At 54.2% G+C, this 282,733-nt stretch overlaps 4 protein-coding genes and 1 long non-coding RNA gene across 17 annotated transcripts; 4 read left to right on the plus strand and 1 right to left on the minus strand.

The window, feature by feature from the left end:
• Positions 1-75,162: 75,162 nt before the first annotated feature.
• LPCAT1 (lysophosphatidylcholine acyltransferase 1) lies at positions 75,163-141,382 on the plus strand. Of its 2 annotated transcripts, XM_078365946.1 has the most exons (15): positions 75,163-75,421; positions 77,647-77,718; positions 95,754-95,896; positions 103,666-103,880; positions 109,649-109,761; positions 111,282-111,342; positions 116,566-116,624; positions 119,163-119,197; positions 120,397-120,451; positions 122,356-122,438; positions 128,649-128,774; positions 130,149-130,302; positions 131,914-132,012; positions 135,932-136,073; positions 139,026-141,382. In XM_078365946.1, the coding sequence occupies exons 3-15, from the start codon at positions 95,763-95,765 to the stop codon at positions 139,208-139,210; spliced, it is 1,461 nt and encodes a 486-aa protein (XP_078222072.1). In that variant the 5' UTR covers positions 75,163-75,421; positions 77,647-77,718; positions 95,754-95,762; the 3' UTR covers positions 139,211-141,382. The 2 variants fall into 2 exon arrangements, with proteins under 2 accessions (XP_078222072.1, XP_035147697.3); XM_035291806.3 differs by lacking the exon at positions 77,647-77,718.
• Positions 83,459-83,942, plus strand: LOC128931409 (uncharacterized). The gene is made up of 2 exons (XR_008479775.2): positions 83,459-83,548; positions 83,744-83,942. It is a non-coding gene; the product is annotated as an uncharacterized LOC128931409 (long non-coding RNA).
• Positions 141,383-155,704: 14,322 nt separating the features above from the next.
• SLC6A3 (solute carrier family 6 member 3) lies at positions 155,705-213,438 on the plus strand. The gene is made up of 15 exons (XM_002745144.6): positions 155,705-155,785; positions 158,229-158,565; positions 160,071-160,202; positions 168,877-169,111; positions 179,427-179,565; positions 181,092-181,226; positions 185,670-185,773; positions 187,014-187,138; positions 190,589-190,701; positions 192,002-192,130; positions 192,831-192,930; positions 195,285-195,385; positions 201,928-202,095; positions 204,306-204,377; positions 211,654-213,438. Exons 2-15 carry the CDS (start codon positions 158,283-158,285, stop codon positions 211,675-211,677), a joined length of 1,860 nt encoding a protein of 619 aa, XP_002745190.2. The 5' UTR covers positions 155,705-155,785; positions 158,229-158,282; the 3' UTR covers positions 211,678-213,438.
• A 39,791-nt stretch (positions 213,439-253,229) lies between these two features.
• On the minus strand, positions 253,230-258,285 carry LOC118151606 (uncharacterized). Its single transcript, XM_078365950.1, has 3 exons — positions 255,685-258,285; positions 254,483-254,575; positions 253,230-254,261 (listed from the first exon to the last, which is right to left on the minus strand). Exon 1 carries the CDS (start codon positions 258,053-258,055, stop codon positions 256,883-256,885), a length of 1,173 nt encoding a protein of 390 aa, XP_078222076.1. The 5' UTR covers positions 258,056-258,285; the 3' UTR covers positions 253,230-254,261; positions 254,483-254,575; positions 255,685-256,882.
• Positions 258,273-280,598, plus strand: CLPTM1L (CLPTM1 like). 12 transcript variants are annotated; one of them, XM_054252348.2, is made up of 17 exons: positions 258,706-259,084; positions 259,274-259,374; positions 261,456-261,645; positions 263,797-263,945; positions 264,744-264,822; positions 267,364-267,481; positions 268,113-268,207; positions 269,688-269,772; positions 271,216-271,319; positions 272,314-272,379; positions 273,285-273,335; positions 274,235-274,317; positions 274,971-275,005; positions 275,979-276,076; positions 276,614-276,658; positions 277,832-277,947; positions 279,994-280,598. In XM_054252348.2, exons 1-17 carry the CDS (start codon positions 258,923-258,925, stop codon positions 280,073-280,075), a joined length of 1,659 nt encoding a protein of 552 aa, XP_054108323.1. In that variant the 5' UTR covers positions 258,706-258,922; the 3' UTR covers positions 280,076-280,598. The 12 variants fall into 12 exon arrangements, with proteins under 12 accessions (XP_078222073.1, XP_054108320.1, XP_054108318.1 ...); XM_054252350.2 differs by having other exon boundaries at positions 276,021-276,076; XM_054252349.2 differs by having other exon boundaries at positions 263,800-263,945.
• Positions 280,599-282,733: the final 2,135 nt, after the last annotated feature.

Genomic DNA, 282,733 nt, shown 5'->3' on the forward strand with positions numbered 1-282,733 from the left:
AGAGTGACTGTGAGCTGTGAGCATGACTGCAAGTATGAGGGTATGAGTGAGCATGTGTCTGGTGTGAGGGTGAGTAGTGTGAAAGTGAGTGTAAGTGTGAGTAGGAGTATGAGTGTGACTCTGAATATGAGTGTGACGGAGCTGTGTGTGTGAGCATGAGCCTGTGTGCATCTGAGCATGAGACTGTGTATGAGTGTGAGTGTGTGCGATTGATAGTGTAGGACTGTGTGAGTAGAAGTGAATGTGAGGGTGTGGGTGTGAGCATGAGTGATGTATGTGTGAGTGTAAGCATGAGTGAGTGGGTGTGAGCAAGTGTGTGTGTGAGTGATGAGTGTGAGTGTAGGAGTGTAATTGTGTGAGTGTGAGCGAATGTGTGAGTTTGAGTTTGTGAGTTGTGGGTGTGTCAGGTGTGGTGGGCTCTGGAGGCGGGGCAGGCTGTGGGGTCTATTTGGGAGTGAGTGCCACTGTGTCTGTATGTGAGTGTGAATGAGTTCGAGTTTGTGTGTGGGTGTGGGTGTGGAGGGTGTGGAGGGTTCTCTGAAGGCAGGGCAGCCTGTGGGGTCTATTCAGGAGTGTGAGTGGGTGTGACTGTGTGTTAGTGTGTGTGTTAGTGTGTGTTAGTGTGTGAGTGAATATTAGTGTGAGTGAGAATGTGTGACTGATTGACAGTGATCATGAATGTGATTGTGTGTGACAGTGATTGTGTGACAGTGATCATGAATGTGATTGTGTGTGACAGTGATCAAGTGTCACTGTGAGAGGGAGTTAGTGTTATTGTGAGTGTGTGTGTTAGTGAGTGCGAGTGTGAGAATGAGTGCAAGTTTGAGTGTGAATGTCAGTGTGACAGTGATCATGTGTGACTTTGTGTGTGTGACAGTGATCATGTGGCAGTGTGAGAGGCAGTGTGTGTGTGTGATCGTGTGAGTGACCGTGTGTGAGTGTGAATGTCAGTGTTTGAGTGCGAGTGGGAATGTGAACGTCACAGTGAGTGTGAGTGTTGGTGAGTGTGAGTAGGAGGGTGTAAAAAGATTAATTATCAGACACTGGTGCCCCCCAGGGCAGAGAGTGTGGAGCTGGGAGGGGCACTTCTGCCCTGGAAGCCTCTTTTCCCTCGAGGGGTGGGAGGCGGACGTGAGGAGAGGGGACCCCGCAGACCCGCACCGCCCGCCGCCTGCTGTGTAGATAGCTGCCCACCAGCACCCAGGCTTTCAGCACCCCTTTGGTGGGGGCAGGGTCTGCTAAATGCGACCCGAAGGGCCTCTGGAGAAACGCCGTGAGATGACCGTGTTCCGGGAACCCAGAGCGTCACTGGAGCCTGCTCCTCCTGACCTCCCTCCTGCCCAGCCACCCCTGAAGGCAGAGCAGCTCCCCACGTGCCCAGGCGCCCCCTCTTTCCCGTGTCTTCTCAGGGAGGGTGTGACTCAGGCACAAGCCACAGGAGCCTGGTGGCACTGACCAGATTTGGGTTTTGAAAACCCGAGCGGGCGCATTTAACTCTCCACCTGCTCACGGAGGAACCGGGCGGGCCATGGGGCCGCTGACCTCTGAGGATAACGCGACTGCCGGACTGAAAGAGACACCCTCTGACACCTGTCCCCAACACCTGACGATCCGCACATTCCGTGCACGTTCTCCCGGCCGCATTTGAGAACCAGAAGTTTGTCCCCAAGGAGGAAAATCCGCTCTCTGGGATTAGCATTTGGCTCCATGAATTCCTACCAGACGGAGTACAGCCGCCACGTTCCCTGTCCTCCTGACACCCAGAAAGGAGCATGGTGCCCGTGAGGCTGTGCGCGCGCCCCCAACGCCCCCCCAAGCCTCCCTCCCCTGGGGGACAGCCACCCTCTCTTCCCAGAGCGGAGTCGCCAGAGCCCCGCGCACCTGCGGTGGCACCAGCTCCCGTTTGGGTTAAGGTTGAAAGTGACTCAGACACAAACTCCAGCACCTGCCAGCCACCGAGGCGCAGGAGGCAGCGGCCGGAACTGGGCGTGCGGCCAATCCCCGTGGGCACAGCTTCCATTAACCCGGAGCCAATGCAACTGCGTAGCCCCCACCCAGGCCCCGGGGAGCAGATGCCGCAGGGAGTGCTGTGGGCTGTCAGTGCTCGCTCCCACAGGACACCGAACTGTAAGATTGTTAACAGGCGGGCCGGGCGCGGTGGCTCAAGCCTGTAATCCCAGCACTTTGGGAGGCCGAGGCGGGCGGATCACGAGGTCAAGAGATCGAGACCATCCTGGTCAATATGGTGAAACCCCGTCTCCACTAAAAATACAAAAAATTAGCTGAGCACGGTGGCGCGTGCCTGTAATCCCAGCTACTCGGGAGGCTGAGGCAGGAGAATTGCCTGAACCCAGGAGGCGGAGGTTGCGGTGAGCCGAGATCGCGCCATTGCACTCCAGCCTGGGTAACAAGAGCGAAACTCGGTCTTAAAAAAAAAAAAATTGTTGACAGGAAAGGAAGGGTGAGTTCACAGAGCACCCACCACAAGGCCTAACTCTCCAGCTTCCTCCCAGAGAGCTGGGATTCTCAGCCAGGACAGGGCGTGAGGACAGGGCGTGAGGACACGGAAGGTGCGGCCGGGGCGGGAGAGAAGCCGGGAAACGCTGGCACACTGCGCCCTCCCCCACCCCCGGGCGGATGCCTTCATCCGTTTGCGAACATTTTCAGCCATTACCACTTTAAACACAGATTTTGGCTCTTTTTTCTCTCCAGAACTCCAGTCACCCACGTGCGGCGTCTTCTCGTCCTGTCTGCTTTCCTCCCTCTGCTTCTGTTCTTCACGGGGTATTTTCTTCTGACCTACTAAACAATTATTTCTTATTTTTCAACTACTTCTAAACTATTTTAAACCCACTTACTGAGTTTTCAAACGTTGCTGGCAACTGGAGTTCTAGAGAGTGGAGGGAGAATAGGAAAAATACAGTCATCAAAACAAAAAAAATGGAAAAAAATACGATACAAACCTTTCCTTTCGCAACTGTTACTTCTCCTCTGAAGTTCTCCACCTCGTCCTTTTCTTCTGGTGGACAATGTCCCCGGCGCTTTCTGCGGCCGCCGTCCGGGGCGCTGTCTGCGTTCTTGTGTGCTGGGCTTCTCAGCACTTACCCTCGCACTGTGTCTCTGCATGTGTGCCTGGCTGTTTCTTTCCTTGCCTGACATTCTGTTTGCCGTGTTTTGAACGGAGAATCTGAGGCCACAACGCAGCTCCTGCAGAGCCGGTGAGCGGGAGAGCCGGCAGGCCGGAGGGCAGGGCGGCAGCTCTGGTGACCTGTGGTTTGCGTGGACTCTCTCTGCACTTACACTCACGAAAAGGCGACGCCCGGGCAGGGATTCTCGCAGGGTGCAGGCTTCTCTCCGGGCAGTCGAATGTCATGCATGGATTACTTTGTAAACATGAGATCGATAGCAGTGTCCCAAATTAAAACGTGAGGATAAGAAGCCCTCATTGACTCAGCAGTCTCGAATGGCTTAGAAAACGGGGCACTCATTGTGGGAGTGCGTCTGTCTCAGGCCGGCCTCCGTGGGTCAGGTGGCCTAGGGTGGGAGGAGGAGGAGGTGGTCAGCCCCACAGCTGTGAATCCCAGGAGAAAGGAAGGGCCACCCATCCACTTTTCTCCACAAAGTCCTGGGACTCGGGGAGGGGAGACGGGGTCTCACTCTAAGAGGTAGCTTTGTAGCCACACTGCTGCCTCCTCGCTCAGAAGAAAGGTGAGCCACCCCCAACAAGGACAGGTGACTCCAAGAGTTTCAATGTCACTGTCCCCACTGGTTTGGCTGCTAATGGTTCTATGACTTTCTTCTCACTAAGGCTTCACGGAGACGTCTGACTGATGCCCACTGCTCAGCTGCACCCCCTGAGCTGCACCCTCTGAGCTGCACTCCCTGAGCTGCACCCCTGAGCTGCACCCCCTGAGCTGCACCCTCTGAGCTGCACCCCCTGAGCTGCACCCCTGAGCTGCACCCTCTGAGCTGCACCCTCTGAGCTGCACCCTCTGAGCTGCACTCCCTGAGCTGCACCCCTGAGCTGCACCCTCTGAGCTGCACCCTCTGAGCTGCACTCCCTGAGCTGCACCCCTGAGCTGCACCCTCTGAGCTGCACCCTCTGAGCTGCACTCCCTGAGCTGCACCCCTGAGCTGCACCCTCTGAGCTGCACCCTCTGAGCTGCACCCCTGAGCTGCACCCTCTGAGCTGCACCCTCTGAGCTGCACTCCCTGAGCTGCACCCTCTGAGCTGCACTCCCTGAGCTGCACCTCTGAGCTGCACCCTCTGAGCTGCACTCCCTGAGCTGCACCCCTGAGCTGCACCCTCTGAGCTGCACCCCCTGAGCTGCACCCTCTGAGCTGCACCCCCTGAGCTGCACCCCTGAGCTGCACCCTCTGAGCTGTACCCCCTGAGCTGCACCCCTGAGCTGCACCCCCTGAGCTGGGAGCATTCAGGTAGAGCACCCACCTCCTCTTTTCTCACCCCTAAAATCAGAGGCTGTTTCACAGCTGGCGCAGCCGCCGCCCCAGCATGCCAGAGGCAGGACTTTACCTACTAAAACCGGACAGCCCCAGCAAGCAGACAGCAGGTCACTCTGTCTCTGAAGAGCAGCTGGGCCTCTGCGTGTCACCCTCAGGCATCTGGCCCCAGTCTTCTCCTCCAGGAAGGTGGGGAGAGGCTGCTCAGCTCGGGCAATGCCAGCCCGCATCCTGCCCAGGCTGTTCCTGGCATCTGCCTTCGTACCCACAGCCACCACGGTGTGTGTCCCAGGGATTCTCAGGATCGAATTCTCCCCGTGCCTCCCTCACTCTGGAAGTTAGCAGGCTCTGTAGGAAAATATCACAGCACGCTGGTCTCAAAAGACCACAACGTGGCTCCAAACTGCTCTGAGTATGTCGGTCACTTAGAACAACCAGGAAGGGGCAGAATCAGCTGCGGTGCGGTCAGGCTCAGCGGACAGACAGCGGCCCTTGCCTTGCAGAGAGAATGCCAGCAGTCTGCAAACTACGTGGAAAGCTTTGTGATTTTCCAACGTCCGGAGTGATTCTAGCCAAAATGCATGACTGGACTCACACTCGCTGCTGCCGTGATTGTGTCTGTATCAAACTGACCGTTCTTTGGAGCTTCAGAGTGGACAAGGAGGAAAAGGTCAAAACCAACCCCGCTGCAACCTCAGAGGCATCAACACCCTCCTGCTGCAGGCACGTCTGTTCTCACCCAGCTCCTGCGGCTGCCCCAGGGGAGTCCGCAAAATGCCCTCCACGGAGACAAGGTCTTTGGGCCTTTGGGCCACGCTGCCACTCACTGTGTGGAAGAACTGCCCAGTCAGCACCCAGCCGCACACGCATGGCTCTGCGGAGGACAAGGACATGTCATCAGGTGAGACTTAACCGTGAAAAATCTTCCAAGACACAGCAGCCTCTCTGAATTAAAACCACAGACTGTAGTTTATAAAAACTGTCTGTTGGCCGGGCACGGTGGCTCAAGCCTGTAATCCCAGCACTTTGGGAGGCCGAGGTGGGTGGATCACGAGGTCAAGAGATCGAGACCATCCTGGTCAACATGGTGAAACCCCGTCTCTACTAAAAATTACAAAAAATTAGCTGGGCACGGTGGCGCATGCCTGTAATCCCAGCTACTCAGGAGGCTGAGGCAGGAGAATTGCCTGAACCCAGGAGGCGGAGGTTGTGGTGAGCCGAGATCACGCCATTGCACTCCAGCCTGGGTAACAAGAGTGAAATTCCATCTCAAAAAAAAAAGCTGTCTGTTTCAAAAGCCCCAAATGATCACATTCACTGATTCCCCTTTCCTTCTTTAATTTATTTAGGAAATGATACAAATGTATATAAAAGATGTTCATCGCAGAATTTGTTATGGTAAAGAAAACTTGTAAATGCTCTAGGCCCAGCGGCAGTGCGCTGGTCAGGCGCCCCCGGGGAATACGATGCAGGTGAATTCACTCTCATCGCGTTCCGTGGACATCCGAAGGACTTTGTGAACGCTGCTGTGTAGGTTTTTTTTGTTTAGTATAGATGGGTGCAAGTAATAAAAAAAGGGACATATAATTTAAAAAATGAAAAAAACTTTTAAATAACGTTTTGGTTATGATATTCATGATCACTAAAATGCCGTGCCTCCTCGCTCCCTTCTTTTGGGACAGCTCTGGCCTTGCCTGGCCCTTGGGTGCAAACTGGGGTGCTCCTAGTGGCTTCAGCTGCTGCTGGCATCCCCAGAAGCCCAGCCTGGGTGTTCTTCCATCCTCACTGCCCAATGGCAGCCTCAGGAAGGAGTGCGGTACCATCAGAACAGAGTCCTCATGGACCCCCAAGAGACCCGTGGACAGAAAGCCCTGTCACACCCAGGTCCAGCTTCACTCAGCACCTCAACAGGACCACGGCCAAAGGAAAGCTCCAAGCACCCTGTACCCAGGGAGGCCGCAGCCCACACTCCACGCACCCTGGGCAGGTGTCTGCAATGGAGGGCAGAGCCATCGGGTGAGCGTCAGGACATGTGCCAGCTGGGGGGGAGACGCAGCCCTGAGGGGTCATCCTGCTCAGTGCTGGGGGAGCTCTGAGCCAAGGGTCCGACAGTCCTGGAGCTGCCAGGCAGAGCCCCACGGCCTGGGCAGCTCGAAACAACAAGGGCTCATTCTCTCCCCGATCATCAGGGAGGGGTCTGAAATCAAGGAGTCCACGAGCCACACTCCCTCCAGAGGTGCCAGGGGAGGTCCCTCCCACCTCCACCAGCTTCTGTGGCTCTGGGAGTCCCGGGCCGTGGCCCCCTCACTGCACCCCTGCCTGGGTCTCCACACCGCTCCTCTGCCTGCGTCTAACCTTCCTCTGCTTCTTGTGTATGGACACTCGCCATGGATTTGGGGCCGACGGGTTCATCCGGAACGACTTCCTTATCTCAACATCTTTAACTTAGTCACAAGCACAAAGACCTGCCTTCTGTCTGAAGAGAGGTCCATGCACAGCTCCAGGTCAGGAGGAGGGCGTCCGGTTGCCCAGTCTCAGCCACCCCTGTGTGCTCTCAGAACGCTGTGTGCTCTGCCGGGGCTGCATGTGCAGAGGGGCAAGGCCACCTGCATCAGGGGTTCTGGATGCACCAGGGGATCAGATGGCGGCGGATTTTCCAGGGAAGCTGGGGAGCAAGGGTGCTGCATGGAGAGGCAAGAGGCCAGAGACCAGCCCAGGAGGAGCACGGCCAGGAGTCCCGCCACAGCTGCTAGACCTGGAGCCTCCAGTGACCCAAGCCTGTGGGGCTGGCACTGTCCCTAGAATACACTCCACTTCACACATAGGTCTCACCATCTCTGGGGGCTGCAGGGCCCAGTGCCTGGGGAGCGCTGACTGCCGTCAGCCTTCACAGTGGGAGGCCCCAGATGGGACATCCTGGCCCATGTTTCTGTGGAGCCAGGCTGCAGGGGCCACAGCCACACACAGGTTAGGGGTGAGCTGTGGGTGCTGTAAGGACTAGAAGCCCAAGTAATGGTCTGACCTCAGCCCCGGCTGTGCAGTGGGAAAGGCACAGGCTGAGGCGGCTGCTGGGGACAGGGGCTGGCCTGCACCCATTGGGTCCACCTCTGGCCACCAGGTTCACCCAAGGGCAATTGGCGACTGCCTGCCTCCCTCCTGCTGACCCTCAGGGGCCCGGGGTTCCCGCGTGGAGAATTCAGGAACCGTGCTGGAGGATCTGCCTGCACCAGGCCCACCAGGATGTCCACGGCAGGAGCCAGTGCTGGTGAACCCCACACCTTGAACCCCCAGAGCCAGGCTCCCCAGCCCAGGAAAGGGATCAGAAGCAGGAAAACCACAGGACAAAGGCTGCTCTGTGTAGTCACAGCTCCACCACCATTGCCCACACACAGAAGTCAGCCTCAGCTGGGAGGAGCCATCTTCACAGACACGCCATCCTTGTGGCTGCCACGCACCAACACAGAGGCGCCTTCCCCCCACCCGCCCTGCTCCCTCCGCTCCGGGCACTGCCATGGCACTACCAGATGAGGGCAACCAGAATGACCACCTTGAGGCACTGGGACACTCACAGCGAGCGTGAGCCAGGAACCCTGACTCGGGCAGACAGCCACACAATGGATGCGTGACAGCCAGCACCCTTTGAACATTTTATGAGACTCCTCTGCTTCCTGAACTCACCACCACCCTCCGTTTCTCAAACTCAGGTCGCTCCGTGCTTTCAACGCTTGTATTTTTCCTGTGTGTTAGTGAAACATGACAGAAAAATCACATTTCAAGACAGAAGAAATAAGTAACTGGAGAAAAATCCCGTGTTCTGGAATGAAAATAGTTTGTAGTGTCTGTTTTATAAACTCATTGTGATCCAAATCCAAATTCCAACAGAACTTGGCTGCTAAAATTCACGCAGGAGAGTAATGTACGAAAGTTACTAATAGTTGACAGAAACAAGAAAGGGCCAAGGGTGAGGAAGGTTCCCTAGGGAGTATCATCAAACTACAGAAAGAACAACTGAAGAACTGACCGAGAAATAGGCAAAGAAATCAACAGAACGGATCTGTGCATGGGGAAGAGCTTGGGATCTGCTGTGTGCACCCCAAACCCGGAGCAGGGCGCACAGACCGGGCTCAGCTTGGGCGCGAAGAAGAGCTTGGGATCTGTTGTGTGCACCCCAAACCCGGAGCAGGACGCACAGATTGGGCTCAGCTTGTGCGCAAAGAAGAGCTTGGGATCTGCTGTGTGCACCCCAAACTCGGAGCAGGGTGCAGAGACTGGGCTCAGCTTGTGCACGAAGAAGAGTTTGGGATCTGTTGTGTGCACCCCAAACCCGGAGCAGGGCACACAGATCCGGGCTCAGCTTGTGCGCGAAGAAGAGCTTGGGATCTGCTGTGTGCACCCCAAACCCGGAGCAGGGCGCACAGACTGGGCTCAGCTTGTGCGCGAAGAAGAGCTTGGGATCTGTTGTGTGCACCCCAAACCCGGAGCAGGGCGCACAGACCAGGATCAGCTTGTGCACGAAGAAGAGCTTGGGATCTGCTGTGTGCACCCCAAACCCGGAGCAGGGCGCACAGACCGGGCTCAGCTTGGGCGCGAAGAAGAGCTTGGGATCTGCTGTGTGCACCCCAAACCCGGAGCAGGGCGCACAGACCGGGCTCAGCTTGTGCGCGAAGAAGAGCTTGGGATCTGCTGTGTGCACCCCAAACCCGGAGCAGGGCGCACAGACCGGGCTCAGCTTGTGCGCGAAGAAGAGCTTGGGATCTGTTGTGTGCACCCCAAACCCGGAGCAGGACGCACAGACCGGGATCAGCTTGTGCGCGAAGAAGAGCTTGGGTTCTGCTGTGTGCACCCCAAACCCGGAGCAGGGCGCACAGACCAGGATCAGCTTGTGCGCGAAGAAGAGCTTGGGTTCTGCTGTGTGCACCCCAAACCCGGAGCAGGGCGCACAGACCGGGATCAGCTTGTGCGCGAAGAAGAGCTTGGGATCTGCTGTGTGCACCCCAAACCCGGAGCAGGGCGCACAGACCAGGATCAGCTTGTGCGCGAAGAAGAGCTTGGGTTCTGCTGTGTGCACCCCAAACCCGGAGCAGGGCGCACAGATCCGGGCTCAGCTTGTGCGCGAAGAAGAGCTTGGGATCTGTTGTGTGCACCCCAAACCCGGAGCAGGGCGCACAGACCGGGCTCAGCTTGTGCGCGAAGAAGAGCTTGGGATCTGCTGTGTGCACCCCAAACCCGGAGCAGGGCGCACAGATCCGGGCTCAGCTTGTGCGCGAAGAAGAGCTTGGGATCTGTTGTGTGCACCCCAAACCCGGAGCAGGGCGCACAGACCGGGCTCAGCTTGTGCGCGAAGAAGAGCTTGGGATCTGCTGTGTGCACCCCAAACCCGGAGCAGGGCGCACAGACCGGGCTCAGCTTGTGCGCGAAGAAGAGCTTGGGATCTGCTGTGTGCACCCCAAACCCGGAGCAGGGCGCACAGATCCGGGCTCAGCTTGTGCGCGAAGAAGAGCTTGGGATCTGTTGTGTGCACCCCAAACCCGGAGCAGGGTGCACAGATCCGGGCTCAGCTTGCTGAGTTTTTTTTTTTTTTTTTTTTTTTTGCACATCACTGGAATTTGAGGCTCTTTTTCAACTTTCTAATTTAGAAGAAAATCTGAAGACTGAAGACTGACAGCCGCTTTAATGTTTTCTGTGGAAACGCTCAGTGCTAATGCCTAGGGAGGAGGCGGGCTGGCTCCAGGTGCTCGTGCATGAGCCCAGGCAGGACACGCCACATTGCTTCACTGACTGACTCTGGAGGCAGCTCGAGAACCCTGACTGGCTCTGCTGAGCACTCAGTGCAGGTGCGCTGCTGGGTTATGCTGGGGCTCAGCGTCTGGGCGGAGGCCTGGCTGGCCGCTGTTCTGAAGTGACTGGGCATTGCCTGGCTTTGGCCCCACTGGTCCACAGCCCCTCCCTGGGGCTGCTCACTGACCCAGGTCCACACAGCACCTCCCAGGTCCATGCAGCTCCTCCCTGGGGCCGGGAACTGACCCAGGTCCACACAGCACATCCCAGGTCCACCCAACTCCTCCCCCCAGGCCCACACAGCTCCTCCCTGGGATGCACACTGACCCAGGGAGGGAAGGTGGGCCATCCTTTCGGTGGACTGAAGACTCTGTTCAATGGGAAAGCAGAGCTTGCCCGAGGCCTGGCTGGAAGAGCGGGTCTTGGTGGCAAAGGCGGCTCGTGGAGGCAGCCCACACGAAGGTTCCCTGGAGCCTCGAGCCCCGACTGCAGCTGAGCCTGCTGTGCTCTGGCTCCCTCTATGGAAAGATGACCTGTGTCTACCCTGCTCAATATCACCCAGAAATTCCTACAGACGTCTCTGGGGACAGGAAAAGGCCTTCCTTCCTCCCTCCCCCTTTCCTCTTCTTTCTTTCATCAGGGAACAGTTTCCGGCTGCCTGCACTGCTTGGCACTGTAAGAAGCAGTGACTGCCTTCATGAAGCTCCGGGTCTCAGGGGGGCAGCTGAGCTGCCCACAGATGAGGCGACAGAAGAGGGGGAGAGCCGGACCTCGATGGCCCAGGAGGGAAGAGATCCCTTCTGTCTGGGGAGATGGGGGCTTCCTGGAGGGAGCCGGAGCGAAGGGCTCACCAGGGTGAGACATCTAAGGGCCCTGGGGGACTGGCTGTGGGATGCTGCGGTCCCTCCTACGTGGCTCGCGGATATGTGTGTGTGCTGAGGTGGAGGAACAGGGAGCCCATGTGCCAAACGACACGTGCCTCTCTCATGGAGCAGGAGAGGCCGTGCACACCCTGAGTCGGGCTTTGCAAAGACTTTCCTGCAGTGATGGAAAGGAGCCACACAGAGGCTCGAGCTGGGGAGGGGTGGTGGGGTAGCGAGGGGGTATCGGGGTGCACAGGCGGGAGACCCCTGAGCCCTGGAACCTGCTTACCGATGATCAAGGTGGCAGAGGGAGCTGCTGTGGTGGCCACAGGGTGCGTCCCCGGCGGATTTGCCTGTGTTGAGGGAAATGCTCCTTAAGCAGTGCAGGGTGCCACCTGCCTGAGTGCCACCTGCCTGAGTGCCACCTGCCTGAGTGCTGCCACCTGCCTGAGTGCTGCCTGCCTGCTCCCAGGGACAATGAGCTCAGAGCAGTGAGGATGGGGACACAGAGGCCCCTGGAACAGGCTCACCGGGGCACCCAAGAGACTGGCATTCCATAGCCTCCAGTGGGTGGCAGCCAGGCTGCCAGGCCTCAGCACACACGACCTCTGAGCAGAACTCACTTGGAAAATAGGAGGCCAGAGGCTAAAATTCTCCAGAGCATGTGCCATTTTCATGTGGACACAGCTGCATATCTGGGGAGCCCAGCCACCCCATCCTCACTGCCTGCTACTCCTCCCCTGCCCATGAGGAGGGAAAGGGCTGAGAGAAAGGCCCCTGCAGGCCAGGAGGGGCAGGTACCAGGTGGGAAGATCTCATGGCAGGTAGAACCAGGAGGTCAGGAGCTCAGTCCCTGCCTAAGTGCATGTGGGCGGGCTCCTCAGGGGCGAATCTCACTGCCAGGACAGGCTGGATTCTCCTGCATGAAAGCCCACAGGCTCTCCAGTGGCTCCTGCCGGTGCCCCACCACAGCGGATTCCCACCACACACCACCAACCTCTGAGTTGTGGCAGCGTGGGAATGACATTGCGTTTGCAGGTACATGAGAGAGACCTATGGCTGCCCTAGCACCCTGGAAGCCCTGGCAGGTGACAGTGAGTTTTCCAGTCAATGACTTTATCCATGACTCAGCAGACACCTACAACCTGGGAGTGTCAGTCCCAGCGCTGTTCATGGAAAGTAGCACCAGAGAAGCTCATGGGCAGAGCAGGTGGCACAGAGGGAGCCTACCTCTGCCAGTTTTCACACATAGGGCATGGGCACTGACACACACAGGGCATGGACACCCATACACACAGGACACAGGCACCCACACACAGGACACAGGCACTCACACACACAGGACACAGGCACTCACACACACAGGACATGAGCACCCACACAGGACACAGGCATTCACACTCACAGGACACAGGCACCCACATGCAGGGCACGGGCAACCACACATATGGCACAGGCACCCACATGCAGGACATGGGCACCCACACACATGGCACGGGCACCCACACACAGGACATAGGCACCCACACACACAGGGCACGGGCACCCACACACAGGACACGGGCACCCACACACACAGGACACAGACACCCACACACACAGGGCACGGGCACCCACACACAGGACATGGGCACTCACACATGGGGCATGGGCACCCACACACACAGGACACAGGCACCCACACACACAGGGCTCGGGCACCCACACACACTGTACGGGCACTCACACACACGGTACGGGCACTCACACACAGGGCACAAGCACCCACACCCAGGACATGTGCACCCACACAGGACACGGGCACACACACACACACATGGCACAGGCACCCACACCCACAGGACATGGACACCCACACACAGGACACGGGCACCCACACACAGGGCATGGGCACTTACACAGAACATAGGCACACCCACACACAGAACATGGGCACCCACACACAGAACATGGGCGCGCACACACACAGGACACAGGCACCCACACACACAAGACATGGGCACACCCACACACAGGACACGGGCACACACACACACACGGCATGGGCACCCACACCCACAGGACATGGACACCCACATACAGGACACGGGCACCCACACACAGGGCATGGGCACTCACACACACAGAACATGGGCACACACACATAGGGCACGAGCACACCCACAGACAGGGCACCGGCCGGGTCTGGACTCACACCTTGTGCACATGGGAGCCACCTCCTCAGCTGTACACTGGAGCCAGCCCTCGGTCTGGCCAGCAGCTGATTCTCCAGCTCCCAGGGAGCCATAGTGGACTTAACTTGTCTGATGTTGAACACACGGGGCCAGGGCCACGGTGCTGACAGACTGACTTAAACCTGAAAGCTGCCCATCTCTGCACTCTGCCTGTGTGCATGAGTAGGCATTGGAGTGCGGGATCCCAGGCAGGTGCACTTGGCATTTGGACGGATGGTGGCAGCTTCTCCCCCACAGCAGCTGCAGCAGTGTGACCCTGGCCACTTGGCCAGAGCAGGCTGATCACCTGCACTGTGCCATGATCTTATGGACAAACTCTTTTAAGAGTCTGGCGTTAGCTGGTTTGTCCTGGTCATGGGGAAAAACAGCACCTCCCATCAGATAAAATCACCAGGAGGCCCTACATGGGCTTCCTGGGGGGCATCTGGGGCCCAGTGTGGATGCCTTCACAGGAGACCTTATGCTGCTGACCTCAGAGCCCTCCACAATCCACTCACAGGTTCACACCCCAAGGCCATTTCCCTCACTGCCTGCAGAGGACCAGATTATCCCCAGTGTCTACAGAGGACCAGATTATCCCCAGTGTCTACAGAGAACCAGATTATCCCCCAGTGTCTACAGAGAAACAGATTATCCCCCAGTGTCTACAGAGGACCAGATTATCCCCAGTGTCTACAGAGGACCAGATTATCCCCAGTGTCTACAGAGGACCAGATTATCCCCAGTGTCTACAGAGGACCAGATTATCCCCAGTGTCTACAGAGGACCAGATTATCCCCCAGTGTCTACAGAGGACCAGATTATCCCCAGTGTCTACAGAGGACCAGATTATCCCCCAGTGTCTACAGAGGACCAGATTATCCCCAGTGTCTACAAAGGACCAGATTATCCACCAGTGTCTACACAGGACCAGATTATCCCCCAGTATCTACAGAGAAACAGATTATCCCCCAGTGTCTACAGAGGACCAGATTATCCCCAATGTCTACAGAGGACCAGATTACCCCCCAGTGTCTGCAGAGAACCAGATTACCCCCCAGTGTCTACAGAGGACCAGATTACCCCCCAGTGTCTACAGAGGACCAGATTATCCCCCAGTGTCTACAGAGGACCAGATTACCCCCCAGTGTCTACAGAGGACCAGATTATCCCCCAGTGTCTACAGAGGACCAGATTACCCCCCAGTGTCTACAGAGGACCAGATTATCCCCAGTGTCTACAGAGGACCATATTATCCCCAGTGTCTACAGGGGACAGGATTATCCCCAGTGTCTACAGAGGACCAGATTATCCCCAGTGTCTACAGAGGACCATATTATCCCCAGTGTCTACAGGGGACAGGATTATCCCCAGTGTCTACAGAGGACCAGATTATCCCCAGTGTCTACAGAGGACCAGGTTATCCCTCATTGTCTACAGGGGACAGGATTATCCCCAGGGTCTACAGAGGACCAGATTATCCCCAGTGTCTACAGAGGACCAGATTATCCCCAGTGTCTACAGAGAACCAGATTATCCCCCAGTGTCTACAGAGGACCAGATTATCCCCCAGGGTCTACAGAGGACCAGATTATCCCCAGTGTCTACAGAGAACCAGATTATCCCCAGTGTCTACAGAGGACTAGATTATCCCCAGTGTCTACAGAAGACCAGATTATCCCCAGTGTCTACAGAGGACCAGATTATCCCCAGTGTCTACAGAGGACCAGATTATCCCCAGTGTCTACAGAGGACCAGATTATCCCCAGTGTCTACAGAGAACCAGATTACCGCCCAGTGTCTACAGAGGACCAGGTTATCCCTCATTGTCTACAGGGGACAGGATTATCCCCCAGGGTCTACAGAGGACCAGAATTCTTGGACTTAGAGAGCAGATGAGGATGTGTCCTAGGCTGCGGTGTCCTGGTCCTGGCTTCCCATGAAGCTTTAAGCCACACAGGTCATGCTTTGTGTTCTTAGTTACACGTTTACTGCAGCAGTGGCCCGAAGCATCAAGCCCAGGACGACCTCATGGATAAACCATCTTGGGTGGGCTAAAGCAAACCTGTGGGTCAAAAACCAGTACTAGGACCTGACCCAGACAATGCACAAATCCCTCACGCCAGGGAAACCCAGGCCTGGAGGCTGAGCCCCAGGATGAGGTGACAGGATCAAGTTTCTGCAACGCCGCCATCGTAGGGGTCGGGGGATTCCACTGGGTCTCACCCCTTACCCCCTTTCAGGTCAGTGGGGCCGTCATGAGGCCTAACCAAACGCACCCAATGAGCATGGATGACTCCAGAGGAAACCTTCTGAAGGTTTTCAGGGACACATTCTTGCTCCTTCAGAGTAATGGGACCAGCGAGTCACTCTGCTTCCTGATAAAGCACTGATCCCACCTGCATGTGCAGGTAAAACATGTGCCCGGAATAACAGAGGAGGCTCCCGGCCCTCCACCCAGCACCTGCAGCTGGCGACAGGGCCAGGAGCTTGTCAGGGCGGGGCCCACGTGCACACACAGTTGTGTGGAGGGCTCCCTGCCCTGTATGTCTAGTTATGACAGAGAAGCAGAAATCCAGGGGAACATTCTACCCGTGTATCTTACCCACCCACTGCACAGTTCTGGTTCAGAGCCATAGCAACCTGTGCGCAGGACTCCTCCAGCCTCCACCTGCACCACCGCAGAGCCATCACACGGCGAGCCGGCATGAGAGTGTGGTGGGGGACACAGAGGAGGAAGCACGTCCCCAGCTGTTTTCTGCAGAACTCTGGATACTTTCGTGTTCTGTAGAGGAGGATAAAGTTGATGAAAAATCCACAAAGGTTGCTGTGGATGGGGCACTGCAGGCTAGTCTCCAGGGAGCTGGGCCCACTCTGACCACCTTCCCTGCCCCACAAGGGACCGGAGGGCCTCCGTGTAAGCAAACACCACAGGGTTGTGCCTGTGGGAGATAATGTGCTCCGAACACAGTCTCATCAACCCATCTGCCCTGCGACACCCGGAAGCTTGTCCAGGCGGAGAGAAAACATTCACCCCGAGCTTAGCAGATGATGCCATCAGCTGAAACAGGTTTGCTTCCACTGAGATATCTTTAACAGCACAGTGAGTTTAAAATAACGGTGTTTTTAACTGCTTACTTAGGGGTCATGAATGCATTTCAGTGAGAACGCTTTATTTGTTGACTTGTTTTCGTTTTTGTTTTGAGACGGAGTCTCGCTCCGTCGTCCAGGCTGGAGTGCGGTGATGCGATCTTGGCTCACTTGGCTCCGCCTCCTGGGTTCAAGCCGTTATCGTGCCTCAACCTCCTGAGTAGCTGGGATTATAGGCGAGCACAACCACACCCAGCTAATCCTTGTATTTTTAGCAGAGACAAGGTTTTGCCATGTTGGCCAGGCCGGTCTCGAACTCCTGACCTCAAGTGATCCACCCACCTCGGCCTCCCAAAGTGCTGGGATTAAACGTGTGAGCCACTGCACCCGGCCAGAACTGTTTTTATAGCATCATTGTGCTTTAAGAAAACTTTTATGGCTTGTAACAAATAGCACATAAATCAGGAAGTTCTGTGAGCAAAGCTGTGTGAAAGGATAATAAAATCTTGGGACCCCAGTGCACTCTGCCAAAGGGAAAAATTTACACTGGAAGCCGAATCATGCAAAAAGTGACCTTTCCCTTTGTTCCTTAGCAGAGGGCTATGGATAAAAGCGTCTCCGCCTGTAGCTGCTCTCCATAAAGTGCCAATGTAACGAGCTCAAAAGGAACACATAACCCACCCCTCGGCCTGCCCTCTTTCTATTGCAACATGTAGATTCCGTAACGGGTTCATACCCTCCCTCTTTCCCCTCCAGCCCACTTTCCCCCTTAAAGTTCAAAGCCCTCAATGTCATCTTTGGAACAAGGCAGGGACCACAGATTGTCCCTGTGCTGTCGCGTTCTCCTTTTCCGGAAATGTCCTTAACTTCGGCAACACAAGCTTCTAAACCGACGGAGACCTGTCTCAGATGCTTTCTGGCTCACGGCTATGGAAGCAGGACTGAGATCAAAAACAGGACACCAGCAGCCCCCTCTGTGGAGCTGTGACCCGACCCCTGTGGGGACTGCTGTCCCAACCCAGATGCCCACTGGCACTGCCCAGTTCTGAATTCCATGCACATGGCCCCAGAAGGAGGCACCAGTACCCTCCTTCCTCCCGGCATCACGCCAGCCTCACCCTGTCACGGCTGCACCTGAAGCTTCTTTGCTGTCACCGCCTTCTCGGGCTCTGTCCTGTGAACACACCACAGTTTATCCACCAACTCTGTTGTGAATGGGCCTTTGGGCTGTCTTCCGTTCGCCGCTGTGAATACACCTGCTGTGAACATTCCAATGCTCGTCTTTGGTAATTTACATACACATTTCTGTCGGGCATGTGCTAGGCCTGCATGGCTGGCTCACTGAGTCTCCCGTGTCCTGCTGCAGGACCCCGCACATACACCCCAGCTCCCACTGCTCCACAGTTAGGACATGATTTGATATTTCTGCCTTTCTCATCTTAGCCAGTCTAGTTAGAACAGAAGTTCCTAATCTCGGCATAAATCAAATTTCTCTGTGTAAGTTTCTGGTGCCTCTATTTGTTCCATTGGTCCGTGTTTCTTTCAAAAGCCCCACCTTGTGCTGTTTACTGTAGCTTTAAATTAAGGTACAATACCCAGTAGTGACCGTCCTTTGACTTAGGTCTTCCTCAAGATTGTATTAACTAACTCTTTGTATTTAAATAAAAAATTTATTATACTTTCGGTTCTGGGATACGTGTGCAGAACGTGCGGGTTTGTTATATAGGTATACAAGCGCCATGGTGGTTTGCTGCATCCCTCAACCCGTCATCTACATCAGGTATTTCTCCTAATGCTATTCCTCCCCTTCAGGCCTCATCATGTGATGTTCCCCTTCCTGTGCCCATATGTTCTCACTGTTCTACTCCTGCTTATGAGTGAGAACATGTGGAGTTTGGTTTCTGTTCTAGTTTGCTGAGAATGATGTTTTTTAGCTTCATCCATGTCCCTAAAAAGGACATGAACTCAGTCTTTTTTATGGCTGCATAGTATTCCATGGTGTATATATGCTGCATTTTCTTTATCCGATCTAATATTGATGGGCATTTGGGTTGGTTCCAAGTCTTTGCTCTTGTGAATAGTGCTGCAATAAACATACATGTGCATGTGTCTTTATAGTAGAATAATTTATAATCCTTTGGGTCTATACCCAGTTATAGGATTGCTGGGTCAAATGGCATTTCCAGTTCTAGATCCCTGAGGAATCACCACACTATCTTCCACAGTGATTGATCACATTTACCCTCCCATCAACAGCATAAAAGCATTTCTATTTCTCCACATTCTCTCCAGCCTCTGCTGTTTCCTGACTTTTTAATGATCACCATTCTAACTGGCGTGAGATGATCTCTCATAGTGGCTTCAATGACTCTTTGTATCTTTACACATTTTAGAAGCGACTTTTCAATGTCCTCATGCACACAACGTCTGGTGAGACTTTGATTGCAGTGAATCTATAAGCAACCTCCAAAATAATTAACACCTTTAAATATGAGACATCTATCCATGAATATGGTACACCTCTGTATTCTTTAGGGCTTTAAACTTTTTCTGAGTGATGTGTAGATTTTTGTAAAAGAGTTTAAATCTCTTTGATTAGATTTTTCTTGATTATTGGATATTTTTGGTGAAATCGTAAACATTTAAAAACGTTTTTAGTTGTCTCTTGCTGGTATGTAGAAATACAATGGATTTTTACAGTTTTAAAGAATTATTGTTTAAAAAAATTAACAGACTTTTTTGGCACAGTTTTAGGTTTACACAAAAACTGATCAGAAAGTACAGAGAATTTCCAAATTCATCCCCCACCCAGTTTTCCCTACTATTAACATTTTGCATTCATATGACACATATTACAATTGCTGAGCTAATATTGATACATTATTTACCAAAGTTCACAGTTTACATTAGGGTTTACTCTGGTGTTTCAAGTTCTATGGTTTGGACAGATGTCTAGTGAGTGTATCCACCATTATAATGTCATCAAGATTTTCACTGCCCTGAAAATCCCCCATGCTCCACCTACTCCTCCCTCTCTCTCCCCTGACCCTCTAACAACCACGGATCCATTTACTGTCCCTACAGTTTCGTCTTTTCCAGAGTGTCATACAGTTGGAATCATGTGCGATGGCCTCCAAATTGCAAGGGTTCCACTTGTAAGTTTTCTGCTTGATCATGATACTTACACAACCACTCTGTTTGTCACTTTCAGTTAGTAATTCAACAAATTGCATGCGGAGGTCAACCCTGTATTATAAAACAGGCTTGTACTAGATTATTTTGCCCAACTGTAGGCCGATGTAAGTGTTCTGAGCACATTTAAGGAGGGTCAGGCTAAGTTGTGATGTTTGGTAGGTTAAATGTATTAAATGCACTTTTGGCCTATGATATTTCCAATGTACCATGGGTTTTTCAGGATGTAGGGCTACCATAAATCTCTTAAAATATTTTACAGAGTTTGTCTCTTTTTGTCAATAATTATGCTTATAACTGTAACTTCCCTGGACGTTTTGCTATTCACAGACAATTGTTGTCTTGTTTAATCCTTTTTAAAGATGGTTTTGTTGATGAAAAGAGTTAAACTCTGTAAAATATTTTGAGAGATTTATTCTGAGCCAAATATGAGTGAGCATAGCTCACGAGATAGCCATCAGGAGGGCCTGAGAACGTGTGCCCGAGGTGGTCAGGGTACAACTTGGTTTTATATATTTTTAAGGTGGCATGAGACATCAGTCAAATACATTTAAGAAATACATTGGTTTGGTTCAGAAAGGTGGGACAACTCAAAGCAAGGTTTCCAGGCTACAGGCAAATTTAAACATTTTCTGGTTGACAATTCGTTGCGTTTATTTGAAGACCTGGGATCAATAGAAAGAAAATATTCAGGTTAAGATAAAGGATTGTGGAGACCAAGTTTTATTGTGCAGAGGAAACTCTCAGATAGCAGACTTCAGAGACAGCAGGTTGCAAAATATTTATGATCAGACTTAAAAGGGTGCCTGGCTCTTAGCTGATTATCTCCTGTATCTGGAAAGGTAGGCAGGAAAACAAAGAGGAAAGGGGATTCTCTGTAGGACGTGGATTTTTCCCACAAGAGCTTTTGCAGGGCAATTTAAAGGCATGGAATTTCAAGAGATGGCAAGAAAATGTATTTTGGGCTTAAATATTTTTTTCCTTATCTCATCATGTTATGCCACAGTCAGACTGAAAAGTAAGTCATGATATATAGGGTCAAAGAAAACCCATATGATGAGAATTTGTGGTTTGTAGGGCATGACTCCCTAGTCCCCCTAAGTAGAAATTTGGGTAAGATACAAATTCAGAGCCTAGTCCTCAGTTCACAATCAGCTATAGGACTTTGACAGGTGCTGTCAAATACAGGCTTCTGATAACTTTGGATATTGTGATGTTGGAATACAGGAAAATGTACAGGATTCATGAAGAGCTGAGATGCTCATGAATATCAAGCAAAACAAGCATTAATTACATGGACTGAACTGAGGAAACTGAAACAACCTTTTTTACTTTTGATTGGAATATTAATGATCCTTGTTTTGCTTTTCAGAGTGAAGGAAACTTAATTTAAACTATGTATGGCCGTTAACAATTGAGTAAGGTATACTCCTGTAAACAAACGTTTGGAACATGTTTGTCTCTCTGCCTGGTTCCTCTAGAATTTGGAAACTATTTGTGGGTATTCTTATAACAATAGAGTTATTTGCATCTGTGCAGTAAGAATCCATTTTTCTTTTGCAACAGGACACAGTTGGAAAAACTGGTCATTTTACCTAGACTTTGACTGGAAGGGTATGCTTCCCTCTGAGGAGTCAATCTGGCTTGCAGAGCTGATGAAAGCCCTATCGGGAAACTGGCCTCGTCCTCTTGCATATGCAGTCTCTGTATGGGGTTCCTGACATGTGGTCAGTAAAGAATGTCACTTTCTAACAGGCTCAGGAGTTCCAAGTTTATTTTGGGACCTTAACAGGAGAGAATCGCTCAACTCACAGGTGTCTGAGGATACAAACCCATGGTTGGGTTTGGCTTTAAAAAGATTCCTGTGGAACAAACTTCCACGAAACCCAATCCAAAAGGCCTATGTAGAAATAATTATTCTTGATGCACTTTATGCAAATAATTAGGGCAAGTATAAAACTAAGCCTATTTTGCAGACAACTTGGTCCTATCATAATTTGTTTTTTTCAAACAAAAATGAGGACTAGAAAGAGATAAATTATGATCCAAAATTTATCAAACATATCATGCATCTGTAATTATATTCTAAATTCATTAGTTGTTTTTAGGTTTTTGCCTACGTTTTAGACTAACTCTGCTTGTTCCTGCAAACCAACCAGCAATCTCCAGTGCAGCTCAGAAAGAACAAAAGGGATGGGTAATGGTGAAATCTGGATCGCTATTCTAGGTCTGAGCAATTATCCTGCAAATCCTGCCCGGTGACGGGAACAAACAGGATGCCCCTCACCTGGAGTTTCTGTTCGGGAAAGTAAGATCAAGGGAGCTAATAAAAGCCAAGAGCCACGCACCCCAATCCTAGCAAGTGTAACTGTAGCCACCAGTCACCTGGGTGTGCCACGAGACATCCTTTCCTCTTCCTGGTCGGAGGAGGACTCAGTTCCACAGTTTCATGTCAGCATTTGGCTTATGACAAGGAGTCCATGTAACCCCCTTGAGGCACATTTTTGTCCCACACTCAATTCCAAGCTTCAGCTCAAAGCCCTAGGAGAGAGAACTGGATCTGAGGGACCCAGAGGCGGATGACGACAGAAGTTTGAAGGCACAGTGCAGGTGAGCGCGGCTGATTCCTGCTGACTGAGCGAAGCCCACGCTTCCTGGTTCACGGACAAAGGCCACGTTGCTATCCGTGGCATAAATGAGGTCTCGGGAACTCCAAGGCTACTCACAGTAGGTGGGAAACAGACATAGGTGACAGTGTAGGTGACAGCGGATAATTCCTATTCTCTAGGCCCCCTGCTCTACGGTGCAAGCCACTTTAACACCCACGGCAGAGCCTGCCAAGGTCGCTGCAACTCGGGCATGCAAGGTTGGAAGACGGAAAAAGGACACTCTCCCTTCTCCCCAACACGTACCCAGGTATCTGCCGGGAGGAGAAGGGAGGTAGGGACGCCTACTCCCCTCTTTCCAGATGGGTAGCCATTCATCTTCAGCCTGTGCCCCTTTCCAATGCATCCTGAACCCCTGGGACTCCTTTAAGAAAAAAAGCCTTATTTTTTTCCTTTCTTCTCCTCTGTCCTCTCTTCACTAATAGGTAACTGTGTCTCTGTACTATGAGACACTCCCCTCGGAGGCACACTCTGAACTGGAGAGTTAATTTCCCAAACTTCAAACCGGGTGGCTTAGAATTGAACTGGGGACAGGAACCCAGGAGCCAAACGTGCCGGCAAAGGCCGAGGGCTTGTTTTCGGTTTTTGGTTTTTGCCAGCTGGGCTTTTGGCCTGCCTCTCCCTGCGCAAACTGGTGGGCGGCCTCGGGATTTCTGAGTGCTCCTGACCCCTCTCCCTCTCCTTGTTTTGCTTTGATCAATGTTTTCTAACAGCCTGGCTTGTCGCCTCTCGCCCTCAGGCCATCAAACTGCGAAGGGTCATGTAACCAGAGCCTCAGACGATGGCCCCTGGATGGATGTCCAGGGAGTTCTGACCGCTGTTTCCCCGAAACAGCGCCCCCTGTCGGCAGGAGGCAGGTAAGCTTGGTCTTCATCCTCGTCCTTATTCTAACAGCTGTTAGGTGGCCTTCAGGGGGATGAGACAGCCAGGTGGGAGGGGGTCCCTGAGAAACTCCAACCAGCCTGCCCACCGAGGTGGAGCCTCAGGAAGCTCATGACCTTTGCAGCAGGGAGGACCCTGGGCCCTCCTCTTCCTTGTGGGACCTGGCAGGAGCCGCTCTAGCGGAGAAACTGGGCTGCTGGGGGATCCCTGTTTTCCTTTTTGCCCAGCAAAACCGTGCTGCACTCACGCTTTAGACCGCCTGAGAGCCGAAACTTTCATGGCCGCAGGACGGACGAGAACCCTGTCTTTCAGTGAACTTAGGAAAAGTCCTGTAACGGTTAGAGTTTGTAGCCTTTTCAAGCCTGATATCTCCTTACCACTAATGCGGTTTACATTCACGTTTGGTATAATTACTGTGCAATTGTATTGAAATCTTGGCTCTTGCTATCTGTTTGCCTCCTTCGCTGTGAACTGCCTGATACAGGTGCGGTCAGATGAGACTTTCTCATCACGGCTCTTGCGAAGCGATACTACTTTTCCGAAGACAGTTTTGCTTGTGTCTTTCTAGATGTCTGTTCATCTCACCTACATTTCCAAAACATACTGTTTGCTCAACACCTTCTCCACCTGAAAACTCACTGCATGAATTTGATAGAACAGGTGATATTTGACTTGGCTTCAAGCAAAAACACAGTCACCAATTTGTCAACACCATCACTTTTCGTCGGAAGTGACCACGTGGGACCTATGTGGTGCCACCCCACGTCTCGGTGAAGCAAAGTCTCCTCTTGTGACCTCACAGCAAACGTCAGCGTGCAGGCAGCAAGCGGACCCTGCCCGGCAGCTGCGACATTTCCAAGCCCATCCACGTCTCCTGCCAAGCCTTTCTTATGGCCCAGTGCGGTGTCTCTGCCATAGCTTTGTGTTCAAGGGCAGCTTAACTGCGAGGGGACCACAAGCTCCAAATCCATGAAAAACTGGTGAAGAAAATAGCCAGAAAGAAAGAAAGAATGAAAAAGCTTTCACCCAGAGCACCGGGTGTGACAAGGAGGGCTGAGAGGGAGAAGGGGAGCGAGTGAAGTCGTCCGCCTCATCCTCAGTATACACAGACCTTGAGAAGAGAACATGCTGAGTTCTTTGTGGGTCTGGAAGAGTGTCATGAAGTGAAAGGCTTCACACAGTCCTGGGGAACATCGACGTGTCTTGTATCATACACAGTGGACAGAAACACTGATGGTGGATAATCATTCCCAGCTCTGATCAGAGAGCAGAAAACCCCATCGGTGCTCACAGCACTCACGGCGAAGCGGGTGTCTTCAGGCGCGCTGCTGCTGTGTGGCATAAAGTCATAGGAGAGACAGCGTCGGCTGCCTCTAAGGAGAAAACGTTCTCACAGAGCCTGCTTGGCTCTGACAGCTCACGTATCTGTTGAACACCACGCAGGCCCTCCCCACGCTGGGCATCATCTCCTGGGGGCAGCCTCCTCTGTTGAACCCCACGCAGGCCCTCCCCACGCTGGGCATCATCTCCTGCGGGCAGCCTCCTCTGTTGAACACCACGCAGGCCCTCCCCATGCTGGGCATCATCTCCTGCAGGCAGCCTCCCCCACCACCGCTGCATCTGCCGTTGAATGCTGCCGTCCAAATGCTTACAGTTCACCCAAGAGAGGAACCAAAGCAGCGACCTCAAGCTTAGTGGCTTCGTGGGCACCAGACTCAGGAGCAATGTGAAGGCCAGAGCTCCTCCTTTGTAGAAACTGAAGCTCTGTTGTTCCTGTGGGTTTATGGGGGAAGGAACCGTTGCTCCCTTTAAAAATCCCTGCTGCTACGAAGAAAGAAAGATCCCTGCGGCTTGCTCTTCTGTTTTCGATTAGGAGATACTTATGCAGGTTTGCAGCAAGTGGCTATTGTGTGATGCGGGGTTTTGGGTTCTGTTGATCCCCTCATCCAAATAGTGAACACAGCACCCAGTAGGGAGTTTTCAGCCCTTCCCCACTTCCTCTACCATTTGGAAGTCCCCAGTGTCGACTGCTGCCCTCTTGATGCTCGTGTACACCCAGTGTTTTGCTCCCACACGTGAGTGAGAACATGCAGTATTTGGTTTCCTGTTCCTGCATTAATTCACTTGGGATAGTGGCCTTCACCTGCATCCATGTTGCTGCAAAGAACATGATTTTGTTCTTTTTCATGGCTGTGTAGTATTCCCTGGTGTGTCTGCAGTGCATTTCCCTTATCCAGCCCAGCACTAATGGGTATCTGGGTCGAGTCTGGCCCTTTGCTGTTGTGAGCAGCAGCTTGCTTCTGATAACACGCTGTTGATTCTCGTTATTCAAGGTGGTTATCATCCTTTACCTGTGCCAGGTGTGGGCTGGCTCCCTGGCCGGGCTGAAGGCTGGAGTGGGATTTCCTCTTCAGAAGGCTCCTGAGACTCACAGTCAGGCGATGCATCATCACTGAGCATCTGCTCTGCACCAGGCACTGGTCCTGGGTTCGGACTTCCCATCTGCAGGGTTCACAGCTCTGAAGATGTGCCCTGGCTGCCCCTGCACCCTGGAAGAGGCAGTGCTTCCCACCAGTGCCTCGCAGGCCTCTGCTGGCCCCCATGTCCCACATGCACCTGTGCAGCATGTGACGAGTGCACTGTGTGCATGAGCTCTCACAGCGGGACCCACAGCACAGCAGAAGCCGTCCTGCACGGCTGCGGAGCTCACAACATCTGGTCCTGACAAGAGAGCAGATAGGAGGCAAGTGCTCCCCGTCACTCATGTCTTCTGTCTGCAGATCGGCCTGTCTGCTAGGGTTTATGTGTAACTCTGAAAATCAGTGCTCACTGCAGTCATGCTCATTCACAGACCTGCATAGAGCAGTGAATAATTCGAGGCACCCAAGGCTCCCAGTCAAGGCCAACGAGACCACACTCCACTTCCTTGTTCAGCTCGTCCTGTGACCAGGTTCCTGTGACCATCTATGTGATGCCAGGTGCCACGTTTGCCACATTTTCATGCTTTTTTCTGGTGATCTCAGTGTCTTAAATGGCCCTGCGTGTCTGCTGAGGTGTTGTCTGGAGTTCCTAGCCCCAGGCTAACCACAAGAGAAAACATCAGACACATCCCCCGAAACACCTGACCCAGACTCCTAGCAGGGATGGGGTCAGAAGGAGAGTCTGAGAAAGTGCCACAGTCAAGAGTGGCCTGAGGAGGCAGGAGGGTGCAATGTTCGCTATGTGAGGTCCTGGGTGGCCCCAACACAGAAAAGGGACATTGGGGAGAAACTGAGGCAGCCTGAATGAAGTAAGGGTTGTCTTTAATGATGATGCATCAGTATCGGTTGCTTAAGTGTGCAAATGTCCTTTGGTAAGGTCAGATGTTAACAGGGTAGTGGGGTAGAAAGCAGGGTAGGAAGTGGGGTAGGAAGCAGGGTAGGTATGGGGTAGGAAGTGGGGTAGGAAGCAGGGTAGGAAGCGGGGTAGGAAGTGGGGTAGGTATGGGGTAGGAAGCAGGGTAGGAAGCGGGGTAGGAAGTGGGGTAGGCATGGGATAGGAAGTGGGGTAGGTATGGGGTAGGAAGTGGGGTAGGAAGTGGGGTGGGAAGAGGGGTGGGAAGTGGGGTAGGTATGGGGTAGGAAGTGGGGTAGGAAGTGGGGTGGGAAGAGGGGTGGGAAGTGGGGTAGGTATGGGGTAGGAAGTGGGGTAGGAAGTAGGGTAAGAAGCGGGGTGGGTAGCGGGGTGGGCATGGGGTAGGAAGTGGGGTAGGAATCGGGGTGGGAAGCGGGGTAGGAAGCGGAGTAGGTATGGGGTAGGAAGTGGGGTAGGAAGCAGGGTAGGTATGGGGTAGAAAGCAGGGTAGGAAGCGGGGTGGGAAGCAGGGTGGGAAGCGGGGTAGGTATGGGGTAGGAAGTGGGGTGGGAAGTGGGGTGGGAAGCGGGATAGGTATGGGGTAGGAAGTGGGGTGGGAAGCGGGGTAGGTATGGGGTAGGAAGTGGGGTAGGAAGTGGGGTGGGAAGCGGGGTAGGAAGCAGGGTAGGAAGCGGGGTAGGTATGGGGTAGGAAGTGGGGTGAAAAATGGGGTGGGAAGTGGGTTAGGAAGTGGGGTGGGAAGCAAGGTAGGAAGTGGGGTGGGAAGCGGGGTAGGAAGTGGGGTGGGAAATGGGGTGGGAAGTGGGTTAGGAAGTGGGGTGGGAAGCAGGGTAGGAAGTGGGGTAGGAAGCGGGGTAGGAAGCAGGGTGGGAAGTGGGGTAGGAAGCGGGGTAGGTATGGGGTAGGAAGTGGGGTGGGAAATGGGGTGGGAAGTGGGTTAGGAAGTGGGGTGGGAAGCAGGGTAGGAAGTGGGGTGGGAAGCGGGGTAGGAAGCGGGGTAGGTATGGGGTGGGAAGTGGGGTGGGAAATGGGGTGGGAAGTGGGGTAGGAAATGAGGTGGGAAGTGGGGTAGGAAGCGGGGTAGGTATGGGTAGGAAGCAGGGTAGGTATGGGTGGGAAGTGGGGTAGGAAGCGGGGTAGGTATGGTGCAGGAAGCCGGGTGGGAAGCAGGGTAGGAAGCGGGGTAGGTATGGATAGGAAGTGGGGTAGGAAGCGGGGTAGGTATGGTGCAGGAAGCGGGGTGGGAAGCAGGGTAGGAAGCGGGGTAGGTATGGTGCAGGAAGCGGGGTGGGAAGCAGGGTAGGAAGCGGGGTAGGTATGGTGCAGGAAGCGGGGTAGGAAGTGGGGTAGGTATGGGACAGGAAGCCGGATGACCAGAACATTCCGCATTGCCTTCATGTGCGTTTTGGAATGTAAAACTGTTCTCAAAGTTAAAGTTTATGTTAGCAAAAGTGGGAGATTCAGGGGTTGTGGAACTATTCCTAATGTCAAGGGCAGAACAGGACACACTGTCCCTTTGCAGGTGCATCCAGGCCTGCAAACTCGGCCACTCCTGCTGTGAGGAGACCCCGGGGTCGGGAGCTGGGACGGCAGGGCTCAGAGCCCACAGGAGCAAGGGCATGGTCATGCTCTGACCATCCACGCAGCAGCCACCCTGGGCATGTGAGCCTCCCACATCCCAGCCAGGTGGGCCAAGACAGAGCCACACACGCCCTGCGTCACCCAGGCAGGGAAGAGGAGCTGGGCTGTGGGTGCTGGGAAGGCTGTGTCTGCAGCCCCCTTCAGAGCCAGGCTGCATGCAGAGGGAGCCGGAGGGAAGGATGGAGATGCCTCCTGAACGGGCTCTGTGGGCTTCACAGCAGCCGATGCCTTCTGGGTAGGACGGGCAGGGTCCGCACCACCAGCTTCAGGGAGGCGGGCGGCTGATGGCGAGTTGGTGCCCAGGATTCTTGATCCCACCCCACACAGCAAGACACAGACGAGACTGCCCGGCCACACAAGCCGGTGAACGACAGCACAGCACGGCAGCTGAGGTGCCACCACATCACAGCCCGCACCGGCTAAATATGTGAGTTGCTAAGAAAAGAATCACTTTCATGGATTTGAGTTTTGTCTTCACCATTACCCCAAACAGACGTGCTTTTGGATGGGCTCAAGGAAAATGTGCCACATGGTAAAATCCACTCACAGGGGTGGGGAGGTTCAGTGGGGAGCAGGCACGGGTCTGAAGTGGGAAATGGGTCCCGGAGCCAAACAGACAGAGGGAGGAATCTCCGGAGGCTCTTGGGGCGGTTTTCTTGTCTGAACTCTCTTCTTGCATGAGGAATTCCCCAAACTGTGTGTCTAGGGGCCACGTAGGCCCCTCCTCTTGCATCTAAAGCCCTGACCCATTGCCCCCCACAGCCCACCTTGTGGTTGCTGCCTCTAGGACGGGGGACATGAAACCAGTGTGGGCTGCCCCTGTCCATCCTCTGGGGCTGGCCTTGGCCATGGCCGTGGCGCTCTGGGAGCCACTATGCAGCAGTGGAAGCCACCGTGACAGGAATCTCCACGGTGGTCTGGCAGTGCCCAGGCCTTCCCTGGCTCCAGCCCGTTGTCTGGCCAGCTGTGCACACCAGGGGCCACCCGATGCCTCTGGCACCCTCCATGCTGACTGGGAAGGCCAGTGTCAGCCGCTTGGCCATGGGCAGTCTTGTCCTGGCCCCAGCATGTGCCCCTCCCTCCATCCTCACTCTGCCTGCCACATCCACTCAGCCACGTGAGCCACATGGCACTGAGGTGTCCTCTTGTCTCCAGCCTCCAAACCTCGTGAGCCTCAAGGGCACATGGCTCTGCCTACCAAGTTGACATGCCCGAGGGAGGACTGGACTGAACTCGGGATGGCCCCAACTCATGGTCACCTTGTCATCATCCACCTGGGCTCCTCGGCCTGGGTGAGTCCTTACTGGCGGTGGTGGGGGGGGTCCTGTGCCCTCCAGCTGATGGGTGTGTGCTGGGGGATACAGGTCAGGAAGCAAAAGCAGAAAAACCAGGGAGGAGCGCGGGGTTTGGAGGTGAGGAGGGGTCCTTCCCTGGCCAGCATGTGTAATCAGCTGAGCCTCACGTCCCAAGGCCATGCCCAGGAGCAGCCCCCGCTGTGTGTCCAGAGGGCAGGGCGCTGACCCCACTCTACCCTCCTCTAATCCAGCGGTGACCTTGCCCCAAGCCGGGATGCACTGGGGTGGCTGGAGGGCAGCGCCCCGCACAGCAGCTTGGCTCTAAGCCGCACAATCGGATGTCCTGCGCAGTCATCAGCTAATCCAGGACAACCAGGGTAGGTCACTCCTCAGGGCATGGTGGCCATCTTGCACCCTGCAGGACAGGTAACTTGGAGAGGGCTCAGGTTATCTTACTTCACAAAAACTGCCCAGAGGGCGGTATGATAAGGGCCTGGCAAGAGTGGAGAGCACTTCTCACAGGACTCCCACCAGGTGGAGGACGGCAGGGTGCTCACAGGTCAGTGTTGTGTGGAACCTGCAGCTGGCAGCTCCAGAGGGTGAGGAGGCCGTGGGCTCCTCTTCCAGCCAGCCACACTCAGAGCCTTGGACGGAGAGGCAGGGGGGCTGGGGCCAGGCTGGGAGCAAGAAGGCCGGAGGGAGGCAAGATGCAAAACCACGTCTGGAAATCCAGACGATGCTGGAACGCCCTGCAGGCTCTGAGGTTCACCTGCTCACAGACCTGCCCGCAGACCCACACCCGTGTCATCCAGACGATGCTGGAACGCCCTGCAGGCTCTGAGGTTCACCTGCTCACAGACCTGCCCGCAGACCCACACCCGTGTCATCCAGACGATGCTGGAACGCCCTGCAGGCTCTGAGGTTCACCTGCTCACAGACCTGCCGCAGACCCACACCCTGGGTCCTGCCAGAACTGTTCACCTTAATTCGCTGGAGGTTTTCTTAAAGCATGGCCTCGATCCGTCCACATTTTAGCAGAATTGGTTAAAATAAACTGAACACTTTCGTGTGGTCCTTTTCAGGATTTCCGCAAAGGTTTCGCTATTTCAAGCACTAGGTTCACTTTATAATTCGCCTGCTGGGGAGAGCTGGCTTCAGGGATATGCTAAAATGAACAAACAGCCACAGTCACCTCTGAGGAGCTGCACGTCACCCGTCCCTCCCCAGCTCCGAGCCTCTGCGAGTCTCCCCCTCCATGCAGAGCTCCCTCCCCAGGGATGACACTAGGGATGGCCCCCACTCCCCACACCGCAGAGGCCTCCAGATCCCAGGGGGCAGACCCAACCCCCAAGAACTCAGGGACCAGTGGCCACTTCTCCTTGGGGAAAAGGGTTTGTCCAGAAAATGTGTTGGGCAGGACGAGCTGGACCTGAGACAGGCCCTCAGGAGTCGGGGTCACAAGCCAGTCACCCTCCGGCAGCAGTTTGAGTGTGGCCTCTGGAAAAGGAACTAAATGGGCCGACTCATGTCCGAAGCGCCTGTCAGCCTCTGTCAACCTTGCCCCTCGCTGGGAGGCCAGACGCTGGGCCTGGACCTGGAGGGTGGGAAGTCACAGCCCAGAGAAGAGGGGGCGAGGAAGTGAGGAGGATGGAGGGGAGGTGAGGAGGACAGGGTGGGGTGGGGGCTGGAGGTGCGGAGGATGTGGGGGAGCTGCGGAGGGGAATCTTGGATGCGGAAGGGCCAGGGTGCCTGTCACCAGGTGGGCGTCTGCAGCTGCCCCAGCTCTTGGCTTCTGTGCCCGCAGGCGCTGCTGCATTTGGGCACTCATGAGTGCCTGTGTCGTCACCCACAGGAGGAAGATGCTTCTGCAGAGCCGGGCCTCTGATGGGCCTTAGCAAACCCCTGAGGACCCCCCAACAAGGAAAGGTGGGATGCAGGGCTGGCTGGAGAGGCTCTCAGTAGAGCTGTTTCGGGGGGGCTGCTTTACCAGGCCCTCAACTGGGTGTGAGAAGGCGGCCCCTGGTACAGGAAGGCTCTGCTTGGACCACCATACTGAGGCCGGTTCCAAGTCAGAGAACGTGGTGCAGACGCATGGCCTTGAATCCATGTGGCTTTCCTACAGACTGTGGGTGAAGACCACCCTAGAATTCTGGGGTTAGCCCCAGACCATGCCCTTCCAGTGAGCGAGGTGGGTAGCAGCAGCAGCCACATCTCAGGAACCTGTCTAGGGGCAGTCTCTGGAGAAGTAGAGGCAGAGACACAAGGCATCACCCCCCAGAGACCCTCCTGCACGTGGCCACTAGCATGTGGGGTCGCGTCAGCCTCCTGACAGGAGGGGTCCCCAACACAGCATCAGTTCCTGGCTGTGGAAGCTGCCTGGCATGGGCTGGCAGCCACTTGACCAGGCTTAGTCAAGGAAGCATTTCCCAGAAAACTTCCTTCTGGTCTGGAGACCTGGCTCAGTTCTGGGCACACCGGGCATGTGCCCGGCACAAAGCATGGTTTAGAGCCGCTGCTCCAGGAGCAGGGGAGTGTGTAACCCACGTGACCGACCGCACGATGCATCCTGCTACCTCCTGAGACTCCTTAACGCGTGGTGAGGCCCTGAAGCGACCCAGCCCATTCTGGAGGTCATGAGGGTGGAGCCCTCGGGGGTGGATTAATGATGTCACTCAAAGGACTGTGGGAGTGGGGCTGGCTCCATTTCACTTGTCTACCCCATGAGGACACAACATTCATCGCCTGGTGCATGGGAAGGAGCCTCGCCAGATGCCGGCACCTTGTCCTGGGACTTCCCAGCCTCCAGAACTGCACAAGAAAAAGATGTTCTTCATCAACGTGCATTTCATTAAAGTGGCACAAACGAACTAACGCACATGTATTGCTGGGGTGTGTGTGTGTGTGTGCACGTTTATAGGTTTATTGATGTATGGTATTGTGTTTGTGTGTCTGTGTTATGAATTTGTATGTGTGTGTCAGTGTGTGTGCATTTGTAAGTTTGTAGATGTGTGGTTATGTGTTGGTGTCTGTTATGAATTCCTATGAATTCCTGTGTCAGTGTGTGTGTGCGCACGTTTATAAGTTTGTTGATGTATGGTTATGTGCTTGTGTGTGCCTGTGTTATGAACTTGTATGTCAATATGTTGGTATGTGTTTGTATGTGTGTGTGCATTTATAAGTTTGTAGATGTATGGTTATGTGTTGGTGTGTGTGTGTTGAATTTGCATGTATGTGTGTGTTGGCATGTGTGTGTACATTTGTAAGTTTGTAGACATGGTTATGTGTTGGTGTGTGTCTGCATTACGAATTTATATGTATGTGTTGGGGCGTGTCTGTGTGCACATTTATAAGCTTCTAGATGTATGGTCATGTGTGTATGTGTGTTTGTGTTATGAATTTGTATGTATGTTTGTGTTGTGTGTGCACATTTTAAGTTTGTGGATGTTATGGTTATATGTTTGTGTGTGTCAGTGTTATGAATTCATATGTATGTGTATGTCAGTGTGTGTGCGTTTATAAGTTTGTGGATACATGGTTATATGTTTGTGTGTGTCTGTGTTATGAATTCATATGTATGTGTGTGTTTGTGTGTTTTTATATGTGTGTGTGCATTTATAAGTTTGTGGATACATGGTTATATGTTTGTGTGTGTCTGTGCTATGAATTCATATGTATGTGTGTGTTTGTGTGTTTTTATATGTGTGTGTGCATTTATAAGTTTGTGGATACATGGTTATATGTTTGTGTGTGTCTGTGTTATGAATTCATATGTATGTGTGTGTTTGTGTGTTTTTATATGTGTGTGTGCATTTATAAGTTTGTGGATACATGGTTATATGTTTGTGTGTGTCTGTGCTATGAATTCATATGTATGTGTGTGTTTGTGTGTGCATATATAAGTTTGTAGATGTTTGGTTATGTGTGCGTCTGCCTTATGTATTTCTATGTATGTGTGGGAGTGTGTGCATGCATGTTTATACGTTGGTAAATATGTGAATGTGTGTGCACTGTATATATGTGTACCTATTAGTTTATGTGTAGATGTATGTTAATCAATTTGTGTGTGTGTGTGCATGTATGCCACATTCCTTGTGAAAGAAAGATATTTTCCCAAACACGGAATGACCCAGTGCCCCGCCGAGTTCCTGGATCCTTGGCGGTTCCTCTGTGAGAACTGTGCTCAGTGGGCCAGTCATACCTGGGAAAGCTGCAAGAGACGGAGCCGGCCCTGCAGGGTGTGAGTGTGCTGCTACAGACTCACCGTGGACTCACCTGGATCCTCTGAAACAAGGACCTGTCCCCAGGACCTCTGTCCCAGGCTCTCTGTGCACCCAGGACCCACCCAGACCACAGGAGCCGAGAGTTGAGGCCGTGTGCAGGACACCGGGGAAGATGGGGGCCCCTCTTGCCTCCACCTCGCCTCCGTCAGCTCCGGGTCTGCCCACCACCTTCCCCTTATCCCCACATTGCTGCAACCTCACCCTTTCCTCCACATTCTTTGTATCCAAGACAACAAATAAATAACGGGATTTAGTTATTTTTCATTGAGATAAATTTGCAGATAAGAAAACTAAGACTAAAATCTAATTAGCGATAATCCATCAGTCAGGCTAAAAGATATAATCTGGATTAGTGAACGTTGTATCTTTGTCCACACTGTTGAAAGAGACAACTTTCATGCATCTTTGTCAATGAGAAAATGAAGCGCTGATGTTTTTGCGATGCCTGCTCTCGTGACTGTACGAGGCTCACTTACAATTTACACAGTTACTGAGAATGAAGTGCTGTGAATGGGATTTCTTTTACATAAATGGAGATGTCCTAAAATCCTCCCACCCTAAGAGTTTACTCACTGAATTCTCATTTCATGGATACAGAGAAGGCCGTCCCAGGTGGACTTTTTCAGAGCTTCAACGGTGGAGACTGGAGATTTTCTGTAATGAAATTTCAACTCGACTCTCATCTGAGGCGAGAGAGTGTCTGGTGACACGAAGCTTGGGAACCACACACGACCTCTCACAAAAGCTTATGTCAAATTCCTATCTGGTGCCAGCCCACTCAGGCAGCTAAATGTCACTAGGAAGGTCCTATCGGCAGTAACTGTGATATAAGATGCAGGTTTAGAGGCCGGGTCCACCGTATGATGAAAGCTTGTTAGGGGCTGATTTCTCTGTCGGATTCCAAATCCATCCACAGTAAAGGACAGATTTATGTCTTCTGCCCTTATAAAGAGTGATTCTTATTTTGTATGTTTTAAAATATTGGCTATGTATGTGATATATTGTGGGAAGTAGAAAAGTTCCTCTCTGAAGTTTCCTTTCTTGTTAAAAAATAAATCATAAGTGTGCAAATAACTCTTGCTTAAGCCCTATGCTGTGTAGCTGTTAGACATGCCGTGCTTACAGGCACGTAGTACATTCCGTGTCCTTGTACTTTAACCAAGATGTCTGTTCTGGATGTGCTCACAGGCATGTGCCAGCTCCCCATTACTTTTACTTGTTTAGAAAAGTTTTAAGTTATTAGTCAATCGGGTTTTAGTTTAGATTGTGAGGTCTGGCTCCAGCCAGTGGAGATCAGACACAGCAGTAAGCGTGACCCCAAATGCGTAAGGGATAAATATGTCTGCTTTCCCTTGTTCATTGTACCCTCTTGGCAAGATGGCTAACAAGAGTATCCTTCCTGCAGTCCAGGAAGTAAAAAAGTAAAGATGGCTTTACTGAGAGATCCTTTGCCTCAGTGCTCGCTTTTCTTTGCAGCACCGAGCAACTGCTCCCAACATTTATAGATCTCTACATAGCTCTGTATAATCACTATTGCATACCTAACATATTATATAGAGATATTATATAAATCGTGTATAAAGTATATAGGTCTATGTGTCTAAAAATATGGACATAGCGCTATACAGGCATACTTTGTTTTATGGTGTTTTGCTTGATTTTGCTTCATGGATGTTGCAGTTTTTACAAATCAAGGGTGCATGGCAACCCACGTGGAGCAATTCCATGGGCGCCATTTTCCCAGCCGCAAGAGCCGCCTTCACGGCTCTGGGTCACATTTCGGCGATTCTTGCCATATTTCAAACTTTTTCATTATACAGATGTAATGGCAATCTGTGATCAGGGATCTTTGATGTTACCATTGTAATTGTTTTGGGGTGCTATGAAGTGTACCCACATAAGACACAAACATAATAAATGTTTGCTGTGTTCTGACTGCCTCCCCCCAATCAGCCGTTCCCCCATCTCTCTCCCTCTTCCCAAGCTTCCTACTCCCTGACACACACCACGATTGCAATGAGGTCAATTGCTAACCTACCATGGCCGCAAAGTGCTCCAGGGAAAGGAAGAGCCATCACAGCTCCCTTCACGTGAAAACCTGGAAATGATTAAACCTAGTGAGGAGGGCAGGTTGAAAGCTGTGATCAGCTGAAAGCTAAGCCAGGCCTGCACCCGTTAGACAGGCAGCGAATGCAAAGGAAAAGGTCTTCAGGGAAATCACAAGGGCTGCTCTGGGGGGTGCATGAATGATGGGAAGTGAAACAGCCTTGTTGCTAATACGGAGAAAGCTTTTGTGCTCTCGATAGATAATCGAAACTTGCTTCAATTCTATGAAGAGAGGTGAAGAAGCTGCAGAAGAAGAGTAGAAGCTGGCAGAGGTGGGTTCACGAGGTTTAAGGAAAGACGCCGTCTCCGTGACATGAAAACTCAAGGTGACGTGGCAGGTGCTGATGGAGAAGCTGATGGAGAAGCTGCAGGTTACCGTCTGCAGCCAGGAGATCTGCCTAAGACCATGGATGAAGGTGGCTGTGCTGAACAACAGATTTTCACTATAGACAGAACAGCCTTCTATTAGGACAAGGCGCCATCTAGGACTTCCCTAGCTAGAGAGGAGACAAGTCAACGCCTGGCTTCAAAGCTTCAAAGGACAGGCTGACTCTCAGGAGCTGGGGCAGCCAGCCACTCTCACTGAAGCTGATGCTTATGGACCATTCTGAACATACCAGGGCCCCCAAGAATCATGCTCAGTCTACTCGGCCTTGCTCTATAGATGGAACGAGAAAACCTAGATGTCAGCACATCTGTTTACAGCATGGTTTACTGAATATTTTAAGCCCACTGTTGAGAACTACTGCTCAGAAAAGAAGATTTCTTTCAAAATGCTGCTGCTCACTGACAATGCACCTGGTCATGAGGCTCTTCTGAACATCGTGGCCAAGACCCTCCAGGGCTGTCCCGGGTGCTCCGTCTACTCCAGGTTGAAGTTGCCACTTTCCTGTCCTTCATCGTCAGCGGTATTTTCCCAGGATGATTCCACATCATGAAAGTGCTGCACATGCATGATTTAAAGGGCTATATTTTATCATATCATCTTCTTCTGTTTATTCCGCTGCCTCCCCGCCCCATCCCTGTGGGCCTGTTCTCACTCTACCAGGGCCTTCACAGCTGTTCCCTCTGCCGCCTCTGCGGTGCGAACCCCCTCACCCCGCAGCCCCACCTCGAGGAAAGCTCTGGGCCTGAGCAGCCAGCACCCTGGTGGGGATTCCTGCAGGAGAAACCCAAGGGGGAAGGGTGAGGCAAGCATGATAGGGCAGGACAAGGTGTCAGGAGGGGGTCCCTGTCAGCCTGGTGCCCAGGGGCTCTGGGCAACAACCCACACCCCAGTGATGGCCCCAGGGAGGCCACAGCAGCCGTTTTGCCTACCACTGTCAGTCACCAGCTCTGGGCCACCCACAGTCTGAGCTCGGGGTCTTCCCAGTCTTCTCCCAAAGAGGCACAGCCCCCTCAACTGGGCACAGGATGCAGGCCTGGACGGGGCACCAGCACCTCTATGAACCACGTGAACAGCAATGGGCCCCATCTGCCACCTCCTGCTCTGCACAGAGGCGTTCAGGAGGTGCTGGGGCACCTGTGTTGGTGGAGCACAGGGCAGAAGGGCACTTCATGCATATGGGAGTCCCGCCCTGGCCTGCTGACCTCAGCCAGTGTGCAGCAAACAGGAGATACAGGCCTTCCTGGAGGTCTCAGGCCAGAGGCTCATTGCCAGTCTCTAGGTCAGCACTGACCACTTCCTGGAGCATGACCCGGACATGGGGTGGGCCCAGGGCCTCCACTGGGATTGGAGGGACAGTGAGGGAGGCTGTGGCCTGGGAGGCGAGGCCCACAGGGTTCACCACTGACCTGGCCTCTTCTCGGATTGCACCAGTGGCCTCTCTCAGCCTCAAGCTTCTCATCAGTGAAATGTTGCAGAAAACAGGCCTTCATGTCCCAGAGGGATATGAATTCACCAGGGCCCTGTAGGGCTGTGGAGTCCCTACAGGGTCGTGAGGTGTCCCTTATGCTGTGCTGAGGTGCAGGGTCCGAGAAGTAAAAAGACAGGACACTGAAGAACTGGTGAAGAGCATCTGGACTCAGGGGGCCACACCACTTGTGAGTGGAGATCAGCAGCGGCCCCCAAATGCCCCAGAGCATCTGTATTTATTAGGTATAAGCACGGGGCAGGGTCATGAGTGAGGTCATCATCTATAGACTTAGTAATACGGCATACATAATCACATGAGTTACAAGTGAGGGGGCCACCCCATTATGTCACCTGGGCAGACAGGTGGGCCATGCGCAGTAGGGGGCTGTGCCGTGCGCAGTAGTAGAGAGTCATGTACAGAAAAGGGGTCCACCCCCATTAGGTCACTGAGGCAAGGAGGTGGGCTGTGTGCAGCAGGTGTCATGCGCAACACTTCTCATCTGGGGGCTGGAGACTTCAAAGGATTTCTAACAGAAGGATACTGTAAGCCAATGCAGTGGGACTGACAGACTTGTGCTCTTCTCTTAAGATATTTATAGGGGATGATTTGAGCTAGCACAGAAGCGAGAAAAGACTGACAGGGTGAACAGCCGCCGTGACTGGTCACACCAGAGGGTTCTTCTCCCTCGGTTACTTCCAGGATCTCAGGCCTGAGGCTGACTTTCCACAGGAACTGGATGCAGGTGCTACAACTCCTTTATCAGCAGGAGAGGCTCTTGCTCCAAGCCTGCCACACAGCATATGCCCTTTCAGGCAGGGACGCCACCGCCGGGGTCTTTGGTTCTCATCCTGGTCTGGCTGTTTTCCCATGTGCTGCTTCTGTTCTGTGACTGCTCTAGGCATATTTCCTACTACAAACTACTGTATGGGTATATAGAAGGATTCTATAAATCAGCACTGAATGTGTCAGTACAGCTCCAATTATAATATTATATGATTATATAGAGAGATTATATTGGACTAAGTAGATGTAAGTATTAAGTATAGTTGTATAAACTGGATATATGTAAGCAGTAAGTTACGCTTCAGGCACTAATTCTATAAACTAATATATGATTATATATGAAGGATTACATAAAGGAAACAGCTGAGCAGTAACACTATAAACTAAGATATTTTTCAGGCAGTAGCTGTGCCTGGGGTCTGGACAGTTCTCCTTCCTCAGTACCCATGGGGGGTGTTACCCACAGGCCGTAAATCACCCAGGCCCGTGCTGTGTCCTCACAGGGACATGGCACTCCTGTTTGCTTCATTCCATTAAAGAAAAAAATCAGGCACAGCCACCGGTGCAGAGCTGATCATAAACACCCCACCAGCAGCGCCCCGCTCCGCAGCCGCCCCAAATGCCGTGTTGACACGTGGCCGCCGCTGTGCAGTTCTTTCTGCTGGACGTGGCATTCGCCTCCTCCCACATCTAAGAGGTCCAGGCCAGCCCTGCGGCTCAGCATGAGGAATGCCGTACATTGGGCAACTGTGAGAGCGGACCGGAGCCAGGAATCCACACTCAGAGGAGCCAGACACGGGACATCAAGGGCGCTGCTGGTAGCTGAAGGGTGTTTGCCGAGGGAGGTGGGGAGATGAGGGCAACCTTGACCCAGGGTCCTGCTCGATAAATACCTGAGCGACATTGTCAGGAAGGAATCCACTACTCAAGGGCTCAGCAAATATTAGCTCAGCAGTTGGCACTCAGCTGCTGGCATAGAGAGCACTGTGTGCAGACACAGTTGTGCCCAAGTTGGGCTGCCCTTGAGTGTAAGGAGGGCACCTGGCCAGGCAGCACCCACCCTGGAGGCACCCTTGGCAGGTGCAGCCCACCTGGCCCAGCTGCAGACAAGACCCGTGGCTCAGAGGCTCTGGGTGTGTCTCTGTCTCTGTGGGCTGAGGGGCATGGCGGAGCCCATCCTCAGCCCCACAGAAGCCTGAAATGCCACCCTCTCTCGCTGCTCACACCAGGCCAGGCTCAGAAAGAGGCTAGAGGCACTGTGTGCTTTGCGAAGCACACAGGACAAGCACAAGGGTTTGCAGCCCAGACCTGCCAAATGCCAAAGGGGGCACTCATTCAAAAACAAAGCTCTAAAGCTAAGGATCGTTTCTTCAAGGTACAATAATCCCTCTTTTTAGAAAACTCAGTTTTCAACTCCATCTGTCTTACAATTCAAAATCTTTATGTAGTGAAGTATCTTGAAGTAAAACCAGCTGGTAACAAGCCACCATCACAATCTAATGAGCACAGCATGGGGGCGCCTCCCCACACACACCTGCCCTCCGCCACACGGTTGGTGTCTGCCAGGTGCCTGGCACGTTGCCTTCAGGCCCAGCCTTCGAATCATACATGTTGGCCATAGCATTGTAGAACAGTTAAAATTCGTAAATGCACTGGGGTTTGGGGTACCAAGCCCCTCACCTTGCAGAGAAGGAAGCTGAGGTGCTGAGTGCCCAACGCCTTGATCAAGGACACGCAGTGACCCCACACCAGGACCCCCCTTGACCTCGGCTGCCCTGTGCCCTTGTCAGGTGTGGTCAGGCCTGTGGAGTTCCGTTTGGCACACACCTGGCATCAGGAAAGTCACCTCCAAGATGTCCCTCCCTTTCACCCTGCCTCTCATTACCAAGCTCAGACACAGCCTTACCTGCTTCCAGACATCCAATTAAAGCCCATCTACACATAAAAGCTTTTGGGCTGTGAGGAGCAGTGTTCCAGCTGCGGGCCTGGGAGGTGGGGCTCAGTCCTTCCTGTGCCCCTGGGCCCCAGGTGCCCTCGCCTCCAGCACAGCAGTTTCCAGCACTGAGACTCGCGCTGAGACTTTGGAGCGTTCATTTGAGCAGGACCGTGTGGCCAGTAAGAACCCCGTGTTGAAAGGCCTCCCCGTCTCTGGAGGCCTCCGGGGAGCCGCTGTCCTCCTGGGATGTGCCCCTCCGCCCGCCACACTTCAAATCCTGGCCAGCCACAGGATTCTCCCAACACCCCGCCCCATGCCCCACAGAGCCAGGGTCCCTTCACCCTGCGGGCGGTCACTGCAAGGCCATGCAGCCCCCGGGAACTGACCCTGTCCCTAAGTGGAGTGGGCCACCTTCCGCCCGCGTGGCAGCACCTGTGACTGTGAACTGCTGTTGCTATTGCTGCCCAGCACTGGGACATCTGGTGCTATTGAGGGCAGCGGGTCCCCGTCACCAACAGCGTAGACAGAAAGGAGGTGATCAGAATGCACCCTGTGGTTCAGCGGGCTCAGCATCTGTGCCCACCAGAGCCTTGCAGGACCCCACTTCTCCCATCAGTGGGCTGCAGAGGAAACGCGGGGCTGGGCTTTTCTATCCAGAGACCATCGGGACAGCTCAGATCACAGAGCCACAAAGACTGGCAACTGAAGGAGACAGTTCCCCCAAATCCACAGGAATGGGGGGCTCTGAGTCATGGGGCTCTAAAGTGGTGAGGGCTGTAGTCATGGGGGCGCTAAGCCTTGGCGGCTCTAAGCTATGGGGGGTCCTCTCAGGACCGTCTTTGGCAGAGGAGAGCCTGCCTGGGCCAATGCTCACTGCCCGGAAACTGAATACCGGCTCCACGCGCTTCAGGATGTGAAGAAAAGGTGGAGTCGAGGAGGCTCCTGAGCATCCTGTGAACTCTTGAAGCTCCTCCAGGTTCAGGACGCCTCTTTCCCCAGCCAAGCCCAGCAGAACTGTCTGCTCCCCGCACCCCGGGGCTGACCTAATTAAAGCCTGCTCTCTCCGGGCACCCACCCGTGAGTCCATCGCTGCCAGCCTCGGCGGGGCCCTGCCTGCTCAGAGCGCGTCTAAGTGGAATAGAGGCTTTTTGTTGAATGTGATTTCCAGGCTGTGCTGGCTTCATGCACCGCGCAGCCTGCTCCATAGACCACAGCCGCTGGGCCAGCGTCCAGCCAGGACACAAGGGATCTGTGTGCCGCGCTGGGTCAGCATCACAGCGCAGCCCGGCGGGAAAGTGGAGCGGCCACTCCTAAGGCTCCAGCTTGTTTGAATGAGGCTGCTTTTCCCAAAGGGGCTGAAGTGTCAGTCCACGCCGAGAGCTGGTTGCCTGCCAGCGTCATTGCCTCTAGATTCCAAATGAAAATATGACAGAGCCAGAAGCTGGGTAAACTGTTTTCCCTCCCTCCCCTTTAACAAAGCCAAATGGAATAATTGAGATCAAATCCAACTCTTAAAAATGCATTTGCCCGAGAACTCTATGTGCCAAGTGTCAGCCTGAAATAATCCCTTTGCTGACATTCTAAGCCCCGAGAAAGGCCGCCTGTCCCAGAGGTACTGACGCCACCAGACACAGCCACGCCAGTGAGCTGAAGCCTCGCTCTGAAAGCAGAAGGGCTGGCTGCAAACCAGAGCTAAAACCAGACGCCTGTCAGTGCTGTTAGCAGTAAGATGACCTATTATTAGGGAAGCAGTTTTACTCTGAAATTTAAAATAGAATTGAAAAAAGCAAAATTAAAATAAAAATATAAAACCATCATTTCATTGTCAAATGAAACAAAACTGAATGCCCAAAGCTTGAAGTCATCACTGACATTTGTAAAATCTCAGCATCTCGCCCCTCGGTCCACTCCCGAGTCCCATCCAGTCTTGTGTGTGACCCTGAGGGGCCCCCAGGTCACCTCTTCCCTCTCTGTGCACTGTGCCCCCAGGCTCAGCCACGAGGGGTTTATCTGCTGTCACTCCTTTCCAAAGGGTGCTTTCTCTACCGTCTCTACTCTGACTCTTGCAAAGATCCAGAGGCCCCCCTGAAAAGCGTTGCCTTTGAAGCCCCCCAGAACCCGTGCCTCTCCTCACTGGTCACACCGTGGGGTTACTACAGGGCTTCTAAAGATACTCCCATCCCACTGTCTGGCCTGGGCTGTGGGCTGATGCTGCTCACAGGAGCGGGTGCGCACGGTCATGGTTACACATCGGTGGAACCAGTGTTCCGTGTCCCACTGTACAAAAGTCTTCTCACTACTTCCACTTCTGCCCACAGGAACAGGTGCATGCAGTCGTGGTTATGTATCCAGTCCCACCGGCGTCCTGTTCGTCCAGCCTGCCTCCTGCACCAGGAGTTCACGACCCGCCCTGACTCCGGGGTCCGTCACCTGGATCACCTCCCTGACTTGCCTCCTTTATGCTGAGTGACCCCTCCTTGCTCCTACTCAGAGGTGGGCGGCTGTTCCTGCCAAGAGTTGGATAGTAAATGCTGTGGGCTTCATGGGCCTTATGGTCTCTGGTGCAAGAGACACGTGTCCTGGCCCGAATTGCGCATGCTACCTGGGTGCTGCAGGGGCCTGGGCCACCCTCCTGTCACTGCCTCATTTTACTCGAGGCCAGGACATGCGTCCCTATGCCTGACACAGGGGCATCTGTGCTCCAATGTTTTCTACCCTGTCTGTCTCACTGCAGACAGGGCAGTAATGCCCTGACCCTAGAGATGTGCGAGGACCACTCACAAGGGTGCCCAGGGCCGTCCCTCCACGCTGGAGATGTCTGAGGACCACTCACAAGGGTGCCCAGGGCCGTCCCTCCACGCTGGAGATGTGCGAGGACCACTCACAAGGGTGCCCAGGGCCGTCCCTCCACGCTGGAGATGTGCGAGGACCACTCACAAGGGTGCCCAGGGCCGTCCCTCCACGCTGGAGATGTGCGAGGACCACTCACAAGGGTGCCCAGGGCCGTCCCTCCACGCTGGAGATGTGCGAGGACCACTCACAAGGGTGCCCAGGGCCGTCCCTCCACACTGGAGATGTCTGAGGACCACTCACAAGGGTGCCCAGGGCCGTCCCTCCACGCTGGAGATGTCTGAGGACCACTCACAAGGGTGCCCAGGGCCGTCCCTCCACGCTGGAGATGTGCGAGGACCACTCACAAGGGTGCCCAGGGCCATCCCTCCACACTGGAGATGTGCGAGGACCACTCACAAGGGTGCCCAGGGCCGTCCCTCCACGCTGGAGATGTGCGAGGACCACTCACAAGGGTGCCCAAGGCCGTCCCTCCACGCTGGAGATGTGTGAGGACCACTCACAAGGGTGCCCAGGGCCGTCCCTCCACACTGGAGATGTCTGAGGACCACTCATGGTTCCCAGGGCCCTCCTTCCGCCCTGGTCCCTGGCTGCCCCCACCTGCTGCCCCCTCACTGGGCCACTCGCTCATACAGGCTGGCTCACAGAGTACCCGAAGAGAACGAGGAACATACCACCCAGAACGCACCAGTTCCTGAGGGCTTCTCAGAGGTCAATACACAGTTTCCATCCCCAGAGTCGCACGGACAGAGCCGGGAGCCCTAGGAAGATGCTGACAGGACTGCACCCTGAGGGGCCTAACAGCAACATGGTCTGAGGATGTGAGAGGTGTCTCAGCCAGGGGAGGGCTGTGCTATCTAAGACAGATCCAGCCCTCTGCCTGCTTCTGTGAAAAAGTTTTAGTGGAACATGGCCCCATACTTGCGACGGAAACTAAGGCCCATGAAGCCTATAGCAAGGTCCCCACATGTGACCTTGGCACTCGCAGTTCCAGGGAAGAGGCAGCTGTCGGAGCCCCGGCGGGTGTGGTGGGGAGGCTGCCCCCTCGTCCACTCCTGCCTGGGCCTCGGTGGAGGACCCAGCAGCCTGGAGCCTGGGTGTAGCGTCCCCTGCTGTTGTGGGGTCCTCTCAACCACGTCCTGACTAGCGCCACTCCAAGATGCCCCATCATTGCTGCCTCTAATGTGCGTCTTCTTCTTAGCCCTGGCTGAGGAAGCCATTGGGAACTCAACCCCAAGGGTCCATGGCTGAGGCCGGCGAGTTCCATCAGCACCTTGCCCTGCTGCCCTAGGAGAGAAACTGTCTCCTCCCACCTCTCCAGAGCACGCACACTTGGAAACGGCAGAGACTCAGAGAAGGTGGCGGCTCCCTGTGATCTGCTCCCATCATGGTCCACGTTTCACGGGGCCTGGGCCTTAGGTAGCTTCAGGAGCTTTCTTTAAGAAAAATGGTACACAATCACAAACACTAAATCGAAAGAAACTCAGTGTTTATGCAGAATGAGTAAAGAGATGGCAACCGACGGCAGGTGTTTCAAAGCAGCATCACCCAGAAAGAAGACTCCACCTGGAGCTGTCACTTACCTACTGAGACCTGGCAGACCCCACAAGGCCTGCTCAGGGCTTCACCCTTCCTGCATCTCGTCCTGGGCTGGGGTGTGCTGCCGTCCATACGGGGACAGAGGACGAGGAGCCCAGCCCCGCCTTACCTCCCAGTGGCTGTGCAGCGTGGCTTTGTTGGCACTGGCGGATGGGGAAAGTCTCTGCTTTGCAGGTGGCTCGCTCGGGCTGACACCACACCCACACCCTCCATAGGCGGATTTTCTGCCCTAGAAGTCATGCCCTTTGACCTCACCTGGCACGCATCCCTCAGCCATGTCTGAAGTGTCCCTCAAGAAGGCAGCAGAGAATACGGCATTTGACCTCGGGGTCAAAGAGCATGGAGAGTCCACATGGGCAGGTGGGCCGGGGGGCCTGGGGGCATGGGAGGAAATGAGGCAGCCCACATGTCCTGAGGCAGCCCAAAAGCCCACCGGGGGAGAGGGTTGCCCCCCAGGTTGGAGCTGCCTCCTCCCCACTGTGCCCTGGAGAAGGGGGAGCCCTAGAGAATGTTCTGGAATGTTTGGAGAAGCAGCAGCCTTGGAGAACATTCTGGAAAGTTTGGGGAAGGGGGAGCTCTGGAGAATGTTCTGGAAGGTCTGGAGAAGGGGGAGCTCTGGAGAATGTTCTGGAAGGTTTGGAGAAGGAGGAGCCCTGGAGAACGTTTTAGAAGGCTCAGAGAAGGGAGAGCCCTGGAGAACATTCTGGAAGATCTGGAGAAGTGGGAGCCCTGCAGAACATTCTGGGAGGTCTGGAGAAGGGGAAGCCCTGGAGAATGTTCTGGAAAACTCAGAGAAGGGGGAGCCCTGGAAAACATTCTAGATGGCCTAGAGAATGGGGAGCCCTGGAGAAGATTCTGGAAACTTTGGTGAAGGGGAGTGCTGGAGAACATTCTGGAGGGCCCAGGGAAAGGGAAGCCCTGAAGCATGAAGACCTCAAGCACCAGGCAACCCCCCTTGGGGCTCCTGGGTGAGGAGGAGGGTGATGGTGTTTCCCCCTGAGTGGCTAGGAAAGGTGCTCTGTTTGGGAAGATGCTTCCAGAATATTCATGACAGGTAGGGGATTGGAGGAACGCCTCTCCCAGGTGAGGCTGCCTCCTTTGCCCTCCTCCACCTCCGAGTGACGACGGCAGGGACTTGGGTGGCAGCTGGGAGACTGCACAGGCACATCACCTGCATCCACAGGGCCCTGGCACACTCCTAGTCTCGCCGTGCGGGTGGATGTCTACACCAGGGAGGACCGGAGCTGGGCTGCCACGCCCAGGTCTGGGTGGGCCGCTTCTGACCCTGTGACCTGGGGCTGTCGCCGCAGGGGCCTCCCTGGCCGCCTCATTGTTTGCTGTCACTTTATCGGGCCTGCTGGGGCTGCCTCCCCTCTGCAGATGACACCGGGTGCCCTGGGGAGCAGCAGGCACTTCCTTTCCCACACTCCAGATGCCCCTTGAACCCGGTGCCCAGCTGGCAGACCCTCTGGGCCCTCTCAGGTGACACCCTCCACCGGCTTCCACCTCCGCCTTCCTCTTCTTCTTTCTCGGGCTGTGTCTCCTCCTGACCCCATGGCCTCCCCATTCTCTAAGCCATCTAGAACGTTTTCCAGGGCTCCTTCTCTGAGCCTTTCAGAACAATTCTTCACGGCTCCCCCTTCTCTCGAACCTTCCAGAACATTCTCCAGGGCACCCCCTTCTCCAGACTTTCCAGAATGTTCTCCAGGGTTCCCCCTTCTCTAAGCCTTCCAGACCATTCTCCAGGGCCCTCCCTTCTCTGAGCCTTCCAGAACATTCTCCAAGGCACCCCCTTCTCCAGACCTCCCACAAAGTTCTCCAGGGGTCCCCTTTCTCCAAATTTTCCAGAGCGTTCTCCAGGGCTCCCACTTCTCCAAACCTTTCAGAACATTCTCCAGGGCTCTGCTTCAAACCTTCCAGAGTGTTCTCCAGGGCTCCCCTTTCTCCAGACCTTTCAGAACATTCTCCAGACCTTCCAGAATGTTCTCCAGATTTTACTGCATTTCCTATCATTAAGGCAGAAATCAGTCTAAGGAAGGAAATGATTTCTAGATGTGTCTTCTGAAGAATGCTGGGCCCCCTCAACATGAGAGACATGCCGCGTCTCTTTACACTTGGACTTTAAACCAGTTAGATGACTCTTTGTTCTATGCGCAGGCTGTCTGCTTGGGGACTGTACCGGCCCACCCATGCAGGCAGCCCACCCATGCAGGCAGCCCACCCATGCAGGCAGCCCGCCCATGCAGGCAGCCCACCCATGCAGGCAGCCCGCCCATGCAGGCAGCCCACCCATGCAGGCAGCCCGCCATGCAGGCAGCCCACCCGGCGTCCTCTCCCCACTGAGCCTGACCCTGAAACTAATTCCTCGGACAGCAGGCTACGCCAGTCCCAGACATCCAAGCCTGCTCAGCACCCTTCTGGGGTGGACCTGTCCCACTTGCAAATGTGGGTTCCCACGCAAGGAGGTCCCTTTTCACAGGTATTTCTTCTTTATGCCGGTTCAAGGCAGCCATGGCTGTGGAAGACACACGGGCAGGAGGGTCAGCAGTTTCCCTGCACGCTCAGCTGCTCCTGTTTCAGAAGAAACTGCCCCTGATTAGGATCCCCCTGTGGGGAAGCCTGCATAGATTCTTCAGTATGCCCACAACGTGGTGGGGGCCGTGCCACATGTTCTCACAATGAGAACACATGGACACAGGGAGGGGAACATCACACACCAGGACCTGGGGGTGGGGGGCTAGGGAAGGAATAGCAGGGGGTGGGGGATTGAGGAGGGACAGCATTAGGAGACATACCTAATGTAGATGACGGGGCAATGGATGCAGCAAACCACCACCATGGCACGTGTGTACCTATGTAACAGACCTGCACGATCTGCACGTGTCCCCCAGAACTTAAAGGAGAAAAAATAAGTTTAAAAAAGAAAGAAGTGGAAATCCCTTGACCAAAGTTATCCCAGTGATAAACAACAGTACGGGGCTTTGAAGCCAGGCCGTTCTGGCTGCCCCACACCCCACAGTGTCAAAGTCTCTGGGGAGACCCTGAAGGGCAGCGGGAGCCACAGAGCAGAGGGGACACCTCTGGCTCTAGTGCCCCATGTGCACATTGATACATTTAAGTCCTGTCGCTGTGCACATGTACGAGGGATGGGTGTCCAGAGAAACACGTGTGCACTTTGACTAGTAACAAACCCAATGTCAAAATGAAGACTGAGGACACATCACTGCTGGGCCCATCTAATTCTGAATAATCTGGGAGTTTAGAAGAAATAATTTGCTCAAAGAGAAGGTATTAACTTGTCCAAGACAGAACATGCTGTCTCTTCCTCTAGAAATCAGAAATATTCAAACCCGGAATTCTACCAAAATGCCCTAAATTGGCTGTGCTTTTTTGTGGTAATTTAATCAGTGACTGAAGCTGAGATGCCTGGCTTTTCACAAAACGCAGTTTGCAGTGTGAGATCCAACTCCTTATAAAGCGTGGCTGGTTCTTTACTCTCACAGAGTAATTGGTGTTCTCCAGCTAACCAGTCACATTAGCACAAACTCTACCGAGACTGGGTGATGTGCTCTTGCCCACCCTGTGTCACTGCCTTCCTGAGTCACGGCAAGTCACTTCCCACCTGTTCATCAAAGATGACTGACTCCAGAACAGAACAGGAAGCACATGCTACGGCATCAGCACTGAGTAAGCACTCACTGTGGGCCAGGCCCTGCCTCTGGATGCCTGCACTGAGTAAGCACTCACTGTGGGCCAGGCCCTGCCTCTGGATGCCTGCGCTGAGTAAGCACTCACTGTGGGCCAGGCCCTGCCTCTGGATGCCTGCGCTGAGTAAGCACTCACTGTGTGCCAGGCCCTGCCTCTGGATGCCTGCGCTGAGTAAGCACTCACTGTGGGCCAGGCCCTGCCTCTGGATGCCTGAGCTGAGTAAGCACTCACTGTGGGCCAGGCCCTGCCTCTGGATACCTGTGCTGAGTAAGCACTCACTGTGTGCCAGGCCCTGCCTCTGGATACCTGTGCTGAGTAAGCACTCACTGTGTGCCAGGCCCTGCCCCTGGACGCCTGTACTCCCCTCCAGACTCCATGTTCCTGCAGGTAAGTTGCAGCTCACTCCTACTTTGCAGAGGAAGGCAAGTAAAGCAGAAAAGCCAAGTCACTTCCCAAGGTCACACGACAGAGCCCAGAGTCCTAAGTCCCTGTGTCACTGCCTTCAGGGTCATGGCGAGTCACTTCCTGAACAGAAGCCCCTGACGGGTTGTATCTCTCCCAGCTGAGGCATCAATGTTGGCTACAAATGCGTGTCTAAGACAATCCTTTATATGTGAACGTGGAGAAAAGGAGGATTGCCAAAAACCTTGCTGGAAAATGTTGCCCATATAAATGTCTGTCTAAAAGAGCAACTTAGCCAGAGCAAGATCTTCTGCTAAATTAAAGACGCCTGGCACAACTGAATGGTGTAGAAGCAAATACATCATTTTCAGCCTAAAAATCTCACTGCAGGAAAATACGTTCATTCTGGGTTATCAATGTGTTTTCTAAATGATGACCATTCTTAAAACACAGTAATAAAGTTAAATATACGCTGTTTCAGTCCCACCTGATACAGCCACTCCAAGGAGTCAAGGTCTGCAAACCAGTGATGTTTGCGAAACCCTGGCTCAAATGTCCTCCCTCAAACACTAATGTTAATGTCTGACTCAGTGTATCAAGAGATATGTCCTCTCTGTTGAGTCTTTAAAATCAAGTGGCTTATGAAATGAACCTCTGATCCAATGAGGGCGCTTGGCCTCACCACCTCATATTGAAAATATGCACAAGGGTTCTGTGATGACAATTATCTCGATGCTGAAGGGCCGGATCAGGTGATTCTCAGCGTCTGTTGTGGGAGACCAAGTGCTTCTGCTCAAGATGACTTCCCGGTTTGCTCAAGCAAGAGCCACTTAACGAGCAAACCCTCTGGGCTGCTCCAGCTTGGGTGACAGTGCACATGTGAGGTGATGTAGACAGCTGTGTGGAGAGAAACAGGTGTGTACGCAGGTGTGAGTACCGGTGCAGGTGTGAGTGCAGGTGCAGATGTGAGTGCATGTGCAGGTGTGTTCAGAAGTGTATGTGCAGGTGCAGGTGTATGCACACAGGGGCAAGTGTGTGTATAGGTGTGTGTTTGCAGCTGTGTGTGCAGGTGCAGGTGTGCACACTGGGGCAAGTGTGTGTATAGGTGCACATGTGTGTGCAGGTGTTTGGAGGTGTGTGTGCAGGTGCAGGTGTGTACACAGGGGCAAGTGTGTGTATAGGTGCACATGTGTGTGCAGGTGTGTTTGGAGCTGTGTGTGCAGGTGCAGGTGTGCACACAGGGGCAAGTGTGTGTATAGGTGCACATGTGTGTGCAGGTGTGTTTGGAGCTGTGTGCAGGTGCAGGTGTGTACACAGAAGCAAGTGTGTGCATAGGTGCACATGTGTGTGCAGGTGTGTTTGGAGCTGTGTGTGCAGGCGCAGGTGTGCACACAGGGGCAAGTGTGTGTATAGGTGCACATGTGTGTGCAGGTATGTTTGGAGCTGTGTGTGCAGGTGCAGGTGTGCACACTGGGGCAAGTGTGTGTATAGGTGCACATGTGTGTGCAGGTGTTTGGAGGTGTATATGCAGGTGCAGATGTGTACACAGGGGCAAGTGTGTGTGTAGGTGCACATGTGTGTGCAGGTGTGTTTGGAGCTGTGTGCAGGTGCAGGTGTATGTACACAGGGGCAAGTGTGTGTATAGGTGTGTGTTTGGAGCTGTGTGTGCAGGTGCAGGTGTGCACACAGGGGCAAGTGTGTGTATAGGTGCACATGTGTGTGCAGGTGTGTTTGGAGCTGTGTGCAGGTGCAGGTGTGCACACAGGGGCAAGTGTGTGTATAGGTGCACATGTGTGTGCAGGTGTGTTTGGAGCTGTGTGCAGGTGCAGGTGTGCACACAGGGGCAAGTGTGTGCATAGGTGCACATGTGTGCAGGTGTGTGTGCAGGTACAAGCCACATGTAGGTATACTCATGGTTCCAATGACAACTCATCCACAGCACCTGTGCCCACTTGCTTCCAGGCATGAGTGAGAAATCAGTCATTCCAACTGAATAAGAGGCTCTTCCAAGGAGCCGGTGCCTGCAGTCATGTCCTGCCACATCTCCACAAGAGGTAGGGAGATAGAAAGGACCAGAAAAGGAGGGAAGGAGGGAGATGGCACCTGCTCACACATTCAGCACACCTCCACGTGGTCCGACTTGGTACACATCCAGCCTGGCCCTGGCCCCAGGATCTTAGAGACAAGCCTTGGCCTGAGCTTATGATATTTTTACCTCCTTGCTCCCCACTTTTCTCCTGGGCCTCTTCCCCTATCCTTCTGAAACATCCCCTCCTCGAAGATCTCCTGGGACTTCTAGGCAGGGAGGAGCTGCTTCTCTCTCCCTGAAGCCTCTGGGCTCACCTGTGACGGTCTGAGTCCCAGTCTGCCACCGGGACAGAGACTTCTATATTCTGGTTCCCGCTCTGGCCTGCACCTAGGGCTGTAAAAGGGCTACTTAGATATGAATGAGAACGAGGATTTATGAAACGAAATCTTTCTAGGATTTTTTAACTCTCCAAATGAGTGTCTTTTCTTTCTTTTCTCAATGAATACTATGCAACCAAAACATCTTGGGAGTTCAGAGCCAAAGTCAGCGTTCTCAGGAAACCCCTCCCACTCTCCTGCCGCGCCTAGAGCTCTGCTGGGCTCTGCAACTACAGAGAAGGTGAATTCGGTTCTGGGGGTGTCAGAGCCAAGGGGTGTTCTGAAGGATGAGTTGGGCTTTGGGGTGTGAGGCAGCAGCCCACGGTCAGCAGACAGCAAGGCATGGAGGCCAGTGGGGAGGAAGGGCTGAGGCGAGGGCTGGGGAGGTGGGGCTGGGAGGGCAGCAGCCCTCAGCCACAGCCGGGGTAGCCGCAGCTCAGCAGCCTGCAGGAAGGGAGGGCAAAGGGCCAGGCCAAAAGATCCCATAGAAACTGGGATGAGGAACAAAATCAAGGTTGAGCGGGAGCAGCATGTAAAAGTGCTCAGAGGGACGCGAAAGGGGCGTCGAAGTCTACTCGAACGTGCAAACAGAACGGTCTCAGGCCATGGGTTTGCGTCTCCAGGAGACGCTTGTGGCTGTGTGACCAATTCCTGCATGTCCATTCGAATCAGCTGTGCTTGCAAGTAGCGGAAATGTCCAAAACAATACTCACCTAAACGAGATAGAACTTCATGCCTCCCTCCCATCCATTAAGGCCAGAGCTAGCCAGTCCGGAGCCGAGAGCGTCCTTCCAGGGTCCAGGACCCAGACTCCTTCTCCCTAGTTGCTGCCGCCTGGTTTTCCTTCCATTTGAGCCAGGGTTTCGCAAACATCACTGGTTTGCGGTCCTTGACTCCTTGGAGTGGCTGTATCAGCTGGGACTGAAACAGCGTATATTTAACTTTATTAGTGTGTTTTTAGAATGGTCTTCATTTAGAAAACACATTGATAACCCAGAATGAACGTATTTGCCTGTAGTAAGATTTTTTTTTTTTTTTTGAGATGGAGTCTCGCTCTTGTTACCCAGGCTGGAGTGCAATGGCGCGATCTCAGCTCACCGCAACCTCCGCCTCCTGGGTTCAGGCAATTCTCCGGCCTCAGCCTCCTGAGTAGCTGGAATTACAGGCACGCGCCACCATGCCCAGCTAATTTTTTGTATATTTTTTAGTAGAGACGGGGTTTCACCATGTTGACCAGGATGGTCTCGATCTCTTGACCTCGTGATCCACCCGCCTCGGCCTCCCAAAGTGCTGAGATTACAGGCTTGAGCCACCGCACCCGGCCTGCAGTGAGATTTTTAAGCCAGAGATGAAGTAAGTATTTGCTTCTACGCCAAGTTGTTTCCCAGCCCAAGATGGATGCTATAGTTCCAGCCAACACAGCCGCCTTCCTGCCAAGAGGAACTTACTCAAGGGCAGTTCCCAGAAGCTCCACAGTCCTGGATCATTTCCAACGTGCTGCCAGGAATTAGTTCCACAAGCACGACTAGTGTCAGGCGGGCTGGGAGTGCAGTCTTCACCCTGGGCAGCCACATGTCCAGCTAAAACACGCAGCTTGTATCAGCAGGAAGGAGGTGAGATGGACCCCAGGAAAGGCCGTCAGGCTCTGTGGGGCCCGGCCGCTTACTCCTCCCCGCAGCAAGTTCCACCTTTAGAAACTTGCTCTCCTCCCAGCCAAAGGAGGTCTCTGTCTTTGTGACTCTCAGAAAATGTTTGTACGCCAAATCCCTCACAAGTGACACAGAGATCGTACAGTTAGCCATGCTTATGTTTTCTTCCTTTTTTTTTTTTTTTTTTTTGTGAGACAGAGTTTCGCTCTTGTTACCCAGGCTGGAGTGCAATGGCGCAATCTCGGCTCACCACAACCTCCGCCTCCTGGGTTCAGGCAATTCTCCTGCGTCAGCCTCCTGAGTAGCTGGGATTACAGGCACGCGCCACCGTGCCCAGCTAATTTTTTGTATTTTGAGTAGAGACAGGGTTTCACCATGCTGACCAGGATGGTCTCGACCTCTTGACCTCGTGATCCACCCGCCTCAGCCTCCCAGAGTGCTGGGATTACAGGCTTGAGCCACCGCGCCTGGCCCATGCTTATGTTTTAGACAATATAAAATTACATGTGATTTTGAAATAGGAGACACACCTTCCTCATTCCATCAACAGATGCTGGGGCCTGTGGGGGGTGGGGGTGCAGGAAGGGAAGAGGTCCTGTTACAGCTCTCCTGAGACAGTGAGACAGTGAGGCAGGGGTTTCCCTTACGCTCCCTGTTCCCAAGTGTGTGAAAATAATTCCACCCAGCATTTTTCAAAGCCAACTGGAACGAGTTACTATAAGCAGTCTCTCCATAAAAGATCACTCCTTGAGAATACTTGTTTTCATATTTGTGCTATTTTCTGACATTTTAGGAAGCAAAATTACACCCAAACATTTGTTCTGCAAACCCGAAGTGTGAAGAAAGATGCATTCAAATACTAAAAAAGCGGCATGCCTCTAGACTTCAAAAATCTTTTCAGTTTTCACAAAGACCCAGTGACAAGATTATCCTTTCAGCTCATGTTTCCCACCGAGCGCCACATATTCAACGTCAAAGAAAATGGGACAGATGCAGCCGCTAAGGGAGATGCTGCGTTCATCGCACAAGTGTTTTCACATCGCTTGGGACCCCATGCGCTGCCTCCACGGAAGCAGGGTCAGCATGCCGTCTCCGCTGCCACAACTACCACTGCATGTTTAAATGCCTGTCAAACATAGTAAACAGAGGCAGGATTTCCTAATGGGATATAGAAACAATGTCAAGTATCTAAACCCTTACTTAATGTCAAATGCCCCGTAGTGGAGAACAATGGTTTCATCTGGGAACCAAGTGTTGTGAACCAGAGCCTCTTTCTGGGAAAGTCACCTGCAGAAACAGACAGCCACGGGGCAGACTGCAACAGGGATGCAGGACGAGTGCCCAGAAGAAAGATCCCCACCACCAGGAAGGAGCTCACCACCTTTCTTCACTGGTCCTGGCTATGACCTGGGTCAGTCTCTTGTGCCTCAGTTTCCCTGTCTATAAAATGGACCTAACTCCCTCACTGAGGTACCTTGGAAACTACTCTATGCCAAGCAATGAACCCTCCCCTAAGATGCAGGTGGGACACATGGGCTCACAAGAGCTGTGCATACAGCAGGGTCCAGGACTTGTCCACCCGACTTTTGGGTCAAAACCCAAAAGAAGTGGCTGCAGGAACAACAGGGGCCAAACCCCAGGGGCCAGAGCATGGCTGCCTGGGGGGCAGGGAGGACCCTCAGGAAGGGCCAGGATGAGGCAGGGGGTCAGGAATGAGGGGCCATAGTGGCAGCCAGGCCCAGAGGCATCTCCCTGCTGGAGGGGTGGGTGCCACCGCTGGGTCCAGTCAAGGAAGCCCCATCCACCCACTTATGTCCAGAAGGATCCCTGGCCACAGAGGTGAAAAACCGGAGCAGAGCCAGGGCCAGCCACGAAGCCAGAGCTTCTCCAGGCAGGAGGTGCTGGTGTGGCAAGGAGGGGATGGGTCCTGGTCATCTCTAGGTCCTGAGCTTTGACTCTGGGGCTTTGCTGACCCTGGAGACATGACCTCTCAGAGGCCTGGCCAGCACATCGAGACAGGAAGCTGCTTACCTGTGAGCACACCTTCCGTATGAGTCTGTTCTCACGTGCCAACGAAGACATGCCCAAGACTGGGTCATTTATAAAGGAAAGAGGTTTAATGGACTCACAGATCCACATGGCTGAGGAGGCCTCACAAACATGGTGAAAGGCAAATTAGGAGCAAAGTCACGCCTTACATGGTGGCAGGCAAGAGAGCCTGTGCAGGGGAACCCCCATTCATAACACCGTCAGACCTTGTGAGACTTATTCACTACCATGAGAACAGTATGCAGGAAACATGCACCCATGATTCCGTTATCTCCCTCCGGCCCCACCCTTGATGCAGGTGGGGGATTACTACAATTCAAGGTGAGATTTGGGTGGGGACACAGCCAAAGCATATCACCTTCCATGTGGAAACAAAACAGGCCAGGGTGCCCTCACCCCCCACTGGCCACCTGCCGTGCCCACCCCAGGGCAGGGTACTGGACAGCAGGGCACAGCTTCTACATGTGTCCTGGAGCCTGTGGAACCACAGACTTACCCTGCAAGCCAATCCTGAGGCTTGCCATACCCGAGTAATAATAAAACCTGCATTTTCAAACAAGGTTGGGCCGTCAGGAAATGCAAATGGGTATAAGGGTGAGAGAAAGAGGCAGAGCAGGGCAGTCTGAGGGCACCAGAGCATGGGCAGTCCCCCACCCCCCACCCCGGGATGGTCCCAGGAGCAGGGGATGCAGGTTTGGGAAGGATGTTAGGAGTTCAGCCACAGTGCTAGTGATTTGAAATGCCTGTCAGACCCCACTGTGGATCAAATTGTGCCCCCCCTCCGGTTCCTACGCTGAAATCCTTACCCCCACGGTGATGATGTTGGGGTGGGAGGTGCCTAATCCTTCACGAATAGGATTAGTGTCCTTATAACAGACCCAAAACTCACCACAGCAGGACACCAGGAGAAGGCGCCGTGTATCAACCAGGAAGTAGGGCCTCAGCAGACAGCAAACCTGCCTCGCCCTGACCTTGGACTTTCAGGCTCTAGAACTGTGAGCAGTGTCTGTTGTTTAAGCCACTAGCCTGTGGTGGCTTCTACTACAGCAGCCTGAACAGACTAAGACAGACCTCCGAGCGGAAGCAGGAAATTGCCACTGGACGTGTGTATCTGAGCCCAGAAGCTCAGAGGTGGATGCAGGCATCACCTATGGGAAGACAGTGTGTAAAGCACGGGTGTGGCCCAGAGCGCACAGGGCGAGGGTGTGCAGAGAAGACAGGGAAGAGGCAAGGAGGGAGCCCTGAAGAATGCCACATTCAGAGCTGGACAAGGGGGAGCCATCAGCCAAGACAGAGAGGAGTGGCCAGAGCACAAAGGGACGGGGAGAGACTGCAGCAGCCTCTCTGCCTGAAGTCCGAAGGAGAAGGGCTTTGATGGCCAGGCCTGCTGTGTGGGCAGCGTGAGTGCCCAGGTGATGGTGGCGAGGGCCCTGGACCACCATCAGAACTCTCCAATGCCCTGGGGAGGGAGCTTAGCACCAACCTCCACAGCGAGGTGGAGTGGACGGCAAAGGGGGCACAGCCAGCAGGGACCCCACTGCATCTCTAGCATCTGCCATGGATTTTGCCCAAATTGTACATGATTGGATGGCTGTAGAGTTGGGGGGTGGCACCCAAAAATGTGTCCAAGTCCTAACTTCTGGTACCTGTGAATGTGACCGTATTGAAATAGGGCCTCTGAAGATGTAATTAGGGTGAGCATTGTGAGAACAGACTGTCCTGGATTACGGGGTGAGCATCCTGAGAGGAGCCCACCCTGGATTAAGGGGGTGAGCATCCTACTGAGAGGAGCAAGTCCTGGATTAAGGGGTGAGCATCCTGCTGAGAGGAGCCCGTCCTGGATTAAGGGGTGAGCATCCTGAGAGGAGCCCACCCTGGATTAAGGGGTGAGCATCCTGAGAGGAGACCACCCTGGATTAAGGGGTGAGCATCCTGAGAGGAGCCCACCCTGGATTAAGGGAATGAGCATCCTACTGAGAGGAGCAAGTCCTGGATTAAGGGGGTGAGAATCCTGCTGAGAGGAGCGAGTCCTGGATTAAGGGGTGAGCATCCTGAGAGGAGCCCACCCTGGATTAAGGGGGTGAGCATCCTACTGAGAGGAGCAAGTCCTGGATTAAGGGGGTGAGCATCCTGCTGAGAGGAGCAAGTCCTGGATTAAGGGGTGAGCATCCTGAGAGGAGCCCACCCTGGATTAAGGGGGTGAGCATCCTACTGAGAGGAGCAAGTCCTGGATTAAGGGGGTGAGCATCCTGCTGAGAGGAGCAAGTCCTGGATTAAGGGGTGAGCATCCTGAGAGGAGCCCACCCTGGATTACGGGGTGAGCATCCTGAGAGGAGCCCACCCTGGATTAAGGGGGTGAGCATCCTACTGAGAGGAGCAAGTCCTGGATTAAGGGGGTGAGCATCCTGCTGAGAGGAGCCTGTCCTGGATTAAGGGGTGAGCATCCTGAGAGGAGCCCACCCTGGATTACGGGGTGAGCATCCTGAGAGGAGCCCACCCTGGATTACGGGGTGAGCATCCTGAGAGGAGCCCACCCTGGATTAAGGGGGTGAGCATCCTACTGAGAGGAGCAAGTCCTGGATTAAGGGGGTGAGCATCCTGCTGAGAGGAGCCTGTCCTGGATTAAGGGGTGAGCATCCTGAGAGGAGCCCATCCTGGATTAAGGGGTGAGCATCCTGCTGAGAGGAAGAGACTGCCCTGGAGTAAGGTGGGCCTCAAATCCCATGACTGGGGTCCTTATCAGAAAAAGAAGACGATGACTGAAGTCACAGACACAGAAGAGCAGCCTCATGAACTCTGGGGGTGGGGCGGGGTGGGGGGAGGGGCAGGAGCTGGGAGAGGCCTGGTCAGACCCTCCCTTAGAGCCCTCAAGAAACCCGGCCTGTGTTGAACAATGAGAACACATGGGCACAGGGAGGGGAACATTACACACTGGAGTCTGTTGAGGGGTGACGTCTTGGGGGAGGGACAGTGAGGTGTGGGAAGGTTGGGGGGGATAACACTGGGAGAACTGCCTGATGTAGGTGACAGAGGGAGGGAGACAGCAAACCACCATGGCACGTGTGTACCTATGCAACAGTCCTGCAAGAGCTGCACATGTGCCCCAGAACTGAAAGTACAATACAAAAAAGAAAGAGACCCGCCCTGCCCGCAGCTGGGTCTCATACTTCTGACCTCCACTACTGTGAGACAACACGCTCCTGTTGCTGAGGGCCACCTGCTTCTGGTCATTAAGGCACTGCCCAAGAAGCGAACACACTGGCGAGTGTCAATTCCGTCATTAGTTCAACGCAAACACCAGCAAACTACCCAGCACAGAATCCCCAAACCCTGCGATTCATTCAGAAGCAGAGGCCAGAACTGCAGCTGCTGGCACTCCAGAGGAACTCCATCCTGCTGTTGGCACTCCAGAGGAACTCCATCCTGCTGTTGGCACTCCAGAGGAACTCCATCCTGCTGTTGGCACTCCAGAGGAACTCCATCCTGCTTTTGGCACTCCAGAGGAACTCCATCCTGCTTTTGGCACTCCAGAGGAACTCCATCCTGCTGTTGGCACTCCAGAGGAACTCCATCCTGCTGTTGGCACTCCAGAGGAACTCCATCCTGCTGTTGGCACTCCAGAGGAACTCCATCCTGGCGGAGAGAGCCGCCTTCCAATCCCAGGGCACAAGAGAAGACTCGCATCACAGGCCTGATTAAATCAGGAAGGGTTTCTGGCAACCTTTTCCGTTTTTTTTTAAATTTCTATTTACAACTGCCATGTAGTGAATGAAACCAATGAATTTAGACCCTGTGTTAGGACGAGCCCAGTATTTTGAGGCATAAACCTGGTTTCCAGCCTCAGGTTGTTCCTGACCTTCTCTGACACCTTGGGCATGTGGTACAACCAGCGGACATTCGACGTCCTCCTCCAGAAACTGGGTTTAACACCTCCTGATGGAGTTAATGAACAAGAAGATAATTCACGTGAAAGTGCCCAGATCACTGCTGATGCTGGAATACAGACAGGGCCACAGTGGCCATGGACCACATCCTTCTTCCTTTAGGCACAAGGTAAATGTCTGAGCAGACATTTCCATCTGCATAGCCTTTCTGGAAATCAGAAAAAAGCCCAGATTGTAGGCAAGTACCCAGATGATTTCATATTGAATACTTTACCAGTGTGGATTTTCAACTAAATTTGAATGTTGATTTGTTAGATGAGAAATACAAGTGGAAGTGAAAGAGTTATAATCGAGTCCATTTTTTAAAAAGTTGTGAAGTGCATTAAGGCATCTGGAGAGAGAACAGGCATGCGTTTTTAAAAATATAAGTTTGGAGTTTTCCACTTTGGGTATGTCCATGTGAGCTGCCGATAGATAAGATTCCTGGGAAGTTTTTTTTTTTATGTTTTGATGACCTGACTCTCTTGGAGAATAAACAAACGCTGGCAAATTGTGGATGGGAGGGAAAGCTTGTAAGACAAGGTGTGCACAGGGTGACTCCCATTTTGGAGCTTTGAGCCAGAGGTTAGAACCACAGAGTAGCTGTTACTATGGCAGAAAATCCACTAAGCGGTAGGGGGAACCCTAAAAAGAGGAAAGACATGAGGAGGAACCCCACATTCTGCACATAAGCTGTATCCGTGTCACGTCACTGGGTAACACCACCGTCACCAGGTGTGCAGTGACCAGTGACCTAGAGCAGCTCAGCCGAGGACTGAACTGAGCCAAAACTGAGGCTGCCACCCAGGAGACAGAATTCACATGTGAATTAAACACCACGAAAGGGAAGCATCCATTGAGAGCACGTGCGCACCCGAGTCTCCCACGTCCCACGTGAAGAGCAGGGAAACGTGACCCAGTCTCTAGGAAGAGGATGCCCAGCCAAGCCAAGTCCTGACGAGCCAGAGCGGAGGCAGCAGAGCAGGCTTTCAGGCAGTCATTCCAGCCATGCTTAGACCAGAGAAAACATACACTGAGTAAAGAGATGGGAAACAGCGGCAGAGAAAAAGAAACGATTAAAAAGAACCCAGCGAAAAACTAATACTGAAACATGCAGTGTCTGAAAATACAGATTTACTGGGTTGGCCTAACAGCAGAATGGCAATGACAAATGCACTGAAACGGAAGACAGATCATTCAAAATCGTCCAACAGAAGAAGGGGAATTTTCAAAAAGAAACGAATAGAACCTCAGGAACCTATGGAACAATATCAAAAGGCTTCATATAGGATAGGAGCTCTGTGATAGGAGCTCTGTGATAGGAGCTCTGTGATAGGAGCTCTGTGATGATAGGAGCTCTGTGATGATAGGAGCTCTGTGATGATAGGAGCTCTGTGATAGGAGCTCTGTGATACGAGCTCTGTGATAGGAGCTCTGTGATGATAGGAGCTCTGTGATGATAGGAGCCCTGTGATACGAGTTCTGTGATACGAGCTCTGTGATGATAGGAGCTCTGTGATAGGAGCTCTGTGATACGAGCTCTGTGATACGAGCTCTGTGATGATAGGAGCTCTGTGATGATAGGAGCTCTGTGATAGGAGCTCTGTGATGATAGGAGCTCTGTGATAGGAGCTCTGTGATGATAGGAGCTCTGTGATAGGAGCTCTGTGATACGAGCTCTGTGATGATAGGAGCTCTGTGATAGGAGCTCTGTGATAGGAGCTCTGTGATACGAGCTCTGTGATGATAGGAGCTCTGTGATAGGAGCTCTGTGATGATAGGAGCTCTGTGATACGAGTTCTGTGATACGAGCTCTGTGATGATAGGAGCTCTGTGATAGGAGCTCTGTGATACGAGCTCTGTGATACGAGCTCTGTGATGATAGGAGCTCTGTGATGATAGGAGCTCTGTGATAGGAGCTCTGTGATGATAGGAGCTCTGTGATAGGAGCTCTGTGATACGAGCTCTGTGATGATAGGAGCTCTGTGATAGGAGCTCTGTGATAGGAGCTCTGTGATACGAGCTCTGTGATGATAGGAGCTCTGTGATAGGAGCTCTGTGATAGGAGCTCTGTGATAGGAGCTCTGTGATGATAGGAGCTCTGTGATGATAGGAGCTCTGTGCTAGGAGCTCTGTGATACGAGCTCTGTGATGATAGGAGCTCTGTGCTAGGAGCTCTGTGATACGAGCTCTGTGATGATAGGAGCTCTGTGATAGGAGCTCTGTGATACGAGCTCTGTGATAGGAGCTCTGTGATGATAGGAGCTCTGTGATGATAGGAGCCCTGTGATACGAGTTCTGTGATACGAGCTCTGTGATGATAGGAGCTCTGTGATAGGAGCTCTGTGATACGAGCTCTGTGATACGAGCTCTGTGATGATAGGAGCTCTGTGATGATAGGAGCTCTGTGATAGGAGCTCTGTGATGATAGGAGCTCTGTGATAGGAGCTCTGTGATGATAGGAGCTCTGTGATAGGAGCTCTGTGATACGAGCTCTGTGATGATAGGAGCTCTGTGATAGGAGCTCTGTGATAGGAGCTCTGTGATACGAGCTCTGTGATGATAGGAGCTCTGTGATAGGAGCTCTGTGATGATAGGAGCTCTGTGATACGAGTTCTGTGATACGAGCTCTGTGATGATAGGAGCTCTGTGATAGGAGCTCTGTGATACGAGCTCTGTGATACGAGCTCTGTGATGATAGGAGCTCTGTGATGATAGGAGCTCTGTGATAGGAGCTCTGTGATGATAGGAGCTCTGTGATAGGAGCTCTGTGATACGAGCTCTGTGATGATAGGAGCTCTGTGATAGGAGCTCTGTGATAGGAGCTCTGTGATACGAGCTCTGTGATGATAGGAGCTCTGTGATAGGAGCTCTGTGATAGGAGCTCTGTGATAGGAGCTCTGTGATGATAGGAGCTCTGTGATGATAGGAGCTCTGTGCTAGGAGCTCTGTGATACGAGCTCTGTGATGATAGGAGCTCTGTGCTAGGAGCTCTGTGATACGAGCTCTGTGATGATAGGAGCTCTGTGATAGGAGCTCTGTGATACGAGCTCTGTGATAGGAGCTCTGTGATGATAGGAGCTCTGTGATGATAGGAGCTCTGTGATAGGAGCTCTGCGATACGAGCTCTGTGATGATAGGAGCTCTGTGATAGGAGCTCTGTGATAGGAGCTCTGTGATGATAGGAGCTCTGTGATAGGAGCTCTGTGATACGAGCTCTGTGATGATAGGAGCTCTGTGATACGAGCTCTGTTGTGATAGGAGCTCTGTGATGATAGGAGCTCTGTGATGATAGGAGCTCTGTGATAGGAGCTCTGTGATAGGAGCTCTGTGATAGGAGCTCTGTGATACGAGCTCTGTGATAGGAGCTCTGTGATGATAGGAGCTCTGTGATAGGAGCTCTGTGATACGAGCTCTGTGATAGGAGCTCTGTGATACGAGCTCTGTGATGATAGGAGCTCTGTGATAGGAGCTCTGTGATAGGAGCTCTGTGATGATAGGAGCTCTGTGATAGGAGCTCTGTGATAGGAGCTCTGTGATACGAGCTCTGTGATGATAGGAGCTCTGTGATAGGAGCTCTGTGATAGGAGCTCTGTGATGATAGGAGCTCTGTGATGATAGGAGCTCTGTGATACGAGCTCTGTTGTGATAGGAGCTCTGTGATGATAGGAGCTCTGTGATGATAGGAGCTCTGTGATAGGAGCTCTGTGATAGGAGCTCTGTGATGATAGGAGCTCTGTGATGATAGGAGCTCTGTGATGATAGGAGCTCTGTGATAGGAGCTCTGTGATACGAGCTCTGTGATAGGAGCTCTGTGATAGGAGCTCTGTGATAGGAGCTCTGTGATGATAGGAGCTCTGTGATGATAGGAGCTCTGTGATAGGAGCTCTGTGATACGAGCTCTGTGATAGGAGCTCTGTGATGATAGGAGCTCTGTGATGATAGGAGCTCTGTGATAGGAGCTCTGTGATACGAGCTCTGTGATAGGAGCTCTGTGATAGGAGCTCTGTGATGATAGGAGCTCTGTGATGATAGGAGCTCTGTGATGATAGGAGCTCTGTGATAGGAGCTCTGTGATACGAGCTCTGTGATAGGAGCTCTGTGATGATAGGAGCTCTGTGATAGGAGCTCTGTGATACGAGCTCTGTGATAGGAGCTCTGTGATACGAGCTCTGTGATGATAGGAGCTCTGTGATAGGAGCTCTGTGATGATAGGAGCTCTGTGATGATAGGAGCTCTGTGATAGGAGCTCTGTGATAGGAGCTCTGTGATACGAGCTCTGTGATGATAGGAGCTCTGTGATAGGAGCTCTGTGATAGGAGCTCTGTGATGATAGGAGCTCTGTGATGATAGGAGCTCTGTGATACGAGCTCTGTTGTGATAGGAGCTCTGTGATGATAGGAGCTCTGTGATGATAGGAGCTCTGTGATAGGAGCTCTGTGATAGGAGCTCTGTGATGATAGGAGCTCTGTGATGATAGGAGCTCTGTGATGATAGGAGCTCTGTGATAGGAGCTCTGTGATACGAGCTCTGTGATAGGAGCTCTGTGATAGGAGCTCTGTGATAGGAGCTCTGTGATGATAGGAGCTCTGTGATGATAGGAGCTCTGTGATAGGAGCTCTGTGATACGAGCTCTGTGATAGGAGCTCTGTGATGATAGGAGCTCTGTGATGATAGGAGCTCTGTGATAGGAGCTCTGTGATACGAGCTCTGTGATGATAGGAGCTCTGTGATAGGAGCTCTGTGATAGGAGCTCCAGAAGAAGAAATGAGAAAAAAAATGTAGCAGAAAAAAATTTGAAGATATAGTAATAGATACTTCCACAAATGAAATAGAAGATACACATTTTCAAATTCAAGTATCTCAGAAAACACACAAGCAGGAAACTCTAAGAAAACTACAATTAAGAAGTTAACATCGAGCTGCCAATGACCAGAGATAAAGCCGAAAAAAAGAGACAGCCAGATAAAAACGACATGTGACATACACAAAACAGACATTGAAATCACTGCTGATTTCTCATCGGAAGGTTCAGGAGCCAGAAGACAGTGCGACAAGACTTTTAGAGGTCTGAATGAACATCAACTGTCAGCCGAGATTTCTAAAATCATTAAAATACCCTTCAATATTGAAAGCAAACCAAGATTTTAAAAACGATTCACGTGCAGCGGACAGGCACCGTGAGGAACGTTAAAGGACATTCTTCAGGATGAACATGTATCTTTCGGAAACGGAATTTCAGAGAGGAATAAAGAGCTTCAGAAATAATAAATAAACTGATTATTCGCTTACTATTAATTTCTTTAAAATACATAGGGCTGTTAAAAGCAAAAATTATTACGTTCCCTTGTAAGGCGAGCAATCAATGCAGATATAATGCGCATTAAAAGCATGCTATGAAGAATGGGGGTAAAAGGACCGCTAGAAGAAGAATAAAACATCAAGAAAAAACTATATGCTGTCTACAAAAGATCCACATTAAATATAAAGACACAAATAGGTGGATAGTAAATGTACCAAACAAAATTAAGACTAGAGTGTATTTATTAATACGAAGAAAAAACAGACTTCAAAACAAAGTGTATTACCAGAAATAGAGAGATTTCATAATGCTAAAAGGCTCAACTCATCAGAAAGACATAATTAAATATGTATGTACCTAATATCAGAGCTTTGAATAACAAAAAGCAAAGGTAAAAAGAAAAAAGAATTAGAAGGAGAAGTAAACCATATCACAATGCGAGCGTCGGTAAAGACAATCAGACACAAATGTCAGTTAAAAATATGACGTGACATTCTTATCCACGAGCTTGAGCTAATTGATTTTATAGAATGCTACACCCAACAGGAGCAGAATATACATTCTGCATAAGTTCACAATATTTTTTAAGTATCATTCACAGTAGCACAAAATATTCAATATTTAATGATAAATCTGACAAAAGATGGGTAAGATTTACACATCGGAAACTACAAAACGTTGTTGAGGAAAATGGACGAAAGCCTGGATGAACTGAGAGACGTGCCGTGACAGGGTCAGAAGGCTCAGTACTGTCAAGATGTTACTTCTCCCAGAATTTATGTGCGACATCAACATAACCTCAAAATTGCAGATTTTTTCTGTAGTAATTGACAAACTGATTCTAAGATTCATGTGGAAGTGGAGAGGTCCTAAAACAGCTAGAACAACTTTCAAAAAGAAAAACACAGTTCAGTGACTAACGTCACCTGGTCTGAAGACACGTTATAAAACTGTAGCAGTCAAGATTTGTCCAAATGAATAAACAGGTCAATGCAATGAAAAGACAGTCCTTGGTCAATTTTTCACCAAGACGCAAAGGCAATTCAGTGGAGAAAGGGGTCTTACAACAAATGTATGGAAAAATTCTGTATCCATAGGTAAATGACAAAAATAAAAACTTGGCCGGGCGCGGTGGCTCATGCCTGTGATCCCAGCACTTTGGGAGGCCGAGGCAGGTGGATCACGAGGTCAGGAGTTTAAGACCAGCCTGGCCACAATGATGAAACCCAATCTCTACTAAAAATACAAAAATTAGCCAGGCGCGGTGACTGGTGCCTGCAATCCCAGCTACTCGGGAGACTGAGGCAGGAGAACTGCTTGAACCCAGGGTGGCAGAGGCTGCGGTGAGCTGAGATCAGGCCACTGCACTCTAGCCTGGGAGATAGGGTGAGACTCTGTCTCAAATAAATAAAATAAAATAAAATTTAAAAAAATTTTTTTAAAAACTTGTATCTCTACCTCGTACCATGTAAAAGTTAGCTCTCAATGGATTATAGACCTAACCTTATATTATAAACTATAACACTTCTTGAAGAAAACAAGAGAAACTATTCATAACCTTGAATTAAGCAAAGATATTTTTATGTGTAACATGTAAAGCATGATTGTTTTTTAAAAAGGTAAATTAAACATAAAAATTAAAAACCTCTTCAAGAAATGTTGTTAAAAGAATGAAAAAACAGCCATGGAATGCTACAAAACATTTGCAAATCACATATCCTATAAAGAAATTGTATTCACAATAAATAAAAACTCTCTAGACCCACTAATAACAAAACACATAAAATACTTTAATGAGAAAAATATTTGAATAGAATGGGTGTTAAATGAGCACATGCAAAGATGTTCTACGTCATTATTCAGTAGGGAATGCAAGCTAAAATCACAATGGGACACCACCACATATGTATCAGAATGTCCAGAACCTAAAAGTCTTACCATACTAAGTGTAGGCAAGAATATGTGGGAAATGAAACTCTCATACACAGTCCGGGTTTGGGAATGTAAAATGGTCTAACCACTGTGGACAAGAGCTTGACTGTTTCTTTCAAAATTGATCACCCAGCCTTCCCACTGATAAATATTTACCCGAAAGAAATGAAAGCCATACACCCATACCAACACTTGTACTCAAATGCTCACAGCACTTTGATGTGTAATAGTTCCAGACTAGAAACAGCCCAAATGTTTATCAACAGGAGAATGGATAAACTAATCGTGGTATATCCATACACTGGAATACTATTCAGCAATAAAAACAAATAAATGATTGATAAGACAAGAAAAGGGTGACTCTCAAACAGATATGCTGAGTGAAATAATTGGAACCAAAGAAGAAAGTGTATGGTTTTATTTATATAAAATTTCAGAAAATGCAAACCATTGTATAGTGACAGAAAGCAGAACAGGGTTGTCTGTGGATAATATGTGTGTGTAGGGGGGATGTAGGGATGACAAAGGGAGTGACAAAACTTTGGGAATAATAAATATGTTTCCTATCTTGAATGCAGTGGCAATTTCATAGCACGTGTGTGTGTATACATATATATGTGTATATATATAAACAGCAAAATGTCTTTAAATTTATGTGGTTTATGTATATCAATTATACTTCAATAAAGTATAGTCATTATTTCCTTTTTATAATGAAAAAGGAAAAAATGACTATACATTTTCTAAATTTTATTAAAAGTATAAACTTACAGAGAGAAGAAGCTCAATAATTTCTCACACATTGGTACATCGTAACTGATTTGCTGGAAAACAGTAATAAAGACAAAATTTTGAAAGTATATAAAAATACAAACAAAATTAAAACTTGTTCAGTTAGAATTCTGTATTTATCAGGGGAAAAATCCTACAGAAACAAAGGTAAAATAAAGAAATGGTTTATACAAATCAAATCTGAAAGATTAGTTACAAAAAGCTCTGTGCAAAAATAGTGGTAAAATTTCTTCAGAGGGCAGAAAAGTGATACAAGAAGGAAACTCAAATCTAAAGAGAGCAATGAAAGTGCTTGAAATGGCAAATGTACAGATAAATGCAAAAGCCTCTTAATTGTTTTTGATCTCTTAAAAAGACTTTGTTCAAGACAAAAAATATATATCGTGGAGCCTATAGCATATATAAGATTAAAATGTATGAGAGCATCAGCATAAAGGATGAAAAGAGAAGTGAAAGTATACTACTATAAAGATCTTCAATTATATGTGAAGCAGTGTATGATTTAAAATGTCTTCCAAATGCCCATTGATAATAGACTGGATTGGAAAAATGTGGCACATATACACCATGGAATATTATGCAGCAATCAGAAATGATGAGTTTGTGTCGTTTGTAGGGACATGGATGAATCTGGAGAACATCATCCTCAGCAAACTGACACAAGAACAGAAAATGAAACACCGCATATTCTCACTCATAGGTGGGTGATGAAAAATGAGAACACATGGACACAGAAAGGGGAGTACTAAACACTGGGGTCTATTGGGGGGAAAAGGGGAGGGCCAGTGGGAGGGGGAGGTGGGGAGGGATAGCCTGGGGAGAAATGCCAAATGTGGGTGAAGGGGAGAAGAAAAGCAAAGCACACTGCCATGTGTGTACCTACGCAACTGTCTTGCATGCTCTGCTCATGTACCCCAAAACCTATAATCCAATAAAAAATTTAAAAAAATAAAAAATAAAAAAAATAAAATGTCTTCCAACAATACACATGGACTGGACATATTAAAAGCAGATACTAAAAAGTTAAAACAAAGAGGTATAGTGATGAGCCAATGGTGGAGATAAAACACTAAATTAATCTAGAAGAATGCAGTTAAAGAGCAAACATGAAGACCAGATAAGACAACAGAAAACAAATAGCAAGTTTGTATATTTAAATCTAACCATATTAACACATCAAATACGGGTAATCTAAACACGCCTATTAAAAGACCAAGATTTTAAGATTAGATAATAAAGCAAGACCCAACTTTATGCTGCCTACAAGAAACCTTCTTTAAATATAAAGCCACAGTAAGATTAAAAGGATGGAAAAATATGCCATGCAAACACTAAACATAAGGAATCTGGAGTGACTATTTGAATATCAGACAAACTAGACTTCAGAACAAGAATGTTATCCAAGTAAACGAGACAAAACGTGATGATGAGAAGGTTGATTCACTAGGAAGATATAACAATTTTAAATATATATGTACCTAATAATATAGCTTCAATATATATGAAGCAAAGACTAACAGTATTGAAAGATGAAATTAATCCACAATTAGAGTGGGTCTTTCAGTCATTCATATAACAGTAACAGAAAAACACAGATACAGAAAGCTTGAACAAAACTACCAACCAATGCAGCTGACTGACATTCACAGAACAGTCCAGTCAAAAACAACAGAGAGCCCATTCTCATAATATGCCTGAGAACAGTCATAAACACAGACCATGAAAAGATTGAAATCATGCAGAGTATATGTTGTGACCACAAATACATTACAATAAAAATTAACCGGAAATTCTTCAAATATTTGGAAATTAACACACAACCAAAAAACCATGTGAATCAAAGAAGAAACCACATGAGAAAAGAGAAAGTGCATTGAAAACTGAATAAAAATGAAACATCAGGATACCAACATTTGTGGTATATAGCAGTACTTGGAAGGAAATTTGTAGTATTATATGAGGCAGGTCTAAAACCAATGCTGTATACTTAGAACTTAAGAAAGCAGGAGCCGGGCGCGGTGGCTCCAGCCTGTAATCCCAGCACTTTGGGAGGCCGAGGCGGGTGGATCACGAGGTCAAGAGATCGAGACCATCCTGGTCAACATGGTGAAACCCCGTCTCTACTAAAAATACAAAAAGTTAGCTGGGCATGGTGGCGCGTGCCTGTAATCCCAGCTACTCAGGAGGCTGAGGCAGGAGAATTGCCTGAACCCAGGAGGCGGAGGTTGCAGTGAGCCGAGATCACACCATTGCACTCCAGCCTGGGTAACAAGAGTGAAACTCTGCCTCAAAAAAAAAAAAAAAGCAGGAACAGAAGACCAAATTAAACCTAAAAGAAGGAGAGGAAAGGAAATATTAAAGACAGAAATCAGTAAAAATAGAAAGTAGAAAAATAATAGGAAAACAATCAGTGACTTCAAAAGGTAGCCATTTTTAAAGATCAATAACAAAATAAACTTCTAGCCAAAGTGATCAAGAAAAAGGAAGAAGACACACATTACTAGTAATGTGAATGTGGACAAGGGACACGGGCCTAGATCCCGCAGATACTAGAGACACGCGTTACCAGTACTGTGAATGTGGACGAGGGACACGGGCCTAGATCCCGCAGATACTAGAGACACACGTTACCAGTACTGTGAATGTGGACGAGGGACACGGGCCTAGATCCCGCAGATACTAGAGACACGCGTTACCCGTACTGTGAATGTGGACGAGGGACATGAGCCTAGATCCTGCAGATACTAAAGATACTGCTATACTCCCAGCACTTTGGGAGGCCGAGGTGGGTGGATCACCTGAGGACAGGAGTTTGGGACCAGCCTGACCAACATGGTGAAACCCTGTTTCTACTAAAAATACAAAATTAGCCAGGTGTGGTGGCACATGCTTGCAGTCCCAGCTACTTAGAAGGCTGAGACAGAAGAATCACTTGAACTTGGATGGCTGAGGCTGCAGTGAGCTGAGATCATGCCACTACTCTCCAGCCTGGGCAAGACACAGTGAGGCTGTGTCTAATAAATAAATAAATAATTTCTAGCTGGACATGGTGGCCCACACCTGTAATCCCAGCACTTTGGGAGGCTGAGGCAGGTGGATCACCTGAGGTCAGGAGTTCAAGACCAGCCTGACCAACATGGAGAAATCCTGTGTCTACTAAAAAATACAAAATTAGCCAGGCATGGTGGTGCATGCCTGTAATCCCAGCTACTCAGAAGGCTGAGGCAGGAGAATCTCTTGAATCCAGGAGGCAGAGGTTGCAGTTAGCCAAGATCACACCATTGCACTCCAACCTGGGCAACAAGGGTGAAACTCGGTCTCAAAAAAAAAAAAAAAAAAAAAAAAAATTCCCACGGGGAATCAAACAATCCAGAAGAGCCAAAACATTCTGGAAAAAAGAAAATTGGAGGACTTTCATTGTCTAATTTCAGGACTTAACACAAAGCTTTGGTAACCAGGACAGTGTGATGTTGGCAGTTGCAGAGGTGCAGATAAATGGAACAGAACACAGAGTCCAGGAATAGACTCAACTAGATACATAAAATAGTTTTTTTACAAAGTTGCCAAGGTAATTCAAGGGAGAAAGAATATCCTCTTCAACAAATGGAGCTGAGACAGTTGAATATCCAGACGAAAAAATTTAAAATGAAAAAAGCCTCTGCCTCTATTTTACCGTATACCATGTACAAATGTCAACTTGCAATTGAATACAGACCTACGTGGGAAAGCCAAAACTGTAAGACTTCTGAAGAAGATCTTAATGACCTTGATGCAGGTAAGTATTTTTAAGAGAGGATGCCAAAAACATGATCCCTAACAGAAAACACTGATAGGCCAGGTGCGGTGGCTCACACCTGTAATCCCAGCAGGTGGATCATGAGATCAGGAGTTCGAGACCAGTGTGACCAACATGGTGAAACCCCGTCTCTACTAAAACTACAAAAAAAGAATTAGCAGGATGTGGTAGCATGCACCCATAATCCCAGCTACTCAGGAGGCTGAGGCAGGAGAATCACTTGAACCCATCCTGAGGGTTATCTAGGAAGTTCATCCACTGCACATGATGGAGTCCCTCCCGCTGGGGCTGTGTGCTCCCAGGCTGGAACATCCACATGCCCTCTTGTACCCTGGGGTCTGTCTTCGTACAGCCTCTACAAGTCCAACACAATCAATAGCAGTTCTCCATATAATCCATACACAACGGTCAAAAGTAATTTTTTTTATGAGACAGAGTCTCACTCTGTTGCCCGGGCTGGAGTGCAGTAGTGCAATCTCAGCTCACTGAAACCTCTGTCTCCTGGGTTCAAGCAATCCTCCTGTCTCAGCCTCCAGAGTAGCTGGGATTACAGGCATGCACCACCACACCCAGCTAATTGTTATATCTTTAGTAGAGATGGGGTTTCACAATGTTGGCCAGGCTGGTCTCGAACTACTGACCTCAGCTGATCCACCCACTTTGGCCTCCCAAAGTGCTGAGATTACAGGCATAAGCCACCGCATTCAACCCAAAAGGAATGTTTGAAAAGATTATTACACCACTGTAGAAGTACAAAGAATCTAGGAATTAACTTAACAAAAAGTATAGAATCTTTATATAGAAAATTTTTAAATGCTATCAAAAGGGATGAAAGAACATCTAAATACATGGTAAAATAACCACGTTGGTGAAAAATCGTTGTCAAAATTGTGAAGTATCCATTCCGCGTCATTCATTTAAAAACTTTTTGTATCTTCTAATGCTCTGAAGCCTTGGAGCCTTGCTCGCCCCAAAGGAGCTGCCCCTCCCAGGGCCAGCCAGCTCTTCCTAAAGCAACATTCACACCGAAGAGGGAGAATGAACAGTAAGAAAGAAGTAACATTCTCACCGAAGTGCCTGTACAATTAATGTGATTCAAAAGGAAACTCTCAGTGGGAATTTTCAGCAACTGGGAAAATTTGCTTCCAAAATTTGGATGGAAAAATAAAATTCTCTGAATTCCTACTACAATTCTTGGTAAGAAGTGCCAACAGGAAGGAACCCGCTCTACGGTCCTCAAGTCACGCAGTCCGGAAGGTGTAGCCACTGAAATAGGCCTGCACCGCTGCGGGAGTAAATGAGCACACAGCCCAGTGGGTGAGAGCGGGTGGCCAGGAGGAGCCTTAGGGACCCTCTGTTCATGCCGGAAGTCGACCCGCAAGAGGGAGTCAGCGACTGAAAAGTGCTGTTGAGAATATTGGGTCTCCATGAAGAGAAAAAATCTTCAGGTGGATTAAAATACAACATGAAAAGCAGAGCTGAAAAAAGATGTTAGAAGAAAACGAAGAACATCTCTCTCTATCCTAGAGAGGACTCCAAAATTCAAAAATTAAACAAATGAAACAAAACACCCAGCCTCACCTAAACAAGCAGGTATCTTGTGTTCTCAGTGAGCCTGGAGTTCAGGAAACACTTCTCTTAGTTCCACCATTGTGGAAGACGGTGTGGCGATTCCTCAAGGACCTAGAAATAGAAATTTCATTTGACCCAGCAATCCCGTTACTGGGTATATATCCAAAGGATTATAAATCGTTCTATTATAAGGACACATGCACATGTATGTTCATTGCAGCACTGTTTACCATAGCAAAGACCTGGAACCAACCCAAATGCCCATGGATGATAGGCTGGACTGGGAAAATGTGGCATACCATGGAATATTATGCAGCCATCAAAAACGATGAGTTTGTGTCCTTTGTAGGATGATGGATGAAACTGGAGACCGTCATTCTCAGCAAAATGACACAAGAACAGAAAATGAAATACCACATGTTCTCACTCATAGGTGGGTGTTGAACCATGAGAACACATGGACACAGGGAGGGGAGCACTACACACTGGGGTCTGTTGGGGGGAATAGGGGAGGGACAGCGGGGGGTGGGGAGTTGGGGAGAGATAGCATGGGGAGAAATGCCAGATATAGGTGAAGGGGAGGAAGGCAGCAAATCACACTGCCACGTGTGTACCTATGCAACTATCTTGCATGTTCTTCACATGTACCCCAAAACCTAAAATGCAATAAAAAAAAATAAAATAAAACAGAAACAAAACCAGAGCAAGAAGCCTCAGAGATGTGGTTAGCAGCCCCAGGGAGCTATGGGGGCTTCCAGGAGGTTCCTGAGAACCACAGGGGGACTCCTTTTGCAGTTAAAGGGCCCTTATAAACTCATTTTTTCCCTGCCACAGAGAGAAAACTGCTCCTACCTCCTTGCCCAAGACCAACTTCTCTTAATCAAGCCTCCAGAATCCTCCAGGTCTCAAGAACGTTCCATTATATACAAAAAGCAAAGCCTATGCGTGAAGGGCAGTGTGGGCTGAGGAGCCTCCTCGCTGCTCCTCCAGGCCTGCCCTGATTTCCCAATAACAAGCCCCTCCTCCCCACCCCTCACAGTCCCCAGGAGAAAATTGCCTCCTGCACACAAGTGTCCCAGCCCCCATCCCTGGGCACGCACCCTGTGGATCATCCCACCCTCTCCAGGTGCAGCAGAAAAGGAGTCCCCACACCAGACTCCAGGCCCTTCCTTCCCCAGTGCTGGCTCTTTCCTGAGATGGGGGTTTTCAACGTCTCCTGTGGGGCTGCCCTGTTGCCTTCCACCCGGGAACACGTCCTGGGCCCCTTCCTCGAGCAGCTGCCCTGGATCCCAGCCTCCCGCCAAACCTCCGTCTTCCTTCTCCTACCCTCCCTCTTTTCTCAGGTAGCTGGGAAAGAGCCTCTGTGACTCGTGTGCATTCCACAGCACCCTGCAAGGTGGTCCCCACCGCCTGCCACTACCACTGGCTGGCCTTCCCAGTTCTCTCCTGGATGGGGCAACTCCGTGGACTCATTCCCTCTGGGGTCCTTGGCTCCTTGGCTGCTCTCTGGGGCCTCCTCACGTTCTGCTTGGTGAGGAAGAGTGTGACCCTGTCCTGCCCCTGGCTATGCACAGCCTTTGGTTCTGTCTCACCCACTCTACCAGTTGTGCCCCCTAGTGTGCTGACCCCAGAGCTGGGCCTCTGGGCCTCCTCCTGTGGGTCCTGAGGCCTCAGAAGTCTTGAGGTCGGAGGGGGTCCTCAGGTCTAGAGGGTCCTGAGGTCTGGAGGGTCCTGAGATATGAGGGGGCCCTGAGGTCTGGAAGGTCCTGAGGTCTGAGGGGGTCCTGAGGTCTGGAGGGCTCTGAGGTCTGATGGGGTCCTGAGAGGTCTGAGAGGGTCCTGAGGTCTGTAGGGTCCTGAGATCTGAGGGGATCTCAAGATCCCAGGGGTCCCGAGGTATGAGGGGTCCTGAGGTCTGAGGGGTCCTGAGGTCTGAGGGGGTCTTGAGGTCTCGGGGGTCCTGAGATCTGAGGGGATCCTGAGATCTGGGGGGTCCTGAGATCCGGGGGGTCCTGAGGTCAGGGGGGTCCTGAGGTCTGAGGGGGTCCTGAGGTCTGGGGGGGTCCTGAGGTCTGAGGGGTCCTGAGGTCTGAGGGGGTCTTGAGGTCTCGGGGGTCCTGAGATCTGAGGGGATCCTGATATCTGGGGGGTCCTGAGATCCGGGGGGTCCTGAGATCTGAGGGGGTCCTGAGGTCTGGAGGGGTCCTGAGGTCTGAGGGGTCCTGAGGTCTGAGGGGTCTTGAGGTCTGAGGGGTCCCGAAGTCGAGGGGACCCAGGCGGGAGTCGTGTGGGACTGGAAGAACCTCCCCCAGCCCAGAGCAGCTTCCAGGATCGCCGGTGCGTGTGAGGAGCCCGAGGAATAAGAAGAGCGGGGGGCTCTGGCCGGAACAGCCTGGGGCTCGGCACCCGGGGCCCGGCCCGCCGAGCGCCCGAGCTGGACGCGTGCCCGCCCCTTCCTCCGTCCCCACGCGCAGGCGGGCCGAGCGGCGGAAGGGGTCGACGTGGCAGCCTCGCGGGCCCCGGGGACCTCCCTTTCTCCCGGTGCAGGCCCCGCTAGGCTTCCTTGTGCTCCAGCGGCAGCGGGAGGCGGCCTGAGCCCCAGATACTCTGCGGCCCCGGCCCTACACCGCCCCGGCACCCCACAGACCCCGGAGGCGCTTCCAGGGTGCGGAGCTCGGGCTGGTGCAGCCCCTGCCGGCCGCGGGAGGCGGGGCTTCCAGGACGCCCCGCCCCTTGCCCGCCCCGCCCGGCGCGCGCGCCCCGCCCACGTCACCTCCTGCGCCTGCGCGCCCGGCCCGCTCCAGCCGCCTCGCATCCTCGGCCCGCGCCCAGAGCCCCGCGCCCAGCCAGCCCCGGCCCCGCTCGGCGCCACAGGCAGCCCGACTGCGCTCGAGGCGGGACGGCGCGGCCATGAGGCTGCGGGGATGCGGCCCCCGGGCCGCCCCCGCCTCCAGCGCAGGGGCCGGCGACGCTCGGCTGCTGGCGCCCCCGGGGCGGAACCCCTTCGTGCACGAGCTGCGCCTCAGCGCCCTGCAGAAGGCCCAGGTGGGTGCCCCGGGCGCGCGGCCCCCGGAGCCGGCGCAGACGCCAGGGATGCGGGGCCGGGAGGCGCGGCGGGGAGGGGGCCGGGGAGGGGCCTCGGGCGCGGCGCGGCCCTCAGAGCGGCGGCGCCTCCTTCCACGCAGCCGCCCCTCAGCCCGCGTCCCCGGCGCCCGCACCCGATGCCTCGGACCCCGCGCCGGCTTCCCGCCGCCCGCCCGCACGTCCTGGCCCCTCCGCGCCTTCCTCGGGCTCCCCGCGTCCTGCCCCTCCCCCGGGACCCCGCACCCGGAACCGGGCCCACCCCCTTTCTCTGCCTCCCAGGACCCCGACCCCGGCCCCCGCGGGAGCCTGGACCCGCTTTGCCGGTCCCCGCGCTCGTCCATGGTCCGGGCCCCACCCGCCCTGGCAGGCCCTGCGCGCTCCCCGGAGACTCCGGAGCGGCTTCCCCTGGACGCGGCCCGCTGGCGGGAGGGGACCGCGGCGCTGGGTGAGCCTCGTGTGCGGGCCTGGGCTGGCGCGCAGCCGGCGTGGGGCCCCTGGAAGGTTCCCTGTAGGCACACGGGGCCCCTGCTCTCTGACTGCACGTCGCATTCTGGGGTGCGCGCTTCGTTCCTGTTGCAAGGGATGCTTTGTCGGGTCTGGCCTGTGACCGGGATCAACTTTACGCAACCTGGGCTGCCACGTGGGAGGGAGCGGTTTGCTGAGATCCTGCAGTGGGACAGTGAGGGAGACCCGGCGGCGCCGCGGGGAGGGGGCCTCTTGCTGCGGGAAACCACCGGGGACCTGCTGCCAGCTGGACTTGCGGTGGCCTGAGATCGCTCTCAAGAGGGCCTTTTGACCCCAGAACAATTCTTGGAGGCAGCCACTGCTTCGGCTGCCTGTGGGGCTGTCCCGTTTCTAGGGAGCACACTTCCAATTGTGAGAATACGATTTCCGGGAAGACGGAGATTTTTGAATGCGTAAAGTATCATAAAGAACACTAAAGTGAAAAGTTCTTGAGGCTTTGAGGTTGTCACTTCCCCAGGACGCCTGCTTTTGCTCAAAGCCCTTTGATGGGGCTGGTTCTCATGGTGTGGAAGGGGACGGTGAGCAGGAGGGCCCGATGGCGCCGCCCTCCCGCGGACACACAGGGTGAGGTCGTCCCCAGCCTGGCTCCCAGGCCCTGGTCCCCACCACCGTGTGTATCCGGAGCCGGACTCTAGGGCTGGGGTTGGGGTGGTGCCGGCCCCTCTGCCCGCTAGCCCCTGTGCCCACTGCTCTGCCTGGGCCTCTGCCTGCTGCATGCCGACCCCGGCCGTGCGCTGTGCTTCTCCAAGTAGGGCTTGGGATATGGTGGTTCATCCTGTGCCCCTCATCGTTCCTCCTCACCCCACCCAGCCACCAGGCTCTTTCCCTGAGTCACTCTAAGCCCAGCAGGCTTTCTTCCTCCTGCGCTCTGCTCCTCAGAAGCCCCCTGGGTGCGCCGTGAATTTCCAACCCCTACTGTGGTTTCCAGGGCTTTCACAGCCTCACTGCAGCCCCAGCTCTGTCTTGGCCGCCTCAGGAGGCCTCTCCCTGCCTTTCCTGGTCCCTCCTGGCTCCCTGGGAGAAGCATCAAGCCCCTCCTCCCTGGAGGTCCCCGGAGGCCACTTCCGCATCCCTGTCATAGTTGCGGCCCCGGGTCAGTGAGAACACAGGGGCGAGCTGTGTTTTGTCTAAAAGTATGCGCCCACTGCCCTGGCGAGAAGCTGAGCACAGACTCTTCATGGTTTGGGAACAGATGTCAGGGCAGAGCCAGAAGTGCCCAACCCCTGGGCCTCCTTTCCTCCCGAAGTCCTCAGAGTAGCGAGCTGCTCCCAGTGGCTCTTAGGCAGGGCGTCACCGAGAGACTCCTGGTCTGGAGATGGGAGACTGAAGCTTCAAGTAGCTTTTCTCCCTTGGGCTGAAGCCAGGCAGAGATCCTGGCTTTAGGTGTCTCGGCCTCTCGGAGGGTGAGTTGCCTTGTATGTGCCTTGTTGCCACTTCAGAGGCCCCATCTGAGTAGTTGGGTGTATTTGAACATCCAGTTGCTTCTGCTGGATGTTGCAGCGTGTGGCTCAAGGCTATAGTTTGTAAATGTTCTCAAAGTTCTTTGCAGAAACGTTCTGGTTTTCAGCAGTCATTGCTTTGCAAAGCTTTTACTTTTACGTAAGACATTCTTGTAAAGTTTCCACAGAGTGAAATAGCCTATCTTTCTTTCCCAAATAAAGAAACCAGTCCAGTAGTGGCTGACACACTTGAACCATCAGAAACCCAGCTAAGTTCCCAGTTGAGATAGACCGGTGAGTACCTGCATTTACCTGTGAGCATTTGCCCCCTGGGAGGGGCTGCTGCGTCTTCGGATTAATGCCATGTGGGGACTCCTCCTCCTCTGGCCAGCCCATCTGTCATTTAACTACAGATTTAGCCAGGAGCTTAAGTACCTCTTTGGACAGAAAACAGCACATTAAGATCTGAAAAGAGGTATCAAAGCCATCAGGGTCTGTAACACATGCAATGTAATCCCCTGGCTAGAGCAAGGATGTTGAGTTTAGAACGGTGGTTAGTACGGCGTAGGGTCTAGGTGGATTCAGCTAAAGTTCTTCCTAGTCACATATTAATGTGTTGTTTTGAAGTCATGAAGTGGTTTTCTGTCACCCAGGGTTTTCACGGAACTCTCCTTGGAATCTGTGGCTGTGAGCATTTCCCGCCCTGGATCTGATGCATTTGCCCCATTTCCAAAGTGTGTGCAGCTCAGAACCAGAGTCGGCAAGAACTGACTTCCTGGAAAGCCTAACGCAGCTTGGAGCTGAGTCCTTGGACGGGTGTCGCGAGCTCAGAGCGGAGGAGGCTGCTCGATGCCCGCTTGCCCGCACTGGCTAATCCACAGAGAGGATTAGAGTGAGGGTTGAGTTCAGGGACAGATTCTGCCCCTCCCTGCCTGGTTGCCCTGCGTGGAATTTACCCAAAAGTGGGCCATCTTTTTCTCCACATTTTTATACAAATGCCTGAGTTGTGATTTGTTTTTAAAAACTCAGGAGCAGGACTCTGCCCTCTCAGCCTCACTCCTAAGTCCCGTGTGGCCACTGTGGAGCAGGAAATCCTGTGCCCTGCTACCTCGCCGGGCTCCTCATGCAGATGGCCATGTTTGCAGAGTGTTCCTGACCCTCGGTGCCCCCCAGACACACATGCGCAGGGATGGGGGATTCTCAAGCTTCTCTGAGCTGCTCCGGCTGCCCACTGGATCCCTGGGTGCTGCCTGCCTGGATTCAGTAAGATGGCTCTTGGCTCAGCCCCAGTGCTGTGCAGCGGGTGTGGAGGGGTGGGGTGGCCCAAGGAGATAACCCTGTAAGAGCACAGGGCAGTCACAGCCCATGGAGGAGACGCAGGAGAGTGCCTGTTCCTTGGGGAGGGTGGAGAAGGCCAGCCTCAGAGGCCTCGGAGACAGCACCAGGCCCTCGGCCCCCAGCCACCTTCTGATGATCTGGGTGTGGTGGCGCCAGCTGTTTTGGCCCAGTAGAGGCCCAGGGGTCATTTTCCCATGTCCTCGCCCCTGGTCACTGTCATCCTCTGTCCCAGGAAGAACAGGTAAGGACACAGAGGCCCAGGTGCTATGCCGTCTCCCAGGAGGGAGGGTAGCATGGGTTGGCTTAGCGTGGATGCCTGTCCTGACCTCACAAGGATCCCTGATCTTAGGGAACTGGCTTTATTTATTCTCTAAGTCACCGAGAGCGCTCCGGGAATCCTTTCTAATTTTCTGAAAGGATGCTCTCATGAAACCTATTTGTGGTTACCTTTGAAAAGAGGGAAGGGGGATTCAAAATTGGGAAAGATTTTACTTTTCAGTTTTTATAGCCTTCTGTCCTAAAACTTGGATTTCTAACACGAGTATGTATATGAGAGTATATGTTATACACGCGTACACACACATACACATAATGGCATACGTACACATATACATGCAAGTATACACATACATCTCAACATACCTGCATATGCAATCGCACAAACATAGTTTTGTTTTACAGCTGACAGCAAAGCACCATCAGTTCCACGCAGAAATCTGTGATTGTGGCGTAAAGCTCGTCTTAAACGGACACTGTCTTTGCACTCCTGTTTCACTGTGAGAAAGATCCCGTTGTCTTTATATTGTCAGCGCTCATCTGTGCCGACTTTTAAACTCTGCAGCTTCTGGTCTGTTTCAGGCCTCGAGTCTGGCGTGAGCCGTGGGAGCTGCTTTCTTTCCCTACAAGTGTGCCCTGCTCTGCGCTCTTCCTACAGACACAGCTTCCTTCTTCCCACATCAGCCCAAGTGAGGTGGCACCTTCCCATTCCCAGGCAGTGCTGACACCCAGGACTGCATCCCCTCGTCCCCTGTGTGGGGAGGCACTGCCAGGGGTGGGGGCTCCTGCCTGGGGACAGCAGCCTTTTCTACACCTCGAATTGACTCTTGAATTTCAAACGTCCCCTCTGTTCCTATGTGAATGGTGATCTTTAGAAAATGTCAAGCTGTGGTCACTACCTGCTTCCATTTCATTTGAATCGTTTCTTCCTGAGAGTGGTACTCTCTGCAGTTGAATGATCTATTTCTCATATAGAAGTGTTAGGATTTGGTGTCTACGAAAGTGGCCACTCAGAAGCCCTGCTGCAGGTGCCGGGTGCAGGACTTGACCACCACACTTGCTGGGTGTTTGGCCGATGGCCTGTGCCTTTTGTGCCCACATGGGCAGAGCGCCCTCAAGTGCTATGAGGGCCCAGGCAGCAGTGGAGAACACAGCTGTTGTCTGAGAAGGCATCCTGGGCTGTACTGTTTGGCTGTGCCTGGTTGGGAGTGTCCAAGCCAGACTTCCCCGAGGTCACCCATCTTGCTAAGCCATGTCCCTGTCCCTGACGCAGAGACTGCAGGCAGAGCCCTCCTGCCCTTCATCTTCCCGTTTCTAGGGCCCTCGTCCCCACGTGGCCCATGACTAAAGTGCCACGGTTCCCAGAATGTCCTGGGGCCGTGACCGCTCCCTCCCTGTCCTGTGGGCCTTCTGTGGGTGCCGGGGCTTGCTCGCCATTCCCGGTTCCTGTTTCTAGCATCTCTAGTGTAAACCTTTGATCTAGCTGTGGATCGCTCTGAAAATGAGCCCAGGCAAAAAAGTACGATGCTAGGCTTGTGTCTGGAAATAACATGATTTTCCAATGTGATCGACGTTTGTCCTTCTGAAGCCCAAGTCCGTGTGCGACCCCAGGTGATACTTTGTGCTCTGTTAACACAACGCGTCCCTGGCTTCTCAGCCATGTTCCAGCAGCGGGAGCTTAGGTGTGTTGAGGGTGAGGTGCTGTTCTTGAACTTACACACAGTCAGCCCTTGGCTGTCCTCAGTGTGGTCTCTGCTGTGCTGTGATTGGTGGCCCTCCGACCTCGTCCCCTGTGTGGGGAGGCATTGCCCGGGTGGGGGCTGGTACCTAGAGACAGCAGCCTTTTCCAAACCTTGATTTGAGTCTTAAACGTCACACTTCTTCTTAGAGCCAGAGAGGAGTGACTGATTTCCTCTTAAAAGTTATTTGCCACATACAAGCTTAAACAAAAGAAAGAAAACAATCTCTCTCCCAGTTCTAAATGTTTCAAAACTCTTGGGGTAGAACCAAGGCTGGGCCAAGATGCTAGAGGGCAAGTGTTCTGGAGCCGGGGGGCCTGGTGTTCAAGCACAGACTCGACCTCGGCGCCCCTGGGACAGTGGGGATGCCGCCAGCCAGGCTGGGCAGGCAAGGATCAGGGATGGAATGCCTGGGCTCTTTGTAGTGGAGTCTGTTTGCTGCAGCCTCCTAGGCTACCCCTGGAGGGCTTAGATCCACCTTTCTGCAGCAGTGAGTCACTGCCCCTATCAGGGAAGGGTCATGCTCACCTCTGCGCCATGTGAATCATCACTGTGACATTGTCGTGGGTCCTGTGCGTCCATCCAGCTCAGCACGTCCCAGCGATCTGGGTCATTTCTGCCTCCCCAACAACCGCCCCCCGGGCAGTGGCCTCCACCCCTCAGCAGCCCTCCCCCTCCATCCAGAGCTGCACATCAGGCTGGTCACTTCTGTCCCTCCTTGTGCTTTCAGGAGTGGACATACTTGCCAGGGCCCACAGCCCCTGCCCAGCACCGGGGGTCAGCCTTGCCCCAGAGATGTTACTGGTGGGCCAGGGGTCTCCCTGCAGCTGGGGGGAGCAGGATGTACTGGGTGGAGGGTCTCCCATAGCTGGGGCCAGGGCCAGGAAGTGCTTGGTGGGCTCCCTGGAGATGGTGGCACAGACCCACAATTGTGGGGACAGAGGTACTCCTGCAGCTTAGGGGAGTGGAGAGGAGCCAGGATGTTCTGGGGGGCTCCCTGTATCTGCTGGTAGTGTGGGGCAGGGTGTACAGGGCAGGCTGGGGACTCCTGCAGCTTTTGAGGGGCTGGGCCAGGATGTTCTAGTGGGGGAGGGGGTCCCTATATCTACAGGTAGTATGGGGCAGGGTGTACAGGGCAGACTGGGGGCTCCTGCAGCTTTTGAGGGGCTGGGCCAGGATATGCTGGGAGACTCCCCATATCTTTGGGCAGTTTGGAGTAGGATGGGCTGGGCAGGCTGGGCGCACTTGGAGCAGGAGCCCCTGATACAGGCTTTGCTGGGGGCAGGGCTGCCGCCGCAGGGGGCTTGGGAGGTGCTGTCCACCAGGGCCCCCTTGGCTTTCTGCAGATATTTTTTAAACAAATGCAAGCAGTTGGAAATGTCACAGATCCTGACTTTCAAGATTCTTTTTACTCAGACCGTGCAGAAGATCCGGGAGATAGGCACCTCAGGAGGGTCTGTCTCAGGGCCTGCGCTGAGTGGGAAGGGTGCTGCCTTGGGGAAGGGTCCCCTGAGGGGAGGCGCGGTTCCCCAGGTGTGGGTGAGGGTCCTGTTTCGGCTGGAGGTGGAAGGTGGGGTCCTGGCGGAGCGTGCAGGTGGGTCTTTTTGTTGGAATGGAGCCTGCTTCTCCTGAGCCCCCGTGCATGATGTGTCGCTGTCTGCAGTGCCTGCAGGGTTCCCAGCCCCTGAGGTCCTCAGCCACCAACAAAGCAAAATGCTGCTGCAACCCTGGGCCTGTTGGGGATGCACTCCCAGCTCCGGGATTGACGTGTGGAAAAGGTGCACCTTGGTCGGGGTGTGTGGGCTTTGGTTCACTTCACCACCTGTGGGCCCCATCGGAACTCTAGTCCCTCACTGCGGAGCAGACCCCCAGTGTCCTGGGATACAGCCTGGGGCTCAGGAATGGGCTGCTGAAGGGACAGTCTTAAGAAGCAGGCTGCCTGTCACTGCGAGTGCTTGGTGTTGGCGTGGCTCTTCTCTGTGAAGCTGTGAGGCCCATGCCCCTGCAGATGGCCCCAAGCTGCTGGGGCAGCAGGGCTGGCTTTTCGACTTTTTTGTTTTAGGCTGTCACTCACTGGGCAGATGAGGCCAGGGCCTCCCTGTGCCTGGCCTGTGCCGAGCCCCTCGTCCCCAGCATCTCCTATGCTTCTTCTCCCCTCAGCCTCAGGGACAAAGCACAGCCCTGCCCTCTCCAGCCTCTCCCCAGCAGCTGTGGTGTGGACCCTGCCCGTGCGCTGCCCATCTGGCCACGTTCTCATTGGAGCTTCTCCACTGCTTCTGGGGCTCCGGGGCTCCCAGCCTCGGAGCACGTGGGAGCTTGGTGCCTTGAAAGCTGCCTTCCGAGGAATGTAATCACCGGTGTCCTGCCCCACAGGTGACAGCCTGTGGAAATAGGTCAGGTGTAACCGAATCCCTGCAGCCTCCAGAGAGGAACCCGCAGCCGGTTTCTGCTTTTGGAGCTTAGCCTGCGCCCACAGTGGAGTGCTTACAGCCCAGGGACACACTTCTCAGCGCTTCTGCTGCCTTCCCTCCTGTTTCTTCTCATGAGCACCTGCCGTGAGCAAGGCCCTGCCGGGAGCTGAGCCCTTGGGGTGACCAGACAGCCATGGAAGGGCCTCCCGGCCTGCAGCCTGGATTGCTGTGGAATCTCATGTCTAGAGTATGGGGCTGCAGGATGGACATGGAGGACCTCACGTGGGGACCAGAGGGACAGAACTCTAGTTGGGAGTCCCAAAAACTTCAGGGAAGGGGGATTCGTGCAGAGCTTCACAGGTGAGAAGGCATGAGGACTGTTTGGGAGACTGCGTGGGCAGGACCTGGAGGCCACCTTGGGGAGCAGTGGGTCGGCCCCGGCACCTGCCTGCCATCTGTCATCTTGAAGCAGGGACTGGGGCGTTGGCTGTGGTGCCCACATAGTCACCCTGCCTGGGCTATCTCTCCATGGGGCCTCTGCACTGTCTCTTTCAGATTTCTCAGCTGAGCTCGCATCCCCACCCCATGGCCTTTCCCCACAGGCCCACACCTGGATGCCTGTGTGTGCCATCTGAGCCGGGGGTGCTGCAGTCTCCGTCGGTCTCGTTCTGCCTGCATCTGGACACTCTGTCCAGAGCACACATGGCAGGTGCTCAGAAAGTGTCTGCAGAATGAGTAAACGTGTTTTCCTTCACACACCTTTGTACTCAGTTACTTACAGCAGCTGTGTGTGGGCATCGTGCCCTGTGCTGGGTCGCAGGTGTGAGCCAGGGCTTCAGGGCGCCCACAGTCCAGACAGCAGGAGCCCTGATGGGAGGAAGATTCAGGCAAATGCATAGGCCGTACCTAGCTTGGGGTGCCCGAGGGAGCCAGCCCACAGGCCACAGCCTCATTCCCAAAGTGACAAGGTGTCCAGGAATCTGCCTTTGTAGCACATGAGGTGAAGAGTCTGAGATGTGGCCCTCCCTGGGCACTTCAGCAAGCTGTGTCTTCTCGGGTGACTGCAGGGTGCTTCCCCAGAGGTTGGGGTACAATTCTGCAAGAGGCACAGGCACTGGGTGCTGCAGGGATAGAGAGCAACAGGGAGGCTCTCCTGTGGGGATGCTCTTGGGCTGGGGCAGTGTGACCCCCCGAGTGTCTGTGGGATGATGATGCTGAGCTGCAGAGAGCAGTCTCTGCTCCAGAGACACCCGCACCCCTCCAGGCCACATGCCAGGGGCCCAAGCAGTGTCGGTGTCACCCCAGGGTGCTACCTGCATGATGCCATGGAGTCCTAGTGACTACACTGGTGCCAGCGGTCCCAGGCCTTCCCTGTATCCTGGACTCACAGGGCAGCTGCTTGGGTGTTGGTGGGGATTTCCCGGTCATAAGGTGGTATGTCGCAGGAATGCCCGAGAGCAGAGTGGCTTTGGTCCCGTGCAGAAGTGTGCAGCATCCCCGGAAGACGCCAGCGGATGGAAAATAGAGGGGTCTAGGAAAGTCACTGAGCTGTGTGGGGCTGTGGGGCAGATTTGCAAATTCAGAGGGAATTGCTGAACACACTTATCTAGCAGGCAACGGTGCTGAGGGTTCTGGTGAGGACTGCGGAGTAGCGATGACAGCAGCGTGAGATGGTGCGGCTGGTTGAGGGTTTGAAAGGAAAATAGTTCAGTTTTAGAAAAGCTATATTTAATTTTAGATGTGAGTGGGAGAGCAGAGAAGAAACAGCTTTATATATAGCCGTAAGCACGGGCTCTGGGGGAGCGTCTCCCGTCGGGAGGCACAGAGCCTCCTTGGAGTCACACGGGGTGGGGGCGAAAAGCTCCAGAGTGTGACGTTGCTGAAATCTCAGGTCAAGGAAACAATGGGTGTTCACCGGCCAGGGAGAAAATTACAAAGACACCCACTGCAGATTTGGCAAAAGCTTTATACACGTTCATGTAAACGAGCAAATTACACAACAGAAGTGGGAATACCCAGTAAAAATAAACCGTTCTCCTGATGAGACCGTCCCTGCAGACGTGGCCTGCACTCCCGGCAGCTCCTCCCACCTCCTGCAGGCCTCACCTGGGCCCTGGGCTCCGAAGGGAAGAGCCACGGCAATGCTTCACAATGCCAGTTTTTTGTGTTTCGCGTCTGCTTTCAGTATTGTAACTCAGAATTGATTGTGGGCATGATGGCCGATTCCGTATTTAAATGCAGCGTTTGATTTGGACCAGAAGGCATGAATAAAGGTGTTTTGGTGACTGGGGGAGACGGGAAAGGAGGGCGTTTCCTGCCGCTGCCTTGCTCAGTTGGTGTCTGTGGGTGCTGGACGGGAGTCAGAAGTCCCAAAGCTCCCGCCAGCTCTCATTTGCCGAGGGCATGCCTGCTCCCTCCGCTGGGATGCCTGAGAGAACTGCTGTGCTTTCAAAAGTCGTTCTTTCTCTAAAAGGAAAAAGCAAAATGAAATTAGATGCAACTTTTCTCTCCTGCCTGTGTCAAGAGCGGTCCTAGGACCTGAAGCCTTCCCAGGCGGCTCTGCTGAGTCTGTGAAGTCTGTGCGGAGCCTCTCACTGCTCAGGGTCCTTCGCTCGTCCTGTTTTGGGGGATTGTGTCTCATCTAAATCAGATGACAAATAGCTCGATTTCTGTTAATTCATAAGCAACAAGAGTGACCAAGATTGCTCCCTGAGTAGTGGGTCCAGCTCACCCCCTGCACCTTTAATCTGCTTCAGGAAGTCCGTGACCCTGTCCCCAGGGCCTCTCAGGGGAGTCTGGAGGTGACTGAGACCAGACCCCCGGGGTGGCCTTTGAGGACGGCACGAGCTGGCCCCAGAAGCTGCCGTTCCCTTTGCTCCCGGAGGAGCCCTGGCTTCCCCAGTGGGCCTGCACATCCAGCGCTCCAGCTGCCCTGCCAGATAGGGGCCCCTCTCCCTGTTAGGAGAGCCAGCCAGCCTTAGTGGCCCCAGAGGCAGAAGGCTAGGAGGCCACCTGAGGGAGTGGGTGCTGGGTCCATTTTGGAGGGGGCCCAACAGGAGTTGGTGGCAGAGAAAGTGGGCCATAGGAATGGTAGTACCCTGAGAAGGGAAGGCTGGAGCAGGGCTGGGTGGGGCTGGGTTTGGGACATCAGCTGGCAGGGTGGTAGGTCACCCGCCAGCCCTGCATACCTGCGGGGACTGAGTAGCATCTGAGGGTGTCAGTGTGGGGGTATTGGCCACCATCCAAGGGCTTGAGAGTGCAGTAGTCGAGGGGTCCCAAGCTTGTGGATCCCCTGACACCCACCCACCTCCCCCAGGGCAGCCCCTGCACGCCAGCCACCCTGCAGCCCTGGCTCGTGCGCTGACCTGCGACCACCCGGGAAGGCTGCCCTGTTGTCCCCTCTGGCCTCACTTCCCCACTCGTACAAGGCTCTCCACAGTGGGTGGCTGTTTTTGCTTTCTGGGGTTGCACCAGCCTCCTGGGGCACACGGCTGCATCCCCTGGCGGGACTCTGTCTGCCTTCTCCTCCGAGAGTGAGGCGACCTTTGGGTGACTTGCGGAAATGCGGCCTGGCCTTACCCGTCTCTGCATCTCGCTCAGCAAACTGGCGTGCCGTACGCACTCCATCCTGGGTGGGTTATCTGGGGCTGGCTGTTAGACAGCTGTATTGTTCCTTAAACCACTTCTTCGGGTCCCACTGGCCTTTCCTTCTATTTGGCAGTGTCCATGAGTAGCTCCCGCTGGCTGCCTCCCAGTGCTCTGGGTTTTTGGACTGGGACAGGCTAGGGCCTCTGGGTGTGTCCCCTCAGCATCCGAGGGTGGCCGAGGTGCCTCTGTGCCCTGGGCCGCAGTGTCCTCAGGACTTGTGGGAGCCCAAAGGTCAGGGCGCTGGATGCTGTGGGCCTCAGTGCTGCCGCCTGGAGGCCGGCTTGGCGGGTGCTGGGCCTGGGAGCCCCTCACTGTGTTGTGAGCTCTCAACCCAGGCCCCACCTAGTGCATGACCTCACTCCCTAGTCACACACCTCTGCTTGTTCCCCTGGGACCGTGAGCATCGAAAATGCTCGGGTTGCAATTGAACATTGACCTGGTGGCACAAGGCACCAGCCCTGTGCTGCTTCTGACCTCAAATCACCCGCCTTGGGATCTATCCCCGGTGCCCTGTGTGGTCATCTCGCCCACCTCAGGGTCCATCCCTGGGGCCCTTTGTGGCTCGGAGCTTCTCTCTTGACTGGCTAGAGGAGCTTGTCACACAGGTGACTTCTGATTCACCTGTCCCCGGTGGCACCCTGGGTGGTATCCTGCCCTGCTGCCACTAGCAATGAAATCCGCAGCCTGGGGCCACCTTTCCCATCGCCCAGCCCATGTGCTCAGCTCCTGGGACGCCTGGCACCAGTCTCAGCGAGGGCCTCCCTTCCCTCCAGCCCCCCTGAGGTGCCTTGCCCTGAGCGGCACAGGTCGTACCTGGGCTCTTGGTGGAAGAACTGCTAGAGAGGTGCCCCAAGGGGTGTCTCCTGCTGAGCCCCGGCATCACCAGCATCCTCTGCCCACACGGTGCCCTGGACGGGTCATGACAGGAGGTCAGTGCCTACCCTCCATGCACCTGCTCTTCTCTTCCTGTCTTGAGCCAATGGAACCTCTCAAAGGAGCAGGGTGTTGAGCCTTCTGAGACACAGGAGCACCTCCCAGGGCTCACTGGAAGGCTGGGCCCTCCCAGTCAGCCCAGCCCAGTGCAGGTTCTTTTGGCAGCGAGGTGTTTCACCAGAATCAGTTTCACCTTCCCCAGAACCCACCTTTACCAGTTCCCACTGAGCACCTCCCTCCCTCCCTGGCTGTGCAGCACCTGGGCTCCCGAGCCATGCTGTGGGATGAGGGCCATTGGCCCTGGCCCCTCGCTCCCGGGAGCAGCCCGCAAACCCCACCCCCATGCCTTCCCTCCCTTTTCCTCTCAGTCTCTGGGTCTCTTTGCCTTTTGGTGTCCTCCAAGGATGGTGTGCAGGGATGGAGTAGACGGAGCACTCACTCTGTGAGCACAGTCTCTCTCTCTTTTCATGAATGAATCGGAAGCATCTGAGCAGCAGAGACGGCCGGGATGAGGCTGCAGCAGCCTCTGGACAGCAGGTGCCTGTGTGCGCTGCTGCACACCCTCACCATGGGAGGAGTGGACATTCTTTCATAGATCTGCAAATGCACTGTCACATATCCTGTGGAATCAGGAGAATTTTTTTCTCCGCAATCAAAGCAGCAATGTTGGCTGCACCTTCAGGAGGAGCATTCCTGTGAGCTGCCTCCACCGTGCTGACCGTGGAGCTTAGGAGTGGCTGGCGCTCAGTGTCTGCCCCTACCGCCTGTGTTGGGTGACACAACCCCGCACCCTCCAAGGCTCCCCCACCCCCACCTTGTTGCGGGTGCACTGGAGCTCCTCTTGCTGGCTGGGGCACTGCAGCGTGGCATCTCCAGCACTCGGGCTTCAAGGAGCTGTGATGTCGCTGGGCGCTGCAATGGCATGTGTGCACACGAGAGGGACCACATGTTCTCTGGGGACCTTCTTGTCTCTGGGTTTAGCACAGCGTGAAACGCCAGGTGATGCTGGGGCCCTGAACTGCTGACGGCTCTGGAGACCTTGGCAGAGATGAAGGCGGGGTTTGCCAGCTGCCTGACGTCAGGGAGCTGGGCCTGGGCATTGTGAGCACCGATGCCTTCACTCAGACTTCTCGAGAGTTCCAGGCCAACATTAGGAAGGGCCTGTTTACACCTAAAACAAGAATCACCACTTTTATACTGTCTATCATGGGCAATTTCAAACATATGTCAAATATCTTTCTAGGCTCAGGCTTCCGTCTTAAAGTGCCCCAGACAGGGCTTAAACCACAGACGTTCTCTCACCATCCAGAGGCTACAGTCCAAGACCTAGGTATGGCAGGACTGCTTCCTCCTGGGGCCTCTCCTGGGCTTACAGATGGCATCTTCTCCCTGCGTCCTCACAGGGCCGTCCTCCGTGGGTGTCTGTCCTCATCTCCTCTTCTTATAAGGACAGCAGGCAGGTTGGATCAGGGCCTCCATGTGACCTCTTTCTACCTGAATCATCTCTTTAAAAAAGACCCATCTCCAAATACAGTCACTTCTGGAGTCCTGGGGATCGAGACGTCAACAGGAAGTAGGGAAGGGGGTCAAAATTCAACCGAGAACACCAAAGCAGTCATAATACAGTGGGCCCCAGACCTGTCCCCGGCCCAGAGAAGGATGGTGTACGGCCAGGCCACATGAACTCCCACGGTGCCCGCCCTGCTTGGGTGGCTGCTGTCACAAAGGACCACAGACGGGGTGGCCCCTCAACAGCAGACACGGATTTCTCACCATTCTGAAGGCTGAAGCCCCAGGTGCCGGCAGATCTGGTGTCTGCCAAGGACCCCCTCTGGGTTGATAGAGAGGGCGCCTTCTTTGTCCCCACAAAGTAGAGTGTGAACGAGCTTCCGCGGGCCTCCGGTGCCTGTGGATTAAGAGGGTCCTCCAGCTCTTGCTTGTTTGCTACGATGGATTTGGGCTGTTTTGTGGAGTTTTGTGTGTTGTGGCGTTCTCTGCATTTTCTGATTGATTGAAGCTTCATGTTGTCATTGGGGTTTTCTGGAAGCTGGTTGTTGCATCTAGACCCAGAGAGAGTGGATTCCCACTGGGCTGCTGTGCCGCTCCTGTACCAGGCTTGGCATTGACTGCTGCTGGACCTGTCCCCAAGTGTGTGAGAGCTGGGTGGGCCCCAGCCAGCCCTCCGGACATGAGCTCTGCCAGCTTCCCTGATGTGGGCTGCGCCATGGTGCTCGGAGCCCCCACGCCCAGCCTCTGCCAGCTTCCCTGATGTGGGCTGCGCCATGGTGCTCGGAGCCCCCACGCCCAGCCTCTGCCAGCTTCCCTGATATGGGCTGTGCGGTGCCGTTCTGGCTTCATCTCTGCATTTCTCCCCCGTGACCTGGAACAAGCCTGGCTGAGGAGCCCTGGGCCTTCTGCTGGGAAGTGGTATCTAGCGGCCGCAGTCTGCACCAAAGCTCCCCGTGCATGCGGTCAGGTCACTGCCTGGACATCCTGAGGATGCCGGGGACGCTTGGGGAAAGGTGCCAGGTTAGGACGGGAATTTCAAGTCCAGGTTGAACTGGCCGCTCAGAGCACGTAACGTACTGTGTCTCTGTCAGTGCCCATACATGCCACTTCTTTTGTAAAGGGACAGTTTATTGTAGCCAACTTTCAAGTAGCTGAAGTAGCTCAGCCTCAGACCAGACGCAGTTCCTCAAAGGATTATGCTATATACCCTCACTTATGGCTCAGACACAGTGACCGCATTGCTTCCTCCAACTGGCGTTTCTCACGGTGATCAGGCTCCTATGGTGACAGCCAGTCCACAGCCATCAGCAGCTTGTCTTCCACAGTGCAGGTCTCGGCGTCTGCAGGCATCCACAGCATCCAGTTAGCTGCCGCGTGGTGGCCCAACCTATGGTCACTGGAAGCGTGGCCCGTATTCTCCTCGCTGAGTCCCTCCCTCTCCCTCCATCCAGCCCCTGGCCACACTGCCTGGTGGCTGCTCCAGCTCCCCACAGCTGCCCTCCTTGTCCATGTGACGGTCTGCTTGTCCCTGTCCACGACTTGCAGTGATATCTTGGGCCACACACTGCCCCTGCTGCCTCTGGTGAACACACCAAGGGGGCTTCCATGGGAGCCTCTGAACCCGGGTGCTGGGCCTCATTTGGGTGGGGAGAGGGTGCGGGGCCTCGCTTGGGTGGGGAGAGGGTGCGGGGCCTCACTTGGGTGGGTAGAGGGTGCGGGGCCTCGCTTGGGTGGGTAGAGGGTGCGGGGCCTCGCTTGGGTGGGGAGAGGGTGCGGGGCCTCGCTTGGGTGGGGAGAGGGTGCGGGGCCTCGCTTGGGTGGGGAGAGGGTGCGGGGCCTCGCTTGGGTGGGGAGAGGGTGCGGGGCCTCGCTTGGGTGGGGAGAGGGTGCGGGGCCTCGCTTGGGTGGGGAGAGGGTGCGGGGCCTCGCTTGGGTGGGGAGAGGGTGCGGGGCCTCGCTTGGGTGGGGAGAGGGTGCGGGGCCTCGCTTGGGTGGGGAGAGGGTGCGGGGCCTCGCTTGGGTGGGGAGAGGGTGCGGGGCCTCGCTTGGGTGGGGAGAGGGTGCGGGGCCTCGCTTGGGTGGGTAGAGGGTGTGGGGCCTCGCTTGGGTGGGGAGAGGGTGCGGGGCCTCGCTTGGGTGAGGCTTATGCTATAAACCCTGCCTTCTCTGCCAGGCATCCCTATGGCTTCTGGTCTGTACACGTGCGCTTGCTCTCTCTGGCCACTACCAAGCTGCCTCGGGGAGGAATGGCTGTGCCCAGTGCAGCCACTTAGTGCCCTGAGTCTCCAGTGACGCTGCCTGGGAGACTGCAGGGCCAGCCCCCTTTCCTTAGAGGCCCTTTGTTCTGGGAGTTTCTGGTCTGGCCAGGATTTTCTAAGAACCACTTTGCTTGCCCAGCACCTCCCTTTGCCACCCCTGCCAGCACTGAGGGGCTTGGCTGCTGCAGCCGCCCCAACCAGCTTCTGTCTGCTTCTCTGCCACACTGGCATCTCCTCTGTGGACTCAGGAGTCACAGAGTCCATCCAAACCGATCTGCACCAGGCCTTGGGGGCATGAGGAATGGAGGGAGCCCAGTGGGTGTGCCTGAGGCTGGATGTAGGGGTGGGGCCTGTAGGGGAGACAGATAGACAGAAGGTGCTGGGAGCACAGAAGCTTCTGGAAGGAGCCACAGCAGACTCCCCAGTCCTGTTCCCCTTGGTCAGGGCGCCTGGCTCCTGTGGGTGGGCCAAGCCTGGCAGAGAAAAGAGTGCACGGGCCTAGAGCTGGGCGAGGGGAAAGGCAGAGCCGTGGGGATGCCTGGGCTCTTCACCAGGAGCACTGCTCCTCCTCCTCCTCCTCCTCCTCCCTGGGGCTCCTGGAGGCCCCCTCCAAGCAGTTTTCATAGCACTGCCGGAGGCCTGGGGAGCTCCTCTCTGGCTGTGTTCCATCTCAATCTCCACCCTCCACTCATCAGCCCTGTTGGCCCAGGGTCAGCCATTGCAACTGTGGCTCACAGGCCCCTCTCCCACCTGCCGCTGAGCTCAGAAGCACGGGCCGCATTCCCCAATGCACCACAAGCAGGCGCATGGATATACACGGGGTCTGGCAGCCTTCTGGGATCCCACAGGAAGAGGTGCACTGACGGGTGGGGAGGGTCACGTGGTCAGGCACAGTAGATAACGTGTTCACGTAGTCTTCCCTGTGCACAGATGTGTAGGCTGAGGTTCAGGGGGTCACGCAGTCTTCCCCATGAGCACAGGAGCAGGCGCAGGGATGTGTGGGGCGAAGGTCACGTGGTCAGTCTTCGCCGTTGCACACAGGAGGAGATGCAGGGATTCACGTGGTCACACAGTGCATCCCCCACTGAGTGGCCCAGTGAACCCCGTGTGCTAAGGAACCATCAGCTTGACCGTCTGGATGCAGGCAGGGCCTGGCCACCCAGGTCTCATTCGTGCCCGGTGTTTGGGGACGGAATGGCCTGGCGGTCGGTGCTGGGTCAGAAATGTCATGGGTCGCTGTGATTTTATTCCACTGTCTGTGGAAGCGGTGTTGGTAGTGGGATTGGCTGCCGCACTGGCGGCGGAGGGAAGCAGGCTGTGAGCAGAGACCACCAAGGTCACAGGGTCGGAGTAAGGAACTTCTGAGACTTTGTCTTAGTGCTCCTTATCAGCACTTCATAGCGTGTGCCCGGGAGCCAACAGGTTCTGAGAACAATTTATGGGAATAAGAAATAAACTTACCCCGTAACTTAGTTTCTGTGCACATCGGGAAGAGGCGGCCGGCTGCTGGCTTTAACAGCAGAGCCAGCCTCCTGTGCTCTGCAGCGGCCTCTTCCCAGCCAGCGGCCCTGGACCAGGCCTACGTGGGCTGAAGGCCGAGGCTGCGTCCTCCTCCCCTGCAACAAAATATGAAACAGTAACAAAAGATGGGAAAGGATGCAATACTTAAAACTAAATTTTCATCCTGGTCAACAAGGTGAAACCCCGTCTCTACTAAAAATACAAAACATTAGCTGGGCGTGGTGGCGCGTGCCTGTAATCCCAGCTACTTGGGAGGCTGAGGCAGGAGAATTGCCTGAACCCGGGAGGCTGAGGTTGCGGTGAGCCGAGATCGCGCCATTGCACTCCAGCCTGGGTAACAAGAGCGAAACTCCATCTCAAAAAAAAAAAAAAAAATTTTTTTTTTTACAGATAAAGGAAAGGCTGCCCTGTAGACTTGGGGATTAAATCAAGTGGTCCTCAAGGGAACCTGTGTTCTAGTGTGAGTATCAGGAAATAAGGTATTTCTGAAAATAACAATGCAGGCTTTTCCGTCAAGAAGTTAAAAAGGACATTTGACTAAATTCAAAGCAGAAGAAAGAGGAACTGGTAAGAGTCGAGATTAATATGATTTGGTCACAACAGAGAGAATGAACAGATCTAAAATGGTTCTGCAAACAGATTGATAAAATAGAAAAGTATCTGGTGGCGTCGGTTTAGAAGTTTTGGTAGGCACGCACGGAACCAGAGAGCAGGCTTCGTGTAAATCTACAGGAGAGTGTGGTGGGCAGCTTTGCTCCGTTATCTGAAAGGCAGCTGGGAAATGTTGGTAGCAGGAGGGAAAAATACGCCAAAACCTTCCAGGAGCGATTTCCTCATTGACAACAACAGTGAAATTAACCCAAGAAGAAAGAGAGACCCTGCACAGTAGGGCTGGGCACAGTGAAGCCGCAGGCAGGAGCTGCCGGTGGGCATGGCCGCACGCCAGTTTCATAAGGCGACCACACGAGGAAGCTGCCGGGAGGAAGTGACAGGCGCGTCATACTTAACAGCTGCTGGTCACAGTCCCGAGCACCTGTTAGCCAGCAAACCCAGCAATTCCTTTTAAGAAACAGCCCTAACAGGGAGCCGCCTAGCACTGAAGGCAGCTCTTGCTATCAGAGACCTTGGCTGTGAGGCACCACATTCACGGATTAACGTGAGGAACAGCACGCGGTTCTCCCGTAGAGGTGGGAAAGACCTCTGATAAAGCTCAGCACCCCCAGTCACGATTTAAAGCAAAACAAAACTCGTGAAGGACGAGACCTGGGACGGTTTCCCGCAGTAAAGGACGTTTGCCGTGTGCCAGTAGCATGATGCTGAACAGTGACAGTCCCCACCAGTGGCGGGATAACAGGTTTGTGGTTGCTGGGCGCAGTGAGCGTGACGCTGAGACGGGGCCCAGCCGGGGTGAGGAGCAGCCCCTGGAGCAGGGGAAGGAGAGGGAAGTTAGAGGGCATCATCTCTGGCAAAGCAAACTGTTTAGATCTGCGCCCGTCAGGCTGGCCTGACCTCTGGACACTGAAGGGGTGGGGACATGGATGGCGTGGGCCGTGACAGTGAAATGCACCCTGCACATCCAAGACAGCACGAGAAAATGCGAACCAGCCGGGAGCAACTTCTATGTTGAGTATGTGTTGAAATGATATTTCAGATATATTGGCCAAAATGAACTGTATATTAAATCATCATTACCTTTCAATGTGGCCGCTCGAAAATTTAAAATTACGCATGTGGCTGGCATTAAGTTTCTCTTGGGCTCTGCTGGTCTCAGTTGAGCACCTGAAAGAATCTAGGGACAAACCAAGGAAACAGTGGGAGCGCTATCATGACAGGTGTCAGAAATGAGGGATGGCTGCCGCGAGGGGAGCCCACCGCCTCTGCGTCTCCTCAGTCTTCTCTGTCTTCTGTGCACAAAACCTGCCCACAGGACTGGTGCTTCCCCTCACCCAAAGCCCCTCTGCACGGAGTCCTCCCATCTCCCAGAGGGACCTCCATTCTCGGACCCTGGGCTGCCTGGGATCCTGTAGCCTCAGCCTGCCTTGGTTGGGGGCCTGCCCTGGTTTGGGGCCTTCCTGAGCCCCCAAACTGTCCTAGGCCACCGCCCTCCTGCCAGTCCACTCTCCTACACCGGGTCTTCCACAGGCTGGAAAGTCACATCTTAATTCTGCCATCTCTGTGGTCCGAGGGCCAACCTTGCAAGCTCCAGGCCAGCTACCTCCCCATGTCACCAACACTGCCTAGGCCGGCATATGCACTCTAACGTCCACATAAACGATGTCAGGGGAAACTGCTGAGTGAGGCCTGGGGGCTGGGAGTGCATCCTGGGGGGCAGAGCTGCCTGGGGGCATGCACCATGGGTCAGAGGGGCCCTTGAATTTATAGGGGGGAGCTCCACTGTGTGGTTCCCAAGGCACTTGCACATGGCTCCTGTAAGGAGGCACAAAGCTGGCAGTGGGCATGGAGGGTGTCAGTTAGCACTGGTCAGTGTCAGCTCAGCCAGCCTTGGTCAGGGCTGGTCAGCACCAGTCAGCCTTACTCAGCCTTGCTCAGTGTCAGTCTGCCTTGGTCAGCTGTGTGGCGGCTAGCCCCTCCCCAGCTCTTCACTCCGTGCTGTACCCCTGGGCTGGCTTCTACCCGATGGGGAGCTGGCTGGTGTCCCACGTGGATTCTCCAAATAACACCCCCTCTGTCTGCAGGTGGCCCTCATGACGCTGACACTCTTCCCAGTCCGGCTCCTGGTTGCCGCCGCCATGATGCTGCTGGCCTGGCCCCTGGCACTTGTTGCATCCCTGGGCTCTGCAGAGAAGGAACCTGAGCAGCCCCTGGCCCTGTGGAGGAAGTAAGTTGCGCCCATGCTGTGCTCTGCTCATGACGGGGGTCACTCGGCCAAACAGCGGGAACCTGTTCTCACAGTGGGGTTGTGCCTGTCTGCCCTAGCCCATCTGTCCCTCCCTTCTGAGCCCAGCGTCCACCAGGGCTGCCCACTCCCAGCGGGGACTCCGTCGCCTCCCTGCTGCCTCCTCCTTCCGCACCTTCGCCACAGTCCTGCTCTGAGCCTTCCTTTTCCAGGGCTCTGCAGGCCGTGTGGCCACTGTTTTACATCCTTGAGCGGAGGCATCCCCCTATACCAGGGCCTTCTCTGCTCCAGAACCTGCCGGGGCTCCCTGTGGCTGATGGAAGTCAGGCTTCCAGGCACCCTCTCCTGGCTTTGTGACTGCCAGCCCCCTCACCCCTCCCGCCTCAGACCCTCAGCTCTGGCCCTGCCCATGGTGGCCTCCTCCAGACCCTCAGGCTGTGAGCGGACGGCCTCTTGGGCTGCACCGACAGGCACCACAGTGGCACAAGCCTCCTGCCTAGGGAGGTCCCCACCTAGTGGCCATCATGCAGAGGCAACTGGACCTGGTATGGGTGCCGTGGTCCTGGGAGGGGCTCTCTTCCAGGTGGAAGAGCAGCAGCAGTGAGGGGAACAGCTGCTTGTGGGACAGGCGACTGCCGGGGCATCTCCTGCCAACCTGGTCTGATTAAAAGTGGACTAAGTGGAAACAGGTTGCCTCATCATAAAGGTCCAGTGACTTGACATCAAAATCCCCATTTCCGGCCAGTCTTAGAAAAGCAGAAGCTCCGGCCAGCGGGCCTGCTCCCCAGGGCCAGCAACTGGCTGGAGTCAGGCCCAGCTCTGCCTTTGGACAGGAGTCTCGGGTCCTCCCCCGCCCTCCACGGCTGCATGTCAGTGGCTGTTGGCCCGGCCTGCTCCCCCGCCCCCCCCCCCGGCACCACCCCTGCAGGGCCACGTCTTTCCCTTACCTGCCTGCTCCCCCCTGCACCGCCCCCCCAACACACACACCACCCCTGCAGGGCCACGTCTTTTCCCTTACCGGCCTGCTCCCTCCGCCCCCCCCACACACACACCACCCCTGCATGGCCACGTCTTTTCCCTTACCGGCCTGCTCCCCCCCGCACCCCCTCCCACACACAAACACCACCCCTGCAGGGCCACGTCTTTCCCTTGCTTTGTGGACATACACACTTCTTAGCTTTTCAGCCTGGACTATAGGCAAAGCACATCTACGTGATGAGGAATACCTCCAAACTAAAGATCCCAAAGAGACCACAGAAATTAAACTTAATCACTGTATTGTCTTGTTTCATTTAAATTCCTAAAGCCGTGCTTTCACTCCAAGTGTCTGCCATTAGCAAATGAAAGTGTTGAGATACCATAAATATTTTCAGTGTCTTAAAAGTCATCACTCATGTCCTGTAACCTCTGCTCAGACCACCCTTCCATGTGTGGTTAACACCTCGCCATCCTGAAAGGGCTCCCTCAATCTCTTATTCACACACAGGAATATTAGTAGTGAATGGAGGCTGCTGCCTGCCTGTAAGTAAAGTTTTACTCGAGTGTGGGCACACCCACTCACCTGAGTGATGTTCAGGGCAGCATTCCTGGGGAGCCAGGCCCAGTGGTCGGGACAGAGGCCATGTGGCCGAGAGTCTGATGCAATCACGGCGTGGCCCCTGACAGGTAGAGTGGGCGTGCCCAGGCCCCTGGTTTCTCTGGAAGCTGTCTGATCTATAGGCTGTATGTACAAGAAAGTTTTCACCACTAAGAAGCTTATGGGAGCCGACATCTGCTGGATACCCGGGGCCACGCTCGGACACGCAGTTAGGTGCAGGGAAGACGGCCACTCGGGGTCCCGGGTTTGCTGTGCTGCTCTGTGCAGACACGGCGCAGTCGCAGTTGAGGGGCAGCCTGGACGTTGGAGGGCCCTCACTCTGGGCCCTGCTGAGTGGGTGGACGTCAGGTGGCTTGCTGGATGGTGGCAACCCAGGGCAGCCTGGGTTATTTAGGGCCAATGGGATCATCACTGGCTTTGGTTCTTCATTTTGCCTTTCTAAATTTTTTAAATTCTTTTTGAAGAACATGCTTTATCTTGAGGGTTGTTCTTCAAATGTTCGAACCATAAAACAGGAATTGGGTACCCAATATATAACCAAGCAAAATAAATCAAGGCCAGTCCGAGTCAGGCTTTCAGTTTTGCTGAGTTGAGAAGCCACAGCGAGAGAGCGGGGGTTCTGGTGTCGGCAGGCTGCAGTGACCTGGTGGATGTGGTGCTGTGGCCCTCAGTGGCTTCGTGGCTTTCCTGGCACCCTTTCCCTTCACTCCCCGTGTCCTTGTTGGGCCAAGCTCCCCGCCGCCTCTGTTCTATCTTGGGAGATGGGAGCCCTGCGCACTCGCAGACTCTGACTTTTTCAAAATAGATGGCTCGGGGCAGTTTTCCATTTCCCAGTGCTAACCCTGGTGGCTTTTCTTGTCTATGAATAATTTGTCTGGCTTCATCACATCATAAATGGACCACGGCGAACTCTCATTCCAGCAGCCCTGCTTCAGAGGTGCTTTCATGTGTATGTCTCATGCACACATCGAGTGTCCCATGACAGTGACATGTTGGAATTTTTGTCACCTCCACTTCATGAGATCTCTGGGCCTCTGGGTCTGTGGAGACTCACTGTGTATCATTCTGTGTATGTGTGCAGAGTGTGTGAGACAGTGTGCACATGTGTGCGTACCTATGCATGTGTGAGTGTGCATGCATGTGTGTATGTGCATGCTCGAGTAGGTACATGTGCATATGTGTGTGGTTGCATGTGTGTGTGTGTGTGTGTGAGCAGCCGGCGCAAGAATGTATGTCTATGAGAATACGTACATGCATGTGCTGTGCACATGTGTGTATTGCACGTGTGTACATGTGCAGGTGCATGTATATGTGTGTATGATGTGTATCGTGTGCACAATGTGTACATGTATGGCAGCGTGTGTACATGTGTATGAGTGTTGTCTGTGTGTACATGTATTTGTATATATGTCCCAGTGTGCATGTGTATGTGTCCACATATGTATGTGTGTACACGTGTATGAGAATATATGTGTACATATGTTGGTGTGCATATTTGTGAGTTTGAGAGCAATGTATGTATGCATGTGAATGTGTGCACATTTGTGTGCAGGTGAGTGTGTCAGCCTCTGCAAGAGTCTACATGGATGCTTGTGGGTACATATGTATGAGAGTGTGTGTGTGCATGTATGTGTGCATATGTGTCTGTGAGAGCACTGGTATGTGTGTGAATGTGCATGTGTGCAGGTGAGTGTGGGTGCATGTGTGAATGTATGAGGGCGATGTCTGCATGTAATTTGGCTGTATGTGAAATGCACATGTGTGTGCAGGTGAATGTGCATGTATGTGTGTCTGAGAGCGATATCTGTGTGAATGTGCACATGTATGCAGGTGAATGTGTGCATGTGTGTATGAGAACAATGCGTGTGAATGTGTGCATGTGTGTGTATGTGAATGTGTGTACATTTGTGTATGAGTGTGTCTATAAGAGTGATGTCTGAATGTGCACATGTGTGTGCAGGGGAGTGTGTGTGCATGTGTGTGAGTGTGAGCGGTCTGTGTGTGTGTGAATGCACACATGTGCAGGTGAATGTGTGCATGTGTATATGAGAGTGATGTCTGTGTGAATGTGCACGTGTTTATAGGTGTGTGTGCATGTGTGTATGAGTGAGAGTGGTGTCTATGAATGTGCACACGTATGTGCAGGTAAATGTGTGCATGTGTGTATGAGTGAGAGTGATGTCTGCACGTGTTTACAGGTGTGTGTTCATGTGTGTATGTGTGTATGAGTGATGCCTGTGTGTGAATACGCATGTGTGTGCAGGTGAGTGCATGTGAGTGTATATGAGTGTGTCTATGAGAGTGATGTCTGTGCATGTGAGTGTGTGTGCATGTATGTATGAGAGCGATGTCTGTGTGTGTGCAGGTGTGCATGTGTGCCGATGCGTAAGTCTGCCCCGATGCTTGTCGGTACTTGAGCTGCACGTGCTGCAAGGCATTGGATCCACCCCGGGAGCCCTGGTGCGTCCGTCAGCAGCCCTTATGAAAGCTCCCTTGGTACACAGTCCCGGGCTTGGCTTGGTGCTTGAAGGGAAACAGAAGAGAGAACAAAACCTGAATTCTGAATTCCCCAAGGGGAACTCTAGTCACAAAAGCCCCGTAGTTAGGGACGCAAGGGATCAGGAAAAAGCTGGATTTGAAATAACAGATTCAGAGTGTACAGCTGAATAATAATTATGCAGTTGGGGGGGACTTGTCTCACGTTCTGCGCTGCTCTGCAGTTTCCAATAGATTGATGTTGAATTGAAGCATTTTTGCTGAATGTAAGTTAGTGTCATTCAAACCTTCCTAAAATAAAAATGTTAGGTTTTCAGTGAAAGAATGACACAGTTTTGCAAAAGGCACTATTTTAAGTTACTTTCAAGACACAGTGTTGTAAAAACTGTAGCGTCGTTTTGCAAAACCCAACCATTTGGCCCTGAATCTTTGACCATGGGCCAAGTTCTGAGCTTGGCCAGGCCCTCCAGGGGCTGTCCCTGAGCCAACTGGATGGTTCAGATTGTGGGTACCCTTTCCTGGATGCTGTGTGGGGGGAACTTCCGTTCCCAAGTTTGGGAATTCCATCCACATGATGACTCTAGGTACTCTGTGTACATTGGCCTGGATGTTGGAGCTTGAACTTGAACATCAGACCACTTTCTCTGGTCTCCTGGAAGCCAGCAGCTCCTGCCACCTGCATCTCATCCTGGGGCTGCCCCTCCACGCCCGCAGTCCAACACAGCTCTACCACCAGCTGCCCAGGGGCCGTCCCTGACGCTGCTAGGCAGGTCCACATGAAGCTGCAGAGTTGGCTCCTTGAGACCCCCCCAGATATGGCCCCAGGGCCCCTTCCCTGGCCTCCCCACCCCCTCGCACTGTAGCCAGCACTCAGGCAGCTGTCCTCCCCAGGGCCGGCTCCGCTCCACCTCCTGCCTCGACTCACAGAACCTTTGGAACCTGCAGAGCTGTGGCCTGCAAATGCCCTTCACACTCAGATGTGCAGCCTCCCTGCCCACCCCCACACACCGGCTGTCTGTAGGGGTGAAGGCCTCAGCAGCCCTCCTCCTTTCTTGCCTGCTTGTTTCAGGAGATTTCCTCCCCCTCGTTTTCCAGGCTTTCCTGTGAGTTGCTTGTCCCCAGTGAGAGTGTTGGTTTCTGAGAGGGTTTTGTTCCCTGATGCTCCTCAGCGCACCCTGTTCTTCCTGACTTTTGGCAAGCATGGTGGATGTTTTGCGCCCCTCTTCTGATGCCCACCCTGTCTGTCTCTTGGAGGTCAGGGCTCCACTTCTCTGCCATGTGGCCACTCTGCTCACACGTCTCGGGGTTTGTGGGTGTCGTCCACGCAAGTATGATAGGATGGAGTGGATTTCCTAGATGTGCTGAGGAGATCCCCACTTGGGTGTGCAGATAGATCCATCCCCCATTCACATTCCCCAGGGAACAGGCTGTCCAGGCACCTGAGCACCTCAGGCTTTCGCTGCCTCTGCCTTGGGGTGAGCGGGTGCTGGGTCTCCCACCCCACAGCAAGCAGAACTCTTCTCTGAGACCATGATCGGTACCAGCAGCCTGGGTTTTCCACATGGATAGTTTGGGTGTAAAATTCCTCCAAGGTCTTCAGAGAAGAGCTGAGGCTGCTTTTTCCCTGCCCCCACACCCAATACATTTCCCCTGAGCACCCTCTGACCCTGCAGTTCCGTCTGGGAGCTGGAGAGAGTATTCCTCCAAGGCGGCCCGGGATTTGATCCCTTTACCCTGCTCTCCTCTCTCCTGCCTCTGAGCCTGCCCGGGACCAGCTCCTGTGCCCACCACAGCCTCCTCTGCAGGCTCCTCTTCCGCCTTACTTCTCCTTCCCTTGCAGCCTCCTCCACAGCCTCACTTGTGCCTCCCCACAGCTTCTGCAGCCTCACTTCTTCCTCCTCTGCAGCCTCCTTCCCAGCCTCACTTCTCCCTCCCCCACTACCTCTGCCCCAGCCTCACTTCTCCTTCCCCTGCTGCCTCCCCAACAGCCTCCCCTGCTGCCTCCCCCGCAGCCTTCCCCGCCGCCTCACTTCTCCTTCCCCTGCTGCCTCCCCAACAGCCTCCCCTGCTGCCTCCTCCGCAGCCTCCTCTGCAGCCTCCTCTGCCACCTCACTTCTCCTTCCACCGCTGCCTTGTGTCTTCCATCTTATACATCAATTGCTGTCTGTCGGCTTTTGTTTTGGTACTTGTTTTTACTGTGGAAAACAGCATGTGTATGGAAAAGTGCATTTTATCTTTATTTTAGTTTAGTTTAGTTTTTTTGAGATGGAGTCTCACTCTGCCGCCCAGGCTGGAGTGCAGTGGTCCAATCTCGGCTCACTGCAACCTCTTCCCCTTGGGTTCAAGCTGTTCTCCCACCTCAGCCTCCTGAGTAGCTGGGATTATAGGCGTGCACCACCACGCCTGGCTAATTTTTATATTTTTAGTAGAGACGGGGTTTCGCCAGTTGGCCAGGCTGGTCTTAAACTTCTGACCTCAAGTGATTCATCCTTGGCCTCCCAAAGTCCTGGGATTACAGGTGTGAGCCACCGCACCTGGCCAGAAAAGTACATTTGTAAATGTTCAGCTGATTGGGTGGTGAAGGAGTGCAGCCTGTGTACTCCCACCTCACTCTAGAAAGCAGCATCCTGGGTTGGTCCCAGCGTCTCCATGCCTAACTGCAGCACTGTTTACCATCTGTGCACACAAAGGCCGCTCTGAGGTGGCCCCTGAGAGGCTCTGTGCTATTCTAGAGACTGCCTCGGCTCAGGTCCGTGGGGACCCCTGTCCTAGAAGCTCCTGAGAGGATCCCACATCCCGTGGGAATGTCGGTCCAGGAAGGCTTCAGGCTCTTGTTTCTCCTTGTAGTGGTTTTACCCGGTGACCTAGTGAGACGTGGCTCCTAAGGGAGGTGGATCCTGTTCTCTGTGGACGAGGTGTGCGCAGCCTGTGGCCTCTCCCACACCATCTGCCGAACCGTGGTTCCATGATGTGTGGAATAACAGCCTGATTTGCAGCCTCGTAGGAAAGAGAATACACACATTTAAAAGGCTTAATTTGAACCTATTTTAGAAAGAGATAAATAGTACACACATTCAGTTAACGAGGCTGATTTTTGCTTTATTTTCCAAGTTTACTGGCCATCTAATTTCTTCTGGAAGCAGCTCACTGTAATCACACAGCGCCTGGTTGTGGGAACCCCGGGCTTCTCGTGGAGATGAGATGGGGAAGTTCACACACTGGTCTGGGCTTTGCTCTCCGCTCCGGGCCCCTCCATGTTTCAATATGCATCTTAGGAGTTTTAATGTTTTCCCATTTCAAATAACAGGATGCTGATAAGTAAGCTGCCAACCTCAAGGTCGTGAGGCCTTCTGCCCTGGAGCTTGTACTGTCTGTGTTCAGAAGTCACTGCCTGTCACGTGGCTGTGCCCTCCACACAGGGCGCAGGGTCTCCTTCGTAGGTGAGGGCGCTGCTGGCGAGGACACAGGCAGAGGCTGGGAAGGCTCAGTGTCTTTTCTTCCCTTAAGTGGATGTCCCAACAGCAGCGACCGCAGGAAGCCCGTGGCCTGCACTGTGCCCTGGAGGGTCCTCCCATGGGACTGCCACATACTTCATGCGGCCTCTGAGACCACAGACCTGTGCCCATGTGCCCGCGTGACACAGTGCCCTCTTTTGCAGGGTTGTGGACTTCCTGCTGAAGGCCATCATGCGCACCATGTGGTTTGCCGGCGGCTTCCACTGGGTGGCCGTGAAGGGACGGCAGGCACTGCCCGCCGAGGCGGCCATCCTCACACTAGCACCACACTCGTCCTACTTCGACGCCATCCCGGTGACCATGACCATGTCCTCCATCGTGATGAAGGCAGAGAGCAGAGACATCCCGATCTGGGGAAGTGAGTGAGACCCTCCTGCTGGGAGTGAGGGACCCCCGCCCTCCTAATGAGAGATCCCCCCCAGCTGCTGGGAATAAGAGATTCCCCTCCTGCTGGAATGAGGGGCCCCCCACCCCACTGGGAATGAGAGGTCCCCCACCCCTCACTGGAAATAAGAGATTCCCCTCCAGATTCCCCTCCTGCTGGGAGTGAGGGACCCCACCCCCACTCCTTGCTGGGAATGAGGGACCCTTCCCCCACACTGCTGGGAGTGAGACCCCCCTGCTAGGATTGAGTACCCCCCCAGCGCCTGCACTGCTGGGAGTGAGACCTCCCCCCGCCGGGAGTGAGGGATGCCCCCCCAGCTTAACTGCTGGGAGTGAGACCCCCCCACCCTGCCAGGATTGAGGGACCCTCCCACACTCACTACTGGGAGTGAGACCCCCTGCTGGGATTGAGGGACCCCACACACACACACTGCTGGGAGTGACACCCCCCTGCCGGGATTGAGGAACCCCCACACACACTGCTGAGAGACCCCCCTGCCGGGATTGAGGGACCCCCCCCCCCGCTCGCTGCCGGGAGTGAGGCCCCACCACCGCATAGCTAGGAGTGATCGGAACCCCTGTAGCCAGCACGTTGGCCTTGTGTCCCATTTTTTTTTGTTGTGGTTTCTTGTGTAATTTTCATTGTTGTGGTTTTAATTTTATTGGCTCGTGAGTGCCCTCACTGTCATAACAGGCTGCAGTGCTTGCTCCAGGTCTCTTTGGCAAGGGTGGCTCCCTTTATCAGACGGCAGTTATGGAAGTCGTGGGGAGCAGGTTGGCGGGGCTGCCTGTGCTCCGGGGCTGTGCGGCGAACCCAGGGGCCTGAGCCTCTGGTGCCGCTGGGACCTCACCAAGGCTGGGTGCTCAGTGCAACAGAGATTCATCCTCTCATCATTTGGGGACCAGATGTTCAAAATCAAGGCGTGTGCGGGCCACACTCCCTCCGAAGGCCGTGGGGGTCCCCTTCCTGCCTCTTCCCACTTCTGGGGGCTGCAGGCAATTCTGGGCTGTGGCCGAGTGGCTCTGCCTCTGCTTCAGTGGTCGACTGCCTGGCTTCCTCTGCATGTCTCTTGTAAGGGCCAGTCATTGGGTGATCCAGGATGCTCTCATCTTGAGATTCTTAATGAATTACCTCTGAAAAACCTGTGTCCAAATAAGGTCCCATTCCCAGATTCCAGGGTCAGCAGAGGCCTGCTGCTCTGTGAGGACTGTAGGGAGCCCTGGAGCCCTGCCTGCCCCTCACCTGCCTGTGCGCAGCGCGGACCCACCAGAGCTCTGTCCTCGGTGCTCTCCAGGGTGGCTGGGCCTGCTCTGTCCCCGTGCTTTCTTCACGGGGACATCAGCACAGCAGGTTCTGGGGCACAGCGGGTCCTGTGTTGGCAAGGGGAAGTGCCGAGGGCAGGAGCTTCCCGGGAGGAGGAGGGGCATCGCCCGTGGCTAGGGTAATTTTCAGGAGCACCTGGTGCTCCTGTTGGCTCTGAGTTTCCACACAGCTCCTGATGTTAGCATTCGTGTGACAGTTTTATAGAGAATATTTGGGGGTGGCACATTCTGTGGTGCTGACCACTGAGGATCTCGGCCACAGCTGGGATAGGAGGGCTGGAAGTGGGGTGAAGAAGCCCAGCACTGCCCTCGGGCACTGAACCTGTAGCAGCCAGAGGGTATCCAGGCTGTGCCTGCAGCTGGGCAGTTGTAGGTGGCCTGTGTCTGCATGGGTCAGGCCTGGAGACTGGGGGTGACCCTTCATGGGAGTGGAGTTTCTGAGGCTGGCTGCACTCAGCTGGCAGAGGAAGCCTGGAGGAGGCTGAGGCAAGACGGGGCTACAGTCACCATGCAGGTGACGGCACCGGCTCTGACACACAGGTTTCCTCGCTCTAAGCTCCACTGGCCCGCTGGGCAGCCCCAGAGCCAGTCAGCACCCTTTGCATCCTACGCTGCCGGCACACCCAAGAGACCACATTTGCGCCTCTACGGTGGCAGAGAGGCCCACGGTCCTTCATCCTCCGTTCAGGGAGGTGCATTGTGGAGCTGTGTGCCCAGGAACCCTCGCAGCTGCAGGGGTCTTTGGAGAGGGGGCTGGCCCGCCCAGAGTGAAGTCGAGCATTGGCCAGGTTCTCCCTGTGCCCCTCGGCGCCTCCCTGCGGAGATTGCTGGCGTGAAGGGATGTTTGAGCGCTGTAGTTCGATTTTTTTCTGGAGGGCTCAGGATTCCACCTCTTCAGGACCGACCCTGGTAACCCAGCACCCAGCTTCATCTCAGCACAGCAGGAGCCATGCCACTGTGCATGGGGCCCTCGTGGAGCTGTGTGTTCCTCATCATTTCAGAGCGTCCACAGACCTGCAAGGGAAAAGACAGTGACAAACACGCTTGTCAGAAATTTAATTTAGAGCTCAAACTTAGCAGGAACCACTCTGACTCCTTGCCGTCCTGAAAGGGCCGTCATCCTGGGGCGTGGCTGATGGCTCTTCCACTGTGAACCCAGAGCACACTCTGATTCAGGAGCTCAGAACAGTCTCCCAGGCTCCAGCTCAGACACATCTCCCCAGGCTCCAGCTCAGAGACATCTCCCCCAGGCTCCAGTTCAGAGACATCTCCCCAGGCTCCAGCTCAGAGACATCTCCCCCAGGCTCTAGCTCGGAGACATCTCCCCCAGGCTCCAGCTCGGACACATCTCCCCAGGCTCCAGCTCAGAACCGTCTCCCAGGCTCCAGCTCAGAGACATCTCCCCCAGGCTCCTGCTCGGAGACATCTCCCCAGGCTCCAGCTCAGAGACATCTCCCCCAGGCTCCAGCTCAGACACATCTTCCCAGGCTCCAGCTCAGAGACATCTCTCCAGGCTCCAGCTCAGAGACATCTCATCTGGTCCCAGCTTGTGCAACTTCTGGTTCCTGTCATGGACCCTTTGACAACTCGCAACTTCATTGAAGACATGAACGTTGAACGTGTTCAAAGTATTTTCATCTTTAGATGTATCAATACCAATTAGAGTGACCAACCCAGTGGATTTTTTTCATTTTCACATTATTAGTTTCAGTGACCTTCATATCTGCACCATCAATTTACAAACCTTGTCAAGGAAAGTTTGAGGCTCAAATGCCCAAAAGACAGCAGAAGGCTGTCACGTTCCTGCTGGCAAAATGCGCCAGTCCCCGTGTGGCTGCATGTATGGTGCAGCGAGGCCCTTCCCTCCTCAGGGCCCCCTGGGAGGAGCTGTAGCTCCTGGCCATCAGCGCCACCCAGTTCTCAGTGCTCAAGTGTGAAATGCACACCAGCAGCCCAACTGAAGGTGCACGGCCCAGGCTTCACTCAGATGCGCATGTTCCCTCCGCACCCCCCAGATGGACCCCTGAACGCATCTGAGAGTGGAGAAAGGCCCCCACGCCATTACTTTTTTCTTTGCTGTATAGACACCTCTGAAATCTCAACTCTGTTCATGAAACAAACCAGCTGACAGATTGCAAAGGTGGCAGAGTGAGATCTCCAGACCCGGTGTGCCCTTGGGAAGACCATGGGACGCTTTAGGCAAAACAGTGGGCACCAAAAGACCACACAGTCAGGGCCGAGAGGCGGCTCCGTCATTCTGCCCTTTCCTCCTTCTTTAGTCCTTTTTGGCAGTCGGGAATAACCGATGGGTACGGATGAAATGGTTCCTGGAATCGTGAAAAAGCAAAATGGCTGAAGTCAGGAAAGACCCCCTGTGTGTCTCATTTTACAGAAGGGTCCTCAGACCCAGCAGGTAATCACAGGATAGAAGACCTTCCTTTTGTTGGCTTCAATTCTCTGCTCTTGGAGGAAAGAACCTCCAAGAAGGAATGAAAGTCATAAAATGCTACTCCTTACAAGTAATAAAAACACTAAGGAAGCTGAACTGGGGTGGAGAGGTGGGGTGACCTGCAGCAGCCTGGGAGCCCGTGGTGGGGTCAGAAGACTCCCTCAGTTGGTCTGGGGGGCCGAGTGTGCTTCTGGTTCACCATCCTCAAGAAGGAAGCCCCACTCAGGGATAGTTTCATGGTAAAGTCTTCGAAGTTTCTCTTCTGAGAAGCTGGTTGCCACGTTCAAATCCTCTTGCAGAAGGACAGGTGCCGTGGCTGTGTGCCCTGGCTAACCAAGCACCAGCCTTCACGGCAGGGTCCCTAGTACCCCTACCCTGCACCTACCAGAACCGGGGCTGCTCTACGAAGCCCCACACAGCTGGTGGCCCAGAACGACAGGAACATGTGCTCCCACCGTCTGGAAGCAGAAGCCCCAGATGAAGGTGCTGGCAGCACTGGGCTCTTCTGAAAGCTCCCTCAGCCTCCCGGCTCCCAGCTCCCTGCTGGGGCCGCGGCCACGTTGCTCCAGTGCCTCCTTCATCATGGGCCTTCTCTACCCATCTCTGTCTCGTCTTCCCATAAGGACCCTCGTCCTAGACCTTAGCTTCACCGTCTGCTGTCACCTGTTTTTAACAAGGTCCCATTCATGATACCAGGAGTGAGGACTTCAGCTTACCTTTTAGGGGAGCAGTTCACCCACACAGGGTGGGCAGGGTCCAAGCCACAGGACCTGGCACCTTCGACCCTGTCTTCTATTAAGACTGGTACTAAAGACTTTCTGCTTCCTGGCGGCTGTCTTTCCTTGACTCCGTTCTGTGCTCACTGGCTGCCATGGACTTGGTTTTTGTTCTGTGCTCCGTGTCCTCGGTGGGTGCCGTGGACGTGGTTTTTGTTCTGTGCTCCGTGTCCTCAGCAGGTGCCATGGACATGATTTTTGTTCTGTGCTCTGTATCCTCAGTGGGTGCCGTGGACGTGGTTTTTGTTCTGTGCTCTGTGTCCTCAGCAGATGCCATGGACATGATTTTTGTTCTGTGCTCCGTGTCCTCAGCAGGTGCCATGGATGTGGTTTTTGTTCTGTGCTCCGTGTCCTTGGTGGGTGCCGTGGACGTGGTTTTTGTTCTGTGCTCCGTGTCCTCAGCAGGTGCCATGGACATGATTTTTGTTCTGTGCTCCGTATCCTCAGTCGGTGCCGTGGACGTGGTTTTTGTTCTGTGCTCCGTGTCCTCGGTGGGTGCCGTGGACGTGGTTTTTGTTCTGTGCTCCGTGTCCTCAGCAGATGCCATGGACATGATTTTTGTTCTGTGCTCCGTGTCCTCAGCAGGTGCCATGGACGTGGTTTTTGTTCCGTGCTCCGTGTCCTCAGTGGGTGCCGTGGACGTGGTTTTTGTTCAGTGCTCTGTGTCCTCAGCAGATGCCATGGACATGATTTTTGTTCTGTGCTCCGTGTCCTCAGCAGGTGCCATGGACGTGGTTTTTGTTCTGTGCTCCGTGTCCTCAGCAGGTGCCATGGACGTGGTTTTTGTTCTGTGCTCCGTGTCCTCAGCAGATGCCATGGACATGATTTTTGTTCTGTGCTCCGTGTCCTCAGCAGATGCCATGGACATGATTTTTGTTCTGTGCTCCGTGTCCTCAGCAGGTGCCATGGACGTGGTTTTTGTTCTGTGCTCCGTTTCCTCAGTGGGTGCCGTGGACATGGTTTTTGTTATTTTTGGCACCCAGGCAGCAGGGCTTCGTGCTGTCGCATACTTGGGCAGGCTGGGTGCTGTTCCCTTTCCCTCAGGTCAGGACTCCCAGCCTGCCCGTGGCACGGCCCTGGGGTATCTGGGCGCTCCTACCCCCCTGGGCGCCGTGCAGCGGCCCTCTTGTTCCCCAGCCCTGCCTGGCGGAAGTCATGCATTCCATGTGATCTGCCTCCCCTCCTCTCTTCCAGCTCTGATCCGGTACATACGGCCCGTGTTCGTGTCCCGGTCAGACCAGGATTCTCGCAGGAAAACAGTAGAAGAAATCAAGAGACGGGCACAGTCCAACGGAAAGTGGCCGCAGGTGAGGCAGTCTTGATTGTGTTTTGGTGGTTTTCTTCCAAAAGATGTGAACCTCGAGAACGGGGAGAAAGAAGACACCAGGGCCCTTCCTCTGGGGCTGGATTCTGGTTCTCTTCTCTTAGTGAGTAGGTGAGCTCAAGACGTGCTGTCGGCGCATTTGGTTTCGGTGCCTGAAATTTAAAGCAAGGAAAACCGTTTTTCTCAAACACGTCGGCTTCCTGAGTCGTCTTTTTGACCATAAGTTCTGACTCAGACAGAGCATTGCTGATCCGCCCTCCTGGTGTGCGGTTTTGGGTCTGACGTGTCGGCCTCCCGTGTGTCAGGTGGTTCTGAAAGTCCTGGAGGGTTTCCTGGCCTGTGTGCTGGTTCCCAGCCGTCATTGAGAAGCCCCGCCCCAGCTGTAAGGGCGGTGCAGCCCACGTTAGCCGGGGCGCTCTCCTTCTTTAACTGAGCCAGCGTGAGAAGCTGGCTATTTCACAACTGCCTGGGATCTGCTTGCTCAGGAACCTTTGCAGGGTCTGGCTAGGGGTAGCCGCTTGCGGGGGCTGTGACTTCCCGGTGCCCCCGCTCTGCCCCCACAAGCACAGGCTGTGCCTCCTCCTTTACCCAGTTGGCCTGCCTGGCCCTGGGCTTGCCAGAGTGGGTCCCCGCTGGCTCACCTGAGGTCTGGGTAGACCCCCTGCTGGCTCGCCTGAGGTCTGGGTGGACCCCCTGCTGGCTCGCCTGAGGTCTGGGTGGATCCCCTGCTGGCCCACCTGAGGTCTGGGTGGATCCCACTGGCCCACCTGAGGTCTGGGTGGATCCCCGCTGGCCCGCATGAGGTCTGGGTGGATCCCACTGGCCCACCTGAGGTCTGGGTGGATCCCACTGGCCCACCTGAGGTCTGGGTGGACCCCCGCTGGCCCTCCTGTGGTCTGGGTGCACCCCTGCTGGCTCGCCTGAGGTCTCCCTTCTTTTCGGGGTCCAGAACTGAAGGACTGCAAGTCTGAGTGCAGTTTCTGCTACTGCAGGTCAGTGTGAATCAGAGGAGTTGGAGCCACAGTGTGGGGGGCGCTGCCTGACTAGGGCTCAGCTCTGCTGCCCATTGAGCCCGTAGCTGGGGTCCATCAGCCAGGCACTCCCACTGTGTTTCTTTGTTCTCGTCTCTCCCTTCTCCTGATGAGAACGAGCGCTGTTCCCCCGAGGGGTGCTTCTGCTGTGCTAACTGTGTTATATTTAGCACCTGCTTCTCACAGTGGCTGAAAGGTGGGCACTGAGATTTCCCTGCTTTCCAGGAGCTGCGTTTGAAGGAGGCAGGTGCTCTTTGTGTATTTCCACTGCTGCCGCACTTCAGTAAAAAGCAGTAGAGTGGAAATCAGTGTGCGCTCCCATAATGCATTTTAATAATTTAGATACTGAATATGATTACAGTATCTAACTTGGGTCAGCAGCCAAGAAAATATATTGTGAAGATTGGCACCGTAAGTTCTGAATTATACTTGTGTACAGTTTAATGCTGGTCTTTTTCTCTCCTACTTCAAGATAATGATTTTTCCAGAAGGAACTTGTACGAACAGGACCTGCCTAATTACCTTCAAACCTGGTATGTGGTTTTCTTAATTGTTTATTTTTCCCCTACAGAAAAGGAAAATATTCAAGTGATGTTTTTAATAATGTGTTGGGCAAATAAGAACAGTTTCTGCTTTTCTCCTGTGTGCTGGGGTTCTTAGAGGTGTTTCTAAGAAAAGTCACGAAATAAATGTTATGATTTGAGTCGAGGATTATCATGTTTGCCGGAGGATGGAGAAGTTAGGATTTCAGGTCGTTTCCAGGATGGTAGAGATAAAGATTTTCGTCTGCTTTGAGATCCAGGCTGGGGTGTCTTTGGTCCAGAATGGGCCTCCTTGCCTTTGAATGGCTCAGGGCTCCCTTCTGAGCCTGCAGCTCGCTCCGCACTGCTCCTGGGAATCCCAGGGGAATCCCTGCGAGCCATGCTCAAATCCACATGTCCTCAGCTTCCCAAGTCCCCAGTTAGACAGCGCTCTTTCTCCCTGAGGAGGGGGACTCAAATGCATGTGAACTTGGGTCTCTCCCACAGCGGCCACCCGGGTCTAGTGTTGGGGTCTCCACCCCTGACATGGGAAACGTTGCAATGAGCGGGCAACAGCCCACCATTCTTTCTGCTGAGTCTGCTTGGAATTTTGCACGCCGTTGGGCATGTCGGAAGGTCCGCCAGGATCCTGTCGTCTCCCTTGGGTGATTTAGAAAGTGATGGCTCTCACAAACTGGGTTGGGCCGGAGCCACGTGGAGAAGCCAGTACCTTGCTTTGACTGGCACCGGCTGCCCTGCCCCTTGAGCCGCACCCTGAGTATCCCAGCTTTTTTGGGAGCTGGGTAGAGGCAGTATGCAGTCGCTTGCCTGTGTGGGCCTGTGGCCATCCTCTCCTGCTCAGATGCGCGTGCCTTCGTCCTCCACCCTCCTCGGCGCGGCAGGCAGGTGGTAGGTGTCACTAGCAGAGGTTTAAAGTGCAGCTGAGGGGAAGGTGCTGGGTCTTCCTGTTCCATTGTCTTCACCGCATGTGGTTCTGAGTCCTTCAGAACCAGAGACGTAGAGGGTGGAGGTGACACCCAGTGACCCAAGAATTCATGTGCCCCCACTACACTGGGCCCATGCCTGAGCACAGCCTGTGAGCCAGGACCATGACATGGGCGACCTTGGTGAGGGCTGAAAGCAGGCCGTATCTCCAGGGCCCCAGGCAGAAGACAGCTGGCAAGCAGGTCAGGTCTTGTCCATGGCGGGTGTGGGGTTGGGGTCACTGCTGGGCCTATCTCAAGGACAGGTGTTCCTGGGGAGGGGAGCCTCATGCCTGCAGGGAGGCCCCTGGGAAGGGCTGTCGCCTTGCCCTGTGGAGCTGGTGGCCCTGGTGTAGACGTGAGGAGGGCGTGTGCACACCTCTCAACGCATATCACAAAACCGTGGGGAGTGGCAGCAGTGCCCTGCAGGAGATCTCTGTGTGCCGCCCTGGAAGGGCACTCACTGTTCCGCAGGTGGGTTCCACAGCGTCTGTGGAGACCACACGGCGGTTGGATCCCACCCCCGTCTCTGTTTCCAGCGGGTCCAGCCATGAGTTCCCGTGTCACGCTGAGGCGCAGGGCTCCCGTGGCCTCGAGTCGTGGAGTCGTGTTGGGAATCTTGTAGCCCTCACTCGTCCTAGCTGGGTGCTTTTTAGTCAGGTTTGGATCCTCCTGTTTTGAGGTGAAATTGGCGTATGGTGCATGATCCTGACACCTCAAGGTGCACCCCTCCAGAGCCAGGGGTCTCCCTCTGTGAGCTTGACACCAGAGGCACCCACAGCCTGTCTGGGGTCCCGGGCTCAGACTCCCTCAGCTCCACGGCAACCCCCCACTCAGGCCCCTCCCTCCACCTTCCATCACATTGCCTCATGTTGGGGTCACATTGCTGGGGTCACCCCTCTTTGGGCACCACTGCCAACTCCCCACCTTCATCCCCAGAGACCTTCCCGCATCGGACCCAGTCTCCAGCCTCATGCTCCTGAGCCTCCGCTAGGCTCCTCGGCCCGGACGCCTTCTTTCTCCTGAGCGTTTCCCATCTGCATTGCACTGTTCACCTGAGGCCCCCTGTTGTGACCCTGGCCTTGGCCACCTCTGAGGTGGTGATGACAGAGCTCAGGAGAGCCCCAGGGGGTCTGCTGGATGTGGTGGGTTTCAGCAGGGCCAGGACCCTCAGGGCTTTGCAGGGATTGAGCTGCACCTGAAACAGGCCCATGCGGGGCCTTCCTCTCCAGTGCCACACTCACCCTCCTTGTCAGAGGGCACTAGAGCAGGATCAGCTGGCTGGGTGCCCGGAGGCCCCTCCTGGAAGGTGCTGGGCCCACACCTTCCACATGCCCACACCCCACCTGCCCTCCAACTCTGAGCTCTCAGAGCAGAGCAAGGACAGCAAGAAGGCAGTGGGGATGCGGCGGGGGCCCAGCAACACTACCGACTGCCCGAGGATGCGGAGGCCAGGCCTGCAAGTGTGGCTGCCGGCAGCGGATGCAGCTGTCCTGGGCCACAAGGCCTCCTGCATGGGCTGTGCCCAGATGCAGACTCAGCTGTCCCGGGCCACGCAGCCTCTTGTGTGGGCTGTGCCCAGATGTGGACGCAGCTCTCCCTGGGCCACGGCACCTTCCTTTTACTGGCTGTGAGCAGATATAGACACGGCTCTCCCTGAGCCATGGTATACTTTCTCCCTGTGGGGTAGACTGCGGGGACGGTCGGGGTGAATAAGGGGTGATGGCCTTCTGGGGGGTCTTCAGGGGTCTCTGCTAAGCCGTCTCCCAGCCTCACCATCACAACTAGTAAACAGACCCATGCCAAGCACAAGGTGTGTGTGAATATGGAGGTTTTTGTGCAGTTAGAAGCCTGCACGTTCTCCCATCATCCTTGTCCCCGCATTCAGAAGCCCTGGGCTTGGACGCCCTCATCTTGGTTTCTCCCAGCCTAGCCCTTGTGCAGTCTGGCCTGGGTGCACGGTGCCAACGGGATCTGGGTGCTGCTGATCCTCGGGGGCCCCTGGGACACTAGGGGGACCAGAAAACCCTGCAGGCTTTCCCACCGGTTTCTGTGAAGTCACTGACCTTTCAGGCTCATGGGAGGTTTCTGTGCTCTTGGGGACTTTTCTGAGAGGTCCCCAGTGTGTTGAGGTTTCCTTTGCTTCTTACTGAGTTTCTGTAATGTCCCATTGACACGTGGTCGAGATGGTCCGCTGAGCTCCAGCAACAAAGCTGCTATCACTGCAGCCAGTCTGGGCCCTCCATGCATCTCCTGGGCTCAGTCCCAGGCAGTGAGGACTGTCTTCTCCACACTGAACATCCTGGGGGCTGAGACTCAGCTGCTGGGCATGGGAGCTGGGGCTTGAGCCTGGGTCTGTGCCAGCCCTGCCATCCTCCACCTCCCCTGACACAGCCACCCATCCTGGGCGCACAGAAGTGCTGGGTGAACCACGTGAGCTCACTCCCGTGTGCTGCTGAGCCCACAGCGGGGAAGGGGCAGCCCAGCACTGGACACGGGAAGCCACGGCACACAGCCTAGGGACTCACAGGGGAAGCCACAGCACACAGGCCTAGGGACTCACGGGGGAAGCCACAGCACACAGCCTAAGGACTCACACGGAAGGCCACGGCACACAGCCTACGGTCTCACATGGGAAACCACGGCACACAGGCCTAGGGACTCACAGGGGAAGCCACGGCACACCGCCTAGGGACTCACATGGGAAGCCACGGCACACAGCCTAGGGACTCACACAGGAAGCCACGGCACACAGCCTAGGAACTCACATGGGAAGCCATGGCACACAGCCTAGGGACTCACACGGGAAGCCACGGCACACAGCCTAGGGACTCAAACGGGAAGCCACGGCACACAGCCTAGGGACTCACACGGGAAGCCACGGCACACAGCCTAGGGACTCAAACGGGAAGCCACGGCACACAGCCTAGGGACTCACACGGGAAGCCACGGCACACAGCCTAGGAACTCACATGGGAAGCCATGGCACACAGCCTAGGGACTCACATGGGAAGCCACGGCACACAGCCTAGGGACTCACACGGGAAACCACGGCACACAGCCTAGGAACTCACATGGGAAGCCATGGCACACAGCCTAGGGACTCACACGGGAAGCCACGGCACACAGCCTAGGCTGGACACCAGGGCTGCAGGTGGATGTCCTGCACGGGGCAAAAGCCAAGCGGGTTGGGCTGTCAGCTCAAGGTCACAGCCCTGACACTGGCCTCGCCTCAGGCCACCGTGAAAGGAGAGTCGGCCTAGGGACAGACGCTCCTGTAGCCCTGGGGCAAGCAAGGGCTCCTTCTCCCAGAGTGGTGCAGAATCCCACAGCCAGGCCCAACCCCAAATTCCTGGCCCCACGGTTGCCCTCACTGGCAGCCTGGGAAGAAAGTCCTGCCTGGGGATCCACCAGCGTACTCTCAGGTCGCCGGGCAGGGAGTGTGCCCTCAGGTCACCGGGCAGGGGAGCCCTCCTCACGCCACCCATCCTTTTCTAAAACTTTAGTACTTCTGATGCGTGAGTTTTCCGGTTTAAAAAAAGTCTTTAAATAGAGCTTTCAATAGAATTTAACATAGAAACAGAATCTACAGAGTCTGTGGTGCCTTGTTCCAGCTCACAAGGTACAACTCTGGCCAGTGAGAAGGCGGAGCGGCTGCTGGGTGCAGCTGTAATTCCAGTGTGAACGGGGAAGTTCTTGAGCCTCCGTGGCCTGTGGCTCTAGCTGGGCCTCTCTGGGGCTCCTCCTGGTTCCTTGGGAGCCCATCAGGTGACAGCCGCTGAGAAAGAAAGGCAGGTCCCAGGCAGGTGCTGCCGCAGCTGTGACCACATCCTCCTGTCCTTCCAGCTGAGCCTGAGAGCCGGTGACGGCAGCAGGTGGAGCCCTGAGGCAGATGTGTGTGCCTGGTGGGGGTTGACCCTAACTCCATCACATGGATGGGCATGGCAGATACCTGGAGGACCCCCCCCCCCCACTTCCCACAGACGCCTTCTAGCTTGTGCACGGTGCTCTAATAGAAAGTGCCCCTCAGCCCAGGAGTGCTCCTGGCCGAGTTTCCCGACCATCCGTGCTGTGATGCTGGATGTTTACGGCCAATACAGATGTTAAGATAGTCCAGGCATGGAGTGACCTTGCTGACCAGGAAGGCCTAGACAGAAAAGCTCCTTCTTAGCCCAAGAGCAGCATGGGAAACACAGCACACACCATCCTGTGCAGGCTGCTGTGGGCAACACCACTGTTCCTTTCCCGGCAGGTGCATTCATCCCCGGAGCTCCCGTCCAGCCTGTGGTTTTACGATATCCAAATAAACTGGTGAGTTGTGTTCTCCAGGGGCCAGCTTCCAGGTGAATTCTCGGGGAATGGGAACTGCGAGCTGCCTCCGTGCACCTGTGTCACTGTCTCCCCGTATGCTTTATCTACGCCACGGCACCTGTCTCGGTGCTGGAGAGGACAGGATGGGCTGAGCCCTGGGCTCGGCACACCGTGTCCCTGAGTGTAGCCTGTTCTATGCACGTGTCCCTGATCAACCCTGTGATTCCACAGTGATCCCAGTATCCACACAGAGCCCTGCTTCCGTAGGTCCTGAAGCAGCTGCCCTTTCCTTTGTGCCCAAACCTGACATTTCGGAGAGGGACTGCCACCTCACACCACCAGCCAGGGCCCAGTAGCTCTCAGTGCCTAGTTCAGGACTTAAATGTTTAAGTTCTGGAAGGCAGACACAGCTGGAGAGAAAGGTGGCTTTGTCATTTCGGTGGTCTTACCATTTAGTGCCCAGGTTTTGCTTGGTTTAAGAGAACAAAATTAGGAAGGTGTTAGGGGTCAGTAGCTCCTGGGGTGAAGGTGGTGGACCCCACATTGGGGAAGAAAGCCTGGATGAGGCCCCAGAGCAGTTCCCCATGGGGTCTTGCTGCCTCCAGAGGAGGCTCAGCCTGCCCTGACTCTGTCCCCATCCCTGCGTCCCAACCCCATCCCACCCCAGCCCTGGGCCCCACCTCTGCCCCAGGCCCCACCCCAGCCCCTGCCCTGCCCACATGCCTCTGTTTCCATACCTGTAAGGCAGCCGCACCTTCCTCCAGGTGCTCTCAGATGCTCAGAAAACTTCCGGTTCCATTTTCCTCCCCACTTTGGCGGCCTTGCCTCCCAAGCCTGCCACTGAGCTCAGGGCATTCATTTGGTGCCAGCTGTGTCTCCCCTTCGCTGCAATTGCTCCCACACATCCTCGCTCCTTCATGGGCTCCTGGAGCATAAAAACAGCTCAGGCGGACTGGAGTTCCCCACAGCCCGCTGGTGCTGGGCTCACTGCAGGTTCCTGGCAGAGCACCTGCCCGTCACAGGGGCTTCCCGTCTATAGCACTTCCTCTTTGTGACGGCAAAAGAAAGTTCACTGAAAAAAAACCTCATAGGTCCAGACGCAGTTGGGCAGAAACACAGGTGACCTCTGGGTGCCAGGCTCCGGCCCCTCTGCCTCAGGGCCTGTTCTGGCGATGCCTGCGGGTTTCTCTGCCCTGAGGGCTGATGGTCGGTGGTAAAAGGGAGTCAGGGCCGTTAGCCACATGACCAACCGACAGGCCTCGTCTTTCTTACTGAAGCTTGCGTTTGTCAGCCAGGTTCCTGGCCAAGGAGCCCTTCCTGCCTCTGCTGCAGAAACCATGATGCAGCTCCTTCGAGCAAAACATTCAGCCCGAGGATAACAGACTGATCTGTGTGCAGAAATCCAGATTGCTACATTTTAAGATGGTTTCATCACTGTTTAAAGCAACACTGTTACTGGATGCTCCCAGGAGCACTGAGCTTAGTTGTCAGGGGAGCAGTGTCTACCCCGGGATGACGGTATCTGGGCCCTGCTGTGTGGCCTCCGCCCGGCAGAGCTGAGGCTGAAGATGGGGCTTCCAAAGCGCCCAGGGGCGGCCTGCACATGCACAGTGGTCAGGGGATCATCCAGAGCATCTGGAGAGAGCAGGGGGTGGGAGAGGGCCAGGCTCCAGGGCGCACGCTGGAATCAGTGTCCCCAGGCCTGTGAGGAGAGAGGAGAGCATGGAGGGAGGGAGGACCTTTCTCCCAGGTCCAGGGGGCTCTGGGAACCTCTTAAGAGATGGCTCGGGGAACTTGGGGGAGCTCTGGGGGGTCTGTAAGGAGGTGCTTCTCTGGGTCCTTAGAGGCTCTGAGGACCTGGCAGGAGCTGGTCTGGGTCTTGGATTCTCAGGGGCTCTGAGGACCTAGATCGGGGGTGGGTCCAGGGCCTGTATCATCAGGGCCTCTGAGGACCTGGGGGGGCTCTGGGGCCAGTAGCATCAGGGGCTCTGAGGACCTGGAGGGGTGTGGTCTGGGGCCTGTAGCATCAGGGGCTCTGAGGACCTGGAGTGGGGTGGATCTGGGGCCTGTATCATCAGGGCCTCTGAGGACCGGGTGGGTCTGGGGCCTGTATCATCAGGGGCTCTGAGGACCTGGAGTGGGGTGGGTCTGGGGCCTATAGCATCAGGGGCTCTGAGGACCTGGAGTGGGGTGGGTCTGGGGCCTGTATCATCAGGGCCTCTGAGGACCGGGTGGGTCTGGGGCCTGTATCATCAGGGGCTCTGAGGACCTGGAGTGGGGTGGGTCTGGGACCTGTAGCATCAGGGGCTCTGAGGACCAGATGGGTCCGGGGCCTGTATCATCAGGGGCTTTGAGGACCTGGAGGGGGCTAGTCCGGATCCTCAGGGGGTCTGGGAAGCTGGAGTTCTAGCACTCTCATCCCTTCTCCCTGGCTACAGTGGCTCTCTGGGCTGGGAGGTGCAGGGAGAGGCTGGCAGGCACAGGCACAGGTGCTGGCCGCAGGCTCTGTGCTGACTGGCTCTGCCCCTTCCTCCCCAGGACACCATCACATGGACGTGGCAAGGACCTGGAGCGTAAGTCAAACCCCCTTGTCTTGTTTGTCCTGTTACTCTGCGCACAGGGCTGCTTGGGGTCCACCGTGCATGCTGGTCACTTCCGCAATTGTGAGAGCTGTGTTGGACGGCCTTTAGGTTCAGCCCATTGTGAGATGTGGCCCAGTCCTGACACTCCTGGGTTCTGGAGACTTAAGTTTCACATCTTCGGCAGCAGCATTAGGGAGGGAACTGAGTCTTCCGTTCCACTTTCCGGTTTGCCAGCTCAGTAATTACCGTCGTCCACCTGGTGGCCCCTGGTAAGGAAAGTGGAGATTTAGGGGTGTCTGGGGGGACCCCATCTGCACAGGTGGAGGTGAGTAGAGCTGGATGGGAGGCCAGCCCCCACTGCAGTCAGTGTCCCTGTCCCCCCGGCACAGACACGGAAGATTAGTTATGCAACGGTTAACAACCCCATGGAAACAGGAAGGAGCCAGAGAGAAGCAGCCCAGGGTCACGGGCTCATTAGGGGAGGGCAGAGGGAGAGAGGAGATCCAAGAGAGAGCAGGTCTGCCCCAGGTATTGGGAAGGGCGTGGGTCCACTGGTGTGTTAAGGTGAAGGTGTTGGGGTCATTGCTTCCCAGGCTGGTGTGTGGAGGCTCCCGGCTGGGAGCAGAGCTGGGAAGGGGCTCTGCAGGAATGGGGGCTCTGGGGTCCCTGGGGCCTAGGGCTAGGGCTGGCATGACCGGGCAGAAACAGGGTTGGGGCTGAGAGGAGGTGGGCTATCTGTCAGGGCGTGAGTGTGGCCCTGGGATGCAACTCTGGACGTCTCCCACGCCAACTCCTGCAGCAAAGGCAGGGTGACCCCAGTTCTGAGGTTGGGAACTCTGGAGCCAGGCTGGAGGGGTGGCATGACGTAGGGCCTGTGCTCCCTGGGGACGGCAAGGAGGGACAGGAGTGGGCCGCACGAGGTCTCCTGAGCTGGAGAACACACAGGAAATGACGTCTTGCCAGACGCATGGAAGACACAAGCAGCTGTTGAATCAGAAGAGCAGCGTTTCTACCCACGGCTCTGCCTCACACTGGGGCTCGGGCTGGGCAGGTATAGCACCCCCGCCATGGGAGGCTTCACTGCCCGGCAGCGCCTTCTAGAGGGGCTAGGTTTTGCTCCGGAATTGGAAGTAATCTACCTCTTAACCTGTGCTGTACGTCTGCTCAACATTGCTCAATCTGTTTTTAAGGCTGGAAATCCTGTGGCTCACGCTGTGTCAGTTTCACAATCAAGTGGAAATCGAGGTTCGTATGGATACAGTGTTCCGTGGGGCTCCTCGCAGTGCTTGATAACAGATGCAGGGTTTCCCCGGGATGCCCAGATAAGCCTTGGAAATGTGACATGTCATCTGTCTTGCTTCCTGTCTTCCACGTCTCAGGAGGAGCCCCTGGCTATTTTACATTGCTGTGAAGTGACCACTTGGATAAGATTTGGGTGTGTGTGTGTGAGTGTGTGTGTGTGTGTGTCTGTGTGTAAGTGTGTGTGTATGTGTGAGTGTATGTGTGTGTGTGTGTTTTGTCCTGCTCTGCATGGGCTCACATGATCTCCCTACCTCAGCCTCCCATGTAATTGGACCACAGGCACCTGCCACTGTGCCCAGCCGATTTTTTCATTTCGTTTTACTTTCTGTTTGCTCGTTTTGTAGAGACAGGTTCACACTTTGTTGCCCAGGTTGGTCTCAAACTCCTGGGCTCAAGCGATCCTCATTCCTCGGCCTCCCAAAGTGCTGTGATCACTGGCGTGAACTCCTACACCCAGCTAGATAGGATTTTTTAAATGCACCGTTCTTTATAATGGGTAATGTAGCTGGTGTTAAACGGCTGTGTTACAGGCTGGTTTCTAATTTTAAGAGTTGAAAAGAAACAATGGCTTTGCAGAATGGCTCTGCCCTTACTCATGTTGTTCACTCAAGATGCTGGTGTTGCTGCGTGGAGCCACGTCTGTGTACGGAGTTTCGAGAGACAGCAGTGAGAACCTGGGTTTCAGGATGCTCCTGTCTTCTCAAATGTTCCGTGTTAGAGAAAAGGACATCCGGGATGGTGTGGTGTGCACTGTGTGTCATGGTCATGTAAAATGCCGTGGAAGCGCCATTCAGGCAAGGAGTTCATTGGACAAGTTCTTTTAATTTCAAAATAGAGGAGGTGGCAAAAGCTGCCAGTAGTCTATTCCAAATTTAGGAATGAGGCGCTATGCTGTCCCCACCACAAAACCTGAACTGTGAGAAATGGGCATAAGCCCCTCTGTGAGGTTAGGGAGCAGGGTGTTGAAAGATGAGACACATGCAACTAAAATATTTCATAAAAGAGTTTGCCCGGTGTGGGCAGCAGGTGCTCCTAAGGGGCACTGGCGGTGTGAGTGTTCAGGTGCACACGTGTGCGGCTCACGCATCATGGGCTGAGTGTTCAGTGCACACGTGTGCGGCTCACACCTCATGGAGTGTTCAGGTGCACTTGTGTGTGGCTCATGCATCATGTGTGTTCAGGTGCACACGTGCGTTTCACACATGGAGTAAGTGTCCAGGTGCACACATGTGCGGCTCACACCTCATGGAGTGTTCAGGTGCACATGTATGTGGCTCATGCATCATGTGTGTTCAGGTGTACACGTGCGGTTCACACATGGAGTAAGTGTTCAGGTGCACACATGTGTGGCTCACATGTGAGTGTTCAGGTGCACACGTGTGCGGCTCATGCATCATGTGTATTCAGGTGCACACATGCGACTCACATGGAGTAAGTATTCAGGTGCACACCTGTGCGGCTGACACATGGAGTGTTCAGGTGCACACATGTGCGCCTCACGCATCATGGGCTGAGTGTTCAGGTGCACACCATGTGGCTCACACATGGAATAAGTCTTCAGGTGCACACGTGTGTGGCTCACGCATCATGGGCTGAGTGTTCAGGTGCACACGGTTGTGGCTCACGCATCATGGGCTGAGTGTTCAGGTGCACACGTGCAGTTCACACCTCATTATAGGGGTGACCGTGCATACACGTGTGCACATGACAGCTTTGAAGATGGTTCTAATGGTTGTTGTTTCGGCAGATCTTAGTTTTGTCAGACTCCCAGTTGTCCCTGTGGTGGTGGTGCTGAGGTCAGTGCCTCGTGACGCTGTGGAAGTAACGCAGCTTCTCTGTGTGCTCAGTTCCTTCCTGTGTACAGCCCTTCCGAGGAGGAGAAGAGGAACCCGGCGCTGTATGCCAGCAACGTGCGGCGAGTCATGGCCGAGTAAGTGAGCAGCTCCTTCCTGCATTGCTGAGTGAGGGGCGTCTCCCAGAGCGTTGCTCTCTGGATTTAAAATAGCCAGCAGCGCTAGGAAAAGTCGTTCTTGCAGAGGCACAGGAGCCAGCCCATGAGTGTCTGTGAGGCATGCTTGGCCTGTGCTGTGCATCCCTTGTTCTCATCTGATGACATTCACCCTCTCAGATGTTTGGAAGACACATGACTGATTCTTCCAGACCTGCCTGCAGCTGTTGGTCACCCCAGGCCCTGTGTTCCCTGTGCACCTAAACAATCCCACAGGGCACTGACCTGGGCGGAGCGGCGGCCTCCACACCTGCCTTTGCACATCTGCCTGTGTGATACTTCCTAGTGCCCTTACTGTGTCTGGCAGGGTGGAGTGGTGGCTGCACATTTAATCTATAAGGTGACTGGTGCTCCTTACACGATGCTTGTGCATGCAGTTAGGAAGAGAGGGAGCGTCCTCGCATCACGTGATCCCAGGCTCCCCGCCTGCATGGCCAGCAGTGCCTTCAGCTCACACACTCTCCCTCTCTCCCTCGCAGCACCTTCCATCCCTCACTGACCCTTTCCCCCCACACTTGTCCTTGCAACCAGGTCTTCCCACCTGGATTTATCCTAGTGCTTCCTCCTGCACAGGTCTGTCCAGTGCAGCTAGAGCCTCCCCTCCCCCAGGTGGCTGCCAGACCTGAGCTACAGGAGCCACCTGGAAGCTGCCTCAACCTCGGTCCACCGGCCCCACCCCCAGGCTCCTGCTGCAGCAGGTCTGGGCATGGCTGGGAACTTGCTGCTCCAGAGAGCCCGGGGGAGATGCAGCCACCATGGGGCCCGTCAGAGTGCGCGCAGCTCCAACTTCCAAGTCACTTTGTTCACACTCACCTGACACCCTGCAGATTCATCTGGGTGCCCCCCCTCCCCCCACCCCCCCCCACCCCCCGTGTTCCTGCCTCCTCCCTCCCAGCGCATGTGCCTGAGGGTAGAAATGGGTGTGGCAGTGTGTCTCCCAAAGCTCCATGCAACCCTGCCACAGGCAGCTTTGAACAACAGAAATAGCAGAGCAGGCGGGAGCCAGGGGAATGCGTTCACTCAAGGAGAGATTGCTGATGGGCCTCACTGATTATTTAGGAGCCCTCCATTCCAAACGGACTCTGAGCATCTTGCACGGTTTTTTAGGGGGCAAGAGTGGCCCCATTTCCATTGTTGTAATTCAGAATTCTCTTAAAACCCCACTCCAAATACTGGGAGTCATGTTTCATCACATCAGGGCCCTTGGAGGGTCTGCTGCTGTCAGCCAAACCCTCACCAAGGAATGTGGGAGGGAGATGCAGCCTCATGCTCCTGGGCCTGGGCAGCTGCCCGGTGCAGCCCCACTCGGGGAGTGGAGTTGGTCAAGAGCAGAGAGACACTGGCAGTGCCTCCTCCCAGCGGGTTTCCCACTCCCGTAGCGAGTCCTGGGAGGCAGTGTTGGGAGCACATTCTCCTCCCCTGCCCGCTGCGAGGACGGCGGCACCCCAGGGTGGCAGAGTGCACACATTCTTCCCCAACCTTGGTTTTCATCTGGGATGGGGCTGGCCTCTGTGTCATTCAGGGTTCTGAGTTGAATGACACATGTGCCATGCTGGCCTGGAGAGAGGTGCCACCCAGGACGGGCTCATTAGGAGAGGCTGAGGATGGCCCAGGTGGAGGTGACGTGGGTGGTTCTCTCAGCCGGGGCTCTTTGTCCCTTGGCCCATCTGGAATCACTTGTGGTGGGGCCAGGACTGCTGTGGGCTTCATGGGCAGCCCCTCAATTTTCCTTGTCCTTCTTTCCTATGGATAGCATGAGAGGCTCCTGTTCCCAAATGATGCCAAGGGGAACTCTGGCGGCTGTCTAATAGGAATGGAAAGGCACTGATTTCCTCATTCCCAGAGCACACTTGGCCTGGTCAGGGCAGCAGGGGAGTGAGGGCGCTGCTTCACTCTGACTCGTGTTGCTGAGCGTTACCGTTACTTTGTGTTTGTGGCATTCCCGTGCTGAGCAAGGCTGTCGGTGCCATTTTCCAGCGCCGTGAGCTCACTTTGGTGGCTCTGGGTCACGTTTTAGTATTTCTCATACCGTGAGCTCACTTCCTGTCTCCGTGTCACATGTGGGTAATTCTCACAATATTTCAGGCTTTTTCAGTGTTCATGTTACGGCAGCCTGTGATCAGTGACCGCTGGTCTCACGGTTGTGATTATTTAGAGCAGCATGAACTGCGCCCAGATGACAGGAAGCTAATCCATACGTGTGCGCTGCCCCACCAACTGGCTGTTCCCCTGTCTCACTGCCTCTGCTCGGGCCGTCCTCTCCCCGAGACACAGCAGTATTGAGATCAGTCCAACTGACAACCTGGCAGTGGCCTCTAAGCGCTCAGCTGAAAGGAAGAGCCGTTGTCTCTCACTTTAAATCCAAAGCTAGGGATGATTAAGCTGAAGCTTGCTGAGGAAGGCAGGTCGAAAGCCAAGACGGGCTGAGTGCCAGTTAGCCACATTGTGAATGTGAAGGGAAAGTTCTTGAAGGAAATTAAAAGTGCTGCTCCAGTGAACACGTCAGTAATAAGAAAGAAAAGCTGCCTTATCGCTGACATGGAGAAAGCTTTTGTGGTCTGGGTAGAATCTCAAAGCAGCCACAACATGCCCTTAAGCCAAAGCGTGACCCAGAGTGAGGCCCAAACTGCTCTGTGAAGGCTGAGACAGCTACAGAGGAAAAGCCTGCAGCTGGCAGAGCTGGGTCCACGAGGTTGGAGGAAAAACGCTGTCTCCGTAACAGGAACGGGCAGGTGAAGCAGCAGGTGCTGACGGAGGAGCCGCAGCGAGTAACCCACAAGTTCTGGCTAAGCCCATTGATGAAGGTGCTTTTGCTCGTCAGCAGATTTTCAGGGTACATAAAATAGCCTTCTACTGGCAGAAGGCGCCACCTAGGACCTCCCTGGCCAGAGGCGAAGTCAGCGCCTGGCTTCAAAGGACAGTCTGGCTCTCTTGTTAGGAGCTGGTGCAGCCGGGACTTGCGGTAGAAGCTGATGTATATGGACCGTTCTGAACAGCCCAGGGCCCCGGAGAATCCTGCTCAATCTACTTGGCCTTGCTCTGTAGATGGAACAGCAAAGCCTGGATGGCAGCATGTCTGTTTACAGCTCATGGTTTACCGAATGTTTTAAGCCCACTCTTGAGAACTACTGCTCAGAAAAAAAGATTCCTTTCAAAATACTGCTGCTCACTGGCAATGCACCTGGGCCCCCAGAGCTCTGGTAACAATAACAAGGGGATGAAGGTTGTCTCCATGCTAACAGCATCCATCCCACAGCCCAAGGACCCAAGGAGTTTCAACTTTCAAGTCTTATGATTTCAGAAATACATTTTCAGGCTGTAGCTACAAAGTATCCCATAAACCTCTGGAATGCATTCACCGTTGTATGCGCCATTGAAAATATTCATGGTTCATGGGAGGAGGTCAAAATGTCAACACTAGCAGGAGTTTGAAAGAGGTTCATTCCAACCCTCGCAAATGACTCTGAAGGCTTCAAGACTTCAGTGAAGGAAGAAACTGCAGGTGTGCTGGGAACACCAAGAGAACTAGAATCCGAAGTGGAGCCTGAAGGTGGAACTGGATTGCTGCAGCCTCGGGTCAGAACATGAGCACATGAGGAGTCACTGCTTATGGATGAGCAGAGAAAGTGGTTCCTTCACACAGAATCTGCTCCTAGCGAAGACGCTGGGAACATTGTTGAGATGTTAGCAAAGGATTTCGAATGTTACATAAACCTACTTGAGAAGTAGCAGAAGGGTTTGAGAGGATTGACTCTAATTTTGAAAGAAGTTCTACAGAAAGCATCACATGCTGCACAGAAATTTTTCATCATAGGCAGAATCAATCGGTGCGGCCAAGTTTACTGGGGTCTTATTTTAAGAAATTGCCACAGCCACCCCAGCCTTCAGCAATACCACCCTGATCAGTCGGCAGCCTTCAGCACAGCCAGAACCGCGTACCAGCAGGAAGACTTCAGTTCGCTGAAGGCCCAGATGATCAATAGCATTTTTAGTGACTGTTTTAGATTAAGACATATACATGTGTTAGACATCGTGCTATTGCACACTTAATAGACAACAGCAATTGCACTAAACGTAACATATGCACTGGGCAACCAGAAATGTCGCATGACTCCCTATCACGATGACCTAGAACCCACCATATCTCCGTAATTTGCCTGTGTTAGGGACAGTTTTTAAAGCCCAGTCGTTACAGGAATTTCTCAATGGGGATTTTGTTTTGTGTTTTAATTTAAAAGTCGAAAACATTAATTTCATGAAACCTGATGCAGCTCCATAGAAGGGCGGAGTTCTGACTTCAGAGTGGTGCCAACTGAGAGAAACGACCTCTGTCCCTGTGAAGGTGAAAGAATCTCCATCAGAGTGGGCCATCCTCTCCAAGGGGCCCTATCACTGTCAGGATGGCAGGGCGTGCAGCTTGCTGGTTTTCAGTATAGGAGTGGATGTGCATGAGGCACGTAATGGGAGCCGTGCAGACAGTAAATGCAGGTGCGCCTTTAGTGCAGTGGGAGCCAGTGACCCTGAGCCCTGCAGACAGCAGGTGCAGGTGTGCCTTTAGTGCAGTGGGAGCCAGTGACCCTGAGTCCTGCAGACAGCAGATGCAGGTGTGCCTTTAGTGCAGTGGGAGCCCAGTGACCCTGAGTCCTGCAGACAGCAGGTGCAGGTGTGCCTTTAGTGCAGTGGGAGCCAGTGACCCTGAGTCCTGCAGACAGCAGATGCAGGTGCGCCTTTAGTGCAGTGGGAGCCAGTGACCCTGAGTCCCACAGACAGCAGATGCAGGTGTGCCTTTAGTGCAGTGGGAGCCAGTGACCCTGAGTCCACTGCAGGGGTGCTTTCAGAAGAAGCCTCTTGTCCCTGCAGGGCTTGGGGAGGAGGTCTCTGTGTGAGGGCTGCAAGCTTAAGTGCTGCATCTCCTGCCCGAAGCTCTGCTCCCTCCGTTCTCCAGGCAGGAGCAAGAGGCACCTCATTCAGGTGGGGACCACAGAAGGGCAGGCCAGATGCCCATCCTCTCCATCCACCCAAAGAGGAAAGTGGCTTTTCCTGAATGGCCCAGGGAAGTGGAGCCTGACCCTGGCCCCTGCGTCCAGCACGGTTAAATAGAAAAGGGGCCTGCATGTGTGGTTAGAGCCAGGCAGAGCCTGGGGTCAGGTGGGGCAGAGGATCCAAGCCTGTGTTTCCAGGAGATTCCTCTCATCCAGCGTTGTCGCAGGTTCATTCCAAGAGGAAAATCGACTTCCAGCTGTGTTTCCTCCCTTGCTGGTGACCGTTCTGTTGGAGTGGCTGCAAATTGTCTTTGGTGCCGGCAGGAAGGAAGAAGGCTGGGGTAGGGATTGACCCTGGATAAGGACCCCTGCAGGCCAGAGCTGAAAAGGGCTTGCCTGTTGGTCAGATGCACCTTTGTACATTTTGTCCTTCAGGTCAGTTTGTAAAGGTCTTCCTGTTGCTTTTCTCCTTATTCGTGGATGGTTTGTTTTGTTTCTGAATGTCCAGGGCTCCGCTGAGCCCCAATGGGCTTCTCCATGCAGAGGTGGCCCAGTTCTCTCACAGCCACGGGTAATCCCTGTTCTTGGGAGACCTGCCCAAGTCACAGCATTCACTTTCATCTTGGCCTCCGCCTGGACCCATACTCATTTCCTTTTTAGTGTATAGCTGAAAAATAATATTTTGTGTAGGCTACACAGTAGAAACCCTGAAACCTCGGTGAAAGCACGGTTTACCGGGTGGTGAAGCCACCTCTGTGCAGCCTCCACAGGGGAGGAGACAGCTCTCAAAGTGCCCACATTCTCCTGGACAGGCAGCTCCATAGTGTCAACATGGTGGTGGCCTCAGAGCAGAAGCAACAGGTGGTCAGTAGCCAGTGCAGGGATTTCAGTTGTCACGGCTGGTTCAGGAGAGACCCACGTGGGAGCTGGTGCCCTGTGAACGGGGTACCGCTGTAGTTTTCTCATCCCCTCCCATCACCCTGAGCTCTCCTTCGGGCACACGCAGCTGGTCTCCAGGTCATTCCATGTCTGTGCCGCAGACGCGCAGCCAGGCCCACAGCCACCTACGGCTACTGGTGGGAGGAGGGGAGGCAGGGGGAGCTGGGCACCACGGGGCTGGGCTGACAAGGTGTGCTGCCCTCTCTTGCAGAGCCCTGGGCGTCTCCGTGACTGACTACACGTTCGAGGACTGCCAGCTGGCCCTGGCAGAAGGACAGCTCCGTCTCCCGGCTGACACTTGCCTTTTAGAATTCGCCAGGCTCGTGCGGGGCCTTGGGTAAGTGCCTGGTGATTCTTCCGTGAGTGTTACCTAGAACCACTACTGCCAAGGTCTAGTGGGACCCTCAGATTGCACAGCAGGGAGCTACGGAAATAATTCTTGACGATGTTTATTGTGGCTTTTCTCAAACATCAGCTTCAGCCTACAGAGTGCCTTTAAATCCCTCAACGCTTGGCATCAGCTCTCTGTGTGGATGGCGCCCAGGAGGCCACCCTTATAGTGTCCAGCCCTGCAGAGTCCTGTGAGCCCCTCTCTGCTGGTATGGAGATGAGAAACTAGAAATAAAAGACACAAGACACAGAGACAGGGTCACTGCCAACCAAAGCTCAGAGTCCGGCCGTGGCCCAGGGTCCGCACGCTCTGACTTTTACTCAGTACACAGAAGGGGGCAGGGCAGGTGGGGTGAGGTGATGCTGGTCAGTGGTAGTGTCAGGTACATCACGCGTCTTAGGGATGGCCCAGGACTTTCAAGTAGCCGAGATGAGGTAAGGAGCATAATGTGTCTGCGCTTCTTCCAGACTTGTCAAGACAGAACAAAGACATTAAGATTTATGTTACTTTTACTGATTATCTCTTCTAAGAAAAAGAGGAACCAGGTGCAGAAGCAGAGCGTGAGAGTGACATGGAACGTGACCACTGAAGCACAGCATCACCAGAGACAGTTACGCCCCCAATGTCTGTGGGCCTCCCTGACAGCCGTCAGGCCTTAACCACAAGAGCTTGGAGGGGCGGAGTTTCCTCCTAACTCCCCTGAGGGAGGAGATGTCTCAGATGTCTTCGACATCTCCCTCCCTACCTGGCTAAACAGCGTGTGCTTTCCCAGTGCTCAGGCGCTGCCGCACAACTGAGGCGCCCTCCAGCAGCCCTTAACGCAGGCCTGACAGAGGGCTTAGAGCATCTTGCCCTAGGATCACTGTTCACATTGTCACCTCAGTTCCATGCTTCATAACCCGATAATCCTTAGTAGACTCAAAAGGTTACACTGAGTATATATATTATGTGTGAGTAACTGACTATATATGGTTATATATATGGGAATAACTAGGTAGCTATATCTCTTAATTCTTTTCTAGTTCCATATTCATATGGAAACAGGCTGAGGCTTCAGATCCTGGCCTGGCACTTGTGGGGTCTCCCACGGGGTTTCCCACCCATACACCCTAGGAGGGGAACGGGTCTCAGGGGCACAGGCACCTGGCTGGACATGTGGGCAAAACACATCTCACACCTTCCAATGAGAAGGCCTTTTCTGGAAAACTAACTGCTACCTATGTAAATAATGTTAATATTGTGGTGAGTCTTATAACTAAGTCTAGTGTTAGCGAACTGACATTTTATTAAAAAAGAAAGCTTTCCCTCTCTTTTGTCTAGGCTCAAACCAGAAAAGCTTGAAAAAGATCTGGACAGATACTCAGCAGGTGCCAGGGTGAAGGGAGGAGAGAAGGTCGGCATCTCGGAGTTTGCGGCCTTCCTGGAAGTCCCTGTGTCTGAGCTGCTGGAAGACATGTTCTCCCTGTTTGATGAGGTGGGGAGCAGGGTCTCGGCACAGCCTCCTGCTTTTCGAAGTATAGGTTGTTCTAACATAAATATTTTCACACGAGTTTGAAAGCAGAGAAGAGAAACCACCCTGTCACGTTGGGGTATTTCCTCCCATGCTTTTAAATTTGCGCACGGAAGGGCCTCTGCCGCGGGCCCTCCGATACGCGCAGCAGGAAGCAGCATCTCAGGTGCGAGTCCTCCCTGGTGTCCGTGCCACAGCTCGGGCTGCGTTTGCACTCAGCCGCTTTACCACAGTGTTGGAATTGAAACACGAGTAGTGAATACTGGCTTCACAGGCAGCATTCTGAGTAACTTACGACACCATGCAGGTAATTTTTTATCTTCTGCAATTCAAATGCATATGATCTTACGAGGTAGGTGTAGTCTCCATTCACACCCAGGATCTCAGACCCTCAACCCAAGATCTTCCCAGAGCCGGGGACTTGTAGTCATTGGATTTGATGGGAACTCCACCTGCCGGGTACCCAAGCCCCAGTCCCAGTACCCCATGCCTTGCAAGGGGTGTCGTGGCACAAAGAAGGCTGCCAGTTCCCTCAGAAGAGCCTCAGGGACCTGTGTGCCCCTCACCTCCAGCACCTGTGGCCTTTAGTTGACACAAGCAAAGACCACTACTGGTCAGAGTCCTCCCTCTGCCCCTGAGTGCTCCTCACCTCCTGCTGTTTGACCAGGGAGTCTTCCCTCTGCCCCTGGGTGCTCCTCACCTGCTCTCTGGCCAGAACCCTCCCCATGTCATGGGTGCTCCTCACCTACTTTCTGGTCAGAGTCCTCCCCATGTCATGGGTGCTCCTCACCTTCTCTTGCTCTCTTCAACCAGAGGGTCCTTATTCTCTGGGTGCTCCTCATCTCCTGCTCTCTGGCCATAGTCCTCCCCCTGCCCTGACTGCTCCTCACCTGCTCTCTGGCCAGAGAGTCCTCCCCCTGTCCAGGGTTCTCCTCACCTCCTTCCACGCTGACCGGCAAGGGTCTTTCCTACAGGCTAGGTGCACCCTGTAGCCACGTGCAGACCGCCCTCATCATCATCAGAAGTGCAGACCCTGTCAGCCCCCTCCGTGCCTCTCAACACCCTGCTCATTTACATCAGCATGTCCCTTGGAGACTCTGGGTGTGAGGAATTACTGAGAATGGTCAGCACGGGGCTGGCTGGCATCCACAGCTGGCCCAGCCGGGCTGTGTGTTAAGCTCCACGTCATAGCTCCGAGTTCACCTTCTTTCTGAAGGATGGATGTGTTGCCATAAACAGACTCAATTCCTAGAGCCCACAGCCAGTCTTGGTGCTTGCTGGGTTTTCTCAAATGCAAGTCTGGGCAGGTGGCAGGCAGTGTGTTCTGCATGCTTTGCTGATACGCTTCCTGTGGCAGCCTGGTGAACTCTGGGAATTAATTGTAATGGCCCCAAAAAGTGTACACAGCACAGTGACCTCGGAGAACCCACTTGGTCAAATGTCTTTCCAAAGTTCCCTTTCCCAAGTGAGAGCAGCACTGGCCCTTAATTAACACCGGGACCCGTGGAAAACCCAGCGTTTCTCCAGTGCTGAAGGCAGCAGCCGAGCAGTGGCTGACAGCGTCTCTCCTCACAGAGCGGCCGCGGCAAGGTGGACCTGCGGGAGTGCGTGGTGGCCCTGTCTGTCGTCTGCCGGCCGGCCCGGACGCTGGACACCATCCAGCTGGCTTTCAGGGTGAGTGCAGAGTTCACGTGGGTTTGATTGTTCACATGCGGCCGTGTCAGCACTGCTCTTCATTCTTCTAGTCCCTTATAATATCAGTGAATTGATCCTTTGCCCAGCTGCTGTTTTTACATAAGCTTATGCTAGCTGTTGTGTGTGAAATGCCCAAAACACTCCCAGATTTACCTTCTTCCTGGATTTAGCAATTCAAGCTCATCAGAAGGGCATGGCTGAGGTTCTTCCTGGGTCCTGGGGCACCTGGATGGGGCTGGTGGTGCCACAGGGCACCTAACGTGGGCCCACACGTCCCGTCCTCTCTCCCCCTCGGACTACGGACCATGAAGAAAGCATGGCTCAGGAGCTGCCCGCCTCGGCTAACCCCAGGGGCTGTACACGTCAGAGCCCAGTCATTGACCACTGGGGGACTCTGGGGTGCCAGCCCAGCTGCAGAGTCCTGGGAAGCCCTCAGGGCTTGCCTCACTTGGGCGGGTTGGGGGAGGGAGTCACTGCTCCTGGGGGCTGAGTGGGGTCTGGGTCAGGTCTGGAAAGCAGGAGGCCAAGCATCCCTGAGGGTTTGGCCTGGCCTGTTCTGAGGCTTCAGCACCACCAATATGGACTTCGTCTGGGACAGAGCTGGGCTGGCTTTGCCTATACAGAGGCAGTTTTACCAGGCCTTCTCACAGGGTGTGACTCATTAGCCAGACTCTCGAGGGCCTGATGTGTGAGTCAGGAAGCTGCTTGTCTCTCACTGCTCCAGAAACTCCCTTCTCACTTCTGACCCCAGCACACCCTCGCCATAGCAACACGGGCCCATGTCCCCACATGCAAAGGTGGCTTGTGGGGGTCACATCAGGCAGGATGAACTGTATGACCTCAACATCTGACAGCCCTGTGTGAGAAAGCCCAACCAACCTCTCCCCTAGGCCTGGGCAGGCTGCCTCCTAGGGCCCCTGCTCTGGGCAGGCCCTGTGGCCTCATGGACCCCGCTGGCCCTGCTTTCGCCACACCCTGTTGTTTGATTTTTAATTTTTTTGAGATGGAGTCACTCTGTCGCCCAGGCTGGAGTGCAGTGGGATGATCTCGGCTCACTGCAGCCTCTGCCTCCAGGTTCAAGCACTTGTACCTCAGCCTGCTGGGTAGCTGGGATTACAGGCACGTGCCATGGCACCTGGCTAAATTTTGTAATTTTAGAAGAGACAGCGTTTCATCATGTTGGCCAGGCTGGTCTCAAACTCCTGGCCTCAGGTGATCTGCCCACCTCAGCCTCCCAAAGTATTGGGATTACAGGCATGAGCCACCTCTTCCTGTTCTGCTGGCCCGCCAGCCCCTGCTCTAAAGGCACCAAGTAGACTCTGGAATAGAATGACAGCAGCAGTGGTACGGGTGGCACTTGCCTCGTTTCTCATCATAAACAATGGGCTGTGGGGACCTACCATCCTCCAGGCTGGTGCTGCAGAGGCCCCACCTACAGGCAGGCAGGGTAACTGGCTATGGTGGGGTTGAGGACACCCGTCGAGGAGGATGGTGCCCACCTGTCCCTGCTCGGGGTGGAGTGCGTGCCGCTGGGAGGTGTACTTTCTCAGGTGAACCAGGCAATAGGTGAAGCCCGTGCTGACCTGCAGGGACCACCTAGGGGCAGGTTGGGTGATGAGCTCTCACGGGCTCCCAGGTCGGCTGAGGTGGCTGCGTCCCTGCGGGGACTCCAGAGTCCCGCCTCACCTGCACCCTCAGCAGCTCCACCCCAACAGCAAATGCCCTGGCACTCTTCAGCTTACCAGCCTTGCTCTCACCTTGCGGGCTGCCTCCCTGTGCCCCTGCCTGCAGCCTGTACCTTCTGTGGTGTTATCATTCCCTACGTCATGGCAACAGTGCTTTTCTGCTGCCCCGGGACCCTGGCACATTTGGGGGTGCTGCATAGCAGGAAGTGCTTCCATGGAGCACTCTCCCTTGAAGGAGCTTCCATGGAGCACTCTCCCTTGAAGGAGCACGATCACTGCACCAGCATGCTGCTCTTGGGACATAGAGACCCAGGAAGCTGCCTCCCAGGCTGACTGGACACAGAACTGCCAGCACCTGGGACCCAGCGGCACACGCTCCAGACGCGCAACACGCAGATGCTTCATAGGCCTCGGGGCCCCTGGTTTTTGTCCTTTTTCCTTATTGTTACTGTGTAAAACCTTCAGACGTCCTGGTAGAAATCCCAGTGGCTCAGAGGGTGGACAAGGAGAACCTGCAGGCCGCGTCGCCCATGGTGGCCTCAGTGCCGCCTTTCCGTGTTTCCCATGCAGCCATCTGCACACTGCTCCGAGATGGAAGTCCACATCTGCCGTTCTGTGTCCAAACAGACCCAGATACCAGGTCATCTCTCCAAGGCAGCCTTGAGGCCACGGCGGGAGGCGGGAGGCGCTGCTCCCTGGGGACTGAGTGAGATCCAGGTTGGCTGAAGAGCAGGAGCCCGTGGCCCTGAGGGTTTGGCCTGGCCTGTTCTGAGGCTCCAGCAGCACCAACGTGGATCTTGTCTGCAGATGTTTGATTCAGGAAATCTAAAAGCAGGAGAGAAACATAGACCCTGGAAGACAGGTTGGCCGTGTGCATAGGCGCTGTCGGGTGAGGCTGGGTAGGGAGGGTTGAGGGTGAGGACAGGGCCTCCAGAGCCTGCAGCAGACCCTATCCACAGGGTAGAGGCAGAGCCCGGGAAGAGGGTGCCGTCCCTGAGACAGCCTTGCCAGGCAGCAGGCCAAAGGCCCCGGCATCTCTTCCCTGAGCACCGGGAGTAGGAGCCAGGTGCAGTGAAGGCACAGCCCCTCCCTGGAGAGAGGCCAGCGCCCCTCACATGCAGCCCACTCCAGGAGGGTGGAGTGAACGCCACAAGATCACAGCACGCCGGAGCAGGAGACAGGGACTAGGGGGATTGGAGCCAGGGCAACCTCCCTGTCGAGGGTGTGTTGGGAGCCCCAGGAAACACGGGCCCCAGGCAGAGAGGGTGGCAGGGGATGACAGCCCCAGGTAGAGGACTGGGGGCAACGACAGAGGCTCTCCACCGAGAGGGTCACAGAGGGGTCTGGGGCAGCCCAGGGGTTGGAGCTGAGGGGACACAGGAAGAAAGCACCACCGCAGAGCTGTGGTACAAGCGTGAGCCTCAAGGGCTGGGGCAGGAGCTGGAGACCCCTGCAGCCCACAGGGAGCTGAGCCATTTCTGCGCAGGCAGAGGGGCCCTGAGCAAGGGGTCTGCGGGATTCCCGGGTCACGGAGTCCCTGTGAAGCCAGGGAGGGGGGCGGGCGGCAGGCGCCTGGACCCTGCACAGAGCAGGCCAGAGCTGCCGCCTCCACAGTTGGAGCAGGAAGAGAGGAGGCGTCACATGTGAGCTCAAGAGAGAGTGGAGGTCCTGGTTCCTGCTCCCCCTGGGCACCCCCCCCTTCGGGGTTCATCTCATTTCTGCTCCTGCATCTGTCCTGTGGATTTCTAGCCGTCGGAGTTTGTTAACATTACTGATGTTTGTAAACACGTCCACTGTAGCCTGCACTCACGCCGGAGGGCTGTGGGGAGACTGCAGCCCTGGCTTGCCCCGTGCTCGCCCATGGCCCAGGCGGGTCACTTCTGCAGCCTCCCAGCGGCAGCCGCAGGTGCTGATTGGTTTGCTGAGCTGTCACAGGTGGGGTGGGCAGCATCTGAGTCCTCAGCCAAGATGCATCTGCTGCATGTCCACGAGGCACCTGGTGGCATGCCAGGTCCACGGCACAGGGCCTGCCGCGTGGCTCCACACTGAAGCTTAAGTCCCCCTGGGTCTAGTTGCTAACCCTGCAGGTGCCCAGCACTCTTAAGAAAGTGGGGCAGGGCTGCCGGGGTATCTCCAGACTAAAGAGCACCCTGGACATTGGGGTCTGCTGGGCAGGGAGGAGGCTGCAAGGTGACCCCCAGCTTGTCTTGCAGATGTACGGGGCACAAGAGGATGGCACTGTTGGTGAAAGCGACCTGTCCTGCATCCTCAAGACAGCCCTGGGGGTGGCAGAGCTCACTGTGACTGACCTGTTCCGAGCCATTGATGAGGAGGAGAAGGGGAAGATCACATTTGGTGAGCCGGCAGGAGGGGGGTTGCGCTTGTGGCCCAGGGCCGGGGGTCCGGGCAGAGTGTGGGGCAGGTCTCTACGGGAGCCCAGGATGGGAGTGGAGTCCCTGCCACACCTCCATTCACCAGGCTGCCCTGTGCAACACAAACCCCTGAGAAGGAAGGCTCTAGAGACCTAGCAGGGCTCATAGGGAGCTTTCCAGTGTGATTTGTTTGGGCAATTTATACAATCAAATTCCAAGCCCAGTCCCAAAGCTCTGAGCCTTCCATAACCTCAGGCCGGGTCCGGGTGCCTGGAGGTGGGATGTACCCGCACCCAGCCCTCCAGGCCATTGGCTGTGGGCTGTGTCATTGTCTGCCAGGGTGTGGCTTCACATCCCCCCTCTCCTGGGAGGGGTCTGTCAGGAGAGTCAAGGACGGGGGCACTGCAGAACACCGTGCCGCCTAGGGCCATTTCCTACCAGGAAAACTCACCTGCCTGTGGACGTCTGATGAGGTGACTGGTAACACAGCTGTGTCTCCGGAGCACGAGCTGTCGGTGTCCAGGAAATGGCAGTTGATATTTTTTAATTGCTGTGCAAAATCAGCAAACCCCGACTCGGGGCACCTCCCTCCCCTACAGTGTGAGCCACAGCGTCCACCGGGGACTCCGAGGGCTGCGAGCTCCAGTCTGCATCCTTAGGGGGAAGCCCTGGGCTCCCGGCCCCTCGTCTCCTGACGTGGGTATGGCAGGCAGTCCCCGACCTATGGCCTCAGAGTAAATAAAGCACACAGAGCTGCACACAGCGTCTGCATGGGGGCCTGGCGGGGGACGTGCAATGCTGGGACAGGCGCCTGGAGCTCAGTCCAGCAGGGAGGCCAGGGCCGGGACCAGCCAGGGCCACTCACTGGGCAGCCCTGTGCATGTCTAAGTCAGCGTCTGTTCCTGCTGAGAAAGGAAGGAACAGACATTTGTTCAGAAAGACCAAGGTTGTCCCTGAAATGGCACTGTTCACATCTTGTGGGGGTGGGTTTTTAAATTGCTTCCAAAGGTCAGACACTGGATGTGTTTAGTTGCTGCGTGTGCACGTGTTTAGTTGGGGTGTGTGCATGTGTGTTACTGTGTGTGCACGTGTGTGCATGTGTGTTACTGTATGTGCACATGTGTGTGCACGTGTGATACTGTGCATGTGTGTTACTGTGTGCACATGTTTGTGTGTGCATGTGTTTGTGCATGTGTGTTAGTGTGCACGTGTGTTGCTGTGTGTGCACGTGTGTTACTGTGTGCACGTGTTACTGTGTGCACAGTGTTAGTGTGCATGTGTGTGTGCACGTGTGTTGCTGTGTGTGTGCACGTGTTACTGTGTGTGCACATGTGCACGCTTATTTCGGAATTGAAAGTGCACAACGCTGCTTGTTGTGTTTGGGTTCTGTTGATGTTTGCAATGAGCCCTGGCCAGCCGCAGACGTTTTCTAGTAATAACCATCCCTGGCCCGGGTTCGGAGTGTTTCTGGAGCTGCGTGGCATGACCAGCCTCTGCACCATCTTTCCAGCCCTGCCAGAAACCTGCACAGTGCCATCAGTAGGAGCCAAGGGCACTCACCCGAGAGCCTGGCTCAGAGTGACCACGAAGTGCAGGCAGAGGCTCTGTGAGGACAGACCCCTGCCTGCTGGGTCCCCTGGTGCAGACATGGGCACCCCCTCAGAGCGCCAGATCACTGCCCAGGTTCCCCGGTGCGGATGCGGGCACCCCCTCAGAGCGCCAGATCACTGCCTGAACACTTGGTCCTGTCCCTGAGCCAGCTCCTCTGGCTACAGTTCCTCAGAAGTGCTACATCCAGGATTTATCTGTCAAATTCAAAACCATAAGCTTTTTGTAGGTTTCCCCAAAAGCAGGACACACAGCTGCCCCTGGTGTCAGGAGTAGCTAAGGGACATAGCCTCCCGTTGTCAGGAGTAGGTAGGGGACACAGCCGCCTCCGTTGTCAGGAGTAGGTAGGGGACACAGCCACCCCCGTTGTCGGGAGTAGGTAGGGGACACACGGCCCCCTCGTCGGGAGTAGGTAGGGGACACAGCCGCCCCTGTTGTCAGGAGTAGGTAGGGGACACAGCCGCCCCTGTTGTCGGGAGTAGGTAGGGGACACAGCCGCCCCCGTTGTCGGGAGTAGGTAGGGGACACAGCCGCCCCCAGTGTCGGGAGTAGGTAGGGGACACACGGCCCCCTCGTCGGGAGTAGGTAGGGGACACAGCCGCCCCCAGTGTAGGGAGTAGGTAGGGGACACACAGCCGTCCCCGATGTAGGGATTAGGTAGGTGACACACAGCCCCCTCGTTGGGAGTAGGTAGGGGACACAGCCGCTTCCGATGTCAGGAGTAGGTAGGGGACACACAGACGCCCCCATTGTCAGGAGTAGGTAGTGGACACACAGCCACCCCGTTGTCGGGAGTAGGTAGGAGACACAGCCACCCCCGACGTCGGGAGTAGGTAGGGGACACAGCCTCCCCCATTGTCGGGAGTAGGTAGTGGACACACGGCCACCCCGTTGTCGGGAGTAGGTAGGAGACACAACCGCCCCTGTTGTCGGGAGTGGGTAGGGGACACAGATGCCCCCAGTGTCGGGAGTAGGGAGGGGACACGGCCGCCTCCATTGTCGGGAGTAGGTCGGGGACACACGGTCGCCCCCGGTGTCTGGAGTAGGTAGGGGACGCGGCCGCTTCCGGTGTCAGGAGGTGGTAGGGGACACACGGCCGCCCCCGGTTTCAGGAGTAGGGAGGGGACACAGCCTGCGCCTGTTGTCAGGGTGACCATAGTGTGTGGCAAAGAAGACTCTCCACGCTGAAAGCATCCATTTCACAGAGGATTCTAACCCTCCCCCGAGGGCGTGAGGTGGACACTCACCAGGGCCCTGGGAAAACAGGCCCCCAGTCCTAGAAGTCCGCCCCTCCCCCTCATAACCACAGGCACCTTCATCTCCCCAGGCGACTTCCACAGGTTTGCAGAGCTGTACCCTGACTTCGCGGAGGAATACTTGTACCCGGAGCAGGCACATTTCGAAAGCTGTGCGAAGACCCTGCCTGCGCCGATCCCAAACGGTTTCTGTGCCGATTTCAGCCCAGAAAACTCGGACGCTGGGAGGAAGCCGGCTCGGAAGAAGCTGGATTAGGACTAAGGGTTGCGTGAGACTCGGCCCCTCCCGTGTGGCCATCACCACCATGAGCCTCTCTGAGCGTGAACTCTGGGCTCCGCTCCCCACTCCCACTGTCCTGGCACTGCCTTCGGCCCGAGTTCCAGGGGCCTGGGGGTCTGTTCTTTTGTTCCTTGGTGAAGAGTCTGTTGCAGAACTGAGGCTTACTGTGCGGGAATCGGAGGGCGCGCACGCGGACCCCAGCCTGGCCTGGACTCCGTGGGGTCAGGTTCCCTGCCTGGCTGGGGGCACGGTGTCGCCCCGTGTTCTCCCACGGGGTCCTGGTTTCGAGTCTCTGTCGCAACCTCTTCCAGCGGCACTGTGCACACTCAGCACCCACCTGCCACACGGAGCGCACCTGCCTGTCGCTCTGGCACGAAGCCTGTCGGCCTCTGGATCCGCAGCCTGGCATGGCCGCTGCCCAGTTTCTCAGTGTTTCTACCGCGCACAGGAGCTCATGAGTATTTTATAAACTCCATTTAGGTACTTCAGGAAACATGCAGCATTTTTTTAAAAATGGAAATTGTTTTCTACTTCATTTTTCCTTTAGGGTCAAAGGATATTTATTTATAAGCCTTTTTTTTAATAGAATCTGAGGCTGGTTGGGCTTTGACTTAAATTTCCATCAGGTCTCTCTCCAGCAGGTAACCCCTCTCCTCCTGCTGGGTCCCCTCGGGGAGGTGTGAGCTCAAGGACCCAGCCCCAAAACACTTTTCCTGCTTTTCTTAATCCTTATCCAATCCCTTCTTTTTTATAAACGTTGCCAGTTTGGTGTTTCTGTTTTGTCATAATGTCACCCACTTCTCTGTAGCCTACACTCCAGTTCGAGGTTGGATATTGTTCAGATGAGCTGGGCGAGCTGGGAACTAAAGGCGGCCACCGCCCTGCCACTCCTCCCTGGCTCTGGGGCCGGGTCCCTGCTGGAAGCGGCTGCATCTTCCTCTCAGCTCTGGTTTCCATGGTGACCTGTGTGGCGCGGCCACCCAGCATGGCTGACCTTCCTGCCCTGCAGAGAGAGAAGCCGCAGCCTCTTGCCTGTGGAAGGAGATGCTGGGCTGTGCGGCGCGGAGGGTGACGAGAATGTCTGGTGACAGCCACACAGACGCCGCACCTCCCTGCAGCGCTGCCTCCCAGCGCCGGGGTCGCGGGCACATCCCACTGAGCGCATGGGTCCTGCCGCCTCTTAGAGTCAAAGGCGAAGGGGCTCCAGGCACTGGGAAGGGGGTATTTGAGTGTCACCTGAAGTCCTCATGACGTCACCTTGCTTTGTCATTTTCTATGACGTGATTAGAAACCCATCCTTCAAGCACAATAATCATGGCAGACTTCAGTTTGCTTCCGGAAGCAAAGGCTCCAGGTTTGTCTGCAACATTTTTTTTTATTTCTGAAATGAATTGATTTTAATACTTGGGGCATCTCCATAGAAAGTGACACCAAGGCCAGTAAGTACGGGAAAACAATGTTTACTAACTTCCTCAGAGAGATTCGCGATACGCGTTTCTCCACTGACAGACGCTTGAAAACAAACAACCTTCAGCTCCGTCTCAGTCACCTCGACTTGATTCTAGCGTGTACACTGCCAGCCAGGCCAGACAGGGACGGCGTAAACTGAAGTCAGCTTCAGGGCTCTGGGCCTGTCGGACACGGAAGAAGTTCTAGTGTGGCCTCAGTAGCTAAGTCATTGATTTTAGAACTGGAGAATGCGTAAGATTCACTTTCAAAGGAGAAGAGCCTGCACGTGGCCAATGACGGAGGGGAACAAACTAAGATGTTCTGGGGGCAGGGACTCAGGCCACCCCTTCCCTGCAGGTCTGCAGATGAAGAGTTTTTTCAATGAAATGCCACCATGCATTTTCAGAAAAAATCTCTGATAACCAGACTTTGAATGGATGTTTGTTCCTCCTGATTCTCTATTCTCTTTTGTGGTGACTCAGAGTTGGTGGATGTTCAGAACTGTGAATGTACGTGGCGTCCAGTCAGATCCCTCGTGTGCGAAGGGACGCGGCAGTCCTCCTGGTGGCCTGGGAGCCAGGCCGTGGCAGGTGCAGCATGGTCCGGGCCTGCGGGGGCGTGAGGGCAGAGGGAGGGTCGGGTCACCGTTAAGGAACTTGGGATTTTCAGTGGAATAAATAAAACATACAGTCTTCTATACTTGGGAGTGATGTTTTGTGTATGTTTTTTATTAGAAGGGCAACGGCAGACATTGTGAGAAGAGCACCCATCCAGATGAGATTTTCTTAGTGTGGTTCGAGCATGTTTAGAAAACACAAGAATTGAAATCCTATAGAAAAGAAAGCCGTCTTGTGGGCAAAGGGACGCTCTGCAGTGTTTCGGTATTTTGCAGACAGTAGCAGACATTTACGGAGTTCAAACATGGATGGCCTGCCTGCCTGCTGGACTGGCTTCTTTCATTTCTGTTACAAGCACATGCACTTGGCAGTTTTGTCAAGCAGAGAGGAAAATGGATCTGGCATTTAGTCCTGTTGAATCAGGAAAATGTTTGGAACTACAAGGAAAACATGGGGCTCACTCGTTACGCGCCCAAAAACTGTGTGTGAAGAACCAAGATTGTGTCTCCACCAGTGTCAAGGACGGAAGAAACCTTGAGTAGAAAAGCCCGCCAGCGGCCAATCTGCAGGCCTTTCTCCTCCTCAATACTTTGAAAAACTAAGTTTCAAAGTTCACCACCCACCACCAAGCATTTCCCTGTGTAAAATGGCAGGGTGCTGAGAGGTTGGAAAGAGAATCGTCACATTGTTCAGGAAGGTGAGTCTCAGACGTGGGCTACCTGTGAGCTGTGCAGTCTGACCTCATTCAGTGAGAGCGAATACGCACCAAAATGACATTATTTCAAGCAACAGCAATTTTTCCTTGTTTCTTCTTGCTTGTACGCATTTGCCATTTTTAATATAAATGAGCACTGCCTTTGAAATTGATTAAATATTTCCAAGCTTTCAAGTACAGCAAGGGTTAAAACAAAGACTAGAGCTGCACATCCACGGCAGCACTGGACGGGGCAGCTGCTGCTAAGACCCGGCTGGTGTGAGACCGAAGAGGAGGAGCGGCTGGCTCCGGGTGCAGGGTAACTCGTGTGGTAATGAAGGTGGGGCCCTCAGGAAAGTTGAACCCACCCCTGGTGTTCATACAAGACTTGACATGGCCGTACCTGCTATGCCAGAGACTCCATCAGAACCAGGGCAGAGAGAATGGGCTGGTCCTCCCCGCTAGCCACCGCTGCTGCCATATGCTCCTCCTAACCAAAGCCGGCTGGGAGCAGAGGTCCCCTGGGTCATGAAGCAGAGCTCAGGATGTGGGAAGCAGGCCTGAGGGCAAATGGGGCTGTGAATAACTAGCACCACCCTGCCTGTAGCTGCTGCGTCCACAAGTAAGCCACACACCTCAGACATCTACCACTGCTGTACTCACACGACCAAACACAGGCGCTTTGACCTTCCCCAGAAAAAGTAAAGACCCATGCGTCTTCCTGGCCACATTGGGGGGATGCTGATTCTCTGGTACAGTTACAAACCCTCTGGATATTCTCTGACATAAAAAAAAAAAAAAACTAAGTTTCAAAGTTCACCATCCGCCACCACTAATATTCCCTGTGTAAATAAATAGTGGGGGATGCTGAGAGGTGAGAAATGAGTAATCAGTTAACAAATGGCATGCCTGCTCACAGGCTCACATGCACATACACGTACAACACATGTTCACATCCACATACGCTCACAATCACATGCTTATGCACATGCTCACATATGAGCACATCACATGCACACATTCATGGGCACACATTCGCATGCAGGCACATGCACAACTAATGCACACACACTTACACACATGCTCACACACCCCACGCAGAGAGGACAGCCTGTGTCCCCGCTACTGTCATGCTGTGGCTAGCTGTGAGGCTGTGATCGGCATCTATACCTTCCTCCTCCCACCACCCATTCCATGTTTTCTTCACCCTAAGCAGTACCTTGGATACTCAAGGTTCTTTACGCAGTGAAAGGACTCAAATTTTCATTCCGGTGTGTCTGAAGCAGTTGACATCTTGCTGTTGTTAGTCACAATACTAGTTGTGAGCACTGAGAAGTACCCCAAAAACCCACGGAGCTCCAAGATCGGATTAGCCATCTCCATGGACACAGCGTGCTTTTCTTGGCCTATGAGCTAAGTGGCATGAGCAGCTCCAAATAGCTGATGACCGTCTGAACTTCCAGCGCAGTAGGTGGATCACTGTGGTCCCAGGTGAGAGCATTCCAGCCTTGGGAACTAGGACCTTGAAAGCAAAAGAGCCCAGTGTCACAAGAAAAGCAAAAGTACATGAATGGGCTTATCAGCCCACCTAGGATAACTGACGCTGCAGTGGCAAGTATACGCCAGTAAAACTCAGGGCTCAGCTAAATAGACGTGGTCCTCTCCCGTCTCTCCCAGGCAGGTCAGCTGTAGCTCTGCTCCATGTCACCATCTGCAACCAGCCTAGCATAGCAGCCCCTGCTGGGGCTCAGCCAGTCAGACAGCATTGGGAAGAGAGAGGTGACAACCCTGCCTAGATGCCAACTCTTCCGCACAGATTCAAAACATAGCAGGCCCCCTTCCTAGTTCATGGGCCACAGTGAGCCACAGGGACACAGCTGAATTCACCAGCCAGGGACACGCAGCCCTGCAGGGAGAGCTCCTGAAAGGAAATGCAAGGCTCTTGTGAACAGCAGCACTGCCCACCCTGCAGTAAATGCTGGATGGGGGAGTGAGCAGGGCTGGTTCCAGTTCCACCCATTGGCATTAAAGACATTTTTCTGGCTATGAAATGGTGCCGTGTCTTGGTCCACAGTTCAAGGCACCATCCCACCCATCAGGACAGTGGTCCAGTGTTTCAGGGCATTGCCTCCCACAGGCAGCACACCTGAAGCTTCAAGAAGTCATCCCCATGCTTTATCAGACTCACCACCTCTGGGTGATGGGAAATGTGGGGATTCCAAGTGTGTACGCCCATGCTGCCTTTGCTATGAACTAAATTCCTTAACAATGCCACAGGAGGTGGGCAATACTGAATAAGCCATTCATCGAGCCACAGATGGTGCTGGCAGAAATGCTGCCAGCAAAAACACATCCATATCTGCAATAAGGGAGCAGTGAAACCAGGAGATATTCCCTTCCCTGATGGAAGAGTCCAGTGCGATCAGCCTCCTCCAGGGGGCTGGCTAAGCAGGGTCCCTTGCCCAGGAATGGTGCCTGGGGCTAAGTGCAGGACCCTGCTTCTGACAGGTTGAGAGCTCAGTGATAACTGCATCAGCCAAGGCTGCTGTTGATGGGTCAGCTCTTTGGTGTTGATCCACACTCAGTCTCCATCCCTACTTCCAGTGCCAGTTGGTGAATGGTTCTACGAGGTAAACACTGGGTTGGCTGGAAAAAAGGCAGGCTGACATCCACCACCTGTGTCATACCCTGGTGGAGACTGTAGTAGATTAGACTCAACAAGAGAAACTATTAGTGAACCTGAAAATACAACAATGTGTGATCCCAGTGAAGTACAGGGAGAAACAGAAAGAAATGAGGCCTGAGCGGCCATGGAATAATGCCACAAGGCCTATCCCATGTGACTAGAGCCCTGGAAAAGGAGAGGGGTAGGACAGAAAAAATATTTGATGAAATAATTGCCAGAATTTTTCCAAATCTATAAACTCAGGTAGTCAAGAAGCTCTGTAAGTACCCAGCAGAAAACAAAACACAGTGAGACACATATCACAGACTGCTGAAAGCCACTGAAAAGGAGAACATCTTAAAAGAAGCTGTAGAAAAACAACATACTATTAAGGAACAGAGATAAGAATGACAGCAGACTTCTCCTCAGAAACTATGCAACCCAGAAGACTGATGACATCTTCAGAGACTGAAGATGAAAGTGGTCAACCTAGAATTCTATGCTAAAAGAAACACCTTTAAAAAATCATGGCATAATAAAGACATTTTAAAATCAGCAAAAACTGAGATAATTCATCACCAGTAGTCCATAATGACCAACAATGTTCAGCATTTCTACAGGCAGAGATATGAGAATACCATGCAGAAATTTGGCACTTGAACATAGATTGTGGTAAGTTAAAAATACACATAGTAAGCTCCCCCTGCATTAGAAAACAGAACCAAGGAAGTACAATTAATATAAATGTTATTTTTACAGCAACTAAGCAGGAAGGTGGGAGGGGAAAGAGCAAAGGACAGAGAATACAAATATACAAGAAATAGCAAAATGATAAATTTAAATCCAATTATATTAGTAGTTACATTAAATATAGACTAAAACCTCCTAAATGACATTTGTTGGACTAAATAAGAAATAAAATACCTAACTATATGCTGTTTTCAGCTTGAAAGTAAAAGAATAGGCCAGGTGCAGTGGCTCACACCTGCAATCCCAGCACTTTGGGAGGCCGAGGCAGGTGGATCATTTGAGATCAGGAGTTTGAGACAAGCCTGACCAAGATGGTGAAACCATATCTCTAGTAAAAATGCAAAAAATAAAATAGCCAGGCAGGTGGCACATGCCTGAAGTCTCAGCTACTCAGGAGGCTAAGGCAGGAGAATCACTTGAACCCAGGAGGTAGAGGTTGCAGTGAGCCAAGATCCCACCACTGCACTCCAGCCTGGGTGACAGAGCAAAACTCCATCTCAAGAAAAAAAAAACAAGGAGAAAACAATAGCAAATATATTTATAACATGCAAACAGAACCTTAAGAAAGTTTATTTGATGAGATTGTTACACTAAGGGTAAAGGCTAGGAGAATTAGCAGAGTTAAAGACAGACATTTCACAATGACAGACATTCAATTCAACTGGAAGACAATACTTAAAAGTGCAGGTACCTAATAACATGGCTTAGATATATTAAGCAACAATGACAGGATTTAAAGAAGAAACAAATCTGCAAACATAGTCGGAGGTTTTAACATAGATGTCTTGGTAATTGATATAACCATCAGGGGAAGATGTAATTGTGGAGAGAAACAGCTCTATTCACCAAATGATGTGCCATTTTAAGTCCACATGATGCAGCTGTCAAAATAGACCATATGCTTGACCATAGATAAATTTCAAGATGTTTAAATCACACAGAGTATGTTCTCTCATCTAAATGAAGCTAAATGTCATGAATTCTGCCTATATTTCCCGGGGCAGAACTGAGCTGCTTGGCCCAGGAAGCTGCAAGAGTGGCTGGAAAACATTTACTGAGGAAGGACAGCAGAAGCCACATTAGTGATGAGCAGGCCATTCTCTATCATGTGACACTGTCAAGGGCTGACTAGGTGCAGATTAACTCCCTTAAACATAAGAAAAGTGAATGGGGGCCAGGTGCAGTGGCTCCCAACACTTTGGGAGGCCAAGGCAGGCAGATCACTTGAGGTTAGGTGTTCGAGACCAGTGTGGCCATCACAGCAAAACCCTGCCTCTACTAAAAATACAAAAATTAGCTGGGTGTGGTGGCCTATGCCTGTAATCTCAGCTACTGTGGAGGTTGAGACAAAGGAACTGCCTGAACCCAGGAGGCGGAGGTTGTAGTGAGCTGAGATCACGCCACTGCACTCCAGTGTCTGGGCAACAGAGTGGGGCTCCATCCTAAAGAAAAGAAAAGTTAATGGGTCCACAATTGTTGCTTCCGGTCAAAATGGAGTAGAGACCGGATTTACCTTCCGTCGGAGAACGTGGTCATTAGGTCAGAAACTAAAATGGGCTTTGCCCCAGCAGGGAAGAGGCAGCAGCCGTGACTGAAACACTGCTCTGGCCCTACTGGACAAAGCCTAAAGGTGAAACCTGAAAGAAGGACCACTACACAGGGACCTTACCAGTGGCCAAAGTTCCAGAATAGTCACATTAGTACAACATTATCCACAACCCAACAGGGTTAAATTCACAATGCCAGGCATCTGCTGGAAATTAGCACAATGCAAAAAGGTGGGCAAGTGTGATCTACAGTCAGTAGAAACAGACCCAGAGATGACTCAAATGACAGCATTAGTAGAGGCATCGACAATCGTCAAAACTGTTGCCTCATTCCAAGAACTAGCCAAAGGCGAGACTGAACATGTGTAATAAAAACAGGACAGTTATTTTTTAAAAGATACAAATCCAAATTCTAGAGATGAAACTATATTGTCTCATATGCAAAATGCACTGGTTGGGGTGAAGGGTGGATTTAACATCTCGGAAGAAAGGATAGATGAACTTGAAGACACAGATGGCAGTGCAAACTGTTAAAAATGAAATAAAGAAAAAAGACCAAAAACCGACGCAAGCATCAGAGAACTGTGAGACTTCAAGCCATCTAATATGCAAGCTATGGGAATCCTCACAAAAGATCGGGTCTAAAGGAGGTCATTTTACGATAGAGTCAGTTCACCAAAAGGACAAATGTTTATGTCCCTAATAACAGAGCTTCATAATAAATTCAGCAGAAACCGATAGAACTGCAAGGAGAAATAAACTAGTCCACACAATTATATTTGGAGATTTCAATACCTCTTTCCCAGTAATTGATAGCACAGATACACAGAAACTTTTAAGGATATAGAGGACTTGAAAAACAGTATGAACTAACTTGACCTATTTGATATTTATGCAATAGTTCACCCAATAACAGCAGAGCACACATTCTTTTCAGATGCGTGTGAAGAGCTTACCACGATAGCCCGCAGTTCAGACCATAAAATTTACATTAGGGATTCAGGTAACATCAAGCATGTTCTCCAACAAACAGGCAGATAAATCTGATACCAAAATGAAAAATACATTTGGGAAATATAAAGAAGCATATCCAGACAATCTTCTAATATTTGGAAACTAATCATATATGTAACAGTGGATCAAAGAAGAAATCAAAAGGGAAACAGAAAATGTTTTGAACTGAATGAAAACAACACATCAAACGTTTTGGAATTCAGCTAAATCAGACTTTAGAAGAAAATCTAGACAGGAAGCCTGCCTCGGAAATAAATAACGACGGAAAACTGATGTCGGCCTCCACCCAAAGAAACCCCATGTGGCACTTCAGAAGCAATTGAGAAGTTGATTCTAAAATTCATATGAAAAAGCACAGGACTGAGAATAGGCAAAACAACTTTGGAAAAGGACAAAACTGTCTGACTTACATTACCTGACTTAAAAATGTATTACAAAAGGACTATAATCAAGATAGTGCCATTTTAACCTCCTTGGCTGCCACAAAATACCCCAGACTTGGGGGCTTAACAGCAGACATTCATTTCTCACAGTTCTGGAGACTGGAAATCCAACATCAAGGCACCAGCTGACTCGGTTCCTAGTGAGGCCTCCCTTCCTGGCTCGTAGACAGCCGCCTTCTCACTGTATCTTCACACAGCAGGGAGTGAGAGAGAGAGAGCTTCCCCTTCTGATAAGCTCACAGCCCTCCTGGGTTATGGCTCCATCCTTATGACTTCATTTAACCCAATCACTTCCTAAAATCTCTGCCTCCAGATAAAGTCACCTTGGGGGTTATGGCTTTAAGCTATGAATTTGGGGGTACCCAATTCAGTCCGCAGCAAGTGTGGGACTGGCATAAAAATAGATTAGCAGATGATAACACAGGGAGCCCAGAAATAACCCCCCCACACACACACACACAACTGACTTTTCAACAAAGTGCAAAAGCAACTCAGTGGGGAAAGGGCTGCCTTCAGCAAGCAGCGCTGGAACAACTGGCTATTCGGACGTAAAATAGTGAACTACAATCGGTGTCTTACACCAAGCTGGTTTAAATGGATTATATGTGTAAATATGCAGTCTATAATTGTACAATTTTTAGAGGAAAACTTAGGAGAAAATCTTTGTGATCCTGGGTTAGGTAAAGATTTCTTAATTATGTCACTAAAAGCAGGATTTGTGAAAGAAAAATGAATTAGACTTCATCAAAATTAATAACTCTTCTCTTCCAAAGACTCTATTAGGAGGATGAAAAGACAGTCCAGAACTGGGAAAAATATTTGCAAAGTACGTATCTGATAAGGCACTGGTATCCAGAATATTAAGGAGAACTCTCAGGCCTCAACTAAACAGCCCAAATGGGCAAAAGATTTGAGCAGACACTTGACACAAAGTGGCACCAATGCCGCTAACACATGATAAGCCGTCAAAGATCATTCTCCTGAGAGGAGTACAGGAGACAGCGCTGTGGACACACGAGGGGCTAACAGACTGGCCGGACTAAACATTCGCTAGAAGGTGAGGTGACTAAAATTCTTATACCCTGTTGTGGAAATGTAAAATGATACAACAACTTTGCAAAAGAATTTAACAGTTTTTAAAAGACAGTTAAACATGTCTCTACCAAACGACCCAGCCATCCCACTACCAAATACTTCTTACCCACCACGAGGAAATGAGAGCCTATGTTCATACAAAGACTCACACACCAATGTTCACCGCCAAACGTCCATCAATAGGCAGAGAGAGAAACAAAGTACATCATATCCCGTATCCACACAGTGGAGGCTACAAGTAAGTAAAACGGAATTCACTACTGATGCAACGATGTCACTTCTCAAATACACCGAATGCAAGAGAACAGACCCAGAAAACAGTACTTACGGTTTAATTCTATTTATACAAAATTATGTTAAAAACACATTGCTCTGTAATCATGGAAACCAAATCAGGCCAGGCATGGTGGCTCACATCGTAATCCCAGCATTTTGGGAGGCTGAGGTGGGCCAGTCACTTGAGGTCAGGAGTTCAAGACCAGCCTGGCCAACATGGTGAAACTCTGTACTAAAAACACAAAAATTAGCCAGGTGTGGTGGTGCACACCTGTAATCTCAGCTACTCAGGAGGCTGAGGCAGGAGAATCGCTTGAGCTTGGGAGGCAGAGGCTGCAGTGAGCTGAGATTGTGTCACTGCACTGCAGCCTGGGCAACAGAGTGAGCCCCTGCCTCAAAAAAAGAAGAAACAGAGAGGAAAGAAAGAAAGAGAGAAAGAAAGGAAGAGAATGGAAGAAAGGAAGGAAGGAAAGTGAGAGAGGCAGAAAGGAAGGAAGGGAGGGAGGGAGGAGGGAAGGAAGGAAGGAAAGTGAGAGAGACAAAGGAAGGAAGGAAGGAAGGAAATAAGGAAATCAGTGGCTGCCTGTGGGTGGGGCAGGGTAGAGACACAAGCAGACAGAGGGGAGTGGGCAAGTGAAGAGCACCCACCGCCATCATCCTGAGTGTGATTGGGCTGCCACGGCCCGTCAGTCACTCACCAAATCATACACTGGGAATATCGCATATCACACCTCAGTGTGGCTGTTTTTAGAAATCTTTACCTAATCCACAATCACAAAGATTTTCTCCTAAGTTTCCCTCTAAAATATTAAAATTGTAGATTGCGTATTTACACATATGATTCATTCTAAACTAGCGCATGTAAGACCCCGGGTGAAGCTTACCATTTTGCGTCCGAGCAGCCAGCTGCTCCAGTGCTGTCTGTTGAAGGCAGCCCTTTCCCCACGGAGTTTTGTTCAGATGGTGGAATCGTGAACGACGTCTCCTAGGTCCTCCAGTGTTGTTCTCTTTCAAGATTCCTTTGGCTACTTCAGGTCACCCACATCTCCAAACACATTTTAGAACCAGCTGGTTAATTTCTTCAAAAAGGCCAGTTAGCATTTTGATTGAGAGTGCACTGAATCTATATGTCAGTTTATGGAGAACTGACATCTCATTAACATGGAGCCTTTCGGTCCTAAGCAGGGACTCCCCTCTACTTGTCTAGGCTTTTAAACGTTTCTCACAGCAACGGATTCTAAGTGTTCAGTCCACAAGCCTCTGGTACGTTTTCCCCGGCATTTCGTTTTGGATGCTATTGTAAATGAATTTGTTTTAGATTTTATTTTACGATTGTTTGCTGCTAGTACACAGAAATACAATTGATTTTTATCAGATGCCCGTGGCCTTGCTAAATTCACTTATAAATTCTAGTCGTTTTTAAATTTTTTTTGTAAATTCCTCAAGATTTTCTACCAACATGGAACCTACTCAGAAAAATCTTGTCGTCCATATTTCAGTGTCCTTTGAAGTCACCTGTTCTGTGGCCAAACCTCTCGCCAATGCCTGTGAGTGCACTGGGGCCATGCTCCAGCCACCCCTCCTTGGCTAGATGATGAACCTGACACATGGTTAGAACGTGCACCCTTTCACAGGAGGCCACGACGACACAGCTTTCCACTTTCGGGTAGGGGCAGTGTGCTGTGTACAGACAGATACATGTCACCCAGGCCCCAGTGGTGCATTCCCTCCATCCAGTGCCATAAGAAACTCTCACGCAGCTAGAGGTCTGGGGGAAGGAAGGGGTCTTAATGCAGCAGGACTGGGTGCTTGTTCACGGAACTTACCGCGTCTTCCAGACCTGCGCAAGCCTTGTGCACATCCCACCTGATGATGGCAGGATGCTGCCTACACAGCCTCTGTGGGTCCAACGGCTTCTGCAGTAGCGGAGCTCCCTGAGTCTCTGCTATGTCTCAGGGGCACTCATTCCAAAGGAGAACATGTATTTCCAGGAGAGCGTTCAGCTCTCACTCAGCTCATCGTCTGCGCTGCCTACAACATCTCCGTCTGCCACAGACCCTCCAAGCCCACCTGGTTCTGCCAGGTCAGTGTTTCTCAAAGTGTGGCTCCTGGGCCAGCAGCCTCACCATCGCCTGAGAACTTTCTAGAAACGCAGGTCTCATACCTGCTGAAGCTACATCTCTGAGGATGGAGCGAGGTGATCTGTGCCTCCTGTGCATGTAAGGCTCATGTAGGTGACTCCGATGCCGGCTAAAGTGTGAGAACATCACCAGATCGTGTGGCCTCCCGGGGTAGCAGCTTCCCATCCAGACAAGCAGCAGAACATTTCTTAATCTGCGCTCCACTCGCAACCAAACGCTTTAGGAGTAACACAGAAAACGGGCCAGAGAAGCACTCCTGAGGGTCTCGGACCTCGCCTCACCAATCCCAGGAGCCTCACCAGGTATGATACTTCTTTCCTAGGGTAGGCTTGCCAGATACAGCGTGTTTTCTTTCATTTTCGGTACACAGTTTGGCCAATCAGACCAGTGGACCCACAGAAACTTCGCTGAGGTGGCAGGTTTTGAAGATGTGTTACTTTCTCTCTTTTAGTTTTTAGCAAGCTCCTGCCTTACCAAGGCGTCTTGGAGTTTTTCATGTCTTGCTCCCCAGGCTGATTTGGCCTGATGTCATCTGTATGGCTGACCACCGTGACACGCTGTGCCGTGGAGACACCATCGGGATGTCTGTGGCTAAAGCCAGCAGTAAGCTGGAAAACGACACGGCTCTGAGAGAAGACATCAGAGTGTACTGTTGCCCCTGCCATGCGGGAGGAAACATCTCCCTCCTGGGGTGGCCCGGGGAGGGCACAGGGGCGCAGCTGCAAGCAGGACCTCTTGCCTGGGGCCGGCACCTTCCATCATTCTCAGACCCGGCCACACAAGGGCTGGGATCTGACCCCCTGCACCCCTGGACAAAAAGCTACTCCTGCCTACAGGCCCCTCACACTTGCCCTCCCCACACCCCCGACCCCCAGAGCCTTCCCAGCAACAGCAAGAGGTCAGGGTCCTTGGAGTCTAAGCTGGGCTCCCTGGGACTTCCTCTGAAAGCACACAGGACACCCTCAATGTAGGAAAGACGCAGGCAGGTACATGACTGGCATCTCACTGCCATTCCTCCCAAAGTGGACCAGCCCACTGTCCTTGTCCTCTGTCAGATGCAGCACCCACGGCGGGAGCACCCAAGCCGCCTTCCAACTCAAGGAGAACATGGGCAACATCCAGCACTGAGGGCCCCCCGGGAGGCGGTACCCAAGGAGGGGGGACCTGTGGGGCAGGGCTGCTTTGGAGACAGCAGTCAGCAGCCAGAGGCTCCCTGTGGGCTCTGCAGCTGCGGTCCCAGCCCGTGGAGAGAGGCACCCAGCATGGGTAGGAAGTGCAGACTCTGGATGGCTCCACCTGCCTGCACCCAGCACCCTGAGCCCACAGTAGCCACAGAAGCAATGACAACCATCATAAAGCCGGCTTGGCATTTAGGGCAAAGTACCAAGCATGCAAAGGTTGGCCGTTTAATCAGGTCTGATCGGCTCATAGCCACACCGCTTCCACCTGCACAGCTCACAGGGCATTCCTGCTATGGAAGGTGGACCTAGAAACTGCACTTTCTCTGTGTCATCCACGGGCCCAGCTTCCACAGTTGGTTGCCCTGAGAACACCCAAAGCTCCTTTATCCTAATTCATGTGGTCAGAAGTCGGGGTCGAGGCAGGGTGCAGGTTACATCACTCGGTGGCCCCTCCTGAGTGCAGCAGGGGCATTCTCTGTGTGTGGCGGTCAGTGAGGATGTGCCCGCCTGGGTCTCTGTGACTGTGGTCCCTCCTCCTTCCTGCCCTGTGCCCTGTTAGCTTTGGGTCACAATTTTGCACTCCTTCAGAACTTGCAATTACTTCCAGAATGTGCTTTGCATGTGTACTGTTCTGTTTTGAGACAGGGTCTCACCGTGTTACCCATGGTGTGATCTCAACTCCACCCTCCAGGTTCAAGGGATTCTCCCACCTCTGCCTCCCTGAGTAGGTGGGACTATAGGTGTGGGCCACCATGCCCAGCTAATTCTTGTTTTCAAGGTCAGGGTTTCACCATGTTGCCCAGGCTGGTCTCGAACTGCTGGCCTCAAGACAACCTCCCTTCTCAGCCTCCCAAAGTGCTGGGATTACAGGCGTGAGCCACCATGTCCAGCCCAGCCTGTGTATTTTTAAGGTGCCTGAACGTCCATTCTCTGTGTGTGTTTTATTAACGGCCTCCCTTCGTCATCTGCAAAGCCTTTTCCTTGGGAGATGGTGTTTACTTGACCCTGCTGCTCTGGGCCCAAGCCCTGGCTCGTTCCATTTCACTGAAACCTGTGCCATGGAGCTTATGGGGGCAGAGAGATCCCTTCTGTGGTGGCCACTGACACACTACAGCTTTCAGGTGGCACATCCCCCTCTCCTGAAGTCCCCTCACCTCCCTGGCCAGGCTGAAGTCCCACCCCTGATGGGAGATGGTGTCAGGAGAGGGGGTCTTCAGGTGGTCAGTCCAGGAGGGCTCCACCCTGAGGAATGGGGCCAGTGCGCTCATAAAACAGACTCCAGAGAGCTCTCCCCAGCTGCCACCGTGGAGAGATACAGGGAGAGAACGATCTCCAACCCTCACAGGACACAGAGTCGGCCAGGTCTAGGCCTTGACCTTGGCCCCCAGGCTGTGGACTGTGAGAACTAAAGGCTTCCCGGAGCCCCAGGCTGCTGGGATTTTTGTCATAGCAGCCCCAGGGAGTCGCCAGGTTCCTGCTTGATTCCAACTCAGCCTGGAGGCGCAGCCACAGATGCCTTCTGCCTGGGAGCCAGCCCAGGGTGAGGGATGTGGGGAGTGCGGGGCGCAGCAGTGGGTGGGACACCAAGGGGCGCTGCCTCCCCCACTGCTGAGCACGGGCTGCAGGGGTGGGGGTATGGCTGGGGAGCCCCGGGGCTCGCCTGGACGCCCACCGCAGGGTGTCACGCAGGGGCACCGAGGGTACACGGGGAGGATCGCCGGGGTTTGGGTGACCCCGGAGGGCGAACTGCAGAGCTGGGCGGGGCCACTCACCTCGGTGCCTTCTAAGGACCAGGACGTCGCGGGCCTGGGGGCTGCATCGTTCCTCCGCGCGCTGAATGTTAGAAACCCGGACATCTCGGAGGAAGCCCCAGACTCCATTCGGCCCGGAGCTGGGTATTGGACGCCAGGGCTTTCCAGGCCCTGACGGGGCATCGTTTCCCACGCGAGTGCGGTGCGAGCCCCGCGGTTCCGATGCCGGCCAGAGGCGGCGAGGCTCGGCTGGTGGCCCGGAGGTCGCGGAGCCCCCACAGCCACGGAAGGACCCGCGTCTCCGCAACCTGCACTCCGCGAAGCGGGGTTCCGAGCTGGTCAGGGCCGGAGCCCGGGGCCCCGTGGAGCGGCGGATGGAAGGGAGGTGGTCCCGGGAGCTCGGGGTGGCCTCAGGGGCGCCCGGACGGGGAGGGAGGGAAGGGTCGGCCCAGCCGGGTCACCGCAGTTCCGCGCGCGCCTCCGCCCGGCTCCTTCCCCGTCCCGAAGGCAGCGGGTGCACGGGGCAGCGCCGAGGGGTGCGGGCGAGGTCGGCCCGGACGGTTCTCGAAAGGAAGGCGCCCGTCTAGACCGGCGTCACTCCGGACCCACAGGCCTCCGCACCCGGTGTCCGGGCTCTGGGGCGCGCAGGACCGCGCTGGCCGTGGAGCAGTGGCCGCTGCCTGCTCTGAGCCGTCCGCGCCCGGGGGGCGGGGGGCGGGGGCGCGGCTCGGGGAGGTGCGGAGGCGGAGTCAGGACGCCGGGGCGACCCCGACCGCGGGCGGGGCGGGGCGGGGCGGGGCGGACCGCGACAACAGGATAAGAGCCCGAGGCCGAGCGGAGACCGCCCAGCGCAGCGGAGCAAGAGGGGAGGCTTCGCGGACGTTCGCGGCCAGGACTCGTGCGCACCAGCCGAGGCCCAGGAGGCCAGGTGAGGCCGGGGCGGCTCCCGGCACTGGAGTCCCCAGCGCATCCTCCCGGCCGGCCGCTCCCTCCGCAGACCCCGATGTCGGGCGCAGGGGCTGGGAGGCGGGTTCAGGGGGCGGGCGCCGTCTGGGGTCCACGCGTCCCTCAGACCGCGCACGGTCCTCAAGTCGCCAACAGTCGCGGTGCTGAGCGCTCCCAATGGCGCCGTGTGGGCCTCTGAGGCCGAGGGGGGCTGTGCACGGAGGGGCGTAGGGTCAGGCTCAGGACGGCGTGGGCACCGGCTGCCGCCACTGGTGTGGGGGCCGCGTGGATGCCTGTGGCTGTGACTTGGGGGACCCGGTTTCTTCCTGTGAGACTTAACCCCACTGGGGGCACGGCGCACCCCAGATCCGATCGGAGTGGGTTTTCCCCCCCGCTCCGTCCCGCGGGGGCTTTGTCTGATTTTGGGGCGCAGGCGGCCGCGGGTGCTCCGGGCAGCGCAGCGAGGCCGGGCGAGGGCTTTGCAGGCAGCGCCGCTTCTTGTTCTGGGCGTGGCGGGGAAGATCGCGTCCTAACAGGGCACGTTTCGCTGCGTGGACCCAAACCTCGCCTCTGAGGCTCCGCGCTCGGGAGTGGGGTCAGTGGCCCCAGGGCCGCGGCTGCTTCCCGGGCAGGCGGCAGAGCAGGGAGGCCAGAGACTCGCGAGCTCCGCACCCAGCGCCCTCTCCCAGCACGGCTCCTGCTCGCTCCGCGGAACCCAGCGCCAGGGTCGTGCGGGTGGGGAAGGGTCGTGCGTGCGGGGTGAGGGTTGTCACCAGGAGCTGAAGAATCCACCCAGTAGCAGTGCGTGATGTAGCTCATGGGCGAGTGTTGTGCAAACTTGGATGCAGCGGAAAGTTGCCCGTTAGAGCTGCCACCTACGTCCAGCTTCATTGTGTGTGAGTGCGTGTGTGCCTGTGTGTGTGTTGCCTGTGTGTTTCTGTGTGTGAGCGGCTGTGTGCATGTGTGAGTGCACGCCTGTGTGTGTGTGCGCCTTTGTGTGGTCGCCTGTGTGTGTGTGCGCACCTGTGTGTATGCACGTGCGTATGTGAGTGCATGCCTGTGTATGAGTGTGTGTGCGTGCTTGTGTGGTCGCCTGTGTGTGAATGCATGTGCCCGTGTGTGTGTGCATGTGCCTGTGTGTGTGCCCGTGCCCGCGTGTGTGCTTGCACGCACCTGTGTGTGCACCTGCCTGTGAGAGTGTGTGCACACACCTGTGTGTGTGGGTGTGTGCACGAGGCTGTGAGTGTGCACGCACTGTGTGTGCGCCCGTGCCCGTGTGTGTGCTCTTATGCGCCTGTGTGTCGGTGTGTGCGTGAGGCTGTGTGTGTGTGTGCATGCACCTGTCAGTGTGTGTGTGTGCACATGCGTGATTGAAACGTGCTGCTCGAACCAAATGCCAGAAGTGGCCCTGGATGGGGCGGTGTAGACGCTCCTGCTCTCCTGTGCTGCGTCGTGGCCGGGGACTTTATGGAGCTGTTTGGAAAGGATTTCCCAGGTTACCCTGCTGGCCCATGAGCTGGTCTCCGCAGTGAAGCCGTGTCCATCCTCTGCCAAGTTCTCTCAGGTGGGGTGGTGTCACCCGACATGTGTGGATGTGGCTTGCACAGGCACCCTTTGAGGAAACAGTTGTGATGGTTATATCTAAATTCTTCTTTACAGTGGCCAACTTTGGCTATATAAATTTTGCTCTTTATTACTGAGTATAAACAATATAAGGCCAGGCTTGATGGCTCATGCCTGTAATCTCAGCACTTTGGTAAGCTGAGGCAGGGATCACTTGAGGCCAGGAGTTCAAGACCAGCCTGGGCAACATAGTTTGACCCTGTCTCTACCAAAAATTACACAAAAAGAAACTTAGCCAGCGCTGTGATGCACACCTGTAGTCCCAGCTACTCAGGAGGCTGAGGGGCGAGGATCGCTTGAACCCAGGAGTTTGAGTTTGCAGTGAGTTGTAATCACATTACTGAGCTTTAGCCTGGGTGACAGAGCAAGACTTCATCTCATTAAAAAAGAAAAAATACAGATGAACAGTCATAAAAACATTACTGAATGGTCTTTGAAGATTGTAAAATTGCTCTATGCAAGTGCGGGGGGAGGCAGAGGTAATATCCATGTACTGTTATTGGAAAGCCGCGCTAGAGCTTACACAGCACTGCGCTTTGATAGGAGTGAGGAGGGTGCAGGGGAAGGACGGCAAGCCAGAGTCTGTCTCAAGGCCTCCGTGGGCTGGTGCCCCAGCCCTGTGGTGAGAGCTGGCACCTCCCAGCTTCTGCGCCCAGCTGTGCCATCTCGGGCACTGGGAATGCACCCATCCCTTTCCAGAGGAAAGCCGGCGAATGCCCTGGGGCTCTGCCCTCCACACCAGGCATATCCGTAGCCCTGGCGGCTGAATTGCTGCATTCCTCTTGTGTGTTTGTTTTTCATAGTGGCTGAAGACCAAGCGACAAGAAGCACAGAATTCCTTGATTCCAGGTGTGCCCATGAGTAAGAGCAAATGCTCTGTGGGACTCATGTCTTCTGTGGTGGCCCCGGCTAAGGAGCCCAACGCCATGGGCCCAAAGGAGGTGGAGCTCATCCTCGTCAAGGAGCAGAACGGAGTGCAGCTCACCAGCTCCACCCTCACCAACCATCAGAGTCCCGTGGAGGCCCAGGATCGGGAGACCTGGGGCAAGAAGATCGACTTTCTCCTCTCTGTCATTGGCTTCGCTGTGGACCTGGCCAATGTGTGGCGGTTCCCCTACCTGTGCTACAAAAATGGCGGAGGTAAGTCCCATGTCAGCCTTCCTGGGCACGCTGGCCAGACGGGGGCCGTGGGGGCAGCCGGGCAGGGCTTTGAGGAAAGGCAGCACCCGGACGAGATAAAGCAGTTCTCGTGCGTGAAGACGGGGCTCCCCGTGAGAGCTTGCAGTGGGAGCAGATAGTCCCAGAGGATGTCACAGAACCACAGAGCAGGGCTTAGAGCTGCCTGGTCCCGTACCTGCATTTCAGAGGTCAGGAAAGGGAGACCCTGGAAGAAGCTGGGGTTGGGGGGTGGAGCGATGGATGGAGCAGCTCGGCTCTGCCTCCTATTTCCAGAGGCTATTTCACTTTAGAAAGAAAATTCTTGAAGACCCAAAGAACAGCCTCTGGCTGACCTTGGCAGCCTTTGCAAAGCGTGTGGAGGCCCTGGAGCCTGGAGTGGCAGAGGAGGCCCCTGGAGAGTGCCTGTGCCCCCTGCACCCTCCAGAACCTGGCCACAGAGTCAGAAGGCTAAGATCAAGGACCCCTGTACCCTCTAGAACCCAGCCACAGAGCCGGAGGCTAATGTTGAGGCCCCCTGCACCCTCCAGAACCCAGCCACAGAGCCAGAGCCTAAGATCGAGGCAGGCCCACCTGGGAAGTCCAAGCACATTGGTGGTCCGTTCCCAGGAGCCTCTTTGGGCCTCCCTGCCTGGCCTCCCTGGTTGTCCTCTATGGTAGGTCTAAGAAGGGAGGCTTGGGAAACAATTTTAGGGGAAGGCTCACTGAATGTGGTGAGGAAGTTGGCATTTTTATGCCCACCTAGAAAAGGGGAAGACAGAGGCCTCAGCATGTCCAAGAAGTTGCCCAAAGACAGAGCTGAGGGACCCCATTGCGTCCGCCTCCCCTTCCCCAGCAGAGAGAGTGGCAAGCTCTCCCTCACTCGGGTGAGATCAGGGGAGCAGGGGGGATCTAGGAGGCTGAGACCAGGGTGCCCCAGGCCTTGTGCTGGGGATGGGGAGATGCAGGTTTCAGAGGAACTAGGCCCTACCCCGGAGGGGATCCCAGCACCTGAGGCAGCAAAGCCCCTCAGCCACTGGGTCGATGGGGGCAGGCGCTGAGGGCCCCGGCAGCTGGGGACAGGACGGCAGGGCCCACTCAGCTCAGGGGCAGAGTAGGGGTCACAGATTCACAACTCAAGAGGTAAAGAGGATCGGGGCAAAGGCGGGGGACGCAGGCCAGTGAAGGGCACTCCGAACAACCATGGGAAAGAACAGTATCCAGAGGGCCTCCCTGAACTGCTCCTGGGTTTGACTTCACAGCTAGGGGAACACAATGCTGAGGAGACCCAGGAGGGATGTGTCAGGCACTGACAGCAGTGCAGGACGGGCTTGGGGACTGCCCCAGCCTGTCGCTTCCCGTTGGAGAGTGGGGTGAAAGGGTCGTCGGGCCAGGACATGGGTGGTTGACTGGGGTGGGAGCCCGAGCTTCCGTGAGGAGAGACGGGCTCTTCCAAGGCTCCAAACTCGAGGCGCTGTTCTGCCCCACAGGTGCCTTCCTGGTCCCCTACCTGCTCTTCATGGTCATCGCTGGGATGCCCCTTTTCTACATGGAGCTGGCCCTCGGCCAGTTCAACAGGGAAGGAGCTGCTGGTGTCTGGAAGATCTGCCCCGTACTGAAAGGTAACGCGCAGGCGCCTCCCTTCACCCTGGCGCAGCGCAGACTGGTGGTGGCGCTGGAACTTTCAAAGCCAGCCAGCCCCATCATGGTCATGCCACCCTGCTCTGCTGAGACACAGGCGTGGCACACACCACTTGAACTTGGGTCCCGCTTTAAAGACCTGTGATGACAAGGACTTGAGGGTTCGTTCCCTTGTTTCTAGGTGAGGCTGTCCTGCAATTCATTCGTGGTGTTACTTTGTCAAGATGTTAAAACGTAGTTAAGATAAAACACGTCTATCTGTAGATCCGCAATCTGTCCATTATCCATCCATCCATTCATCAAATCACCTATCATCTACCTGTTATCGTTATTATCGATCTTTATATCAATCATTCACCCATCCCTCTACCCACCTATCTACCCATCTGCCTATCCATCTGTCTGTCGTCACCATCTGCCAGTATGAGTGTCCTGTGGCTGCCCACCTATCTACCCACCTGCCTATCCATCCGTCTGTCGTCACCATCTGCCAGTATGAGTGTCCTGTGGCTGCCCACCTATCTACCCACCTGCCTATCCATCCGTCTGTCGTCACCATCTGCCAGTATGAGTGTCCTGTGGCTGCCCACCTATCTACCCACCTGCCAATCCATCCGTCTGTCGTCACCATCTGCCAGTATGAGTGTCCTGTGGCTGCCCACCTATCTACCCACCTGCCTATCCATCCGTCTGTCGTCACCATCTGCCAGTATGAGTGTCCTGTGGCTGCCCACCTATCTACCCACCTGCCTATCCATCCGTCTGTCGTCACCATCTGCCAGTATGAGTGTCCTGTGGCTGCCCACCTATCTACCCACCTGCCAATCCATCCGTCTGTCGTCACCATCTGCCAGTATGAGTGTCCTGTGGCTGCCCACCTATCTACCCACCTGCCTATCCATCCGTCTGTCATCACCATCTGCCAGTATGAGTGTCCTGTGGCTGCCGTAACAAACGACACACATTTATTCACGATCACGGGGTCAGTGGGTCGATTTCTTCTGACGCTGTGTGAAAGCGTCTGTTCTAGCCTCTCTCCTTGGCTCAGAGACTGTCTTCTCCCTGTGCCTCTTCATGCTGCTTCCTTCTATTCCTTCTATGCATAGCTCTGCCACCAAATTCCCCCTTTTTATGAGGTCACAAACCCTGTTGATTAGGACCCACCCTAATGACCTCACTTCAACTTGATTAACTCCTTAGAGACCTTGTCTCTAAATAAGGTCACATTCTGAGGTTTGGGGGGTGGTTAGAACTTCAACAGATGAACTTGGGGCATGGACACAATTCATAACTCTATCATCTATCAATCATGTATTCACCTATCATCTACCCATTCATCCATTATCTACTGATCCATCCACCTATCAATCCATCCATCCACCCATCCATCCATCCATTCATCTACGGATCCATCATCCATCCATCCATCTATCCATCCATTATCTATTGATCCATACATCTACCTATCAATCCATCTATCCATCCATCCATTCATCCATTCATCGATCTACAGCTCCATCCATCCATCCATCCATCCATCTACCTTCTATCTATTGATCTATCCATCCATCCATCCACCTATCAACCTATCAATCTGTCTATTCGTTATTGATCCATCTCGTTGTCACTGACCCTTTCCGGCTGCTGGTGCCCTGCTCTGGCACCATGAAGTGCACATACCTCGTGTTGAGCACAGGTGGCCTGCCCAGCACCTGGCCCTCTCCTGGTGTTTCTGACTCCATCCTCAGGAGACCCTGGGAAGGGCACGCACTATGTCTCTGTGTTGGAGATGCAGATGCTGAGGACCAGAGGGCAGGGGTCATTCCCCCTGGTCTCCCCATCAGAACAGAGTGGGATTTCATCCCAGGTGTTTCTGACTCCCCAGTCCATGCACGCAGGTCACGCTTGCCCATGGCACAGCCACCTCCTGGGAGCTGGTGGTTCAGGGAGGATTCGGGCATTTCCTCAGAGGCACCACTCAGAAAATTGGCATTAAGAAAATGGCTACTAGAAGGTCGGTCTCTGGATACTCACAGAAGTTCTGGATAAGCTGGTGTGTTTAGAAGACAGCCGGGCCCCAGTACCACCCCAGGACGTGTTACCAGTGGGTCGGGGTGGACCTTCAGAGGCGAGCCGCTGACCCGCCTTAGGAGAGGGAACAGATGGCATTTCACAGCTGCTGGGGTTGGGCTCTGGGAGGAGAAGGCACCGTCGCAGCCGTAGAGATGCTGAGACTGGCCAGGCGTGGTGGCTCTTCGCAGGCGCGAGACACATTCATTCCTAGTGGGCTGCACAGTGAACCTCAGGACTCCAGTAGTTTCTTCCTAGGTTCCATATTCACTGAACCACACTGAAATGGAGCCACAAAAAGAGGCCTCTCTCCCCACCCCCACCCTGCACACATCTTCAGACTGACAGACAGATGCTGGGGGCACACACTGGGCCAGATGGCCCCTTGGCAGGATCAGCAGGGAGAGGTCAAACCATCCCAGAATTGCCGGGAACGTGCCTCCGCCCCTGTCGTCAGCTTCCCGGCAGAGGAGTGCAGCAGCCAACGGAAGACCCAGCAGCCTCCTTCCAGACAGACAGGTGCGCGGCTCAACTTGGGCCTCACAGTGAACCCAGGCTAACGGTTCAAGATGCATACATGTTACCTGTGTCCCCCGGCCCTGGCCGGCAGTGCGGACACATTTCAGGGAGGAGATGCTGCCTGAATCTGCAGTTGTGAGCGACACTGAGCCTGCGCCATGTCCGTGGAGGAGGGCACCCAAGTGCTTAGAGCCTTGGGACGCTGAATCAGGGAGGAGGCCAGCCCACTGGGGTGGGAGAAACAGCGAGGAAAGATGACCTCGGGCTCTGGCACAGGCTGGGGCGATGTCAAACTGCTTTGCCGGATGTTCCAGAGCCACCCTGGAGTCTGTCACGAGTGTCTACACGCACAGCCCTGCACCCCACTCCCACCAGTGAGCCTGGTGCTGGGGAGAGTTAAACTACCTCTTCACATGCAGGATTCGGGTGAGGAGCGCAGGAAGAAGAGGGACCTGTGGGTCAGCAGATAGGGGCTGATTTCCTTCCATCTGTACATGGAAAGGAGGTCCACCCACAAAGCTCCCAGCGTGGGTCTTCATGATGCAGTTCACACAATGTCAAGGAGCTATTTCTAAGAATTTCAGAGAGCCGTGTGGTGATGAGCCACGTGACTTGGGCTAATGGAGAGCCTCTGACTTCTGTAAGTGTGAGCAGTGGTGCCTCATTCTGGAGAAATGCAGCCGGCAGCTGCCACATCTCATTGTATTCCCCACAACACGCAGCCTGGGGAAGCTGAGCAGTCACCTCCTCTGTGGCACAGCACAAGTGCCCACCATCCGCATCCCACGCAGGCTTCATTCTGAAGACCAGTACCCGAGGACGGCTGCGAAGCATGGCCACAGGAAGAAGGGCTCGTGGTCCTGAGGGCAGATCTCAGGCAGAGCCAGTTCATGCCCACCTCATACCTGGTGAGGAAGGAAAACCACAAATCACAGAAAGTGAACTATTGGACCCGTGAAGGGATGGATGAGTTGATGCATAACAGCTGGACTTCGTCAGAGAAGAGACACCTTGAACAGTTTCCTCTCAGTAATGCTGCAGGTCCCGTGCCAGCGTCCGATTTGTTCTGCCTGCCTGTCAACCGCGGGGTGCCGGTTTAGGGGAGACTGCAACTGCTCGCGGAACTGGGTGTGCACCGTGCTTCCCTGGCACCCTGATACGTGTGCCTTCTCTTTCCTTTGTCCTTTATAAAAAGTTAGTTAATAAAAATACATGCATTTTCATGTGCCATTAAATAGAAGTGCCACATGGTAAATTAAGACATCAGCTAAAGTCCCCAGAATAATCATGGAGCTAAAAGGCCCTCCAGCCCTGAGCAGGTGGCAAGTCCGCGGCAGAAGTGAAGCCCAGCTCTCCCTGGAGCCTGCTTCTCCCCAGCCCTTCCCTTCCCACAGACCTGGGAGCTGCTTTCTGCTCCTAACTGGGAAACAAGATCCAACCTCAAAAGCCAATGGGTGGAGTTCACGGTGAGTCCCAGCTGCTCAGACACCAGGACTCACCTGTTTCCCGGAGTCTCCCCCGAGCCACTTGAGGGGCGGGCACTGCAGCCAGAGGGGCCTCGGGGGCCTTCAGCCCTGCAGTGCACCCCAGGGTCCTGAGAGGTGGCCTTTAAAACTCTCCCTCTCCTCCTTCCCCTCACTGTCTCTCTTTCCCACTCCCTCTGTGTCTCTCTCTGTCTCTCCCTCCTTTCCTCTCTCTGTGTCTCTCTGCTTCTGTCTCTCTGGTGCGTGCACACACAGCAAGCAGATATTAAGGACACCCAGACTGACAGGGAGGTGTCCTCTCCTGTCTTTCTTCTGAGGGCCACCTGGCTGCTTCCAGCGAGGTGTGGAGGGGCTGCTCCACCAGAGGCTTCCTCCCGTGGGCTCCCTGTGTGTGTTGACAATACCCTCTCCTGAAGCCAGCTCTCGTGGGTGCCCAGGTGTACACTGGTGTTCAGGGCTGGTGCAGGGTGGCCGTGCTCTAGTGGGCAGGACCCTCAGCCGGCTTCTGCTTGTCAGATTTCCATTTCATTGCCAAAGGCAACCCCATATTACAGACACCCTGGAAACCCCACCATTCGATTGTACCGAATATGACATATTTAATAGTCAATCATACTTTAGTGTGATTTCTCAAACAGAAAACACAATGCGTGCAAGGTTAATATAAAAAGGTACCAAGCATAAAATAAATTTAAGGAAATTGACCTTAAGAGCTATGCTTGAAATTCACGCCTAGCGCTGAGCTTGCTGGGAGTCAGACAGAAGGGAAGGGAAGCATCACATTCCCATGAACGTTTTCCCTGGAGACACAAGCAGGGGCTACACCTGCCACCTCCCTGGGGAGAAAGCCTCCTGTGTCACTAAATGGTGTTTAAGAAATGTGTCAGGTGAAGCTTCATCTAGAGCCCACAGTGATGTTATGAGCAGAGACCACCAGAAGGTTCTTTAGCAAACAGGGGAGCTAAAGGTTTTGTGTGTCCGGGCCTTCAGTGAGCTTGAGCTTGTGGTGAAGTTGGCTGGTTGGTGTGGGGCTATGAGTCAGTGCCAAGGGCAGGGGTTCTGCCTTCCCAAACAGCAGAGCTTGGAGCCACCAAATGCCCAGCCAGTGCTGACACTGGCCACCACCTTCCAAGGGTTTCCTCACCCAGGTGCCTGGGGAAGCATCCAGGAGGGGTCCTCTTGGTAAGAGGAACTCTGGGTTGGGGGTCGCACTCTCCCATGGACCAGAGCAGGCCCATTTGCTCTGGGAGCTGGGTCAGCCCGTGTGGCCAATGGTGATGTCATGTGCCGTGGCCGTGGTGATGTCGTGAGCCCATGGTGGCCCTGCCGATCTGGGGTACAGGGTGGGAAACAACAGTGGTGGTCGGGCAGGACCCGGGGCAGAGTCAGCCCTTCCATCGGACTCTGGATTGGGATCCACTCTGGTGCTGTTTGATCAGAGACTTCCCAGGGTTTCAAGCTAAGGTCTTGTACACAAAGTTTTAACTTTGAAAGTGTTTTTCAAATTGGGCCTCCATGTCAGTTGCCACCATGGAAAATCCCCCACAGTGCTCTCTGGAAACAACGTGGCCTCTCACAGCGTGGCTCCCAGTGTGGCCGTGTGGGTGAGCACCCGTGAATCACAACCCAGCCTCTCTCCTAAGGGATTCGTAATACAGACTGTAACGCAGAATCACTGAATGTGGACCAGTCCCTCGTGGGAGAAGGGCTTCTAAAGGCAACAGCCTGGCTGTTCTCGTCGCCACTGCTGAGCACGTTTTCCAAGAGGGCTTGTATGCACTCTGGTCCTGGATCCATTTAAAGCGATGTTTGGAGCCTTCTCTTTGCTTTCAGGGCTGGAAGAGAACTTTGCGGAGGTGCCCTGAGCACGAGAACAACTTCTCTTAAGAACTGAGATCATAAAAGCAACTAGGCCACTCCCTGAAAAGTCACCTTGAAGGCACGCTCCTACCCTGGCCACGGGCAGGTAAGACTGGGCGTGGAGCCTCCTGGGTTTCCATGAAGTCAATCAAAGTTGGAGCCCAAACTAATCGTGTCAGCAAAATGAGAAGGAATGTGGGAATGAAGAGAATTCTTCCTGGAGCTTAGTAAAGTCAACTCCAGTAGCAAGAACGTGATGGTGGCCACCCAGCAGGAAACAAGGAGGAGGCCATCTGCCCACCAGTCAGGCTGACACCGCTCCAAAGACTGCTGACCGCTGAGTTCTGTTCAAGTTTACCAAGAGCCCCCTAAATGATGGGTCCCAAATTCTAGGTCTGTGATCCTGGAAAGGGCACTCTAAAAGACTCTGGGTCGCATTGGACGGCCATGGATGGCCATGGATGGTCTCGAGTGACCCTGGGAGACTGTGGAAGGTCAAACACGGCTCTGAGTAGTCCTCAATAGTCATGCAAGGCTCTAGGTGGCCCAAGGAAGCCCTGGATGATCTTACCTGCCCGGCGTGGACCTTGGTAATCTTATGTGGCCCTGGGTGATTCTAGGAAACCCTGGATGGTTGTGTATAGGTGGTGGGACCTTGGATGCCTCCACATGGCTATAAATGGTCCCAGTTGATTCTTCTGCGTAGTCTTCGGGGAGAGGCATGGGTAGCTATAGATGACCACAGATGGCCATAGATGGCTGTGGATGGCCCTGGGTGGCTGTAGGTGGCTGCGTACAGTTGTGGATAAATGCAGACGGCTCTTGACAGCCATGGATGGCTGTGGATGGTTGTGGATGGTGGCAGATTGTTGGAGGTGGCCAGGGGTAGATGTGGGTGGTTGTGGGTGGCCATGGATGGCCGTGAATGATTGTGGATGGCTATGGATGGCCGTGGATAATTGTGGATGAATGGAGCTGGCTGTGGATGGCCACAGATGGCCGTGGATGGTCGTGGATACCCTCTGTAGCTCCAAGTGGCCCTGGATTAGCATGAGTGATCATGTGTGGTCCTGGGTGCCCTCCAGCATCCTGAATGAGCCTGGGTGGGTATGGACGGCTGTCAAGGACCCCAGTTGTCCCTTAGTGACTATGGCAGTCTTGGTGGTTCTGGGAGACACTGGGTGTTCTTGGGTGACACTGGGTGACCTTTGATGGCCCTGTTGCATGGGTTCCTAGTAGCCCTGGGTGCTTCTGGGTGGCCGTGGATGATTCTGATGGTTACACACGGACCTGGTAGCCCTGGTTAGCCATGGACTGGGTTGCCCTGGGTCACCCAGAGTAGCCCCTAGATGGCCTCAGTGATTCTAGATGACCCTGTGGATCCTGAGTGGCTGTGGTGGGGATGGATGACTATGTATGGTGCAGGTGACAGTGTCCCTGAGGGTCTCTGGGTGCGTGAGGGTGGCCCTGGACATCCACCATAGCTCTGGTTGACCTTGCTGGCCCTGGATGCCCCTCAGAAATACCCTGAAAGTCCCTGTGCAGAAGTGCATAGTTTTGGGGGTGGGCAGTTTCTTTTTTGTGGTCACAGCATGAAGTCTGGTCTCAGGCCTTTCACTGGCCTTCCCCTGCATGTTTGAGGATGGTGCCTGGCATCAGGGCTGTCCAGGAGCTACCGGCTCAGGGTGATGTCTCCTGCGAGGGAAGGTGGAAGGGACTTCCATGGTGGCTCTGTGCATCACCTGCATGGGTTCCACAGTCACCACCTTCCCTCTAGGCCTGGAGTCAATTGTTACCCCTTCCAGCGAGGCATGGGCTCCACCATCACCCCCTTCCCTCCACGTGTGGGCTCCACGATCACCCCCTTCCCTCCACGTGTGGGCTCCACGATCACCCCCTTCCCTCCACGTGTGGGCTCCACGATCACCCCCTTCCCTCCACGTGTGGGCTCCACCATCACCCCCTTCCCTCCACGTGTGGGCTCCACCATCACCCCCTTCCCTCCACGTGTGGGCTCCACGATCACCCCTTCCCTCCATGTGTGGGCTCCACCATCACCTCTTCCCTCCATGTGTGGGCTCCACCATCACCCCTTCCCTCCATGTGTGGGCTCCACCATCACCCCTTCCCTCCATGTGTGGGCTCCACCATCACCCATTCCCTCCATGTGTGGGTTCCACCATCACCCATTCCTTCCATGTGTGGGCTCCACCATCACCCATTCCCTCCATGTGTGGGCTCCATGATCACCCTCTTCCCTCCATGTGTGGGCTCCACGATCACCCCCTCCCCTCCATGTGTGGGCTCCACCATCACCCATTCCCTCCATGTGTGGGTTCCACGATCACCCCCTTCCCTCCATGTGTGGGCTCCACCATCACCCCTTCCCTCCGTGGGTGGGTTCCACCATCACCTGCTTCCCTCCATGTGTGGGTTCCACGATCACCCCCTTCCCTCCATGTGTGGGCTCCGTGATCACCCCCTCCTCTCCATGTGTGGGCTTCACCGTCCCCCCCTCCCCGCCAGGCGTGGGCTTCACCGTCCCCCCCTCCCCACCAGGCATGGGCTTCACTGTCCCCCCCTCCCCACCAGGCGTGGGCTTCACCGTCCCCCCTCCCCACCAGGCGTGGGCTTCACTGTCCCCCCCTCCCCACCAGGCGTGGGCTTCACCGTCCCCCCCTCCCCACCAGGCGTGGGCTTCACCGTCCCCCCTCCCCACCAGGCGTGGGCTTCACCGTCATCCTCATCTCGCTGTATGTCGGCTTCTTCTACAATGTCATCATTGCCTGGGCGCTGCACTACCTCTTCTCGTCCTTCACCACGGAGCTCCCGTGGGTCCACTGCAACAACTCCTGGAACAGCCCCAACTGCTCAGACGCCCACCCTGGCGACTCCAGTGGCAGCAGCTCGGGCCTCAACGACACCTTTGGGACCACGCCTGCTGCCGAGTACTTCGAGTAAGTGGGAGTCGGGGCCTCGGGAACAGGAGAGGCCACACAGCCGGGTCCCCCATGGCAGCCCCTTGGTCGGCCACCTGGCCTTGCTGCCCCCGGGTTGCAGGGAGGGGCCTCTTTCTGCCTTCCCTCCGTTAGTGCTCTGAAGGGGCACGTTTCTGAGTCACGTTGGTGGTCTTCAGGAGCTCAGCAAAGCTCCCGTAGAGCGAGCCCTCAGCAGGGACGGGGTGCTGAGTGGCTCCCGTGCCTATGCTCCTGCTCCCAGTGGCGGCTTGGGGCGGAAGGACTGGTGGGGAACACAGCAGCCTCTGTGTGGAAGGTGGGCGAGCTCTGGTCTCTGAGCTGTAGCGGCGTCTCTGGACTGAGTCCGCCCGGGCTCCCCTCCTCCCTGCCCTTCCTCTGTGCATAGCCTAGGGCTGAGCTGCCTCACTCGGGCCCCTGCCCTCTCCAGAAAAGATAGTTTTCTGGGCATCACTGAGCAGAAGTCTGGCTTCAGTAGGCAGCCGCTGTCTCCAGGAGTCCCAGCTGTCGGCTGTTTGTGAGACTTCCATTGTTTACCTGCACAGCTTCATTTCTGTCTCCTTCTGCCTCCCACTCCGGTGCAGCTCATGTCCAGCAGCCCCCAGGTCTCTGTCTCCTCCTCCCTGTGCCCCAGCCAGGCCCAACCTGCACAGCCCACCCTGGCCAGGCCCACCCCATACCATCCACCCCAACCAGGCCCACCCCACACGGTCCATCCTGGCCAGGCCCAAACCTCATGGTCCACCCCGGCCAGGCCCACCCCTCACCATCCACCCATAGCAACTGCTCTCCTGGACCCTGATGTCTTCGATGAAGTCCTTCTGGGCCCCGTGCCAGCTCCCGTTACCCTTTCTCGTCACCACATAGCCTGGCCCAGCCTGGAAGGGCCGTGAGTGCCCCCATGGGTCCCCTGTTTCCTCTGGACACCTCTTGGAATCTGGACCTGGCAACTGCCATCCACATCCCACACCCACCAGCCGCACTTGGAACCTCAAGCCGGGTCACCATTCTGACAGGTGGACGCTTAAACTCAGCTGCCATCTGGGAGAGGAGAGGACATTTTCACGATTCTCACCACATCCACTGTTTCCCGTCAGCCAGGACACTTCTGTCTGGGGGCTCCCTCGCCTTGTTAGACGCATCTTATTCACGTTTATATGCAAAAATGGGTCCACTTCAAGGTAGGAAAAGGAACTTTGACCAATAAGAATAATTCCGGTTTTAACAGCAAGTAGGCGCCTTTGCAGAATTTGTTTTGAGTCAGAACATAGTGAGCTAGAAAGCAAGTGAAGCGTCTCACGTTTGTACAAGTCAGGTCATAGGAACAGCCAGGCGGAGGTGAGCAGAGAAGCCCCCACCTCGCCTCTGCTGGGGGAAGGATCATCCTCGAGGGTCTTGGTCTGCCAGGGAAACTTCAGGGAGCACAGCCGCCCAGAGATGCTTTCTGGGTGACATCTGAAAACCTATCAGAAGAATCGCTGAGGCCTTTTCCAGCAGGGAAGGGACGGTCACCCTCTCCTGGGGGATTTGAGATGGAGCCATCCCGGAGGGTGTGGCTTGCTGAGATGGAGCCATAGGGCTGCCCGGAGGGTGTGGCTGGGAGACAGTAGGGCTGAAGCTGCGGGAAAGGGGCCAGTTCTCCGTGGCTGGTCGTCCAGTCTCAGACTGCTCTGCATTCAGGTATTCAGAACCCAGGTGCCAGGTTCTAGAATTCCTCCTCAGGCATAGAAGTGTATCGCTGGGCTGGCCTCAGAGGCGAGGAGCGGGAGTGGAGGCAGGTTTTGGGGGACCACCCGGCATTTTTCTTAGAGCCTGAGGAAGATCGTGGGTTGTGAGGGTGAGTGTCGTGTGAGCCTTTCTCGTGGTTTGGGGTTGGATGGGAACAACAAGCCCCGAGGAGGATGGTTCCACAATGGGAGAGAGGGGCCCACCAAATACCCCTCAGGAGAGTCCAGGCTGGGGCGCTGGGAAGGCACTCATGGGAGGAGGGCTGGTTTCGGAGGGTGGGGCATGTGGGCAGAGCAGATGCGCCGGGATGAGTCCCAGTTGGTTTGCCTGAAAGACACCTGGGTGACCCTCACTGTGGGAAGTGTAGCCACAGGCAGGGTCTAGGGAGAGTCTGGACGGGACAGGCAAGCAGGAAATGAGAAACTTGCCCAAAGAACACCCAGTCACACCACTTGTCCAAATAGATTTTAACAGTCTCGAGGGATAAGCCTCCCATGGTGTGTGGGTGGCCTGCTCACACCTCCATTTCCCTGATTAAACACCCCACGAGCAGGAACCAGGCCGGGCCACAGGTGCTCCTGCTGTGTGGCCAGCTCTCAGGGCTGGCGTGCAATCAAAGAGAGGGGCCGGCAGGAGAGAGAGTAGTGGGCGCACAGAGCCAGGGCCGAGGCCGCAGAGGTGCCAGGGAGAGAGCCTGGAGTCCCCAGTATCCAACGCCCTGTTAAAGGTGCCAAGCACCGCTGTTTGTTTGGGCACCAGCTTCCTTTTGTTCCGGCAGCCAGGGAAGCACTGACTCATCTAAGTGATGTTCAGGTGAGAAAATTGGAGAGGAAATTTTAGGGTAACAGTGAGCCCAGTGATTCCTTAAGAACGCTATTATTCCCAACAATCAGACTATCAAAGCCTGTTTGGAAGTTCTCAGTCTGCAAAGGAAGGAAGGAAACGGAAGGGTGCCCAGCCCTTCCCTCGGAAGCCCTGTCCACACTGGCACGTGCTACACTCTAGCTGGCAGCAGCTCTAGAGCAGACGTGGGGAGCTAGAGAAGGTTTAAGATTAATTCACAGATGATTAATGACCCAGGGCACTGAGGCGCTTGGCACCCCTCCCACGCCCTCTGAAGGGAACTGAGGTTTCCCTGAAACAGGCCCGGTGACTCTTGGGGAGCAGGAAGGACGGTCGTAACGTGCTCAGGTCTGTGGGGCAGCGGGCGGTTTCTGGATTTCAAACCCACTTTATAAAGTACATCATTGGACAAAGGATGTGGGTTTCCTGCTGGCACATGTAATCAGGGAGTGCACGCCCCACCATGAAAGGCCACAAAGGCCAGAGTAGCTGCGACGTACGATAGTGCAGCTCTGTCCTAGATAATGCGCACGTCCGACTTTGTCAGTAACTGCAAATGGGATTGAGTTTCCTACACGATGTATGAAGCCACATCATACATTTGGTGGCTAAGATGTTAGCAGGGGCGGGTCTGAAAGGGCTTCATCGTGCGTTTTTACTCCAGGTCCTTGGGAAGTAACTATCGAGCCCAGTGAGACAGTGGCCACATCTTCTGGGCTCTGAGTCAGAAAAGACTGCTGAGCTGCCCTGTTGATGGCACTTCCTCCATATGCCACAAATGCCGTGTGCGGCACTGGCTCCTGCACCCAGTAGCCCTCAGGGTTGGCAAATGAAACGTATCTGGTGGGAGATGCTTATGCTGGCACCCCGCAGCCCCCAGGGGTCCCAGCCAGTCTTCCTGTGCTGCCACTTCCTTCTGGGGCAGCAGCCCACCCACTAGAGGGAGGGGACAGAAATTGTTCCACCAGAGAAATGAAAGGGAGCCTTCCCAGCAAGAACCTGGAGATTATTGTCAAGTGACTCACTGACAATAAATAAGACACCTTTACTCTCAGTGACTAATTATCTGAGAACAGTGAAACCCTTAAAGTGTTTATCCCTGGGTTGCCCTTTCTATAAAGTCCCAGGTTTCTCCCTCGGGACCTATTTCCTTCCTTGCACTGGATGACATTTCTCCAGCTCCATTCCTAAAGAGTATGCGTGAGAAGATACGCGTCTCAGAGGAGAAACCACAAGTGCATTGCTGTCAGCTTCAGAGTGTGAAAGGGCGTTGTAAACCCACTTGAGAAATGTGAAGTCTGAGCTATGAAAGTGCATGTGGGTGTTCAAATACCAACACAGGATCACATAACTCTACCAGTTTACAGTTTCCCAACTTCCATAAATACACTGCTTAATGTAAATTATGAAGTTATACATTAAAGCTATAAATTTGACTCGAGGGGACTGCATTAGCTGCATCCCACAAAGTTCGACATGCTGTGTTTTCATTTCCTTCAGTTCAAAGTATTCCCTAATCTTTCTTTTGATTTCTAGTTGACTAATGGGACATTCTTAGAAATTTGTTGTTTAATTTGAAATATTTGGAGGTTTGCTAGATATTTTTGTTATTGATTTCTAATTTAATTCTGTTTTGGCAAGATGATATTCTTATGCATCTTTAATATTGCAAAATATACTGAAACTTGTTTATGACCTGCTAGATGGTCTACATTGGTGAATGTTCCATGTGCACCTAGAAGGAATATATATGCTACTGTCTTTGGGAGGAGCATTGTACAAATGTCAAAGAGGTCACGTTAGGTCATTGTGTTGTTCAGGTTTTCTACATGTTTACTGATTTTCCGTCTACTTGCGCTATCAATTACTGAGAGGGGGTATTGAAATCTCAACTCTAATTGTAGATTTGTCCATTTCTTTTTACTTCTACCAGTTTTTGCTTCATTCATATATTCTGAAACTGCTATGAAGTGCGTACATGTTTATTATTATGTTTTTGAAGTTACCCCTTTACCATCTGAACTGTCCTTCCTGGTTAGATTTCTCATTCCGAAGTCTACTTTGTCTGAGAGTAATATGGCCACCACAACTTTCTTATGATTACTGTTCACGTGGCATGTCTTTTCCAGCTTTTTATTTTTCAATTATATGTGTCATTACATATAAAGTGGATTTCTTGTCAACACCTTAGAGTTGATTGTGCTTTTTATTCAATAAGGCAATCTCTGTTTTTTAATTAGAGGTTCTGTTCAATAATTGTCAGCATGGCTGGCTTTAAGTCTTTCATTATGCCCCATTTCTTCTTTGTTTCTTGTTTCCTCCATTTATTCCATTTTGAACTAATTTTTTAGGCTTTCATTTTACTAACACTATTAGCTAATAAGCGATAGCTTTTTGTTTTCATTTTTTCGTGGATTTTATACAGTTTACAACATTGAGCTTTAACTTATCACAGTCTCAAGTAACATGACACCATTTCATGGAACGGAGGGCCTGTAGCAGTAGACTTGTGTTTCTCTCACGGCCTGTGTGTACTGTTGTCACAGATTTTATTTTTCTGTGGTATGTTAGCAACTCCGTGATACCTTGCTGTTATCTCTGCTTTAAGCATTTGCATTTTTTTTTTTTTTGAGACGGAGTTTCGCTCTTGTTACCCAGGCTGGAGTGCAATGGCGCAATCTCGGCTCACCGCAACCTCCGCCTCCTGGGTTCAGGCAATTCTCCTGCCTCAGCCTCCCGAGTAGCTGGGATTACAGGCATGCACCACCGTGCCCAGCTAATTTTTTGTATTTTTAGTAGAGACGGGGTTTCACCATGTTGACCAGGATGGTCCCGATCTGCTGACCTCGTGATCCACCCGCCTCGGCCTCCCAAAGTGCTGGGATTACAGGCTTGAGCCACTGCGCCCGGCCAAGCATTTGCATTTTAAACATGTACCTGCATAGCCACCAGCTCTGGTGCTGTCTGACCCTGTTTGTAGATCCAGGATTCCATTTCAGACCATCTTCCTTCCATCTAAAGAACTCCCTTTATCATTTCTTGTAGCATAGACTTGTTGATAATGATTCAGCTTGGGCTTTACACAAACTTATCTGCCTTCTTGGGGGCTTATTGGGATAAACTGTACATGACATTTCTTACCATCTTAGCCATTTTTTTTTCTGAGACAGAGGCTCACTCTGTTGCCCAAGCTGGAGTGCAGTGGTGCCATCTCAGCTCACTGCAACCTCCACCTCCCGGATTCAAGTGAGTCTCCTGCCTCAGCCTCCTGAGTAGTTGGTACTAAAGGTGCATGCCACCATGCCTGGCTAATGTTGTGTATTTTTAGTAGAGATGTGATTTCACCATGTTAGCGAGGATGGTCTCCATCTCCTGAATTAGTGATTTACCCACCTCGGCCTCCCAAAGTTCTGGGATTACAGGGGTGAGCCACCATGCCTGGCCCATCTTAACCATTTTTAAGTAGACATTCAGTGGCATTAGGTACATTCACATGTTGTGCCACCATCACCATCATCCATCGGAACATTTTCCTCCTCCAAAGCTGAAATTTTGTCCCCATTAAACACTAAGTCCCCATTATCCCTCACCACAGCCCCTGGCAGCTACCATTCTACTTTCTGTCTCTGTGAATTTAACTACTGTAGGTCCCTCCGCTGAGTAGAATCACTTATTTTTTTGTGACTGGCTTATTTCACTTAGCCTATGTCTTCAAGGTTTATTGAAGAATTTCAGAACCTATTGTCAGAATCTCAATCCTTAAGGCCAAATAATATTCCAATTCCATTGTAAGGATATATCATGTTTTGTTTATCCATTTATCTTTTTTGTTTTTAGAGACAGAATCTCACTCTGTTGTCCAGGTTGGAGTGTGCAGTGGTATGATCACGGCTCACTGCAGCCTTGACCTCCTGGGCTCAAGCAATCCTTCTTCCTCAGACTCCCAAGTAGCTGGTACTACAGGTGTGTGACATCACATCCAGCTAATTTTAAAAATTTTTTGTAAAGTGGGGTCTTGTCATGTTGCCCAGGCCTGTCTTAAATTCTTGGGGTCAACTCAGCCTCCCAGAGCACTGCAATTACAAATATGGGCCACCACACCTGACCAGATCTATTTGTCTTTTGATGGACATTTGAATTGCATCCACCTTTTGGCTACTGTAAAAACATGCTGCTATGAACTTGAGTATTGAGTACCTGCTGGATACCCAGAAGTTGAATTGCTGGAGCCATGTGATAATTCTGTGTTTAATTTTTTGAGGAACCACCGCATTGTTTCCCACAGCGGAGGCATTGTTTTATATTCCCACCAGCAATGCACAAGGGCTCCAATTTCCCCACACTTGACAACACTTACTGTCTGCTAGTTTATTTTTATAATAGGCATCCCAATGGGTGTGAAGTAGTCTCTCATTATATTTGAAACGTAAATTAAGTGGTCTTGATTTATATTTCCCGGAGGATTAGTGACCCTTGGACATCTCTTCATGTGTTTATTGGCCATTTGTAATAACATCTTTGGAGCAATGTCTATTCAAGTCCTTTGCCCATTTTTGGATTGGGTTGTCTGTTTTTGTTGTTGTTGTTGTTGTTGAGTTTTAGGAGTTCTTTACATATTTTGGATATTTTTCTCTTATCAAATTGATAGATGATTTGCAAATTTTTTTTACATTCTGTAGTTTTCTTTTTTATTCTGTTGATAGCATCAATGCACAGAAGTTTTAAATTTCGATGAAGTCCGATTCAGCTTTTGTTTCTTTTGTGTCATATTTAAGAAACCATTCCCAAGTCCAAGATTGTGAAGATTTACCCTATGTTCTCCTAGAAGAGTTTTATGGTTTTAAGCCTTGTATTTGGCTCCTTTATCCCTTGTGGGTGAATTTTTGTATGTGATGTAAAGTGACCGTTGACTGATTTTCCTCTGGTTGTGGATCACCTTTCTTGCCTCTCGTCATGTCTAGTAATTTTTTATTAGATGCTAGACACGGTGAGTTTTATACTAATGGATATTTAGCTCTTGTTGTCTTTGTTTAAAGAGTGTTAGGTTTGTTCTAATGGGAAGTTGATATGCTTTGGCACAATTTTATCCTTTGGAAGCTTGTTTTGCCCCCTCACTGGCTTGGCTCCCTCTTGGTAAAATGGGGTGAGAGGGCTGCTGTGGGGTCATCAGGATGGTGCATGGGAGGCCTGAGTATGCCTGTATCACCACCGGCAGCTACACTGTCACCCACTTGAAGATTCATGGCCATGAATTCACCAGGAAAAAGAGCCCAGCAGAAAGTGGGAAGTGCCATACCTTTTCCACACCTGGTGAAAGTCCTGGGCCACTGCTTTTTGGTCCTCCCAACTATTTATGGCTTCAGAAATGCCTGCACATGAGCCCCATGCCCCCTTCCAGATGTCCTTCAATTGTCCTGCCCACCCAGCCTTCAGAAGCATGGACATGCTGGGAGCCACACACTTTCCCCTGCTCCTGGCATGGCTGGGCCCCATGCTGTGGTCACACTTTCCCCTGCTCCTGGCATGGCTGGGCCCCATGCTGTGGTCAGCTGTGGGGACCCCTTTTCTTGGCTGACAGCACTCAGGAGTGTCCTGTTGTCTAAATTGTCTGTGGGACTTCAAATAACCTTAAAGCACAATGACTTCCCTTTTTTTTTTTTTTTTTTTTGAGGAGTCTTGCTCTGTCACCAGGCACCAGGCTGGAGTACAGTGGTGAGATATTGGCTCATTGCAACCTCTGCCTCCCAGTATCAAGCAATTCTCCTGCCTCAGCCTCCTGAGTAGCTGGGACTATAGGCACATGCCACCATGCCCAGCTAATTTTTGTATTTTTAGTAGAGATGAGGTTTCACCATGTTGGCCAGGATGGTCTTGACATCTTGACTTTGTGATCCACCTGCCTTGGCCTCCCAAAGTGCTGGGATTACAGGCATGAGCCACCACACCAGGCCAGCACAATGACCTTCTAATCTCAAGAATGGGGTCAACCCAGTGTGGGAAGGTCCTGCTTCCGAAGGTGACTTCATGTTTGATGCTGAGGCTGCTGTGTGTGCTGTGGACACAGCCTTGTGAGAAGGCCCCAGATGTGGCAGTGCACTTTCCCTGGGCCTTCCCACTCAGGTCCAGGAGGGCCTGAGCCATTATGGCCATTAGCTGAGTTGCCTTTTCTCCTGGCCCATGGGCAACGGGGACAGGGTGTGCTTTCTGGTCTGGTGTGTAATTCATGCCTGTGTGTGTGAGGAACCAAGGCTGCTGAGGTGTGGGTGGGTAGCATGCTGGGGTCAGTGATGCCAGGGCAGTGAGTGGACATGGTCCAGGCTGCATGAAGTTGCTGTAGGGTCTCAGAGGCACTAGGTGATAAAGCCTGGCTCTGGAGCAGAGTGACGGGGAGTTAGCCAGCGGGGCACAGCTCGATGTCTGGCGGGAGGAGTGAGAAGAAGGCCTTGGGAGTCCCCACTGCCCCAGGAAGGACAGGCGTGACCTCCACCAGCTCCAGCGACTTTCCCTGCATTGTGCAGGTGACAGACAGCCTCAAGACTGAGCGGCTTGCCTTGGAGAAGAGCAGAGAATAGCGATGATGGTTTCAGTGGTGCAGCCATCTGTCCACCCAGCCAACCTGGGGCCAATGCCTGGGTGCCCTCCGGGATAGGAAGGAAGCACTGATTCCAGCCCTTTCAGTGCTTGTGGGGACTTCCCTGTTGCTGCCGCCAGGATGTCTGGCTATGATTCTGGAGTTTGAAGGGCCGAATTCCTGGAACATGGAGGCTGAATTCCTGGGACATGGAATGGAATGGCTTGCAGCTGGTGGAAAGCTCTCCAAGGCTGCCCTTGGCTGGGCTCCACCATGGGCGCCAGGTGTTATTTCCTGGGGACCTCAGTGGCCCCACGACAGAAGCGAACCAGGGCAGTGGGAGCTCCTCTCATCACGCGGCTCCTGACTCCACAGTGGCAGCAGCACGGCTGTTACAGTCACCTGGGCCCCAAGTCGTGGTTTGCAATGGTGATGCAGCCAACTGCACGTGGCCTGGTGCACGTTCTCCCGCAGAATGTCACAGGATGGAATGAGTTCCCACAGAAAGGGGGCCCAGGTTCTGTGCCTGGGGCAAGGAGCACGGCCAGTGGTCAGCTCCATCCATCACCCTCTGTTCTGCCGTTTGTGAGGTATCGATCCTTCACATGAGTGGTTCCTGCTGGAGCGGTCACCCACTGAGTCTGTTCCTCGTGGAATCCTCAAAGCCACAGGAGCTGTGTGAGCAGGTGTTGTGAGCCATCACCCTCAGAAAGAAGTGCTGGCTGGCATCTGCATCCCTGGCATTATTGCTAGAGTCTGCTGGGCCTCATCCCTGCAGAGGGACCCAGGGCCACCCCGTGGGCAGCAGTGATGCCCAGCATAGCTCAGCAGCATCCTTTGGCTTTCTGTGGCTCTTTTCTTTCAAAGACCCAAGGTAGCCTTTCCCTCCTCAGCTCCAATGAGCAGGGGTGCCAAGGACAAAGGGTGGGTGGGGATTCCTGGGCCCCCATGTGCTCCACAGGTCTCCACAGCAGCCCTGACACCTCTGCCAGGGCCTGGGGCCAGACCTCCCTGGAGGGCATCTCTTGTCCATCAGACTGGACGCTTTTTGCTCTGTGGAGGTGGGGAAGCCAGGTCCCTGGGTAAGCGCAGCCGTCCAGTTCCAGGTGGGGTGACAGGCCCTCCCCAGAGCTCTCCATTGACTTCCCTCTGCAGGCGTGGCGTGCTGCATCTCCACCAAAGCCATGGCATCGACGACCTGGGGCCTCCACGGTGGCAGCTCACAGCCTGCCTAGTGCTGGTCATCGTGCTGCTCTACTTTAGCCTCTGGAAGGGCGTGAAGACCTCAGGGAAGGTGAGGCTCAGGGTCACCAACTGGGCCTGTAGACATGGGGCCACCAAGTGGACATGTGGCCATGGCTGGGCAGGGGGTGCACATGTGGCTCCAGTAGAGTTTTGTGCTACAGATGTTGTCATGGCCAGATTGTTGTGGACACATGGCCGAGATTGAGTTTGGGGAAACCCGAATGGCCATGGCTGTGATCGGGTTGGGAGTGTACATGTGGCATGGCTGGGGTCACACCTGTGGCTGTGCTGGGTTGGCTTGGGTGAACACAACAAGCCATGGCTGGGTGGGGGAGGTGGACACGTGGTCCTGGCTGGGTGAGGGAGGTGGACACGTGGTCCTGGCTGGGTGGGGGAGGTGGACACGTGGTCCTGGCTGGGAGGGGGAGGTGGACACGTGGTCCTGGCTGGGAGGGGGAGGTGGGCACGTGGTCCTGGCTGGGTGGGGGAGGTGGACACGTGGTCCTGGCTGGGAGGGGGAGGTGGGCACGTGGTCCTGGCTGGGTGGGGGAGGTGGACACATGGTCCTGGCTGGGTGGGGAAGGTGGACACGTGGTCCTGGCTGGGTGAGGGAGGTGGACACGTGGCCATGGCTGGGCTGGGTGGACACGTGGTCCTGGCTGGACTGGGTGGACACGTGGTGGACACAGTGGGTTTGGGGTCCATATGTGTCTGTGCTTGTGGAAGGGCCTCTGGAGGCAAGCACTCGCAGTAGTGTTTCTGGCAGAAAGGCACACATGATGTGACGTTTTGTTGATAAAAATACTTTGAGAGGCATGATTTTTTGTTGATAAAAACATTTTGGGAGGCCAAGGTGGGCAGATCACCTGAGGTCAGGAATTCAAGACTAGGTCGGTCACCATGATGAAACCTTGTCTCTACTAAAAATACAAGTTTAGCCAGGCGTGGTGGCGGGCACCTGTAATCCCAGCTACACAGGAGACTGAGGCAGGAGAATCGCTTGAACCCGGGACACAGAGGTTGCAGTGAGCCAAGATCATGCTATTGCACTCCAGCCCGGGAAAGAGCGAAAATCCATCTCAAAAAAAAAAATAAATAAAGAAACTGTTTGTTATGTGGGCCCAAACCAGTTTTGATCAAGACATGCCCCTCCCTCGAAATAGTGTGTGTGGCATGGCACCGGCTCTGGGAGCTTCCCTCAGGGATGCAGCCCAGAGCTGCCCTTCATCGTGCCACGGTGCTCTTCCCCAGTGTGAATCCACTCACATTCCATGCATCAGAAATCCGCCATCAGCCACTCCCAGCTGCTCTGCCAGAGCAAATGCAGAAAAGGAATGTGCTTTCCCTGCCAAGTGGTTCTTCCCATTCCATCCCCAGGGAGGGTGTGCAGGACAGAAAGTGTCTGACCGTCTCACTCCAGTGAGCATTTGCTGAGCTGGCGTCCCAGGAAATGTTTAGGGATTGGGCTCCCCAATCACAGGACAAGCTGTCAGGGCAGCCCTGTGCTCTCCTGCCAGAGTCTGCTTCTACCGAGGGCCCCACCTGTGCAGCTGGTGACACTGTCCTCTCCTGCAGGTGGTGTGGATCACAGCCACCATGCCATATGTGGTCCTCACTGCCCTCCTGCTGCGTGGGGTCACCCTCCCCGGAGCCATAGACGGCATCAGAGCATACCTGAGCGTCGATTTCTATCGGCTCTGCGAGGCATCTGTGAGTACAGCCCGCTCCCTGCTTCACAGTCCACAGGGGGGGCTCCGGAATTCCAGGGTTCTGTATTCGTTGCCTGGCAGGGCTGAGAGGTGTCAGAGTTGCAGAAACCAGGGTTCTTTCCTCAGGAAGCCAAACTCCAAGTGCTCATGGTACAGTATGAGTCATCTGAATTAATCACTTCAACAACTCCAGCCAGAGTCGGGCTGCAGATTTCTTCAGCAAAAGAAAAAATCATCCAGGATTAGTCTCCTCTCCTGAAGGGAGGAGACTTGGCTGGGGAATGGGCGCCCTGTTGAGAGAGGGAGAAGGGACTGTACCGTTTCTGAGAAATGGGCCCAGAAATAGAAGCCGCCATTGGCAGAAGGCTGGCGTGAGAAAAACGGCAGCTCACATGAGGCATGGTTGGAAATGAGGTGGACTAGGTGGGGAGGTGGCAGGCCCCAAAGCCACCCAGGGGCATCCACCTCGCTGTGAGAGGATGATGCAGCAAGAGGGGAGGGCCGTCTCATCTAGGGTGAGGGGCAGGAGGCTGTGGGCAGGGGGGCCGTCTCGTCTAGGGTGAGGGGCAGGAGGCTGTGGGGAGGGGGGCCGTCTCGTCTAGGGTGAGGGGCAGGAGGCTGTGGGGAGGGGGGCTGTCTCGTCTAGGGTGAGGGGCAGGAGGCTGTGGGGAGGGGGGCCGTCTCGTCTAGGGTGAGGGGCAGGAGGCTGTGGGGAGGGGGGCCGTCTCGTCTAGGGTGAGGGGCAGGAGGCTGTGGAGAGGTGCTGCCCTATGGGGGTGGGTTGAGCCAGGGCTGGGGGTCATGAGGCAAGTCGAAGCCCAAGGCAGAAGAGGGAAGGAAGGGCAGAAGGGATAGGAAGGCATGGCTGCGGGACCCCTGGAAAGCCCTAGGGAGGCAGGAGCTGACAGGTGCAGTGAGAGAAGGCACGTGGACACGACACCTATGAGTTTGCACAGCAGCTGGGTGGGGGTAGGGGTGGGAGGGTGTCTGCAGCACCGAAGGGGAAACCCCTGTGGGGACAGGGCCTGAGCCTTGAGTGCAGCATGCGTGTGGCCACAGGAACCAAGGAGAGAGGAGGAGGACAACCAGGGCAGCAAAATCAGCAGTGGCCAGGGACCCACAACTGCAGAGCTGGAGCCAGACAAGCCATGAAGTCAGCAGGGCGTCAGAACCCCGGAAAGACCAAAGTGAAGCCAAAAGGGCGCTTGCAGGAGCAGGGTGTGTCACAGAATCAAAGAAAAATACCACGAGGACAACCTACGTACGACCTAGGGCTCTAGCCAGGAAGAATAGGCAGCCCCAGAGGAGGCAAAACAAACACCAGTGCACTTGAAAAGATGCTCACTGGGGAGCAAATTACAAAGATGAGATGTCAGAAATTAGGTGGCTCATAGGTAGGTAGGTGGATAGCATGGATGGATGATGGATGATGGATGGGTGGATGGATGATAGATGGATTGGTGGATGATGGATGGATGGCTGGGTGGAGGAATGGTAGGTAGGTAGCTGTATAGGATGGATGGATGATAGATGGATGAGTGGATGGATGATAGATGGATTGCTGGATGATGGATGGATGGCTGAGTGGAGGAATGGTAGGTAGGTAGCTGTATAGGATGGATGGATGATGGATGGATGGATAGATGATAAGTAGGTGGATAGGATGGATGGATGATGGATGGATGGATGGATAGATGATAAGTAGGTGGATAGGATGGATGGATGGAAGATGGATGATGGATGGGTGGATGGATGATAGATGGATTGGTGGATGATGGATGGCTGGCTGGGTGGAGGAATGGTAGGTAGGTAGCTGTATAGGATGGATGGATGATAGATGGATGAGTGGATGGATGGATGATAGATAGGTGGATATGATGGATGGATGGATGATGGGTGGATTGATAGATGATGGATGGATGGATGGGTGGATGGATTATAGGTAGGTAGCTGGATGGAATGGATGGTTGGATGGATGGATAGATAATAAGTAGGTAGATGGATAGGATGGATGGATGATAGGTAGGTGGATAGGGTGGCTGGCTGGATGGATGGATGGATGATGGATGGATTGGTGGATGATGGATGGATGGGTGGATGGATGGATGATGAATGGATTGGTGGATGATGGATGGATGAGTGGATGGATGAGTGATAGGTAAGTAGCTAGATAGGATGAATGGATGGGTGGATGATGAATGGATGATGGATAGGTGGATGGTTGGATGGATGATTGGTAGGTACATACATAGGGTAGATATACAATAGGATGGATGGAGATTAAAACATGCACACACATGTACTTCATATATTCATAGATGATAGGTGGTCGATAGATTATTATAGAGATGACAGGTAGATTGGTGATGGAAGGATAGATGACAATGATAGATGATTGATAGATGGATGATTGATTGACAGATAAGAGATAGATTGATGCATAGTGAGGAAAATCAGGAAGGAAAGGACAATTCCAGGTCCTGGAGTGGAAGTGCATGAGGTGAGGCCCAGAGAGGCAGCCATGGGCACTGGCTCTGGGGTTGGCATTGAGCAGAGGCCTGAGCTGCACACACAGCTCTGGTTGAGGAGGAGGTATGTGCTCCCCTGTGACACCTGATCCAACCTGGAGCCACCTGGACAGGCAGGTGACTGATGACCAGCATGGGAGCCACATGGGTCAGCAGGGTATGAGCCTCTCCACTCACTGCCCACCCAGCCACTCTAGGCCTGGCTCCTCCCCTCATGCTGAGACACTGGCCATCTCTACAGCCCTGACTACAGGGCTGGGCCATCTGCCCTCAAACACACTGTCCCAGGAATTGGGGTGGCCTTGAGGCCCTGACATGCTGCCCAAAGAACAGAGGGCCCCACCTCCTCTGCAGCACCCAGCTTACTTGCTCGGTCAAACTCAGGCAAGCTTGACCTGGAACCTGGGATGCCCTGAGACCCACTGGCCTCCCCAGCAGGAGCATCTCATGTCTCTGCCTCAGCATTCTGGTCCACAGGCCTGTACCATGAGCTTCATGGACTCTCAGTGATAGCCCTGACTGGCCAGTCCCCTGAATGCCTCCAAGGGGTTTGACTGAACCTTCTCCCGCACCCAAGGCCTGGGCAGGGCAAAGATCGGCATCTGAGTCACTGAATAATCTCGGCAGTGCCCTCACCTTAGCAGGTTTGTGGCTGACTTTTTAAAACACCGTTTCGGTCTAATCATGGACCTGCCCACCTTTCCTTTCATGTCCAGAGTCATGGATGCCATCTACCAAGCTGGGCAGGCACAGCACAAGCATCTAAGCTGCAGGTGCGCTCCTGCCATGCCCAGGTGCCACTGTGCACCTGTGCTGCTTATGTTTCAGAAAAGATACAAAGCAGGCATTGCTGGTGTGCATCTAATTAGGACACGATCATCATGTACCGTGTAGACGAGTCCATGTCTTTGAGGGCAATCAGGGTGCTGCTATCAGGCAGCATATGGATGAGTCCATGCTGTTCTGAGGGTTATCAATGTCCGCCATCACGTGTGTGGATGAGTCCGTGCTGTTCTGAGGGTTATCAGGGCACCGCCATCATGTGTGTGGATGAGTCTGTGCTGTTCTGAGGGTTTTCAGGGTCTGCCATCATGTGTGTGGATGAGTCTGTGCTGTTCTGAGGGTTATCAATGTCCGCCATCACGTGTGTGGATGAGTCCGTGCTGTTCTGAGTGTTTTCAGGGCACCGCCATCATGTGTGTGGATGAGTCTGTGCTGTTCTGAGGGTTTTCAGGGTCCGCCATCATGTGTGTGGATGAGTCTGTGCTGTTCTGAGGGTTATCAATGTCCGCCATCACGTGTGTGGATGAGTCCGTGCTGTTCTGAGTGTTTTCAGGGCACCGCCATCATGTGTGTGGATGAGTCTGTGCTGTTCTGAGGGTTTTCAGGGTCCACCATCATGTGTGTGGATGAGTCCGTGCTCTTCTGAGGGTTATCAGGGTCCGCCATCATGTGTGTGGATGAGTCTGTGCTGTTCTGAGGGTTATTGGGGCACCACCATCATGTGTGTGGATGAGTCCGTGCTGTTCTGAGGGTTATTGGGGCGCCACCATCATGTGTGTGGATGAGTCTGTGCTGTTCTGAGGGTTATTGGGGCGCCACCATCATGTGTGTGGATGAGTCTGTGCTGTTCTGAGGGCTATGGAGCAGGGCACCTCTGGTTCCATGGAATCGCTGCCCTAATAGATGCTCCAGGGGGAATCCCAGATCAATGGACAAAGACAGCCTCCTGCTTCTCTGGCTCTTTCAGGCCAGAGAGAGTTCGTTTTCCACGGTCGTGCTGCTGCCATTTGCTTCTCGAGGCTGGTGTTGTTTAGAGGCCTGGGCTTCGGGCCGGGATGGGAGGGTGCTCGGGTCCTTTGCCCACGGGCCTGCGCTTTCCTGGGGCAGCCCCTCACCAGTCTCTGGCTCTGCAGGTTTGGATTGATGCAGCCACCCAGGTGTGCTTCTCCCTGGGCGTGGGGTTCGGGGTGCTGATCGCCTTCTCCAGCTACAACAAGTTCACCAACAATTGCTACAGGTAAGCCTGCAGCAGGGCTGGGCAGGGGCCTTGCGGGTACTGGGGAGGGGTCGTCGACTCCCAGAAATTGTGCGTCCCTGGGTGAAGACAGGGTGGATAAACTGAACCCACAAGCCAGAGCTGTGTGGCCTTTCAGACGGATGCAACAGTGAGGCAGCTCCCAACATGATTCTGATTGCAACTCCAGTGAAGGTGCGGAACCTGGTGGGCGCATCACCTCCTGGGAGGGACCTGCCTAGGCCTGACCTGCTGGCAGATGATTCCCCACTGATGCCCCCTCACCAGCAGCAAGGCCAGCCCCTCCCTCCACCGGGACACATCCTCTTCCCTCACACCAGTCCCAGTGAGGTCTCCATCCTCCCTCAGGGTCTGGCTTCACAACCCCTGAGTGTGTCCCCCCATCCCATGTGCACCCGTGTTACCAGCAGTCACCCAGAGCCCCATGCTGGACCCAAAATCCTCCTAAAAACAGAAACAGAATTTTATCTGGGACCTGCTTTCTTTGAACTTTATGGGCTTGTGTTTACTTTCTTTTGCATGATGAGGATAGAAACAGTAAAGCCAGTGTGTGTAGCAGAATGGCCAGACAGAGCACAGGCAGGCTCCATGGAGAGCAGGTGATGGAAGGCAGGTCCCAAGCTCAGCAGCCCCGTCTGGAGCCGGCCTGCGTCCACCTGGGTCCAGGCACTCTGCAGATGAAGCGTGTGGTCCGTCAACCTGGCGACAGGCCACACAGGAAACCAGGAGGAGGAGGCTGGTGCCCTGACCGACCGCAGGACCCTCCCTGGTCCCCCCTTGCTTGCCTCCAGCCCTCAGAGTGGGGCCCCAGGCCAGCAGCACCAGCACCCTGGGAGTTTACGGGAAACACAGCCCCTGTGACCCCACGAGACCTGCCCAGTCAGCATCTGCATCTTAGCGAGGTTCCCAGGTGTGTGTTCCTCAAGGTTCTGGAAGCTCTGCCTGGTGAGGCAGGTGGGGTGCCCACCGCAGGACTCGCTGGGCACAGGGCAGTCACCCACCCTGGCCCGCTGGCTGAGCTGCTCAAGGCTCAGCCATCAGGGCTCAGGGTGGCCCAAGGACAGCTCTGCCAGGCTGCTAAGGGGCCGGCTTGCTGGGGAAAGTGGCCCCGCCAGAGACCTTCCGCCCCTTCCCCAGACACAGTTAATTAAGAATAATGACTGGAAAATTGCAGCCTCTGCAGCTCAGCTGGTTCCTGAGACGGCTGGTCTCGTTCTCACAGGGATGCGATTGTTACCACCTCCATCAACTCGCTGACAAGCTTCTCCTCCGGCTTCGTCGTCTTCTCCTTCCTGGGGTATATGGCACAGAAGCACAGCGTGCCCATCGCGGACGTGGCCAAGGATGGTGAGCCCCCCTGCCGTACCTGGGCCTGCTCCATGTAGCAGTGGAGCCGAGCTCTCAGCAAAGCCTTTTTCCTTGCAAGATAGGAAGGAGACACACGGGCTCTGAGCGACGTCAGAGAGAGTTGCTGCCTTACTCTTAAAGAGAGGTGGCTGGAGCAGCACATGTCCCAGCACAGACCTGCCCACCTCCCGCCACCCCCGCACCTTCCCTGCCCTGCCCCTCCCGGGCCCTCCACCCCTGGATGCGGAACCTCAAGCCCAAATGTGACTGAGCAGCACAGCTGTGCCGCAGTCCCTCTGCTGCTCCCTGCAGACACCATGTGAGGCTGCCCTGCAAGGGTCTGGAGTGGAGGTTGTCACTCAGGGCCCTCTAGATGTTTACTTGCCACCTGGTGGGGGAACGTGCAGCTCAGGGAAGGGGAGGAACAGGCTGTTCCAGCAACACCTGGAGCCGGCCTAGAACACCGGGGACGTCAGCTCGGCCACGGAGCAGCTGGGAGACCCCTGAGGCCTCCAGCGCAGGTGTCCCCTCCTGCTCACCAGGCCAACGTGTGACACCGAGTGTCCCTGCATGCCTGCAGTTGTCTCTGAGAGGGTGAGGAGGGGTCCAGGACTCGGGCAGGCACAGGTGACTCGGGGAGGCCTCAGCTGCAGCAGGAAGTGTGCCAGGTGGAAGGAGCCGGGAGGCCGGACACAAATGCCGGGACTGAGGGGAGGCCACGGCCACAGAAGGAAGTGTGCCAGGCAGGATGGAGTTGGCAGGACAGGCACAGATGCCGGGGTGAGGGGAGGCCTCAGCGGAAGAAGGAAGTGTGCCAGGCGGGAAGGAGCCGGCAGGACGGGCACAGATGCCAGGGTGAGGGGAGGCCTCAGCCACAGAAGGAAGTATGCCTGGTGGGATGGAGCTGGCAGGATGGGCACAGATGCCGGGGTGAGGGGAGGCCTTGGCTGAAGAAGGAAGTGTGCCAGGTGGGATGGAGCTGGCAGGATGGGCACAAATGCCAGGGCTGAGGGGAGGCCTCAGCCACAGAAGGAAGTATGCCAGGTGGGAAGGAGCTGGCAGCTTGGGCACAGATGCCAGGGTAAAGGGAGGCCTTGGCTGAAGAAGGAAGTATGCGGGAACTTGCAGGATGGGCACAGATGCTCGATGAGGGGAGGCCCAGGCAATTGGGGCCACTGCCCGGCTCTGGTGTTTGGAATGAGAAGATGTGGCATTGGCAGCTCTAACTTGGGCCAGCTGAGAGCTCCGAGGAGTCTTGAGGCTTCTCAGTCTGTCAGTCAGCAGAGCCCCCGCCTGCCCCCAGGCCTGCTGTGCCTCATGGATGTGGACAAGATCCTTTCCTTCCAGACATGGGCCCCCGGGTTGGGCAGGCTCCCATCCTACGTCCCCATCCTTGCTCCTCTGGACTGTCTTCTCCAGGGTGCTGGGTTGGTGAGGAATGATCATGCTCAGAAAAGCCCCTGTCCCGTGGGTGTTGTCGCTGACTGACCTCTACCTGGGGGTTGGGGCTCAGCAAGGGTGGAGAGTGACAAGCACAGGGCCAGGCAGCCTTGACCCCCTCTGAGTCACTAGGTCCCTGGCACTGCAGGTAGGGACAGGTTTGGAGACCTGAAAGGGCCCCTCCATGCTTGCAATGGAAAGCCGGGGTTGGGGCTGGAGCCACAGCTCAGAGGTGGGCCTCCTAAGCCCACGTTCTTTCCTCTAGAAGAAAAAATTCAGTCAAAGCAGGAGAACGAAAGCATCATGCAAATAAATGCAGAGCAGTGAAATTACTCATTGCTGCATTTTTGCATTTTCTCCACTCTTTTTGCCCTTTATTATGATAACTAGCATAGTCTGCAAGACCTCCATTAACCCCTGAAAGTAGCTGAATATCTTCTATGCGTTTCCTGACAAGCAAAGTAAATGTCATTTTCAGCCTTAATTCTCAAGAAAACGGTGAAATGTTAACGCAGGTATGGAAATGAAGGCGAGGATGTTGACATTACGTTCCCCGAGCTGATGAATATCTTCCCAGGCTCCTGACCTTACCATCTAAGCCTCAGAAGGTCTCGGGCAAGCCTGCCTCCCCCACCCCACGCAGAGGCCGCCCCCGGCCACCGGGGCATCAGGGAGCTGTGAGAGCCGGGCCTGATCCTGCTACTTGGCTGACAGTAAGGCCCCTGAAAGACCTTTAGGAATGGCCCCTGGCTCTGGCCTTTGATCATTTAAAAGGCTGGGCACAGGCCCATTCCCACAGGCGAGGGCCAGACACGTGCCTGCGAGGACAGGGGAGTCTGTTGCAGGCCGATGGACTTGGGAGATCTGCCGGCCAGTAGAGGATGTGAGGCTTCTAAAATGGTCAATGGTCAGTTGCCTGTGGGACTGTTTTTTACTTTGGGGTCATCGGACACCAAATTGCACTGACTTTCGGATGCGTGGCTCCCACCGTCCCAGCCCCTCCACCTCCACCTGAGTCTGCCTGCTGGTAGCAGGAAGCATGTGTTGTTTCCCAAGAGAGCTGTGTGGGGATATCCTGCCTTGGCCATGCCACCCTCAGCCTGGCATGCCCCTCCCTGGCTTGCAGGGATAACAGGGCTGCAGGTTTATCTCTCATCTTCGAAGCCTCCATCTGGGCCCCTGTGGTCTCCGACCCTGTGTGCGTCAGGATGTGCTGCCCCTCTGAGCCCTCAGGGCCCCAGCTGATAGCAGCCTGTGTCAATGTGACCTCTTGGACTCCATGGTGGGGGCAGTGGTGAAGGAGCCACATGCTCCTCTACTAAGTTTCACTCGCAGGGACCCGCTTATAGTGGGTTCACCATGCATTGGCCAAGTGCAGCCATATCTAACCTCGTGGGAGGACCTTAACCTCCTTGTGTGCCTGGGAGGTGGAGGTCAGGAACGTATCCCTAATGTATTGCTAAATTTAGAAATTAGGCTACTAAATAATGTGGATGTGTGTGATTTGTGTGTTTTTGTGCTCTTGTGCTGGGTCTATTTGTGTGTGTGTGTGTGTGTGCACATATGAGTGCACACATGTGTGTTCATACATGTGTGTGCATGTGCCTGTGTGTGTATATCACATATGTGCAGGAAAAACCAACTAGAAGGACATTGGCAGGTGTCACTTGGGACGAAGGGCAGGACCACCTTGGAAACCCCTCCTGCCCTCTCCTTGTTGCTGCCCCTTCCTTCTCCCAGCGCCCCCATAGCCCTCAAGGATGCAGGTGATCCGGAGCAGCCCCGTTGCTGGGTAGTGGGCATGAACTGAAGCCCTCGGATTGGTTCTGGGTTTCCGTTTTCCTGAGTCCCAGGCCAGGATCTGCTGGATGCACAGGAGGGAGGCTTTTCAGCAGGGCCGCACCAGCCCTAGTCCATACAGGCCTGTGGTGGGCTGTGTTGGCCTCTCAGGATGGGGTGGGGAAAGCACTGCAAGAGCTCCGTGGAAAGCAGGGTGGGTTCTGGTTTCAGGGCCGGGGTTGATCTTCATCATCTACCCGGAGGCCATTGCCACACTCCCGCTGTCCTCAGCCTGGGCCGTGGTCTTCTTCATCATGCTGCTCACCCTGGGCATCGACAGTGCCGTGAGTAACCTGTGCCACTGAGCCCCATCCTTGGCACTTTGGCTCCTTCCACCCAAGGGGGCCCTGCCCTCCAAGGGTCAGGCAAGACCCCTGGGCTCACAGACGGCCCCCAGACCTCCCGTGCTCAACTCAAGTAAGCCCCACGATTATTTGGGAGACCTTTCTTGGGGCTGGGGTAAATGGTGACTGGAGTTTAACTTTTCCTTTATCACTCTACTCTGGGGTACCTGTGTGACCTGCCCTAAGCCACCTACAGATCCTGGACATGTGCATGCACACACATGCATGCACAAGCACACACATGCACACATCCAGCTGCTGGGGGTGGCGGGTCCAGCCCTTGATCAGCCCTGGACCAGCTGGACTTCCCTGTCAGCTCCTTCTTCCCTGTCAGCTGCTTGGAACCCAGAATCCCTTTCCACATAAATACTGGTTGTGCATCCAGCCCCCACTCATCTCCTACCCAGCTGGGCCACAGCCCCTGAGTTGACCACAGGCCTCGTGTTCCTGATGTAGGAGCATGAAGGGGGGTCTGGACTAAGCAAGGCAAAGAAGGTCACTAAGCAGGAGTCAGGTGCCTGGATGGCATCCCATGGGAGAATGCTGGGAGTCAGGAGGCTCCACTGGGGAGGTGTAGCCAGTGACTGGGCCAGGTGCACCCAAAAGCTTTGCGTGTGGGGGTCATCTTGCTAGGGAAAATTTTGCCAAGCCAAGCCTGTGCAGTAGTAGTGGACAGGGTGGTGGTGTTTTAGCTATGCCACATCTTACCCATCCAGAGACGTTGACGAGGCTACAAATCCCCTACCATGGATAGTGTGGTCCCTCTGGGTTTCCCCTACTGTAGATAGCATGTTCCCTCTGGGTCTTCCTATCATGAATAGAGTGGTCCTGCTGGGTTCCCCCCTACCGTGGATAGAGTGGCCCCTCTGGGTCCTCCCTACTGTGGATAGAGTGGTCCCTTTGGGTCCCCCCTACTGTGAATAGAGTGGTCCTGGCTGGGTCCCCCCTACCATGGATAGAGTGGCCCCTCTGGGTCCTCCCTTCTGTGGATAGCGTGGTCCCTCTGAGCTCACCCCTACCGTGCATAGCGCAGTCTGTCTGGGTTCTCTCTCCTGCGGTCGTGCCACCAGAGAAACCCTCGCCAACAGCCATCCTCGCTACCAGGCGTCCTGCACCCTGGACAGCCATGCATCCCCTTTTCCATGTGCATCCCCGGGTGTGCGTCCACTGAGTAGATCTCAGCCCAGGCTGCAGTGAGCAGTGCCCCAGCCTGCAGCCTGACCCTGTGCTCTGTGTGCAGATGGGCGGCATGGAGTCGGTGATCACCGGGCTCATCGATGAGTTCCAGCTGCTGCACAGACACCGTGAGCTCTTCACGCTCTTCATTGTACTGGCAACCTTCCTCCTCTCCCTGTTCTGCGTCACCAACGTACGTACCATTGCCGGCTTCACCTTCTCCTGGTTATGTCTCCTTAACATGTGGCACAGGGCGGCCTGGCTGGGACTGTCAGGTCAGACAGAACCGCAGTGCTTCCAGGAAGCTGTGTCCCCACCCACCCAGAAAATGACTCATACGCACACGAATGCACACACGCGAGTGCCCAGGGTTAACTGCACATCCGGAGCTTGATCCCAGTCACTTCAGCACCTGGACAGCTCCCCGGAGTGTGCGTCCCATGGTCACTTCAGCACCTGGACAGCTCTCTGGAGAGTGAGTCCCATAGTCATTTCAGCATCTGGACAGCTCCCCCCAGACGCGTTCAAGGCTGAAGCTGCCTCCCTCTAGGGCTTGGGGATTGGGGGACACTGGGGCTGACAGAATCTATCTATATGGTAGGAGACCCCAGGCCACCTCCTCTCCACGGGAGGCACTGCCAACTTCCACATTCGGTTGCTTCCATTTCTAGTTGCACGTGAAGCCCTAGGAAAGGAAAGGAGAGATCATTTTTATTTTATTTTATTTTTTGTAATAGAGGTGGCCCTAAGAAGCTGCATGTGGATTGAATTTTAGGGACTGAAACCAGAGTTTGCAGTGAGTGAAACAGAGCTTGTGTGTGCAGTGTGTCCCCAGGCCGGGCTTACCTTTGGGAGCAGCCTTCCCGCAGGTCCACAGGATCCTTCTCTTCCAGGGCGGCATCTATGTCTTCACGCTCCTGGACCATTTTGCAGCCGGCACGTCCATCCTCTTTGGAGTGCTCATCGAAGCCATTGGGGTGGCCTGGTTCTATGGTGAGTCCAGGAGAGGCAGCCAGGCTGGCGCCCTCTTGTTTGGTGGCTGTGCCACTCCCTATCTGACAAAGCCACCATGAAGAAACACCTTTCAGCTGCAGGTAGCCTGGGTTGGGTTCATCACAGCTTCACAGAGGGGAGAGGCTTGGCACTGGTCCCTTTGATGGGATCAGTGAGGTGCTTAGCTTGGATGGCAGCCAGAAGACACACACTGTGGTCAGAGGTGTTCACAGTGGCCAGGTGGCTTCAGCTTCCTCCATGCAAGAGGCATAAGCGAGCCCACCCCACATAGGGGAACACAATCAGATCCATGCTGGGGGCTTCAGCAGGGATGTGACACAGAGCATTTCAAAGGTGCTGTTATGGCCTTCTCTGCTGACCAGAGCTCCAGAGCGGTCAGGCCTAAGGGTCAGTAGGCAGCCCTCCAACAGGGCGCAGCTCCTGCCCACTGTGCCACCCCAGCTGTGTCCTGGAATGTCCACTGGTGGTTTAAACAGCAACGAACCCAGCCTGGCAGCTGGGCTACCCTTTCCCCGCATGCTGACCTGGCAAGCCACCTCCATTGCCCTGAATTCTGTCTTCTGTAAAATGGGGCTGTGATGCCAGCTCTGCTCACCTGGCCGGGTGGCTTCAGGGGAGCAGACAAGGCCTAACAGGTGCATCTCTCCAGCCAAAGCTGAATGTCTCTGATGCTGTGTGAGCCCCGGTTTTGAAGGACACCTAGCTCACCTGCATACGAGGGGTCATTGTCTCTGCCTCAGAGCTGTGGACTTTATAGCCAGATAAACACACTGGCTTGGAGACAAATAGGACAAATAGCTCCTATCCTGAGAATATTGTTTTCAGTGTTGTTGTTCTACAGAAAAGGGAAATGTCAAACTCGTGCTTTCACGGGTACTTGGAACCAATACTTTATCTATCACTTTAATTGTAATCTCCCCTGAACAAAACATAGAGCTTCACAGAGGAAGGAGAAAGTGCCTCGAATTCACTCCAGCACCATGGTCTCTGAAACCATGGGAGGCGGGGAAAAGCTGTCCCTGGCGTCCCGCACCTCAGAAGACCAAGCTCTGTGTTATATTTCCAAAGAGGAATCCAGCACCTCCTCATCTAAATGAAACAAAATCTATGCTCTAATAAGATATGCTGGAATACACCAGGCTTCCACTGCACCGAGGTCCTGCAGGTCTTGGAGCTGATGCCACCTTCTCCGGCAGGGCCCTGGGACCTGCTGGTGGGAGGCTGAGTGGCCTTGGGGATGCCCCCTTTTGCTGCTGGCCTCACCTGTCTGCGTCCCCACTCCCTCCCAAGTCCATCTCTCACGTCGAGCTCAGATCCCCAGGTGGGGTGTGGAGAAGGGATTCTGCATGGAGGTGCCTTTCTGACAGAACATGGGCCACCCACAAGGCTTGCCCCAAATCTCAGCAGATCAACTATGGCTGCACGAGTCACAGACCAGATGTGAGGGGAGAAATCACTCTTAAGGTCTTCTTACGGTCAGTTCCTAAAAGAAGTTAGATACTATAGATAATACCAGTGAAAGGAAAACATGCATTTCTAGAGCGGACTGCTGGTGCTTGTTTTTGGGGAGAAAAATATTTACTACGTTTCTAGAAGTAGCTTTTCTGAAGACACAGTGACAGTATTCTTATGACGGAATATGATTCGGCCTTAAAAAGAAAGGAATGCTGACATGGGCTGCAGCTTGGATGGCCTCAGGGACACTCTACGGGAAGTAACCGGTCACAGGAGGCCCCACACCTTGTGTCCCCCCTCACGGAGGTTTCCAGGAGAGTCACAGTCATTGAGACAAAAAGCAGATGGCACAGTGGCTCGGTGGGGGCTGGGGGTCAGGAGAAATTGGCATTTAGTGGGGTCAGAATTTCCTTTCGGGAAGATGGAGAAGCTGGGTGGTGGCGTTGGGTACAAAATATGAATGTATTAATACTTAATATATTATGATCTCTACACATAAAAATGGCTACAATGGCAAGTTTTATGTTATGTGTATTTTACCACAACCTTTTTAAGTGAACAAAAAGTCCTGGCAGCAGAGGGGAGACAGGGACAGCTGTGGGATGGGGAGGAGGACCCGAGGGGCTGTCACTGGGGCACTGGGAGCTTCCGCCGAGGCACAGGTCTTCCTGGAGTGGAGCGGGCACACGGGCTCCCACCCATCTGCAAGGCACCCAGTGGGCTGGAGTGTGGCCCGGCCCCCCCTGCAGGAGGCTGGGTGTAGCCGGAGCCTGGGGTCAGTGGGTGGGACTCGGGGTCAGCGAGGACCCCCACGCAGGTCCAGCATCAGGGGAATGTGCCGCCCTCATGGGCACTGAAGCTGCTGTTTCTCCCCCCAGGCGTCGGGCAGTTCAGCGACGACATCCAGCAGATGACCGGGCAGCGGCCCAGCCTGTACTGGCGGCTCTGCTGGAAGCTGGTCAGCCCCTGCTTCCTTCTGGTAAGGGACCTCGGCTGCCTACCCCTTCCCCATCGGTCCACTTCCCCCGCTCTGGCACCTACCCCTGGGGTCCAGTGGCTGCATGAGGTTGTTGCTTGAGCAAATTGAGTGCACAGGAGGCCGAGGGTAGGGCCTGGGTGTGCCCCTAAAGGCCGCTTTGAGGCTGAGGTCACTATGGCTGGAGTCAGGTCTCGGAACTCGGCCCAGAAGGGCAGGCCCGTCTCCTGAAGGTGTTCCACCTTCCCCTCTATGCCCACCCAGGAAACCTCACGTGTGGTCCCGGGTAGCCTTGGACCCGTCACAGGCCATGTGAGTCCTGCACTAGGGCCGAGTATCTGTGTCGGGAGGGGAAGCTGGAGGTGAGTCAGGCCATGCACTCACCTCTGCCGTGAGGATCCAGGTAGGAGTTAGAGCTTCCGAGGCTGCGGGGACAGAGGATGCTGAGTGCTGGAGACCCTGAGGGCAGCAGTGGCCTCAGCCCTGTCCCGTTGCTCACACAGGCCTCCCTCTGACTCAGCAGCACCACTGTGTCCAGGAGGCACGTGTTTCTGTCACCTGGGCTGGGCCGCCGAGTCAGGGCCCACCGGGCAAGGCCTTCAGATGCCCGCATTTGTAAATGGAGTTTTGTTGGAACAGGGTTGCGCCCATTCATTAGGAATTGCCTGCAGTGCTTCCCCCGCCATAGAGGCCAGGAGGCTCCCAAAGCAAAACCGCGGCCTGGTCTAGACAGGCCACCTAAGAGCTGTCCGGGTCTGAGGCTCATGCCCTGCGAGCTGCTCACACACAGAAGCACCTCCCGAGTCCAGCAGGCACAAGGAGGTCCTGGAATGGGGCAGGGGACTCAGGCCACACCCTCTCATGGACCAAGGGCTGGTCCTGGGGTCAGCAGGGCCTGTGTGTGTGGAGACCCCTCGTCACTTGCACACAGCAGGTGGGACAGCCCCGTCGTTGCAAGCAGAGGGGTCTGAGCACCCAAGGGCAGGTGCCTGGAGTGCAGGAAAGAGATGAGAGACAGGCCCTATCCCAGAGGAGCTCGACAGTGTCAGAAAGCCCACCCGGCATCTTGCAGCAATTCCACCAGGCCGTGTGGTGTGACCGCACATATGCTTGTTCATCCAAGCTCAGTTCAGTTCACTGTTCTTGTGAGACACCCGTAGAAGGCTCCTGCATTCAGGGGCAGTCTTTTTTTTTTTTTTTTTTTTGGCCAGAGATAATTCATCTGACAATTTTTTCCTGTTTTTTTTTTTTTTGAAGAAAAAAAGGAGTGAAGGAGAGGAAGAAAAAGAGGGAGAGAGAAAGGGAATGTAGCTTTATTCTAAAAATGGGTATTAATAATGGCTGATCAATATTTTGTGTATTTAAGGTGAAGAATGTATATTTTGTGTATTTAAAGTGGAGAGCTCTATAAATATTTATTAAGTTTACTTGTTCCGGATCTGAGTTCAAGTCCTGGATATCCTTATTAATTTTCTGTCTCATTGAGTCTAAGTCTCTATGTATCTGGGTGTTAGGATCGTTAGCTCTTATTGTTGCATTGATCCTTTTACCACTATATCTTTGTTGCTTTAAAATCTATTTTATCAAATGAGAGAATTGCAACTCCTGCTTTTTATTTATGTATTTATTTTTGCTCTCCATTTGGTTGGTAAATCTTTCTTCATCTCTTTGTTCTGAGTCTTTGTGTATCCTTGCATGTGAAACAGGTCTGGATGTAGCATACTGATGGGTTTTGGCTGTATCTTTTGATTGGGGGATTTAGTTGATAAATTTAGGGTTACTGCCATTTGATGTTAACTGGCTATTTTATCCATTCGTTGATGTAAATTCTTCTTTATGTTGATGCTCTTTACTTTTTGGTATATTTTTAGAAAGGCTAATACTGGTTGTTCCTTTCTATGTATAATGCTTCTTTCAGAAGCTCTTGTAAAGCAGGCCTGGTGGTAATAAAATCTCTGAGTACTTGCTTGTTCATAAAAGATTTTATTTTTCCTTCAATTGTGAAGCTTAGTTTGGCTGGATATGAAATTCTGGGCTGAAAGTTCTGTTCTTTAAGGATGTTGAATATCAGCTCCCACTCTCTTCTGGCTTGTAGGGTTTCTGCTGAGAGATCTGCTGTGAGTCTGATAGGCTTCCCTTTATGGGTAGCCTGACCTTTCTCTCTGGCTGCCCTTAGTATCTTCTCCTTCGTTTCAGCCCTGGTGAATCTAACGATTATGTGCCTTGGGGTTGCTCTTCTTGAGGAATATCTTTGTGGTGTTCTCTGTATTACCTGGGGTTGAATATTGTCCTGCTTTGCTAGATTGGGAAAGTTTTCCTGAATAATATCCTGAAGAGTATTTTCCAGCTTGGATTCATTCTCTCCATCACATTCAGGTACACCTATCAAACGTAGATTAGGTCTTTTCACATAGTCTCATATTTCTTGGAGACTTTGCTCATTCCTTTTTATCCTTTTTTCTCTATTCTTGTCTTCTCGTTTTATTTCATTAAGTTGGTCTTCGACCTCTGATATCCTTTCTTCTGCTTGATCCATTCTGCTATTTAAACTTGTGCATATTTCGCGAAGTTCTTGTGTTGTGTTTTTCAACTCTGTTAGTTCATTTATATTCCTCTCTGTATTGTCTGTTCTTGTTAGCATTTCATCAAACCTTTTTTCAAAGTTCTTAGTTTCTTTACATTGGGTTAGAACAAGTTCTCTTAACTCCCAGAAGTTTCTTATCATCCACCTTCTGAAGCCTACTTCTGTTAATGGCACACAGTCCTTCTCCATCAGGGCTTGTTCTGTTGCTGATGAGGAACTGTAATCCCCTGTAGAGGGAGAGGGGTTCTGATTTTGGGTATGCTCAGCCTTTTTAGGCTGGTTTTTTCCCCTTTGTTATAAATTTATCCATCTGTCGTCTTTACAATTACCGCCTTTCTAGTTGGGTTTCTGAGTGGATGCCCAGTTTATTGATTCCCAGCACTGGAATCCAAGCAACCCACTGTGCCGGCCAAAACAGCAGTGATAAGACTGATGGTGCTCTTCTGCTTGGGAATCTCCTCCCGTTTACTCTGCACGAAGAGCTGCCACGCCGAGGTGCCAGCAAAACTGCTGCGCCGGCCACAAGAGTCGCGGTGGCTACCCGTGGGGCTCCTCCACTGGGAATCTTCTGGTCTGTGAGCGACGAAAATTCGTCTGAAAGTGTGGCGTCCTCTCCTTCTCTGCACTTTCACTGGGAGCTACAATCCCGAACTGTTAGCGATCAACCATCTTGGATATCTTGGATCAGGGGCAGTCTTTTAATAGGACAGAGTACACGGCTGTTCAGAGGGGAAGGTGAGGCAGCCTCCCACCCACCCACTGCTCTCCCCGGCCTGGTACAGTACCTCTTCCCGCCACTGTTCAGCCTTTAGTTGAAACCGAGCTGTTTTGCATGAAGACTTTGGCTCCCCTTGGGGGGGTTTCTTCTTTTAACATCCAGAGGACTGACCTTGATCTTAGGAGATAAAATGTTCTACTGATCTTACATTAAACCTTCGAACTTCATACAGAAACACACTTCGTAGTTGTAGATAAACCTACAAACTATACGAAACAGGACTTCATTTTGCCAACTTGAGAGCAACATGACAATTTCATTGTTCTGTGCCATTTTGTATTTAACATTGCAGTGCAGTGCTGTGAAGTTTCAATTTTAGCAGAAAAGTAATGTCCGTATTATTGTATGTTTCTTTGGGTTGTGGCACAGTCCCCTGCCCTCTGGCATGTGCTGGCCTCCGGTTGGAAGGAGTGTACATGCCCCAGGCTTGTTGACATGACTCTGTGGCCGATGATGCTGAAAGGGAATTATGCCAGAGCAACTCACGTGGGCAGACTGTGGCCTCGAAGGCATAGTCTTTCTAAGAAAAGTGCTATCTAGCAAGAAGTTGAACAATGCAGGAAAACATACTACAGCAATACCTACGTGCCCGAAATGCAAAACTGCCATGTCTAGGGAGGTATGCATGACTCTTTAAAGTGTGCTCAGGGCTCTCTGTGCAGCCAGGGCAGGCGCCCCTAATCCCAGATGCTCCAGGACACTGGCTTCGTTTACCAAAGAGCTGGCCATCCTGGCTCTGGTCATGTGACAGTCCTGACCCCAACCCCTTCCCAGTCCTTTGCTACCTGGCTCCAAACCTACAGGTGTCTCGAGGCAGCACATGAAGAAGATGCTGAGACTGGCATGAGACACGCATCCAACGTGCTTTCCGGGTAGAAGACTTGGATGTTCAACTTTTCTGAAATTGAGGAAAAATGGACACTTTGGGAAAAGCTGCATGTTAAGCTCATATCTCATAAGCCATATCTATCAGAGCTTTCCTTGTCTCCTTGGAAAGGACCCAGGTGTGCAGCACATATATAGGCATGCAGTCCACATGTGGTACACAGAACACAGGTGTGCAGTATATATGTAGGTGTGCAGTCCACATGTGGTACATGGAACACAGTCAAGTGTGCAGCACATATGTAGGAGTGCTGTCCACATGTGGTACATGAAACACAGGTGCACAGCACATGTGTAGGAGTGCTGTCCACATGTGGTACATGGAACACAGTCAGGTGTGCAGCACATATGTAGGAGTGCTGTCCATATGTGGTACATGAATACAGGCGTGCAGCACATACGTAGGAGTGCTGTCCACATGTGGTACACAGAACAGTCAGGTGTGCAGCACATACGTAGGAGTGCTGTCCACATGTACACAGAACACAGTCAGGTGTGCAGCACATATGTAGGAGTGCTGTCCATATGTGGTACATGAATACAGGTGTGCAGCACATATGTAGGTGTGTAGTCCACATGTACACAGAACATAGGTGTGCAGTACATATGTAGGAGTGCTGTCCACATGTGGTACACAGAACACAGTCAGGTGTGCAGCACATATGTAGGCATGCAGTCCACATGTGGTACACGGAACACAGGTGTGCAGTACATATGCAGGAGTGCTGTCCACATGTACATGGAACACAGGTGTGCAGCACGTATGTAGGCGTGCAGTCCATATGTGGTACACGAAACAGGTGTGCAGCATGTGTAGGTGTGCAGTCCACATGTGGTACATGGAACACAGGTGTTCAGCACATATGTAGGAGTGCTATTCACATATGGTACACAGAACACAGTCAGGTGTGCAGTACATATGTAGATGTGCAGTCCACATGTGGTACATGGAACACAGGTGTGTGGCACATATGTGGGTGTGCTGTCCACATGCACACAGAACATGGGTGTGCTGTACATATGTAGGCATACAGTCCACATGTGGGTACATGGAACACAGTCAGGTGTGCAGTACATATGTAGGCATGCAGTTCACATGTGAGTACATTGAACACAGGTGTGCAGCACATATATAAGCATGCAGTCCACATGTGAGTACACAGAACACACTCAGGTGTACAGCACATATGTAGGAGTGCTGTCCACATGTGAATACACATAACACAGTCAGGTGTGCAACACATATGTAGGCCTGCAGTCCACATGTGGGTACACGGAACACAGTCATGTGTGTGGCATATATGTAGGCACACGGAGGCTGTTTTTAGATGGTGGTGCATTTTGTGGAGTGGATGAACAAATGCATGAGCTGCCTGAGGAGAAGTCTCCGGAGAATGGGAAGCTTCCCCTCCAAGTGGTATCCACTCCACCTTCCACATTACTTTCGTGGTGGTGTTCTGAGATGGCTCTGTGACTTTATCTGATTTTCTTCTAGACTGAGTAGAGATATGGAGCTCAGATGCCCCTAGGGTTGTCCTGCCTGGCTCACAGTTCTGTCTTCAGCCCATGGAGCATAGATTCAGTGTACTGAGTAGTGGCCAGATATGTTTTGCTGTGATTTCAAGCAAGGAATAGAACAGGAAGGCATGGGATGGGATGGGATGGGATGGGATGGGATGGGATGGGATGGGATGGGATGGGATGGGATAGAACAGGATGGGATGGGATGGGATGGGGTGGGATAGAACAGGAAGGCATGGGATGGGATGGGATGGGATAGAACAGGATGGGATGGGATGGGATGGGGTGGGATAGAACAGGAAGGCATGGGATGGGATGGGATGGGATGGGATGGGATGGGATGGGATGGGATGGGATAGGATGGGATAGGATGGGATAGAACAGGATGGGATGGGATGGGATGGGATGGGGTGGGGTGGGATGGGATAGAACAGGATGGGATGGGATGGGGTGGGATAGAACAGGATGGGATGGGATGGGATGGGATGGGATGGGATGGGATGGGATGGGATGGGATGGGATGGGATGGGATGGGATAGGATGGGATAGAACAGGATGGGATGGGGTGGGATAGAACAGGATAGGACAGGACAGGCTAGTTCATGCCTCAGGAGGATGTGGATGCCCGGCTGCCACGTCTGCAGGCCTCGCTGGGGTCTGCATGTGCACAGCTGTGGGAGGCAAGAGACCCTCTGCCATGAAGTGCCTGCCTGATCCTTGCTTTGTCCTGGCACCACTGGCTGAGAGCTGCCTGAACTCTGTGTCCACTGGTTTCAGTTCGTGGTCGTGGTCAGCATTGTGACCTTCAGGCCCCCCCATTACGGAGCCTACATCTTCCCTGACTGGGCCAACGCACTGGGCTGGGTCATTGCCACGTCCTCCATGGCTATGGTGCCCATCTATGCAGCCTACAAGTTCTGCAGCCTGCCTGGGTCCTTTCGAGAGGTGGGTATTTGGACAGGGAGCCTTTGCCTGAGTGTGAGGCCTCCAGGAAGGCTCAGTGGGTGTCTACGGCCCCAGTCCTCACCTGCCTGGGTCATCTGTGACCAAGAGGAGGAGACTGGATGTTGCCACCACAACAGTGTGTGTGTGTGTGTGTGTGTGTGTCCACCTGCACACCTGTGTCCATGGGTGTGGGTGTCCATATGTGCATTCCTGTGTGTGTCTTTGTGTATGTCACATGTCTGTGTGTGTCTGTGTGTGCATGTGCCTGTGTGTCCATCCACTGTATCTACCTGTGTGCCTGTGTGTGCATATGTGCCTGTGTGTGCATCCACTGTATTTCCGTGTCTGTGTGGGTGTGCATGTGTCTGTGTGCACATATGTGCCTATGTGTGCATCCACTGTATCTACCTGTGTGTGTGCATGTGCCTATGTGTGCATCCACTGTATCTACCTGTCTGTGTGTGTCTATGTGTGCATGTCCCTGTGTGTGCATCCACTGTATCTACCTGTGTGTGTGTGTGCATGTGCCTGTGCATCCGTCCACTGTATCTACCTGTCTGTGTGTGTCTGTGTGCACATATGAGCCTGTGTGTGCATCCACTGTATCTTCATGTCTGCATGTATCTATGTGTGCATGTGCCTGTGCGTCCGTCCACTGTATCTCCATGTCTGTGTGTGCTGTGTTTCTGTGTGCATGTGTGTGTGTGTGCCTGGGTTTGTGCTCTCATGCATGTCCAAGTGTTTGTGTGTACTGACTGCATGCATGCCTACACACTATAGTGTGTGGTGGGGTGGGCACAGCAGCCATCTGCGGGTGGTGGAATCAGGTGTGACCTAGGCCCCCCCAGGGCCAAGCCCCACTTTGGAGCCCAAGCAGTGGAGGGAGCTCTGCAGAGTCACTGACACGCACTTCCTTTCCTCCTCTTGGTTTTGCCTCCTTGGTGTAGAGGAAAGGCAGGTGAACCAGTCATGGGGGTCCCCCTATTTAACACCCTGGCTCTGTGGTCCCCGGAAGAGATAAGGACCCGCCCTCCTTGGAAGAAGGTTGCGCTCATCTGAGAGCCAGCCACTGGGAGCTGCTGCCCTCAAATCCCAGTCTTTCTTGGAAAGAACTGCCTTGGCCCTGGGCAGCAAATCTCCATAGCTGCACCAGCCGTGTTCGAGGAATCAACCTTCGGTCCACGCCTGGGCTCAGACACGTGGCACTGAGCCAGTCTCTCCAGCAGCCTGGCAGGCCAGGGCCCAGTGCAGGCAAAGCACAGAACATGGCCCCTCTCTGGAGTGGGAGGGGCTCAGGGGCTGCCATGGTCCCAGGAAAGCTGATGGTACCCTGCTGTGGATAGTCCTTCTCAGGTCCCCACTCACTGACCTGCCAGGACCCAGCACAGGGGAAGAGCGCACAGCCGGGCAGTCCCTGCAGGGAGACAGCACCTCTGGGAGTCTGGATGGACTTGGGAGGAGGGGACAAGGTCAGCGTGGAGCTGGAGGACGGCTGCAGCCCAGTAGGCCTGAATAGCCAATTCCCTTACCCCTCACACGGCCAAACTCTGAGCATAAGCCAAGTAAAACCTCAGCAGCTGGGCCAGGTACAGGTTGAACTGTGGTGATGACGTGGGATAGGGTCACATGCAGGGGTCCCTGAGAGAAGTCATCTGGCCTCAGAGACCCAGACACAGGTATCCAGGCCCCTGAGTGTGAGCCCCCGAAGGTACCACCTGCTCTGGGAGGGCTTGGTGCTGTCCAGGACCCAGGAACTGCCGCAGCAGGAGGTGGAAGGAAGGTAGGCCCAGGGGTCACTGTCTCAGGAGCCACAGGGGACAAAAGGCAAGTGCTCCTGGAATGTGCCAGCTACAGGCGGCCCCAAGGCTGCCCACCAGGGCACAGGCACTTTCTCACTCAGAGCCCACACATGTGGTGGCTGAGAAACAGCTGCCTCAAGGACCACGTTTTAATGCAAGTGACGGCTCATTTAAGGAGACCATCGGGACATCGGCTTCCAGGCCTGACCGGTGTCAGGTCGGTGTGGGCACTGGCAGTGTGTCAGTGGTGGGCATGGGTGGTGTGGACGCTGGCGGGTGGGCACTGGTAGGTGAGGGGTGCTGGCAGGTGAGGCTGCTGGAAGGTGCAGGTGCTGGCAGTGTGAGTCAGCGGTGGGTGCTGGTAGGTGGGTGCTGGTCTGCATTGGCCCCCACACTCTGCTTGTCTTTCAGAAACTGGCCTACGCCATCACGCCTGAGAAGGACCATGGGCTGCTGGACAGAGGGGAGGTGCGCCAGTTCACGGTGAGGTCACAGCACCCCCGGGCCTCTCTTGGGGAATTCAGAATGGTCCGAAGCATGGTGTTCTTTGCCCCAGCTGCTCCTGCAGCCCCCAGAGGGCTCCAAGGCTAGTGTAGACAAGGCTGGTGTAGACGAGACTGGTGTAGGTGGCACTCATGGACTCAGTTAGCATGCGCTCCATGAGGACAGGCAGGCAGCAGGGGCAGGGGACAGTGGAGGCATGCACCTGGGAGGGGGTGCGTGATGCGGAGGGCCCGGGAGGAGCATCTGTGCAGACGCCTGCATTACACACGATCCCTGCAAAGACCTGGGCACATCTCAGACATGGGAGCAGCACCCTGCAGGGCCAGCTAAGCCAGCTTGAGGACCAGCAAGGGACCTGCCTGCCTCACAGGGGCACCAGGGACAGTGCCAGGAGTGGGCCAGGAGGGGAGCCTGGGCCTGGCCATAGGGAGCTTCAGGGAGCCCTGGAGGGACTGGGGGAGGCCTGGGGAGCCTGGGGTAGTCTCCAGGTGAAAGGATAGTCACACCAGGTCTTTCCTGCACCCTGGGAGCCATCCAGGAGTGTGCTCACATCACGCGTGTTTATGACCTGCTGTGCAGCATGTACATTCCCAGGGGCACAGAGGAAACACTTGAGGTTTTCCTCCCACAGCCCTGAAAGGCAGCCCACCACTCTCTCTACACAAGGCCCCTGAGGCCCAGAGAGGCCCAGGAGTGTGCCCACCATCACAGAGCTGCCTGGCAGGAGAGGAGCCTGGGCTGTGCCCTGGGCCCATGGCACTGTCCTCTCCACCGCAGAGTGGCCTCAGCCAGGACCTGATTCCAGGCACTAACGTCACACAAATGCTGACAGCAGAGTCCAGTGCATGGCAAAGGGCATAGAAGGGTGGTGTGGAGGGCACCGCGGCCCCACCTTGGGGCTGCCTCTTCCCTCTGGCCACCTCTCTGTGCCTCCTCCTGGTAAAGAGTCCTCCCAGCAGGGGTCTCATGAGTTCACGTACGAGGACCCCAGCAAGGAGCACAGCTTTCTGTGTTCCTCCTCCCTGCAAGTCCTGGTTCTGGTGTGGGCTCAGTCTCCCTCCCTCGGCACCCTTCCCTCTGTCCTCCCAAACTCGCCTGCTGCAAACACAGGAGGAGCATCCAGGCTTCACACCCATCCATCCAGGGGACCCCAGCCCCTCCCCACTGGCCTCTGGTGCAGCTCCACGAGAGCCTCTCTACTGCGAGAGTCCTACACCTGGGGCTATTGCACTTTGCAGAGGATCTCGCTAGTCTTCTCAAATATCCAACTTTGACTTCGTGTGGGACTCTTGCTCTAACCTCAGCTCCTGTATTTATTGTTTCTTCCTCTGTTTTTCTCGGATCTACTCTGTTGTAGTTCTGCTAACTTTTCAATTTGGACCTTAGATTAATTATCATCCTTTGTTCTTTTCTAATGTAAGCATTGAAGGCTATGACTTTTCCTCAAAATACTTCATGTGTTGCATTCCACGTTTTACATAGCACTTTCTTTACCTTTTAGTTCTAAGTATACTTTAATTTCTATTGTTTGTGAGTTTGTCAATCCTAACTTGCTTAAAAGTCTGTTTTTAAGTTGCCGGATATATGCAGATGTTTTATTCATCTTTTTGTGGCTAATTTCCAAATTCATTTTGCTGTTCTCAAACACATATGATGCCTACTATTTAAAACGTATTGAGACTTTTTTAGGGCCTTGTACCTGATCAACTTTGACAAACGTTGTACATCTTGTAGATGAATGTGTTCTTCTCTAGTGATCGATGCACAGTTCTCCTCCTGTCCATTTGAATAGGCTTGTCTGTCATGTTACCCACATTGTCTACACTTTGTCCATTTTAGGGGTGCTTGACCATGAGTAATTGAGAGGTGCCTGTGGCATATTCCACCTCGATAGCCTATTCATCTGCTGTTCCCAGCAGTTCTATCAGGCTTTGCTCTCTAGTCTGAGGCTGTTACCTGCGGTTGATCCATGTCTAGAAGGGTTGTATCTTCCTGGTGACGTGAACCCATCTTCACTTCCCAATGAAGCTTTTGAACGTAAAGTCTGATTTGTCTGGGATGACTAGAGTTGCACCAGGTGTCTTTTGAGTTTGCCGGAAGTACCTTTTGCAACCTGTTAACTTTCGGCTCTGCAGTGATCTGAAGATTTTGGTGTCTTTTGCAAAGCCAGCAAACACCTAGAATTTTTCACTCTGACAACTGGGCAGATCAACCCATTTACACTTGTTGTGATTCTTGATAGATTTGAAATTAATTCTACTGTCTTTCAATTCTGTTTGTCCCATGTTTCATTGTTTATTTCTCTCCTTTATTGCCTTTTTATAGGTTGATTTTTTGGGCTCATTCGTTTTTCTTATTCGGTTTATTTCTTTCTACATTTTTTTCTTTTTTTGGGATGGAGTTTTCCTCTGTCACCCAGACTGGAGTGCAGAGGTGTGAGCTTCACTCACTGCAACCTCCAGCTCCCAGGTTCAAGCGATTCGCCTGCCTCAGCCTCTCGAGTAGCTGGGATTACAGGCACCCACCACCATGCCTGGTTAAGATTTGTATTTTTAGTAAAGACAGGGTTTTGCCATGTTGGCCAGGCTGGTGAGTGATCCACCCACCTCTGCCTCACAGCCACTGTGCCCAGCCTCATTCTGTTCTTTTAATAGCTACTCTTGAGGTTGCACCATACATTTTTCACTTAAACTCTACAGTTAAACCATGTCTTAACCCTGTCCCGTTATGAGGACTTAAATCTTCCTTCTGCTGATGAATATGCTGTGATTGTTCAAATCCATTTCTGTCTTTTTAACCCGCAGATTAGACACTGTTGTTCTCATTGCTGTTGTTATTTTGTACGGACTCACCGTGTTCCTTGGACTAATGTGCATGCTTGGCGTTTGTTGATGCCCATACTTTTGTTACAGACTTATTTTCTTCTAGGACCACTTTTTTGCTTTCCAAAAAGCATCCATCAGACATTCCTTAGAGGAGGTCTCTTGCCAGCCTCCTCACTACTGGTGTTTGTGAACGTCTTTATATTGCTCTCAGTCACGAAGGCACTGTGGTGGCCTCTGGGTCCTAGCCTGACAGTGACCATCAGCATTTCGGAGGGAGGCATCAGTGTTCTGTGGCTGTGCTGAGACCTACGGACTCGTGAGCCATTCTATGCTGTGTCCTCTGTCCCCACCCCTGCACGCAGCCGAGTTTCCTGTGCTCCATCCTCACCCCTGCCTCACACCTGCACACAGCCGAGTTTCCTGTGCTCTGTCCTACCCCTGCCTCATCCCTGAATGCGGCCGAGTTTCCAGTGCTCTGTCCTCACCCCTGCCTCACCCCTGCACGTGGCCGAGTTTCCTGTGCTCCATCCTCACCCCTGCCTCACACCTGCACGTGGCTGAGTTTCCTGTGCTCTGTCCTCACCCCTGCCTGTGGCTGTTTCCTGTGCTCTGTCCTCACCCCTGCCTCACACCTGCACGCAGCCGAGTTTCCTGTGCTCTGTCCTCACCCCTGCCTCACCCCTGCCTGTGGCTGTTTCCTGTGCTCTGTCCTCACCCCTGCCTCACCCCTGCATACGGCTGAGTTTCCTGTTCTCTGTCCTCACCCCTGCCTCACACCTGCACGTGGCCGAGTTTCCAGTGCTCTGTCCTCACCCCTGCCTCACCCCTGCACGTGGCTGAGTTTCCTGTGCTCTGTCCTCACCCCTGCCTCACTCCTGCACGTGGCTGAGTTTCCAGTGCTCTGTCCTACCCCTGCCACACCCTTGCACGTGGCCGTGTTTCCTGTGCTTTTCATGTTGCAGGTTCACTGTGAAGTGTGGGGACCTGGGTTTCTTCTTTTCTTATCCTCTCTGGATATGTTGTGTATCCAGATCTGCAGATTCAAAACTCGTGTCGTTCTGTGACTTCTGCTGCAGCATGCTGGAAGACTGCCTTCTGCCTGTTTGTGCTGTGAGGCTCTGGCGTGTCCACTTTGCCCCTGGGAATGGCTCTCATTTGAATCTCAGGTGCACAGTTGAGTAGCACACTCTTATCATTAATCCACAGGTGGCCATTTTCAAATGATTGATTTGTCCGTGTAACAAACAGACCCTGTGAGCCCACAGCGGGAAAACCAGACGCTGTGAAGCTGCCCACACCCATCTGTCCTCGAGTCCAGCTCGATCTTTCCCTCGCCCTTCTTACGGTCTTGTTTTGTTGCATCTCTAAACATTTCTAGGTTCCCAGGCTGTTATTTGGCTTCAGCATTCGGTGTAGCCCTAACTGACCCCTGAGGCGAGACGTTGTGCACGCTCCATGCGAAGCCCCAAGAACCCTGCTGTCTTTCCTGGCTGGGGGAGCAGGGACTGTGCCCACCCCTGTGTGGGCATCAGAGGTGGTTCCTTCTCTCTGGCTCTGTCGATAGTTCTTTCCCCAGCCTCCTCATGCACATGGGATGTTCAGTGGAGGTCAGGGGCCACTGTCCAGGATCTCCTCTCTGGCGCTCCAGCCTCTAAGCTGCAGCCACCTCTGTTTCTCTAGCTCTCCTTTCCAGCATCTCCGCTCAGGGAGTCCACTGGGCTGTGCCTTCCCTGTGCTGCAGTCAAGAAACTCCCTAGAGGCAGCGAGCAGGGTGGTGGAGGTGGCCCTTCTGGTCGGGGGCCTTCCTTCTGCTTCCCTCAGGGACCACCGACCCTTACGCTGTGCTGTCCAGTATCTGGAAGGTCACTGGTGCATGTATTTTGTTTATTTGGGGGTTGTTTCGGACAGTAGGGTAAATTCAGCCCCTGTTATTTCATCTAGATCAGAAGTGTCGTTGTTCATAGCTACAGTTCCCCCACCGTGACTGGTCGCTGACTGTCCGTCATGTAAACAAACCACAGCTCAGCTCTGCAGATTCTGCCTCCCGCCCCTTCCCGTGCTCTGCATTCCCAGCTCTGCAGGTTCTGCCTCCCGCCCCTTCCCGTGCTCTGCGTTCCCAGCTCTGCAGGTTCTGCCTCCCGCCCCTTCCCGTGCTCTGCGTTCCCAGCTCTGCAGGTTCTGCCTCCCGCCCCTTCCCGTGCTCTGCGTTCCCAGCTCTGCAGGTTCTGCCTCCCGCCCCTTCCCGTGCTCTGCGTTCCCAGCTCTGCAGGTTCTGCCTCCCGCCCCTTCCCGTGCTCTGCGTTCCCAGCTCTGCAGGGTCTGCCTCCCGCCCCTTCCCGTGCTCTGCGTTCCCAGCTCTGCAGGTTCTGCCTCCCGCCCCTTCCCGTGCTCTGCATCCCAGCTCTGCAGGTTCTGCCTCCCGCTCCTTCCCGTGCTCTGCGTTCCCAGCCATCCCCTTCTCTTCTTCGTCTCCGGAAGCCGCATGTGTGCTCTGCTGTTTCTCATGACATTCTCATCACCGTGTTGTGTGAGTGTCACTTTGTCAAGAGCCCCCTGTGCGGCCATCCTGTAATCTGCTGCAACCGGTATGGTCCTCTGGGGTCCAGTGGAAGTCTGGTTTCCAGGGACTCGCTCAGAATGGGTGCTGTCTTCTGTTTCTGGTCTTTATTTTATGTTTATGCTTGATCTTACTCTGTGGAAATCTGGGGGTCCCCCAGGCACACCTTCCTCCAGAGGGAGACCTCCTGCTTCTGTTGGAGGGCAGGACAGAGAACGGCTTCTCCCGGGGGTGAAAGGTTCACAGCTAGAGTCCCACGCATGGCTTCCCCATCACTGGGCTGAGGCAGGGCTGCCACCAGAGCCTCGGCTCTAGGGCTCCAACCACTGAGCATTCCCTTGCTGTGGGTCCTGACCAGGCTCCCTGCCCCCAGCAGCCTTCACGGAGCCCTGAGCCTCACCTGGATGCTGCCCGTGCTGGTGTCTGCTGTGGCTGCTCCAGGCCCCCTGCAGACCCCTGGCATACTGTGTGATCCCAGCCAGGTTGCAGAGGCCCCTGCAGGCTCTCCATGGAGTGGCCAAAGGAGCCTGTGGTGTGGCCAGTGGTAGCTTCAGTGGCTTTCCGTGGCCGGTGTGGTTTTGTCAGAAGCAAGCCCTGTGTGGCCATTTGTAAATGTTTGTGAAGCACACTTCTTGCCATTTCGTGCTATCGAGAGGCTTCTGCTCAGAAATAGGCTGAACTCACGGCTGCATGATAGCGGGCAGTGACATTTGCCGACCATCTAAAGAGCTGCTCTTGTTGGTCCCTGAGCAGTCAACATGCCCTGCTCTTGTGCCCGCCAGGGTCACCAAGAGCAAGACAGAGCTGCAGAGGCAGCATCTCACTCTGGCAAAGCATCCAAGGCCCCCAGGAAGGTGGCGGGGACATGGGGGAGAGGTGACATCACCACATCACATCCAAGTCACTGGCGTGCAGTCTGGACCCAGCCCCAAATTGAGAGTGCCCAGCATCTCTTGGACCCAGCAGCTGAACTCAGATACGCCCCAGAGGCCACCATGCCCACCATGGCAAACACAGTCTCACAGCTTTTTAACAATCAAGTAATGATTTATAGAAGTGAGTGAGGCTTTGGATCCCTGGCGCCTGCCAGGAGCATGGTGGTCTGGGCACCCCACGAGCCCCCTGCTCTCCCAGGGCTTGTGGTCAGGAGGCTGCAAGCTGTCTGCTCACTGCCGGCTGCTGGTCCCATCCACAAGAGGTGGGCGTTGGCCCGGGGCTGCCCCCTCCAAGCAGCCACAAGAGGTGGGCGTTGGCCCGGAGCTGCCCCCTCCAAGCAGCCACAAGAGGTGGGCGTTGGCCCGGGGATGCCCCCTCCAAGCAGCCACAAGAGGTGGGCGTTGGCCCGGGGCTGCCCCCTCCAAGCAGCCACAAGAGGTGGGCGTTGGCCCGGGGCTGCCCCCTCCAAGCAGCCACAAGAGGTGGGCGTGGGCCCGGGGCTGCCCCCTCCAAGCAGCCACAAGAGGTGGGCGTGGGCCCGGGGCTGCCCCCTCCAAGCAGCCACAAGAGGTGGGCGTGGGCCCGGGGCTGCCCCCTCCAAGCAGCCACAAGAGGTGGGAGTGGGCCCGGGGCTGCCCCCTCCAAGCAGCCACAAGAGGTGGGCGTGGGCCCGGGGCTGCCCCCTCCAAGCAGCCACAAGAGGTGGGCATGGGCCCGGGGCTGCCCCCTCCAAGCAGCCACAAGAGGTGGGTGTTGGCCCGGGGCTGCCACTCTCCAAGCAGCCACAAGAGGTGGGTGTGGGCCCGGGGCTGCCCCCTCCGAGCAGCCACAAGAGGTGGGCGTTGGCCCAGGGCTGCCACTCTCCGAGCAGCCACAAGAGGTGGGTGTGGGCCCGGGGCTGCCCCTCCAAGCAGCCGCATTGTCTGTTTTCTTTCAGCTCCGCCACTGGCTCAAGGTGTAGAAGGAGCGGAGACAAAGACCCCGGGAGATCGTCCCGCCGTGGAAGAGAAGCCAACAAACCAAGGAAATCTAAGCTTCAAGAGCAGGAGGCAACTTCTGCTCTCCAACCTCTACTAAAAACAAAAAACAAAGCAGAAGCTCCTCTCTTGTGACTATTGACACCTTTCCCTGCCGGGAGCGCAGCCCGCGTGTCTTGTGTTGCTGTCCTAACAATGTAGATCTGTGCAGTGCGGTCCACCCCATTCCTGCCCCTCAGGGCAGTAAAACGCCTGCCTTCCTGCTGTCTGTGTGAGGCTCCCTCCCTGCCCTGACTCCCAGCTCCGAGGCTGGCCGGGCGCTGTTCTCAGGTGGGGGTCCCCATCCTTGACACACCCAGCGGGAATGCCTCAGAGTGCTCATCGCGGTCGCTTCCTAGAACGTTTATTTTGCCTGTGTTAAAAAGCTGTGCGTCCTGCTTTGTGTAGCTGTGCAGAAGGTGAACTGGAAGAAACCACGAGTTCCTGCAAAGTCCTTTCCTGATGCTTGGCTCCCAGCAGAGGCTGTAAATTGGGCATTCAGTTGACACGTTGCACACAGAGTCTGTTCAGAGGCATTGGAGGACAGGGGTCCTGGTGTGTCTCACCAGGAAATTCTGTTTATGTTCTTGCAGTAGAGAGAAATAAAACTCCTTGAAACCAACTCAGGCTACTGCCACTCGGGCCACCTGTGGGTCCTTGTGGTGTAGCCCTCACAGAGGAGTGTCCTGCCCCGGGATGCATGCAGACCCCTCACAGGGGCGTGTCCTGCCCTGGGATGCATGCAGACCCCTCACAGGGGCGTGTCCTGCCCCGGGATGCATGCAGACCCCTCACAGGGGCGTGTCCTGCCCCGGGATGCATGCAGATCCCTCACAGGGGCGTGTCCTGCCCCGGGATGCATGCAGATCCCTCACAGGGGCATGTCCTGCCCTGGGATGCAAGCAGACCCCTCACAGGGGCGTGTCCTGCCCCAGGATGCATGCAGACCCCTCACAGGGGCGTGTCCTGCCCCGGGATGCAAGCAGACCCCTCACAGGGGCGTGTCCTGCCCTGGGATGCAAGCAGACCCCTCACAGGGGCGTGTCCTGCCCCGGGATGCATGCAGACCCCTCACAGGGGCGTGTCCTGCCCCGGGATGCATGCAGGGCTCCCTCGCAGGCAGCCAGCAGGCCACACTCTGCCTGGCCTGAGCCGTGACCTTCAACGAGGCACCCACTGGAATTTGATTTTTCTCAGGTGCATGTGGCATCAATAACAACAGTTTTTATGTTTGGAAATGTCTTTTTAAAATCATATTCACCTGTGAATCAGAACAAATTCAAGAATGCGATGCCTGCGAATCTGCTTGCTGATGTTACAGGTGTTGTTTCCAAAAACAATCAGCAGCACTGAGTGAGGGAGCTTGGCCAGACCCACCTTTCCACGCACGCTGCGCTCGGTCACGACGGGAAAGTGGACACTGCATTTTGAATTCATGGGCCAAGATAGGGCTGCCTGCGTGCTGCCCGGGGGCAGTCACATCCCCGAAGGTGGACGAGGGCTCCAGGGACTGGAGGGTGACGCTCGGCAGGAGCCGCCGCATGAACTGCGAGGCTGCTGCGGTTAGCACAGAGGGTGGCTTCCCACCGCCTTCTGGGGAGGGACTCCGTGTAGCACCCTGGGTGTTGTCTGTGTCTGTTCACCTCTCTCTAGTCAGCATCTTATGGGCCCCTCGGCACAATAAAGACATCCTCAGTGGAAACACTGCCTCAGCCTCCTTGCCTCATTTTGGCTGGGCCCAGGTCACCTGTTCACACCCCAAGGTCAGCTTCCACCCCACCCCAGCCCACTCACAGCAAGGCTTCCACACCTGATGCCTCTTGGCACATCTCTCCTCACAGCCTCCCCCAAAACCTAGAAGTAACACCTCCACTACGCTCCTGTGCAGGTGTGCTGGGTTCCCACCTCCCCGGGCTCCCACACGGGTGTGCTGGATTCGATCTGTCCACTCCTCCCAGGTTCCCACACGGGTGTGCTCGGTGTGACCCGTCCCCCTCCCAGGCTCTCACATGGGTGTGCTGGCTGTGACCCATCCCCCTCCCGGGATCTGATGTAGTGCTGGGTGCAGTGGTGCACCTCACCCAGGTCTGCACTCCTGCACGGTCCCTGTGGCAGGTTGTGGCACCTACTTTATATCGTGCCCACTTGCATAGGCTGGACCTTGATGCCATCCTGCGCCACCCTCTCCTTGCCCCTCACCTGCCCACCAGCATTCCCGTGGGCTCTCCATGTGTCCAGACTCCAACCACACTGTCTGACCACTGCCGCTGCCTAGCCCGAGAGCCTCCTGAAAGCCCTGCCCCAGATCTTAGTGGCTCCTGGCCCTCTTTTGTCACTCTGTAGCCTAAAGGACTCTTCTAGATACCAACAGATCAGGCCACAGCCCAGGGAAACCCCAGGGTTGTCCCAGTGCTTGGAGTAAACACCAATACCCTTAGCTGACCTGTGACAGGATGGCAGTCTCCTCTCCACGCAGTGACCTGCAATAGGACAAGTGTCACTCCCACCAGCCCACCTGCGGCCTGGCCCCGAACCGCCCGAGGGCACCCCCTTCCTCACACTGAGGGCACCCCCTTCCTCACGCTGAGGGCACCCCCTTCCTCACGCTGAGGGCACCCCCTTCCTCACGCTGAGGGCACCCCTTGTGCCCGGCAGCTGGTGGAGGTTCTGCACATCATGGAGGGCATCCCTGCTGGCCACGCAGGCCTGGGGGTCCAGGCGGATACTATGTGGGATGAGACTTGAAGGACTCCGACACCATTATGGGTGACCGTATTAAGTCCTATCAATTGGAGAGGTGGGCTCCGGGGCCGGGTGGGTCTCCTCTGCCTGTGGTCTCAGCAGCTCAGCAGCAGGGGCCATCCCAGATGGCTACCGGCCACAGACACGGTTGGGCTTTGCTAAGCGGGTCGTGGTCCCGCCTAGGCCCATGGCACTGAAGCCTTTCTCAGAGGTGTGGGGTCTGCAGAGACTGGTGGCATGTGGACCCGGGATCAGGACCCTGGGGGAACAACCAGCTGAGACCCTTCCCCAACCCCCAAAACAAAGGCATAGCAGTCCCCGAGCAGGGAGGAGTGGGCACCCGCATGTAGGGTGCCGCCTCTCCAGTGTGAGTTGTGGATGGCATCCTTGGGGGAGCACAGGAGCACTCCAGGCTGATGGCGCCCCAGGACTAAGCAGCCCCTGCACACCCCACACAGTGCCAGCCCCATACCTGCTGGTCCCCAGCGAGCTTGTGGGCTCTGCAGGCAACCAAAAAGCACAGTGCAGGTGCATGCAGGGTCCTCGTGCTGAGTAATTTACTCAGGAGTGCCTGAGGGAGCAGGTGAGGGAGGGGCACGTACACCCCGAGCGCAGGAAGAACTCCACAAGTCCGTAAGGAAGAGGCAGACACCCCATCAGAAAAGTGGACAGAAACCTGGAATGAGTGCCAGCAAGGGAAAATGCCCACATGGCCAACAAACGTATGAAAAGAGGCCCAACCTCGCCAGTTGTCACGGGCATGCAGTCAGCCACCACGTCATGTCACGGCACACACCCATCACAGCAGCCGGGCTTTGAGAAGTTGAGCCCCTGTGTGGCTGCGTGTGGACGGGAAGAACACTCGCACCTTTCAGGTGGGTGACAGAACTCCGTGGCAGGAAAAGTGCTGTGCTGCCCACGAGGGCTGAGCCTGCCTCCAGCCTTACTGCCGCCCCCCAACCTCCCTGTTGTCACTTAGGATGCCCGTTACTCTCAGGGGTGGCCATGACCTCCCCCCACCACTGAGAGAGGTGCCGCCCTAACAGCTCACACCTGAAGCCCCCAGGGCTGGCCTTGGGCAGCTGGACCCTTGTCCAGGGGCCCCTGGGATCAAAGCCTGTGCCAGGGTGGCCCAGGGCCAGACTCTGACCATCTTGAGAGCAAAACCCCCATCCCGACCTGCAGTCTGATGCACGTCCAGAGTCCCCGTGAGGATGGGCTGGGACCCGCCTGCAACCACGCCTGCTCCAACCTCTTCCCTCTTCCCTCTGTTGGCCTGTTTCCTGCTCTCTCCTGGTTTTCTTCTCTGAGTCCCAGTGAGTCAGGAGCACAACAATCTCCACTCAAGACTCTACAGGATTCCAACCTAAGAGACATGATCACAAGCCCCACGATTCTCCGCATGCCTGTCACAGACCAGCAGGTGGACACATCGAGAGGCCTGTGCAGTGTCCATAAAAGCCAACGCTGGGAGCAGCAGAAAGGCCAGCACTGAGTGAGCACTCACAGCAGGAAGGGCCCGAGAGCCACAGCACTGGCTGGTGAGGTGGTGTGAAAGGTTGACCCGTGTCCCCCAAGAAAAGGGAAGAATTGGCTCCTGGATGCAGTTAGATAAGACAAGGTCACAGGGAAGTAGAGTGGGCCCCAAACCCAGTGTGATGGGGACCCTATGAGAGGAGAGCAGAGACACTGAGACCCTAAATCCAACAACTGGTGTCCTCGGAAGGGGAGAAGAGAGACAGTGAGACAGAGCCCAGGATAGGACAGCCGAGCGACAACGGAGGCAGACATCGAGACATGTGCCTGCAAACCAAGGCTCACGGGGGGCTGCCAGCATCACCAGGGGCTGGAGGCACGCACACAACAGATGCTGCCCAGAGCCTCCAACAGGAGGCAACCCCGCCCACACCAGGATCTCAACCTTACAGCCTCGGGAGCTGTGAGACAATGAGCACCCAGATTGTAGTGGGCTGTCCCAGGGCATTAGAGAGAGCAGGTCCATCCCACCTGGGCATCTGGGCACCTGAGACACTCCCAGCCCTTCAGACGCTCTCCCAGGCTTCACTCTCCTTCCCATCCTCTTGTTCTCTCTTCTGGAACTACCTTCTTTCTGCTCCCACCATGCACTTTCCCAGCTTCACCCACTTGCTCCTATGCCATGTCATCACCTCTGGAAGTCTGCTCCCACCCCAGCTTCTGGGTTCTGGCCCTTGGGCAGTGTTGCCTGAAACCCCCATTCTCCCCAGGTCTTCCGCAGCAGGTGTCATATTGAAGGCAGACAGCTCATTGCGTCTTTTCCAGCAGGAATTGAGTTAGTCTCACTTAGTTCTGCCAGTGTCCTCAACAGGCTTGGTACCTGGAAGACAGTGCATTTAACATATGTTTACAGATGGATGAATGAATGGGCGGGCGAAGCGGGGTGGATGGATAGGTGGGTGGATAGATAAGGGACGAATGGATGGATGGAAGGCTGCATGGATGGAAAGGAGGAAGGAGGGATGAACGAAAGGAGAGAGAAAAGTGCAGGAGAGAGAGAAAGGGATAAGTAGATTGATGAATGCACGGGTGGGTTGATGGATGGGTGGTGGATGGTTGGATGAATGGAGAGTTGGATAGATGGGTGGGTAGATGGATGGGTGTATGGATGGGCAAAAGGAAGAAGAAGGGGAGAAAGGGAGGGAGGGTAACAGGGAAAATTGGTGAGTAGATGGTGGGGTGGATAGATGGTTGTTTATGCTTGGGTGGATGGATGAATGGATAGTTGTATGGATGGGCAGGCAGGTGATGGCTGAATGACAGAAGGATGGAGGGGTGGATAGGTGAATGGATGGGTGAGTGGATGGGTTGATGATGGATGGATGAGTAGACAAGTGGGTGGGTATGTGATGGATGGATGAATGAATGGGTGGTGTGTGGGTGGATGGGTTGATGGTGGGGTGAGGAGGTGATGGATGGATGTGTAGATGGGTGAATGGATGTGAGGGTAGGCTATGGATGGATGGAGGGATGGATGAATGGATGAGTGGATAGATGCATGGGCGGATGGATGCATGAATGGATGCATGGATGAATGGATGATGGATGTGTGGATGGATGGATGGGTAGATGGGTAAATGGATGTGTGAATAGATTAGCGATGGATGGAAGGATGGATGAATGGGTGGATGCATGAATGAATGGATGATGACAAATGGATGGATAGAGGAATGGATGAGTGGATGGGTGGGTGGAGGGATAGATGGATGTGTAGATGGATGGATGCTTGGGTGGATGGATAGATAAATATGTGGATGGATGGATGCATGAGTAGATGGATAGACAGTTGGGTGGGTAGATAGGTAAATGGATGTGTGAACAGGTTATGGATGGATGGAGGGATGGATAGATGAATGGATGCAAGGATGGATGTGTAGATGGCTGGATGCATGGATCAACACATGAATGGATGCATGGATGGATGAATGATGGATGGAAGGGTGGGTGGAGGGATACATGGATGTGTAGATGGATGGATGCATGGATGGATGGATGGAGGAATGGATGAGTGGATGGATGGGTGTAGGGATGGATGTGTGGTTAAATGAATGCTTGGGTGGATGGATAGATGGATGATGGATGGATGGATGGATGGGTGGATGGATGGATGGAGGAACGGATGAGTGAATGGGTGGGTGGAGGGGTAGATGGATGTGTAGATGGATGGGTGGATGGGTGGAAGGTCCTGGATGATATGTACCAGACCACCATTCTGGCCCAATCTAAAACTCCCCCCTAGGACTGGCTGTATGAACGCCGTATTTAGCATCTGTTCCCCAAGGAGGGTTGGGCTCTTTCATACAAATGCAACATGTTAATTTCAAAATGTCTGAAGAAATCTTTTCTTCTCACACCAACTTTGTGCAGATCCCAAGTTTCCTGGGGGGGATGAGCCCGCCAGAGCCCGTGTTAGTGCTAGACGGGAGGCTCACCCCTCTGCACCCTGCACTTTACCATCGGATTTGTGCTCTCTGCCAAGTGACCTTTAGACACGCAGCCTGGGGTTTTAACGCTTGAAAAAGCCATACGACTTTTCCTTTGAGAGAAGCATTTTAATAAAGGTTCAGCAACAGTGAAATACGTGGCTGGAAGGGTAAACGGATTCCTCTACGTTTGGCTTTTTTTGGTTTTCACTCCACAATCCTCCTTTAATCTCTGTAGATTCATCTGACTGGCCCAAAGGTCACAGCCCTTACCTGTTTCCTGATGTCTGACAACACAAGAAAAGCCACCTTTTCTGAAACACATTTCATTAGCAAATCCTACATTCCTCGGCACCTCGCCAGCTCTCCTTCTGAGGACGAACCAGGTCACAAACACAGCCGACCCTGACGCTGCAGCTGGGACCCGGGATTCCCAGCAGGATGGAGCAGAGGATACTCGTGTCCTACAGACAGAGAGGGGTCCCGCAAACCAATGGCCAGTGCACCGGTGGCTGACTCGGGGAGCTAGAGAAAGCAGAATTGAAACCAATGATCACACCCTGGCCTCCCCCTCCCCACACCCCAGCCTGGCACTTAAATTACCAGGTTCATGCAGAGCCAGGCAGGACGGACCTGCAGTGCCCAGCTGTTCTGTGCAGCCGGGGGTAAGAACCATGGCACCAGCCAAGACCCACAGCTGTTAGCATTCCTGTAAAGGATGGGAAGCTCAAGAGAGCCACATGCCTGGCAGAGAGGGGTAAGGGCTGTTTTTTGAGACCTGGGCCTCAGGTGTGTGTGAGAGAGAGGGAGGTGGGCCTCCCTTCCTGCCTCAAAGCGTTCGCATGAATAAAGGGTGCCCTTCATGCCACTAGAAGAGTCCACCCCAGGCCACAGCCCCCTCTTGGTGGTCCTGCAGAGGCCTCCTCTCCAGGGACACCAGCCTGCCACGGCCTCTGAGAACGCAGGGCCAGACTCCAAGTGGGCGGGTGATGTGGAAGGAAAATATCAGACTCTATTTGTCTGAAAATATTCCTCTTCTAAGGTGAATGCAGAAGAATTTCCATGTATATGACTGACCTTCCCAAATCCAGCCAGCATTAGCGCATCAAGCACTGACCGTATTTATCTAGAAATTAAATAATGTTACTCATTCTGCAGGCTGAGAGCCTCTTTCCTTAAAACTGTTTGTCATACAGATGAAGGGACTCATCAAACAAAACATTTTATTTGATTAAAAGTTGGATGGCATACATATTTACACAGTGTCAGTGGGACGGAAACGCCCCTTTTAAATTGTGCTCTTTGCTGGCCACGTCTGCTGGCCACGTCTGCTGGCCACGGGCTCCAGCCGGCCATGTCCTACAGGTCCCCACTGCTAAGCCCATCCTGGTTCCGAATCAAAGGTTAATATTTAAGTGGTTTTTCAATATGTGTATTCAAAGACAGCATTATGACCGTCAGTTACAGGAACATTCTCATATCCTCTAAGCCTTATTCACACAGAGAAACTGTATCTAAAATTCTGAAAAGTTCTATTGCATCACAATGGTGATTTTTAAAGCTTAGACAGAAGGGAAAAAGAAACAACCTGTAGGTTCCTTACCGAGAAACAGCCAGTGCCCTGAGGTGCTCTGCATTCTTCCTGTGCCCCCCATACTGAGGCCTGGTTTGTTCAAGGTCCTGTGGCCAGGACGCTGCCAGGCAGCCGCAGACCCTCCCTGCACTTTCTCCATTCAGGGTTGGGTTTCGGGGTTTTGGAGAAAGCAGGCGGGCAGGAGAGGGCAAGGGCAGGGCTCAAGCCTGGGGTCCTGGGTTAGAATCTCCGACTCCCTCATCGTTTGGCAAGGGTCCTGGCACCTGTGCCTCAGTTTACTCATCTGTGCAGAGAGCAGTCATCGCACCCAGCATGGAAGGTTGTTGAAAGGACTGAATGAGTTAAAGGATGGAAACGGTTTAGACATGTGCTGAGGCCGCGGATGTCCCAGATCCATGTAACTATCAGTAAAGGCTATTTTTATCAATTCTTAAAAGTATTTCAGAAAACGAAATAAAACAGGCTTTCCACATTCTGACACGATATAAAGAGGCTTTGGTGGGGATCCCTGATGTGAGGTTCCTGGAGATGAGCCTGGCCCTGCCATCACGCAGTGGGGTCATGACACACAGGACACCACCAGCATCTGCCGCCACCTGGAAGGACATAGGGGACAGTCACCTCCATCTGTCACCACCTGACAAGACACAGGAAACAGCCCCTCCCACGTCACCACCTGACAAGACACAGGACAGTCACCCCCACCGGCCACCACCTGACAAGACATGGGGGACAGTCACCACCAGACAGGACACAGGGGACAGTACCCCCACCTGTCACCACCTGACAGGACACAGGGGACAGACACCCCCACATGTCACCACCAGACAGGACACGGGACAGTCACCCCCACCTGCCACTACCTGACAAGACACAGGGACAGTCACCCCCAGCTGTCACCACCTGATAGGACACAGATAACAGTCACCCCCATATGTCACCACTAGACAGGACACAGGGGACAGTCACCCCCACCTACCACCACCTGGGAGGACGCACAGGGCTTCTGGGACCACTTGTGTTGTCTGTGTGTCCAAAGGTGTGAGACCACAGCACAGTGACTGCTGCCTGCACACAAATCATGCCCTTGAGATGAGAGGCCAGGACACCTGCCAGCTGTGACAGGCTCCATGCTGGGCTTGAGAGCAGGAAGTGTGTCCTGCTCCCGTGTGTGTTTTGAGCTGAGTCCCTTTCCCATGTGGCCACCAGGACGCTCAGGGCCGCTGCTGAGCTCAGGTTCAGTGATGGGGTGAGCTGTTATTTCCTCCTGTGTGGCAGACGGACTCCCAAGGCCCCCCACCTCCTGTCAGTGACACCCTTGTTTGGTGTCCCAGAGATAATCCACTTGTAACCCACAGAACGCAGCAAAGAGGAGTGGAGGATGGGATTGTGTAACACAGGATTGCAACGCGCCTCTCTCTGGAGCCCGTCCCTCCCCTGTGGTTTTGAGGAAGCCCATGGTCAGGCTGGGGAGCCCCCGGTGACAGGAACAGCAGGTGGCCTCTGGAAGCTCGAGGCACCCTCCGGCCAGCAAGGAAGTAAAGTCCGGAGTCCAGAGCCAGGAGCAGAGCCAAGTGGACCCTGTCCCCCAGGAGCCTTGGGTGAGACGGCGGCGGCCTGACGGGCTGCACCGGTGAGGCCTGACAGGGGACCCCAGAAACTGAGAGGGAGGAGACATGGGTTGCTGTCAGCGTTTGGCTCATGGCTGGCGTTGCCATGTGCGGGAGGCACCTGCTTCTCTGCAATTTTCATTTTATGTTTTCTTATTAGCAGCCCTGGGAAGGGCCAGGCACAGAACATGCCTGAAACACTGTGGGGAGAATGGAGGAACGGCAGGCAGGGAGGGGCCTCAGAAACCCTGGGGATGTGAGGGGAGGCCTGAGAAAGCAAACATTCATTATTTGTGACAACAACATTCACTGCTTCGCTTTGTTTTGTTTTGAGATGGAGTCACGTTCTGTCGCCCAGGCTGGAGTACAGTGGGGTGATCTCAGCTCACCGCACCCTCTCCCTCCCAGGTTCCAGTGATTCTCCCACCTCAGCCTCCTGAGTAGCTGGGATTACAGGCACCCACCATCATGCCCAGCTAATTTTTGTACTTTTAGCAGAGACGCGGTTTCTCCTTGTCGGCCAGGCTGGTCTCAAACTCCTGACCTCACATGATCTGCCTGCCTCGGCCTCCCAAAGTGCTGGGATTACAGGCGTGAGCCACCGCGCCTGGCTGACACGCACCATCACGTGGAGCTTGTTCCATTTGCTTTCCCATCTTGGGCTCTGAAATACTTTCTGCTACTGTGTGCTCACCACGGAGCCTTCCTTATACAGGGAGCCGTACCCACGACACAGCAGGGTGTGCCCCGACCCTCCAGCCTCAACAGGCTTTCCCAGGGCTCTGCACCACGGGGATGCTGAAGTTACGTCCTGGGAGGCCCCTTCCCAGGGACGAGGGGTGAACGCATGGGCACCAAGCCTCCCTGCCGGCACGGGCAGCTCAGAGCCATAACTCCTCCCCCAGAGCTCCTCTGGGTCCATCGGGTGCCACCCACGGGGCAGGCACCTCCTGAGACTAGAGCCTGCTCAGCCACCCCCCTGCAAGGCCTCCCTGCTACTCCCAGAGACCACTTCCCTCACAAGCACTGCAAAACCAACCCCTCTTCTTGGGATCATGGTGGCTGCAGCACAGGGAAGAGGGTGCTGCACTGGCATTTTCTGGATCCACACAATCAAGAGGCTTTGGCTCCTGAAATGCCCAGAAAGTTTCAGGACCAGGTGCTCTCTGGAAAAGCTGAGCTCCTGGTGGTCACGCTCATGCCTGGCGCAGTGGAAATGCAAGGAGGCCCCAGCAATTGCACGGGGAGCGCCACACCCCTCTCACTTGTGGAGTCTGACAGTAAAGAAATGAACGGACGTGGTGCATAGGGGCTGCCGGTGTGGTGGGGAGGGCAGGACAGGAGGAGCAGGTGGCTGTGTCCCTGATTCAGCCCTCAGAGCCCAGGGCAGCGCATGCTCAAGACCAGGCGCGGCCCTCCCCCTGTTCCCTGTTTCTGTGCCTTGCCCTTGTCACCATGGGACGCCTCATCACTGCTGTGTCTGTGTTTTTAGAAGGAGCCCCAGGAGCCAGGCGCAGTGGCACGAAGCTGCAGTCCCAGCATGGGAGCCGGGACCACCCTAGGCCTCTTTAGAAAGAAATGAGAAAAGAGGCCTTGGAAACAGGGAAGGGGGGTCTCCAGGGCAGCTCAGGGGATGGAAGGAGGTGGGGGCAGGGCCTGTGCAGGGGGACAGTAGGGGGTCATGGCCTTCTTCTTTGGGGTTTCCCAAAGGAGAAGGCAGAGGAGTCATCTGCTGAGCTCTGGAGCACAGCACTTGAGCCCCAGGCCCCATCTTCCCCAAGACAACGCCTCCATAGGTAACGTGCAGCCATCATATGCCCCGGGAGGAGGAGGGTGGCGGGTAACGTGCAGCCCGCGCTGCTCTGCTGCTGGAGTCCACTCGGGCTGCTGTGACAGGCCTAATCCTGGGCCACTCACTTCTCAACAACAGACAGATATTGCCCAAGTTCCGGAGGCTGCAAATCCAAGACCACGGTGCTGGCAGATGTGGCGTCTCACGAGGCTGCTCTCTGCTTCCAAGATGGTGCCTCTTGACCAGGCTCACAGTGGACAGTGAGAGAGCTCCCTGGAGCCTCTTCCACCTGGGCCCCCATGCCATTCGTGACAGCGCAGCCCAGCCCGCAGGATCCACTCACCTCCCAAAGGACCCACCTGTTAACACCATCACATTGGGTGTGAGGTCCCAGCCTAGGAATTTTGGGGACCATCAACACTTAGGCCACAGAAGGCACTAGTGCATGCTGGGATGTTGTGAAGCCACCACAAAATGTGAGTTTCTTTTTCTTTTTCTTTTCCTTTTTTTGGTGGAGTTTTGTTCTTGTTGCCCAGGCTGGAGTGTAGTGGCGCGATCTCTGCTCATTGCAACCTCTGCCTCCCAGGTTCAACTGTTCTCCTGCCTCAGCCTCCCGAGTAGCTGGGATTTCAGGCATGCACCACCACGCCCAGTTAATTTGTATTTTTAGTAGAGACAGAGTTTCTCCATGTTGGTCAGGCTGGTCTCAAACTCCCAACCTCAGGTGATCTGCCCGCCTCGGCCTCCCAAAGTGCTGGGATTACAGGCCCAGGCCAAAATGTGAGTTTCTCAAGCATGAGCTAAAAATGAAATAAAGACCATGAAAATGACCGACATTGCTGATGGTGATGGCTCCGCACCGTCCTGAGCCGATGTTTCACGCTGTTGCAGGAGAGGTGTGCGGGCACAGCAGGGAACAGCGTCTCTCCATCAGGCCTGCCCTCAAGGGCTGGTGCCTGCTTCGTGCCTGCATTCCACCCCTAACAAGGCCGCAGGCAGCCACCCGTGTGGTGCCAGGGAAGCCAGTGTGGACATCACTCACGCATCCTCTCAGGAGAAATGCTAAGCTGCTGCCTCTACTGTGAGGTTTAGCTAATGCCAGATGGCAGTCGTCTCACGTAGCCAAGTGCAGATAAAGTACAACACACTCCTTGGTCCCTTCTGGTTCCTGTCTGCCGTGTCCCACAGTGGGCCTGCACTCCATCTCCTGAGCACCTGGGCTCCCACCCCCAGCATGAGCCCCACTATGTCCCCCTCTCTCTGTCCTGCACCCTCCTCAGAACCTCGGCGCTCTCCCTGTGCCAGCTCATGTGAGACAGAGGAGCACCTGGCCCCCACATCAGTGCCCGGGGTACACTTACCCAGTGAGTGCATGGCCAGCCACTGCACCCAGCCATGAGGTGGCAGGAGCCCCTCACCCCTGCAGCCCTGCCACCCTGCTCCTCCCCCTTCAGAGAGTCTCCACGTTGCAGGAGAAGTGGGGGCTCAGAGAGGTGGGGGTGTCAGTGGAGGCAACAGGGAGACAGGACCTTCCCTCCCAGTCCTCAAAGGCGCAGGCGCTGGTGGGCCTGGCTTACTGTGGAGGCTGCAGCTTTTGTGCTCCTTCCGAGACCACAGAAATCTACCACGCACCCTCCAAAGTAAATAAGTGATTAAAATCAACCAGGATGGGGCATGTTGCCAAAATGGAATGCCAGCCGTCACAAATGAACTTCAGCCAGGGGGTGGGGGAGGAAATCCACCGCCTGCTTTGGAAGAGTGTTTTGATCATAGGCTGTAAGACAGAAAGAACAGCATGTGGACGCTGTGCCCCAGTTTGTGAAGCTGTTTTGTACAACAACCTGAGTTAGTAATTACGAAATTACTGTGTGCGCTCCAGAATTGAGCAAGCATATTGTGGGTAATTAGAGCCAGATTCATAATTTGCGGGACCCAGTGCAAAATGACATTGCAGGGCCCTTGCTCCAAAGTCATTAGGAACTTCAGGATAGTGACAGCAGAGCCTTGAACCCCTGAGCAGGAGGCCCCATGGGGCTGCTCAGGTCACCTGCTCACAGCCAGGCTGAGGGTGACAGTCTCACTGCTGGAGAAGGGAGCCCTGAGTAAGGGGTACGAGAGGCCAGAGGGGAAGCAGCAGCAGGAGCTTGTGGTTCCAGTACAGAAGTGTTGGAAGACAGCTGGGTAGACAGCCGTGAGCCTGGCATGGGCCCGTGTGTTCTCTCTGAGGCTTTAGCTGTGTCCATTAGGGAACCTCGGAGCAGAGAGCCCCCGCAGCCATGGGCACCCCCAGAGCCGAGTCTCAGGCACCAAAGTCCTTCTCCAGGGCCAGGCACTGGGGCCCCCAGAGAGCACCAAGGCAGCGAGGGTCCTGGGTGAACCTGGAGCACCTGTGGTCCTACAAAGTGAGGCAGAGCGCCCAAAGGGCAGCAGGGTGTCAAAAGGACACGGAACCAGCCTAAATGGCTCCAGAGCCAAACCTGGGACAATCAGAGCAAAACAGTAAATAATCCTAGTGACGGGCCAGGCGCAGTGGTGCAGGCCTGTGATCTCAGCACTTTGGGAGGCTGAGGCGGGCGGACTGCTTGAGTCCCCGAGTTCTAGACCAGCCTGGACAACAGTGAAACCCTGACTCTTCAGAAAATAAAAAATCAGCCAGGCATAGTGGTGCATCGCTGTGGTCCCAGCTACTCCACAGGCTGAGGTAGGAAGATCATTTGAACCCAGGAGGCAGAGGTTGCAGTGAGCTGAGACGGTGCCAGTGCACTCCGGTCTGGGTGACGGAGTGAGACCCTGTCTCAAAAAAGAAAATTATAGTAATAGCTTGTAACCCATCTAACAAGGCTAAATGCTCACAAGTCCATACATAAATACATAGATACATAAATGGAAAGAGAAGGTGAAAGCTTGTCCCCTCCGAATTGCAATTAACAAATGCAGAAGGAACAATGGTGACAGAGAACGGCCATTTTGCAAACAACACAGGAGCTGTCAAGGGAGGTTACGATTAGCAGGTACAATCAGGATGAGAAACGGGATATTTCCTGGCCTCAAACGATCTCCCCAGAAGATAATTAAAGGGAAAATGTCACTCTGCCATGGAAGACGCCCCTGATCCCAGCAACCGAGCTTAACACACCTGCCACAGACAGGCCTATGCCACAGGTCTCCTGATGAGACACTCGAGGTCAGCCTGGAGTGGCCTCTGTGGGTCCTGCTCAGAGGGCGTGTCCTAAACTCAGTCATGAGGAGCAGCTGTGTGCCGGGCCGTGGCCACACTCCCCCAGCTGTCCCCACTGGGAGGCAGCCAGGGAGAATGACAGCCCAGTGCAATGTGTGGTCCTGGACTGGGCCGTGCACCAGGAAGACCCGGGAAGGATCTGTAGGTCAGTTACAGCATCGCGTTTAAAACAATTTTTAAAAAGTAGTGTTGCGTTGGCGTGAATTCCCTAATTTTGAACATTGCACCGTGGTTCTACATGAGAGGATAGCTTCTAGGGAAACTGCTTACAAGATAGGCTGGAATTCTTTGTACTGTTCTTGTTTTGTGTGATTTTTTCATAACTCTGAAATCTTAGAAATTAAGAATGAAAACAAAAGATTATCTTTTGTCCTTGGAGAACATCCTGCTAAGTATAAACAGCGTGAGTGCTGTGCTCAGAAGCCGCCTGAAGGCTGGGAGCAGTGGCTCACGATAATCCCAGCACTTTGGGAGGCCAAGGTGAGTACATCACCCGAGCTCAGGAGTTCAAGACCAGGCTGGTCAACATGGGGAAACCCCTTCTCTACTAAAAATACAAAAATTAGGAGGATGCGGTGGTGTGCACCTGTAATCCCAGCGTCTCAGAAGGCTGAGGCAGGAGAATTGCTTGAACCTGGGAGGCGGAGGTTGCAGTGAGCCAAGATGGTGCCACTGCACTTCAGCCTGGGCAACAGAGCAAGACTCCGTCTCAAAAAAAAAAAAATTACAAGACGGAAGCATTGCCGTTTCCCACAAAGGAACAAATGACTCCCTGTTCAGCCAGAAGACTCAGTCTGGCTAAGACCGTAAAAGGGGGGATCCCCCAAGGAGCAATTACAAGCGAAATGAAAGGGCCAGTGTCGGGCGTTGTAAGTGTTCCCACTGGTGTTAAACTTCAGGAAGTCACTCGCTGGGTACACCTTTGCAGGATGAAACCTGCGTCTTCGGCGTCCCTGCAGGCATGAGAGGAAGACACCATGACCTACACCTATGAGCCCCTGGAAAGCGTGAAGCTGTGGTTTTGCAAATGCACAACGGGACCACACAGCGAGGAGGAGCGTGGGCAGCCGTCAGCCACACCAGTCCTCCCCGTCTGGCTTGGACCTTCCCCAGGACGTTTAGTAACTGCCTTATCATGACTAACTTTTGGCTCCTAGCAAAGCTCGAGTCCTCCAGACGACCACAGTTCCACACAGAGACGACGCAGGCTTCAACCCATCCGCTCGTCTGACCTGGAGAGTGAAAGCAGCTGGGCTCTTGCCGGTTAGACCGGGCGCCAGAGATTTTCACTTCAACAGCATGTAGGGCCTGTGCCCGTGAGTTTAGACTTGTTTAATTTATGAGCACTCCTTTATTTATAAGCCGATTTGAGGGCATGCTGGACACAGCACACGTCAGGCAAATGGCTGTTCAAGACAGCTGGGTCCAAATTCTTTATAAAACTGGGACCTGTTTACCTGACCAAATCTTATTTGCCCTGATAAGTATGAAAGACACAGAGAGGTGGAAAAGATTCTGTAGAAGGGAGGGAGTGAATCACATTGTCCAGCATGAGACCTCAGAGTCTCTGAGCCACCAGAGAACTTGCCCAGCAGCAGACACACCAAAGAAAGATGTTGAAGTGACCACTTATCTGCCTGCAGGAAGCCATCCGTCAGGTCCAGGGTCTGACTTGTCTGCCTGCAGGAAGCCATCCGTCAGGTCCAGGGTCCGACTTGTCTGCCCGCAGGGAGCCATCCGTCGGGTCCAGGGTCCGAGGTCCCCAGTACACCAACGTGAGCAAAACACCTCTGTGGGGGTAGCAGAAGATGGTTAGCTCTAGTGTTGATAGGCAGCTTTTTCCTTTCTCACCCAGGATGGTTAGGACATTCTTGTTGCCAATGGCCCTTTTGCTTATGGCAGGCACACTGATTCAGGCCCAGGGCTCGTGTCTGGGCATCTCAGATGCCCATCTCATGGCACTCTCTCAGGACGGGCAAGGCTGAGGGGCAGGGCTCGTGTCTGGGCATCTCAGATGCCCATCTCATGACACTCTGTCAGGACGGGCAAGGCTGAAGGGCAGGGCTCGTGTCTGGGCATCTCAGATGCCCACCTCATGACAGTCTCTCAGGACGGGCAAGGCTGAGGGGCAGGGCTCGTGTCTGGGCATCTCAGATGCCCACCTCATGACACTCTGTCAGGACGGGCAAGGCTGAGGGGCAGGGCACTTACAGCAGCCATTAGCAATTGCACATTCTGGCTGTTTGTCTTGCGTTTATTTCTGCCACTTTTGCCCTGTTCCCATTGCTATAAACATTGAAGGCTGTGTTTAGGAGTTTGCTCACAGGGGTTTGAGGTCCCATTTCTGCTTTTTCTGACTTCCTCATCATGTCAGAGGCAGACTCAGGAATCAAATGTATACCCAGGAGAGTTTGTCCTGCGGAGTCTGGGTCTGCATCAGTGCATTTCCTGAGTGCCTCAGCCAAACGGCCTTGAACCAGAGTGCGATTTTCACCCTCCCCCAAGTTATTTCTCTTACCTTGTCATAACCGACGGGCTTAATCACACACTGTTTCCTCTGCTTCTCTCTCACGGCGCAGCAAGCGAACAGCAATACCTGCAAGTCAAGGTAAGTTAAAGAACGTGGCAAACGTAACAGATTCTTCTATCAAACTCCCTGGATTATCTGAAAACTGGGCACACGTCTCCTTGCATGAAGCCAAATCAGACGTAGAAAACAGTGCACGCGCTCTAAACGCCCGCCCCGTCCCATCGCCAACTTCCATCAGCTGCCTCTCGCCACTGACACAAGATTGACTTTAAGGGCTGAATGGGGCCCCGCTTCTGGTGGTGCCAATGGGGCTTGCTTTCTCAGCAGTCAGGGGTTTAGGCTGGGGCTAGTTTGCTAAAAGAGGGGAGGGCCTGACGACCCTGGGGTAGAATCCTGCAGTGGCTGAACCCCCCTCAGAACTGGGGGACTGAGGAGGCCCCAAGGAGGACATCAGCCTTCCAGTGGGGGCAGCTAGGAGGGGTTCCCTTAGATGTGGGTTCCTGGTGTCTGGAAGTAACATGAGCCAGTAAAGGGCCATAAATGCCAGTCCATAAGGGGCCTCCTCCCATTTTCCTTCTTTTTTACAGAATAAGTCCAATTGTGAAATAACACTATTATGTATAGACCCATATTTAGACCAAATCTCTTGATTTTCTAATTTTTGTATTGGACCCAAATGGTCTTGCAATAGAAAATAAATCTCTTTAAGTTAAATTTCATCTATTACGTATTCTGTGCATCGTGGATGAAATTAACCCTTCGCTTACCATCAAAACTACAGGACACCGATGATATTGACGCTCTGAACATGCAGGTTTTGAAGACTTAAATTTCGACTGTTCCACACTCCACAGATCTAAAGCCAGGAGAGCTGTGATTACCGTGAGCTGTGACGAAGCTGACAGCTGGGTGGTCCTCCCTACAGGAATACCAATCCGTACACCAATGTCCTCAGAAGATGTTTTACGTACACGAGCTGTACCATCTCCAGGTCTATAAACAGATGTAATCCCCGGACGTTCAAACCAGGCAGCCGCGACGTCCACAGCACCAGGCCTTTGCCAGGACCAGTGCGCAGTGAGGCAAGTGAGAAAAGAATAATAAATGTCAGAAATAATAGTTTCTTTTAAAGACTTTCTTCAAAGCCTTCTTTCTTTTTGCTAGTAACTCTCTGTTAAGCTCTGTCCTATGTAGCTGCTAGAAATAGGGGAATAAGTACCTTCCATATCCTTGTGCTTTAACCAAGACATTTGTGCTGGACATACTCACAAGGACCTCCCAGCTCACAGCCTTTGCCCTTTCCTTGTTTAGAAATGCTATTCCTCTTCTAAGTCCTTTCACAAGCAACTTCCTCTTTTCCTTTGTTTTCCATTGCTTTTACCTACTTAAGAAAGGTTTAAGTTGTTAGCCAATCGAGTTTGGCTTAGACTGTGAAGTCCAGCTCCAACCAGGAGACAAGACACAGCAGTAAAGACCCAACATGCAAAGAATAAATATTCCTGCCTTTCCTTTGTTCAGTGTGCTCTTGTAGCAACATTGCTGACAAGCAGTACCCTTTCTGCAGAAAGCAAAACTGCCTTGCTGATAAAACTTGTCTGAATGCTGATTTTTCCTTGCAGTACCTAAGAACAAGCATTCTGTCTCTAACACTCAGAAATCTGCGGGTCTAACCACAGCTTTATGCCACTTGATCTCGAGCTGGAACTAGTGCCCCAGAGCACTTCAAACACAGGCCACCATAAAAGACGCCCCAGTCGCAAGTTTTCTGGGATGTTCATCAGCATCCCCATGTCTAGCTCGGATTTCTACCGGCACAGGAGTTTCTCTAAGTCCAGCAAGAGGAAAAGCAGCCGGACCTTCACCGTCGCTCCCTTTCAGATTCCCACATCCTGTGGAGAAGGAATAAGGAAAGGTAGCCAGGCCTTCCGGGGTGCTGGGGAATAAAACATGACAGAAGAAGTGTTTTTACCAAGCAAAGCGTAGAAGGAAAGGTGTAAAGTGACAATAAGGAAACACTGTTTCAGAAAATAACTTTTGGTATGAAAACAAGAAAAGGCAAGGCCAACATTCCCCTGGGGTAGCCTCTAACAGTCCTAGAGAGCATGCCAGTGCCAAAAACCCTGGCACATCTGGGGCTGGCTGCAATACCAAATGCTGAAAACCGTGGTGCATCTTGGGGTGGCCTGAAATACCAAATTCCAAAACCCAGAGTACTTGAGTATCAGTCAGTGAGAGTCCCCACAGCAAATGCCAAAACCCCAGTGCATCTAGCAGGTGTCCAATAGTGAACCCCAAAGGCCAAGTGGGGGCCACAGAACAACATGACCCTGCTGTTCTAGGGTACACAACAGGGGACCTCTCACAACCAAGTGTCCTGCCCAAATACAGTGAGCGGGGAGCCCAGGCAAACATTGTAAATGAAACATACATTTCAAAGCAGAAATTAAAATAAAACAAAATGACCAACAGACAATGAAATGGCATCAGAGGAGACAGGACCAAGAAAGAATGACAAGGATGTGGCTGGTCAGCCATGCTCCAGGGGACTCTGAATTGACCATCTAGCCAGAGGTCTAATTTCCTGGCTCACCTGATATTGGCAGGGATGGGCACAGGGGAGGACACTCACCCGTCCACAGGAGCCAAAATGGCGCCGACCAGTCTCCACCTCTATGCCTGGGTCAAGGTCTCCTCTCAGGGTTTCCCCAGCTTGGGCAGCCTCGGTGACCTGCCAGCCAGAGCAGGGGTCCCACGTGTGGTGGTGGCACTAGGGCTACTCCCATAACTCTTCAGTTCTGCTGCTTGCCAGGAAAGATGACGGCTATGGAAGAGCCTTTGGCTGAGGTCCCGGCTCTGCTGCACTAGCAGCTCTGTGACTGCCTTTCTTCAATCGCTGGAGAGCTGACGGCCATCTCTCTCTGATCGCTGCTTCGTGCCATCTCACCAATCGCTGGAGAGCTGACGGCCATCTCTCTCTGATCGCTGCTTCGTGTCATCTCACCAATCGCTGGAGAGCTGACGGCCATCTCTCTCTGATCGCTGCTTCGTGCCATCTCACCAATCGCTGGAGAGCTGACGGCCATCTCTCTCTGATCGCTGCTTCGTGCCATCTCACCAATCGCTGGAGAGCTGACGGCCATCTCTCTCTGATTGCTGCTTCTTGCCATCTCACCAATCACCGTCTAGCCGGTCACCACTGCTCTGCCGGCTGCTGTCTCACTACCCTCCACTGCCCAGCCTTCTTGTCAGTTGTCACCTCACCACTTCTCTTCTTTCAAGAGACCTCAGTTGTCCCACCAACTGCCGACCACCACCCCTCCACCCACCACCGCCACCTCCACCGTCTCATCTTCCTGACTGCTGGATGATACAGGGCAGGTGAGCCCCAAAACCGGGGCTTAGCCCAGGAGGGTTCTTGGCTTTACCCAGGAAAGAACTCAAGGGTGAGCTGGCACTGTTAGGCAGCAATCTTATGGACCAGTACTGCTCTGTGCAGAGCGGGGCTGACTCATAGGCAGTGCCCAGAGTCCACAGCATATGGCTTGTTGCCAACTGTATTTATACCCACTTTCAGTTGCATGCAACTTAAGCAGCAGGTCAATGCAAATTGAGGGGCGGGTTATCTAGAACTTTCTAGGAAAGGGGTGATAACTTCCATGTTATTGCCATAAAAAGCAGTGGTAACGTCTGCGTTGTTGCCATGGCATCTGTAAACTGTCATGGCACTGGTAGGCGTGCCTTATGCTAACAAGCAACATGGGCAGCCAGGGTTCACCCTCGTACCGTCTGCTGGTCTCCGCCAGCCTCCACCTCATCTGGACCGGGTTCACCCTCGTACCCTCTGCCGGTCTCCGCCAGCCTCCACCTCATCTGGACCGGGTTCGCCCTCGTACCCTCTGCCGGTCTCCGCCAGCCTCCACCTCATCTGGACCGGGTTCGCCCTCGTACCCTCTGCCGGTCTCCGCCAGCCTCCACCTCATCTGGACCGGGTTCGCCCTCGTACCCTCTGCTGGTCTCCGCCAGCCTCCACCTCATCTGGACCGGGTTCGCCCTCGTACCCTCTGCTGGTCTCCGCCAGCCTCCACCTCATCTGGACCGGGTTCGCCCTCGTACCCTCTGCTGGTCTCCGCCAGCCTCCACCTCATCTGGACCGGGTTCGCCCTCGTACCCTCTGCTGGTCTCTGCCAGCCTCCACCTCATCTGGACCGGGTTCGCCCTCGTACCCTCTGCTGGTCTCCGCCAGTCTCCACCTCATCTGGACCGGGTCTTGCTCTGGTCCACAAGGCTATGACCAGGAAACAAGCCTGCCACTCTCCCACCTCACTTGCACCAACTCCACCTCTGGAAGATAACTGCATATCAGCACAGATAACCGTTCTATTCTTACAGATGGGTTTGCAGGTGTGTCTCAGTTAATTCACTAAACCTTCTTCTCTTTGATATTTGGTGCTTCCAAACCTTTGCCACTATCTCTGATGCCACAGTGAGCATCATGGAGCACTTGCTGCGTGTCCGGCCATCTCAGGGACAGATGTCACATTTGTTACTGTAGCTGGGTAAGTGGGGAGGCCTCCCCACAGCCACCTCCCCTCCCAGCTGGCAGCACCCCGGGAGCCACCCATCTCCTTGGGGGTGCGGAGACACTGTTGGGAGTCTGCACCTCTGCCAATCTGATGGGTGGGAAATGGCGTGCAGAGGACCTGGCGTGTGCACTTCTACTGTAAGTGAGGCTTCTTCTCAGGGGAGGTCTCTTCACAGGGGAGAGCCCTTTGCCTTTCTTTTTCTGTGCCCATTTTTCCAAGAGATAATAGGGTTTTGGCCTTGACTGTTAGGAGTTTGTTAGAGTTTGCAGAGCTTGGTCCTTTGTGAATAAGTTCCAAGCATTTCCCCATGTGCTACGTCTGTCATTTTCTTCATGGGCTTTTGTTAATGCAAAAGTGTGTATTTTTTTTCAGGTGGAAGCTCACTCTGTCACCCAGGCTGGAGAGGAATGGCACAGTCTTGGCTCACTGCAACCTCCACCTTCCAGGTTCAAACCTCAGCCTCCTGAGTAGCTAGTGTCTGCCATCATGCCTGGGCAGATTTTTCTTTTTTTGTATTTTTGCAGAGACAGGGTTTCCCCATGTTGGCCAGGCTGGTCTTGAACTCCTGAGGTCAGGTGAGCCGCCCACCTCAGCCTCCCAAAGTGCTGAGATTACAGGTGGAGCCACTGCGCCCACCCCATATATTTCACTTTTAATATGTTTTATTTTTTAGAGCAGTTTTAGGTTGACAGTAAAATTAAGATGGAGGTACAGAGATCTCCCATCGACTCGCCCCTCCTCCCCCACACAGCCTCCCCACTATGAACTTCCCCACCAGCAGGGCATGTGTTACAGCTGATGAACCTGCATGCACCCCCGTCATCATCACCCAGCACCTGTAGCCCATGTTCAGGATCAGTCTTGGGGCTGTGCCCTCTAAGGGTTTGGACAAATATTTAATGACACGTATCCACCATTATAGCACCACACAGAGGAGTTTCGCTGCCCTAGAAGTCCTCTGTGCTTCGTCTGTTCAGCCGTCCCTCCCCAGCCTCTGGCAACCACTGATCGAGTTACCATCTCCAGGATTTTGCCTTTTCCCAGATTTCCTAGAGTTGGAATCCGCAGGGTACAGCCTTTCCACATTGGCTTCTTCCACTTAGTGATATGTGTCTAAAGTCTCTCCATGCCTTTTCATAAGTAGGCAGCTCACTTCTTCCGAGTGCTGGATAATAGGTCACGTCTGGACCTGCCACTGTTTATCCATTCACCTACTGAAGGGTGCCTTGGTTGCCTCCAGGTTTTGAAACTTACGAGTAAACACCCATGTGCAGGTTTTGTGTAGAGAGTTTCCAGCCCCTTTGGGCACACACCGAGAAAACATGATGGTTGAACCACACCGTGAGACACAGTCTTCCACAGCAGCTCCCCGGCTGTGTGTTCCCAGCAGCAATGATGAGAGTCCCTGTCGCTCCACCTCCTCATCAGCACCTGAGGCTGCCAGTGTCTGGGTTTTGGCAGATGTGTTTTGCTAGCAGGTGTGTGCTAGTGTCTCGTGTTGCTCCAATTTGCATTTAGCTGGTGACGCGTGATGCTGGACACCTCAGGGCTCACTGCCCCCTGCATTTCTTCTTCAGTGAGATTTCTCTTCCAGTATTTTGCTCACTTTTAAAATCTGTTGTTCACATTTTAGTGTTGAGTTTTAAGAGTTCTTTGCACATTTTCAGTCCTGCGCTTTACCAGATAAGTCTTCTGCAAATATTTCCTCCCAGTCTGCAGCTCGACTTCTCTTGACAGTGTCTTTGGCAGAGCAGAAGTTTCTCGTTTTCATGAAGTCCAGCTTACCCGTGAGCGTCGGGTCTAAAAGGTCATCTCCATACCCAAGGCCATGTAGGTTCTGTTCTGTGTAATCTTCTAGGAGCTTTATAGTTGTGTGTTTTACGTTTAGGTATGTGATGTATCTGGAGTTCATTTTTGTGAAGGGTGGGAAGTCTGTGTCTAGATTTGTTTTTCTGCAGGGGGTCCTGTTGTCCCAGCACCACTTGTTGAGAAGACTCTCCTTGCCCCATGGAATGGCCTTCGCTCCTCTGACCGCATCCACATGGGTCTGTTTCTGGGTTCTCTGCTCTACCCCCTTGTCCATCTTTCATTCACCACCGGCTTTGATTAGTGCAGGTTCACCCCGAGCCTAGAAGTCGGCCAGCGTCCGTGACTTTGCTCTTCTTCAATTTTGTATTGCGTGTGCCGGGTCTTCTTTGTATATACTCCCTAGTAGTGGATATATCAGTCTCCACAGTAGCTGGGGTTACAGGCGCCCTCCACCCCACCACCATCCTCGGCTGATTTTTATATTTTTAGTAGAGATGAGGTTTCAGCATGTTGACCAGGCTGGTCTTGAACTACTGATCTCAGGTGATCCTCCCACCTCAGCCTCCGAAAGTGCTGAGATTATAGGTGTGAGCCCCTGTGCCAGGCCTGAGGATGCATCATTTGAAGTGGTAAATTTTGGAAACCTTGTATTTGTTCTTCTAAATTGTAAGGTGCAGTTAGAAAGCCTTTCCCACCCAGTGACATCCCGCACCTGTTTTCAGCCAGACCCTACTTGCTTCCTCTCGCACGAAGATTTCTTGCCTCTGCTGATTCTTCTGGTGCTGAAGATGAGCTTAAGGTTAAGCTGAAGCTTCTTCTGGGTGGCTCTGCAGCCGTCCCACAGAATCACTGTCAACAGTCCATCTTTCTTCACTCCACCATATATCTAATCTCTACATATATTTGATCTATTTCTAGGCTTTCTCTTCTATTCCATTGGTCTATCTAAAAAGCAAAAGTTCAAATATTCACGCTGATCGATGAAGACACTTTCGTTTCTTCCCTGTTCCTCTTGCCGTCCGGTTGGGCGCTAAGTGTCCCTTGGTTTGGAGGGTGCAGCTGGGTCACCTCCTCTCTGTGGAACAGCAAGTGAAGAAACAGGCAGAGTCGTGCATTCCAAACCACGGAGACAATGGAGAAAGTGGGAGTCCATCCTTCCCCGGGTCCAGCCCGCAGAGCTCGCAGACGGGGCAGGGAAGCGCTCACTGCGGGTGGGGCAGAGCTCGCAGACGGGGCAGAGGTGGGGCAAAGCTCGGCCAGGGCACCGCCCATTCTCCCTCCGGTGTTCAGGCACAACATTTCACAAAGGTCAGAGCCCGTCTTTCCAAGCAGATGAGCTTTGCAGTTAACCTGAGTTCACCGAACTGGGATTTGTTATTATTGTTCTATTTTACCTCTAACAGAAGGTGAACATCCACGTAAGCCTCATTCCTCACTCTGATTCTAGGGGAGACGCACGGCACGCCGTGGGAGGAGGGAGCGCTGATGTGCTTCCTCACCTTCAGTTTGGGTTCCCAGCTCCTGGCAAATGTGTCTTCCTCCCGGGTTCTTGGGGTAAAGAGTTTGGTGGGAAGGAGCCGAATGTGACGGCCGCGCTTCTCAGGCACATGCTCAGAGCCAACCATCCCCTCACCCTTTCTTTCGACCGGTAGCCAGAAATAGGAGCTGAGCATCGGGGATTCTTGACCTTGCCAAGCTCAAGGCCCTGCCCATTGTAGCAAACATTTCCTGATGCCCTCTTGCTCTCTGGAATGAAGGTCATGGGCAGCATTACCCACAGCCATTCAAAATCAATTGGTTTCATGACCTGTGGTAAAAGGGTGGTGGTTGACAGGCCGGCACATGACATAGACTCGGATGCCTGCGGGCACAGGCGCCTTCAGGAAGGCGAGGCGGGGCCCGTGCCCACCCCCGTGCAAGTGCGCTGCTGTTAGCAGCAGGGACCAGTTGCTGGAATGTCCTGAGCAGGGCCGCACGCCACCCACTGCTGTTGTGCGCTATTGTCAGGGGTCCGGAAAAATCAGAGTATATTAAAATCCTGCAAAAATTCTGGGTGTCTGCCTGTGCCTGAAGGAACCACGGCTTTGCCCAGCCTTCTCTCTGCATCTGGCAAGAGGAGAAGTCATTTTTAATTCGTGTACATTGGGGCAGCCAGCGACCAGGACCACACTACAGCAGCCGCCAGGGAGGGCAGCACCAACACACTGCAGCCCCTCCTATCAGCAGGATGACCAGTGAGGGCCCAAGAACTCCCATAGCAGCCACGGGGGCGTGGGGCGGGGGGCGCAGCACCAACACACCACAGCCCCTCCTATCAGCGGGATGACCAGTGAGGGCCCGAGAACTCCCATAGCAGCCACGGGGGCGTGGGGGGGGCAGGGAGGGCAGCACCAACACACCGCAGCCTCTCCTATCAGTGGGATGACCAGTGAGGGCCGAGAACTCCCATAGCAGCCACGGGGGCGTGGGGCGGGGGGCGCAGCACCAACACACCGCAGCCCCTCCTATCAGCGGGATGACCAGTGAGGGCCCGAGAACTCCCATAGCAGCCACGGGGGTGTGGGGCGGGGGGCGCAGCACCAACACACCGCAGCCTCTCCTATCAGCAGGATGACCAGTGAGGGCCGAGAACTCCCATAGCAGCCATGGGGAGGGGGGGCGGGGGGGCGCAGCACCAACACATGGCAGCCTCTCCTATCAGTGGGATGACCAGTGAGGGCCGAGAACTCCCATAGCAGCCACGGGGAGCGGGGGCAGGGGGGGCGCAGCACCAACACACGGCAGCCTCTCCTATCAGCAGGATGACCAGTGAGGACCCGAGAACTCCCACGCCAGTCACCAGGGAGGGCAGCACAGGGTCGTGCACGCAGAGAGGAGGGAAGAACCAGGAGCAGCCCCAGCTGCCTGGACCCACCTGATGAGTCCACTGGTCCACAGAGCTCTCATTGCGTGGCCCAAACTGCTGCCTTTTTTTTTTTTTTGGAGACGGAATCTCACTCTGTCGCCCAGGCTGGAGTGCAGTGGCACAATCTCAGCTCACTGCAACTTCCACCTCGTGGGTTCTAGTGATTCTCCTGCCTCAGCCTCCTGAGGAGCTGAGACTACAGGCACCCGCCACCATGCCCGGCGGATTTTTGTAGTTTTAGTAGAGATGGGGTTTACCCTCGTGTTCACCAGGCTGTTCTCAAACTCTTGACTTCAGGTGATCCGCCCACCTCGGCCTCCCAAAGTGCTGGGATTACAGGCGTGAGCCACCGCGCCCGGCCAAACTGCTTCTTTTACTTTCATGTCCCTGTGGAAAGAGCCAACATGGGTCACTTTCCATGGAAACGTGACACTGACTCTTGTCATTAAACAGAAACAGAAAGAGGATGTGCGTGCGGACTCCTCCAGAGCCTTCTCAGCCTCGCTCACGTCACCCTCCTCACCACCACAGGGACTAGTCATTGTGAAAGCTGGAGCTTAAGAATCAGGAGTGGACTTGCTTTTTCTTTTGTGTGGATAAAGGAAAGCTGCTCCTCTATTCACGGCACAGCCGACAATAAACGTGGGTGTCACACACCGACCAAATCTCCAGCCCTCTGCAGACACCACCCATGTGTCCCACAATTTAATCCAACTCCGACACGAACCGGAGCGAGCGCAGACCCTGAAGGCTGACGGCTTTGCCCATCAGGCCGCGCCCCCTCCACCAGTCACAAGCACGGGGTCCTCAAGCACGTGTCGGTCCAACGTGGCTGCGAATGGAGGGTCCCACAGTCCCCTCCTGAAATTCAGTAATGTGCCCGATGGCTCGTGGAAGTCAGGGAAACACCTTACTTACCACCGCTGCTTTCTTGGAGAGGATACGAGAGGAACACGAGTGAGCGGCCAGATGCGGAGGTGCCCGCGGCGAGGGCTGGTGCCGGGGCGAGGGTTGGAGGGGTCCCAAGCACAGGAGATTCGGGTGTCCCCATGGACTTGCGGTGTGCCCCCACACACACAAGGATGTGTTCACCAACTCCGAAGCTCTCCAAACTCCGTGGGCGAGGGTTTCTGATGGAGGTGTCCTCACATGGACATGGCTGGTGACATCTTTGGCAACTGTTCATCGGCCTCCATCTACAATCCCCGGCCCCAGAGATTGAGGAGTGCAGCTGAAAGTTCCACCTTCAATCACACGGTTGGTTCCCCTAGCAACCAGCCCACCCTCAAGCTCTCTAGGGGCTGAGCAGGAGCCCCCACATAGCATAAACTCAGGAGAAGGAGAAAGGGGCTTGTTACGATTGCTCAGAGACGCTCCTCTCACCTACCACACAGCACACTCCAAAAAGCGCTGTGTCAGGAACTGGGGACAAAATAGAATGTACATTTTTTTTTTTTGAGACGGAGTCTTGCTCTGTCACGTAGGCTGGAGTGCAGTGGTGTGATCTCAGCTCACTACAACTTCCACCTCCTAGGTTCAAGCAATTCTCCTGCCTCAGCTCCCTGAGTAGCTGGGATTACAGGCATCCACCACTACACCCAGCTAATTTTAGTATTTTTAGTACAGATGGGTGCAAGTATCTTTGTTAATGATGACAGAAGGACACATGCTAGGCAAATGCTACCTCCCTACGCCACACCCATACGGACATGCACAGGTGCCCCTGGTTAACACTTACTGAGCAGTTACCACGAAGCCAGCACCATGCCAGGAGCTTCAGATATTGGCTAGGTGGGTGAGTGGGTGGTTTGGTGGTTGGGTGGTTGGCTAGGTGGGTGAGTGGGTGGTTTGGTGGTTGGCTAGGTGGGTGAGTGGGTGGTTTGGTGGTTGGGAGGTTGGCTAGGTGGGTGAGTGGGTGGTTTGGTGGTTGGGAGGTTGGCTAGGTGGGTGAGTGGGTGGTTTGGTGGTTGGGTGGTTGGCTAGGTGGGTGAGTGGGTGGTTTGGTGGTTGGGAGGTTGGCGAGTGGGTGAGTGGGTGGTTTGGTGGTTGGGTGGTTGGCTAGGTGGGTGAGTGGGTGGTTTGGTGGTTGGGTGGTTGGCTAGGTGGGTGAGTGGGTGGTTTGGTGGTTGGGTGGTTGGCTAGGTAGGTGAGTGGGTGGTTTGGTGGTTGGGTGGTTGGCGAGTGGGTGAGTGGGTGGTTTGGTGGTTGGTTGGGTGGGTGGGCGGGCAAGGCAATTCCAGGCAATGCAAGGACATTCCAGGCAAGGCAATTCCAGGCAAGGCAAGGCCAGGAAGTTCTGATGTCTTCAAGGATTAATTTAGACAATCCTAAGTTGTAAGAGTCTGGCCAAGCTTACCCAAGCTCAGGAAGCCTTGGGCTTCTCACCTATGAACTGGGGACCTCAGAACATACTGGGAGGTTCCATTGTGGCGGTGCAGCCATGTGTGTCTGGTAAACCGAAGTACTTTAACTTGTTTGTGTTTTCAGTAGAGGCGGGGGTTTCACTGTCTTGGCCAGGCTGGTCTCGAACTCCTGACCTCAAGTGATCCGCCCGTCTCGGCCTCCCAAAGGGCTGGGATTACAGGCATGAGCCACCGCACTGGGTCTGAATATATATTTTCTACTATGTCACAGCAGATATTCCCAGCATCCCCCACCAACCTCACACCTCTGAACCCAGACCCAACATGAGTCTCAAACTGCAGAAGACCCTGCATCCAGCCTCAGACCCAACCCAAAACAGCCTCCAGCCCCATCCAGCTCCGAGCATCCCCTCCAGTGTGCCTCCTGGAACCTGCAGACCTGCCCCCGTCCCACCCTGACTGGCCTCTGGCCTCTGCACCCCACTCCTGTGTCCACACCAGCTTTCTCCTCTCTTGTAGTGTGACACACCAGCAGCCACACACTGAAGTTTTTTTCTTAAAAAAGAGAAGCCCACCCACGAGCCCACTGCACAATTCATCGATGGCGCCAGCTACCTGTGTCATCCACACCACAGCCCACCCCTCCCATGGCTTAGCTCCTGCACTGGACACCATTAACCACACCTTCCTCTTGCCCTCTCTCCTCAAAACCCCCAGGGCTCCCCAGCTTCTGGTTCCCCACTCTCTGTATGTGGACGTCTGGACACCCAGTAGCCTGGGTGACCCTGGGACCTTGGAGAGTGCAAAGGTAGCCAGGGCTATGCTCCACCCAGCCAGAAGACTCCAGAGCGCCCCCAGGACCATGAGGGGCCCCTGCAGGGACCCGCTTGCCACCATCACACCCCATCTGTCCAAAGCCGGTACCTTGGGAGAACTCCTCATGCCCCTAGTCCTCTGAAGCGGGAGCTGCGTGGAGTTTGGAGCATCCCCGCAGGGAGTCCTCTGGGCGACCAGGGCCTGAGAAAGGAGGCTCGGGCACAGTCTGGCCAAGAGAGCAGGGTCACACCCCACGCGGGCCAGAAGCCACTCAGGGGTCAGCCCCCAGGAGAAGGGTCCCTCCATCGGGCCCACAGGGCCCTGTGCAAAACAAAAATGTGGAGTGCCTCATTAAAAAGCAAGGGAAAGTGCTGTGAGAGGTATTAAAATACACAACTTTTCTTTTTTCTTTTTTTTTTTCCAGACAGAGTCTTGCTCTGTTGCCCAGGCTGGAGTGCAGTGGTGCCATCTCAGCTCACTGCACTCTCCACTTCCCGGGTTCAAGCTATCCTCCTGCCTCATCCTCCCAGGTAGCTGGGATTACAGGCACCCACCACCACGCCCGGCTAATTTTAGTATTTTTAGTAAAGATGGGATTTCGCCATGTTGGCCAGGCTGGTCTCACACCCCTGACCTCAGGTGATCCGCCTGCCTCAGCGCCCCAAAGTGCTGGGATTACAGGCGTGAGCTACTGCGCCCAGCCTAGCTTTTTCTTTTTCCACTTTCTCTCTGAACTTGTATTGTTATTTTTTAGTTGCTATTTTATGTCATTCTAAGTAAAGAAATTCTGAAAATTAGAATCCCTAGCATGGATCAACCATTCATCTTATATTGTCCAGGTTTTTTTACCTTTTTTTTTTTTTTTTAATAAGAAATACCTACAAGAGTTTTAAGAAATGATGAATATGAAACAAATCAAAACCACAGTGACTTATTAAACCCATTTTCGATATAGAAACACTAAAATTCCAAAAGTGGAATATCGTCCAGTGTGCGACATGTCATAGTCCGGTCCATGTGCACACGCCACACGGGGCTCTCCTGCGCCCATCTGTGACCTGCTCGTTTACGTGTCACTGATACAAAAATCTGCAAGGGAACTTCTGCTTTTCATTCTCCTCTTCCTGATTCATTGTCACATATGTTGAAGGAACTTTAGGAATATGGAGAAAATGCATTAAATGGACTTCTGCTGAGGGCTCGCCATGTTTTGCTCTGACCAATTACACACTACATCTTTTTTTTTTTTTTTTTTTTTTAAGATGGAGTTTTGCTCTTGTTACCCAGGCTGGAGTGCAATGGCGCGATCTCGGCTCACCGCAACCTCCGCCTCCTGGGTTTAGGCAATTCTCCTGCCTCAGCCTCCTGAATAGCTGGGATTACAGACACGCACCACCATGCCCAGCTAATTTTTGTATTTTTAGTAGAGACGGGGTTTCACCATGTTGACCAGGATGGTCTCGATCTATTGACCTTGTGATCCACCCGCCTCAGCCTCCCAAAGTGCTGGGATTACAGGCGTGAGCCACCGCGCCCAGCCTACACACTACATCTTGAGAACAACTTTTGCAGCTCATTTCTAGCTAAGATGGCAGAAAACTCTAGGTCTTTGCCAATATGACACTGTCCGGTTTTAAATGCAAAAATGAAATGTGTAGCTCATCCGGGAGGTGAAAGCTCAGTTTCTCTCTCACAGTTCACACTCACCTGTTCTCAGTGGCCGCTGGAAAGGAAGACGTGTCCCACAAAACCCAGCAGCAGCCGCTTGATTCTACCTCCTGGTCATCACACTCCACCAGCATCGCTCCTTCCCCTGGACCCACTGAGGAGGGAGCACGGGGCTGGTCACTGGTGTTTCTTCCCACTGGAAGCTGCTCAGCTTGAAGGGAAGGCGAGTCTGGGGCTGTAGCCCTCACCCTGCCCTGGCTGTGACCAGCCCTGCGGTCGCCGTGAGTGTCACTCATGTGCTCTGTGTAGGTTCTGAGCAGCCCTGGAACTGCATTGGGCTCAGAGGGCACCTGTGGCCTGCTCTTGTGGGTGCTCCATGCCCGTCTACCTTGCTGAAAAAATACAAGCTTAGTGATAAAATTTGTAAGAATTTCAAGACAGCGTCCCCAGAGCCCTCAACCCCAAGGGGCCCTTGCTCTCCCCAGGCACAGCGGGGTACCCAGGGGCAGGCAGGGTGGTCCTGGAGGTCAGTCTGGGAGAGGTCAGTGCCTCAGCCTCGATGCCCATGCTATCCCCTCTCTACACGTCCTTGCCTGTCCCGGGAGAGCTGAGCAACTGCCAAGAGCCAGCCTGTACCCCCTCCATGAGGCCTGGCCCTGCTCCTGGCCCTGATGGCTGGAGTTGCCTTCGTGGCTGCCCAGTGCACAGCTCCTGCACCACGCGGCATGGGTCATCGTCTTCATGGGAGGGCGGTGCTGATGCCAAGTTTGCACCTCAGCTGGTGCAGATGCAGGGGTGCTGCCCAGCTCCTGCATGGGGGCTGGGTCCTCTGCATGTGACCCCATGGTGAGTGGCTTGCAGCCCTTCCTGTTACCTGCTGGGCTCTCTCCACAGCCACGTGCTTCCTCCCCACTCCCTGGATGGCACAGATGCAGGGTGGCCTGTGTCCTCCAACAGCAGGGGGCACACACGCAGCCTCAGGGATGGCCCCAGCCTTGCTCTCCCACCTCTTCCCCCTGAGGTGGGACTGGGACTTCCGGGATAACAGCACCTCCTCCCCACAGCCCTCCTCGTCTGCACCATCAGGCCCTTTCACACACTTGCTGGGGTGGGCCAGGTGGGCAGCTCAGCAGGTAGCCCTGAGCCCTGGCCCAGCCCAGGCATCTGGCGAAACCCTTCCTGGCCTCAGCCTCAATTGTGCAGTGGGCATGACCATCACTCCGCCTCAGCCAGCTGTGGGCATGGAACCAAGTTAATCCACCAGCAGGGCTCAGGATGGCACCCACAGAGGTCCACTGGGTTTCTTACATCATCTCATGCCATCTCTTCTCCAGCGTCTGGGGCCACATCTCTGTGACATGGGGCTTCCTGCCATCAGCATGCACCTGGGAGCACCCCAGGTCCTGTCTGCACCCAAGCCCCGTGTCCCAAGAGCCCAGGGTCTCCCAGTAGCCTAGTCCCTTGGCCCCCAGGGGTGCTGCTTTGCTCTGGGAGGGCTCTGTGTCCCGCTTTGGAATCGTAGGTCACAACCGTCACTAACACACTGGTCGAAGGGGCAATGGCAGCAGCAGCCAGGCGGGGGGCTGAACTCTGGGCATCCATCAGCACAGAGTGAGGGGAAGCTGGATGAAGCAGCACACGTGGCCCTGGGGAATCGGCTTCTTCTGCAGGGAGAAGGGCTATTTCCATAAGCTGCTGGCTGTCAAAAGTCATTTAGCTCCCCCTGTGTTCCAGAGAATATAATCTATTATTTGTTCAAAAGTAGGTTTCCTGAGGTAACTATAAAACCCCCAGTATTGACGCTAAGTCACATGGAAAGCTGCAGGAGGCCGGCCTGGCTTTTGTAAGATAATAGCAGGGCTTGTGTGCTCTGTGCTGAAACCTGCCATCCCTTCGATTTCCTCCTGGGAAACTGGGCCATCCGCAAGGGTGACAGCCCTGCAGCTGCCACATCCTCCTGTGCTCAGTGTCCAGGCAGCGCAGTCACAGGGTGCAAATCCGAGTGCTGGAGAGCCCTCTCCTCCCCACAGTGCCTGCCACCCATTCCTTCCTCCTTCTGGCACCGACAAGGGTGGCATGCTGCCCCTCCCACAGTCCTGCCCAGGTGGGGACCTCAGGGGGTAGAGTCCAAAGTCCTCCCTCTTCCCGCCTCCCTCCCCATGACTTCCAGCTCCTCCACTTCACCCCCGTGACCCTCATTCCCATGAAGCTCACCATGGCAGAGCCCATGCTGACCCTCGGGGAAGACGAAGGGAGACTGGAGGAGGACTGGGGAGGATGACGGGCTGTGATGGGCTGGACTGTGCCTGCCTCCAGGTGTAAATGTTCAAGGCCTGACCCCAGGACCTCAGAAGGTACTGTATTTGGAGATGGCGGTCTTTACAGAAAGGGTTTCAGTTCAACCAGATCATGAGTGTGGGCCCGACATGACCGCTGTCCGTGTACGCACAGGAGAGCAGGAGGCAGACAGGCAGAGTGGGGCGACCCGGTGGGGACCCGGGGAGAAGCCGGTGTCTGTAGCCAAGGAGAGGCCTCAGGAGGGAGCAGCCCTGCTGTGTGATCTCAGACTGGCAGCCTCGTGGGCGTGCTGCGAGCAGTAAACGTCTGCTGTTTGAGCCCCAGCCTGGGTCCAGAATGTCACGGGTGTTGGGACCACAGCGACTCCATCTCGAGTGAGGGCTGGGAAAATGAGGCGGGAGCTGGCTGGACTGTGCGCCCAGAGTCAGACCTTCAGGGCTCTAGGGGTTTACAGTTCATGAACAGATTAATCCTGTTACTCAGCAGACCCAGACTCAGGAGGGCCCAGATATCCCCATATCCGGAGAGCAAAGGCATTCCCACTTTTGCTGTAAAGATAGTAATGTTGATTCTTACAAAATATCGTAATTAAGAAAATTAATCTTTTGTCACCAACCCTCGTAGCTGAGCACATCTCCCACATACACAAGCACTGTGCGTAGGTGACCGCGTTCCTCCTCTTACCCGCGGGCACGTCCTGCTCGCCTGTGGAGTAACTCTTCTTTCACCACTGCAATCTCTTCACAAACCTGCTTTTACTTGGCGCTGCGGACTCACCTCAGGTGTTTCTTGCACAAGCTCCATGCTACACCATGGCCACGTGGGACAACCGACGCAGAGATGGACAGCAGGCTCTTGGTAACCCTGGCCCGCCCAGGTTCCCACGCACCCACACTCCCACCCCGTCTGCCCCGGTGCTCCAATGGTGGCACCGTGCGGCCTGTCCTGCATGCTGGGCACTGCTCAGTTGCTCTGTGGGTCATGGGCCCTTCCTGACGCTCTATAGAGAGGGGCTTTCTGGAGTCATGAAACAGGACACTGAGAGCGGCTGCCTCATCTGGAGTCTGAGTCCAGTGTTGCCAACAAGCAGTGACTGCCTCCCTGACCTCTGCCTCCTCCATGCTGGCAACAAGGGCGGGAAGCCGGGGCCGGCCTGACACCAAGGAGCAGACTTGGGAGCCGCGTCCCATCCCATTGCCCAGCAGCTGTTCCTGTGAGTTCTGCTTGTATGCAGGTAACGCCTGACCTGCATTGTCTACACCTTCCCAAGCCCACAAATTCACTTGGTAGGGTTTTATTTTTACTGGATGAATCCTACAGAGCTTGTCCCCCATGCAGTGAGATGAATGGATGGTGGTGGCTTCACCCCTGGAGTTCACATGTCCTCCAGGGGCACCACAGCTCTGGCTGCCAATGAGCCTGTTCATTTTCTTTTGTTTTGTTTTTTATTTTTAGTAGAGACGGGATTTTGCCATGTTGGCCAGGCTGGTCTCGAACTCCTGACCTCAGGTGATACACCGACCTCAGCCTCCCAAAGGGCTGGGATTACAGGTGTGAGCCACCTCGCCCGGCCATGCCTGTTTGTTTTCATGATCAGAGAACTATAAATGAAAAGACACTGAGTTACAGCATCTGTCCTATCAGATTGGCGAAACTCCACAAGGTCACACCGCACCCTGATGGGGAGGCTGCAGGAAACACGCAACCTCACGCCTAGCTGCTGGGATGCAAACAGCACAGCCCTGTGGGGGGAAGCTCAGAGAGCCTGGGAAGGCGCGTGTGTGTTCACAACTGCCACCTACAATTCCACTTCTAAGCAGCAATCGAAGTCACACTGTCAAAAACAGAAGAAAATGAATCTTCAAGGGCATTCAAGGTAGTCCTACTTTTAACACCTACGGACGTTTTCTAACCAAAGGACATGTCCTGGAAACATACATTATGTATGTATATAACTCCATGGAGCCTCTGAGATGAACAACACACGTGAAATGAAAAATTCACAAAATGAACCTAGCAGCAGTTTGAAAACTGCAGAAAAATACCAGCAAACTGGAACACAAGCGAGAACTTGAGTATGAGCTTGGAAAGTATTTAAACCTAAGCACAGAGATGGGAGGAAAGTTTAAACATAAAAACAAACAGAACGTCGCTGACATTGAAGCAGCGTCAGGCTGCTCATACACGTGCAAGTGGAGTCCCGGGAGGAAGAGGCAGGAAGACGCTTGAAGGAACCTTGGAGGCAACACTTTTTTTCTTTGTTTTTTTTTTTAATATATGCTTTATTGCATTTTAGGTTTTGGGGTACATGTGAAGAACATGCAAGATTGCTGCATAGGTACATACATGGCAATGTGGTTTGCTGCCTTCCTTCCCTTCACCTATATGTGGCATTTCTCCCCATGTCATCCCTGCCCAACTCCCCACCCCCATCTGTCCCTCCCCTATTTCCTCCCAACTGCCTCCAGTGTGTAGTGTTCCCTTCCCTGTGTCCATGTGTTCTCATTGCTCAACACCCACCTATGAGTGAGAACATGTGGTGGTTGATTTTCTGCTCTTGTGTCAGCTTGCTGAGAATGACAGTTTTCAGGTTTATCCACATCCCTACAAAGGACACAAACTCATCATTTTTTATGGCTGTATAGTATTCCATGGTGTATATGTGCCACCTTTTCCCTGTCCAGTTTACCATCAATGGGCATTTGGGTTGGTTCCAACTCTTTGCTATTGTAAACAGGGCTGCAATGAACATACATGTGCATGTGTCCTTGTAATAGAACAAGTTATAATCCTTTGGATATATACCCAGTAATGGGATTGCTGGGTCAAATGGAATTTCTATTTCTAGGTCCTTGAGGAATCTCCACACTGTCTTCCATGATGGTTGAACTAATTTACACTCCCACCAGCAGCGTAAAAGTGTTCCTATTTCTCCACATCCTCTCCAGCATCTGCTGTCTCCAGATTTTTTAATTATCGCCATTCTAACTGGCGTGAGGTGGTGTCTCAATCTGGTCATTAGAGAAATGGATGCAACATTTTCAAACTTGATGAATCTCACAGACTGATAAGCTCAGTAAGCCTCAAGTAGGACAAAGAAGGAAAAGCAGCCAGAGAAACACACATTAAACACCAAGAAACAGAAAACAGCCGCCAACTTGTCATCAGAAGCAACTCCAGTCAGAAGACAATGGACGGAACCACGTGCTTCCACATGACAGAAGAAAACGTGCCCATCAACCTAGACAGTTAGTGAAAATATCTTCAAAAAAATGAGGGCAAATTCAGAACATCTCCATACAAACAACAATTGGGAGAGTTCATTTTCAGTACATCTGCATGACAAGAAATGCTAGAGGAAGCTACTGAGGCCAAAGGAAAGACAGCAGCTGTATCTCACCTGAAGGTGAAATGCAGGACAACAAAGGAAAGACAGCAGCTGTATCTCACCCGAAGGGGAAATGCAGGACGACAAAGGAAAGACAGCAGCTGTATCTCACCTGAAGGTGAAATGCAGGACGACAAAGGAAAGACAGCAGCTGTATCTCACCCGAAGGGGAAATGCAGGACGACAAAGGAAAGACAGCAGCTGTATCTCACCCGAAGGGGAAATGCAGGACGACAAAGGAAAGACAGCAGCTGTATCTCACACAAAAGGTGAAATGCAGGACGACAAAGGAAAGACAGCAGCTGTATCTCACCTGAAGGTGAAATGCAGGACGACAAAGGAAAGACAGCAGCTGTATCTCACGCGAAGGTGAAATGCAGGACGACAAAGGCAGGAATAGAACAGAAATGGAACTTTACATTTAAAGTGACTAACATTCACATTAAGGGTTATAATATCCTCTGGATGTAGACCAGCTGAGTTTAAGCTAAAAACTGACAATTGTAGAAAAAACATTGAACAAGTAAAGCAAAATGATCTAGCGGAAAAGCCAGTAAGAAGACACATTTGAATCCAAAAACAAGATAAATTTATGATTCTAAAAGAAGGAAGAAAAAGGAGGGAAAAAGATAAAGAACAGATAGGACAAATTTAAAAACACTGATAATTACATTAAATGTAAATGATATAACATTCCAATTAAACGGCAGAGATTATCAACTGAAATAAACAAATGAAGAACTAACTCCAAGCTGCCCATAAGAAACCCATTTTAAATTTAAATACACAGATAGGGTAAGGCCAAGCATGGTGGCTCATGCCTGTAGTCTCAGCATTTTGGAACATCAAGGTAGGAGGATGCTTGAGCCCAGGAGTTCAAGACCAGCCCAGGAAACATGGTGAAACCCCATCTCTAAAAAGTACAATATTACCTGGGTGTGGTGGCGTGCCCCTGTGGTACCAGCTACTCGAGAGGCTGAGGTGGGAGGATTGCTTGAGCCTGAGAGGGTGAGGCTGTAGTGAGCCAAGATGGCGCCACTCCACTGCACCCCAGCCTGGGTGACACAGCAAGATCCTGCCTCAACATTTTATTTAAAAAAAAAGAATAGGCCAGGCACAGTGGCTCACACCTGTAATCCCAGTGCCCTGGGAAGTCAAGGCAGGCAGATCACCTGAGGTCAGGAGTTCGAAACCAGCCTGGCCAACACGGTGAGACCCCATCTCTACTAAAAATACAAAAATTAGCTGAGCATGGCTGTGGGCATCTGTAATCCCAGCTACTCGGGAGGCTGAGGCACAAGAATCACTTGAACCAGTGAGGCCAAGTTTGCAGTGAGAGTGAGACCATCCCATTGCACTCCAGCCTGGGTGACAAGAGTAAAATTCCGTGTTAAAAAAAAAATATATATATATATACACACACACACACACACACAGAGACACATATATACACACATTATATATATATATATATATATGTGAGACACAGATAGATTAAAAGTAACAGGAGAGAAAGGGGTATGCCAGGGAAGTGCTGTCAAAAGAAAGCTGAAGTCATTATGTTGCCATGACACAAAGCGGACGTCAGAACAATGAACATCAGCAGTGATAAAGAAAGGCAACAGAGTCAAGCCGTCAAGCGGACATCATGACCCCATGAGTATGCTCCTCCTAACAGAGCTTCTAAACATAGAGCAAAATTCGAAAACATTCATCATTGAAACACGATTACACTGGATGTAGTAAAAATGTTCAACTTTCGCTTTTTGAAAGACATCAGAAGGAGAGTGGTGTTGGTGGGAGGGCTGGCGAGAACTGCCTGGCACTCATCCCCTCCTCCCTAAAGGAAGGCCCAAGGCAACGAGTTAACAGTGACAGTCTGACTGAAGTGTTGAAGGCAGAGTGCTGGAGAGCAGCAGAGGTGTGAAGACACACCTGTGCTGCTTGGAAGCCCAGAAGGGCAGCCTGGAGCTGCCCAGCCTCTGCCACCCAGTCTTCCTCACCCACCAGTTTGACCCAGAAGCAAAGAGGGACCTCCTGTGGCCAGGAAAAGGTCAGCAGATCTCCACCAGCTGCCACCACTACAACCAACACAACCCACAGCCCTCGCAAGCCCTGGCCCAGTTTGCAGCACTGCAGGGAATTCACACAGCAGCGCTGCCCCAATCAGGAACACAAGGTGGGCACTTCCCACCCCACACCCACACCGACAGCCTAGCTGCTACTGCATCTGGAAGGGGTGTGACCTGAGGCCAGTAGCACCTGCACCTCTCCAGCACTGGGGCTCCACCTTCATGCCACCAAACCCACATGGGCGACTGAACACCACAACCTCAGCTTCATGGGGCTTGGGCCCACGTTCAGCTGTAGTTTTGGTCCTGCACAGCAGGGAGAGCCATCCCCACCGCAGCTCTTCCAGCTGGAGGAGCTGTGTGCCCAAACCCACCCTTGAGCCAGCCAAACGGCTGCAGGCCTCCCCACTTAGGACCTGCTGGCCCCCAGGCAACTGATAGCAGGGGCTCAGAATCTGAGAAATCAGCCCCACAGTGCCCACCACCTGCAGATACGCCCCTGGCCTGCTCAGTGGCCCTGTGCCTCCAAGAAGGGCCTAAGAAAAAGTCCCACGGGCTGCCCTGGCAATGTACAAAAATTAGTAGCATTTCTGTACACAAACAAAACACTGGCTGAAAAAGAAATCAAGAAGGCAATCCCATTTCCAATAGCTACAACAAATATATAACACCTAGGGATACATTTCTTTTTCTTTTTTCTGAAACACGAGTCCACTGGGAACCTAGGGATAAATTTAACAAAACAAGTGAAAGACTCTGCGAGGAAACCTGCAAAACACCAAGGAAAGAAACCGAAGCAGATATGAACGGATGAGACGGCACCTCATGCTCAAGGATCAGAATTAATATTGTTAAAACGATTGTGCTACCCAAGGAAACCTACACATTCAAGGTACTGCCTATCAAAATACCAATGATATTCTTCATAGAAAAATAAACAATATTGAAATTTGTATGGAACCATAAAAGATTCCAAAGAACCAAAGCCCACCTGAACAAAAACAACAAAGCTGGAGGGATCACACTCCCAGACCTCAAAATACACTACAAAGCTACAGTAACCAAAACAGCATGGAACTGGCATAAAAACAGACACATGGACCAATGGAACAAAACAGAGGGCCCAAAAATTAATCCACTTTCTACAGCCAACTGATTTTCAACACAGGTGCCAGGAACATTTGCTGTGGAAAGGACGGATTCTTCAATAAATGGTGCTGGGTAGTGGCTCACACCTATTCCAGCTACTTGAGAAATGGGAGGATTGCTGGTGCCCAAGACCAGCCTGGGCTACACAGCAAGACCCCATTTCTACAAAAAGTTGAAAAATTAGCCAAGTGCTGTGGTGCACGGCTGTAGTTCCAGTTATTCTGGAGGCTGAGGTGAGAGGATTGCCTGAGCTCAGGAGTTCAAGGCTGCAGTGAACTATGATTGTGCCACCACTCCAGCCTGGATGACGGCGCAAGACAGTCTCTTAAAAAAAATTATACTCTAATGCTTACAGCAGACCAATTCATTGTGACCAAAAATGGGGACATCCTACTGGCCATCAGCATCCGGTGGTCAGCCCCACTGTGGTGCATTCACGCCAAGGAATGCCGCTTGGCAATGAAAAGGAACCAATGTTATGTGCAACACTGATGAGTTTCACAAACACTGCGCCAAGTAAAAGCCAGATACAAAAACACTGAATGATTCCATCCATGTACATTTCTAGAACGGAGGAATCTGCAATGACAGAAGACAGTTTGGCTGCCAAGGGGCAAGAAGGAGATGTCAGGATCTGACTCTGACCCAGGCTGTGTTCAGTGGCACAATCATGGCTCACTGCAGCGTCAACCTCCCAGGCTCAAGCAATCCTCCCACCTCGGCGTCCCAAGTAGCTGGGACCACAGCCGGGCACCACCACGCCCAGATAATTTCTTCTATTTTTGTAGAGATGGGGCCTCACTATGTTGCTCAGGCTGGTCTTGAACTCCTGGGCTCAAGTAATCCTTCCACCTCGACCACCCAAAGTGCTGGGATGACAGGCATGAGCCATCACGTAATGCAAATGTTCTATATGTCTGTTGTAACATACAGACATATAGGCGAAGGGTTTGCATGGGTGAAGACATTTGTCAAAATTCATAGAATTGCACAGTTGGAATGTGTTTTCTTTATATAAATTATTCATCAGAAAATGAAAAGGGAAAAAAGGCTAGGGGTAACAACAAAAATACCCTTTTAGATGAATATAAAATAATCCTTAAAGAACCATCATTTCCTTATCCTTGGCAAGCATTCCCTCAGGGGGAGCTGCTGTTCTTTCTGCCCCTCTGATGTCAGCGCCTGTTCCTGGGAGCCCAGACCCACAGCATTGTCAGCCTAAGCAGGAAGCAGAGAGGCTCTCTAGAATAGATGTTAGCTTGGGAACATAGCACTGCAGGGGAACACGCATGCCACAGTAAACCACGTGCCTGTTCAGGGAGGTCAGGCCAGACAAAGGCCCTTAAAGGAAACACGACCATGATCACAATGATCATCCTTGGCTACAAACATCAATAACCACAGTGACTCCAGTCTGAGCTTGGACAGGCAGGTGCCGGGCGGTTGTCCTTGCAGAAATATTTTTTGTGTGCGGGTGCGAGGGCCTTTGTGCCGGCTTGTAGTTTTTGCAGTCCTTTCTGGTATCTGGCATGTGAGCTTGAGTGTCCTCTCTTCAAGGCCTTCCCCACCACTCTGTCAGGCCTTTCTTAGCATCAGTGACTCCATTTTGATTCCGACAACTTTCACAGCACATATTCAGAGCAGCTGCCAGGTGTTCATCCAGAAGTGGCTGTGAGCGGCTCCTGCGATCATAGTAAGAGTCCATTCTGCACAAATGAAGGAAAGACAGGCCCTTGCGGAAAGGCTGGGCAGGGCGAGCCCCACACGAGCAGGGCAGGAGAGGGGCCGCCACCCCTCCAGAAATGTCAGGTGATCATCGGCTGATGCTCAAGCGTCTAAAATAATAATTGGTTGCAGCTGGCGCCAGGGAAAGGCAGGCTCCCAACAGATAGAAAACACCTGAAGCTGGAGACGAGCCGCTTCCTGGTAAGATCTCAGGAGTTGGTGAGGTCAGGCACTACGAGGCGAAGTGGCAAAGTACAGCCCGTATGACCTTCCTGTAGGAACACAGGACTGTAGGTAAGGGAAGACTGCCTCAGGAGAGCGCCACACAGCTCCAGGAAGCACACTGGACGCAGCCCTCCCACGTGCGGGCAGGCCACTGCGCATGCGGACAACCCACCCCAAGGGAAGAATCCAGGAGAAGGGACGCAACACCCCAGAAGCACGCCGACATGTAAACCCCAAGTCAAAGGTCCAAACCGTGCATCTGGCCCTCTTCTAAGTGTACTTACATCCTTTCGTTCCGGCTCCAAACTTTCACTCCGGCAATGAAACTTGCCTCAGTCTCTCACTCTGCCTTCTGCCCCTTGGATGAATTATTTCCTCTGAGAAGGCAAAAACCGAGTTGCTGCAGACTCATACGGAGACAGAGTTCTGGACTCCCTGCGGCCCTGGAGAGTAGCAGCCTCCCCTCTTCCTCTAGGAGCTCCCCCCGCCCGCCCCTGCACTAGGAAATGGCAGCAGGCACTTGACTCATTACAGTCCATGCCATCAACACCTGCGTGTGCATGAGCCCCAGGCTCACCTAGGAATGAGGTGTGGCCTCCCTGTGGCATGAAGGGTCAGCCTTCGGGGAACCCTAAGCAGATGACCACATTCAGCTGGCAAGATTCTCAAACACCAGACCACATGCCAGCACTGGAAGGGCTGCTCGTGCATATTGTGGCACTTACCAATAACTTTTCAATGAGGGAAAAGTGTTCTTGGCTGGGCTAGAGTCCTGCAGGCGCTGTGTCCTTGCAAGAGGAGAGCCAGCAGCAGGGCACAGCGGTCACGCCTTGGGCCTAGAAGTCCCTGCCCCTGACCTGCTAGCAAGCTGGCCGCTCTGCCGCAGAACCCCTCTGCTTTGCCTCCAGGAAAAGGCCTTATTATCTGGGAACTCCCAAAGGCACACATTGCAGGACGCCCAGCTTTGCCTGAGGACTTGTTCCTGCTTGCCTATAAATATCTGCACCTGAGACAGAATTTAATCTGGATCAAAACTCAGTCTGAGACTTGCTTTCCTAGAACTACAACCCGTGGGGCAGGCAGTGTGGGCAGAGACAGTCCCACCCCACCCTGCAGAGGCTCGACTGGTGTAGGGCAGGGCAGGACACAGCATCTGTGGAATGAGACCAAATGTGGGTTTGCGACCTTCATCCATAAATCCTGCAGGTGTTAGAATGTGCATTAGAGAGAGAAGCCCAAAGCATTAATGAATACAGACAGGCAGGAGATCCAACACCTTCCTCCCCAGGAAAGCCTGGGCCCCAGGTCCCTGAGCTGAGCTGAGCTGAGCCTGGGCCTGGGGGCGGGCTCCACTCTGAGGCCCCCTCAGCCCTTGCAGCAGGGTGTGTCCACACTCAGACACCCTACTCTGTTCTTCCATTTCCCTCCCAAGGTTGCACAGGCAGCTGTGGCCCGTAGGGAGAGGTGTGGTTTGGGGGTGCCATACCTGTTTCCTTCATGTCTGACCACTGCCGAGTACCTCACAAAGCAGCCAAATCTCTTGGAGCCTCCATTTCCCCAGTCATCCTGAGTGGCCATTGGAGTCCCCAATGAATAAGAACAGCAAGGCCCAGCTCTTCATATATGCATTCTGGCATGTTGTGGGCACTCCAAGTATTAACGGGCTCCTTGCGAGAGGGCCCTCAAATGATGGAATTGAAAAAGTCATTTTAAAACATTGATAAATTCTCTAATCACAGACATGGGGTTCGATTCCCCCACGCCTAGAAAGAAAGCCTTAGCCTCAGAGATATAGTAACTTTGGCTCTCCACGGGAGTGAGGCCAACAAGGCCAGCAGAACAGGGTCAAGCGCTCCTGTTGCCCAAGCAGCCACAGCCGCCTGGCCGTCACTCATCCAGCTGTGCAGTGGCAGAGGGGGTGCTGTGTGGGGACAGGGGAGGAGAGGCCTGCAAGACCCAGGCCAGCTAAGCCTGGGGAGACGGAAGTAGCCACCACACTGTGGAGTGTTGGGGGGACACGGGAGTTTAAGGAGTTCTGCTGGGTGCTGCATGGGGCCCTCCTGGGGTGCTTTCTCACGGGATTTCTGCAACGATTCACAATCTTTCCAGGGACTTTCCTTCAAGTGCTGTCACATGCTGGCGTGGCACGCCAGCAGCCCAGCCTCAGGAGCTCAGAGTCTGAAGGCGACAGATGCACGTGTCCCTTTCAAGTGGCCTCTCAACAGACCCGGGGGACAGCCACATGTGTGTAAATGTTTTCTGCCACCGCAGAACCTCTCATCTGTTCGGGTGGAGAGGCCCTTCCTGTCCCTGTGATCTCTCCCAAGATGGCGACTGTCCTGCACCACTGGCCACCCTTCCGTCGGCCACTGTGGATGACACTAGGGGTGGACACTGACTGAGGAGGCACCAATGTGGTTCCAGCTCCTAGAGCAGACCAGGAGCCTGACAGGAAATGAGCCATCTCAGGAACACAGAGATGGGGGGAGGGACGGAGGGAGGGAGGGAGGGAGGGGGACATGAAGCCACACCTCAGAGTCCTGGATTACAGTACCTTCCCGAGGCCTGGCTAGGTAGTGGCCTTTGGGTGCCATGAGATGCCCACCTGGGATAGACTGCCAGTCCCCTGATGTTTGACAGCTGGAGGTGGAATGTGCCTCCCGCAGACCACAGGACTACAGCCTTCATTCACACGCCGCACAGACTGTGGCAGGACGAGCACCCGCTGCCGGTGTGGGATGCCCGGCCTTGCAGGAGCCCCCAGGAGTGGCTGGAGGGCAGGGCATGATGCCTCTTGGGCCACTTTGCAAAGGGCTCACGAGCCTGCTGAAGAGCATGGATTTGATCAGGGTAACAGGGGTCGGCAGAGGGTGTTCCAAGGACAGGTTTGCCAAGAAGCGAGAAGAGCCTGGCGGGGAAGGATGGAGGCACTGGGTGTAGTCAGGCACCGTTGTAATTTCTGCGGTGAGAAGACTCTGTGGGGCGGGAAGACTCTGCGGGGCGGCCTGAGGGCGAGAGGGGCGAAAACAGAAACCCACGCTCCGAAGCTCCTGGCCCAGCTGCCAGGGTTTGGTGGCCCAGGACCAGCCTGCACGCAGCCTCGGGTGCCCGCTCCGGGCCCTGTCCCACGTGCGAGTCAGGCCTCTGAGTTCTTCCCGGGCCCTGTCCCACGTGCGAGTCAGGCCTCTGAGTTCTTCCCGGGCCCTGTCCCACGTGGGAGCCAGGCCTCTGAGTTCTTCCCGGGCCCTGTCCCACGTGGGAGCCAGGCCTCTGAGTTCTTCCCGGGCCCTGTCCCACGTGCGAGTCAGGCCTCTGAGTTCTTCCCGGGCCCTGTCCCACGTGGGAGCCAGGCCTCTGAGTTCTTCCCGGGCCCTGTCCCACGTGCGAGTCAGGCCTCTGAGTTCTTCCCGGGCCCTGTCCCACGTGCGAGTCAGGCCTCTGAGTTCTTCCCGGGCCCTGTCCCACGTGCGAGTCAGGCCTCTGAGTTCTTCCCGGGCCCTGTCCCACGTGCGAGTCAGGCCTCTGAGTTCTTCCCGGGCCCTGTCCCACGTGCGAGTCAGGCCTCTGAGTTCTTCCCGGGCCCTGTCCCACGTGGGAGCCAGGCCTCTGAGTTCTTCCCGGGCCCTGTCCCACGTGCGAGTCAGGCCTCTGAGTTCTTCCCGGGCCCTGTCCCACGTGCGAGTCAGGCCTCTGAGTTCTTCCCGGGCCCTGTCCCACGTGCGAGTCAGGCCTCTGAGTTCTTCCCGGGCCCTGTCCCACGTGGGAGCCAGGCCTCTGAGTTCTTCCCGGGCCCGCGCCCCGATGCAGTTGTCCGCGCTCTGAAAACCCTGAGCCATCGGTCGGGTCTTCAGCAGCATCTGCTCGTGCTGGGAACGTCCGACGGCGTTTCTGACTGTGGCGCACGCGTGGCAGGCACAGAAAAGGGACGCCTTCCAGAGAACCGCCCAAAGGGCAGGCGCTGCACGTGGCGTCGGGGAGGTCGCCGGCCCGTCCAGAGCCGCCCAGTGACCCTCCCGCGCCCTCCGGGGGCCTCTGCGGACGTCGCCGCGCTGGGCACGCGCGGTTTCGCGGGAAGCCGGGGGGCAGGTTCAAGGCTGGGAATTGAATTTTTTCTTCAGAAGCGCCTGTGCCCACCCCGGGTTTCTCTGGGGAAAAACACGAGATTAGTGCACTTCGCGTTTCTCTTCTTTAGATTTCACAACTACAGGCTGCAGGCCCAGGGCCGGAACTCCCGCCTCGCCTTCCCCCAGGCTCCACACGCGTCGTCGGGCTGGGGGCGGCGCCCCGGGGACCCCGCGGTGCTAGAGTTCCCGGCGTCCCCCGAACGCCCTCCGCGACCCCCACAGAGGAGCGCCTGAGCCGCCGCGGGGCACGCCGGGAGGGCGGCGCAGGCGGGTAATGACACTCGGGCGCCATATCCTGGACGCGCGTGCGCGGCGGCGGCCGAGACTCTGCTTCCCAGGGAGCCGCGCGGCGCGTCTACTTCCGGCGGGAGGCGGGGCCCGGAAGCGGCGCGCGGGGCCGGCGAATCCCGCGGCGCCAGGTCGGAGCGGGGCCGGAGTATGCGGGGCGGCCGGCGGTCAGCGGCGCGCGGCGCAGTCGTTTCCCCGCGGAGGTGGCGGCGGCGCGCGGCGGCTGTCCTGTGAGCGGCAGGAACGGCAGGCTGCGCGCGGGGCGGGCGGCCGAGAGGCGGGTGGGCCGGGGGCGTCGGGTACGGGGCGGCCATGTGGAGCGGCCGCAGCTCCTTCACCAGCCTGGTGGTGGGCGTGTTCGTGGTCTACGTGGTGCACACCTGCTGGGTCATGTACGGCATCGTCTACACCCGCCCGTGCTCCGGCGACGCCAACTGCATCCAGCCCTACCTGGCGCGGCGGCCCAAGCTGCAGGTGAGGGGCCGGGGGCGGGCGGCTTGGGGCGGGGGCCTCTCCTCCAAGCCGGGGCCGCCGCCGTCCCGTCCCCGCCAGTCGAGATGGAACCCCTCCTGGTCCGCAGCGGCCAGGTCTTCCGCCCCCGGCTGGCCGTGGGGTACCGGTGCGTCCTGCAGGGCCCAGCTGACGGCGCCCCCTCCTCTGCAGCTGAGCGTGTACACCACGACGCGGTCCCAGCTGGGTGCCGAGGACAACATCGACCTGGCCCTGAACGTGGAGGACTTCGATGTGGAGTCCAAATTCGAGAGGTATGAGCGAAGGACAGAGTGCCGAGAAGGGGAGAAGACCACTCGTGTTTAGAGTGCCGAGGAGTCGCTTTCCGTGCACAGCGTGTCACCTCGGAGAACTGGGAAGCGGTCGCACGTTTAACCCGAGGACTGTTCTCCTGGAAGGGGCGGGTGACGAAGTGTGGTTTGGGAAGCAGCTCTCGGCAGAGCCCGAGGCCGTGGGACGTGCTGCGGCCGAGACTCCAGAGGAGCAGGGGCCCCGCCCGGCGACCCGGTGCGGAGCAGGCAGCTCGTGCAGTTTCACTGCCTGGGACAGCTTGTCTTTTCCTGGTGGGAGTAGTCCGCTTAAGTTACTTGTGCAGGAAAAGGGATGAGGATGGAGGAAGCAATTTTGTAGAAAATCGTAGTTAAGTGACGTGTGACAGACATTAGAATAGATCAGTGTCCAAATATGTAGCGTTAACTTTAAAAGTACATCTAACGTATGGTTTTTTTAATTGCATAAGTATAATTTTAAGTATGATTTGCTTCTCACAGCTCTACCATTTCCCTTCTTCATTGCCTGGGAGGTGTCTGAGGAGAGAATCGGGAAAGTCTGAGCCGCATGCTGGACTCAGTGCCCTCTAGGTGGCCAGTCACTGTGGGTACCTGGAGGCGGTGCCCTGGGGAGGCAGCAGTGCAGCACTGGCAAGCTGGGTTCTGCCAGCCTCTTTGCCACTTACTGCCCTCTCTGCCTCGGTGAAATGGAGGCTGGATGTGCTGGCTTGGGCACCTGTCAGTCGTGACTGCCAACACCTTTCAGAAATGCCCAGGTTACACTTGCATTGGCTTTAATTTCCCAAACACGAATGCTGCCTCTTCCGTGCTGGGCCCTGTACCAGTTACCAAGGACAGCTAGTGAGTTTACCATTTCCCCTGGCACAGTGCCAGCCTGGAGGAAGGGGGAGAATGAATGCTCTGACACGGCACCCCCTCAGCGTCGCCACGTAAACATTCTCTGCAGGACTTGGGCACACAGCCCTGCCACCTGCCCCACCTGAAGAGACACTTAGATGTCCTGGTGGAGACGTACTGTCTTTCCTGGGTAGTGTGAATCCCTAGATCCCTTTGCGTTTTTCATTAGAACTTTGGCAGTATGATTTTTAAGGAGAGGCCGGGCACTCATGCCAGCAGTTTGGGAGGCCAAGGCGGGAGGATCACTTGAGCCCAGCAGTTTGAGACCAGCCTCGGCAATGTGACAAAACCCCATCTCTACAACAGTTTTAAAAGTTAGCCGGACGTGGTGGCATGCACACTGGTCCCAGCTAATCGGGAGACTGAGATGGGAGGTCACGAGCTTGGGAGGTTGAGGATGCAGTGAGCTATGATTGCACCCCTGCACTTCAGCCTGGGTGACAGCGAGACCTCATCTCAAAAAAAAGCTTTTTAAAGAGGGAGAGGAACTAATGTAATTACCCATAAATAGGTGGAATGCCTGGTTCTTCCATGGGACTGTAGTGTGGACATTGGGCCCTGGCGTGAAGGTAAAGAGGCGCCTGGTCTGAGGCCTACAGTGGTAGCAGCTCACTGGGCCTTTCCTCAGCTCGCCCTGGATGCCAGCACAGGGCAGACAGGCTTCAAAGTCAGTCCTTTGTGGTTGATAATCCTTTTATCTTTAAAAATGCAACACCCAGAAAAACTATCCACATGAAATTTCCCAGACTTCAGTAGTAGACCGAAGCACATGGGCGCTTGCGGCTGCCTGCCCTTCGCTTCTCTGGCTTTTGAGTTGTATTATTCGGTGTGTGTGGTCAACTGGTATCCTGGCAAGGCCCAGATGCTGCTTTTGGCCGCTTCAGCCCTGTGGCCTCAGGCAGGTCATTGACCTTTCAGCCTCCCGAGATGGAGTCAGGAAGTGTGGGCCCTCCTGCTTTCAGTTGTAGATACCCACACTCAGGACACACACACCCAGGACTCATAAAACCCCAGGCAGGTGGGTTTCATTTTTAGTATTTCTGAGCTAAAATTAGTTGATTGAAACAGCTTTATAAAGATAATTGAATAGTCTCTAGACACAGAATGTAATATGGATGCAGTGGAAAGGATTGTTCGTTCTGTTTCAGGACAGTTAATGTTTCTGTACCAAAGAAGACAAGAAATAACGGGACGCTGTATGCCTACATCTTCCTCCATCACGCTGGGATCCTGCCATGGCACGATGGGAAGCAGGTGCACCTCGTCAGTCCTCTGACCACCTACATGGTCCCCAAGCCGGAAGAAATCAACCTGCTCACTGGGGCATCTGATGCACAGGTGAGGCTCTTCATGGATTACTGAGAGAACGAACAGGCTTTGCCTCCGTGTCAGAATTGACGTGTCTTTCTCCACACAGGCAGGCGATGTCCAGGGCTCCAGTGACTTTGTGGGGAGCAAAGCCTTTGGGATGTCACTGACATGCTTTTTTGACTTTCGACTGAATCATATCCATGAGTTCGCAGACAAGTTTGATCTAAAATTAGGGACAGATGACGTGATACTGGCATTCTTTATGCAGAGTCCCTCAAGGGTGGGCCCTCTCAGTCTCTGGGGGTACCTGCCTCCTCCTGGTGGGATGGGGCGTTGGTCCCACAGAGCGGGCCTGCAGCTTCTCACCGGGAGCTCTGGGAATGAGCTGAGCTCATTCTGCATTATGTGTAGGACTGGGCACTTCCTAGATTTTATTCTAAGAATATAACTCAAGATTATGGAAAGAGTAGCGGTACAAGGTATAGTTTGTACATCTGTAGAAAGGCGTGTGTACAAAGAAAAACTGGAAGTCACTTAAGTGATCATTAACACGGGCCAAGGATAAAGCAAGGGAATTCTGATGCCCACCTCTGTTGAGTGGAAGGTGAGGTAAGTTACCGAACAAGACCAGAGCCTGTAATCCCAGCACTCTGGGAGGCCGAGGCGGGGGGTCACCTGATGGCAGGAGTTTGAGAACAGCCTGGCCCACATGGTGGACCCCCATCTCTACTAAAGATATAGAAATTAGCTGGGTGTGGTGGTGGGTGCCTGTTACCCACCTACTCAGGAGGCCAAGGCAGGAGAATCACTTGCACCCGTGAGGCGGAGGTTGTGGTCAGCTGAGATGGCACAGCTGCATTCCAGCCTGGGTGGCAGAGCAGGACTCCACCTCAGAAAAAAAAAAAATTACAAAACAAAGATGGCAGCTTTCCAGGAAGAGGCTGTGAAATTATTCTAGAGTTCAGTGTCTCAGGGTTGACGGGGTTTTGGAAGCTGCCAACACCTGCTCCTACCTCTCGGTGCATGTCTGTGTCTTGTGGGGAACATCCCTCACCTGCCACCCTCCATGTCACCTTCACCTGGGGCTGGCCTCCCTCCTCACCAGCATCCTGAAGAGTGGGTGGGGTAGTGGGTATGGAGCATGCAGCACAGGGAGCCTCCCTTACAGGTGGCAAATGTAAGGAGGTGTGAAAACCCTTTCTTTTTTTGAGATGGAGTCTTGCCCTGTCACCCAGGCTGGAGTGCAATGGTGCGATCTCACCTCACTGCAACCGCCACCTCCTGGGTTCAAGCGATTCTCCTGCCTCAGCCTCAGTAGCTGGGATTACAGGCGTGTGCCACCACACCCGGCTGATTTTTGTATTTTTAGTAGAGATAGGGTTTCCCCATGTTGGTCAGGCTGGTCTCAAACTCCTGACCTCATGATCCACCTGCCTCGGCCTCCCAAAGTACTGACATTACAGGCATGAGCCACCATGCTCATCCTGAAAACCCATTTTTAATGTAAATTATTGCTAAACTGTATCTTTTGGTGGGAAATGGGTAGGGCGATAGTGTGTCCAGGGGTGTCAGGTCTGAAATGAGCTCAGATTCCCTGTCAGCGGGTGCCCTTCTCCGTTTGACTTCATTGAAGAGCTATGCGCAGTCCTCGGTGTGTCTCCATTAGGGCAACCCAACGTGCCGACCCCTTCGGGCTCCTTACAGCTGCAAGGCTGTGTTAGCCTTGGATTTGTACAGTCTTCTACCAGGGTCACGGGGCTCTTGCCCCTCTCAGCTTCCGAGAAGTGGGCCCACATAGTTTGAGAATCTCAAAAAAGAAATTGGTAAACCCGTGACCACGTACTGCAAAGCAGCACTCCTGGGCTTCCATGGAGATAAGGATGGGGGTGTTTGGTGAGAGTCTGGGGGAGTTGGCAGCTGTGGGGCCGCAGTGCCCTCCGCTGGACTCCTTCCCCAGTCATGCCTGTCTGCGTGGCTGCCCTGTTCATAGGTTGTGGTGCTGACCACCTGCTGTCCTGGGCATGGTTTGCCCGTCTGTGTGGCTGTTGCTGTGCACCTGTCCCAGGCACCTGTTGTGCCCGTCTGCATGGCAGTGTTGTTCACAGGTTAGGGTGCTGACCATCTGCTGTTTGAGCACGATATTCTGTCCAAGCATTGGCCTCTGTTTTCCTCACTTAGCAGCAGATCGAGGCGGAGAAGAAGCCAGCGAGCGCCCTGGATGAGCCGGTGTCCCACTGGAGACCGCGGCTAGCGCTGAACGTGATGGCGGACAACTTTGTCTTCGACGGGTCCTCCCTGCCTGCCGACGTGCATCGGTACATGAAGATGTAAGTGCGGCCCCAGAGCTAGAGCGCCAGGAGAGGTCACTGGAACCCTGGCTGGCCAGAACCTGCCAGCAGGTCACTGTGTCCTGGAGCCCCTCTGTGGCAAGGCACTGGCTGCCTTGGGCCCCCCAGCTCCTCCCACTTCCTGGTTGAGGTTGTGCTGTTAGCGCAGGGTTGGAAGGGAGAAGAAAGGAGTTCAGGCTGCAGCATCCTGCCCGTTGCTCCTGACTTCGAAGGCTTCCACGGAGAGAAAATGGAAGGTGCTGACGGGAATGTGTTGCTTTGCTCCCCTTGTGATTGTTTAACTTGGCTGGTTTAGATTCACATGAAAGTTAATCTTTAGATCTTTAGTATCACTTCCCATCAGTTGAATATGATTACTGGAATTCACATGTTTGGCTGACTGAGCTCACCCCATCTCCCACGTGTTGGGGAGCCCCCCACTCTTGAGCTGCAGGTCCACCTCCCGGGTAGCTGCGGGTGACTCGTCCCTCCAGGCGTAGTGGCCATGTACTGGGACTGCTCCGTGTCAGTGCGCAGAGGGCCCTGGGCTCAGCTGTGCAGCTGTGTCCCTGGAGTTCCCCCACTCCTCCCACCTATGCCCATCACTTCACGGGGAGTGGGTCTCACAAGCCTGCATGCCTTGTCAGGCTCTCTGCCTCCTTTTGGGAAGGCTGTGCCCAGGGGTCACTGTGACTGAGAAGCTGTTGAGGGTACTTCCGGGGGTACTTCTCTGGGGTAAATGTGGTGTCTGGATGTGTTGATGCATCAGAAGGTGAGAAAGTTGTGCTTTAATCCCAGGATCCAGCTCGGGAAGACCGTGCATTACCTCCCCATCCTGTTTATCGACCAGCTCAGCAACCGCGTCAAGGACTTGATGGTGAGCGATGCCTCTGCCCACTGGTAGTGCAGCTGGCAAGACACTGACCCCAAGACTGGCCGCATCACCCCAGCATCCTTATGGACAGGGCCATCGCTGACACTTGGCGTGGAGCTTTTGCCTGTGCTGGGAAGCACTGCCTTCAGGCACGCGAGGGCTGTGACGGGGGCCTGGGGGTGCGCCGGCTTTGCTGTTAGCTGGCTACGGGGTCCTCCTGAGCCTCTGGATCCTCACTGGTGAGACCTGAAAGTTTGTTTATTTGGCACTTAGAGGGCGGGCGCCTGAGTGCCGTATGAGACGGTGTCTGCGTGTGAGCTCCTGGTGTGCTGTGTAGTTTAACTCAGAAAGTGTCCCGAGCAAACTCCTGCTTTCCTGCCAGGGCTGGTCCTGCACAGGGGGCCAGAGGAGTGGGTGACAGCCCTGCCTGGGAGCTGCAGCTCCTGGGGTGGCCCCTGGCAAGGCAGAGAGACCTATTTGGAAGAGAAGTGGCTGCCCTCTGGGCTCCGGCGCCCCATGGTTACAGGAGTGACAGTGCCAGTTCTCCCAGGGTTGCTTTGAGGGTAGAGGAAGTGTGGCCAACATGTGACCTTTAATAAAAGCAGTTAGTATTTAAAGTCCCTTACTCCGCATGAGGCACTGCGCTAAGCACTTTGTGAATGTTCCTGTAATCGTGGTGCTGGGAGCTGTGGCATTGTTTCACGGGTGAGGTCATAGTGCTCAGAGGTGAATGCTCAGCCTGGACCCTACAGGACTCGCCACCCTGCCCCGCCTCCCTGCAGGCCATCACTGCCACTCCGGGGCGCCCACTAGGAGCCAGGCCACGTGTTCTTCCACTTAGAGCTTTGAGTAGCTCTGAGGCGGGCCCTTTTTCTGTTTTTGCTGAGGAAACAGGCCTGGGGAGGGCAGGGAGCTTGCTGGGGTGTGCAGCTGGGACACGGGGGAGCGGGTACCTGGCCACTTGGATCTGCCCAGGCCCTGCTGCCTCCTGATGACTGTGGCTCTCGGAACAGTCCCTCTATCTGGCTGTCCCTCAGACCCCTCTCAGTTCCTAACATACTGCCTCCTTCACTTCAGCAGGCCCTGACCACTGCTATACAACCTGCAGGCTGGGGGCCAGGCAGGCAGCAGCCAGTGAGCAGGTCTGGTGGCTCCAGCCTCTCCCTGAGCAGTTTCTCTCTTGGCCCCTACAGTTCTAGCGCCTTGCTCTGTTTGCTGGAGTTTGCTGAGGTGCAGCTTACAAACCTCAGGACATAGCAGGTTTTGCTAAAACACACCATAGGGAGCTTTGGAAGCTGCGGCACCTGCTGGTGGTGGCTGCTTGTGAGGCCTCGTGCCGCTGACTCCTTGCAGTCATTCAGGAAACAGTGGACAGGGACCGGCAGCTGCAGAAGGCTGTCCTGTGTGTCTGCAGATCGGGGCAGCTCTGCAGCGCACCTGTGCCAGTGGTGGCCTATGTTCCAGTGGTCAGGGAGGCATGTCGGCAGCAGCTTTCCCTTGAATCACAGTCGCATGTGTCACTGTTGCTTTTTCTCACTTGGGGCCAGTTTTGAGGGGTGCTGTCTTGAGACATGAAGCAGGCAGCTGGATGCAGCAGGCACAGGAAGTGGGTGCCTTCTGTGGCTGGACCCAGCAATGCCAGACAAAGCCTCGGGCAGTGGCATCCCTCAGACACTTGGCAGCTCGAGGGGCTCTTGGAGGCCACTGTCCACGTGCACTGATGCCGCTTGGCTGTGTAGGGTGCCCTGACAGCTGGCAGCTGCTCTCCGAACAGCCTGGCACCTGCTGGTTGTGGCTCTGACTCCACCACTCCCTTGACCCCAGCAGTGCGTGCTGGGATGGGTCAGGACCTGAGGCAGGGCAGGTGGATCAGAGCACAGCCCTCGCCGGATGTCCCAGCATGTGGAGGGAGAGTGGTTATTGCCTCTTGCTGTAGGGCGTGGGCTTGCCCTCATGAAGCCCCTCCTTACCCTCCTGCCTTGGCACCCTGGGACCTGGCCCACAGCCTGTGTGCATAAGGCCCTGGTGGGCTGCAGGACTAAGCTCATGGTTCTGAGGCCCACACGTCAACTCCACCGCCTGTGTTGGTTCTGCGTTCCAGAAGCTTTCTTTTATCCCATGGCTACCCCCTGCACCGTGCGTTAGGTCCTGAAGGCACTTTGCACATGTGCTGCAGGGGTTGTTCGTGTCCCATGGTCTCTGGTTCCTGGGACAGGCCGGGGCTCTGTAGGCCGTGCTCGGCATTGTATGCTGTCCCACGGATTTCTAGCACCACCCCCTGGGGCGCCAGGACTTGTGCCACTTAGAAATTGAAGGGGCATGCACAGCAGAACATACCGGGGCCTGGGTCACATGGTGACAGAAGGAGGGACCCAGGGATGCTTGCTGGTCCTGGTCATGGCTGACCTGGGGCCGCCCAGGGATGGGAACGGGGATAGCAGGGTTGGCCAGGGCTGCCTTGTGGCTGGCTGCAGGGGAATGAGGGGACAGGCCTGAGACTGGCTCAGTCGCATGCTGGTCCTCAGTGTGGCTCTCTTCCCGCAGGTCATAAACCGCTCCACCACCGAGCTGCCCCTCACCGTGTCCTACGATAAGGTCTCGCTGGGGCGGCTGCGCTTCTGGATCCACATGCAGGACGCCGTATACTCCCTGCAGCAGTTTGGTGCGTGCCCCGTGGCCAGCGCCTGGATGAGGCTGCCCTGGGGCCCCTCAGGTGTCCAAGTCCTGACACAGGCCGGGACCTCCGTGCCTCCGGGTGCAAATCCTTGCAGAGACATTGAACTGGAGGTTCCTCAGTGCCCACCTCATTCCTTTCCTTGGAAATGGCCTGCTTGACTGTTTGGAACTTGGCTTTATTAAGAACATAATGTGTGAAATGCCGTGATTTTGGTCAGATGAACCCTAACTGCTGGCAAGATTTAATTTTCTTTTTTTTGAGATGGAGTCTCCCTCTGTTGCCCAGGCTGGAGTGCAGTGGCATGATCTTGGCTCACTGTAACCTCCGCCTCCCAGGTTCAGGCGATTCTCATGCCTCAGTCTCTCCAGTAGCTAGTATTACAGGTATTTGCCATCAGTCCTGGCTGAGTTGTATTTCTGGTAGAGACGTTCGCCATGTTGGCCAGGCTGTCCCAAACTCCTGACTTTAAGGCACCCGCCTCAGACTCCCAAAGTGCTGGGATATCAGGCATGAACCACTGCGTCCAGCCTACATTTTTATATTGAAAACTGTATTTGTCATGTTAGGTAGGATTGGCACGGCCTGTTTTACATTCTATGTTCTTTTCCCTTGGCAGGGTTTTCAGAGAAAGATGCCGATGAGGTGAAAGGAATTTTTGTAGATACCAACTTGTACTTCCTGGCGCTGACCTTCTTTGTGGCAGCATTCCATGTGAGTCGTCTGCCGGGAGTAGTGGGCGTGGGCTCTGGGGAGGCTCCCTGGGCCCTGGGCCTCCCGTAGGGCCTCTGGACCTGGGGTTTGTGTCCAGCCCTGTGGCCCTCAAGCATCCTCTCCCGTCACTCAGCAGCCAACACACCTGACACTTGGCAGCCACTGTCCCAGTGGACGGTTTCTCCCAGTTCTGAAAAGGGGGTCCCATAGAGCTCCATCCACAGCCTTGGGGACTTGGTCTGTGCTGGCTTTGGGGGCAGTTTTGGAAAGCGGATCCAGAGCACTCTAAGCAGTGTACACACCAGTGAGATGAATAGGCACAGGTGTCTCCCTCTCCCTGCCCAGGCCCTGGCCCCGGCCCCACACACACCCATGTAGAGCTGGGCAGCCTCCCGCAGAAAGCAGCTTTCTTGTATTTTAAACTTAAAAAGTCAGTCCTGTGTGTGTACAGTAGTGTCCCTTATCCTCAGGCGATATATTCAAAGACCGTCAGTGGATGCCTGAAACCAAAACCTGAAGACTGGTTTATCCTGCATTTATAAGTTAATATGTTCATGGTGCTCATGATAAAGTTTAACATTAAGTCAGGCACAGTGCGAGGTTAATGATAACTGGTAACAGACAGGTATGACAGTGTACTGTAGTAAAGTGACATGGGTGTGGCCTCACCCTCGGAATGTCTCATCACACTGCTCCGTGGGCACCTGAAGCCACGCCAGACAGCAAACCACAGGGGCAGCCAGGCTGCTGTGCTCCTGTGTGTGTCATGGAGTTGAGCTGCTGGAGGAGTGCCGTCTTGTGGCTGTTAGGCTGGCTTGTGGTGAGGCTGGAAGGGGAGGAGCCACCCAGGGGTGCTATCAGCACCAGTTCTGAATGCCTGGGAATTTGGCTCCCAGAGAAGCTAAAACTTCCCAAAGGCATGCTGGAGAATTAAATGATTTCTATAAAAGGTTATTGTGTGTAAGGAGCTCGTGCATGTTTGGGTTTTTTAAGACTCTTTTCTGAGACAGTTCTCACTATGTTGCCCAGGCTGGTCTCAAACCCCTGGGCTCCAGCCTTGGCCTTACCATAGCTGGGACCACAGGCATGGGCCACCACCTGCAGCCACCCTGCGTTTTTAGCACGGTTGAGAGGCGAGGCTGCCCTGCGTAGCCACATCCTGAGAGCAGGGTCGGGGCACCCCACTGGCCCCACGCTCTGGCGGAATCCAGCGCCTCCACTTCCGGTGGGCTTTCCAGCAGTTCCAGTTGAAGATGTGTTTATTTCACAAGTACCCCTGCGAAGCCCACCTTGGCATTCTAGGTTCTGACGTGGCAGGCGGGCGTGTAGAGGTGTGGGTCCTGAGTGTGGGCATCTGTCCTGATGTGTCCTGAAGCTGGGCACACCTGCAGTCTCACGGTCACACATGAGACCTCTGTGTCTCTCACAGGAGATAGAAACAGCTAGAGATGCGAGTTGCTGTTGTGTCTGTTCTCTTTAGCTTCTCTTCGATTTCTTGGCCTTTAAAAACGACATCAGTTTCTGGAAGAAAAAGAAGAGCATGATTGGCATGTCCACCAAGGCAGGTAGGCGCCCCACGCGTGGCCCTGCTCAGGCACACTCTGCCCTGGGGGAGCTCACTGGAGCGAGCCTGCGGTTGATGGCTGTCCACCTCGCTGCCGGCTCAGACACAGCCCCTGGAGCACGTGCTTGGCTCTTGAGAAGCCTCTGGGGCATGGTAAAACCCAGGGAGCCTTGCTACAGTGGTGTGACCTTGGCCTTGCCATAGCTGGGACCACAGGCGTGGGCCACCATGCCCAGCCTCCCCTGCTTAGCACAGTTGAGAGGCGAGGCTGCCCTGTGTAGCCACAGCCTGAGAGCAGGGTAGGGGTGCCCAGCTGCCTCGCTCAGGGCCTGGCTGTGAATTCTGTGGCATGCATGGGGTCTGGGTCTGGGCCTGGGCTATGGAGAGAGATGCATGGACCTGTCAGGCCTTCCCGGCTGCTCATGCCTGCTGAGGTGGGGCTGCAGCCTCGTATCCCCTGCCTCCGTTCCCTCACCCCATCCTCCCACCGGCTTTCCTTCTCCATCCAGAACAGGCCTGGGTGTGGGGGTCTTGCCGCGTGACAGTGTGCCTGGCAGTGATGGGCAGTGTGCAACTGTTAGGGCAGGTGGTCAGGGACCCCTGAGGCCAGGCAGGAGGCCTGCCAAGATCTGGGACTAGCGTTCCTCGCCAAGGGTGCCTGCCATGGTGGGGGGGGGGACCCGAGTGGGGAGAGAGGGGTCCTCCTGACCTTGCAGAGGTGGGGGTTGCCACTGCGGGGTTGGGGGCAGTGTCAGGACGGGTGAGGGGTGACAGGTGTGAGAACGAGCAGTGGGTGTGTCCTGTTGGTTAGGAGTGAGGAGTGTTTGGCTCCACTGTCAGGCCCAGATGGGTTTTCTCACCTAGGAAAGATGCCCAAGCAGGTGGTCCTGGGTGCTCCGGGGCCCTGCTGTCTCCTAACCCTCGTGCCTTTCCAGGCGTTCTAAGCTGGGGTGTCCCAACAGACAGTGGCTGTGGCCATGACCACCATTTGTCGTGTGGCTCCCTGGCATCTGCTTCCCCTCCTGCCCTGGGGGCGCTCGGGGGGAGGGATGTGTGAATGAGGTGGGGTGGGTTCTTGAGGCACAGCTGCGGAGGAACAAAGTACAGGCTTGAGAAGCTGCATGAGTATCGCAGAACTGGCATAAAACTGGACCGGAAGCAAAGCTGTGGGGCCCCGTCATCCGACCTCAGCCCACGCTCCACGTTCATTTGCAAGTGTGGCTCAGATGCGTGCTTGTGGAGCTGGCGTGGGGCAGCCTTCAAGACACTGTCCTGGCTGCTGAATGGTCCACTGTCCTTAAACGGGATGACATGGTCTGGGAGTACCTGAAGCTGCTTGAGTGTGGAGGGTTGGGAGGGGGGCGGGGATATGTATGCGTGTGACTTGGGGGGCACAGGCGGGGTCTGCTTTGCACCCCCCCAAGCCCGACTGTCCTGTCCCCAGTGCTCTGGCGCTGCTTCAGCACTGTGGTCATCTTCCTGTTCCTGCTGGATGAGCAGACGAGCCTGCTGGTGCTGGTCCCGGCCGGCATCGGAGCCGCCATCGAGGTGAGTCCCGGCCGATGCCCCTCAGCACACGCAGGAAAGGCTCTGATCTGCGGAAGCCTGCAGGCTTGTTCCCTGTGGTCTGTGTTCTGGAAGCTGTGGGACGGCAGGCAGCAGCCTAAGGGCTTTGAACAAGTGGAGAGCAGGGAAGTGGGCATTCTGAGGGAATCCGGTCACGAGGCCCCGCCACCAAGGAAAGTGTTTTCACACGCTTGAGAAATCCCACCATGTGCGAAGCAGAGACGTGAATTGGGGCCTTGAGAGGCTGCTGCCTTGGCTGATGTCTGAGCATGGTGGCCAGGTGGGCAGTGACGGAAGTCACCTAGTGCCCTGGTTCCAGCCTGGTTGGTTGGAAGCTCAAAAAAGCTAGCCAAAAGGGAGCCTCGTTGGGCAGGGCCAACTTGGGAGCAAAACCTTGAGCAGGGTGATGGCCTTCAGAGTGAGAAGCCCCAGACTCTGCCTAGCTCCTCCCTCAGCTTCTGTGCCACCCGGGGGGAGCCAGAGTCCGAGGGCCCACAGCTGATGGCCCATCCGTGGGTGGGGGCCTGTGTGGCCATATTCCTGTTGAGGAGGAGCTGGATTAAATGGCGCTGGGGCACCACAGGCAGAGGGTCCTCCATAGGCATGCGTCACAATGCTGAGCCCATCTCAGGCACTAGTCCTGAGCTTTGTGAGTGATACCGGCCAAGGACACGACAGGCTCCAGGGCTGCCCGAGTACCAGGCAGGAGGAGGTGGGGGCTGACTTGGGTGCAGGTGCGTGGCTTAGAGAACCGCACTTGTGTGCTGCTTTTGTCGCCTGCCGGGTAGTGGCTGTGGAGCCCACCTGATCAGGTACACCTGCCGGGCGTGGATTAGAGGCCCAGGTCCAGCCTGAGCTGTGGGCGGGCAGGAAGAGGCGGTGGGCGGCGGGTCCTGTCCGTTACTGTCTGGGTCATTCGTTCTGGGTCTCCTGGCCTTGGAATACTAAAGGAGCAATTTCCCGACTTCCCCCTCAGCTGTGGAAAGTCAAAAAGGCATTGAAGATGACTGTTGTTTGGAGAGGCCTGAGGCCCAAGTTTCAGGTAGGAGCCCTCTGAAGATTCTGTGGTTTTCCCAGGCACAGAGTAGGGTGCCGTCAGCGGATGACTCCCTGCGGCCTCTGTCCGGGGAGCCTCTGAGGTGGACGCTGCACCGCCTTTCCAGTCTCAGCCGCTCTGTTCACCTGAGGATTCCCCCACCCTGTACCTACTTCTGACCCTCTTCAGTGCAGACGGCCAGCACTTCCGGGCCTGAGACGGCCTCTGGGAGAAAGGATGCTGCTGGCCAGTGCGGATGCTTCGGTTTGGTACCTTGCCTAGAGGGCACTCCCGAGGCTGGTGCTGACTGGGGTCAGTACAGGCCCGACGATCCCCAGTGAGCAAGCCTCTGCCCTGAGCTGGTGGCTGCCCCAGTGCCCAGCACTGATAAGGCCCCCAGGCAGGTGAGGGCTGGGCAGAGCCGGAGTTGAGACTCCACCCCCACAGATGGACCTTGATTGCAGCAGGCCCCCAGCAGTCACAGCCCCGCTTTTCTGTGCTGTGGGCAGAGGGAGGGCAGAAAGCCCAGCAGATGGGGCACAGCCACTGTGTTCCTCCCGGCTGGCTGGTTCAGAGCAGGGTCAGGTGTGCCTGTGCACTCTGTGACGTTCTCACTGAAGCGGCAGCACTGAAAACGGAGCTGCCACTCGAGGAACATGGATGAGGCCACGCTGCCCCACTTGTGTGGCTTGTGGGACCCAGGGCCAGGGCGAGGCGGGAAGGGTCCCTGCAGATCCCTTTCCTCGGGTCTCTCCTCGCCTGGTCAGGACTGGAGCGCCATCTGGGTGGCTCTAAAGACCAGAGCCTGGGTCAGCTCTGCAGCCGTGTGCGGGGCTCCTTAGTCACAGCTCAGCTGTGCTCAGATACCTTTCCTGAGTCTGCTGACGTCACTGTGTTTCATCTCACAACAGTTCGGCACTTACAGTGAGTCTGAGAGGAAGACTGAGGAGTATGATACTCAGGTAAGTCCGTGCAATTCGCGGCACGTGCATGCCAGGCAAATACAGCGCCCTCGGAGACGGGGCTTATACTGTCGGTGCTCACAGCGAGTCTCCGTGGAGTGCGGGGCAGCCCACCCTGAGCAGGGATCCGGAGAGCGAACACGTAAAAGCCACGTTTCTTACTGGGAAGGGCATGGCTCCCAGAGACTCATTCCCCGGCCCTTGCGGGCACAGCCTACAGCAGGACATTTTCATCCTTTGTGAGTCACGTTCGCCAGGCAGCTGGCACAGGCCGTGGTGTCTGCTGTGATTGCTGGGAACCACTTGCTGTCAGCAAGCCCATAACAGCCGCAGAAGCACAGTGGCCTGGGTGGGGTGCTGGCCCTGAGCTGACAGGGGTCCTGGAGCCCCAGCCTCTGCTGCCCAGCGCAGGGTGTCACCTTTCCCCATTGCTGTTGGGGGAGCTGGAAGTCGCGGTTTGATTTAATAGAACGTTTCTGCACAGGAATGAGTTGAGTTTGGTTGAATGTCCACCAGTTTCTATCAAACATGTATTGAGCTCTAAGGCTGAAATCAGAATACACAGAGCTAGTGATGCAACTGCATGACTTAGAAGGCGGTTTTTCTGGATCTTTCTATTCTGTGTATTGGTCTGTTGTGGGCCGGTTGTTTTTGACCAGGCAGAATCGATCCGTTACTGTGAGCTAGCGCCTGGAGTACACCTGGGCTGTGGCGTGTGTGGTGCCTCTTGGGGCTGTGGCGCATGCCCAGTGCCCTGCATGCCGCCCCTGCCCAGCAGCCCTGCCACCCCAAGTGCTGTCGCCTGTACTGTCTGTCCCCGTCGTAGTGAGTTCCGTGCAGTGCGTTTACAGAGACTTGGCGTTTGGGACCCTAACTGGAAGCCGCTTTGTTCCCTGCAGGCCATGAAATACTTGTCCTACCTGCTGTACCCTCTCTGCATCGGGGGTGCTGTCTATTCACTCCTGAACATCAAGTATAAGAGGTAGGAGGCTGCACACAGTACACCTGCTGTGCCTTCCCCCCGAGAAATCCACCTGGATGACTGAGAGCACCAATCCGGAGGGCCAGCGTGGGGCCAGGGCACTTGGACTAGCGCCTGGGAGGGGGCCCGGCCCCTGCCACCACATATGGTGGGCCCTGGGCCTCAGTGTCCTCCCCACTAAGGTGTAGTTGACGAGAGGCTAACTCTGGCCACCAGGCTTCATGGGAGGCTCCGCCCTGAGTTGAGAGGTGTCCCAGAGCCCCTGGACTCTGTTGCCCGATTGGGGTGCTGGCCCTGAGTTCCTGAGTTGAGCAGGGTCTCGGAGCCCCCAGCCTCTGTTGCCCAGGTGGGGTTGTTGGCCCTAAGCTGAGAGAGTCCCAGAGCCCTCTGCCTCTGGTTTCCCAGGTTGGGGGCTGGCCCTGAGCTGAGAGGGTCCTGGAGCCCCCGGCCTCTGCTGCCCGGGCGGGGGTGTTCTGCGCTGTCCCCAGCCTGAGACCCAGGCTCCGCCCTGCTGCCCAGCTGCCTTGAGAGCACCTGGGTGTTTTTAGAGGATTTTTAATGAAGGAGTTATTTTTAGTCAATTTAATACAGATTCTAAGCTATGCGAGAAATGGGACTTTTCAAAGTTACAACTCGATTTTTTTCCATTTCAGCTGGTACTCCTGGTTAATCAACAGCTTTGTCAACGGTGAGTTCTTGTGCTTCCCTGCTTCAGTCGCTCTGTTTACAGCAGGCGCCAACTTAATTGTTCTTGCATTGAACCCAGTGTGGCAGACACCCCTGTGATTTGAGGCTGATCCCTCCCCACCCCGGGGGTTTAGGCACCTCTGCAGTGCCCAGGGCTCCCCCAAGGCTGTGAGCAGATAAAGCCCTGTGTGGCTTCAGAACACTGACTGGTTCTGAGAAACAGGTCCTTGTACAGCGGTGGGAGTGCTCTTAGGCCCAGATGCTGCAGCCAGTCCACGCCAGCCCGTGTGGTGCAGCCACCCTGACACACGTGGTCCATCTCGGATCAAAACATCGTCGTGTGGTGCGGGACTGTTGTGTTTTCTTCATGAAAACAAACTCAAGCATTAAAACACCACCATCCGCATCCAGTTCCTTAGAACAAGTGGAAGCACCAGGCCCCGGTGCACGGCTAGCCCCTCCTGCACATGCGCTGTGGAGACCCCCATGGGGCCCTGGGAGGCCACATGTCCTGGGAGACCCGCCCACCTGCCCCCACCTGCCCCAGGTGGCACTTTCAGCTGCATGGCTGCTGTGTGCCTCCCCTGCCCCACCAGACCAGCCCTGATTGCAGCTTTGTGGTCTCTCTGGGAAGTGGTCTCATGAGCATTAAGGGCGAGGGCCTGTCTGCTGCAGAGCAGGTGGGTCCCAGACTGCCATCCTCCTGGGTGAGAGTCCCACATTTGACCCCTGAGGTGAGAGCTTGCGGGTCAGGAGGCCATGTCCTCACAGCACCAGGGTGCTCCAGTGCCCACACTCACTGGACCCCATGGACAGTAGTTACACCAATTAGTAAATAAAAGAGCTTTGCTCTCCAAAGTGGTCGTAGACTCTTGATAAACTTCCCAGCCAGAGAGCTGCTTCACAACGCTAGGAACTCTGAAGTTGTCTGGCTAGTAGGCCTTTTCTCTGCCCATTCTCCGTGGACGTGGCAGCCCGGCCCTCCACGCCCGTGAGTGCAGTCTGTCTTTCCGCAGGGGTCTATGCCTTTGGCTTCCTCTTCATGCTGCCCCAGCTCTTTGTGAACTACAAGGTAAGGCGGCGCGTGCTGCCCGCGGCCCCTTCTCCCATGCTGCCCACAGCCCGTGGCCCCTTCTCCCATGCTGCCCACAGCCCGCGGCCCCTTCTCCCGTGCTGCCCACGGCCCCTTCTCCCGTGCTGCCCTCGGCCTCTTCTCCCGTACTGCCCACAGCCCGTGCCCCTTCTCCCATGCTGCCCGCGGCCCCTTCTCCCACGCTACCCACAGCCCGTGGCCCCTCCTCCCGTGCTGCCCGCGGCCCCTTCTCCCGTGCTGCCCGTGGCCTCTTCTCCCGTGCTGCCTGCGCCCCTTCTCCCGTGCTGCCCACAGCCCGTGCCCCTTCTCCCATGCTGCCCGCGGCCCCTTCTCCCACGCTACCCACAGCCCATGGCCCCTTCTCCCGTGCTGCCCACAGCCCGCGCCCCTTCTCCCGTGCTGCCCGCGGCCCCTTCTCCCGTGCTGCCCGCGGCCCCTTCTCCCGTGCTGCCCACAGCCCGCGCCCCTTCTCCCGTGCTGCCCGCAGCTGACCTGTGCCTGTCTCTCCTGTTTCAGTTGAAGTCGGTGGCACATCTGCCCTGGAAGGCCTTCACCTACAAAGTGAGTGCAACAGCTGTTGAGGAGTCCCTTCTCCTCACTGAGCAGAGCATGAGCAAGGGCATCTTCCAGCCCACAATATTGCAGGGGGCCGCCTCTGCCCAGAGTGCCTCTGCAGCCATTCCTGGCACTGAAAAATATTGAGGAGGCTCCTTTAAAAACAGTGAGGAGCCGTAGAATAACTTCAGATCTGAAGGGCTGGGTTCTCTCACTTGGGGTCACAGATTGGGTTTTCTTTTTAGTTATGTTTCTTCTTAGCAAGTGTGTCAAGACAGACCTGTGGCCCAGTGACCGGTGCCTGGGGACAGTGGATTCAGGCCTCCCAGGCAGGACTGAAGTCCCATGGGTCGTGGCCATTCCCTGCCGCAGAGCCGTGGAGGCCCCTTTGGCTCCGTGGGATTAGAAGTGCTTAGTGTTGCGGGCAGAGCTCAGTTAATGCGATGGGATTCTGACTTTTCTGAAGTCAGTTACAGGCTCCAGAGGAAAGGGCAGTGCCCAGGCAGTCAGGCAGCTCTGCCCTTGGCTCTGGTTTCAGGCCCTTCTCTTTGGGTTCCCCGATGCGGGCGCCTGGGCAGAGCCTACGGGCGTCGGGTGCCCATGGCTGGGGGAAGCCCACGAGGGAGCAAAGGGCCTCTTCAGTTGCTGGTTTTCTGCTCTTTTTGGGAGGAGTTTCAGTTAGAATCATCTGCCAAAAGCTGTTTGCTTGGTTAGGTCACCAGAAACAATAGGGTTCCATCCCCAACAACTGGGTTCTCCCTCCCTCCCCCGTCTGGCCTCCATCCCCAGCAGCTGGACTCTCCCTCCCTCCCCCGTCTGGCCTCCATCCCCAGCAGCTGGACTCTCCCTCCCTCCCCTGTCTGGCCCTCCATCCCCAGCAGCTGGGCTCTCCCCCCCTCCCCCGTCTGGCCCTCCATCCCCAGCAGCTGGGCTCTCCTTCCCTCCCCCCATCTGGCCTCCATTCCCGGCAGCTGGGCTCTCCCCGCCTTCCCGTCTGGCCTCCATCCCCAGCAGCTGGGCTCTCCCTCCCTCCCCCCGTCTGGCCTCCATCCCCAGCAGCTGGGCTCTCCCTCCCTCCCCCGTCTGGCCTCTATCCCCAGCAGCTGGACTCTCCCTCCCTCCCCCATCTGGCCCTCCATCCCCAGCAGCTGGGCTCTCCCTCCCCCATGTGGCCTGCAGGCTTTCAACACCTTCATCGACGACGTGTTTGCCTTCATCATCACCATGCCCACGTCTCACCGGCTGGCCTGCTTCCGGGACGACGTGGTGTTTCTGGTCTACCTGTACCAGCGGTGGTGAGTGCCCTGGGCTCCTGGGCCGTCTTGGGTGCGTGGCCCTGCTGCTGAATGGACGGCACCTGTTCTTGCATTTGGGGAGAAAGATGATTTGCAGGTGGTGGTTTTTTCTGTGTTGCCTGAACTTGGGCTCCAATTGCCCATGATGCAACGCGGCAAGAAACTTCCCGCTGTCTCCTCGCTGTGCTTTAGAAATGCGAGTTTCTAAATGCGAGTGTGAATTACTGATTAGCCACAGAAGCAGGTTTCTCTCCATAAGCTGTTTACCTGTTCACTGCCATTGCTGTCGAGCAGAACAGAAACCGTGGCATGGCTTAACTAACTCATGCCTGCTGCTAGCCTCGAAGTGTCCAGCTGGCTGTCCTGGGGCCCACGTCTCCAGCGTCAGGAACAGGCTCTGGGCCACTCCTGGGCTGTGTCCTTGCAGGGCAGAGCATCACTGGAGACCTTGCTCACACCCCTTAAACCAGCCACCAGGGCCTCTGAAGACTGAATTGTGTGGACCTCCCAGCTTGACCTTCAGGTTGAAGGCTGACAGCTATGCAGAGGCTCAGGCCCTGCCCTGGGCCTCCCACTTCCCCTCCAGGGCTGACATCTGACCTCTCTGTCAGCAGAAGCTGCCTCCAGCTCTGTGCCTTGCTGGTGGTGGGCGCCAGGGATCTGTCTCTTGGACAGGGCTCACCTTGGGCAAGGGTGTATGCCCACCCCTGCAGGCACTGCCCTCACCTCCAGTCCCGGCCCAGGGTATCGTTCGGGAGTGGAAGGAGTGGGTGTCAACCCCTTGGCTGTGCCCTTTCTCTGGCCCTCGAGGTTCCCTCTTCCATCTCCCCACACCAGGAGGCCACCACTGACCCACCGTGGCCGTGGCACTTCCCTGTGTCCTTCCCAGGCCATGGCCCCCTTGGCCTGGGGCCGTCCTAGTGCAGGAAGCGGATGCTTTTCCCCCAGGCTGTCCTGGCCAGTCTTGCCTAGGTCTGGGGTGCCGTCCCTTGGGGAGCACAGGACTCCCTATTTCCACATGCGGCCTCACGTGGCTCATAACCCCTGTCCCAGCCAGCATGAGGCTGGCATTGTTGTGTTTTAACCCCTTGTCCAGGTGCGGTTGGCACAGCCACACGGTGGTGCGTGGCGGGCCCCCTTGCCTAGCTCTCCAGGCCTGGTGGCTGGCTGCCAACTCACTCACCCCCCACCCACCTCTTGCTACCTCGTGGGAGCCCAGGCCTGTGTCTCAGCAGGAAGGGCTGTTTCCCCATCAGCAACACTCGGGGGGGCGTGGCTCTGGTCCCCCGTTCACCCTCTCAGATCCCCTAGGTTGTCCGAGCCATGGAGCCCTGGACGCTGCTGCACCTGGTGTGCTTGTCACTCTTTGGGGTACTGTCTCAACCAGAGCCCTTCAGGCGGCTCCCAGATCCTCACAGAGGGCCCAGGGTGTGCCTGAAACTGTGCCACACTCAGGCTCTGTGTTTCAGGCTCCAGGCCTGCAAACAGTGTTTGGCCAGGGCCATGGGGCCCTTTGTGGGCAGCAGGTCTGTTTTGAAGTGGAAACCTTGTACTTGCACTGTTCGTGGCTGTGCAGAGCTGCCTGGCTGTGCCGTTCACACCACAGCTGCTTTGTCCATAAGCCGGGGGCATATTGGCAAGGCCTCTGGGCCTCTCGGGATCAGCCGCTGTGCCCTGCCAAGCATTCGTAGCTGATGAGACAGTTCCCGAGCGTGGCTGTTCCAGTTCTGATCACTGGGGTCTTCGTGGCTGCACAGTTCGCAGAAGGCAGCCAGTGTAGCCTCCAGGTTGCCCTTCAGCCAGGCTTCCCTTTCCGTGAGAGCAGGGCGCTGGCCTGGCCAGGCGGAACAAAACACAACTCAGAAATCCATCCTCAGCCTGTCGGCAGTAAAAATTCTGCAGATTTGACTTGAGTTGATTTGCTCGCTGTGGCAGCTTACTGGAAAATGAGTCCAGAGTGCCGAGTCTTCCTCTCAGGGTATAGTCAGCTCCCGAGGTGGGGTCGGGTGGGGTGTCCTGCTGATTTGCTCATGGGTGTCATTGCAGGCTTTATCCTGTGGATAAACGCAGAGTCAATGAGTTTGGGGAGTCCTATGAGGAGGCCACGCGGACACCCCACGCGGACTGAAGGCCGCCCACCCTTGGGGCAAGTGCACCTTGAATTGTCAGTGAGTGTTTTTGGAAGCACCTGGCGGAATTCCTAGACATTGCGTCTTCTGTGTTGCCAAAATCCCTTTGGACGTTGCTCAGACCCCTCCCAAGTTCCCTTCACATCGTCAGATTTGGAGCTGGATTCGCTTATGATGCCCCCACCCCCCCCGCCACGTGTGAACGGACATCTGTCTCGGTCACCAAGCTGGGCGCTGCCAGTCACCCTGAGCTATGGTGGCTCCTGGCACGTGAGTGTCCAGTGGGGGTCAGCCATGTCCTCACGCTGGCAGGCGCGGGAGCCCTCACAGGCAGGGGGGCTGTCGGATTTCCATTTCAGGTGGTTTTTAAGTGCTCCTTATGTGACTTTCAGACACGTATGGAATTCATTCCGTGTGGACTCTGGGATCAAAGGCTCTTTCCTCTTTTGTTTGAGAGTTGATTGTTTTAAAGCTTAATGTATGTATGTTTCTATTTTAAAATAAATTTTTCTGGCTGTGGCATTTTTCTTGACCTGGTATTAATGGAAAATATTTCAGATATTTGAGTTTAACTCTTTTCCAGAATGTAATACATAATATGGATTTATTTATGCATTTAAAGAGCCTCTGCCAAGCCCTTGAGTCATGTTCTTAAATCCTCGGCATCTCAGTTATTTAAGACTAAATGGTTGTGCAGAGCCGTGACCCATCAGGTCAAGCCTGTCTTGCCCTAGGTCGAGGCAGAGGAGGAAATGAGGTAAAAAGGTGTGTTTTCAGACAGCGGAGAAGTGCAGGACTCTGTGTGTAGCGGGCTTCAATCATGTTCACTGAAGTCAGTTTCTGTGGGATTTTTTTCCTCAGCTCACTGCAGTCTCCACCTCCCACGTTCACATGATTCTCCTGCCTCAGCCTCCCAAGTAGCTGGGACTTCAGGTGTATCCCACCACATCCAGCTTTTTTGTATTAATATTTTTAGTAGAGACGCTGTTTCGCCATGTTGGCCAGTCTGGTCTCGAACTCCTGGCCTCAAGTGATCCACCCACCTTGGCCTTTCAAATTGCGGGGAGTACAGGCGTGAGGAGCTCACAGGTGTGAGGAGCTCACAGGCGTGAGGAGCTCACAGGCGTGAGGAGCTCACAGGCGTGAGGAGCTCACAGGTGTGAGCTACCGCGCCCATCCTCTAAATACAGAATCTTTTTATATTCCTGGCCCTTTCCTTGCTCTAAGCCTCCTCTGGCGTTAACGTCCTTTCATCCTTGTGTTTCTGGAACAGGCACCCCTCTCGTGGGTCTGGCTTCCTCGAAGCTGAGGGGCTTCAGGAACCCTGCCCAGAGCCCTGAACCTGCAGGTCTGTTCCACGTGTCCCACTTAAATGGACTAGACACACAATTGCAGGATGCTCGTTCAGCTGAGAACCAAACCCAGATGCTCTCAGGACTTGCAGGCCACAGTGACATTTCTGTATGCCCTGCTTTCTCCTCGGATTGGATAAATCTCATCGTTTTTAATTAAGGTGTCTTAAACTTCACTCACCTGGAAAGAGATGCACTGGGTCGAGTTGTCATCTTTTAGTTTGATCAGTGAGAACGGGAAGACAAATACGCATACATGGCCCAAAACGTGTTAATTAGCCGTGTTATAAGTGGGGTCTGTGATGGTGGCTGGGAGAGCAGATGAACTGCCAGGGTTTATTAGATGCGCAGGTCTCAGATGGGAGGCACAGCACCTAAGGGGACCTGAGGGGTGCAGGGGCAGCGGCTGCACACAGGGTAGATAGGGTGGACCCTCAGGCAAATTGGAAGTGGGGAAAGAGCAGAAGGCGTGAGGGGCTTCATTGGTGTGTTTGGAGGTCACAGGAGGGCTGGCCCATCACAGGTGTGCCAGGTCACGGGGGGGGGTGCTCGGCCAGTCTGTGGAGAAGTTGAGGCATCAGAGAAACAGGAAGCTTTAAATGTTCACGATGGACCTCACCACATAGGCCGTGCCTTTGCCAGATTACTAGGGTGGGGAGTGGTGGAGGGTGTCCCTCCCACACCTGTAATTTTACTTGTCTTTGGGGGAGGGGAGCCTTGCTTTATACAACACAACTGGCGGTGCTCTGTAAGGCTTCACCTGGCGTGTCCCGTTGCCAGCAGCTAAGCACACGGAAAAGCAATCTCCAATGCACTCCAGCGCCTGGCTTTGCCTGGGGGATGCTGGCCACATCAGGTGCCCTTCCCAGCATTTCCTCTGCCTCCTGGGGCACATGATGCCATAGTCAGTGCCTGTGCCCAGCTCCCACAGAGACAGCACCACTCAGCACTTGCATCAGCAGCCAAAGCCCTGCCTAACTCACAGGGGCTCTGTGGACAGCTTTGCTACTCTCGCTTTTCAGTTTCAGTATCAAAAATAGTTGCTACAAGAAAGGACTCTTTTGCCACAGCACCTGCTCTTCCATTTGGGCTGGCGTGCTGAGCAAAGGTGGGTGCAGGAGCCTCATCAGCCTGACAGCAGAGTCAGCTCAACCTGAGTTTCCAGGAAGCACTATGTCAGGGCCCCAGGAGGGGCAGGTGCCCGTTGCACACTGCATCTGCTTCTGAAGTCAGCGCGCTGGTGTCCAGTGGCCCTCCAGTGCCATTTTCATCTGGGCTGCAGAGGGCGTTATGCATGGACCAGCT

The sequence above is a fragment of the Callithrix jacchus genome, chromosome 2 (assembly GCF_049354715.1).
Source record: "Callithrix jacchus isolate 240 chromosome 2, calJac240_pri, whole genome shotgun sequence".
NCBI classification, from domain to species: domain Eukaryota; kingdom Metazoa; phylum Chordata; class Mammalia; order Primates; family Cebidae; genus Callithrix; species Callithrix jacchus.

Bases quoted from the DNA above. Each gene is read 5' to 3' on its own strand.
- LPCAT1 (XM_035291806.3), top strand. From the start codon at position 75,287: ATGAGGCTGCGGGGATGCGGCCCCCGGGCCGCCCCCGCCTCCAGCGCA. The intron at 95,897-103,665 runs GTAAGTTGCGCC...CCTCTTTTGCAG, and splicing joins CCCCTGGCCCTGTGGAGGAA to GGTTGTGGACTTCCTGCTGA. The intron at 128,775-130,148 runs GTAAGTGCCTGG...TCTTTTGTCTAG, and splicing joins AGGCTCGTGCGGGGCCTTGG to GCTCAAACCAGAAAAGCTTG.
- SLC6A3 (XM_002745144.6), top strand. From the start codon at position 158,283: ATGAGTAAGAGCAAATGCTCTGTGGGACTCATGTCTTCTGTGGTGGCC. The intron at 181,227-185,669 runs GTGAGTACAGCC...CTGGCTCTGCAG, and splicing joins ATCGGCTCTGCGAGGCATCT to GTTTGGATTGATGCAGCCAC. The intron at 192,131-192,830 runs GTACGTACCATT...CTTCTCTTCCAG, and splicing joins CCCTGTTCTGCGTCACCAAC to GGCGGCATCTATGTCTTCAC.
- LOC118151606 (XM_078365950.1), bottom strand. From the start codon at position 258,055: ATGCTGCTGAAGACCCGACCGATGGCTCAGGGTTTTCAGAGCGCGGAC.
- CLPTM1L (XM_054252343.2), top strand. From the start codon at position 258,597: ATGACACTCGGGCGCCATATCCTGGACGCGCGTGCGCGGCGGCGGCCG. The intron at 264,823-267,363 runs GTGAGCGATGCC...CTCTTCCCGCAG, and splicing joins ACCGCGTCAAGGACTTGATG to GTCATAAACCGCTCCACCAC. The intron at 269,773-271,215 runs GTAGGCGCCCCA...TCCTGTCCCCAG, and splicing joins TGGCATGTCCACCAAGGCAG to TGCTCTGGCGCTGCTTCAGC.